This window comes from Coturnix japonica, chromosome Z (genome assembly GCF_054131305.1).
Source record: "Coturnix japonica strain WE chromosome Z, WE-NBRP24, whole genome shotgun sequence".
Taxonomy (NCBI): domain Eukaryota; kingdom Metazoa; phylum Chordata; class Aves; order Galliformes; family Phasianidae; genus Coturnix; species Coturnix japonica.
The window spans coordinates 55,643,353-55,870,445 of record NC_140702.1 but is presented as its reverse complement, the minus strand read 5'-3'; the positions used below and the strand labels follow the sequence as shown (position 1 = coordinate 55,870,445).

The 227,093-nt window shown below is 40.3% G+C and overlaps 10 protein-coding genes across 22 annotated transcripts; 7 read left to right on the top strand and 3 right to left on the bottom strand.

Moving 5' to 3' along the window:
* The first annotated feature begins 16,381 nt into the window (after window positions 1-16,381).
* On the top strand, window positions 16,382-66,643 carry PLPP1 (phospholipid phosphatase 1). Of its 2 annotated transcripts, none has more exons than XM_015848714.3 (6): window positions 16,382-16,761; window positions 37,348-37,499; window positions 40,776-41,056; window positions 53,929-53,986; window positions 64,983-65,159; window positions 66,180-66,643. In XM_015848714.3, the coding sequence occupies exons 1-6, from the start codon at window positions 16,704-16,706 to the stop codon at window positions 66,303-66,305; spliced, it is 852 nt and encodes a 283-aa protein (XP_015704200.1). In that variant the 5' UTR covers window positions 16,382-16,703; the 3' UTR covers window positions 66,306-66,643. The 2 variants fall into 2 exon arrangements, with proteins under 2 accessions (XP_015704200.1, XP_015704199.1); XM_015848713.3 differs by lacking the exon at window positions 37,348-37,499 and adding an exon at window positions 29,443-29,597.
* Window positions 66,524-103,812, bottom strand: MTREX (Mtr4 exosome RNA helicase). Of its 2 annotated transcripts, XM_015848711.3 has the most exons (27): window positions 103,681-103,812; window positions 103,400-103,531; window positions 101,320-101,386; window positions 100,707-100,769; window positions 99,734-99,846; window positions 98,871-99,045; window positions 98,484-98,574; window positions 97,746-97,870; window positions 95,677-95,775; window positions 93,890-93,992; window positions 93,603-93,734; window positions 92,404-92,483; window positions 91,891-92,001; window positions 91,074-91,175; window positions 89,742-89,867; window positions 80,879-81,029; window positions 78,870-79,042; window positions 78,487-78,555; window positions 74,497-74,625; window positions 73,762-73,872; window positions 73,265-73,453; window positions 72,201-72,364; window positions 70,834-70,939; window positions 69,765-69,821; window positions 69,193-69,355; window positions 67,039-67,143; window positions 66,524-66,722 (listed from the first exon to the last, which is right to left on the bottom strand). In XM_015848711.3, the coding sequence occupies exons 1-27, from the start codon at window positions 103,779-103,781 to the stop codon at window positions 66,670-66,672; spliced, it is 3,090 nt and encodes a 1,029-aa protein (XP_015704197.1). In that variant the 5' UTR covers window positions 103,782-103,812; the 3' UTR covers window positions 66,524-66,669. The 2 variants fall into 2 exon arrangements, with proteins under 2 accessions (XP_015704197.1, XP_085384577.1); XM_085528451.1 differs by lacking the exon at window positions 93,890-93,992.
* Window positions 103,813-103,902: 90 nt separating this feature from the next.
* DHX29 (DExH-box helicase 29) lies at window positions 103,903-130,710 on the top strand. Of its 4 annotated transcripts, none has more exons than XM_015848710.3 (27): window positions 103,903-104,111; window positions 105,116-105,195; window positions 105,705-105,818; window positions 106,344-106,473; window positions 106,857-106,999; window positions 107,410-107,535; window positions 107,948-108,074; window positions 108,355-108,516; window positions 109,222-109,290; window positions 110,428-110,492; window positions 110,902-111,498; window positions 112,241-112,384; window positions 113,844-114,020; window positions 114,787-114,927; window positions 116,009-116,153; window positions 116,374-116,494; window positions 117,199-117,283; window positions 118,247-118,335; window positions 119,259-119,387; window positions 119,779-119,854; window positions 120,577-120,801; window positions 121,630-121,766; window positions 122,136-122,229; window positions 123,175-123,477; window positions 124,001-124,132; window positions 125,128-125,224; window positions 125,975-130,710. In XM_015848710.3, the coding sequence occupies exons 1-27, from the start codon at window positions 103,922-103,924 to the stop codon at window positions 126,028-126,030; spliced, it is 3,954 nt and encodes a 1,317-aa protein (XP_015704196.1). In that variant the 5' UTR covers window positions 103,903-103,921; the 3' UTR covers window positions 126,031-130,710. The 4 variants fall into 4 exon arrangements, with proteins under 4 accessions (XP_015704196.1, XP_015704195.1, XP_085384575.1 ...); XM_015848709.3 differs by having other exon boundaries at window positions 109,125-109,290; window positions 110,369-110,492; XM_085528449.1 differs by having other exon boundaries at window positions 103,903-104,149; window positions 109,125-109,290; window positions 110,369-110,492.
* Window positions 130,711-132,971: 2,261 nt separating this feature from the next.
* Window positions 132,972-134,327, top strand: CCNO (cyclin O). Its single transcript, XM_015848707.3, has 3 exons — window positions 132,972-133,258; window positions 133,364-133,549; window positions 133,627-134,327. The coding sequence occupies exons 1-3, from the start codon at window positions 133,004-133,006 to the stop codon at window positions 134,110-134,112; spliced, it is 927 nt and encodes a 308-aa protein (XP_015704193.1). The 5' UTR covers window positions 132,972-133,003; the 3' UTR covers window positions 134,113-134,327.
* Window positions 134,328-135,385: 1,058 nt separating this feature from the next.
* On the top strand, window positions 135,386-137,047 carry MCIDAS (multiciliate differentiation and DNA synthesis associated cell cycle protein). The gene is made up of 3 exons (XM_085528570.1): window positions 135,386-135,988; window positions 136,095-136,205; window positions 136,326-137,047. The coding sequence occupies exons 1-3, from the start codon at window positions 135,737-135,739 to the stop codon at window positions 136,713-136,715; spliced, it is 753 nt and encodes a 250-aa protein (XP_085384696.1). The 5' UTR covers window positions 135,386-135,736; the 3' UTR covers window positions 136,716-137,047.
* Window positions 137,048-148,615: 11,568 nt separating this feature from the next.
* CDC20B (cell division cycle 20B) lies at window positions 148,616-179,892 on the top strand. Of its 5 annotated transcripts, XM_015848734.3 has the most exons (13): window positions 148,616-148,757; window positions 148,981-149,051; window positions 152,541-152,633; window positions 157,390-157,603; window positions 159,133-159,254; window positions 161,979-162,075; window positions 164,787-164,897; window positions 166,560-166,756; window positions 167,471-167,565; window positions 170,599-170,827; window positions 171,999-172,124; window positions 172,839-172,956; window positions 176,125-179,892. In XM_015848734.3, the coding sequence occupies exons 2-13, from the start codon at window positions 148,989-148,991 to the stop codon at window positions 176,262-176,264; spliced, it is 1,605 nt and encodes a 534-aa protein (XP_015704220.1). In that variant the 5' UTR covers window positions 148,616-148,757; window positions 148,981-148,988; the 3' UTR covers window positions 176,265-179,892. The 5 variants fall into 5 exon arrangements, 4 of the variants coding, with proteins under 4 accessions (XP_015704220.1, XP_085385606.1, XP_085385607.1 ...); XR_014939571.1 differs by lacking the exon at window positions 176,125-179,892 and having other exon boundaries at window positions 166,611-166,756; XM_085529480.1 differs by lacking the exon at window positions 152,541-152,633.
* Window positions 151,549-155,686, bottom strand: GPX8 (glutathione peroxidase 8 (putative)). Its single transcript, XM_015848738.3, has 3 exons — window positions 155,461-155,686; window positions 154,598-154,859; window positions 151,549-152,305 (listed from the first exon to the last, which is right to left on the bottom strand). The coding sequence occupies exons 1-3, from the start codon at window positions 155,665-155,667 to the stop codon at window positions 152,142-152,144; spliced, it is 633 nt and encodes a 210-aa protein (XP_015704224.1). The 5' UTR covers window positions 155,668-155,686; the 3' UTR covers window positions 151,549-152,141.
* Window positions 179,893-180,780: 888 nt separating the features above from the next.
* On the bottom strand, window positions 180,781-185,119 carry LOC107306002 (granzyme A-like). 2 transcript variants are annotated; one of them, XM_015848743.3, is made up of 5 exons: window positions 184,961-185,119; window positions 184,150-184,288; window positions 182,835-182,973; window positions 181,854-182,120; window positions 180,781-181,369 (listed from the first exon to the last, which is right to left on the bottom strand). In XM_015848743.3, exons 1-5 carry the CDS (start codon window positions 185,019-185,021, stop codon window positions 181,199-181,201), a joined length of 777 nt encoding a protein of 258 aa, XP_015704229.1. In that variant the 5' UTR covers window positions 185,022-185,119; the 3' UTR covers window positions 180,781-181,198. The 2 variants fall into 2 exon arrangements, with proteins under 2 accessions (XP_015704229.1, XP_085385605.1); XM_085529479.1 differs by lacking the exons at window positions 184,150-184,288; window positions 184,961-185,119 and adding an exon at window positions 183,148-183,551.
* A 3,865-nt stretch (window positions 185,120-188,984) lies between these two features.
* On the top strand, window positions 188,985-193,226 carry LOC107306000 (granzyme K-like). Of its 3 annotated transcripts, none has more exons than XM_015848742.3 (5): window positions 188,985-189,084; window positions 189,421-189,562; window positions 190,948-191,095; window positions 192,084-192,356; window positions 192,666-193,226. In XM_015848742.3, exons 2-5 carry the CDS (start codon window positions 189,477-189,479, stop codon window positions 192,852-192,854), a joined length of 696 nt encoding a protein of 231 aa, XP_015704228.1. In that variant the 5' UTR covers window positions 188,985-189,084; window positions 189,421-189,476; the 3' UTR covers window positions 192,855-193,226. The 3 variants fall into 3 exon arrangements, with proteins under 3 accessions (XP_015704228.1, XP_015704227.1, XP_015704226.1); XM_015848740.3 differs by lacking the exon at window positions 188,985-189,084 and adding an exon at window positions 189,189-189,340; XM_015848741.3 differs by lacking the exons at window positions 188,985-189,084; window positions 189,421-189,562 and adding an exon at window positions 189,187-189,389.
* A 10,878-nt stretch (window positions 193,227-204,104) lies between these two features.
* ESM1 (endothelial cell specific molecule 1) lies at window positions 204,105-212,715 on the top strand. Its single transcript, XM_015848746.3, has 3 exons — window positions 204,105-204,753; window positions 208,266-208,421; window positions 210,622-212,715. The coding sequence occupies exons 1-3, from the start codon at window positions 204,453-204,455 to the stop codon at window positions 210,720-210,722; spliced, it is 558 nt and encodes a 185-aa protein (XP_015704232.1). The 5' UTR covers window positions 204,105-204,452; the 3' UTR covers window positions 210,723-212,715.
* Window positions 212,716-227,093: the final 14,378 nt, after the last annotated feature.

Here is a 227,093-nt window from a genome sequence, read left to right as displayed (position 1 = left end):
TCACAGCTGTGTCTGCTGCTGCAAGTCCATTTTTCCTGTTATATCTGTATTAATACCTGACTGGATGCCAGTAAATATATTAAATCCTGTAGTTCAAATGATTTGTGTGGCAAAAATGAGTATTCGAGATTCAAATGTTGCATCATTTAGACAGGAATTCGGGGTAAGAATGTTATGTAACATTTTCTTTTTTCTAAAAAAATATCAAATCTTCAGGCTTCACATAATGAATAATATGCCAGGATAATGGCATTTGATTGCAATGCCAAAAGCCATATTGGCTTTATGCTTTACCCAATCAGCTTCTGGATTGCTCCCTTCTCTGCCTTCTAGGTTTCTGCACAAGAGTTACCTTTTAATTATGTGATCGCATCATGTTTTTCACTGAGCATCGCCTCGAGAGAGCAAGGGTTGCAGTGGAGATAAGTCTTCTGTCATTGCTCAGGCCTGCATTTAGCTTTGAGTACTGGAAATTGTTAGCATGCAGGAGTGTTCTGTCAGCCCTAAGGTCTGGAAATTCCTTTGTGACCTTCTTTCACAGGTGCCCCTTGAACCCAGCGTAGCACAGCAGAGCTGAGAGGCAGTTGGAGCATAACTGAATGAATGCTGGGTCTACTGTGGGAAGGAGAGGCTCCTGGAGAGTTTATGACCATCTGATCTTTGAGATCGGGTCTGTGTTCTGGGAAGTGCCATGGCTTCCCGTGTACTTTCAGATTACTGCTATGATAGCAGTGTCCTGCTGTACCGCAGGGAAGTGAGAGATATGGTAACTTCTGGAGTGCATTTTGGATTTTTGCTTTTCAGGACATTCTATGTCCTAATAGGAAGTAAGATATTAATGACGCTAAAAGCATGAAAGAGTTTGTTTTAGCTGATTGTACCTTGCCTCACTGGGAGCATGGTGTAAGCTTTTCCCTCTTAGCTGGTGCTCTGTGTGGCTGTGCTATGATCAGCATATTTAATTTCTTCTGCAGTTGAGAGCACCATGAGGCTTTCCTTGGAAAGGAGCAGGACTCAGTTTGCCAGGTCCTCCTGCCTCTCTCTCCTGTAATTTCAGATGGTGGAACCAGAGCTACGTAACTTTTGCTTTGTGGTTTGTGTTTCCAAATACCAACAGATATGAGGAGAGCAGGGAGGGTCTTTTACTTTTTTGTGAACCAACCTAATGGTGGCTTTTCACGAATATCTCATTTTTGTAATCCTGAAGTGGATTACACAGTTCAGAGAAAAAATGCAGCTTTATGTAAAACGTTTTTCAATCCCTTCTTAGTATGTTTATGTTGCAGCTTGGCTGGAGCTCATTGAATTATTTCCAATAGTCCAAAGACTGTTTAAAAACTGCTGTCCATGTGTTTCTTTTCATCATTGTTTGAATGGTCTTTTTTCAATTCCATGGTCCTTGTTCACTTCTGACATTTCACTAAACTGTTAGAGGAAGTTGAGATTAGTCAGGTCATTTCAAATCAACACAGCAGAGTCATTCAGCTGCAATATGAGGGGCGAAGAAATGCCTACACATTTGAGTTCCAGGCGAGATACTAAATGCCACACCAAACAGAGACATTGTCTCAGCTGGCTTCATGTCTTCCAGCAAAATGAGTCTGTATTACAAAACTGCTACAAGGGACTCAAGTTACAGCCCAGTTAGAGGAGGATGTTTTGCACTGAAGCTTACTTTTCTTATTTCTCTCTTTGCTGAATATCTAGTTGCCTTCATACAGGGTTTGTATTAAGGAGCCCAGATACCCGGTATCAAGTTAACGTAAGGAACTTCAGGGAGATCTCCTCACCCTCCTCTGAAAAGCTGAAGCATTCTGGGCTGGTACAGGTTGGGCGCAGGTTGCTGGGGCTTTGAGGATGATTCCTGCTCCTTCTTTGTGCTGGCACTGTGTGTTTGAAGAAGGCTGTGTTCACGTGGCATTTCTTCTCCCAGTGGAGTGCAACACCCTACCAGCTTTAGACTTAACCTGTCTGCAGTCTTTCAGTTTGAGAGAATTTGCATAACTGAGCTCCTCCCATGTTACAGAAATAAAGATATTTATGAGTGCAGGCAGGTGAATAATGGGCAAAAGATCCCATCCTGCCTCTGCTAAAGTTAAGTGAGCCATTTACTTTTGCCTAGGAAACTGCTGTCTTCTTGTAACTTGATCTATTGAGGCCTTGAGATTATGTCTTTGAGGTTCCACCAACTCCCTAACCAGATTTTCAGAGTTGTTTCAGGTTTACGTGTTATCTTCTTTGCCCTTGATATGACATACACAAAAAGAATGAGAGGCTGAGGGGTAACCTCTTATCTGGGTAGCTGCAATTACTTCTCTCTAATATTAGCTAGGATATTGAAAGTGTAACAGAATTTGCTATTCTGATTGGTTGATTTTTATATTTTTATTTAAATATCTGAAGTCTGTGTTCATACTGAAAAAATCAGGCTACTGGACAGCAGAATGTTTTAACACTGTGTGTTTCTCAGGGCACCTTGACTCAAGTCTCTAAGAATTAATCTGAATTAATTCTGTGAATCTGTGCTGAATCAGGAACAGAACCACATCAACTCCATTTTATCCAGAGTATGAAAGGTCTGGAAAAAATTCACTGAAAAATAAGCTCCATAAGAAAGTGAAGTACAAAGGCAAAGCTTTAAAAGTCATCAAAACAAAATTTCCTGGCAAAGGCAGCCTAAACCTCTGGCTTATTTGGGCCTACTGCCATCAATAGGAATCCTTTCCTTTCCTTTCAATGGGCACTGGTTCAGGCCTTGAAGAAATTGCTCTTGAAAAGATTCTGGCAGTGACAAGATGGTTCCATCAGAAACAGCAGTACTCGGCATTCCATGCAGGAGCTGGGTGTACTTCAGCAGCTTTGATTCAGGTGTGGTCAGATCTGCACTATAGTTCATCTGTTGCACTGTAGAGTGTAATACAACAGATTTTGCCTTTTAAAAAGTGCTGGAAAGGTGAATACCAAACTGAAACACAGTGTAAGTGAGAAGTACCTTTATATTTTTAAATGTGGGTTTGTTGTGATTGATTGATTGATTTTTTGTAATGGCATCTTATGCAGGAAGAATCATAATACCTTTAACCTACTCTCAACTGGCTATTTCATCCCAGGGTGTATCTTGCCTTTCTCTGACTTTGAGCAAAAATATGTAAGAACTCTGGGATTTGTGCGTAGCTGCACTGTTACACCCCTCTGCATTTGTTCAGTTATAGTTATTTGTCAGCAGCATTGCTCCATGGAGTATTTTATAGCACCTGAACCATGCAGGAAGTATGCACTGAGATGGACCTGCTAAACTATTTCACAGCAGGTGAATAGTTGTGTATCTGTCCCTATGTCTATCAAGTTCTTCTCCAGTGTCTGGGCTAATAAGGGGTCACTGAGTGTGCAACTCAAGTATGAACTCTTTTTGAGGATCTAAGTACCTAAGCAGCTCATTTTGGTGTTGACCTATTCCATGAGGCCACATCTGGGAATGCCTCACACAGATAGTGTGTCTGTAAGCTGTTGCTTTATTGCCCAAAGTACACATTGCATACTTTCCTCATGGAGTTTGGCCATGCCAGGCTGTGAACAGTTGCACCATACTTCCACCTTGATATTCATCCTGCCAAGAGGATGAGTATATAACAACTGTCAGCTTGACAGCCTGGCTAACAAGAACAATAAAACATCATGCAACAGCTGTAAGGATTTTGGTTTGGTGTTATTCATTAGCTATGATGACTTGAATGAGTTCAAGAGGCATGTTTTCTGCTGGCAGCAAAGAAGAGAGAGCAGTGAGATCTGCTGGTGTCATACAGGTACACACAGCTGCATCTGCTCCAGGCCACATCCAGTTTCCAGCCATTCACAGCTGAGGGGGTTGCCCTGAAACTGGCAAGTTGCATCATCATTGCTAAGCTTGATGTAGCACTGAAGATTGCTTTGCTGTTCTTACTTCAGGAACTCTCAAAAGAGTTAAAATGTGTTGTGATATCTTACTGATTCACACCAAAGCTGTAGAAGAAATAATATGAAATGATCATCAGAAAATCTGAGGAGAAAACTCCCTAACGCTATTGAGGCATTAGAAAGTGGGCATTCTTTGTTTCATTCTGCACACCAGGTGACTTGGTGAGCCAAGCACATCCTCTCGGAGTTCAGGTGCTATATTTATGTAGTTAAAATATACATATGTGGCATATTTCCTGGAAACAGCACACACATTCATTCCTTTCCAAGAACTCATTAATAAATGCCAATGTCCTTTGAGCATGTGCCATGCAGCTCTCTGGTGGTCTTAAGACCCTGTCCTTCACCCCCTTTATTCCATTTTCCCTAATTTGCCAAATTTGTTTTCCTTCTTATGCCATGATGAGCAACTTTTTATCTTACCATACTGTATCTCAAAACAGTTTATATTGAACCCAAGAAGAGTCTTTGTATCTGATAGTTAGAAACCGCATTGATAACAAGTGCTCTTTTGGTGTCACAATAAGTGTAAAAATGTCATGCATTTGCAAAAGCTGCTTAAGGACGTGTGAAGTTCCACTCAGAAACCTGAAGACATGGAGGAAAGCATTGTGTGATTGTTTCCATCTTCTTAGCATTCACAGGAGTATTAGTTAAGATACTGCTGAGTCCCATGGAGCGCTCATGTCAGGCAGATACTCAAAAACAATCATCCAGATATCCCTAACCAGCAGTTCTCCATGGGAGCCAGATGGACACTGCAGAGCTGTGAGTGAATGACCTCAGCCCAGCAAAGCTGAATGTCTTCAAATAACTGTGTAAGTGGGGCAGTCAAACATGCAAGTACATCAGTGTTCCGAGGTAGCTGATGTGAAAGCCTGTGCAGCCTCTTAACTTACCTTATTCAACTATAAACCTTATGAAATAAATGGAGTATTTCACTTAATGAGCAATAAGCAGTAACTATGAAAATTCATTTTTACACCTTTCATCTGTGCTTTTAAATGTGTGCATCTTCAGCAATGTACATTTTTGTTTGCTAGTATTAAATTAATCTCTGAATCTCTCGTGACAGGGATCCTATTGCCATGCCCTTCCTACAGTTCTAAGACCAGTGGCATTAATGAACTGAAATAATTTGAACCCATTAGGTTTTTTTCCTGCTGCAAGACATCTATTACAGAAACTGCATTTAAGAGTGATACTTTTTTTGCCTTCAAGAGTTTTGGAGTAAGTCTCCTTTTTCAGTTTCAAGATGACCAAATAGTTCCAGTAATTCTTTATATCCCTGCCAGTTTATTATTAGTGCAGCTGGCTACAAACCAGCTGACTGATGTCAGTTTCATTATAAAGAATGACAAAGCTAGACATCGGTCCCGTGAGAAGCTGAAGGAGGACGATCAAACACAATTGTAAATCTGTGTAAGAGACTACAAGGTTTCTGGCAATAGTTTTACTGCTTTTTATAGCAGTACTTATTCAACAGGTTTTCTTTCCCTTTCATGAATATGTGCATATTGCATTGTTCTCTGTTTTTTTTTCTTTTGTTTTAAGTATAGTGTAATGGAATGCGTGCATATTCTTGTTTAATGTGAGTACACAACGCTTTATTTAATGTAGCTCATGGATATATCCCACAGGGCAAAGCTTCCCTAGTTGCTGTGCTGCCAACCGCACATAACTGAACTGTAACTGTGAAGAAAAGGTATGTTTTCCAAGGTGGCAGCAGCCCTTTTTCCAGCTATTGTATGCTCAGCAGTGTGGATGCACACACCCAGGGATCTCCAGATGTCAGTAAAGCTTATGGATCCTGTCCGCAGCAAAAGCAGAAACTTAATGGTAGCATGAGAGCCATCCATGACCCTCCTCCATCCATCAGTAGCTCTCTTATTGACTTATTTTTGCAACCAAGTGGTTTTAAGAGTAAGAGTGGTGTTTTAAAATGATATTGCTAAAATAAATAAATATATATATTTATATATGTATATATAAAATTGCAAGATATCTACCTGGATTATTAGAGAGAGGACGGACATAGGTTCCAAACTTCTTAGCACTGGGTTAAAAAGATACCAGGTTTAGGTTGCTGTTCATTACAATGCATGTTTTTTACTGCCATGCCATCTGAGAGGAATTATTGGAGGGAGAGTTATATCCCTAAGAACAAGATTAGTGGAAGCCACTGTTGCTAAAAAACGGATTGTGATTTAGCCAACAACAGCTCTGTAGGGGAGGAAGTGCTGTTAGAAGTGCTGTTAGAAGTTATTCACCTTAGTCTTAGCTTCAGGGACTGGCCAGTTTTTCTCATTACAACCAAGAAAAGCTGTTGCATTTGCCCTATTTACATCTAAAGTCCAATTGGGAACCAAATAGTTCTTATCTAAACTGCCTCTGGGGTCCAATAATGCACAGTCTGCTAATCAGTGCTTCTCCACAAAAGACAACTGCGCTTCTGCATTCAAAAAGGTGTTTTGAAGACAATTTGAATCTCAACAACTGTTTTGATCTCATTTTCCATTGCCTGAACTGTATCTTTACTGTCATCTTCGCTACTCCGCTGGTGATAAAAAGTTTCCAACCTTCAGGCTATATGAATATGTAAAACGTTCCAGCAGATTCAAATCCCATCTTGCCTCAATGCGAATCTACAAAGGTGGTTTTCCAGCACACATTAGGCAACACCTAACCGTGAAAAATTCACTCTATTTCAGCAGACAAGGAACCTGCTCTGGGAAAAATCCAAACTTGACTTCTGAAAACCAAACTATCCATTCAATTAAGTTGTCTTTAGGATATGATTTCCTACATACAGGTTTCCATGCTGTATGAAGCAGGCAAATTTATAGAGGACAGAAGTTTCATTAGGGAGGCACATAGTTCCTCATGCTGTCTTTTGTTCAGTGACAGTACTAGTACTTTAATCAGAAAGGAGGAAAAGCAAAGGGAAGGGAAGAAAAAGAGAAAAAGAAGGCTTTTGCTGTTCATTGCATGTGGCAATGGCATCTAATAATTAGATGCCCATAAGGGCCCAAATTTAGCATTGCCATCTGTTTTCTTGCTTTGCACAATTTCAGAAGATTTGGATATATTTGTTTCTGTTCCAGCTCAATGGTGCTAATATTTAATTATTGACTCGCGCTCTACTTTGTTTACTGGCTGTACTGAGCCTCCCATAGACAGATCAGCAATTCCCAAACGCTTTAGTGTCTCTTATTAGTGGTAAAACTCAGGATAGAAAGAAGAAGGAAGCAGAGAAATTCCCATGAAAGATTAAGCAAGTTGTAAGCAAGGAATAAGCAAGTAGTCTTGCTCCTGGCATCCTTGAATCCCTTCATGTCTATATGGGTAAGACTGGTGCTTTTAATTCCCTCTACCTTACCTTCCTAGCACCTCTCCCCATGTTTTCCCGTGCCTGAAGGAGGCTATCAAACTGTGCATGGAGGATCCACAGGAAAGGTCACATAGTATTAGGGAGATAATAGCTTTGTATCAGGTACTCTAAAAGAGATTAACAGGACTCTGCCATCTGGAAGGGAGCACTGTGGACTACAAGGAACTGGGACATTTGTTTTACATCTATTTGTACTGACAGAAGCTCCAGCAGCACAGTGGTCGCCTAACTGAACTGGGGCACCGGTTCAATACTGACTCAGAGGGAAGCATGCCAGCAGCACCACTGAAAGTGCATTACATATAATAGGAAATTTGGACAGCTACTCGTTATAAGGCTGTTTTGGAAATGCATGAGTCACTGCATTTCTGGAATCCAAACCTTTCTCAGCATGTTTTTTAGATACTCTCTCATGCTTTTAAAAAAAAAGCCTGCAGGGCTGATGCTGAGTTAGTTTATCAGGGATCTTCACATTGGGATACTGTCATCTCTGTCACCTTCCTGCTTCAGAAAATCAGAATGCAGTTTGCAGTTGTCCTTCAATGTGAGATATTATTCACAGTGATTCTGTAATTGACACTAATCTCATTTAGAGTGGATGCAATAAGCCTTTTACCTCAGCTGTTCCAGTCATTGGTGACTTCCAGTCTGGTGCTTCCAGGTGAGGATCCTCCACTTCCTTGAACCACCGTGTGTACAGCAATCCTTCACCTTTTCATTTAAAAATGTTTCTTACAAGATGAGCACTAACAACACTGATAAAATCATCCAGGTGCTCCTCATTAACCGAACACACAGAGGATGCCTCTGCATTTCCTTTGCTCCTTTCTCCTGCTGAAAGCTCCTTACAGTCTCCTGAGCTGCACCCCAATCTCCACAGGCTTTGAATCCACACACAACTTTGAACTGTACAGGTGACTGAAGGTCCTTTACTCTAACACGTATGGCAATTTCTCTACTACATGTTGGCTTTTCTTCCCTCTGCTGCTCACCATAAAATCTAGTGCTGAACTGAGTTACAGTTTAAACATTGTTATTTAATGTGACAAATACAGCTACCTGTGCACCCATTTTTGTGAGATTCAAATACAAGATTGTTCCAAAGGATCAGACTACAAGAAAAATCAATGATACGTTTCAGCTGGGAGCACGCTACAAAGAAAAGGAAGGCTTCCCCTGTTGTGAACAATTACATGTGTAGTACAGAACGTTTCAGCAAACAAGCTCCAGCAATGAGTAAAATTAAAGAAATGTGTTGAAAAAGGGGCTGGAACGCAGGCTTAGAGCTCTATCTGTGTCCATTACGGTTCACATTGTTGAAGTCATAGATGACTAATAGACTTTTAAGAAGTTGATTCTGAATATGTATTCCTAATGTCTGTGTGGTCAGCAGTGGCCTAACCCTACAGTCATCTGGAATCATCTCTAGAGTCACGAGGGCACTCAGCTCCTACCTCACACGTGAGGGCAAGGAAGATGCAAGAAACAAGAGTTCTCCAGCCTTTTTTGACCAGTTAATCCTGGCCTAGCCTATCTCTCCCTCCCAAGAGCCAGCAGTCGGAATATGTCCTACCCAGCTTTGGCAGTAGAAATACTCATCTGGGAGATTTGGGGAGCTGATTTCCCCATTCTTTTCCAGAACATGTGTAGCAGTTACAGCAAAATTTGTATCCTCTCAGAGATTCTCTTGCCCAACAGCCATATGGAACCACTAGTCTCAATTGTGCTAGAATCAATTAAGCCAAAAGGGTTCTTTTCCACGTAGTGTTGATTTATGTACAAGCCTAAATAAAAAATAATTTTTTTAAAAAAAAGATTAATTATTTTTTTAAAACAAGCTTAGAACAGAAGGCTTAATAGAAAGCAAACAATACCATGGACATACTTAGCAGATATAACACTATGGTTTTACAGTTGTATTGTGTCACACATACATCCACAGGAGCAAATGTGTTTTGTAGATGTGCATTCAGCTGGCTGTGTCATATCCCTCATATCCCCTTGCAAACTCTAGTTTCTCTTTTAGCTTCTATCCTAAAAGCAGAGTAATGTAGTGGTGAAATGCAACTGAATTTATGTGTCAATCCACTTTGATTCAGTTGGCTTTTTTTTTTTTTCTTTTTTTCTTTTTTTTTTTTTTTTCCTTAAAATTGCAGGTAACTGGACTGTAAAAAGAAGGTTCAGTTGCGGGTACCTTTGCCAACCTGTCATGACTGCTCCAATATGTTTATTTATCACACGCTCCACAGACTCTTAAGCAAAACAAAGACCAGGTTCATAACAAATGACTGTGACAGGTATCCTCTGCCAAGTGCTGAGTCTGAGATGGGACACTGCCCTCTGCCTATTTTTAGCAATTGTGTGGCCTGTTTATGCTTTTAATTGCTTCAGTCACAGGGAGTACTTAGGCAGTGAGCCAGATTTTGCCCTGTTGATTCATGTAAAGATTCTGTGGGGAGGCAGTTCTGCTTTTGCATTTCTTTCCAGACAGCCAATACTGTACAAGATAACTATCACTCTGGCTTATACTTGCATGGATCTGCGTAATTTCTGTGTTCTGCAGGAAGCTGTTTGTAAGAAGAACCATCATGGCTGTTTATGTTGATGCAATATTACCTTGGTGGATTTTTCCAAAAATAATATGAGTTTACACCTGAAATCTAGCAGTTGTGTTCATCCCATGGTAAACTGAATGAAAACTACAACCTAAGCCTCCAACATATAACAACTATTGCTTGAAAATTTTACAATAACAGTATTAGCATTAGAGAAAGGAACAAATTTAATCTGTGCTGTAAGTTTAAATCCATGACATCTATATCCAAACCTCTTATCATTTTTGTCTTGTCTGCCTTCACAATATCTGCTTGCAGTACAGCAGTGTTATCTTCCCCACCTGAGAGAGGGAAACAGGGGCGCATGGTATATATAAGCATGTTGTGTATATAAGCACATGGCTTGTATTCCTGTTCAAAACCAAACTCCTTTAAAGTCCTCACCACCTGTCTATTGACTTATACTCTGACACAAGCCAGTGTATGCACCAGGAAGGGCAATTTGAAAATGCTGCAGTGCCTTTTGTCCTTGCAAGTGATCCCTTCCCTCCCAGACACCACCTCTTATTCCCTATGGCATTGCACACTGAAGTCATACAGCCACAGATGGAAGGACATAAGCAATTCATCCCAGCACCCCAGATGTCTTGGGAGGTGCTTACCTGAATAATTACAGCCATATTCCTCGCTTCTGGGTTACACAAAGCACAGCAAAGATCAGTATTATACATCAGCATTACTGACTTTAATAGTGAGGGAGGTAATATGGGGGTATCACCCTATGTTTTCTGCTCTTTTTCACAGCATCTGTAGGTATGAATTTCTTCAGGATAATGTCTCTGTTCCCTTCCAAACACTTTAAAAGGCTAAAAAGTTAAAACAACATTGACTGGTTTTAGTTTAGTACACCACACGTTGTTTCTATCATGTGAGAATTGCTTAACTGCACTTCAGCAGCACAATTTATTACAAACCTTGGAAATCATTTCAGGATCTCAAGGACCTCGTGGACCTTGGACCAAGTTTCAGCAGACTGCTCAGATGTGCAGTAACATTGCAGATGTCTAGAAACGTGTTCTCGTACATTTATCTGCTAACGCCAATGTCCCAGTGCTAGTATTAACACTCAAGAGCATTTTGTGGACTTGAAACAATCCCTGGAAGAATTGGGTCCCATAAAAGTTATTCTGACAGATACAATCCTCCACTTCTCCTTTGCCAAGTGGTTGCTCTGGCTATGGGAGCCTGAGCTCAAGAAAAACTCAGTGCTTCTGGTGCTCCAGACACTACGGCATCCCTGCCCAGTGCTGACTTCACTGTTATTTTTATCATTGTTATTCTTGTTGGGAAAGAAGCACAGTGTTGCAGCGAAAGATAAAATAGGAGATAGAAGGATACTCACATACTTTCATCTGCTCAGACTACTCATACTGTACAGGTTTATTCCTTTTCTCTCAGGACTAATGCCTCAAGGAGAATAGCAGCAAAATTGAGGCTCTTTTTGCTGCTGTGGAAAATAATTCTTTCTTTCTCTCTCCCTGCTCTGTGTGTTCTGTGAGGCAATGGCTGTGAGTGTGTACAGCACATAGCACAATTGGCTCCGATCTTACCAGGGCCTCTTGGTATTAGTGTAATAAAAGTAAACACCAAGTGGTCAGGGCTTAATTAGAATCTGGACATTCTGTGCTCTGGCAGTAGATTACAGGACGTTGACTTGTACCTCAAGACACTGAATCTGCTGTTGGCAAAAGGATAAATCCGTGTAAAGGGACAAGACAGCAAAGTGAAATTCCACATTTCCTACCCCGCATGTAGGACGCAAAATAAGAGGAAGTGATTTCAGTAACTGAACCCTCTGCATGTTGGAAAAGCTCCAGCCGAGGCTTTTTGTGAGCTCTGACTATTTCATGGAGTTGAGTACTATTTTTAGAAGATAGAGATGCAAAAGCTTTCATTAGATAATGATTGTATTAAGACTCAAATCCTTATGGTTCTTTGAAGAGAAATACTAAGCAATAAACCTTACAATTGTCTGTTGATTTATTCTCCTCCACCCTTAATTTCGTTTTGAGCAGGAACTGATCGTGATGATGTTCTGGGAAGAATAATTCAGGGATGCAAGAAATAAACATTTTCCACAGTTGATGTTGAAGTGAGTTTTTTTTCTGGCTTTACTTGGTTCTACCAGCTTGAGGTTTTTGGTGACATTTTGCCTATTGTTATTTCACCTTCAAAGCCCCCTTGTAATTTATTTCTGTAGTTGCAGTTGTTTATGCACCAGGCTATTGAAATTGTGTTGTATTAGTGCAGGGGATGATGTCTGAGATTTATAATGTCTTAAGAAAACAACAAGATGTAATGAATGCATTCCTTTGGTTCTATAGGGGAAGGAAACAAAAAGACAAATCTGAGGGTCTCAAACAAGAGCGACATTGTAGCAGCACAATGCCATTACTAGAAATGTTGCAAAAGACCCCCTGCAGACATATTCCCATAGCCATCCTGGTTACATTAGCATTGTCTAAGCTTTGCAGCGTAATTGTGCCTGAATATGAGTACTGCAGTAACATCTGCAGGCACCATACACTGTGTTAGGTAATGCACATAGTAAGGACTGCTGCTGTTCAGAAGACTTTTCAATGTAAACAAGAACACGTAGGGCTGGAGGGATAGCATCAGGCTGCCCACCCAACCAGAATGGGTAAAACAACTGGCCAGGGAAAAAAAACTCAGCTCTGCTTCTCCCCATGTCTCTCTATTGTTTCTTCCTGTGCTGCTCCAAACCAGCCAAGTGGCTCTGGGATTGCTGCCTGTTCAATGTATGAAATGTCAGAGGTGTACTGCTGTGGCCAAGCAGGGATGAGCAACAGGAACATATACTTCTGGGACTACACTCTAGGTATGCAGCTTTGATCAGCCAGTGAAACATGAGAAGTACCTGAAGGAGCTGCACTGACACATTTCTGTTTCTGCTCAAGTTGGTGCATGGATACCCAAAGCTATAAGAAACCAGCCATCGGAGGCTGACTGTAATGCATCAGAATGGTTTGCTTTTGATACTAGTTTGGAAAAGTCTTTAGTGTGCAACCAGTGTGTGCTGTTGAAGATCGTCTCTTGAGATTCCTAATGCTGCTAGAGGTAGGTACTTCTGATTTGGTGGCTGGTTTAACTGCAAAGTGTAACCAGGAAGAGCAGAGCGAAGGGAAAGCAGTAGCTGGAGGACACAAGTCCCGCAGCCCCTAAATCACTCTGACTTGTGATAGTATTAAGATTTTTTTAATAAAATTTCACTCAGCCATGGACATTTTATGAGTGCCCTGAGGACATTCTTCCCTTCAGAATCTATTATTGCTCCAGCGCAATATTTGAAATTGAAACAAACAGAAAAATCCAATAGAGCAAACAGGGACAGTTGCGTAGCCCCAGTAACAGCAAACAGGGACAGCCACTTAGGTAAACTAGTAAAGCTGTAGCTGATGCCCACACAGATGATTTTCTTTGTCAGAAATGGTGTGTGTGTGTGCAAGCTTGCTGTGGGAAACAGTCCCATACTTGTACTAAGCAAAAACCATGCCCAGAAATTATTTGGAAGTGTGCTACATAGTTCTGAGCTATAACACTATTTGCGAGCTAACAAATAAATAGTCTGGGCAATCATGTGCCAGTACCTGGTTTTTGTGTGTGTGTGCGCTTAATTAACCTGCTTAATTAACTTATGTAAGGCACAGCCTGAAGTGTTTTTCTGGAATATACTATATGATCTTCTGAAGCTGTATGGTATGTGTTATTAAAATATACATAAACAAAGGTATGTGCTTGGGATTTAATTAATTTTCATTCATTACATGAGCATAAATGTTAGTTTTATATTATTAGATTGTTGGGTGGCACCTGCCTGATTCCTTAGTTCTATGGGTAATATTTAGAAATAACTTGTCATCACTCTTACAGAAATGCTATTATGACTTAAGCATAAAGTTGAAGGTGCAGAAAAACACAAAATTAAGTCAGTTTAACAGAGCATTGCTAACAAGTCAAAACTATTCCATCCTTGCTAATTATTCGTGTTTTGTAGTGTTATGCTACAGCCGTTCGCTGGCTCTGAGTTTAACAAAGACCTGTTTCAGGTTACATGCATCCAGCCCAATACTGCCCAGCAGCATAGAGCAGCAGAGGTTCAGGGAGTTTAGGAAGCAGTCCATGTTGTTTCCAGCACACCTTTATGAATGTAGGAATTCAGAAGTTCTGACTCTTCCTAAAGTACAGAGATCTACTGTTCAGGAGAGGACCTGTCCTCTAAAAAGTTCACCTCTTGCCTTTTGGCCCCTTTGGGATGCTGTGCCCCGCAGCAACCTGAGGCAATGAATTCCACGATATTCCCATGTTAACAAGGAGCCCTGTTGTCTGACACCTTACTTAGCTTCTCACTAGCTCTCATCTGATGCAGATTAGTGAATACTTCCTAAATTTTCGTCTTCTCTACACATCTCATGATTCCTAGATCTGTACCATATAAAGCCTTGTGCAGGTTACCTTATAAAGCCTTTTACCATCCCATATCTTCCTTTCCACGTTGACAAATCCTGTTTTTATCTTCGTTTTTCTTATATACCTCTGTACAGACATTCAAATAGTCCTTCTTTTGCCTCCTTTTGAGCTTTTTCTGTTTCAACTACGCGCATTTTGGAGCGGGATCGCCGGTATTCAGGAACGTGCTGCAATGACTCTGCAGGGATTACAATCAGTTTCTTCCCTGGCAGCTCCCACACGCCATCTGAGGCGGTGATCTCAGTCGAGCTGATGGCTTCCCAGAACCATCCAGGAAGACCCTGCAATCTCCTTCCTGAATGATAGCAGCTCGTTTAGGGCTATTGACTCCTGTCACAGATCAAGCTGCAGAGAAATATCCCTCGGAAAGTCCCCTCATTCACTACAGTTACTGATCTATATGAGTGTTAATTGCAGTTAAGGGTCCTGTTGGGCCGGTACTACTTATTAGCATACAAGTAGTACTAGAGGGTAATGACAAACTTCCTGAGGGTTTAATCCTAGCACACACGAAACTTTTAAGGAGGATGGGCAAAATACTGAAGATCTGTGATTTCTGGAAGAACCAGGAGAAGACAAATAAATGAATAGGGCTTTAACTTGACTTTAGGGTTCTCTCAGTTAAAGGAAAAGGGAAACAAAACAATAAAATAAGCTTACCAAACAAGAAGTGAGAGGTTAAGATATTTCAGAGAGTCTAAATACAAGATAATAATACTCAGCTATTTAATGGAGGGATACAGTATTGCTTCTGACCTTTGTCTGTTGTTATCGTTTTACTCATATCCCAGCTAAAAAGTGCTCCTTAGCACAAACCTGGTCAAACAATACAGGCAGATTTGTTTGGTCTGGAAGGGGTTGTGTTAGTGTGTTTCCCTCACTGACACTTAGCTACAGAGGAAGGCCCAGAAAAACCTTCTGAACACTCAGTACAGTTCAGGGCTGACCTGATCCCCACACTCTGCTCAGCTGGGGGTTTCTAGGACATCTGCCAGCCCTGTGATGGGAATATGGTTGCAACAGCAAGGAACATATCCCTTGTGCAATGGAAAGTTTGGAGAGGAACTTAGTGAACAATTTTGTCCCTGAATTCTGTCAGAAGACTTGCTCTCCCCTCAGGCAAGCTGTCTCAGGGGTAAAACAGAGATGTAGAAACTGCACGGCAGTTAAATATGTTTAGTTCTCTTGCTTGGGAATGCTGTGCTGCTACAGCTCAATTTTCAGGTGTTCTAAGTGTCGTGACTATAACATACCATCTTCTGGGAAGGGTTCCACTTCAATTAGGCAGTGTGATGCCTTTGGTCTCTAATTTACTGCACAGGGGTGTGGGTTGGGAGAATTGTTTGTCTGAGAAAGATTAGCATGATGCTTTGGGGCTGGAGGAAGCAACTGCATGCAGTTGTGCATGGAACATTTGCCTTGGGTTTTTTTCTCTCTCTCTTTCCTTTCCCCCTCCCAGTTGTAGCTGGCTTGCTTCTTGGATGCTGAGGTAAAATCAGGAAGTATTTCATATTCTGCTGTACAGAACTTTATTTATAGACTGTCCGTAGAGAACTGCTTATGTAACATATTCAAGACAGTGTGCTTGAGAGGGATACACAGTGCGCTGAGGGACATCTCCATCTCCAGCGCTGGTTTCTCTTGCTGATGTCCGTTTCCATCCGGCAGGTGACGAGGTCCCTTCAGGTGCAGGATCCCGCAGTGGCCCCGGCCCCTCGCGGTGCACAAGGTGTCCCGGGCCGCCCCAGCAGCCCTCTCCCGCCGCTGCCGCCTTAACAGCTCTGACAGCACCGAGAAACCCGCCGCGCCTCACAGGAGGAGCCCCGACTGCCGGCGGCCGCCTGAGGCGATGCGCGCTGCGCGCTCCGGAGCCGCAGGCCCCGCCCCGTCCGTGTGCCCGCCCCCCGAGGAGGAGGCGGGGCTGGGCCGTGCCGGGCGGAGCGGGCGCCATCGGCAGGGCAGGCCCGGCGGCTCGGCCGTGTCTGCCGTGCGGGGTGTGTGCGGCCGCGGGTGGGGGCCGGGCCGTGCTCCTGCGCTCCCGCCTCCCCTCCCTCCGACCTCCCCCCCCCCGCCGCCTCCCTTAAAGCGCGGTGGGCGCCGCAGTGGAGGCAGTAGCGCAGTGCGGGTGCAGGGCGGCGGGGGGCGGGCGCCATCGTCTCGGGCGCGGCTGAGCTTTCCTGCTGCCCGCCTCCGCTTCTCTCCCGCCCCTCGGGCTCCGGCTGTCACCGCGTGAGGAGGAGCCGCGAGCCGCCAGCATGTTTGACAGGACGCGGCTGCCCTTCGTGGCGCTGGACGTGGTCTGCGTGGTGCTGGGTAGGTCGGGGGGCGCGGGGCTCCGGGCCGGGCGAAGCCGAGGTGCTCGTTGCCCCGCACGGTGCCGCGCTGCCCGCATGCACGGCGCTCCGTACCGCGTCCCCGCGCCTCTCCCCTCTGCTTCTGTCCGCTCCGCTCCCTGCTCCTCCTCCTCACTTCACTGCCGCCGACAGCACACGCAAGGATCTGGTCACTGGCTGTCTCCAGCCGTCCCGGCTCTTGTCCCATAACAGCGGAGGGCTGTTAGCGCTCAGGGCTGGGTGCGGGCTCAGGAGCGCCGGCAGCTCCTTCCTTTTGTTCGCTTTTCCTTCCCGCACCTTCCAGGCTGAGCTCCCTGCGGGGACGGGAGGAAAGGGGTCTGCGGCCTGAGACTGGCTGCTGCAGGAGGCTCGGAACTGCCCTGAATGGTGAGCCAGGGGCAGCAGTGGGGGAACTGCTCGTACTGCTGTCAGAACTGGCGCGTTAGGTGTTATGCAGCAAAGATTCAAGTTGCTTCAAGGTCTGAGTTGTGTGTTTACTCAGAGGGACTAAGCTCTTGCTACAGGTTGAGGTCTGAAGTGGGATGCGTTGGTCAGAGCTGTCTGTGAGCGGCTTTGGTGCGGGGCTGTGCTCAGGGCTTGGACCGCAGTGCTGCTGAGCCAGCCCAAGGAGCGGCATCCTGCTCACTCGTCTCTGTCAGTCTGTCTTCTTCCCTCTTGGAACCACAACTATGACCTGTCAGTTGTCGTTCTCTTCTCTGTAATCACACGGTATAAGCAGTGGCGTTAATTATTGATCAGCCTAGGGGATTTGCAGTGCTGTGACTCTCCTGGACCTTTGGGTTTTGAGACCCATGGAAGCATCTTTGTGCCAGACAGACTGCTCTTATTGGTGACTTAAAGGAAGCATTCTTAAGGTGTGGGATTTTGTTTTGCTGTTCTTTATCTTCACTTAAAAATCAAGAGTTCTGTGCTTCGGTGATAGAGCTGGGCATGCTTTTGTTGTGTTCAGCAGGCAGTGTTCAGACAGGTCTGGCTCATCAGGTATCTTGCTTGGAGATATCTCTAGCATCAGTATAAAACATACAAGCCATGTTCTTGCTTGCTTAGGCTGATGATAGGTATTAGATGCAGGTTGTTAGTCTTCCTATTTGAAGGAACTAAATGGCATTCGCTGATGAAATCCGTGGTTAATAGGATGAGCTCTTTCCTCCCCACTTCCTTGGTAGTAGGGGAAGATGTGGCTAGAGCACAGTATGAAGCACCTTGATGCTTGTGACTTTAAGCATGCTGAATTAACAGGTTTCAGAGACATTCCATTTGGGACAAAGTCATAGAGATGAAGGAATTGGTTAGATACTAGGTAAGACTGAGTTCTTGTCTCTTCTCTCTGTCTCCCCCATAACTTTGGGAGGGTCCTTAGAACATGGGGTTTGAGTCTGTGCATCTGGTGGGGGGGGCGGGGGGGGATCTGTTTTAGTTTTTCAGTATAAGAAATAAGAAAGTATCCTACTTTGCCCTTCCCCCTACTCGTGTGTTTCGGTATCTGATCAAATGGCCTAGGTAACTGCCCAGATAAAGTGTCTTGCCGCTAACCTGATACATAGTATCTCCACTAAAGAGTCCAAAAAGCCGCCAAGAGAAAGCTTCCCTAACTGCTCTGTAAGCCAGCTTTAATTAAGCTTTGTCTAGGGACTAAGGACTGAGCTTTGTCTAGGCGTAATAGCCTATTCTGCTTTGCAGAGGTCTACCAGCGCTGTGCTTGTGACCTGAGGTAATTCTTACTAAGGGAGCAGTTTGTCTGGCCTCTTCTTGTCCCACTCCCACCTCTGCTTTCTCTGTCGGTGAAGATAGGTAAGAAAAATAATAACTCAGTTGTCTTAGCAATGCAGAACAGAGAAAACAAGGATATCACTTCAAGCAACGGCGACCTGAGTTGTGAGGTCGCTGTGAATGCGGATGACTGGCTTTATGTGTGACTTCTTCCAACCATTACTTGCATAGCTTCAGTTTTCCCAACATCTTAGAACACAAATGTTTCAGAAGGGGAGGAAGAGATAAAACAAATAACAAACAAACAAAAAACCTTCTGGTGAGATCTTGTGTGTGATTATTTTTAAATTGGTTGATTGAAATGTCTGGCAAGTGATGAAGAGGGAACCAGAGGTTCAGGTAATAAAAGAGCAGGTTAGAGTCTTCTGATTAATGTAGTGTCAAGCCATTGGACTTAGGTTTCAGGCAACCAAGCTGACCCAAAGTTGTTCTTAACTGGCCTTAAAGGAAGCTCCCTCCCTGTCTACCTGGTAAGGGAGAGAGAGTTCTGGGAAGGTGATCTTAAGCTATTCTTATTATCAGAATATTCATTTTTCTCCCAATAAGCATCAAACTGTTATCTAAGAAACCACACAGGCTGCAGACTTCTGCAGTGCTTGTTGATAGAAGCAGAGCAGTGAGGAGGCTGTGAGCTGCGGTGCAGGCTGTGTGTGTGCTGTGTGGCTGCATGAAGGTCTGCAGTAATGCTGGGGGAAAAGTTCCCTTACTCTGTGTGGTCCAGTAGATATCAGTCAGCAGCTACTCTGTTCTCTAGAATGCATAATGGCCAGGGCTACAGAGCTTCCCTCTCCTGCGTGATAAGGCTTATTACTGCGTGTTTGTCCTTATTGTACTGATGGAAAGGCATTTCATATGGCTCATATGGCTTAGCACAGATGTGTCTAGGACTTGGCATTCAATTTAAACAGTAAAGCTGTTTTGCACTGCTACTGAGAGTTGGGCCATTTCTTGTTAATTATGTTCACAAGGATAAATAACAGCTTATAAGAATGAATTTTGGTTAGGTTTTGACTAATGTCTTCAACAGGGCTACTATTAGATTTTATTTAGGCTCTTTAAGGCAGTTAGAAAACACCTTAAGAACAAAGTTGGGAATCAGCCCAGGATGAGTGAAGGAGTATTAAATCTGTTTACTTTTTAGACCAAGCTCATTAAGTCCTGCTAGTACTGGAGAAAATGTAATTTATTTAATTTATCATTAATTTCTGCAGAGGTGATGAGTAGGGGAGTAAGGAAAATATTCCCTATGAAGTTGGACTCTAGGATGACTCAGTTCAGGTCTGTGTTTGGTGCGATTGTTCAGCTTAGCTGCAGGGATCAGGTTCAACTGTTTCCCATCCTCTTCCTTGATTTATCAGTGATGCTATAGTTACTGTTAGCAAGGAGTGTTCTTGTCATTGTGATTGCTGCTGTAATGTAAGAATATGTATAAACTTAAATTTGGAAACATTAAAACAAACTCAAACAGTTTAGACCTTTATTCTTCTGATCTTTCTGCAGTAGGCTGTAGGGAATGGCTGTAGATGGCTGGACCATTCTGTGCTCCTTGTACAATGTTCTTGATTTTAAATACCGTGATTCTGTTCTGAGAGCATTTGTTGGCGAAGGCAGCCTTGTGCAAGACAGCAAGGTGTTGCTGTTCAGTGAGGAAAGGCCTGTCTCTATGTGGGTTAGAACTTCCTGATTGATTGCCCTAGTTTCAATAAAACATCCTCCTCTCTTACTTATGACTCATGGATACATGGGTCACCATTCTTATTTTCCACACCATGTATATGCTTAGCTTTTTTTTTCCTCTAGCGCATGAGTTCATAGTTAAGCCATAACAGATTTGTGCCAAAGAGCAGCTTATATTCAAATGACACTGTCCACTGTGTACCACAGAATGGTGTTCAGTAGGACTCTTTAAGTTCTTTGGAAACACATTTGTCACCTAAAACTCAGAAGGCCTTCCCTCTAATACAGTGCTTTCTTGAACACATAAGACTGAATTATTTATTCTTTTTTTTCCCTAGTTGAGGCACTGTTCCTTGGTACTTGGTAGGGAGATCTTCTTTGTCTTGCTAGGAATCCTATGGAAGAGCTTCCAATTAGAATGTTACTAGTTAATGAATACTTCAAAGTCAGCAGTCAGGTTCTTGCTTTGCCAGGTGTTGCTAAGTGTTATCTTGTCCGCTGGCTAACCTGTTTACAAGAGAAGTTCTTGCACTTGCCTCTAGCAGCATCATGTAAACCCTGATTTACCTTCCAGTGACTTCCTGTGAACCAGATCTTGAACTTAGCACTATACTCTTCATTCTTGGCAGAGCAAAGGAAGATGCTTCTCAGCAAATGTTTGAATACTGGTGGGTTTTATCTGAAACAGGCAGAAGAACTTTCACAGCATGCTGGTATAGAGACTGTGCCCTTTGTTCAAAGGAATGAGAAGAGATATTCCTGTTTCTATATTCTATGTAAAATGAAATACTGCACTACAGCTAAATGCTAAAACAGTGCATCCCTCATTGTAGAAGTGATCCTACCTTGTCTATATAGCTGCTCTGGTGCAAGCTTGAGCCTGTGCTGATTCAACACACTGACAATTTAAAGAGTTGGATCGCATGAGCTCATACTAACGAAAAGCACCTTTGCTTGGCATCTGCATAACCACAGCCCTGGTCTAAGGGAGCAAAATATTGGTTGACTGTTGATGCTTAGTTGTATTTAGGAGTATTTTCATGCTGACAAGATACCAAAGATCAGGTAAAGCTGTGATAACCTGCTATCTGTGAGCCTTCCTGAAGGTGTGGAGGGGGGTAACATGGGAGTGACATAAATCTGGCAGGTACTAGATGATAAGAGAATTTGCACTCAGCAGCCTTCTGACTAACTTAGACCTTATGACAGACAACAGGGTACTGCTTCCTCAACTAGATCAGGAGAATTTAAATAGCAAAACAGACTCTCTTTGGATGGTAGAAAAAAGGAAACATTTTGTTCAGCATTTTCTTTTTTAATTTAGAAGCTTACTGGTAAAAAAAAAAACATATATACTACCCATAGAAGGGTGGCTGTGAGCTCTGTCAGGAGTTCATTGGTATGGGATTCTTTTCTCTATTCCATATCCACCCCATCCCCCCCCTGCCCTGCCAGAGGAAGCCTTTCCTTCTTGGGGACTAGTCACGTAAAACAGATCTTGTGAGGTGGCTTTGAGATGTTAGCTAGTCCCCCCGGTATAGAAGAAAGGGACACAGCTCTTTGGTACCTGATCCTTTCCTAAGGAAGGAGAAAGTAGGAGCTGTACTGGGGCAGATCTTCAGCCAGTCTTTTCTCTAATATTATATAACAAATTTCAGCATCTCAGTATCTTCCTTTCTCTTTGAATAACTCAATATAGGCATTTTTATCCCTCTGTATCTTGGTCTTTTGTTGATGATTATAGTTAGCCTGTTACTGATTCTTAGATATCTGAGTACTGGGATGTTGAAGAACACATAAGTATCTATAACTGTAGCTTCCTTACTCTCAGGTATCTAAAAGGCAGTGTATTCAGATTATCTTAAGATGATGGGGCTGTTTTGGCATTTAGCAAGGTGGGAGAATAGCTTCAGACAGGAACTGTTCTCTGTTAAATACTCCAAAATGACTTCTCAGTCAACATATCCCATGTGTATTTACTTGCTATTAATTGGTTGAGCTCTGTAGCATTTTCCTGAGTCAGTGAAATCAAAGTCTTTAGTGAGTCTATACTGCAGTGCTGTTATCCAGTTAAAATATTCTAGCCCAGTGTGGTGGCTGGCTCCAGAGCTAATGAGATTCCCGGGGAATACAAGTACAATTATTTCTATTTGTGTGCTTACTTCCCATTGCTTCTTTAATCCTAGGATTCCAGCCATCAGATCTGGAAAATGCAAGTGTTAATCATAATGTGTGGAAGCTTAGATCATAGTTAAAACAGTAGTGATTTTTCGCTAGCACTGGGAAGTTATTCATATGAGTGTGTATGTATGTGTGTATATGTATATATATAATATGTGTGTGTATATATGTATATGTAAAAGCACTGGAAGATTTCTCTGTACTGTGGCAGTATTAACCATTCAAGAATCAAGAGCAGTATTGTATAGATAGTTACAAGTTCTGGATAAATCAGTATTTTCTTCTCTTGAATTAATATAAGGCAAATGCTTCAAAAACCCAAAAGTATATGGAACGCACTGTGTATGTGTGAAATCCTTGTAGATGACAAATACAATTTTATGGGAATACCAAGGCCCTTTGTAGCACTTCTGCTGTAGAACTGTGGTTTGTTAGAGCATGTTTAAACATTGTAAGCCTCAGTGAGGAAAAGAGTGTTCATATTCCAACAAATAATTTCCTGTTTTTCTAGAGACTGAATGGTATTTTAGATCAGGATGTATGTGAAATCATCTGAAAGCCTCTTGCTGTTCACCTCCTCAAAACTAAGTTTAAAATGGAAAAATAGTTGCAAATCCTGGAATTTAAAAGAACACTGTTCATAAAGGACACCTGAAGTTCACATCAACTGCAGCTTTGGAAAAAAATTAAAAATTCCTCCCTGTCTTGACAACAGCCAAATTCGACTTTTCAGTTTCTTTTGCTATATTGTGTTCACAGTAAGCATATTGCTTTAGGTAGGTGGTTTGTAGAAGATCTTGATCTTAAGGAGTGTGTGCGTGGTTTTATATCTGTGGGCTTTTAGATTTTCTATACAGTACAGACAGAGCCTTTAATAGGGCACATAATACAGTGATAAATATTTAATTTCACCTCAATAAGAAGGGTTGTAGTGGGAGAACTCATTCTCCTTTGTTCTGGCTGCAGCCAGCTCTCTTCCTTTGAGTGTTGCCATGCAAGAAGCTACTGATGTTTATACTTCCCTTTCCCACTCTTACCTTAATTTCTGCCCCACACATATACTTTTAGCAATTAATCTGTTTTTATTCTTTATCAGGTGTCAGTTATAGAAGAAACTAGCCTCTCCCTGCTGGATGAACTGCTGGTAATTCCATGTGGTTGTTTCTGGGCTTGCTTAGCTTGGCCTTCCTCCACCTACTGACCAGAAGCAGAACCCGGGGCACAGCCCTTTGCTTTTGTCCTCCTACAGGATCACTTGAGCTACTTGATTTTTCCTTGCATTCTATAGAACAATGTAGAGATAGAGAGTAATATATCTTAGTTCTTATTTTTGTATTTGTCTTCTCTGTGAGCATTTAGTAAAATACAGCTGTTGGTCTTTCCATTCACAACAGGTGCTTCTAAAGTTCTTTTTTTAAGTTGATTGCACCATCTTCTTGGAGGGTGAAATGCTGAGTTAAGAGAATGCAATTCACTTGTTTAAAGATGAATCAGATAGACAAACATTATGTAATGCAGATAAGTAAATTAATGTTGTCATGTAGTACTAAGTTGTTGAATATCGATTCAGTTGTAGTTTACTGCTAGTAAATGACTGTAAAACATGCTGTCCTGCTTTTAGGTTTAGCTCAAAATTATTTTTTGCCTCCTGCCTCCATCACCATTGCTATTTTTCAACTAAAGCATGAGGCAGAGGGAGGGAGTCACTCAGTGAAACTATTGCTAATTGGTCCAGGTTGCTGGTCTGGCTTTTTGTGAGGCAACTTGTGTATAAGGAAATAATTCAAAATGCAGTCCATCTACAGTTGCAAACTTAGCATAGTATAGCAAAAATTCAAATGTAGTTTGGTCTCTACAGTGTATTTCTATTGATTATTGGAGTCTAGTACACCTAGTGTGATCAGAATAAGTGGTGTGTGGGTGATAAAAATATTTTTCATTCCCTGGGGTAGAAGATTAAGATTAAATCTCTGGAAGGTTCCTGACACTGCACAAGGAGGCTACTCTCTCTTCTCACCTAGTGAATATAGCTTTTTTTTAAAATTTCTTTTGTCCACAGCTCACCTTTCAAAAAGTCCAAAGTCTATAAACACTTTTTCTTAATTTTTTCCCTCCTCTCTGTAGAAGCTTTGTTTTCCCACTGCATTGTCCCTCAGGACTCTTGACTACCTATCTGTTAACTTCTCACTGAAAAAAACCTTTTCAGCACCATTGCTTTTCTGCAGAGAAAAGCTTCTTTTACTCTAAAACTCACTCTAGTAGCATGAGGTTGACCTGTCTTTCTTTAAATCTCTCACATTCCTCCTTGCGCTGGATTGTACATTCCAAATTGAGCAGGAAAGCAAACATATCTGTCCCAGCTGAAAATAAAAGCACAATTACATGTGTATGAGTGTGAGGGGGGAAAAGGCTCACTTCACACTTGCTTGCAATAGTGGTTACTAACTATAAATGTTCAGTTCAGAATGACACTATCTACACGGATTTGGGGTTGTATATCATGTAGAAATACTGTGGTAACTTTCTTCAGTGAGTAGCTGATAACTGATCTGTTTTGAAGATAGCATGTACAGTGTTCTGTGGAGGTTTTTACCCATACAGCCTGAATTCCTGTTTGATGTTCCTTTCCCCCAGTTCAGATGTAAATTGTGGATCTCTTTTCAAAACCCAGAGCTTACTTTGTGCCAGGGTATCGCCATCAGAATGTAGTGATCTTATTTTCGTGTTTCTGTATAGTTGTTCTTCTGTGTTGCGGAGAGCCTACAATTGACAGAAGCTTTTAAGATGTCACAGATCCTAAAATGAACATTATATTCATCCAACGATAAGGAGGCTATTGGGTTGATTAAAGGATGTTTGCGAAAAGTAGTTAATTACTTTAATCTTGCTTAAAACTGGGGAGGAGAGTGGCATCCAGCCAGAGGTGATATTTCGTGAGGCACTTAAGCCGATCTGAGACTATGGCCAAACTATCCACAGTCTTGGGTATTTGTTTCTGTTTTGTACCTTATACCAGTTTCAAGTTCAGCACTCAGCTGGGTGAGTAAGATCCATGTTAGATAGATTTTCCTTTTATTTTATTTTTTTCTTTTCCTTTTATTTATTTATTTGAGTGGGGAGGCAGGTTAATGTCAAAAGCTGTTAACATTATGGTAACAAGATAGCAGGTCAGGAAAGTCAAGGCTACCTTGAAATTGCTCTTAAGAACATGACCAGAAACTTCTGGAGCTTTGTGAGTGACACACTTGATTCTGAACAGCTAATATGAAATATAATGAGAACAAAAATTTGAGTCTTTCAACTGTAAAACTGTAAGAAATAGTCTTAATTTCTCCAAAACAGTGTCCGTATCCTTGATTAGGAAAGGGTTCCTAAATTATAAGTAAGTGACAAACACAGTAATTTCCATTTCTGAAGTTGTTTCCTGTCCCACAGTATTCTCTCAAATATTGATCTTAAGTATTTTGGCAACTCTCAGCTGTAGCAGAGGCTACCTCATCTGCAACTGCTAGGATATATTTTGTATGTTTAGATAAAGATACCTGGACATGAGTCAGCAATGTGCCTGTGCTGCTAAGAAGGCTAATGGTGTTCTTGGCAATATTTTACCTAATGCAGCCAGCAGGTTAAGATAGGAGATCCTTCTCCTGATCTTGGCATTGGTGAGAACTCAAATGAGTCCTGTGTCCAGATCTGTACAAGAGGGTAGCTTAGCTTTGTATAATGTATATTGCCTTGTTCCTAGCAGGTCTAGCCGTGAACTTAAAGCTGTGTCTTCCGTCTAGCTCCTGTTTGCTCATTCCAAAGTCTTGCCACCTTCAGCCTCCATCCTATGTTCTTTTCTACTCTGGCCTATGTGTTTGAGGCTTTTTAACTCTTCTGTCATAGCTGAAGTCTTAAAATTTCTAAGGTTCTTTTTTTCTATTTAACTTCTGGGTTAGCGTATGAGTCAGAACTAGAGCAATAGTGCCTTGCTACTATATAAACAACCTGGAATCTACTGGCCACTGGCAGCTGACTAGAGCAACTAAGAGAACTTCTAAAGGAGAAGAGAAACCTCAATTCTGAGTCTGAAGCATGGGGAACTTCAGGAAGGCCATGCTGGTACTTGGTACTTGGAAGGTACTTTTGGCTAGGAGAGGAGGGAGAAGAGGTATATTGTGAAGAAGACAAGGTGTGAGCATTGCTCTACAAGATTACTTTTTTAGCTTTGTAATCTGATATTTGGTTGTGGTCATCTTTTCCTCCAGTTTGTAAGAGCTAATGGATCTGAACACATGCACATTCCTCAAAGTTCAGTGTGCAGCCAGCTTGCTTAAAGGTCATGGAGAAGTTTGGCACCTGTAACAGCAATACTGGTCTGTTACGTACATTAATGTTACTTTCTATTGTGAAAACTTTAGGGTTGTTTGTCTGTGGTGTCTCTCTCTATAAAATGAGCAGTAGTAAAAATATTGCTACTATTTTGGCATTGATTAATTTTCTAATAAACATTATTTTCTGAAATCTGCTAATCCACCTCTGGGAAAGAAGTATATCATTTAGATTTACACTACTGTTAAAACTGTGATTGAAGAAATGAGCACTGGCAGCCAGTGTTGAATGTATAACCAGTTTCTTCATGTTCTTTTACTTCTGAGCACATGGATTAATTTTGCAGTTACTTTCATGAAACTGTCCTCATCTGACTCCCCTTGCTGTTTTTCCTCCCCATTCCAAAACTGTCCAATCTTAATTTAAACCTCCTTTTCTTAATTTAAACTCTAGATTATGTACTTTTAATTGCTTTTAATAATGTAACTAAATCACTTTATTTTAACAAAAATATACATCCTTTGATGAAAAGGATATGGAAAGAAACAAAAATGTTAGAAGTACTTAAATGTAAAAGCACCAGAAGAATTTGGATAACTTTATTATGTAGCTGTTCTCACAAACTAGTTTTTTTCTCATTAAGTTTGTTTATGAAAAGTTTATTTAATGGGAAGAAAACTTCTATAGTTAACTCGTAATTTAGTGAAAACTGGTTTCTTACTTAAATTAAATTTGAGTACAGCATTTTCAGAAGCTTTCCTTCAATGGAGAGGAAAAAAAAACCAAACCAAAACAATAAAGTGCCCTCAAGCTTATATCTTAACTAGGTTACAGAGTGACTAATTCTCTCCTGTTGCAGTTGCACAACAAAAAGCCTCTTTATATTCAAATGAAAAGTTATTTTGCTGGTAGGCTTAAAATGTTGCTTCTCACACTCTTAAGGTACTTTCATTTTACTTGGTTAGTAGCTCTTTTCCAATTCCTAAATAAATCTTTCTTAAGGAAAAAAAAAGTATGACCCAGAACTGTAAACCTGTGAACATTAGTGGCAGGAAACCTGGAATCTGTGAGCTAGGAATCCTGTGATATTTGCATGTGTTGGAGTGTCTTCCAGCTTCTGACTGGGACACTTGGAAAATATATTTTGGCAGCTGACAAAATGAAGTAGCCTGTTCCAATGAACCTAAACTCAAGCACCTTGAAAGAAAAGCCAAGCAAAACACAACAAAATCTTTTTGTAAAAAGCAGGTGATGCTGGATTAAAAAATAAATAAAATTGAGCTGGAAATTTCATAGACAGGTACTGGGGGGGAGGGAGGACAACACAGCTCGAAACTTCTTGATGTTATAGCAGCTTTTCTTGGCAGGGGGAAAAATATTAAGTATTTGTGTCTTAAGTAGTCACCTTCTGAGGAGTACTGGTTACCATTTAAAGAAAAATGAGGATGTGAATATTTCCATACATGACCTACTTGGTAGTATTTTGGTAACCTGTTTGAGAAGATAATGCTCTTGCCTATTTCATACAGTACTGCCAAACCCCACACCTTGACCCTGGATATGGATTGACAGAGATGAAAACAAGAAACTTGGGCTCTGACTTAACATTAGTGTAATCTTGCCATGGCCATGGAGAGCTGGAAACTGGCTCCAGGCTTGCACAGCAGCTTCACTTGATCCTGTCTGAGTGAACTTAATTCTTCAGTATGGCTTCCTTCTTCTCAAATGACTGGGAATCTTGATCAAGGGAAAGGAGGAATGAGGAAATAAAATGGCAAACTAGGATTTTTCAAGCTCATTTCTGCTTCAAATGTCTATTCTGAAGTCAGTTCTGACACTGACAAAAATAGGGTTTGGGTGAATGTATATTTCAGAAGCTATTGATGTCATTTTGGGAATGTCTGCCAGAGTAGTGGAAGTGAACTCTGAAAAGATGAAGTATGTTGATATGTTAGGTGGTATAAGTTCAGAGCTATTATTTGCTCTGTAGTGTCTTGTTTACTGTTGTTTGCATGCAGAAATCTTTTGAAGTGTAGGAAATCTGTGTAAATGCAATTTTTAAAACTAAAAGTCATATTGCTAGTCCACAGTGTCCTTAACTCCTGTTGTTGTCTCAGAAGCTCTCTTGTTCTTACCTGCATGAAACATATTTGCATGAAGTTTTTAACTACCCTGCTCAAAAGAAAACACATGCACACACACACACACAAAATAAACAACCCACAAAAACACAGATTATCTTTTTTTTCCTTGTTTCCTGTAAATACTGGCCAGATTAGTTTGTAGAAAAGGGCTGGTAATTCAGATACATGCCAATGTCATGGGCTGGTGGTGAAGGAGAGGGCATAAAAGGGCATATAGAAGGCAGCCTGCCCTCAGTTGCTGGCTGGTCAGGTGAGTGGCAAATGCTGTTCTTTAGGATAATCTCGGTTCAGTGTGTGAGGACTTTGAACTCTCTACTAAACTTCTACATCTGGTGGGTGATATCAGAATCTTTCGGAAGAGTGCAAATATATGATAAAATTTCTATTAAAAAGATTCGGTAAATACATTGCATGATCATTTACTGTGACCTGGGAAATTTGAGTTTTGCATGTTTGGTGTCTTCTTCCATGCATGTTTAAAAATGTTTTTTGATTTAACCACATGTATTGTTTCTTTTTGTTTTTGTTGTTTTTGTTTTTCCTTCCCCCAACAGCTGGCTTACCCCTTGGTGTTCTAAACTTGGCCAAAATAAAACCGTATCAGAGAGGCTTTTTCTGTAATGATGACAGCATCAAGTATCCGTTCCATGACAGTACCATCACATCCACTGTCCTCTACACAGTGGGGTTCACCCTGCCCATTTTATCTGTAAGTAGCTAATATATAGGGAGCATTGGTGATGGGAGTAAAATAAATACTTTCCAAGATTACAACATTGGGATTGTACTAAGTTGAAGCCAACAGAGGGGTTATAAAGGCTAAGTCCTGTATGTGGGTTCTTAATTATAAATAGCTGTATGCATGTGAAGGATGCAGTTAGCTACTTCTGTCTGCACAGAAAATCTGGTACTAATCTCTAATTGTTAGTAGCTCTAATCTTATTTGCTTCAGGAACCAAAAAAAACCAACAAAACAATGGGGTGAGGACTTGTTGTATTAGTGAGCCTTGTTCATTATCTTTGGGGAGAAAAATACTACAGACTTCCAAAGTTGTATGAGATAAATAATCTGCCTTTTGTTCACAATGAGTTAATCTGAATGTTTGTGGTGATAAGATTTTCCGCTCCAGTGAGGCACACAGACTTGTAAATAATGACTGTTGCTTCCATATACTTTCACTGAAATTTGTCTAATTTGAACACTGGTTTATGTTTAAAAGTGTAATGACTCCTTAAACCCTTCAAAATGGCTTGGTCTTTTGAAGACCACACGATTTTTATGAAGAATGATTTTAACTCTGCAGTAGATTTCTTAACAATATTTTAAGCCTGATTGTATACAAGTTTTAGTACCGTTTTAGAGAACCAGAATCTGAATACTCAGAAATAATCTTTAGCCTGATCTTCTGTTTTGCCTGTTTGCAGGGGTTGACCAAACAGTGTTAGAGTCGTAATCATTTCTGGTCTTCTGAGAAATGTGAATGTCTATTGAAACAGGAGCAAAGTTAGGTTGTGGGGTCTCCCTTCTCTGGAAACATTCAAGACCCACCTGGATGTGCCTGTGTGACCTGATCTAGGTGTTTCTGCTCTGGCAGGGGGATTAGATTAGGGGATCTTGCATTTGCTTTCTCTGCAATAAATAGAACTCTGATAGAGTTGTTATCAGTAGTATTCAGTTTTTTGAGGAAAATAGTTAAGAATTCTTTTTCTCAAACATTTGTGTGTATCTAAGTTAATGTGTAGAACTGCAGCTTCAGTTGATGAACTCTCTGAAATTGTAGATTTCAGTAAGACTTAACAGAGGTTATTTTGTTCTAGTAACATTTCACTTCTGATACACTTGTAGGATTCTCTTAGTAGAATTTTATTGCCTCTGTTCAAAGATTTTGAACATGTAATTGTAACTATAATTTCTAAAAGGCCTATGTTGTAGGGGGAGGGAGGAAACACTCGAGGTGTTTCCAATTCTGCTACAACCATAAAAAACGTATGCAGGTCATGTTTTTATTTCAATCTGAGTATCTTATAAACCTTCATGAAAGCCTGTTTTTTTTGGGGGGGGAGGGGGGGGGGCGGGGGAATGTAGTGAAGAAAAAGGCAATGACTCTGTATTACTGCTGTGTTTAGATAACACAGCAACTGGCTGTGGTAATCTTGGTTTTGAATTCCCTTTTCCTGTTCTTTTAAATTGCTGATTGACTAATATAAGAAGTCTAACTGATGCCTTGTTGGTAGCTTGGCTGAAGTTTGTGGTGCTAGAGGTCTGGAGTCAGTGAACTTGTAAAACATTTTCATAAAATAGTGAAAGTTAAAAGTAAATTACTTTTTTTTTTTTTCTTCTGAAGAGGAATCTGCCTCTGAAGCTGCTGGGACCCTATTGAAGCAGGGGGTGTTCAAATTGTATTTGTATTTCATTGCTAGAACTTGGAAGGCAAAGAGGATAAGGTTGTAGAATGAATTCTGGAGTTGTCTGCAAGCAGTTCTCTAGCCTTTTGCAGGAGGTGAAGACTAACCTTCATGCCCATTGAAAACTTAAGAGCTAAGGCAAGCTGTTCAGACCTAGGTTCTTGTTGTGTTAGGTGGATTGCAACTATCTGTTTTTCATACTCTGTCTCACCTGATCACACTGGCTGTTCTGCCTTAAGCAGAAAATTACTTGTGCAGGGAGTTGCATTTTTTTTAACCCTTTTCTTCTGCATGAAGTTGAATGACAAAATATTGCAGTTGATCTTGATGAGCCAAGGATTAATGGCAATTCTTGCTAGGTGCCCTCCTTAGCTATAACGTCCGTTTTAAGAAATAGAAAATAGACTTGTCCTGTTACCAGAAGAAGATGAAGTCTAACTTTGTCTGCAAAGAGCTGTGTGATACCTTTACCAACTCCTGCGGAATGTGAGCAGTTGTATGGAGTGATTCTCTGCTGTAAAGTCCTAATCAAGTTGTCGCAAAGCACCATTTTCCAGACAGGATTCCTGGTGCTGTACAAATGAATGCTATGGATGCTTTTCCTGACAACTTGTAGTGAATCTTTAAAAATATGCAGGGAAAGTGTATAACTTACACTCTGATTTGAGTTTCTGGTGTAAGGAGACCATCTCAAAAAAACTATTTATGGAATCTTTTTTCATAGGAAGATTAGGTCTTTTCTGGTTTTTAGCTACAATAATCATGTTGACATTAGAATACAGGATTGACATGGTGGTGTTTTTGCTGTCTTTATTCTTTGTCTTAGCCCTCTGAGGCAAATACTTTTCATTTTGTTGCCATGAAAAGAATAGGCTTCTACAGGATATTTACGGAGAAGTAAAAATACAATCAGTCAGAAACTGTAACGGCTTGAGTGGAAGTCTAATCCATTAGATTGGATGAGTCAGACTGTATTGGACAAGAGAAGTATGTGATGTAGCTAAGAAATACTTAGTCTTATCAGCTGGAGTTCCTGTATTTTTACTTACTGAATTCTGGCTGAAAGACTGTTTCAGAATATTCACCTTATAGGAAATGCTTGCAATTGCTGTTTGTACTTGTTCTTTAATTCTTGTTTTCTGACGGATCAGTATTATTCTTTCTCACTGATGTCTGTTGCCAGTGCAGTTAGCTTTACAATTAGATTTATAGTCCTCATGTTCTGTTGTACTGTGCAAATTCTAATTTTTTTAGTCTTTGAGATAAGAGTGTACTTTAGGAGTCCATCAGTCATATGTAAGACAGATAAAATATGTTTGAAAACTGTTTGAATGCTGTATCAGGAAAAAAAAAATGTTGGCTAGCTGATTAGGTTTCCCAAGACATTAGCATTTCTCATGTTTGCTCTATTACAGTGGTTACAACAGCAATAGGAAATAAAGTTTTTCCCCTTTAGATGAGCTCTGGAAGCTTGTCATTCCTACATGAGTAATTTAACCTCTATGTGTGTGACTCTGAGTTTACTATTGCACAGATCTCCTTGTGTTCCCTTATGCTTAGAGTAGTTTTTCAGAAAACTGGAAGACCTTGATCTTCCACTGTATCAAAGAATTGTCAACAGGAATGATTAATGAATTATACACTACATAATACTAGCATCATGACTTAATCCCTGGGATTACCCTGCTGGTAACCTTTTCCCAACCTTATAATTTTTCTTAGCACACCTTTTGTCATCTTCCCTGTAGGCGTTTTCCTCACTATGTTACAATTGACTTGGAAAATGAAGGATATGTAAGAGATGCTTTTTGGTGTTATTGTGTGAGAAATATTTGATAGCCTTTAATGACCCTTTGCAATCTCTACTTTATACTTTAAAGATAACTCATTATTTTACTTCTGTGTGAAACTTTGAACCCAATTGATTTTTCAGTAATTCTTTTATTGATGTGCTGGACTTTTCCTTTTGAAATTGTAGCTTGTTTGAGGAAAAACTGATATTTGTAGAAAAAGAGGGGCTTTTCCTTTGGCATAGTGTGACAATGTGCAAATATGCAAGGTGAGCAGAGATGTTTCCATCTCCTGCCACCTCAGTAATCCACTGTGACTCTCTACTACTTTCTCCTTGAGAAACAAATTTTGTACCTTTTAGGTGGATCATTCTCCTGACTAGGAAGTATGAAAGCTCTATACCTTTCAACATTTGTTCTCAGGTTCTGTTGGAGATGATCTTGATGTTAATGATGACTATACTGTTATGAAGACAGTGTCACCTCAGTCGTTCCTAGTCCTCCTCTGCAAGTTTCTTATTGCTTCATAAAGCAAAAGCTTCTGTCCTTTGGAACTGATATCTGTCAGGGTAATATAAGTAACATGTCTTATCATGAATGCAAGGCTAACTTTGTATTAAGAGGCCTTGCCTCTTTCAGTGCTTTTATGTCACTTCTGCTGCTTGTTTTGCTTGCATCTGTGAAAGCCAAACAGTGTGTGTTTTGTCTTCACATTCTCCTGGAGGGAGAGAGATACTTGTACTGCAGAAGTACTTAAGATGTGCCTTTGAAAGGATTTTAATTTAGATACTGAGCTTGGTTTTTGGGGATTTTTAAAAATCAAATGTAGGATCATTTAAAAACAGAACAAAACTCCAAATACTGAGCTATTTTTCTTGTCAGAAACAGTCATTGTCCCTCTGGTTTGACTTCTTCACTTTCTTCCCCTTGAAACCAGCTAGCAGTGAAATGAATTAGGTGTATTGAAAAAAAAATAAAATAAAAAAAGAGGAAGTAGATATTAAATGTGCTGTATAGAGCATGTTTTGAGGGAGCAGATACTGATATTGGATGGTACTTTAACCAAAAATGCCTCAAAATTGAGTATGATCATGGTATTCCAGGCTAGGAACTATACTGTACTGGATAAATAGTATATAACAGTTGTGGTTGTGTGATCCTATGTTTAAGTTTAATCACATTTGATCAGTCTGAATCTTCTGATTGTAACCTCATTAAGAAAACTGTTTTTATGAAAATTATAACTTAACATGCTCCCATGAATACTTGAAGTAATTATCCTTTCAGTACTGAATGTGCTAGAAGCAAGAGCACTTCTTAAATCAGAAGCACTTCTTAACTATTCTGTTTACACTGTCTTGATATAGGACAATGCTGCAAGCAATTACAGATTAATTACTGAATTTTAGAATCATAGAATCACAAGGTTGGAAAGGACCTACAAGATCATCTAGTCCATCTCTCTTCCCATTACCATATCTCATAGCTAACTGCATAAACTCAGTATTACTGAAGAGTGAGTACACGTTGAAGACACCTTTTCTTTGCAAGGAAGAATGCAGGTTTCAAAACATAACAAAACATATATAACCCAAGCTGTCTAGAAGTTTGCCTTCTTCATGCTGATGAGAAACTGCAGATGTGAGGTCTGGGTAGGAGGAAGTGAGGAGTAAGTCACCATGATGCGTTTATCATAAAGCAATCTTTCAAGAAGAGTAAGAAGCTGGTGACCTGAGGCCAGTGACAACACCTGACTAGGAGAGCAGAGATGTTAGGTTTGATAGCCATCCAGACATGGTCCTGGGCACCCTGGTTTGGGCATCTTTCCTGAGTAGGAGCTGGGCCGCATGGACCCAGGAGTCCCTCAGACATTCTGCAATTTGTGTGTTTAGACTGAACTCAATTTTGTGATCAAGAGCTTTACTGTGATTGAATCTAACCTTAAAAGAGTAGACCTGTAAAAATCATCAGTATGAGAATGAGTCTCTATATCTTTATGCCTTTTTAGACCTGAAGAAGTATTAAATCTTTGTATGTGTGCAGACCAAAAACAGAGATTTCATTCCATCATTCTCTGTCCTGTTGACAATCAGCAGGTTTGCTCTTGTTACACAGTGTAGCTAATTACTAAATTGCTGATGACGTACAGGTATGCTGTCATAACACCAGCATGAGGAAGGCAGAAATGAGGGCTGGGCTGTGGTGTCTTCCAAATCCGTTTTGTTCTGATTTTTAGGATTAATGGACAGATTTTTTTTTTATTTTTTATTTTTTTTGCCCGCTGGTAGAAAGGCTGTATTTGCACTGCATATCACAGCTGGGCTCTCAGAGCTCTCTGCTGGTGGGTATCTGAATGGTTCAGTGTTTTGGAGAGGCTTTGGCTTGGCCCAACTCTTAACCTGTGCTTCTGTCCTTTTTCTGCTCCACTTCTGTCTGGATGGCTTCCAGCACTAGGTCAATCACAGTCTCTCTGGCACAGGACTGGGAATAGCTCCTCTTTGCAGTGACAGGTTTTTTGTTCCCTGGAAGTAGCAGGAAGTTTTGCACGCTATTGACTTGTGTAATTGTAGCAATGCAGGCCACGTTTGATTGATGGTGATGTGCCCAAGTATCCCAGCTGGGCACTACCAGGAACTCTGAACTACTGAGCTGTGGCCCTGTGCTGCATCACATTCATCAGGGATCACTTTGAGGAAGTTTTCATCTTGTGAGTCATTAGCTTGTTGTTTGTTCTGCTGGTTTTAAAGTGAAGCATTTATTTAAGACAGCCAGTTCAACATGATGTGAAGGGCAAGATCTGAAGCAAATCACTATGTAACTGGAGTACTCCTGTGCGTGGCTTAGTTTGGAGGACTTTCTTTGTGGGGATTAAAAAGGGAGAAAGGATTTAGAAAAAGATTCTAAACCTTTATTTCTGTAAAACCAAGCCATGTAACTTGGTGTGCCCCAGCACATCCTACCACTTAATTCATTTACTACTTGATTGCTGTGTTTGTTTGTTTTTTTAATTCATCCTTTTTTCTTTTAATTCTTTCTATATTTACTTTAGTCCATACACACCTACTTGAGGGTGGTTGGTGTGTACATGAAAAGGAAGAGCTGGACTGTGTCTCCTCAGAACCTCTGTCAGGGGAAATATGACTACAACAGTATCCTTCTGGCAGGCAGCAAGGAGGCTGTTTTTAATCTTTGTGATAAGGATGGTGGTAGATTGTTAGATAAGGAACACTTTTCCACTGCAAATGTTCTTTAACTCTTAAGTTGATGTGCATTTTGTATGTGATGCTACTGAATTCTGAACAAGTACTCTTAAGCACTTTATATCACTAGGCTGTACATCCTGAAGTTTAAAAAAAAAGTCTGTTTAATTGAATGTTCCTGGTAGCCTCCCACTTCTTTTTTTCCTTCGCAATCACTTCTTTCTGAGGTTATTCATCCCTATACAGGCAGTACTTGCCGAGACTGTGTGTATTAAGCCTGAAGGATAAGGCTTTAAAAATGTGACTCTACTTGTTTGTGGGAATGTTTGCTCTATTTTGAGCTTCTTGTAAACTTTGCCTTCAAATGACCAGTTCTAGTTAGTGTTGCAGGTCTCCTGAGCTACAAACCATTTCATCTTCATCTTGTGCTTAGAATGAGTCAGAAATTTCTTTTGTGGAAGACAGGAATAAGATCTCCAAGCCTGAGGCTGTTGAGCATGTGCAGTGACCACATTATTCCTTGGACCTATCCAGTGTGTGTGTGAAGTGAGGAGCCTTCTATATACAAATAGTCAACCCTTCCCCTCCTCCTAAAATTCCCTTCTGCTCTTGCACTCCCTAAGGAGCACTCATTTTCTGCTTTTATGAAGTACAGTTTCTGCTCTCCTAATTTCTCAAGCTGTCCAGAAAAGAGGTAAAGAGACAGCTGTTGCTCACTGCAATATAAATGAGCGGTGAATAATTGTGGCAGTAGCAGCAAACTGAGTAACTCAGTGGCTGTCACTGAACTGTTTACACATTCATGATTTCAGCTGCTTTCATGCTTGATGTGCCACAAATGTGAACATGAAAACAATCCTATCCTCCTTCCCTATGCTTGTATATGTGATTCAGCAGCCTTTCCTGGGAGCTGCAAAGACAAGAAGGCAGTCACTGGGCAAAGTGCATAACCTTCTGACTTGCTGCATGCCTCTTTATGCACTTCTCTTTGCATATTTGGGGATGTAATAATCACTAGAGATTAAATGTTGCTTTTGTAATGTATTTTTTTCCTTTTTGCTAGCTGGCTTGCCTTTTGCAATTCTCAATTCAAGACGTATCCCCTTCCAGAGAGGAGTTTTCTGTAGTGATGAATCCATCCGGTATCCATACAAAGAGGACACCATTTCTTATAAGTTGTTAGCAGGAATAATTGTTCCTTTCAGTATAATTGTTGTAAGTTAAACTTTTTTTTATTGCATTTGATTTCAGAGGGGGTGGGAAGGAGGGGGCTGAATCTGTTAATACAGATCTCTAAAACTGTATTCTGTAGGATTTCTCAGCTTCAAAGTAATGCCCTTTGAGTTGGTATTAAAGCAGCAGTAATGGTGTTCTAAAATAGATAATTTGAGAAATTTTTGCTATTTGAAGACAAACAAATAGAATTGGAGAACAGAAAAAGAATGTAGTAGAACTATGACAGATTTATTTATTTATTTATTTATTTTTGTTACTTAATTCTGTAGTTTGAGATATGGGAAAATCAGTTTTTTATTGATTGAGAATAACACAAGTGTGCATTAAATGTCTGTCTCAGGCATTCCTGTTCTGGGAACTGCTCTTTTCAGAATACAATTTAACGTATTAGTCAGCTTTCCTATCTATTGCACAGTCACTGGAAATTCTTCTATATGTAGAAGTATAACACAAGTGCGAACTTCTTGAATAATCTAATAATAAAAACTCTAAATTCTGACTTCAATCAGAATGAACTGCAAACACAACCCTAGAATAAAAGAATGAGTGGCCAGGGGATTTCTGTCCCCACAGTTGCACCTTCACACAGTCCATTATTGTTGGAGCTAATGTCAGGGTTTACTTTCATTCTGTACCTCATTTGATTCAACTGAGTTCCTGTTGAAATTAAGGTTGTCTTTTCATTCCTTCCTCTTTCACACTGTATCAGTGAGTTGGAAATATTCCTTCTGTAACTGCTAGTGTCCATTGCAGGGGGGTGGAGGCAGTTTAGGATTTCCATTGACTGCAACTCCTAGCTTAGGTGAACTAAGTATATTTTAACTGTCCCTCGAGATTTAATTGTACACTGGCAGGTGAGCTGATGTAATAGCTTCTTATTGACAAAAAGTCAGGTTCCACTTATAGCACTGTCTTTTGCCACCTACGATGTAATGTCTGAATTGTATAAGCTCCTGGAATTCCTTAACCTGGTTGAAAATAGCTTTTAATTCTCTATGAGGTTTAGTGAAAGGGCTTCTGGAAGTGTAAGAGAGAAGAGTCATTGTTGATGCCTAAACTGGCATGAACATGTCATCAGTTGAGGGTGAATCTAGAGCTCACCAATTAACAGTTTCATGTTTTATATCTTGTGACTGCATCTAAATTCACACAGTGGCCTTCCAGGTGAAGTTTCAGCATCACAGTCCAGATCTGTCAGGAATCTTTTATATCAGCTCATTGTATCTTTGTGTTGACTGTATTGAGTTGATGACGCTACAATTTGAGCAGAGCTGAAACTTTCATGCCAGATAAGTTCTTCAGGTGTATTAAAATTTATCCAGGTATATTTATGAAATTAAAGCAGGAAAAAAAGCAGCTAAACATGAAGCAGAATATTGGCTAACTGCTTTTCTGGGCAACAGGTTACAATTGGGGGATATTGTGGCAGTCTGACTCTTGTACGAATACTCTAGACAGGGGTTTATGTCTAGGTTCCAACATGTCAATGTGTAGCTTGTGGTGCTTCTGGATGGGATTTTGTTTTTCCTTATCTGTAGAAATGTAAGGACTGGGAACCAGAAATAGCTTGCCTTGTTGTTTTTGCGGTTTTTTTTTTCTTTTTTTTTCTTTTTTTTGTTGTTGTTTTTGCGTGGGGTTTTTTTTTTGTTTTTTGTTTTTTTTTGTTTTTGTTTTTTTGGAGGGATGGGGGAGGACAGGAGGGGTGGGAGAGAAAGCCTGTGGTTCAAGAACTTAAAAGAAATACTGCAGAAACTTTTTTTCACTGTTGTCTGTTCAGTTAACTGGCCAGAGATCTGTGCTTGAAGATCTTACCTTTTATGGTAGGACTACTTCTTTCACTACGCTGGTAGTCAGTACTTCATTAAGAGTAGCCATACTCAGTCACAGCTGAGGTCCATCCAGTTTATTTCTTTTCTGCAGTGGTTAAAACAGAAGTAAGAACAAAAAAATAGAGCAAAGTACTTTCCTACCAGCCACTTGTAGCTGAGGGCCTGTCTGAGCCAGGAAAAGGCTTCAATGTACTTAGTAATTGTTATTGAATGTATTTCCTTTTGATCTTTATCCAGTCTCCATATGAGTCTGTATACACACTTGTCTAATGAAGCCACCTTCAGAACATTTTTTCACCATCTTTTAGTGGTGAAATGAAAGCAGTCTTGCCATAAATGTATGAAGTCAGATGCATAAAAGCAAATGTTAGCATCTTATCCTCAGTGCTTTTACAGACCACTGCAGATGAGTACTGTGAGTCCAGTGACATAGCTGTGGTGGTATCACTTTTTCTCATATCAGCTAAGATGAGTGACTTTCTTTAAGCTTTTCAGCCGTGTTGTTGTAATAGGATTCATTCTGTGATAATTTGTTTCAGTTTACTTCATTACAAGGTATTCTCTGGGGCAAGTAGATTTGCTGTAAGAGCATACTGACTTTGCACTTGAAATATTAGATTTTTCAGTTTTTGTCCTTTTTTTGGTGTTTCTCTGCTTCAGTCCATGTTCTGTTAGGGTGCAGAATGGAGAAAAAAAGTTGTTGTACCCTAATTAATTTGTCTGCCTGCTTTACATGTGCAGAGCTACTGACAGCCACTTTGCTCACGTGTCAATGCCTTTTGAACAGCTTAATTCACACTATCTCTGCCTTTCTGGTACCATGGATGTGTCACTCTTGTAAGTGACAGATGGAGCTATCACTGAATCCTTAGGGTTTATGAAAGTTGCTTTATACACATATATACAATCTACTTCTGTAGAAGAGCCTCTCTATATCAAATGGGGCTGGCTGACTCACGTCCAGCCTCTCTGGATGAAGTATCAGTAGTGAGGCTGAAGATTTATATACCTATTCTAAGAAAAACATGCTTTTGTGCAAAAGACAGAAGTTAGAAGGGAAAAAAAATCTCCTTCCTTATCATCACTTAATACATTTATGATGCATAGACTTTAAACATGAAAGATGAAGAATCCTTTGAAAGCCATGTCTTTCCTTTCTCATGAGCTTTTTCTCCCCTAAAGATAATAATATTCTGAAAAACAGCTTGCCCATATAACTTGCTCTTATAAAATGCAATGTGATGCAGGTAGGGCAAAAAAGAAATTATTTCAAATAAAAATGTTTTAAAGTTTTAGAAATTATTATTATCAGTGTGTAGGGAACTTAAATTTTGCAGCTCACTTTTCTTTAATTGGAAATGATATGCTTGATTGTTAACAACAGTATTTTTTAAGTAGCTAACTGTTGTCCTTCTTTCTCTTTCAGATAATATTAGGAGAGACTCTCTCTGTCTTTTATAACCATTTGCACTCAAACTCATTTGTCAGAAATAACTACATAGCCACTATTTACAAAGCCATTGGAACCTTCATTTTTGGAGCAGCTGCTAGCCAGTCATTGACAGACATTGCCAAGTACTCCATAGGCAGACTGCGTCCTCACTTCATTGCGGTGTGCCAGCCTGACTGGACACGAATCAACTGCAGCCTGGGTTACATTGAGAACTTCCCGTGCCAAGGAGACAAAGCAAGAATCAATGAAGGAAGGTGAGTCTGACTGACCTTGTAGACTTGGTTTTGAGACCTCTTTCTTGACTTGGTAATGTCTTGGGATGATGAGTTCATTGTATATGAAATCACAGGTTCTGAACTGGTCATGTTTCTGGGGTAGTCATATAACTTGGTGTCTATGTTCAGAGACTGGTGCTCAGGAAAAATCTAAACTTTTATTTAAGTTTTCTTTATTGATAGTAAGAAATCTGCTTCCAGTGTAAAAAAATAAAAAATAAAAAAAAAAAAAAAAAAAATATATATATATATATATATCACAGAATCACAGAATTGTAGGGGTTGGAAGGGACCTCTAGAGATCATTGAGTCCAACCCCCCTGCCAAAGCAGTGTGTATATATATATATATATATATATATATATATAAATAAAAGTAGTGTACTTAAACTATGTTTGCTGTACTTTTTTGTTTTCTCATCTCCCAAGCTGATTGGAAGTTTAGTGATTTGGGCAAGCATCACTGCATGTTTTCTTGCAAACGTCAGATGTGCATGAAATGGTAGTACAACTTCTGTAAGCCTGCTGTATTGCAGGAGGTCTTGAGGAAAGATGCACTTAAAATATATGTTTGTTCACAAATATATATGTTATAGCATGAAGATAATGCAATGGACTTCTGCTTGGTAGTCTGCATTGGTTAAGGTAGCTGTGGATTTTAGTTACTTCAAGTGAAGTTTTTTACACTTATAGCCTAAACTTGATTATGCTAATTCTTGAATTCAGTATCCTATTTTACTCTGAAAACAGTTGTCTTCAGCATTTTTTTAGCTTCAGCGTCTCCTTGCAACTGTTTTGAGTACTTTTGTGAAGTACTTCAAATAGTTTTAGAGTGAACGATTTATGTAAAGAAATGCTCCAAAACCTTCATGGAAGTATTATGTTCAATTCCAACTAGTCGTGTATGGAGCTTCTAATATTTATTCAGATGGAATATTATAAGGAGTAACTCAGTGGGCTCCTTGGACTGTGAAGTTGATTTTTCTTCTGTATCAAAACATCAACATGTTAAAATTGTACATAATGTGGTTGAATAGGATGTGTATATATTAAGTGTAGTTGCACTTGTGAAAAGAATACCATGCTGTATGGGTTCATTGATGGATATACTACTTGTTTTTAATGTTTTAGAAAAGTGGTCTATACCATGGTGACTGTTCATGTCTGTGAACATAGGGTGGGGGTGGGGGGAGACATAATACGAGTTGTTTTGTCAGTGGTGTGAGTAATTAACATGTCACTTCTCATCTATCAAGACATACGTTTGTATTGTTTTATTGCCTTACAGGTACTTTTTTTAGTATTTGTAAAGATAGTGACTTGCCAAAAGGCTGTTTTATTTCTCAATTGAACAAAGCAGGGCCTGGTAGAACAGGAGTGGGTGTGCTGGGTTATAAACATGGTAATGGGGAAGTGTGTGAGCAGTCTCTGCTACTTTCAAATCTATGGAGCCTTCTCCAACTTCATTTCTTGTTCAGTTTGTTCCTTATCTTCTGGATTGCTACAGCTTAATTTTACTCAGTCTTGAGATGATTGGCAGCTTACCCTAATTCCTAAAAGAGGAGTAGGCATAAAGGTTTCAGAAAGGACACATTACTTCTCCATTCTTTTTTAATTGTAAGTCATACTTCCCTAACTAGTCTGTGGCAGATTGTTCATGAATCTTATTAGTGTTCATGCACTGGAAGGAGCTGATAGAACCTATACTCACTAGCAGGAGCTGAAAATATTCTTCTCTTCCTCTCTTAAGTATACTTTACTGTATTTGCTGGTTTCACTTGTCCAAAATGAGTTTGTAAGTTTGAATGTCTAGCATAGTTATGAAGTAGATCATAAATAACTTCTATTTTCTTATAGTATATGAATTACAGGATGAGTCTTCAACATCCTTAAAGAAACACCAACAAAATACCAACCAACCAAAAAAAAAAAAACCAACAAAAACCCACCTCTTTTAGTAAGTATGTTGAACACTGAGGAAAAACTTGCCATAAACTCAGAATCAAGATGCACAAACATGTGAACAAAGACAGAGCAAACAAGGGACTGAAGAGTTGTGAATAATTTTTATTTCTTAAACAACATATTAGCTGCTATGTACAGCTTAAAAATATTTTTATTATTTCATTAAGGATTGTGCTGTCTCTTCCGTTTATCAAGTTATGAACTTGGTAGCACAAACAACACACTACACCTGACCTTTACAAAAGGCTTTACTGAAACTGAGACTGTTTGAACTTTAACCACAGAGTGCTAAGAATAAATGATGTAATGTGAAGTATGCTGTATTATTACTAGTTTTCTCCTGAATAATGTCATGGGGACACTAATAGTCTTTTGGAGGAAAGAAAAGCAAAGTATTTTTACATCTGACATAGAGTACAAATAGCGTCTGCCTAGAAATTTAAAATTAGAAAGTATATTTACCTTTTCTGCTTAGAAAAACAAACAAAAACCACTTTCTGAAACAATGTAGAAGTTACAGGAAAAAAGTCAGCTTGTAACATCAAAACTTGATGGTTGTGACACAGTGTTGCTAATGTAGCATCCAGCTTCTTACAGTATTGGAAAGCAGTGGGCTCTTAACTGTCAAATCTGATGTTTGTTCTTTCTCACATGTTCATTGTAGTCAGTCGGATTGTTATGAGTGGTTGCAAGTCTCAAAAGTGAATTACCTGGGACCAACCAATTTAATGTATAGAGGTGTGAGAATTAATTCAGGTACTCCAGAATTATGGAGAACTGGCAGCTGGGTTGTGATGGTGACATGGTTTTGTATTTTTAATGCTGTGTTTTGGTGCAGTAGTTACTGTGAATGACTTTTTTTTTTTGTGCCGTCTCACCTGAAGTACTGAAACCCTCCAGAAAACAAATACACCAGCTTCCTTATGAATGGTAGAAGATTTTAATTTTTAATATACTGTTGAGCTGTCTTTATAAAAAGTTGTGTGGATTCTCGTCATCTGCTACTTTCAGTTTCTTTTACTGTTGAATAGAGTAGGCGTTTCTGCTCCAGCACTGGCCACTATTAGCAGCATGTTTGTGTGATACATCAGTTCTTGTCCTCGATAGGCACTCTGTTTCTACCTCTCAAGCCTTTTTGGTCTGAACTCAGTCAGATGGCATTTGCTAAATCAAGACGATCTTTTGCAATTCCTATTTGTTTTCTTGTACAAGAGGATGGAAGATTCTTATACTATGATGATTTTCGTCCCTGATATCCTAACATCATGTGGTCAATGCCTCCAGTGCTGCTGATGTGTCCAACAAGTTCAATATACTTGCTGAATAAGATTCAGCATCACACCTTTCCTGTATGGCCTGTCCAGCAGTACTGTCAAAAAAGAAAAGCTGTTGAACTGCTTGTACCTACCATGTTGCCCTTCCTTGAGGTGACATGGTAGGTACAGTCAATTCCTTCCTTGAGGCAGCCCTTGAGACTGCTGGTGTTTCCTAAGAAGCCCTTCTGCATATGATGCATCTGGGTCTCTATTCCCACAATGACAAGTGGGTGCTGAGATATTTTGATTTATGTTTTATTTATAAAATTAAATTCCTTATTGAGCCTGAAAAGTATATTTAACAATTTTCCATTTTCCTGAGCCCTGGACAAGGCTGATCATTGACCTCCGAATGTTGAGACAGGCTTCCTCTTTGAGATACTCTGACTTTGCTTTTCCCTTTATGTGTCTCTAGCTGTACATTATGGTACACTGTAAAAAGAGAAGGGTCAGTGCATAATGTCATCTCTTGAACTCATTGGTCTGTTAGCTTTTATCCATTTATTGAGCTTCTGATTAAGATTTGGATGTGTCAGTCTTGTTTCTCTAAACTTCTGCTATTTAAGTATTGTTGTCTTGTTTCTGGTCTCTTACAGGAACATAGGGTATAAGGCGTTTTTTCTTGTTTGTATATTAAATCTTTTCCAAACTGGATTTCATAATTGCCAGATGTGTCCCTTTGTAATGGGATTTATTGACCATGTGGATTGCATCTGAAAAATCTGGATTGAATTTCAAATCTGGGTGACTTCTGGATTCAAGTTTTTTAGATTTTATGTGCTTACACAATTTTGTATATATAAACATATAATCATTTGAGCTTAATTACACAGAAGGACATGAGAATGCAATTTTAAACATTCTTTTGACAGATTACTCCTTTAAGCAAAAATTTTAGCTGTGATTGCAGATTCAGAAGTAAGCTGATGTATGTATTATGCATGTGCATAAATACGATGTCTTTCATAACCTCCGCTTCTTAGCAAATAGAAGATACAGCAGGTGATCTGCAGATGGTGATTATATTTCAACATCTACTAATTCTGCATAAAATTGTTGCTGTAATTTTGTTGCATAGTACATATCGAAAGGACTTTACTGTTAAGACTCTTGCTGTAGGTTTTCAGAACTTCCTTTAATATACATACATACATACATATATACATACATACACACACACACACATATACATATATATATTCATACATACATACATACATATATATATAAAGGGAACTTCAAACTGAGAGATTTTTTTCTTGAAATCCACACTATCCCTTAACAGGATGGCTGAATACAGAGGGAGGGAGGAAGTATTAGCATGTGTATAAGATATACTGAACACCTGCAAGTTCATTTAAACTGCAAGTGCTAACCTCTTGTGGCTATGCTAAACTTGGTTGCAGTGTGCAGTGCAGTTGGTTGGTTTATTCTCTTGCTTTGACAGGTTAAACTAGTTCCCATCTGCACACCTTGCACAGTGTGGAGTATTTCCCCCCACCTTCATGTAATCATCCTGGGTGTGTGCAAGAGTGCTCTTACTCTACTGGCTTCCTGTGTTTACTCCCGAGTTTCGTTTTTTTTTTTTTTTTGGATGTGGTGCTTACTACATTTGAGATGAGCAGTTCAGATTTCTCCTGGTGTTGTTAACAATGACTTTAAATACTTCTGTAGGTTGAAAAAAAGAATATCTGAGAAGTGATGGCTGAGTATGGCTGAATAGGGTGGTAGGTTGGAACCTGGAAGTTCAGAGTCCTAGGTGTGTAAGACCAGGAGAACCTGATGACTAGGCAAGTCCAAGAAGCTGTCCTGACTGGTTTATTTGTCTGCTCACTAAACATATATACACACAACTAAAACCTTTGAACCTTAGGTGGTAGATATGAAACCATATTGCACAAGGCAAGTTACTATAGAGGCTGTCCCTGTAATCTGGACTGTGTTTGCCTCAAAAGCAGTCTAGCAGGAATGTTTGTGTGTGAGAAACACTTTCTTTGAAGCTCAACTTACTATTGGGCAGTTGAAAATCTCTAGTTTCAGTCTGTCATTTAGTTCCATTAGTAGTAACAGATAGCACAGCTGTTAATGTTCATGGCTAGGATTGCACTGCTGATGTATAGCTTTATATCAAAACTCGGAAGTCTGTGGGGAAAAACAGCTCCCTATTCCTGTTGATATATTGCTGCCTGCTCTTGGAATAAGTTGTGTAGTCTCCTACTGCAAACTCAAAATGTAATCTTCAAAGAGGTCTTTAGGAAATTAGAGCTGACTGCTTTGACCTTTATAATTTATTTCAGCACAGTTGCCAAGGTGGTGCCCTTGACTAATCATTTGCCAGGAATTTTACTTTCTCTTTGTTTAGAACTGGCTGTTTGAGCTCTTTCACAGGTGGTGTGGTACACATGCATGTCGGTGAGTGCAGTTAAATTGCACAGAGCAGTTCCCAGGAGCTAAATACCCATGTCAGACAGCTGGCACAGGGTTAACCTGCTTCAAAGTTTAGCTGAACTTCAAAATGAAGTTGGAAACACTTAAACTGTTTCTTCTACATGCTGAAAACACATTCAAAACTTTGCTGAAGTAGAAATCAGACAATACTCATAAAAATGCAAATAAGTAATGTTTTCCGCACTGTTTCATTAGGTAGTCTTTCCAATTGGTTTGCTGCAGGTTTCTTTAAGCCTAGCCCAGAAGACTGGACGCTTGCTTCAGATTAATCTGTATTCAGTAAAAAATTGTTCTTTGTGCTCTCTTGGTATTGAGGGTATTTCGGAGGTGAAGCATTACTTTGTACTAAAATAACTTCATACTGGAATACTTTGTAAAAGCTTTGTTTGGAAACTAAAAAGCTTTGTCAAAAATCAAACCACATTTAATCATTCAAGCATAACTAAATAGTTTACTTATCTAATCAGCTTGTAATAACATCGTGAATCAGAAATGTCTCAAGCTTGTACAACCTTTGTTAACTATGTGTTTGGTAGAGCTCTACTTGTTTATTGTGTTTTGATTACTTTTGTAACAGAGCTTTTAATATGAGCTGTTACACTATACTGAAGCTTAAACATTCAGTAGTTTTCAGCAGAGTCTAATCAGTAGCTTTCACTTCTGAAAAGTTCTTAAGGCCAAAAGGATCTTAAGAAGTGTGGATACCAAAGCTGTAGAGGGGTTGAATAGAATACCCAGATACTTTTTTCCACTATTAATCAAATGATTAATCGTCTCCCTTTTGCCATTGGTGTTATTTGAGACATAACACAGTTAATTTTGAATACTTCCAGTCCTATCCAAATAACTTTGAGAAATGGAAAGTCAGAGCACCCACAGTTGATACTTATGAGAAGTTTACACGGAAGGAAAAAGCTGAAATTTAGTAGTGAATTAAGCTTTTAAACTTTAAAAGCTGCTTGTGGGCTATGGTGAATGATGGAGTGGGGCTGTTCTTAATCTAGATTACAAGCTGCCTCTGCAATAGAAATTAACTGATGTTAGGGAGAACTTATATGAAAGATGAACTCACAAGAAGCATCTGAGAAGCCATTCTGCAGACTGGGTTGAGTGTCTGGTCTTCCTTTCCTTCATCCTGATGAGATTGTGGCCCTTTTACATGGTGATGGGTAACATTCACTATCAAAGCTGAATGTGGAACTCTTCACTTAATTTTCTGAAAAAGCTGTTCTTGCTGGTTTTAGTAATATGAATTGAGCTGGGCATACGGAGACTTCTGCCGTACAGTGATTCACTGGAACAGAACCTACATTTTATGCTTACTTCCTTTCTATTGGTCTAGTCATGTAAGCTACAACACTGCACTTTCTGCGAGACTGAACTAGTTTGTTAACCATATTAAATGTATTTCAAGCTTAAGAATTCAGAAATGTCAGCCAGAAAAAGCAAAAAGTCAACTAGAAAGTTTTATTTGCTAGTTCAGTAGCTTATTATCACAACTAAGTTCACTAGTCATCAAAATTTGTAGTTTGTTTTCAGCATATCCTGAAATAATTTTTGGAGGTTATCTGTGGCTATTGATGCAAGCATTGTATGCTGGGCAGAAATTCATTGACTTGTGAAGCTTAACAAACATAGGTCTATAATCTGGTGCATGTGAGAGAGCAAACCAGAGGACGCAAACTTAGAGGCGTAGAGAGAAGTGAAGCATTCAGATTGTGTTGAGTTAAACTGAGTGACTCAACACAAAGTCAACAGAAAAGGACTTACTTAGTGGTGGTTCTGCAGTGTGAGTGTGGAATGTTGTTGCAATATTCTGGTAGGTTGGACTTGGTAATACTGTCTTCAAAACATACATCCTTGTGCATGGAAAGAGTATCAGTTTTGGTAACTTCTTGTTTACTGGAGCCTTCTCTTTTGCAGGCTGAACACCCCCAGTTTTTGTTGTCATAGGAGGGGTGTTCCATCCCTTGGATCATTTTTGTGGCCCTCCTCTGGACACACTACAACAAGTCCATATCTATCCCATACTGAGGACTCTACATCTGGATGCAGTACTCCAGGTGTGGCCTTCTCAGTGCAGAGATGAGGGGTAGGATCACCGCCCTTGTGTTGCTGGCCATGCTTCTTTTGTTGCGTCCCAGGATACAGGGGATAGTTATTAAGATAAGCAGAAACTTTGATTTGTGTAAGAACACAACAATGTTCTGCCTTTTTTTTTTTTTTTTTTCCAGACAGTTGATTACACATTTTTTCTTTTGCAGGCTTAGTCTTTTGGTATGCTTTGTCTGCTTTGGAAAGGTTTGTTTATTCTCTACCATCACTTAAAGCAGAGATGAATGACTCTGCATTCCTGTCTCAGATATGATTGTAAAAGACAGTGGAAGCTTCACTTAGAAATGCGTTCATCAGTTAAACTGCCAAAGTAAGGCTTACAGGACTAGAAAGATTCTAGCAACTCTTCCCTCTTGGAGTGTAAGGCTTCTTACTGCAGTCTGGGTTTAACCACTGGCAGAAAAGGGGGAAAGTTGCGGAACTGTGAATAATACTCTTTTGAAAGTGGATTTCTGTAGGCTTGGATATTATTAAATAGATAACTTGCCTATGCATTGAATTGATCTTTCTTTTCTCTGCAATAGAGTGCCAAGTACTTGAAGATTTATGTCTCTTCTGATGTCCTTGGAAGTTGTGTTATGCGAGTCTGTAACTCTTCAAGAGAGTGGGTGCTGTGAGAATATGTTGATCACTGAATGTAGAACTGATTGTTTTTAAAGAATGTGCTACTTCAGCTTATGTTTAGGCCTATCACTTTATTCTATCAAGTCCCCAGTGCATTGAAATTCAAGGAATATTTCCCTGCCAAATGTGTGCAGAGCTGTCTGGCTTATTTGAAACTGACGTGCTGACCTGCAGTTCTCTTGGACATTTTATTCCACTACAGATCAATGAAATGTATAGCATGAGTGTCAGGAGAAGCTTTGAGTCAAGACGCGGAGAGTCTGAAGTGCCTGAGGATAGAAATTATTTGCCAGCTTGTTTAGGGAGTGTTTGGTTTTGTGTTGATGTAGAAGTAGATATAATATTGAGTATCCTGTTTTTCTGTTATTTAATCATTTCATAATTCAATACTGGAAAGATTTCCTAATTCAAATCTTTACTTCTTCTATGTGGTGCCACAGAACATTCTTGCTTCTGAGATATGGGTCTATCCTAATTTTTTTTTTTTTTTTTGGTAGTTTCTAAAGCTTCCTCTTGGTTTCTTAGTATTCAATACTTTATTGTACTGTACCTATTTAGCTCTTTCCTAGTACCCTTCTTCACTGAGGCTGTTCACTTTCTAGTAGACTCATGTAGAGAAGTGCACTTTGCACATGTTTACACTTTGTATTGTCCATACAAACACACAATATGGAGACATTTCTTTCTTAAATGATGTGCATTTAAGTGTTGATGGATGGAAGTGTTGATTTAAGTGTCATCTGGGTGGACACCCAGATGAAAGTGGGTGATTATTGTGGTCCTTTTCAATACAGGCCATTTTATGATTCTGTACTTCTGTCTACCCTATGAAAAATCTAGTAAGCTTATTGCTCTGTACAGCTCCAGTAGGTAATGCAGCTGGCCTTGTAGCTTGTTAGGAATATCTTGTCCTCAATCTGTACCATGTTTCCATACAGAAGTCTCGAATAAAGGGGACAGAAGTTCACATACTGTGAGGTTTACTGTCTAGTTGAGATGATTTAAGAAATATTGCCTTCAGCTAGGTCACATTCTCTTAACTAAATTGTCCTGTATGTGTAAAAAGGAGTAGATCAGAATTAAACTGTCGTAAATGTCAAAACCAACAAGGTGTTCTTTCTTAGTTTTGCTTATCTGTTGTTAGAAATCCTGGGTATAGAAGTATTGAATGGTTCAGTATTCACTGCAGTTACTTTCCTGCAGGAATTGCTCATACTCTGATTAATTTTCCAAGTTATCTTTAAAAAAGGAGGGTTACAGTTGCAGACTGTATCGATAATAATTATCACTTCTATGGTAATCACTTTTAGGAAGTACAGCTATTTGTCATTTCATTTTTATCATATAATCACAGAATCACAGAATTACCCGGGTTGGAAGGGACCTCAAGGATCATGTAGTTCCAACCCCCCTGCCTAGCAGGGCCACCAAAGATACACATTTACTAGATCAGGTTGCCCAGGGCCCTGTCCAACCTGGTCTTGAACACCTCCAAGGACGGGGCATCCACAACCTCACTGGGCAGCCTGTTCCAGGACCTAACCACCCTTCTAGTAAAGAACTTTCCCCTAACATCCAACCTAAATCTTCCCTAATAATAATATGTATATATATAATATAATATATATATATATATAATATATATAATATATATATAATATGTAAACCCATGGCAAAACTAAAATTCAGGATAGCTGAACAGCCCTTAAGCTACCATGTTTTAAGACCTCTTGTAGGCAATGAGCTGTATTTAAATCATCAGAAACTAAGTATGCTTTAGATATCAATTGATATGTGAAATTGGTTTGATGTTACTTCTTAAGGTGCTCTTCTATCTTGGTAGTATCAGTTGCTCAAGCGGAAACAGCTTTTACTTTTTCCTGATAAACTTTGTTCATCATGTTCTAAGTAATTGGTTGAGGTAGATACTGAGCAAAAGGCACAGATTGCAGATCTGGTCTTCTGAATTCAGACTTTCTGGTGTTGAAAGAATTGAAACAAAACTTTACACTTACCAACATTGTTTCATGACATGGGAACAATATCCCAAGAAACTATTTGAACGCTCATGAAATCTGAGATGCAAATTCCTACAGGGATATTTAGTCCTCCTTTATTAGCCAAAAGTAGAGTTTTTTAGGATTGCCTGTAGGATTTTATCTGCAAAAATTCTAATACTTTGCTCTTCTTAGGACTACTAAATGAAGATTATTGCTATTTTTTAAATTATTATTTCTTTATTGTTATTTGCATGTATTTCGTGGCTCATGGCAAGCCAGCACTTGCAGTATGCTCACAAGGAGGCCTTGGCTGTGAAGCAGTTTGGCTGGTTCATTAGACAGGATGTTCTGCTGGCTTTGGGAAGGCATTTGTGTGCTGAGGAATGGTCATGAAACCTATTCAAAATACTTTAACTGAAACAATGGAAAAGCGTTAAGATTTTTAACAATTTTTGTTTTATTTTTAACAAGTCAAGGGGCAGCAGTATTGCCAAAGAACTTTCACTGGGATTGCACAATGTATGAATTGGATCAGTATTTTGTCCTAGTTGTATTTTTGGCAATACTTCATGTGCTAAGCACTATGTTTTCAGTCATGTACAGCTTATTTAATCTGTGTCTGATGAGAATGCACTTTAATTTTGTAATCTTCAACCTGGAACAAGGTATTCTTTATGTTACACTGTGCTTATGTTGCTCTAAAACCACGAATGCCTGTAGGCAGCAACACTTTTAAGACAGTGATTCAAAAATGAATGTAAGAAATTTTTTTTTCTCATTCAATAGCCTTCTGAATTCCTTCAGCTGGCAGTATGTTGCCCTCAGGAGTCACAGGAGGAGTTCTTAGGGTCAACAGCAATAACCTAAATGGCAGTGGATAAAATATTGGTGTAGAATCTGTGGGTTCTTTATTGGCACTTTGAATACTTGGTTGTTGTGGCTGATAGACAGAACTTTTCCAGGTTCTTGTTGTACTGGCTTTCACAGCAGAGTTCTAAACAGAGGTCTTAGCTAGAGAAGAGTTAAGATCTACTGGAGTAGAGGAAGGTTATCTAGGAAAATTGCAGCTTTATTGTTGTTTCTTTTTTTTTTTTTTTTTTTAATTTTAAACATCTGAAGATGTCAGTTTTTATACTGAAAAGCAGAATTAAAAACATCTCTGATACCTACATGTACAAAGCTCATCTTTTTGAAATTCTTTCCAGTTTCTCTGAAACAAAGCTTTAAAAAGTAGTGCTTGAAATAGCTCAAAAATAGCTGCTTTTTAATAGCTTGGAAGATATTGATAGTCAAATGTAAACCAAGAGCTACAGAGAACACTTGATGCGAGTTTTCTACCACTCTGTAGCACATTTCTTAATGCTGTGCATACAGATTAATCAAGCAGTTCTGGAATTCCACTTGTGCATAAGATTGCTTTATTGCCTCCCCTGTGGTATTTCTATGGTAAACCCAATTACCCTACTGCACATTGTTACTCTGATGGGAAGAGCAGAGGTGTCTTGACTGACTTGGATTTTCTACTGATCCCTGGCTTAGGCCTCCAGGTGCAGTGCCCAGCTGAGACACCTGCTGGAGGTGGCAGGGTGCTGCCTGTAGGTCACAAAACTTCCTATTAACCTGTGCTTCTTTGTTTGTCAGGGTTTAATGAGCAGTGTAACATAGCACCCTCGAATTACACAGAAGCCTGGCTGAGACCTGTGAGATAACCTGTGAAATGACTTAGAGCAACTTGTGGTGAAAATGTTTATGTAATGTGTAGAAGATAGCTGAAGTATAGTTTTGTTTCTCCATTTAAGATTGGATCAGAAATCCCTTAGCATTTTGCTGTCTCCTCTTGACAAAGAAGTGGCTGGGCTTTGTTCTGCGCATTCCTTGTCTCAAGGGCAGTAGCTCTGCCTGCTGTTCTGCACTTTTCTCTAAGCAGCTTATCTAGAGGTGGGGTTGACGATGAAGGCTCTCCTCGGAGTCCTAAGGGCTGCCACTGTTGGCCAATTTCAGCCTGGGCCTTCTGGAAGCTGTTAGAAGTCAGAGGCAGCATTGTCTTCCCTAAAGGAAATAGAAACAGCTTTATACTCTGCTACAGATATTCTGCTATAATATACACTCAGTTTCTAGTTTTGGGATGTTCTTGCTTACTGGACACTTACTCTTTGAGTTGAAGGAGAAGCAGTTACTGTCTAATGCTGGGATCAACTTGATGTTGAAACAGTGAGGCTGGTGCTATTTGTCAAAAGCTACTGACAGACACAGGTGATGTCTGTTGTGCCTTGATAGCAATCTTGAAACAGCATGGGAATGTTTGCCTTTTTTCTTGTTCATGTGTGTAAGATAACATCACTGTGGCAAACATATGGAAAAATGTCTTTTTTTTTTCCTTCCAGACTATCGTTTTACTCTGGCCATTCTTCCTTCTCCATGTACTGCATGCTCTTCCTCGCAGTAAGTATGTTTTTTCCATGTATTTAGTAATGGGGGAAAAAACAGCACAACTCTTATTTACCTTAGACTTAAAGGACACATAGGAACTGAGAGGAGATGTTTGGCTGAGGAAATAAAAATAAGACTACAATTTTTTCTAATAGATTTCTAATTATGAGGATTTGAATGCTTCTTTCTTGAGAGTTGATTTTCAATTTCAAGCCTCCCAAGCCTCATACACTTCAAGTCAGAAAGATCCTCCTAGAATAAACTTTGTAATACTAAAGATTTTATAGTTACATGCAATATAGTGTATGTTCCTCATCTGTCAGCTGATTGGTGAAAAAAGTGTTTTTTCCTTGTTTATCACCTGTAGACCTGTGGTTTTGGAGACTACTTGTGGTGCAGTTCTGAAAAACAGAATACATGCATCAAAATTGCCATTTCCATGATATAATGAAGTTATTACATGTTATGTAGCAACCTAATGCTGTCTTGTCCTGCTGTGTTTAATTGTACCTTAACTTCTTGCATGGTTTCATTGATCCATGTGAGAATACAATATTGCAACCCTTCAGAAGCACAGACTTAGACAAGAGAAAATTCACTATGTGTATGGTAATGAGTCTGGTGTATAATTTGTACTGATTGGATGAAAGTCACCTGTCATGGATCTGACTCTGTCTGAACTTTTATCTCTGTTACTTGTGTGAATGAGCTTGTGGAAAGGAGGCTGTGGTCAGGAAGACTTCTCAGCCAGTACAGACTTAGGGTGCTGACTTGAAATCTTGTCTCATAATGAAAACTCCCCTTACCCATGCTCCATCTTCCTACGCCCTTGCTGTTTGCTGTCACACTGAGACAGCATCTAAACAGTGTGAGTGCTGTATAATGGTATTTGTACTTGGACTTCTAGGCTCTGTTTCAAATTGCTAGGATTTTAGGAAAAAAATGCAACCTTTGGCAACAGGGGCAAGATTTATTTATTTATTTATTTATTCCCCATTCTTATGAATGTTTGGGTTTATTCACATGGTTTGAATAAATCCTGTCTATAGTAGCCTACATGGTGTTTGCTGGGTTTCTTTTCTAAATCCATGCTTGTAGAGAGTTGTTTAACTCCTGAGCTGAGATGCAGTCAGCTATCAGGTTTTGTGTACCTATATGCATGCTTCACACTTAGCAGTCTTCTGCATGGGGAAGGAGGTGGACAATATGAGTCAGGTCCTTCCTCCGTGTCCTGCTTTGAAATGCTGTAAATCCAGTACTTGTGTCAGTTCCTTAACTTGTCAAGATACCCTTAACTCTCATAGCAAGGCATTTGTGAAGCAGTGATGTATTGCACATAAGTTCATTTGTCATTCAGGAATGACAGAAGAATGTTCAGAGCAGAATTACAAATGTTAGAGGAAGCAGTCTTGAATTCAGAAGCACAAGAAAAAGAACCTAATTTCAAAGTTTGCTCAAAGGTCTGTTTTGGACCTGTTTGGTCACACATTTAGGCTCATGGTGGCTGCTCCTAAAGTTTTTGCACGTGGGATATTGTATAAGAAATTGCTGCTGTAACTCTCAGTTACAGCATGTGGAGCATTCTCAATCATTGAAGGAGTTTCTTCTCACGTGTTTCATCCTAAGGTATTCTCTGAATTGACTGTGGTCTCTGTTAGTTTTTTTTAAAAAGCAAATTGCAAAACAAATGTATTCAAGCAGGCAGCTGCTACAGGAAAATGAGGCAAATGTTTTCTTGCCCTCCTCCTTGCCCACGTGGCAAGGCAGAGTGCTGCTGCTGGCTTTAAACCAGGCCTGCGGCATTTGATAACCTGTTTGTTAACTGAACTCTGATGCTGGCTTCATCTGCTCTTTGCACACTTACTCCAGCTGCAGTCTGAGTCATGAGCGGGACAGAATTGTGAACGTGGCATTACTCATAGACAACATTAATCATAACCAGATGCTAACATGCTGGTTTCCTAAGGACTAGAGGAATCTGCCTTGTGCGTACTGCAGAACATGTACTCTTAACTGTTGCTGAATGCATACATACTGGCAGGTTGTGCATGAAGAAATGGTACTGGGTAAAGTTCAATGGGAAATGATCACTGCCATGGATAGCACAGACATTGCTCCTGTGAAATGAGGATGTGCTTAGTGAGTGTGGCTTAAATCATTAGACAAGCAGTGAAATACTTCTTCAGCTCAGTTACCTGAGACAGAATTGCTGTGTTAGAAGCAAGTTAAATGGTAGCTGTACTTTCTGTTATGTACAGGAACACCTGGTGGATTAAAAAAACAACAAACAAACAAAAACCAACAACAAACTAGGAGGTGATTTATCACTTCCAATAATTTTAGATGCTTTGACTTCTAAACGCTACAGTAATGTCCATGGATTAATAATGTATATGGAGTAATAATCCTTCAGGGTCTTATTTCTAAGCAGGATATTCTGATGCTTTGCATGAAGATTGAGCTAAGGCAAAAGTTTTCTAGTAGCAATATGAGAAGGATATAAATGTTAGAACTGTTCATGCCTTTGTATTGAGCATTTATGCTGTGCTATATGCTTTGCATTGCTTATCTCAGCGAGGAACAGAAGCATGTTGGTTTTGGTCTTAACAGGGAAGAACACTTTTAGTATTGGTAAAACTCAAAATAGTGCGGACTGGTGTGAAGTCTTCTTGCTTAGGATATCTTTTTCTTACCTATTAGACTGGGCTTTTGCTGCTAAAACTCATAAGTGCTTCTTTTTGGTAATAAAAAGGGGCTTTAGAAACATCCCTATTGCAGTCATCTGTGTGTTCCCTACTAAAGAAAAGTTTAGCACAAGTGGTTACTGGGACTTCCATCTGGAAGGAGGTAGGGAGGCAGGCATGAGACATGCATGTGTTGACTGGTGACTTGTGGTTATGGGGATGCAGTCCTTGGCAGGGAACCCTGTTGAAACTATTGGTGACAAGGAAAATTTCTCAAGTCAGTGGAAGCTGTGGTGTCTGAATTGCAACTATACAGCTCCTGATACTGGGGGAGGGGAATTGCAGGTCTAAATGTACTTCTATGACAAATGTCTCATCTCAGAGTGAGGGAAGGGTATGTAAAAATAGCATGCAGTTCAGTCTTTATACTTAATGGGAAGGATGCGTTTTGTTTCTCTTAGACGTGCTGCAACCATGCCTTGGGATCACTGACAAGAGCAGAAGGGCTAGCTGAAAAGTATGGCAGTCTGAACAAAATGGAAAGGATAAGAGTTGAAAAGTGTGAACTTCCAAACTGAAAGTACGTGAATTACACTTGGGAGGAGCTAGGGAAACTTGAGTGAATACCGTGTCCTATGAACTGTTCAAAATGAATAGTCTTAAGTAAATCATATCTGGGAATTTGAAGCATTTCTCCTTAGTTTGTCTTCTGGTTTGTGGAGAGCAGATGTGAACTTTTAACTTCAGGAATGGAAATATTTACTTGTATGTAACTTGGACACATGTATTTTTGGGAAGCTTTGCTCCCCAGTATTTACAGCTACTTAATATTACCTTTCCAAAGTTCCCTCTGTGAGCAGTGCTGGCCTTCCTTACATCTGGCAGTCAGGCTTAAAAGTTTGTCTAAGTAAAAGGAATGAGTCTTTGATTCCATATCACCTGAAATACATCCATAATGGATAACAGCCTCATTAAGCTTGTGCCTGGTTAAAGCCTTCTATAGAAACCTGTGATGAGCCTAAATCTTGTTACTGTGCCTGGATTTCCAGTGTGTCTATGTGGAAAATCTTCAGCTGAACTGATCTCACATAGCTTGTTGTATGTGCCTGCGTGGCATGAAAATAGACATGAGGATGGTCCCTATGGTTAATGAGACTTCCCTCTGGGAAAGGAAGTCTGTTCATCCCTTAGGTAAAGGGGAGGAATACACCGATCCTGTTTCATAAAACTCTTATCTAACAACTTTAAGAGAAAATACAGAGTAAGTGTATCTTTTTAGTAACTTCAGGAAGTGTTAAATAGCACCAGATTATTATGATGCCATGTTCCTGTCAAAAAGCTGTGGTGTCTGCCAGACCAGTTATAAGGCCTGAGTTTTTAGGCTGGACTTGTTTGTTTATAGTCATTTTATTTGTCATCTTACGGAATGGGTTATGGAGTGTCAAGCCAGGAAGCAATGATGGTGAATGTGTTTTGAGACTCATTTGGCAGAGCTACGTGGGTCATTTTGGGACTGAACTGTTATCTCTGGGATGCTTTTGCCAACAGCAGCTTCATGTGGAAACAATGGGGAGATTGAGCAGCAGCAGCATCTGGGGACCCAGTGATTTAGTAACAGATTCTGGAACCCAGAGTATTGTCATCCCCTCCCCTTGCTGCTCCTTTCATCATTAAACAGCTCACATATTTCTCTTGTATCAACTAAGCCATCTTATCTGGCTTGGAAGTTAGGAGGGCAAGCATAACTGAGCACCTTTCCTAGCAATGTCCCTGCTACTAAAGCTACTAAAATTTCACTCCTGCCTTGAAAGCAGATACTGCTGTCCATCAACATTTGAGACTTTCATTTATAAAAAAAAAGAAAAATTGCTTTAGATGTTCTGTCTGAAAACTACCTGACTTGTTCAATGTGTCCTCTTGTCTTCAGTAGCCAGAATGCAACCGCACTGCAACCACTGCAGTTGGCAGCAGTGAAGATCAAGTTGCTGTAACAGAGTCGGACTTGGCTGCAGGTAGACTGGACATGTTGCTGGCTGCCCCTAGCTGGGGTGAGGGGCTGTGCTGCAGGAACCAGCCAAGCTGCCGTGCTATTCTGGGGAGAGTAATGTGGGATGGAGGGGTGAAGAATCTGAATTGTAACTTGAGTTGCTCACAAGCTCTCCCACAGCTCACTGGGAAAGAAGATCTTGTGTGCTCATGGAAGCAGGAAACTGTAGAAGAGAACTGGAGGGCAACTGGTATTTCAGTGACCTGGACTGGCAGCCTGCCTCTGTGCCTTGTGCACAAATGCTTGGCACAAATGAAAGCTGGGTTTAGGCCTGTGTGTGTGTACTTATAGTCCTAAATGTGCCAGTCAGGCATTGCTCTTGAAATCTTGTTTATGTTGGAATTAAAGGTTGGGTGAAGCAATACCCAAATAGGGGCCTGGGAGGCTTTACCACAGCATCTTACATACATCTGTTTGCATGGCAGTATTTCTTCACTGTCCCAAATAGTACTGAACTGAGCTGTGGAAATCCCTAGTGTGTTCCTGCCCATGTGAAAGTTGACGACTATCTAGTCCTCAGAAACTAATAAGAGGACATGTCTTACTGAGAGTATTTTGTGTGGCTGTAGTTTGGGCAGAATCAAGCACATTCCTTGGAGCACAGTTTAAAAAATAAAAGATAACTGGTCATGCTATGAGAATGGAGCATGGAGACACTTGTTTCTCCTACTTGTAGTACTCATTCAGTACCAGTGTTCAGACTTCTCAGTAGCAAGCAAGTGAATAAAAATGACTTTTCTGTAGTGCACTTGGGAATTGCAGCTGTTGGTAGTGCTGAGGTTATTGTGAGTTGGCTCCTGCAGAGCAAAGATGAAAGCAATTCCTTGAAGAGTTCACCTTCTGTAGAGGGCTTCTGTAATTCGGTGTATGCAATAGGATCAGAAACAAATACTTTTCTTATCAGCAAAGGACAAGTGTTAGCTTTTGGAGTAAAATAGAAGGTTACAGTTTCCACCAGTTTATGGTAAAAAGTGATGTCAGTAAACAATTATTTCTACAATGTACAGCTAAGCTGCAGCTGGAGGATTAATAAACAACTGAGGAACTGTTATTTGTCTGGTGGAAACGTCTGTATAAAAGATTGACTGTGCTTTCAGTTTGCCTTCTAAACTAGTACACGACAGGAGGTTTCCCTGTTGTGTGGGCAGTAGCTTGCAGTATCAAATGCCTTCTGATGGCAACGTGCAGCTGTCTGAGGCCAGGCTAGTATGTACACTGCCTTTTTGCCCTCCTTTGGCCAACTTTGTTTCCTTTATTTATCTGTCCAATGGAACAGCTCCCTGACCAGCACACCATGTTCAAACACTAGAGGTGTCTCAGGAGGAATGCCTGGTTGGAGTGTATGAGGATAGACTGTCCCTTTCAGCAGCAGTCCATGTGCATCTCCACCTGGAGCCAAGTGCAAACCTATACCCTTTTCCTTCTCTGAAAGGGGAAAAATATTTCTAAATTGTGGCTTCCTTCTCCTTTGTTTTCTGCCCACTCAAAAGAAAATTGAGATGCAGATAAAACAGGGACCACAAGTATGTATATAAGAACGTGAAATCTCATGAGGAAGACAAAACAGACCTTGGTCTCCAAGTTGTTTGTTTTTCAAGTTCCCCAGCTCATGGTTTCATTAAATTGTCCTACATCTTCATGGTTCGTAAGTTGGTAAGTTTTCTGTTCAGATGCAAGTCTGCCTTTAAAATTACTTCAGATATGCACTACAGGTTAACATCAAGCTTCACAAAGCAGACTGCACACCAGATTCCTGGTTTGCTGGCAGTGTCTGGCTGGTTGACGCCTAGAGCCCCATGTTTATAAATGGTGCTTTGGGAATGAAAGGAGCTCTTACACTTGTAATTAATGGTTGCAGAGGGCGGGCTCATGTGTGACTGCTGTGCTGTTTCTCAGCATTTCTTGTGCCTGTTGGGACATGTGCTGAGAATTTGCAGTTTTTCTGAGTTTTCTGGGTTTCCTATACTGCTTGGAATTCTGGGGTTTGTGCTTTCTGAGCAGAAATAAGAATAATAGGTTCTATACAAAATGGCTTTTATATGAAGGAACCTCTTAAGTTTCCTCTAGTGTGCAAAAGGGGAGAGTTTGTTTCCATGCTTTCACTGGAGTGGGAAGCTGGGAAGATGTGACAGGGGACCTTTTTTTCCTCTATGTTGCCTATTGCAAGCAGAGCAGAAAGGTCTTGGTCTGGTGTACTGGATTACTGAGCAGGAGTAGGACAGGAATATGGGAGGTCATCCACATGTCTTAATGGTTTTTGTTGCTTTATAATATAATGGAAAAAAAATAGTGAATGTGTTTTCTCCTCCATCCTTTTGCAGGATCATGTTGAATAACTGTTTACATTGAAAATACTCAGGTGCAAACTTTGTCTTGTGTAAGCTTGTATCAACAAGCTTTCTACTCTCCCTACAGAAAAGCCATGCTTATTAACTGCTAGGAATGGAGGATGGATTGCTATGTTGGCTGTCAGTGCATCCACACAGCTTCCTTATGGAAGACCGTAACCCCTGAGAACAGGAGGATTGTGTCCTGAAAGGATGTCCTTGATATGTTTCTCCAAAGGGAAACCCATCTTTCCATTCCTTAAGACAGAACAGGGCACGTTCAGGGAATGTAATTAACAAAGCCCTTTGACATCAGGAAATTTTAAAATGCTGTTGAGTAAAAAAGTTTTCAAATGATGTCAGAACAAATGAGTAGGTGGAGAAATTAAGTCTTCATGGGTAATGTAGGAGGGAAAGAACACAAAACGTCCCCATTTCCCTTCCCTTCTTGTAGGAAGACTGGTGGTGCATTAATGGAAAAAAAAAAAAGCAGCATGGAAAACTTATGTAACGGGCTTCTGGAAAGAAAAACAGAAGAAAGATATTAAATGAAAAATGTTGTTGCAGAAGTTCTAAGCATTAAAACTAAGTGTGTGAAAAATTGCCTTCCTTGGTGGAATGAATGGGGTTTAAGCGGAGTTAAGGTTCTGTGCCTTAAGGTAGGGATGTGAGATGTTGGCTGTTAGGAAATTCTCCTGTGAAGCCACATGGATTACACCCCAAACGTCTGTCTAGGAAATAGTCACGGCACGTTAAAATTAGGCAGGTATGTGCAGTGTATATTAATACTGCCTTGGTGAAAGAGCAAATACTTGAAAATTATGCTAGAAATGTTGAGTAGCAAGGAATTCTGTAGCTGCAGAGACCCTTCCATTCATGTCTGTGGCTTCTTGTAAGGAGCCACAAAGTGGCTGTGAGTTTCTCTTCGTTCCTGTGTGTATTTTTAGAAATGAAGCACCAGACCATAGATTAAGAAGAAACTTGTGTTCAGGATGTGTGTGGTGCAGAGAACATATTTTCATTATACAGTAAGCATCAGGCTGTGAAAGAAATGCTGATGATTACTTAATCCTATCTCAGGAATGTTCCTGAAATCTATTTGTGTAGTTTTTGAGGGGTGGGGGGAAAACCTAACCTGTGAGAAACTGGGGGAGGGAAGAGAGATGGATCGTAGCTGAATGGCACTGCTGAAGGATCAGAGCAATGCTCAGGACGGTGGGGAAGATGGACAGTGTGGTAAATAACAGCTGCTCACAGAGGCGCGGCCCTACCTGAGTAGCTCTGGATGTTTTCCTCTGTTCCAGGCTCCCAGATATTTTATCAGCAGCGAAGGAAACACTGCGAGGTGCTTACGGTCCTTTTAGCAAGATGAAGCTGCCTGACATTCCTCCTGCTTCTGTTGATGAAAAAGAAAGCTTATTCATCTCCAGAGGCTGAGCTGGGTAGGAGGAATGGCAGGGATTTCTTCCTGTTTCTCTTCTTTGCCTGTGTTGTGGCTTAAAAGAGGAGCAAAACCAGGTTCAAAAACCCCAGAGGCGTGCTGTGTATATAGGGAGGGGTTCTGTAAACGATATGAAGCCGGTGTTAGTCAACAGGGTCAAAATAGCTGTGTTAGTGTACTGTAATGCCAGGACATACATGCATGATGCACATAGTGCTATATGCAGCACTCAAGACATGCTTCTGGTATGAAGCTTTTTGTATTAAATGGATTTGAAGGTTAAAAACTCCTTTCTCTTTTGACCACTTTATTTTCTAGTACAGCGCTACTGACCTGCTTCAGGCCAGCTTTGTTGCTGCTGTCTTTCTAAAACAGAGTCATGGTAGGAGTGAGACTCTGTGGGGGAGTGTGGCTGTCTGAGCCTATTAAAAGTAATGTGCATGTGAAGTTACCTGTTTAAAAATAACAAGGAATCTGCCATTGCAGCAGCTGGCTTATAGAAGAGGTGACTCTTAATCTAATGAGCAGTATCGGGAAATCCAATTGTAACCAGGAGAGCAGCTGTTACTTCTGAAACTGCACACAGCCACAGTCAGCCATCCTGCTTCTCTGCGGTGTGATTTCTCACTCCTAACATGTTTTGTTTTGGAGCAGTGTAAATTATCACCCCCTTGCAGGGTTTTCAAGAGGGACTTTCTGGATTTGGTGTGGCTACTGGAGCTGATGGTGTTTGGGTTTGTGTGAAGCTCCAGATCCGAGCTCTGAGACTGCCCTCAGTTCAGAAGTGAGATCTTCATGTAGATGGCCTCTCTTGGTTGCTGCTTCCTCATGCAGGAGGAAAATCAGAAGTGTGCTCTGAATACGTGCTGCCTATGGGAGACTCAAACACTGCTTTATTATGTATGATGTTATGGGCTGGCGTGGAGGAAAAAAAAAAAAAAGCAAGCTTGCTTCTTGTGAGCTTGCCTCACTTTATTCCTTCAGAGGTAAATGCAGTTTCCCACTTATCTGCAGTTGCATAACTCTTAATAACTGCAAGTCTGCCAACTACCAGAAATGCTTACGTGGAAAAAATAAATATTACAGCAAGCTGATTCCTGCTGTCTTCAGCAGAATTCAGTGGGAAAGGGGAAAGAACAGCTGGTGCTGGACCCACAGCCAGCTCTTTGCAGGCTACCCATGTGCACCCCCTGGGCCCACCTCTGCTCTGCCTGACATGTGGGGGGAGTTCTGTGCTGCTGCTGGTAAATCCCAACCTAGTGTTAACACAGGACCATTAAGACACCTTTTGTTAGAAGGAGGTTGTGACAACTGACTTCTGAAGTGGCTCAACAATCTTCCCTTTATTCCCCTGTGGTAAAATTAAGGTCCCCAGAAATATGCTGAGCACTTCTGCTTAAAAGAAAAATATTTTCCTGTTCAGGCTTAGCTGTAACTTCCTCAGAGTCTCTGACCTTGCTATTAAAGAGAAGCAGTTATGGATAGCATTGATCTTTTTGACAGCCCATTTATAGCTGAAAAAGTCACCATGCCAAAGTCATGATGCAAGTTACTCAGAGAAACCAACCAACCACCCCCCAAATGTTTAACTTTGGAAAGCACCACCTTTGTATCTACAGTGCGTGCTCTGTGCTGATATTTACATTGTGAAGGCAATGCTTCTAGAAGGCAGCCCTGGGTTTTGAAGCTGTCGGCTGAGGGATTTACCTGGAGCTTGGGATGTTGTCTCAGTGCCTGGAGTCCGTGTTTTAGTTGGTCTTTGAGAATCACAGGAGCTGTCAGTTAAGCTTTGTGCTGGACCTGGAGTTCCTAGATGGAACTGAAAGGTGTACTTCATGTTAAATATCATGTCCAACTGTAAAATACAATATCTGTGCTCTGTGCTACTGGTTTATTTCTTTTTTAACGTGACAGGATCCAGTTGTAGAATGAACTCAGTGATGTTTACAGGGTGGACTGTTAGAAGCTCCTCTTACAGCTGAAATAAGAGGTCTTGTCCTCGGTAGAACAGACAAGGAAATAAAAGCGGGGTCTTTGGGGGTATCATAGCATGAGCCTGGTGCAGCACAACAAAAGCAGAGATACACACATAAGATAGGTAGCATTAAGGGAGGAGGGAGAAAAAGAATGGGAGTTGCATGCCCCCGTCTGCTACCCATTGTAATCAATGTGGGAATTCAATATGGCTGTGATTTCTGTGGGATTCTTCCTAAGCCTCAAATAGCTGCTATTTCTGATAAAGATACTGATCTCTACCCTGAAAACAGTCATTTGTCACACCAGTGGAACTACAAGATTTTCTACATTACATCAATAGTTCACACAGCTTACATGAAGCACCAGCTATCGGACCTTTGCCATTGTATGTATACTTCTGAGAGCACTGCTGGATGTTAGAAATGCCTCCAGCCACAGGTTTCTCCTGAATGCTTTACACAAACAAGAGACAATTTCATGTAACTGCTTCTGTGCTTACAACACTTCACAACAATTTGTTTTCTCTTCTCAGCTTTATCTGCAGGCCAGAATGAAAGGAGACTGGGCAAGACTTGTACGTCCTACCATACAGTTTGGCCTCATTGCTGCATCCATTTATGTGGGTCTGTCCCGTGTTTCTGACTACAAACATCATTGGAGTGACGTTTTGACAGGGCTCATCCAAGGAGCACTGGTGGCTATTCTCATTGTAAGTGTAACTCCGGAACTGCGTGTGTGTTGAATGTTATGGGTGGAACTGCAGTGCTGGGCAGCTCTGCTTGGAGGAAAGACCATCAGAAGGCTGGAGCAGCTCCCCTACAAGGACAGGCTGAGGGAGCTGGGCTTCTTCAGCCTGGAGAAGAGAAGGCTGTGGGGTCTCATTGCAGCCTTTCAGTACCTGAAGAGAGCCTACAAACAGGGAGGGAGTCAACCCTCTACTAGGGTAGATAATGACAGGACAAGGGGAGATGGTTTTAAGTTGAAGGAGGGAAGATTTAGGTTGGGTGTCAGAGGGAAGCTCTGTGCTGAGTGGAACAGGCTGTCCAGAGAGGCTGTGGATGATCCATTCCTAGGGGTGTACAGGGCCAGGTTGGATGGGGTCCTGGGCAGCCTGGTCTAGTGTTAAATGTGGAGTGTGGTGGTCCTGCTTGTGGCTGGAGGTTCAAGCTTGGTGATGCTTGAGGTCACTTCCAACCCAAGCTGTTCTATGAAAGCACACCTGTCCTTCATTTTGAACACTGCTAGAGAAGGAAAATCACTCCTTGGACTGGATGACTTCTTAAACAGGGTGCAGCAATAGTACCATAGATAGTGAGGCAGGTTCTGGCTAGTGACGAAATGGGGCTGTTTCGTCTGTTACGCAAAATACAACCACACCAGCACAGGAGCTGTTCAACCAACTAGTATGGAAACAGATCACTACAGTAACCCAACATAGTATGTATGTTTAAGGGGATTCAGAAAAAGAAAAGATAATAGAGGCAGAGTTGGACCAGCGGCCATTGGGGATTGTGGGTGATGTTTGTATCAGGGAGGGAGTTGCTGTAATTGAAGACTGTTTTAAACAGGTTCTGGAAAAGCAGTGCCTGCTGAACCACCTCTCTGATGCTCAAATCTCTTCAGAGTTTGCTTTACAGTGTTCAGCATGGAATTTATCTTCCTGTTAATGGGTAAAAACGGGTAAATGCTTTGTTTCAAAGAGGAGATTAACGCTGCTTTATTCATTTAGGTCGTGTATGTGTCTGACTTCTTCAAAGTGAGAGGATGTACATTTCAACCAAAAGAAGATTCCCATACAACTCTGCATGAGACGCCAACAAACGGAAATCACTTTGGCAGCAATCATCAGCCATGATGAATGATTCACTTCAACTGTCTTGGTCTATGAAAGGAGAAGAATTTCACCAGTCTAATTATGTAATATAAGTAAATGCCTTTAAAGGACTGCTGCTGCTGCTCTTGGATGCTCACTTTACCTGTATATAAGTAACACGTACTACAGTTCTGTATATCTAAACTACATTGCTGTTGGTTCAAGCTCCTGCTTTAAAAAAACACAGCGATACCAAAAGGTAGTCAAATTGTAAATTTTTATTATGAATGTGGTAACACTTATTACATACACTGCTGTTTGTACATGCCTTGTTGAAATTATTGTGGTTTAAATAAAATTAAAACAATGTCTTGACTCAAGATGGCATGTGAAATGATGAACTTTGTTACAGGTAAAGACTTGCAGCAAACACAATATCTCTCTTGATTTTTGTAATACCTATGGTAGAGAAAAAAAGGAAAACGTTATTTACCACAACTGAAGCAACCACCTCTTTTGATGTAAACACTGTTACAGCCTGCAGTACCAGGGAAAGTGACTTAGGGCTTCAGTGAAAGGCACTGCACATTCATTTTCAGTCAGCTTGACTTCTCACACAGTACTGTTTTAGTGTATATGCTAACAGGTGCTATCACATACAGGGAGCAATGCAGCTCCTTACCTTCAAGCCAATAACAGAGGTTCATGTTCCCAAACCCCGGAACAAAAACCTTATATTTTGCAGAATTACTTATTGTGGAAGTGCAATACCTACCCTCTGCAAACTTATTTTCCAGCTCCGTGTTTCCAATTGCTTTTGCTGCCTGGCACATTTGTCGAAGCAGTTCTTCTAGCCTCCTCATACAACGAATTATGCTCCCTGTATAAGAAGAGTGACAGATCATCTTGCAGCTCCTGAACCAACACATCACCAAACAAATAGTTTCTACGCCATAACCTAATATCCACATTAGCTTATTACATTTTACAAGATTTGCCTCAAAAATGATTTTTACTCATTACTTATATGAGAGCTGCAGTTTATAACACCCACTGCAAGGACACGACGTGGAAAAACACATGGAAGCCACTGGGCACAGGCTCCCTCCCTTGGGCACAGCCATGCAGTATTCTTTTGTGCCTCCTGTAGCTGCTGCTCATCTCTATTTACTGCCCTTCCAGGAAATGCTCATCTGCAGGCACCATTAATGGGGGTGTTGCAGGCTTTCTTTTTTTTTGGTGTAAAAAACCCCTGCTGTTTGGGAATAAATAGCTATTGTCTGTAGTTTCTTGCACAGAACAAAAGTCAATCTGGAGCCGATTAGCAGGGGTACTTAGCTCACTTTAACCCATCTTCCCTGCTGCTTTAAAAAGCTCCTCTAATCTCCATTTCTTTCCAACACACACATTTCAATTTAATGACAACTCATTTTCATTAACCCATTACCGCTGCTCCCAGTTGTGGCAGGCACGCTCAGGCTTGTGCTGCAGCCATCTACTTACCACTAATGCAAGCATTCACACTGCTGGCAACTGCAGCTGAGGCTGAAATCTGACCATCGGTACTGACAAAATAACAATAAAATAACTTCCTTTAAGGCTTCCTTATGGCTTATGATAGCAACACCAACTCAAGCTGTCTGCATGGAAAGTTCCACAAGGTGCCTGTTAGCCTGGATGGTGGCACAACACTGAACATGCATCTCTCTCCTATGAAGAGCAGAGTCTTCCCAGAAAACACTTCTAATTGGTTTGGGGGCTCATGAAAAGCCAATTTAAAAACCACAGATGTGTTGTCATCCAATGCACTCTGAACAGCTGGCCTATTTTCTGCACTGAAATCAGTGTACAGCAGTGAAGTTGGAATTCCTTGTAATAGCAGGACCTCATTGCTGCTAATTGCACATTACCTGGATGGCAAAGAACCCCTTAAATAATACACTGTGCTGTACTACATGGTAATAAGCTCAGTGTAAAGACTTTTACTTGCTTATTTAATATTTATGCTTTTCATAGACTCATAGAATCCTTACAGTAGGAAGGGACCTCTCTGAAGGCCATCTAGTCCAACTGCCCTGCAATGACGAACACAACATGAGGTGTTCACTGAATGCAGAACCAAAGACCACCACAATTCCTGCTGCTCACAGGCATCCTGGCTTAGGAAGTTCCTGGGTCTACGCAACGGAGTTTGTTTCAAGGCCTCCGATTCGCAGGCACGTACAAACATGAAAATGGCACCTCAGGGAGGCAAGGCAGTAACTTCATAAAGGATTTTCATTGTCAGTCCTTATACACACAGTTATAAGACTGGGGAACAAATCTATGGTCCTTCACAGCTTTCAGCAAACTTCATAAAAGAGAAAAATAGGTTTCTCATTCTGGTAGGACCTTCACTGAATGCTGCTTCTTTTTAGGAAGCAAATGGGCTTTAAATCATTTACTTTAAAAATAATGGAAAGTCCTTATTTATGCTTCCCAAAGGGACAGTTTCCATCACTGCCATTTTGGGAAACAAATCTGTCACCTGGGCTAAGTTTTACCAACAGCCTACACAGATGTGGTCACCCCTCACTTCTGTCATCACTAAGACAGTGGGAGGAATTCTCAACAAGCAAATAAATACCTTAACTAATGAGCAGAAGTGCAAGAGAGGTACTTTGTTTTTCTTAACAGCAAGCACTTGGAATACGGTACTTGGCTCTCACTAACAGAGGGAAGCTTTTCTACTTTTCGCAGTGCTTAGGATTTCTGTAAAGATTGTAGAGGCAGATTCTAAATCATTAGCAGCGTAACTGCAAATTAACATATATACTGCAGAAAGGTTTTATTCCCCACTTCATTTTAGCCAGGCATACACTTGAATAGATCAGAGTATAAACAGTTGCTGACTTGCTGTAAGGATACTGAGAAGAACTGATCAACATACCTTCAAAGACATCAGTCATTTTGCAAATGTGAGCAAAGCTGGCTCCATTTGCCCATGTGTACACCACATCCATGAGATTGGGTCTGAAAGAATTCAAGTAATTTTCTTCATCAATTTCCAGCTTTGCTTCTGCTGACACCCTGGCGATTCTTTTAGCACACTCCTTTAAAATAAAATATTTAAGATTTACAAGCTTAAAGACATTAAGTGTTCAACCAATAGAAATACATATTAGTAGATAATGGACACAAGTTAAAGTTTCCTTTGCAGTACAAAATTACTTAGGAAAGTACGTAAACCACCAACCACATTATTATTTGAATCTGCCCGCATTAACAGCTCACAGTGCTGTAAGCTTATACAAAGTTTCTAAAATGCACGCTCTAAATCAGCATGTTAGCTTCCCTGCAAACAAGATAACTCGTTACAACACACTGTAAAACCACACGCAATCAGTGCCAGCCAAGTTCACTGATGACCCGACACCGCGTCCTCTCTGCACTCACTGCACACACGCGTCGCTCACATCGCGCTGACCCTGAGCTCAGGCAGATCCCTGGGGCGTTCATTACCTGCATTTGTCGCAGTGGTCCCGCCAGCTGCTCTGTCAGTTTTGGCATTTCATTGGACTGAAAAACAAGATATTAAATAACTCCATGCACTCCCATGTATTTCCTCTAAACCACATTAGATGTAAAAGTAAAAGCTACAATGTGTGCTGATGTCACCCTAAATTATTTCTGTGACTTCCCAAACTTATCATCCAACACTCCTAATCTACTGAATTCCAACTGCTCCTTTTTCAAACCAAATCACAAAATAAATCTCTTCTGTACATGGTAAGTACAAATAAAAGCACCTGCTTTCTGAGCAGCACAGAATTTATTCCATAAGGTGCTGCACAACTTTGAACAGCAGACACGCTCACCACTTTCTTACTTCAGCTGTTACAAACCTTTTGTTGAGAATACAAAAAGGAAATGCTTTTAACAGACACTGGGGGTAGCACAAGAAAATACAGCTATGCAATCACAGCTACATTCTATGCCCTACCTGTTCAGACACAAGTACTACTGCTAAATGAACCACAGCACTGGATTCTAGCTTTTAATCTTCTGTTGCCTATGAGCAATGGCTTACTTTGGCCCTTCTTCTAACAAGAAAAATTTATTAGCATCTGCTGCTTTCTACCTTTTGAGTCAAGCTGAGTGCTAAACCTTGCTAAGCCATCTGCACAGAGATTTTTTATGGAAGTTTGTTTTTTAAAAGCATTGGGAAAATACAGCAAACTTCTACGTAGCTTGCAGGCAGGCAAACAAAGGTATCAGGTATTAAATGTTTGTGGTCTTGCTTTTCATTTGTATCAACTCCACGTGACATTGCCATTTCCAGCAATAGGCAAAGGGTATCGTCCACACAGGCACAACTCAATGTAAAATAACCTCACTCCAGAGCTTAAGAGACAGACACTGATAAAATCTGTGTGTGTGCTCAAAGGCACTTCTGGTGGAAACAGTTTAAGAAAAGATAAAAATATGCAGCAGATTGTACAATTACCGCCAATTTCTGGAACTGGATTAAGAGCAGTTACTGTTGGTAGATGAGAATGTCTAGAATTCACAGACCAAAGAAGTAACTCACGTTCTCTTGAAACACAAAGCAGCTCAGCAGCGCAGTTGCCTGTTCTGCAGACAAGTCATTGAAGAGACCATTAAACATCATTTCTGTCAGGAGAAGCTCATCAGCACTAAATAAAGACAAAGAGAAGAACTCTCAGAGAAAAGACTTACTTATCGTTTTTAAATAAAGTATATCAGCTGTTTTGTGAAGTGACCAAAAACTTCTGAATTTCACTTACTGGAATGCAAAAAATTGATATAATGGCTTTTTGAGAGCAGTACCAACAAATAAGATGTTAATGTAGGTAACTAGAAGCTCTAACTGGACTACAGATAATGTCTCCTGATAGTTCGTAACAGTTCAGGTTAGCTTTTATCAGACAGATAAGAGGCTGAAAATAACAAGGGGGAGGCAGGGATTGGCATTGCTGCTGCTCAAAGAGATTAAAACAGGTATTTCCAAGATAATGAGAAGAGGGGAAAAAAATGCTTCAGCTTCCTTGCAGAATGCGGATTCCATGCTAAATCCTAAAAGGAAACGCATGACAGCAAATCCAAATCCAAACCTATTGTTCGGATAAAACATCAAATTCTTGCTAAGACTACATCTCAATTTGGAGTTTATCAGATGATGCATAAGATGGAAGGAATAACTTGACTTTTTTAAAACAACAAAAATTGAAACTCCACAGAAGAGATCCTGAAAGTGGGGAGCTGACAAAATGCTGCTGCAGGTCACCCACTCACTACCAGATTCTGCAGTACTGGTAGTACAGGTGGGCAACAGGGCAAGCAGAACAGCAGCCATTCTAACTTCTAAGAACACACTCTTCTATCAGTGTCTGAGTTACACCCTGAAATACCAAGTCCAACACATGAGTTTCCATGGAATCTTTACAACATGTTTCAATACATACATACCTGCTAAGTGCATTACAGTAACACGCACCCCTTCTATAGATTTGCTCCAGATGCCCTATGGAACCAATTAAGCTGTATTCTAAACCTGTCAGTGACTTGGTAATTGCTGACACTCACTGTTACACCCATGTTCGGGTGTAACATGAGCAGCTCCGTGCTAAGAAACTATCCTCTCATGTAACATGCAGCACTAAACACCAACACATACTATCGCCTGAGCTGAGTAAGAAACTAGCCATTGTTCCATCACTTTAACATCCACGTTATAGAACATGCTGTATTTTGTCCTTCAGGTTCCACCTTCACTGCTTTAATTCACGTGTTCCCTTTATGACACACCTCTCATGGCCTAAGAAGAATCTTTCTTCCAATGGTCCCGGAATATTAAAACATAAACATGACACACTAATGCCAGTGAGGCCAGCAAAGCGTGCCTGCATGACCAACGCCTGGCACAGAAACAATTACCTGCTGATTTCACAGGCAACGCGTCCTTTCATCTCAATGACATCGGAAGATGTGGCAAACCCCAGCCTCCTCAGAACACGCTTGCGGCATTTGAGTTCATCCATTTGTAAGACAGTTCTGGCCTTTTTCAGTTCTCGCTTTGCTGCTTTAATATCCATAGCAATCTATGGGTGTGTCAGGAGGAGAGAAATTAAATGTTGCCTTGCTAACAGGCACCACTGCCTAGAGATGTTTAATACAGATGGAAGCCTCAGAACCACAGTATACAGACACAGCAGCTGAAACTGACCCCAATAGCTCTATTAAGAAGACAAAAGTTATAAATAACATGAAAAACACATGCAAGAAAACCCTCTATTGGCTCCATTCAAGAGATCTTTGGTTGTGAGCTGACACTTCACCTGAGACCAATGAACACCACAACCCACTACCAGCTCTGTCACTGAATACAAGACAAATGCATCCTTTTGTATAATTACAGCTTCTCCAGTTTATCACATCACAGAATATCATCATCTTTTCATGACAGAAATAAACTCACTCCTGTGAAGAGAATCCTGGAGAATTTGTTCTCTGGAGCAGCACAGAAACAAAGGAATTATTTCTATGTGCAGCTACTTTCAGTTTAGCAGGGGGAAATTCTGTACAAAATAAGTATTCTGCTTCCAGGTCAGGAGCCAGGAAAAAGCAGCACAGTGGTTTGCACGGTAATCTCTCCAAGCGATTAAGCCCCATCAGCTCACCTTAGCTCTGCACAAGCTTATTACGAATGAGAAGTTTTAATAGCTGTGGTGTGCCATGCCTATTGAATGAACAGGGCTTTAGTGCCACCTGAGTAACCTTTTAATCTCCAATGAGTGCTTCTGGAAAGCTTTCTTTTCAGATACATTTCTCATCTTCATCAGTGAAGGACATGGTACAGCCCCTGCCAGTTTGTTAATGAGATTCAGTATTTCTCACTTTATTTGAGACAGAATTGTGCTTTGTAAAGATAAAGAAAAGCAATTAAGCCTCTGCTCAAGTAGACACAGACGTAGGATACAGCTTCTTGTTTTACACTTTACCTGTGCTTTTCTTTCACAAAGTTTATATATAGTTTCCAAATTGGGATCATTATGAAGAGGATGTGAATACATCCTATGCTCAAATGCTTCTACTTTCTGGATGACTTTTTTCAGTCCTTGATCTTTGATACCCATGTCGTCAATAGGATCTAATAGTGGCACCCCATCAGGAAATCGCTTCTGTACTTCCTTGAATGTAAACAGAACAACAACAAAAAAAAAAAAAAAAAGAAGAAGACAAAATAAGTTTTTCTTGTAATAATGTAACAGCACAACAAAATACATTTAAGAAAATAACCTGACACAGCCACAGGGATGTGAAAGGAGGAGGTGGAAGTTTGCTATGAGATGTTCCAGTAGTTCTCAAAGTCAGCCTGAAAGGGGATACAACTAACATACATTCCCACTTTCCAATCCCTTTTAAAACAGCTTCTGTTTTAGACAAATTTATCCCCTCTAATCAAAGCAGACAGCTTTCATGGCTTCATAGAACCTACCTGTATAGATTTCAGCACACTTTGCCTGTTGTCAATAGGCCTCAGGTCTTTTGGTATGTAAAGCCGGACGCTGCTGATAGCTGAGAGAAGGTGTACAAGAACAGGAACAACCTACCAAAGAGAGCACAGTATCCAGCCACTAAAATACATATTATTACTTTTGCCTTGTAAAACTTCACAAAAGAAAAGGGAAACTGAGTAAACAAGGTCACAGCAGTGGATAACGGAGTAGGAGGAAGCAGCAAATATGAATACAGAGGTAAAGCACCAATAAGTCACTCTGGCTGAATGGGAAAATTCTGTATTCCATTCAGTCTGGAGAGAGGCTCAAGTGGAAAAAAATAAACTGCTTTGCATTATGAAGTCACAAAATCCTGCACAAATACCGGAGGGAAAACAGTTTACAGACACTCAACTGTTTGAAGATAGCACACACAGGCCATTTTAATAACTATGTTCACATAGCAGATAAGACCTTTCCTACACTGATTTCAAATACTTAAGGGGACAAGAACTAAGTTTCAAAGCACTCCTTGACATGGTAACAAATAGACTCAAGTAATTTGAGTTGTTTGAAACACAGTTTCCACTTGAGTGCTATCAGCGAGCATTTAAGAAAGGCCTACAGCTCCTCCTCATCAGTCAATCAACCTTCTACAGTTTTCAAATGCTTTAGAAACAGAATCTTTCAGAGCAGCTACAAGAAACTAGCGAGAATCAGTACTTAAGACAAACCTGCATCTCTCCTTTCTCATCAGGTCTTGCTGGCTTTGCAGCCTCTGTAGCAGAATTCTTCAGACTCTCTTTGCTGCAATGCAGTAGCACTTCAACTACATATAGCGGGTCCAATTCACCAGAATTAGGCTGTCGAGGGCACAGAAAACAGACCCACACCAGTTATTTTAAAATAACAGTGAGAACAGAAGGAAAAAGCATGATTTTATGCAGCATGAAAGGTACGAGATGAGCAGCAGCTCACCTGTCTTTGCAGAGCATCAGTTCAGTCGAAAACTACTGAATCTGTACTGATTTACAAGATCCATCACTTAGAAAAGTACACCTAGAAAAAGATTCCTTTCTCCCAACCCACACATTCCAGTGTGACCTGTAATGTAACAGCAGCTTTAGGTGCTTCTGCCTTCTTTTTTCCCAGACATAAGCCAATATCTTTTGAACCGTAAAGTAAGATACCTGGTAATACTGAACTTCATAGTTTTGACTTCAAAAATTAAAAAAGGAAAGTTGTGGGGGGTCTGTTTCAACCACAGGCAAATACACAGACGTCAGTTATTTGACTGGACTGATACACAGTAAGGTTGTCCAAATGAATACTTCCTGACAGCAAATGTTTCATGACTTCTAGCAGAACAAATTTAAAGGCCTAAAACTGAAGATAGGCACCGTGTTTTGAATTTACACACATAAACTTTTCCTCCTCCAATTAAAGGTTTCGGGGAGAGGTCTTCATAAAATCTTGTATTTACTAAGTTTGATTTCACTGGGCACTACACAATACATGATTTTGCTTTCAGTGCATGCAAAGGAGGATGGAGGCAGACAACATTTCTAACAGACTTTCAGAAGTTTACAATAATCAAAACAGAAAAATAGGGTTAGCCTTTTCTACAGGCTATGTTATTTCTTAATGAAAATCCATTTACTTGCTGGGGAAGAAACTTTTGTCTGAACTGTGTTCTTCATTTGCAAAAAGCACTCACAGCAGCCATGCACAGCACCAACAGAACTCTGCTGTTCTCTGAACTGGTGTTTAAAAGCAATGTCCACGTAGACTGGAAGCAGTATCCAGCCACAGCCACAGTAGCATGTGTCTACTTTGTACTCTCCTTGGGTTCCCAGGTAATGGCAAACAGGAAGCCTTTAAACGTGAAGAAATTCATGGCGCTATATAACTTCTTTCTGGTGGGGCTCTCACTCTACATAGCCTATGAGTTTCGTAACACTGGCTTGAAAAGGAGACTGAAGCAATACAAGCACCTACACGCTGCACAAAGTGCTAGAATTGGGGATGTCTAGAAAATGAGTATTTGTAACTATACTGCAATGTTGACTGCACTAAATCTACTTAGAAAAGAGGAGTGTAAGTGTCACAAACACCTGCTGTTAACACTGCACTCTTAGTTTAGGTACACCAATGGATTCAGACAATGCTGACCAGACACAACATAGATCTAGACTGCTAGAAGACATTTTCTTTTCTATACCCACAATATCTTGGGGACTAAAAACTTGAAAATGAATTCCCATATTTTTATATGTAAGAGTGAAAATAAAACTAAGACATGCTGTAAAAACTTGTTAGCCACAGAAATCCCTGTCATGCCAAGTTGGAATGCCACCTTTCACAGAGCACTGCATGGTGTGATGCATCCCAAGGACTTGCCCTTAAACATCTATTACATCATCTGCCTGGAAACAAAGCAAGATTAGACAGCAGGCTTCATCTCTGAACCAATAAAGACGTCATGAATAACAAAGTTACATTCCTGGTTTACTAAGATGAGATTTCCAGAAAATTCAGTGACTGCAACAGAAGGCTCTAAATATTATACCACATATACTCTAAATGTTATAGTCTCCACCAATTATATTCCAAACATCCACAGACAAGTACAGAAATCTAATATACAAGAATTATAAAACCTACACAAGAATTAAATTACGCCACCTCAAATTTCAATAACAGCTAACAGAGATAAAAATTGATGTCTACAATTAAGCACCAAAAGACAATATGGACTATATCAAGGGTAACAATAAAACAAGGACGCTGCTGACACAACATAGTGGAAATAAACTCATAATAAAACTCTTAAGCAAATACTTTGTTTCTGTATACACTGCAGTTCAGAATAAAGTGTCATCTGCAGTTCTGTGGAATGCTGCATCTTGAAATGATGCTAGAAAAAAAACAACAAAATGTAATTAACTCTGACCATAACTGGTAATGATTAATGATAGACATACTGTAACCCTTAGTTACATTTATTCCTCACTAGCAAAAGATACATTAGAAACTATGATGCAACAACAACTATAAAGGAAAACTAACAACACACATTGAATTCAACATTATTTGTGAAAGCAAATCGAAGAAGCACAATGGCTTAAAGACAGATGAAAGTCTGAAGACACAGCACAATAATACATACTTCCAATATTCTTTAAGTAAAATATGATATTAAAGAGTAATGGGGGTATGCATTTGTATCCTAGAACAGATGCCAAGAGAGATGTGAAAATAAGAAACTATCAGCTTCTTCTAGTGCAGGTTTATTATGTCTCTGCTCACAGAAACCATTATTTCCATACTGATTTTAAATTTACATAACTTTAAGGTTATTCTGTAATTTTCTGCACCTATTGTCATTCTTTCCATACAGTTCAGAAGGAAAAATTCAAGCCAGCTGCTAGTGTGACTTAACTAAACTAAACTACAGAGCTGGAGCCAGAGCCCTCACCTTCAGAAGACACTGTAATTTCAAAGTTAACATTCAAATCTAATGGCTTTGCACAACAGCAACACAGACCAGATAGGGAAAGCAAAGTATCTAGAAAGGCAGAAATGCCTTCAGTGACACAGAAGTTGGTAATTTTACATAAAAGGCTGGAGTCGGGGAAATCTGTTTTACTGCTCATGTGGTTCTATGAAAAAAAAGCAGCCCAGAAGCGCAGTTGAAGCAACAGCAGAAACAGCCTATTTTTCCAACTTGAAAAAAAAGAAATTAGACTTTCAAAAGGAAGATGGAAATACAAAACAAAATCTCTTCTAACAAGTTCTGCATGCACATATTTTTCTCATTTCCTCTTTAATGGACATATATATTAGAAATGCATCAAAATGTGCCACAAAATAGAGGCACCACTGGAGCCCGACTTCATGTTTAGCACTAGTAATTAATGCCAAAGCCCTACTGCCAGAATTACAGCAAGAACACTACCACATAAAAATACACTTTAAACTTAGTTTTCAGTTTAGTCAGTAGAGCAGCCCATCAAAACAATTCTAAAAGGGAAACCAAAATATGGTCTCTGGGGTTACACAGAGACCAACTATAAAAAAGGACTTTGGGAAGGAAAAAACAAATCTGGCTTCAATTTCATTACTGCATTCCGCATTTTCTTGTACATTTCCCCAGATCCACTTCTATTCTTCTGCTTTGTTTGTATTTTAACTTTCCAATCCTTAACCAGCAGCAATAAATCAGGGTACAAACAATCTCACATCTCAGCTACTACCTTAGGACTGAAGATACAATTACAGATTTTAACTCAACCTTCTACATAGTGCTGGATGTCAGCCTCCCTCCTGTGCTCTCAACTCACACAGCTTATAACAACTTGCTGACATTAAATGACACAGCATATAGGATACCAATGCTGGGGACAGAAAGAAACTAAATATCTTGAAATTCTGCATTGTCAAGTGTGCTTTTGAGTTAGTTATTGCAGATAAATGAGCATCTCCTCAATTAATATATTGAATATTTTAAAATGAACACAGTACTGAGTGTTTGTCCTAACTGCCATAATTTTTTTCCTTAAACATTCACATTGGTGAGGCCTGAACTTTTTCTATATCTGAGATGCAAGTTTAATGCTTTTGTCTTTGAAAACCATAAAAGAAAACAGAAGATCTGTCTTATATTCAGAAGGTTAAAGCAGTCAGAGAGGTTTTTTTTTAACAGAGAGAACAAGCATTTTTACCTTAACATTGGATTTCTTTGAGAAATTAACAACCACTCCCCATCCAAAGTCATCATCTTCATTTTTCACCTGAAAATATTAAAAGATATTGTAACACAACCTCTGTACAGCTACATCATAGTGAGCGTGTATCTCCTTACTTTCACTATGTACAACAGCAGTCATGGACTACTGTTCACCAGGAAAATAGCAATTATTTTTCTTTCATTGTTGGCTGTTTAACAGTAAGACTCATAGCAAAAGTAAAAGCTGTTAGTAGGATGCACATAACTTTTTAAGACAGTAAACTAGAGAAGACAGGTGAGCCCTACAAATATCAGAGGAAGACAAGAGTTGAAACAAAACCAAACCAAACAACAGCAACAAAAGAAATCTCAATTTACCTTTACCAGTCGTCCTGGCTGAAGAAAGGGCAAGCAATACTTTGGCTTGTGAATATATTCTTCAATCTCTTTACCCAGTTTTGCAAGCTGCTGTCGGATTTTGTAGTATATGACCACATTTTCTTCATTGGGAATTTGTATTTTGTTGTACTGTTCTTCCAATTTATTCACTTCTATAATAAAAAGTAAGATCTCATGGACATGAAGGATTTCATAAATTCAGAAGTCGATGTTTCTCTTTCACATCTACAAAACCAGTATTTTCAACACATATTTTCTCTTTGCAATAATCCATTCTCTGAAAAACTGGACATTTCTAAGTGTGTCCAATAAATTTTACTTCTAGTAAATTAAATATAGTACTTAACATTGTTTATTTGTTTATTTTTAAAACCCAAACAAACCACAGCAGCTTTTATAAACAAGGCTGAGAACAGAGAAGCCTAGGCCACCAATTGTCCTGGAATCACTGACTTAGGGTTGCAGAGAAGTCCCACAGAAATCTGCAATGATTTGTAAGAGGGGATTTACCACATACCAGGGCTCTTTGACCTTTTCCTACGAAAAAAACAGTTGCACACAGACATCTTCTAATGAATTCCCTCATGAGAATCAGTGCTCTGCTTTACATGCACACTGCTCTGAATTCACTGCTTTTTTTCCTCAAGTTTTTTCACATCTTTTTTAGGCAAATCAGTTCTTATTTTAAGCAACGTGCTTCCTTCTCTCACACTGGAAATACAAGTCAATATAAACAAAGAACTTACTATAAAGATGGCCATCCTCTACTAATTTACCTTCTTGCATGCTATTTGAATGCACATGAGTGACTCAAAAATCCCACTTCAGTTGGGCCTGAGATACAATTCAGGGAAGTGCTCCCTATTTTTAGCTGCCAAGCTTTCTTTCTTTCTTTTTTTTCTAAATAAAAAAAGCTAGCAATTCATACTCGTGACACGATTTGCACCTTGACCTAAAAAACTTCTCTGCTCTGTATTCTAGATGGCAGCTGAAATGATCAAAAAAACTCTAAATGCTCACTATGGTGCCTAAGAAAAGAAGAAACGCACAGAAAAAGTTCTTCAGCTCCATTTCTGGAGCTGGAATGCCAGAATGAAGATTTAGGCATGCCAATTGGAACAGGCAGGTTCTCAGGAAATACATACTATGTTTGACTACTACTGCCCTAAATACTGAACCTGCAAAGTGTAAGAAACTCTGCAAAGAGAATCAGGACAAAAATGAAACTCTGCATGTTTATCAGTCCCGCACATATACTGTACACAGTGCACTCTGTCTCTTGATATTCTGAGTCTAACAGATAAGCTGCTCATGTATGGGTGGCAAAGGAAGCAGTTATCTTGTGTTATTAATTCTGGGTTAAATCTTCAGAGAGGCCTCTTACCCAAATATTGGCTGAGATCTTTGGAAACTGACTTTGGCTCATGAACACATGCTATTAAAAGATCATGGCTCAAATTTTAGTTAACTAAATGGAGTGCAAATAAAGACTCAGCCCTCTCTGAATTTTGCTTTGCTGAATTTTCCCCCCTCTACTGCCCTGATTACAGCATGCCTTAGGCCTTAGTTCCTTTTTGAGGCTGCAATGAGACTTTAAATACAATTATTTTAGCTAAATTCTACATATCACTAAGAAACAAAACTCATCCTCTTTGCTGCTCTTGCAAAAGCTGCAAGAATTTTTGAATTACTTTCCCTATTCCTGTCCTAGAGGTTACCAATGGGGGTAACCATTTTTGTTCAAATCTCAGGAGAACACCCTCTTTATAGACTGACAATGCAGGTCAGCATAGATCTTAAGGAGGAGAGGAAATTACTCTTCCTGAAATTGTAACAAAACAGCAAACATTGCACTGGCATCTGCTGATGGGAAAACAAGAACCACACAGGTTCACAAAAGGACAACGAAGCTCAAATGTCCTACATCACTGTTACAGTAGCTTTTATGCTAAATTTCATAATCGAGTATAACATACAAGAATACTTACTTTCCACCACTCCCGGAATAGCTCTGTAATGTTGAAACTGATAGAATGATTTCTCTAACATGTATTCGGGGTTAATTTCTTCCACTCGAAGCAAGTTCAATACCATGTTGTAGGTCAGGTGGAATGCACTGTTTAAGGGATCAGCTGAACCCTGAAAAAGATCCAAGAACATTGTCCAGCTAGTAAATACACTAACTGCAGCATATAGGAGCACACCAAACAAATCACAATGCAGTGTTTTATACAAGACCTGCTCTCATGGGTAGCATAACTTGTCTTGAATTTATATTACTTCCCTCACCAAATCCTAAGAAATTTTTATTTTTTTTTGCCCAGCACATAACAGTATTTGTAATTTCTACTGCATTTATATACATAATGCCATGTCATGAATGAAAAGTTCAGATGAAATCTCTTGCTATTGCTTTAACTTTAAAATAATGGCCATTTAACTATTAAGAGCAATCCATTATTTTCATATTCTGGAAAAACTTAGTTGCACACCTTTTTCTCTCTAAGGAGACTTACTGATCACACTGAGGTTCATTTGAAAATAGGTAATCTGCAACTCCTTTAACCTAAGCAATGCCTCATTCTAAGATTAGTTCATAGGTTATTCCATAGGGGCTGTGGACTCTCTATTTCTGGAGATACACAAAAGCCACCTGGACATGGGCCAGGGCACCCTGCTCTGGGTTTGTCTGCTTGGGATTGGAACAGACAGGCTCTGAGGTGCCTGCCTACCTCAGCCTTTCTGGGATTCCATGAAGCTGCAAAGCGTAGAAGAAATCTCAAGTTTCTATAGATACCTGAAGATCTGAGAATTTCTATTGCTGACGCTAAACAACACACAACACAGCTATTTCTTTTAAAGACCTGAAACCAGGATTATGTGCCACTTGTCCATTGTTCTAAATATATCAATTTTCCAGGAAAGAGAAAGCACCACTCCCTAAAAGCTTGATTCCCTGAAACAGAGAGTGCCATTTACAGAATGGCATTTACTAAAGAATGACATAGTGATTATACCAGTACCGGCTCAGGAGGGCTCAGATTCCTTCCAACACCAGCATTTATGACTCTAGGAAGGCATCAACCAAAGCAGCTGGATTACACCCACTAAGCCAGGTATGGTCATAGCTGTGCATGCCTTGAGGAGATCATGCAAAACGTCACTGTGATCACTTTGATTGCACCGTGTACCTCATCCTTCACTCCTTGTGTTGCATTGCTGTAAAGTGTAACTTAACTACATGCTTATGAAATTATCAGCTATTTGCAGGACTAAAAACAGAAGCAGCACACTCTCACTAATACTATCAGAAAGTGAGAAAACAGTGCATCCTTTACAACATATGCACAAAATATCCCAAAACAGATCAAACAACTCCTGTATACTCACTTTGAAGGATTTTTAAAATCAGTACAACTGTGAAGAAGGAGCAATTTAAAAACAAATGAAAGAAACTCTACGTATTTCTAAGGTCATATAAAGCACACTGATTTTGAAAGCTAGCATTTGAGCCAACTGCTGGCAATTTTTAGTTCAAACACGTGATCAATATTTCACACTTTGAAAATAAGATCATACTACAAAGCAATTAGAAATCCTTTTTTTAAGGCAAAAATTGTTAACTGTGTCTGTTCCTTCATCTCACACCTTCTTCTCTAAGTCCCAGAAATCTCTGCTTTCCCAGTGTTGTCCTGTAGGCAATGCTGTATTCAAAATTAAAATTGAGAACTTTTTCTTTTCGAAAACCAAAGCTGTTACTTCTCCAAACCAAAGAGAACTGTAGTAGCCTTATTGCATTTGACAGCCAGAGAATTCTGCATCATGTACTGCTCTTTACTGACTACCCTGGCTATCAACAGACTCACATTTCATAGGCAGCAATTATATGGATATCCTTGCTTCAAAAACCTATTAGCAATAGATGGATTATGCAGCTACATTAGGAAAACTAACAGCAAAACTCAGTCATTTTCCCATGCTAACCACACACAAAACATGACCAGGGAACCAGATCTTCCCGGCAAATAAAGAACACAGGCACAATCACTGAGGAGGCAACTGCTGGTTATATAATGACACTTGTCACATACAGGGTGGAAGGGAACAAGAGATGGAGATATATGAGATGTATTTAATAAGAAAAGTTGGCCTTTCCTTTCCTAAATGCTTATGTAGAATGAAGTATTCAACCATCCTGGAGCCTGCTTGGTACTAAAGGAAACAAGTAAATATAAGTTACACCTTCATTGTCATATTTTTGTTCCTCTTTAAATTCCTTTCTCTGGTAAAGCTCCACGCCACCAGCTTCCTTACTATTCACTATTACTTTCTCTAAAATACTTTGAAGCATATGCATGACATTTAGCTGATCTATTATCAGTTTACTCTTCTACAGCCTAACGTATGCAATTATCTGCCTCAAGTTCTCTCGGTCTGTGTGGAACTCCATTCCACACTTCCAGAGAAAAGGCTCTATATTAGAGAAAGGAAGAAGCACCAATGAGCTGTGCACTGAACTGCACTGAACAGTCACTTCCAAGCGCATCCCACATCTACAAATTAGATGTTGGAGAACTACCACCCAGGTACCTCTATCTTTCTTCTGCAAGCAACTGTTTCACTTGAGTGAACATTCTACTGCCTTCAGTCTTCAACAGAAGACAGCAGCAACAGATTTATTTCTGAATAACTAACTAAAAAAAAAAAATCAAAATACTAGGGGAAAGGGAACAGTTCTGCAAAGATTTTTATTGCTCCAGTCTGGATAAATGAGATAAACAAGAACAGCTTGGATACATGAACTAAAGTTCTCAATAATTAATAACCCACTTAGTGTTCTTGCAAACATTCCTCTTCTTAATAAGTTTTAAGTCAGCTTAAAAGGAGCGCTCTTTCAAGATCTGGGTTGGAACAGAATAGGCTTCAGCTGATCAAATCAGAACATAGGCATTAACAATTCACTACAAAAATAATCCTGTCAATAATTAACTGAAATTGGAGCAGCTACACACTATGTCCTGTTTCACTGTCAGTGATTTCTAAATGGACCATCCTCTTACACAGTCAAATCAGAGAGGTCGCTAGTCATACATTTCTTGCTCACATCAATTAGAAAGGTAAATAAAGTGGCGAAAATGAAGATTAATGGATATTAGAATTGGCACTCACAGCTTTTTCATATTTTTTATTTTCCTTCCTGTTAAAAATAGGAAACCTCACCTAGCCAGAGATGTGGGGCTGTCATTACTGCCCAATAGCATGTGCTGTTGAGCAAGACTTACGTTTGGTAAGAGTTACCCTCCCTGCTCTCTTACACTGGGATAAAATGCTTACATTTTCAAAGCTGTTTCAATGCAGAGAGGGGAACAAATTTTGCATAGAACTTCTTGCTCTTCAACCTGTCATGGAAAACATGTGTAGAGCTCTCACAAGAAATGTAAGACAGGAAATACTGTTTTAGTCACAGGGACATTAAGAGCTAATAAAGATGAAAGAGGTAATTATATATTTTTAATCAACAAGAAAGAGTATTTCATAACAAGAAAACTTAGATGAATAGCAGGACATATTTTAGGCCACTGGGTCCACTGATAATTTCATTTATCAAAGTTTCCATAAATAAGCTGAATGAACGAATTTCCAAAAAGGAAACAAAGAACAGCGTTTGTTTGTTTGTTTTTAACAGAAAAGAAGTTCATAAAAGAACAATTTGGTATTTAAAACATTTATGACTTTTCTCCTTACAAGCTGGAAATAATTACACTTAGCTGTCTGTATTAGTCATCATTAGTAATTCACAAGATAAAAAAAGACTTCATTAAATAAAGTGACAGCTTGATACATTCATAAGACACAAACAGTTATATAGTAACAGCACGCATTTTTTTCCGCATATCGACTGCTTAGTTATTGCATGAATAACCAGCTCTCAGAAACACAAAACAATGTACAGTTATACTGATCATAGGATTATCTTTGAGCTAAGTTAGTGTGACTGCAACAAATCACAGCAGACCCTCCGGAAGAGTTATTTTTTTAGCAGACAACAGTAAACAGCCATCTTATACACAAACTCATTACCAATCTGGCTCACAGCTTTGCCCCCAAAACAGTTGTACCAATGCAAGTAGAAGCTACTGTGGGTGGCAGGAGACTTCTTTTCACAGGTTTTGCTAATGAGAAACACTCAGACTTTGCTTTTGCAAAAACTCCGGTTGTAATAAAAGACTTAGAGAAAAATAAACATATATCAGCTTCTCTTCCATGAAACATATCTTTTTTTTCCTTACACCCAACCATTTTAATCAGTTTTGAATGACAGAACTTTCTCTCCTATCATTACGGGGGAGAAACATCCTTTGTTTTACCTCAGGCTGATAACTCCAATTTCTGAACTGATCACAGAAAAAACAGAATGGAAAAATAAATCCTACATACTTCTACTGAGGTATCCTGATTTAACAAGGTAATATTTAAACTCTCAAGCAAATCTTTGGAACTAAAAATTTTATATAAGACAATTACTGTACATAAAAGTTTCAAATACTGACCACTTCAATACAGGATCATATGATGGCACATTAATTGTTCTGCACAGAATACATTAGTAAAAAAAACAGTGATTTAAAAAAGCATTGTACTGTGCAATGATTCTTTTGGATCTGGGTTGATAACCCTACAACTGCATTTGCCAAACATCTGAGAAACAAATTTTGTTCCATTCAAGTCAGATGTACTAGAAAGAAACTCAAATGTAAAACAGCAAATAGTATCTGTATCTGCGCTCAGAAGCTGATTCAGTCACTCATCCTGGTTTCAGATTTACTACTACTCAGTTTTGTCTTGTCAGTGACAGTGACAATTTACAGTTTCAGTAAAAACACACTACATTCTTTTTGAAGAAAATGTGGACTCAAACACAGCAAATTTCTATAACAAAATATTAACAAAAAAAGATAAGATGCAATAAGACTGTACTAAGTTCACCATAACAAAAGCAAATTTCCAAAAGATGTGACAGCTGGGGGCAAAAAGCTTCCCACAGAGGAAAGAAAAATAAACAACAAAGCAACAAGTTTGCGTAAATTCTGTATGAATAAGTAACAACGACAATTAATAAATAATAGCAGTTAGCTTAGTTTTTCTGGCTCAGGAAGAGCAATAAATGTACTCCAATAGTGACTAGATTTTTATATGCCATATGATACACATAATCTCCCCACATTTTGACTGCAAATGCCAGAAGAAAAGAGAAAGTAGTTATTTCTATCTGCTGGCTTGTCTATCAGGTTGTAAGGCTGTATAAGATGGTCTTTGAGTATCTCTCTCTCTCCCTTTGAACAGTTAAAAAGTTAAGTTTCTAGTTTCACACTGAAGTCTCATTGACTCTAAGCAGATTTTTAAGGTTGGAAGTTAAGTGCCTTCCTGAACTGAAGCCTGGAAAATTTCTGCAGTCCAAGCTCTATAAGAACAAAGCAGAAGTCTGACTGTTTCAAAAATAAAAGTAAGGAACACATATTTTTTACCGTAAACTTTGACCAATTATCCAAAACTTGTTTGTTTCATTGAGATTCTCATGTCACAACTCTGAATTACAAGAAAGGAAGGTTATGCAGTGCTCCAACTCTTGGTGACAATGTATTTATCTAGATTTTGCAACAGCTTTTCCCACAAATGTTAATGGCCAAAACCCAGCCTATTTCTCTCCCAGAGTAGACTGTGGAAAGCTTTTGAAATGCTAATGCTTTTTTTTTTTTTTTACATTTTCCATATGAGTAAGCTTACAGTCAAATGAAAAGTACAATACTACAATTAAGCTGGAATATTAAACTGATACTCAGCAAGGGACTGAACACTAAGGGAATGACAGTTGCACTGGAGTGTATAACCTGCTGCACCCCTAAATCACAGAAATTTTTTAGTTGGAAGGGAGATTTAATGTTAACCTCTCCCAATTCCCCTGCAGTGCACAGGGACCCCAGAGGCCTCCAGATGAAGCCTCACCAGTGCAGAACAGAGGGGCAGGTTCACCTCCCTCGACCTGCTGGCCACGCTGCTTTTGATGCAGCCCAGAATACGTGTGGCTTTCTGATCTGCAGGGGCACACTGCTGACTCATGCCCAGCTTCCCATCCACCAATACCCACAGGTCTTTTTCAGCAGGGCTGCACTCAATCCTCTGAAAGGAACTGAGCTATATGCAACAAAGAGCAGATGACTAGAACACAATCTAATGATGCTGCATCAATAATTATGGAACAATGATTTGAGCTCTTGCAAGTCTGAGGAACTTTCCAATGCATTACTGCACTGTGGACATAAAATAGAAACTTAAAGTGTAATTATTAAACTCTCAGAATTGCTGTCCTATCCATTTGGTTATTTTGATAAAATAACCTAAGGAATGAAACAAAGTACAAAAAGATCAGAAGGATTTCTCATTGCAGCATAGCAGGCACAGTACTGTCAACTCTGTCAATGAAGGCCCTGACAAAGAGCCAGATGTAGCCTGTGGAATTACCTCCTGCAGCTTGGCACTGGGGCATTTTATGTTCCACACACGCATGACAAAGAGAGCACAATACTGTCTTCTATCAGGTTAGATGCATGTTTTCTTTCAATTTTTTAGTCCATTTAATTTCTGAAGGAGTTAAGTAGAAGCGAAGCAATCATAAACTCAAATTCAACTCTCTTAAACCAAAAGTAGTACGTTTTCTTTCAGTATACAAGTTATTCATTTCCACCATTAGTTTGAGATCTTTGACTTTTAGAGAAATAACAGATTTCCACAGTTCAGTATCTCAACTAGCATGTATTCTTACAGAGACCTGTATGAGCAAATGCCAACCTCAGAGATGCTGCTCCAGTTTCAAAGGCCATCTAGTGTCAAGAAGAAGCTTTTCACTTCTCACCTAAACTAATATAGTTGAGAATTTCTCATCCAGGCTCCCTTTTCTCCCCCTCAAAAATTATCATGAAATACTTAATTTTATGCAAACGTAAAACTACAATTTACTGTCTTCAGAAAGCTCTCCAACAGTACTGTAAGCATTTAGTTTTATGGGTTTGAGCAAGTCATCAGTTTATGAAACACGGAGTGGTCAAACAAACACTAAGGATAAACAAAAAACCTACTTACATTGCAAAAGACAAATACACATCACTGAGTTTAAGAAATGTTTACAAATATCCTACATAAGAACTACATCTAGGATTTGAACTTTGGATCTTAAGCTTGAAGTACTGTACACAACATTGCAAAGAACAGTGTCACGGCCAAACAGCACAGCTGCAATATTACTGCTGGTATATACACAAATACCTTACGTCACTGATCACAGTGTTAAGCAGCAGATAACATTACTTCTTAGATGTTTTACTCTAGCATTCAGGAAATGCTTTGGATCAGATATACAAAAGGGTTAAAGAGCTACTATGTAAATTTTGTTATATAAGTGTTCTATCATTCTCAATAAGGATCTTTAATCCAAATTTCTCCATATAAATCTTAAGCTTGTCCTGGAACAAAGACACAAAATTTGATGTGGCAGCAAAATACCACTACAAAACACAGTCATCATCTTCCCACAGATAAACATTGGTCATCACTAAGTAAATTCTCATCTAAGTGCACTTAATGTTGAGTACAGAATGTGAATACTGAAGGAAACATAGCTGGCGTGCATCCTTTGCCTGTTTTGTCATGAAAGATATCTTAAAAGTATTTGTATTTAAAAAGGAAAATCTATATTTATTTTTAAATACTGTACAGCTTGTTTCAAACTATTGCTTTTACTACATTACTCAAAAATCTATTTAAAATTTATGGTCTTTACATACTTGCTTTAAGAGTGAGAACACATGCCACAAGTAAATTCTACTGAGAAAACAATCCAAAATTAAGGAATAAATGCAAAGATTAATGCCATGTGTATGAGTTGGAGTATTTTTCAAAATTTCTTAGCAAACATTCATGAAAATTCTGACTTCAAGAAGCAAACACTATCTGCACGCAATGTACGTCTGTTATGAATCAACACGTAGCACTGAGAGATCAAGACACACAACTAACAGCAGCCATGTACATATTTCAGCTTGCTCTTAAATTCCCCTGAACAAAACAGAGAACTACCAACTTTTGATTCACACAAACTTGTAGAAACACTAAAAATATTATAAATGTACTTTGAGCACAAATGACCTGCTATTTTTATGTCCCTCATCAGCATTCTGAGCCATCCCTCAAGTGCTCAGTTTTTTAGGCATTTGCACAATTACTGTAAGTTGTCTATGACTGTCTATAGACAAAGTAGAATATTTTGATTCATAACAGTCATTTTGGCCATAGCCTTTACATAAAAGTGAGAAGAATGAGTGCAATGTCTCCTATGCCAATTATAAAGGAAAATAAATTTGCAATTAACTAGCAACCATTATAGTTTGGAGAAGCCCTACAGTCATAGTTAAGAACCTCTTTTGATTCATAGATTTTCTCAAATGCACTGTGAATTTGTTCATAGTTAATTTTAGCTCACTGACAGTCAACTTTTATTTTAGCCAACTTAAGCACCTCATTTTTCTGCTTCTTCTTGATTCTGACTGGTTTGTCTGCTACACTGAAAAGTTCACTAACAAACCTTTATTTCATCACAGAACCAGTACTTCTACTGCAAGTTCAGGAAACCTTTACAGGTCAGTAATACTCTTGAATTGACTGTGGCCAGCAAGAAACAACAGGTCACTGCAGTACTAGTGCACTCTGAGAAAACAAGATAGAATTCTACCTCTGCTAAGATCCCTGAAAATCTAAAAACAAATCCAAAATCGACAAAAAAGTTAGCTTTTATCCTACCTTTAAAAGTTGCTTGCCAATTGTTGGACTCATTTTTTCATCCACCATAAGAATTACGATTCCTCTGTCATCCATACCTCGGCGTCCTGCACGACCAGACATTTGAATGTATTCACCTGAGGAGATCTAAATGAGAAAAACAACCAACATTAGAAAAACAGTAAGAACATAGAAAGAGCTATTTACGATTATACACACAGTATACCTTCATGATGTGTAAAAACTAATGAAACAATGAAACAGTTACATTTGACATGGAGTTTTCACAGACCAAATTCATTACTCATTACAGCTGATGGCTAAGCTGCTCGGACAAATCCATCCGTATGACTATCAACAGGATAGCTTGACCTGCATTTTCACAGCTACATTTACTGATAAGTAATTACAGTAATTTTTCTGACACCTATCACTGTTCTAATAAGCAAAAAAAAAAAAAACCCAAGCAATTTTACTCATGCATCACACCATGGAATGTTGCTACACATGGTAGAGATTATTGTATTTGCAACAATTGATTAAGAAAACTGTCCTGTAACATTTTAAAGGCAGCAGTTGCCCATGTCTGATACCACAAAGATAGCAAATTCTTGCATTTTTAAGACATCCAATCAGACTGAAAAAAGTGTGAAACTGAACAACCCAAACTGAGACCAAAGAGATATGTTTATGTCAAAACTCATTCTCGCTTCTCCCATTTACCTCTGTTTTCCCCATCTTTGAAAGAGCAACTGTAACACTTATTAAGCTTCTTTGTGATGATTTATACAACCTTATTATTATTTACATGTGAATCAGACATCTGGTTTAAATGTTTAAAACATTCAAATAAATTCAGTTCCCGATGTTTAAAAACCTGCTTCTTCTTTCTCACATCTCTCTCCCATCTCATCCATATTCTATGGGATACCCAAACCAATCTGATATAACAGAACAATCAATATCCTCCCTGAAGAAAGTCACCTATTCTCTTGGGTCTATCGAAACCTAGTTATCATTATGACACAATACTGAGCCAATGTATTATTCAGATTCCTCTGACGTGGATGAAAACATATTCATGCTTCAGGGCAAATTGTGCACAACTCTCAGGCCAGACCAATATTCAGCACAAGTTTGTGTTTGATGTTCTTTTGCTATATCTGTTTAATAATTTTAATGGCACTCTGGGGAATCTTGTCTTTAGGAAACAGAATAGTGAACAAATAAAAGGATTTTTGAAAAAAGATATATACTACACTGACGTGGATATGTCAACAATAAATCTTGTCTCTGTAAAAGCTTAAATAACATGACTGAATCATTCTCCCAGAGAACCTCTTTTGCACATACCCATCGGAAATCTTTCCCATCAAATTTCGAGGCACTTGTAAACAGCACAGTCCTGGCTGGCATATTAATTCCCATAGCAAAAGTTTCTGTTGCAAATAAGGCCTAGATAAACAAACCAAAGTTAAGCAAGCAAAAACAGACTCTTAAGCAAATGTAAGTAGTCAAACATTGCAAAAACTCCAGATTGTAATTCTTACATACTGTCAACATAGGAATATAGACGCATTCAGTATTTAAAAACTGCAACAAAAACATTCCTTCCTTCGCTTATTTCTTCTAGGAAAACAAGGAATAGTTACATGAGACCATGTGCCAAAGTAAACACAAGTCCTACAAATGCATTAAATACTACAAGCACTTGCAGGATTTCAAATATCACTCCTGCCTCTATAACTTCCTTCTTTATAAGCATGCATCATACAACAGACAAAAATTCTGGACTTGGAAAATGCAAGTTTTAATACTTTAGAATAAAATGTGTAACACTTAAAATCACAGATGTAATTATGTACTAATGTAAGACATCTGCGCATAAAAGGCTAAAGCTTTTAACATGAGGTAAAAAGCAGTTTATTTCTTTTTTTTTAACCAGATAAACATGGAGGTATTTATGCAAATCCACACATTTGTCAAGGAAAGGGAGATGCAACTGATTACATCACTGGGATACCTACAGACTTCTGGAGTGATTAAGGACACTTGTAGAGCTCAATATTTTAATCCACAAAACAGAGCACTTTCCTCTAAATGTATGTAGCTGTTCTCAGAACTGCTTAGTTACTATCCTTCAATACAGTGGAAGGAAGGGAAGCCATACCTTTATTAGGCCCTCTGAGAAAAGAATTTCTATGGTTTCTTTTAAGATAGGTAGCAGACCACCATGATGGATACCTATTCCGCGCTTCAGAAGAGGCAGCACATGCTCAACCTGGGAAGAAACATGTTAACACTAGTAAGCAAATTGTAATACACCTTGCAGAAACAAAACAACTGTATTGAAAACCTTCTGAAGTTTATAAAGTCTACCACTTCCTGATTCTGAATACAATAAAGACCCCTTCAATTTATTTTATATTTAAAAACATAGCTAAAAAAACAAACATGAAACTAAGGATGAGAGCAACTTGTTCAATTTTGTCAGATGTGATTTGCTAGAATTCCAACAAAAAAGAAGCCTGGTCACAGAGACCTATTTCACAAAGCCAAAGAGCAATGCAAAGAACAGTAAATTCATTGAGATAAATTTATTATTTCTGAGCCCATTATTCATAACTCACAGCCTCAAAAGTCGCAGAGAACAGGTGACCAGTAGCTCCCCCTATTCACTCACCTGAGGAAGTTTTTTGTCTTCATCTGACAGACAGTCAATTGCATTATTGAACACTTCTTCAACCATCTTTTTTTCTTCATCTGAGAAAGCAATTTGTAATTTATATAAAATTTAAAAGGTTAATTAATGTAAATAAAGTAATTATGACATTCTAAGATCTGTAAAACTTCACAATAGAAGTAGTGCAGAAGGCAGTAAAATCTACACAAAACCACTCATATCCATGTCAGACAACTAACAAATGTGGGCCCTAAAGAGTCCAAACAGTAACTGTGAGCTTAAGGGAAGGTTAGGGCAAACCTGGAAAAGTAATCCAAACTTCAGCTACTATCAACCTCAAGATTTCTCAACGTCATGTATTATCTATTTAATGAATCTCCACGTTTCCCTTTGACCTAACAGTCCCTGACTTCCCTCTTCCCCACTGATTCTTAAAACTTACTTGCACTCTACAGAAGTACCACAAACATCAGGAATTTGTATCTAAAGGTATGACCACAGAAAGCTCACAAATACATATGATCTCTACAATGATGCAAATCTTTACATCTTTCAGACTGAAATGGCTGCACATTTTTGCAATGCTGACACAGAAAGCACCATGACTGGGACAAGTGAGCAAGCAAGAACCCTGAACAATTCACAAACATGAAATGATATTCTGATTTAAAACATCTCTATTATATTTTTGTAACTACTCCAAGAACGTATGGGCCATGTACTGAAGCTCATTTTCCAAGCCTGGTCAAAAAAACAAAACAAGCTTCAGTTTAGCATTTGAGTTTTTATTTAAGTAGATAGGAGAGGAAGTAAGGGAAAAAAAGGTGAATTGAACAGCTGAGAGGGAACAGTGTCTCATTTTTTTTATAGCCATTTTAACTTGAAGAGAATATTCAGATTTCCAGACAGAATTTTCTAGAACCCATTGCACTACTGTCACAGTGAACAGAATTCTGGAGAAAGAAAACATTCAAATAGAATACAGCTAAACATTGCAATGAACAAATACTACTTTGTGTATCAATACGTTCCTATTGAAAACAGGCTGATGCACTGAAATGGTATATAAGAAAGCAGTGTTTTTTATTTATATAAAAATATATATATTTCTTTATATAAATGAAATATAAATATTAATCTTGAATAACATTTGAAGTCAAATTACAATTTGGAATAACCTGCATTTTACTTATTGTTACCTGTATTGAAATCCAACTTTGTCATCTGAAGAGCATAGGCTTCACAATCCTTTTTACTGAAGCTGAAAATGATTACAGGCTGGAAATTCCTCTCCATGATCATCTTCACAATTTTAAATACATTGGAAGGGCCTGCAGAGAGATTTCATGAATTTCTGTTTAGCAAAAAAAAATTATCTTACAGAAGATTTAAAATAGAAGCACAACTTAGATGCAACTTTTTAAAAAAACAAAATAAAAAAGAATAGTTTTCTAAGAAGTCAGTTAAGAATGGGACCCAAACTCACCTTTTGTTCCTCCTTTCCTGCCCTTCTGATCTCCTTTTGCTAAGTCTCCTGCATCTCTAAGCACTTGCATTGCTGTATTAAAATTATCTTCTCTGAAATCTCCCTAGATACAGAAGACAACCTTTGTAAACAATTACTTCCTACAACAGTCTACTGAAAAAAAATCATAATGCTTTACATACTGAATACCATTACTAAATACTTACAGGTTGAAGGACAAAATAATGCACAAAGCCAGCAAGAAACATTACTAGGCCAATGGCACAGCTCAGAATTCTCAGATTACATTTGTCTCTCTGGTTTACTTCACATTATTCTAATCACTACACCACCTACTACAACAGACATGCTGAATGACTGTACTGGTTTAACACTGATGGCCAACTGAACACTACTACACTGCTTTCTCATACCCTCTTATTAAACTAATGGGGTGAGAAAACACGATGAAAAAGAGCTCAAGGGTTGACAGGGAGATCAATCACCAACTACGACAGGAGGCAAAGCAGACTCAGCACAGGGAGACTGATGTAATTTGTTGCATTTTATTAACAAGAATAGAGCACTGAGAAACTAAAAGCAAATTACAAACACCAAGGGAGGCAGGGATCAGCCAATAATGGTTCATCTTTTCAACTTCTTCATGGCCACTCCCTGCCCCTGCTTCAAGTAGAACTACTCCCACGGGACACCACCCTTCCCCAACTGATCCTGGCTAGCAGCTCTCCAAGCGCTGCTCCAACACGGCTCCATACCACAGAACCCACCCTTCAGGAGCACACTGCTTTAGCATGGAGCTCCATGAGCGACAGATCCTCCAGACCTCCAGCTCCACAGTGGGCTCCTATCCCTGGGTGGCAGCCTGGGCCTGGAGCATGATCTAGTAGGGGCTCTCCATGGGCTACAGCTTCCTTCATGCCACAGCCTTCCATGGGCTGCTTGTGCAGATTTGCTCTACATGGTGTCCATGAGCAGCAAGAGGACAGCAGCTTGCTCCACCATGGCCCTTTCTACAGGCTTCAGGGTGTATCTGGAGTACCTCCTGCCACCCCACACTGATCTTAGTGGCCGCAGGCCCACTTCTCTCCTATTTTCTCACTCCCTTTTCTCAGCTACTTCCACACATAAATTTTTCCCTTTCTTAATTGTGTTTTCCAGCACTGCTCATGGCTCAGCTCTGGCAGCAGTAGGTCCTTTTTGGATCCATCATGAGACAGTTGCAGGGCTCTGCTCACAGAGGCCACACTTGCAGCACTCCTACTACCAAAACCTTGATATGTATACCCAATACAATAACACAGTAGCAAAACTGACTTTTTGGAATCTATTTATGAAGAGACACTGCCCAATGAAGACCTCCAGTTTATGGCATAAGATACTACTGTACAAATCATTAATGAAATTTAAACACATTGCTATTCCTGAATCACCTAACCACGCACAAACACTTTTCCTCCTTAACTGAAAATAATTCTAAATACAGCTATCATTTTAAAAAATAAATAAATAAAAATTAAGTGAGAAACATTAAAAGAAGTATCAGAAAGTAAGGATGAGGGTACTTTAAACCCCTCAGTAAAGCATTACTCAGTTGAAAACATTACAGTAGATAACAAAATATCTCTTCTATATGACTCCAAAAACAGCCACACAGCTATCACTGTTACCCTTGTGTACTTCATATTATAAACACACACATCCTTTGCACAGCCAATCAAATTTTGCAAAAGATGAAGTTCATTACTGATAAGTGAGGAAAAATGCCTTTCAAAAAGAACGTTCCTTACATTTTCATCAACAACAAGACGTAGTCCATCTCCTCCTGCTGGGAATATATAATGCTGCAGTGGGGTAGGTCGATAATCTGTATATATCACATGGCAAGGCTACAACAAAGAACAGTATAAATATTTTATGTTTCTAATTATACTAGACATATATACTTGCTTAACGGCAAATATAATGCATTACTATTAAAACATGCATTTTTAAAAGCCAGAATCTAAGATGAAAGGAGGTGGGGGTGTAACTGGGGTCACCAGTATTAAGCCTGTATGTAACGTCCCAGTGCCTGTAGGTGAGGGATGTGCTAGTAAGATCCAACAGTCTGTATACGGATTTTGTACTAATAATGCTACTAAAATACATGAAACCTTGCAAATCCTTTAGGACACAGGCTGATAATTAAATTTCTCTCTCATGAAACAGAGGAAGACAGGTAATATTCTCTTCTGCATTACTAGACATTACTTCTCAGCATGTCTTAACACCTTTTAAAACCAAAGAAAGAACTATTTCCATTTTGAAATATCATCATCTTACTTGGATCACATGAAAAAGACATATTGTTAACTTTTTAACATGTTGAAGGTTATAACGTATCCTTTAAAATGTTAAATACTGCATAAATCTACTTTTAAGAAGTCATTTCAGCATTGTGCAAAACAATATCAAAACTTTGTGACAATCTTGAGTAGACTTCTTTTAACACTCCTTTCAACACAAGCCATATGAGAATTAAATCTTTGGGTTATTTTTATAATCAGAGCAACCTCTAGTGGATATTAACTTCCTCAATTCTAACTCATAATCTTTTCTGCAAAACCATCTCTATAGAAAATAGGATAAAAATTAACTGAATGGTTATGGGATGGGTTACATTTATCACATTCCTATTTTGTAATTTTGTTTGCATGCTTACATATTACTTCCTGTGGTTTTATGATTTACTTTTGATTTCTGCATGCCTTTTTCATGAGCACATCAAACAAATACTCCTAAGTAAAAGCAGCACTGGCAATGCTAGTAACAAGGCTGCATAACTTTTTCTAACTATGCTATATTGAGCAAGAAAGCAGTGCTGGCCTTAAAACTAATTTCCATAATTTGCTGTGAGAACCTGAGAAGTAACTGACAAGTAAAATTTTAACCAGAGATAATATCAAGAGCTCTGTATATGGGAAGAGGTGAAAAACAGAAGTCCCAGAACTGATGGACAGCTACTAGTCACAGAAAATACACAACTTTGTCAGCTGGGAAAAAAGTGCTGTACTCTTGTGAAGTGAACAATCAGCAACAGCTAACAAAAGGGTGTGAGAAGGAACCTGCCTACTACCTGGTTAATATTTCCATAATTATGTACAGTGTATTCCAGGGACTAAAAAACATGTACTAACCAAAAATATTCAATTCAGAAAGGACTATCATGATGGCAGTAGGGACTGTGCACTGCCTCTCTACCTTCTGCCCAGTCTGACTGCTTCCAGGACCCTGCCCCACAGCCTACCTGCACTAAGTTGTTCAGCTGTGCCTCTCTCTACCCAACTGTTCCAGGAACCCTGACTTTCTGAAAACCTTTTGACAAGACAGTGAGCTGCTCAGTACTGCAAAAGTGTGCTTTTTCCTGAAAATTTTCCTTTAACACTATAAACTCTCAAGGAACACTTTCTGCACCCTGAATACTTGGCATGTCCACTGACAACTATACACCTATTTTAATGCAACTGTAAAAGAAACATTTATTATTCTTGAAACAGAGATGAATGTGGTGCTTACTGACTGCAAACATAAACCCTTTGAAGTCTCTGAAGTCCTGAAAAGGCCTAACTCTAAAAACCAGAGTACTGTCAGTGTTTCATAACTCAGAGCGTTTGTTGAAACCAAGCTGGTGTTTAAATAACTGCTGAAAATATTGTTCAAAACAAATAGCTTTAATGTTCCTGTGCAGAACCAAAAGTCCATAAAGATACAAGGGCTAAAAGTACTTAAATACTATTAATTTGTAAGCTGTAACATTACGATTAAAGAGATCCACAAAATCACAAGGATAAAGGTATATTGCCTCAAAAAAAGTTACCTGTTTGTGAAGGTGGCAAATCCATTCAGCAAACTGACGAGCATTTGGAATAGTTGCAGAAAGGAACACATAATGAACATTGTCAGGAAGCAAAATAATTGTCTCTTCCCAAACCACACCACGTTCTGGAAAAAAAAATAAGTCATATGGAAAATCTGTAATTAAAGCAAAGTTTTGAAGCCAAGCACACTTAATAACAAATTAAATTACAAAGTAAAATAATCAGATATTTTTGGCAGGACAAGGGGGAACAGTTATAAACTGAAAGAGGGTAGACTTAGATTTGATGCTAGAGGGATGTTTTTTTATGCAGAGGGTGGTGAGGCACTGGAACAGGCTGCCAAGAGAAGTACTGGATGCCCCATCCCTTGTGACATTTGAGCTCAGGTTGGATGGGGCTCTGGACAACTGATCTGCTAGGAGGCAAAACTGCCTATTGCAGAGGGGTTGGAACTGAGAGAGATAAGGTCTCTTCCAACCCAAGCCATTCTGTAATTCTACGACATAGCTAATATACAAATGTCTTCAAAGTTGCCTTTCTCTCAACAACAAAAAAAAAAAAACAAAAATTGCTGAACACAATAACAATTCCACACGTTCACTAAAAAACAAATTTCGAATAACTTAAGATGCACTAAGATGACTGATGTAAGAGATTATAGAGTTTTAGTTCTTCAAAGGAATCAGTCTTCACTCTTGAACAATAAGGATATGAAAAGAAAAGAAGGTAGAAGATACCTGAATCTCTCATGTAATGGATTTCATCAAAAATAACCCACGCAACTTCTCGCATAACCTCAGACCCTCTGTAGAGCATACTTCTCAAGATCTAGAAAAAGTGAGAAAAAACTGAGATCTACCAAAAAATAGAAAGCTCCTGACTGAGTGTAAAAGCATGAATTTACAGAGATTTATTTTTTTTCAGTAACTAGAAGTTGAATCAAGAGCAAGAAGGGGAACAATGAATTATATATATGTGTGTGTGTGTGTGTGTGTGTGTGTGTGTTTTTTAACATAAATGAGCTTCTTCTGATAATATTAATCTAACAATAGGTTAATGTTATTAGACCTTATCAAACAAAAAAGGTAAAAGAAGACAGATTAAGAATTCATTTTTGATCCTACCTCTGTTGTCATCACCAGACAAGAAGCTGTAGGATTAATGGTGACATCTCCAGTCATCAACCCAACATCCTGGAACTCTTCATACATCTCACGGTATTTCTGATTACTCAAAGCTTTAATTGGACTTGTAAATATCACACGCTGTTTTTCTCTCAAGGCCAAGGCAATTGCATACCTGTGTTCAAATATTGTACATATTAGAAGCTGTCAGAAAGAAATTAACAACTTCTTACTTTTCTTTGATCTTCTGATTTAAAAAATAAAAAAAAATTCAGAACACTATTTCTGCCCTTTAGAGAGTAACCAACACTGTCAAATTAACCAGGATATACGGAATTTAGAGAACATTTCATTTTAACCAAAAATCTAACTATTATTCTTTGAACCCATGTCCTAATATATTTACATGTATACCTCACTACTCAGGTCAGCAAAGCAATTGTGCTGCCAGACCAAACCTTGACAAACATAGAGTTGTTAAATACTTTTGTCTGACAAACAGTAAAATGCAAATTAAATTAAACTTCTGATAGAAAATAAAACATACACGAACTTCTTCATTAGTTACACACAAAAGCTAGAAAACGAATCTGTATTGCAGAATTTTTCCTCTCATTATGCAGAAAAATAGTCAACAAGAAGACTGTTTAAAATATAAAAGATAAATTTCAACATTAATAAAGTCACTACCCACTACAAAAGATGAAAGAAAAAAATACGAAATATTGAAATATAGTAAATTCAATTAAAAAGCAAAAAAAAACCCACCCCAAACAATGAACCAAAACCAAAACAGTGGCTGAATAAAATGGCAGTTAAAACATCACACCATTCCCTTGTCAGACTGACAGAAAATTACTTACTCTGCACACACAGTTTTACCAGCTGAGGTATGAGCTGACACCAATACAGACTGGTTATTATCTACACACAGAATAGCTTCTCTCTGAAAGGCATCGAGACTAAATGGGTATTCCTGAAAAGAGAAACAAAAAAAAACCCACATATTTTTATCATATATTATTAACTATATTTAATTATTTTCTGGCTAAGCACGGAGATTACAGACAGAAATCATGCACTATACAGCTATAATTAATTAATCTTAAAAGTCAGGAAAAAAAAAAACGTGTACTAGTGAAACTAATGCCTGATGTCACAGAATAAAAACAAAGCTTAACAACATATCCACTCCATTCAAGCACTTCCTTTTACTGTACCAAACTTAAAATACAGATATCAATCTCACTCATGATAAGCCTTACTAGCAAAGTATAACCTTTTTCCTCAATAAATTAGCCCAAAAGAATAACAGATGAAATTTAACACAGTATTGCACTGCTAGCATATTTTGGAGTTTGCCTGCCAGTCTCTGAGAAGGGTTTTACAGAGTCAATAATAGATGACATTTGCCTGCCAAAGTGCCCCTCAGATGCTTTCACTGAACAGGTTCACAAATGTCCGTCTGCCAAAGCCCACCAGGACATTCACTGGATCGTTTTGCAGAGTGTGGGTACAGAGTTGAATAGTACAGTCAGGCAAGTTTAGCATTATATTCTTAGAGCTTGTCATCATAGTCAGTTGTGTTAATTCTAGTATTAAATTCACAGTTAATCAAGCAAGAAGTCTCACTCCATCCCTTCAAGACTGTGCTGAAACTGTTTATCTGCTTATTCCTGCAATCTTCAGCCAAAACAGGGCCATTCTGTAACTGCAAGACTCCCTCCTTCAACTGTTTTTCATGCTGATCTTGCAGAGCACCATGCCTATGGTTTATACAAGAGGTAATTGGATACCAGTGCTTTTAACCCTTTTGTACAAATCTCACACACATACCTTCGCAGGTTTTCCAGTTCTTGGCTTCAGACCTGTGAACTCTTCATCTGCTGGAAGTGCAACCTATAAAATGCATTTAAAACAAAAATGTTAGACTACCCTGTGTGTGCACTCCAGTCACAGGTAACACTATGAACACCTATGGCAGGAGATTAAAAAATACTAAAACTTACCTGAATTTCTACTGTCCTGGTTCTATAAGTTCATGTTCCAGTGTGTCCATCCTTCCTCTCACCATTGCTACCCTCCTCTAACACCAACTATTTTTCTTATTTCTGTTACTCTCTGCTGCCTGACATGAAATGTGTCTGCTTTAGCTAGCTTGAAACACAAGCTTTTCAGGCCAAGACACAGTCAGGGCTTCTGACCACCAGTAATTGCCAGAAGTTACAGGCAATTACTCAGTTTATATTGATTTCACTCCCTTTCCAAGGAAAATATGTTTATACATGTAAAGTTTCTACGTGATAACAAAGACACAATCTTAACTGCATTATCAGGTAGTGTATAATTAGTACAATAATAAATATAAACAATACTATAATACCCATAGTAACACAGGCACTTCTACAAGAAAGCCTAGACATTCCATGTTTATTTGCACTGCACTTACCTCATGTGTGCAGCCTTCAACAGTTTCCACAGCTTGAACCTTCACATGTGGCATCAGGTCTGCCAGACTAAAAACACACAAGTTAGGATTGCCAGAAATGTATTTGACAACTCTATTTTCTTTATATATGGGAAAAAGTTGAACTTCACCTCTACTTTAACCGCGACATAACAAAACTAAAAAGATGCACAAACTTACACAGGATAGTTGGTAGAAACTACTACCAGTACTAAGATTACTTGAGAGTTAAATTTTCTACACTGTAACTACACTCTAGCTACTTCCAGACTTTTAACACTTAAAAAGAAAAAAAAAAACCAAAAAAAAACTTTGTTCATTCACTTCGTCATTGCCTTTTATCAGAGGGGGAATATTCTCCTTGGTCTGTCTCTTCCTGCCTATGTATCTGTAGAACCCCTTCTTGTTATCTTTAACACCCCTCGCCAAGTTCAGCTCCATCTGAGCCCTGGCTTTCCTAATCCTGTCTCTACAACACGGACAACAGCCCTGCATTTCTCCCAGGCTACACAACCCTGTTTCCACTTCCTGTACATTTCCCTCTTTTCCCTCAGTTTCAGCTGCAGGTCCTTGCTCAGCCACATCAGTCACCCGCCTCCCCTGCTTCACTTCTGCTGAGGGATGGAGGGCTGTTGCACTCTCAGAAGGGTGTTCTCAAAGAGCTGCCAGCTATGTTTTGTACCCATGCCCTTAAGAACATCTTCCTAGGGTATCCCATTTAGCAGTTTTTGAGCAGCTGGAAGTCTGCTCTCCTGAAGCTCAGGGTCCCGACTCTGCTTTCTGCCAGGCTTACATTCTTCAAGATCACAAACAGCACCAAGGCATGATCACTACAGCCCAGGCTGCCTCCAATCTTAACCTCTCTAATGTTCTCCTCTGCAACTGCATAAGAGTTACAGAACTTCATTTCATGCACAATTTCCCCCCCCTCAATATGCAAAATAACAGAATCACCAAGGTTGGAAAAGACCTACAAGATCATCCAGTCCAACCATCCACCTGTCATCAATAGTTCTCACTAGACCAAGACCACAGTGTCCAAACGTTCCTTGAACACCTCCAGGGTCAGTGACTCTACCACCTCCATGGGCAGCCCATTCCACTGCCTGACCACTCTCTCTTTCAGAGAAGTAGTATTTCCTAACATTCAGCCTAAATCTCCCGTGGTGCAGCTTGAAGCCATTCCCTCCAGTCTATTGCCAGTTACACGAGAAAAGAGGCCAACCGCCACCTCACTACAATCTCCCTTCAGATAGTTATAGAGATCAGGTCTCCCCTGGAGGTCTGTGGACCCCAGTACAAGAAAGACAGGGAGCTGTTAGAGAAGGTCCACAGGAGGACCACAATGATGATCAGGGGGCTGGAGCACCGCCCCTACGAAGACAGGCTGAGGGAGCTGGGTTTGTTCAGCCTGGAGAAGGCTGCAGGGTGACCCAATTGCAGCCTTTCAGTACCCAAAGGGAGCCTATAAACAGGACAGGAGCCAAGTCTCTAAAAGGACAGATACTGACAGGACAAGGGAAAATGAATTTAAGTTGAAGGAGGGAAGATTTAGGTTGGATATCAGGGGAAGTTCTTTACCAGGAGAGTGGTGAGGTTCTGGAACAGAGAGGCTGTGGATGCCCCATCCCTGGAGATGTCCAAGGCCAGGTTGGACTGGGCCCTGGGCATCCTGGTCTAGTATTAGATAAGGAGGTTAGCAGCCATGCCTATGGCAGGGGGGTTGCAGCTTGATGATCTTGAGATCCCTACCAACTCAAGCCATTCTATGATTCTATGGTTATCTTAAGCTACTGTAGGTACTATGGTCAAGCACATGTTTTAGTAACACCACTAATGGTGAAACTGACTTAAAATGGTAATTCTGGATCTGCTTCCCTTCTTTACAAGCACCTTTTGCTTCCAGTGTTGCTCCTCATTAGCACATCTTCACATAAACGCATCAGCTTCATATCTGAGTTCATACACGACCAAAGCAGTACACACTCACCCATCACAAGAGGCGTTCAGTTTAACATCGTGCCCAGCTACGGTTCCCTTACACAACAAGCTGGGTACTTACTTATTATCTTCTGATGTGACATCTTCCAGTTTCGGCTTCTTTCCCGAACTCGCACCTTCTGTGCTGTCGACTTCACCATCCCTCCTGGTTTTCCCCAGCCCAGCTGCCGACGGTTTGTCCTCGGGCCGCTTCCTGCAAACACAGGGCGCAGCTCGTGAACCCGCTCAGGAAACGCCCCACGCGGCCAACGTTTCCCCATCAAAGCTCCCCACTGAGCCCACCCCAGACGCCAGCCACCCCGAGGCCGGCCCAGCCCCCCAGCTCCACCGCCGCCGCCTCACCCCGGCCTCCTGGCAGCCTCAGCAGCCCCCGCTTTGCCCCTGGCAGCGGCTGCGTCACCCTCAAACACGCTGAACAGCTCATCCCCGAACGCGTCCGCCATCTTGCCGCGCTCCCACAGCGCCGCGCGGCCCGTCCCGTCACACCCGGCGGAGCGGCCAATGGCAGCGGGAGCGCGGGCCGTACCCGGAGCCGCTTCCACACACGCGCTCGCAGCCGCTTCCGATTCCGGTTCGGGGCGTCATGGGCGGCCGTAACAAGAAGCACCGTGGCGGCAGCTCGGCCCATGCTGTGTCCGCTGCTACCGCGGCCACCGCCGCTGCTCGATCGCGAGCCGCTGCCGAGGCCGGTTCTGCCGCCGCCAATGAGGCCACAGGCAGCAGAGCGGCCCCGCGGCCGCCGCCCGCCTGCAAGGAGCCGCGCGTGAAGCAAGGTAGCGGGGCCCAGCCGCGGGGACGAGCGGCCTGTCCGGTGCGAGCGTCGCGTTCGGATCCGCCCGTACGGCGCCTCTGTGGGGGGAGGCGGGCGGGAAGGAGCTGGTCTGAACTGAGCGGACATGTAGGGAGTACAGCCCGGGGACCGGCCTCGTGGAACTGCTGGGCCGCCCCATCCCGGGGTATTCCAGGGCGATCTTACCGCTGTCTGCCGCTGGGGTGGTCACAGACAGCCCCTTCGGGAGGCTGCCAGCCCTGCCTGTGTTCGTGTGGTGTTTTTCCCATATACGCACTGAACGCTGGGTTGTATTCTGTTTTCACGTGATGTGCTTTTCTAGGTGATATCAAGTGCAGGGCAGGCGACACCATGGTTGGGCAGTGGGAGCAGTAGGGCAGACTGCTGGGAGCGGCCCTGAACTGGTACCCCATAGCACTACCAGCTTCTTGCAGCACACCAGGTCTATCATATTTGGTCTGTGAGAGAACCATGTGGTGGTCTGGCTGTTGGAGATCACTGCCTGTTAACGTGGTGTCCTGCAGTCCCTTCCACTATACTGTGTTTTAGACTCACTGAGCCTCTTAGTACCTGCTCTGTTTTCTCAGATTTGTCTTCTGATGCCTTTCATGTGCTATGTCTATAATACTATAGTTCTCTGTTGCTCTCAAAAACGTAAGAGTGGTCAGGTTCTGCCCAGGGATGTGCTTGGAGCTGTTCAAGAAATGTTTAGGTGTTGTACTAAAGGATGTGGTTTAATGGGGAAATATTGATGAGGTAGATGGTTGGACTGGCTGGTCTTGGCAGTCTGACCTGGGCGATGCTATGTTCCTTGGTAGAAAGTCTTTCTGTACCACTGACTTTATAGCCATTATGCATGCACATGCTACAGGCATGATAGTGTAATCCTTCTCTATGCTAACCTGCCACGTGCTAGATCTTCTTTAAAACTGTAAAAAATGTTCTCTGTGTTCTCCTCATGTAATTGATGGTTACTGCATTTTGCAGGTCCAAAAACTTACAGTTTTAGTTCACCAATAGATTCCAATGCTGCTGCAGCTGCAAATCAAGATAAATCTATTCTTAAGGTGAGTAAAACAGCTTTTTTTTTTTGTGGTACTATTTTACCTGAGAAATGTTTACTAATTGCTGTGCAAGTAAGCTACGTTCATTACATTACCCTAATACATTCATGTGTTAGGGTTCGGTGCTTGAACTACTTGAAGTTTTGAGTCTGCCTTGAGAAATAGGGTAAACTATTAAGGCAGAAGAACACCTGTATCAGTAACAAAAGATACGTTACATGCAGGGCTATGTACACACTATCTACACTGTAAAAAAGGAAGTAGTTTATCCCTTGGAGGTGTAAATGAGCATTCCTTAATTGGGATTGAACTGTTCAGTTTCAGGTAGAAATAATACAATTTAAAAAAATAAATAATAATCTGTCCTTTTTGCAAGAAACTATTGCCACATTTGTGGAAAACTGGAGAAGTATGTATTTGAACGTCTGTATTCCCATTACTCTAGTCATGAAGAGCATTGAAATGTCATAAAAACTTGTGATGTTTTGCATTGACTCATTCCCCTTTTGCAGGTAATGATAAGCAGTAATTTGGAGAAAAGGATTATTGATTTAATCAATGACCATAAAAAACAAAACAATGACAAAGGGATGATTTCTAAAAGACTGACTGCTAAGAAACTACAGGTAGAGTTTGAAATGGTGTCCTCTGTCCTTGCTTATTCCCGTGTGTAATACAAGCTAGTGTACCATGTTTTCCATTAATTTCATTAATAATTAGCCAGTGGAGTCAGTTAGTATGTTTATCAGAAAAGATGTCTCTGTGCTTTCAGTAACCACAGTCGCTTTTCAAACAAATAGAAGAACTGAGATTATGGTCTACCATGCTAAGGATTATATTTTTTTATTCTATTGGTTCTGTATAATAGCTGGAAAATTGCAGATTTACCCTTCTAACTTGAAAGTATGTACCCTTTTCCTGGGATGGGATGTGGCTTTATTTTTGTGTATATGTGTATCTTTACAGTTAAAATTACTGTAAGCTTTGTACTCAAAGCAGGATTTTCTTCTCCATCCTTTGATAAGTTAATTTATCCTTATTGTGCCCTTTTAATACCAGTTTTTTAGAAAATAGGGAAATAGGAGTGTGAGCCTATATTAAATTGATATTTATAGTTTAAATACTAATATTCTAAAACTTGTCGTTTATAGGATGTCTACATGGCTTTACAAAGGTTTTCTTTTAAGACTGAGCACATTGAAGAAGCAATGAAAAATACACTTTTATATGGTGGTGATCTTCATTCTGCACTCGACTGGCTTTGTTTAAACCTTCCTGATGGTAAGCATGATGGCAGAGAACTGACTACAGTTTTTAATAAAACAATCTGACCTGCTCTGATGTGAGAGTACTTCACAGTGGTCAAATAGGTTGTTTCACTGAGACAAGTAGTCATAACTGTTCTTTACCTAATTGTACTGCTGACTGTTTTTGTGATACTTTATAATCTTCTAGTCCTTTTCTTCCTACTTGTAGAGTTATTTGTAAGTCCAAAAAGCAAGTACTGACCTACCTAACTGTTAAAGCTTGACTTTTATTTCAAGCATACTGGTTTTGCTTTACATTCTTGTAGTTGGTACCCAACATGCTTTAAGTGATTATTTTCAGTAGTCATTATTGACATAATACGTGACCTGTTTTGTACTTTTTTATTTATTTTGAAGATGCCTTGCCAGAAGGCTTTAGCCAGCAGTTTGAAGAGCAGCAACATAAACCCAGAGCAAAATTTTGTTCTCCTGTGTCACAACGTGAACCTCCACCTCGCTTAACAGTTAAGAAAAAGAAAGAGAATAGCCCTGAAACTAAGGTAATTGATGCAATTTATTTGTATGTGGTGGTAAGAGCGCACAAAAGTTTCCAAAGCATGGAATTTGCAACAACTTCAGCACTCATATGGCAAAATTCTGAAAATAGGTTATGTTTAATAATTGTCTCATTATTTTAACTACACTGGAGCAGTCATGTGAAAGTTAACTTTTTTTTCCATGTGGAGTCTTCTAAATTCTGTAGTTCATTGTTTGAGTTAACTAATTGTAAGTCATAGCTTATTTTTTTTCTCCGGGAGTGGGTTCATTCTCTTCATGACATGAAAGACTCTCATTTGTACAGGAATATAAATCAAGTTATGTGATAAACTTAAACAGTAGTTTTCTTACTATTGAGATAAATGTCATTACTTTTTCTTGTAATACTTGTAATTTTGGTTACTCTGTCTAGGAGACAAATATGAAGGAACAGAAAGAAATGAGCATGAAGGAGTGGATTCTGCGGTATGCTGAGCAACAGAGTGATGAAGAGAAAAATGAATCTGTGAAAGAGGCAGATGAAGAAAAGTTTGACCCAGTAAGACAGAATGTTTCATGGGAAGTCCTTGAAAAACTTAAGTCTAATACATTTGCAATTTGTGGATCTATTTGTTAAAAACTGCAGGTTTAACAGGTAGTCTGCTTTTAGGTAATCTTAAGATTTTACATCATTGCAGGCAACTGAGTGGAAATACGTTGGCAGTTTTCCTGAGTTGTTTTTCCTCTCTTTTTTGGACAGAGTTCAGAATACTGAATGCATTTTGCTGGGAAGGAAGAATTCCTTTCCTAGTCTCACTGTAGAACTGAGAGGTTTCAACTGTTAATTAGTTACATAAATGAGGAACAGCTAGGTTTCAAGCTTGATATAAGGAATGATGTGCAACTTTCACGAAAACATTTTAAAAAATGCATACAATATTAAGCTTGTAATTTTTAACTGTTTGAAATAGAATGAAAGGTATGTACATCTGGCTGCAAAGCTTTCAGAAGCAAAAGAACAAGCAAGCACCTCCAAGCAAGACAAAGACAAGCAAGGCCAGAAGGTGGCACAAGAGAAAATAAGAAGAATTCAACAAGGTATAGCCAAGCAAATCAGTATCTTATTTAGTGGCTTATGTATCTGTTACGTAAATAGATTGCTTGAATAAGATTAAACTTATTTCATGTTTCACACCACTGTGTGCGCAGTGTGAACTGCAGACTGTCCTGAACTTATTCTTCTCATGGGGATTAAATTAGAAAAGTCAATATTGTTTCATTAATTTGAGTTTTTGGATTCTCAGTATGAATTGATGTAATTAATTAAACACAGATAATCAGCAGTTGATGAGAATAAGTTATATTCTCTCTTTGACAGAAATGGCAATGCTTGAAGAGCATCCTGTCTTTGATCCAGCTATTAAGACATCAAACCAACAACAGAAGGAAAAGAAAAAAGTTCCCCCACCTCAACCTCAAGAAACCACTTTGAATTTGAGTTTGCTTGAAAAACCTGATGGTGCTGCAAAGGAAGAAAAAGGTTTGAAAGTTGTTCAGTACAACAGATTTACAGTACCACTTTGTTAAGGATTAAATGACATTTCATTGTGTATTTGTGAAGTTCTCATGGTGGGGAAAGGCAGTTGGGCTGTCTTGCTGACCTAGCTGATATTAGAGGCTCTGTATTTTTTTTTTTTTTAAACACTTGCAGGCAAATTGTTTCTGGCATACATCTAAAATCTTGCATTTTTTTTATTGCTGTGGGACTTGTGCCTATTGCCATTAATTCACACCCTCTCAGCTTTCTGCACTATATATGTTTTAAAACTACAAACTATTATGTTAGTTTTGGACAGAGCACTGGTAAAAGCTTTTAAATTACTGAGCTATCAAATGATGGCAAAAATAATATTGCAGTAATTAACTACTATCCTGCTAGATACCTCCTTTTGAAGAAGCTGGGATTTCTCTCAGGTATCAAGACTATTTTTATATATTTTATATTTATTCCATAGACCTGTACAACATTCCAGAAAAATGTCTGTTTCAATAAAAACAAGTTTGAATGAAAATTTTAAGATTCTTGATTGTAATAGAAGTAAAATAAACTTTAGGAAAATTAAAATGTGTATCATTTTACTCTTGTAGCCAAAAAGAAAGAACCACTAGATATAAGAAATTTTGATTATAGTGCTCGAAGCTGGACTGGTAAATCACCAAAACAATTTTTGATTGACTGGTGCAGGAAGAATTTTCCCAAGAGTCCAAATCCTGCTTTTGAAAAGGTTCCAGTTGGAAGATACTGGAAATGTAGGTATGTATTTCCCATGGTCTTATCAGTTTTCCTTTTCGTTCATTTGAATATAGATATGCTGGCTATTTGTGTTTTGTCAGGTTGATCTGGATTTAAGTGGACAATAGGGTGTTTGTCCAAAGTAATTATTGTCTAGCAGGGATATATTTTTACTCTGAATGGCTCTACAGAAGTAATTCTGAGGATGGACGCAATGGCAAAAAATAAAACTGGCTGATCCCTGAAAGGGCTTAGTTTATCAACTTCAGTTTCTGTTCTGAAGCAAATTCTGGGCGATAATTTTGGTTGACTTCTAGAATTCTTGTTCAAAGCAACATGTTGAACCTTTGGTTTTAGACATATGATTTTCTTTTTTTTTTTTTTTTTTTTTTTGTAATCCACTTTTGGGATTTCTTTTAAAGTGGGAGTTAGAGAGTTGTGTGAGCACTACCATTAATCTGTAACAAGACATACAAATTCTTTTTTAATGTGAATCTATAATACAGTGCTATGAAATAGAATATTTTCATATACAGGTATATATAAGGTAAACATGGCATTACAAATTAGCAGTACTTCTTGAAGTTACTTAGTAAAGTACAGTGAAAATGTCATCTTCTCACTGCTTAAGGTAGAAGCTGTGACCTGTCTGAATGTACTGTTCCTCTGAGACTATATTAAATTTGACTGCAGTTGTGTCTGGCATGTATCTGCTAACAATCTGCTGAGATGTTAACATCTGTTTAACTATCCTTTCAGTATCTAATCTATATCAAGTAATTATACAAGTGCTTAGTCCTTCCAAAGCAGCTAACCTTAATGATGGTCTGTATGGGTATCAATACTTCTGTTTTAAACAAAATGAAGACAACATAAGAGCAGGGAGCACACATTCTTTGCTGAAATCCCCTGAAACATTTCTTGCTATTCAGTTAAACATTATCAGTTGTCTCTGATTACAAAAGATTGTTGAGTAACAGTGAACTTGCTTAGTTTCTCTATTATTACTCCTTTTTTTTAAACAAAAAACATTAACATGTGTGCTGTTTATATAGCTAACAAAGACTAAGAGAAATGCTGGTATGAATCTGTCTTTAAGGGTGAGGGTTACTAAATCATCAGATGATGTAATGACAATGTGTCCTACAATCGTAACAGAAGACAGTATGCAAGCACAACATCTTGCTGCTACTTTGGCTCTGTATCATCTAACCAAGGGACAGGTAAGACACTGGTGGTTCTGTTTTCAGCATGGAATTTCTTTGCTTTTCTACATTATAGTATCTTTAGTTAAATTCTATAAACAGTTTACTTAAATTTTACCAATTACATTATTTGCTTGAGCTATACCTTAATTTGATTTTACTGTGACACGATTCACACATGTCACAGCACATGGAGAAAAAGTTAATCCGTAGTAAAGCTGTTCTTACAGTGTCGTGAAGAACACAAACTAGTTAAGACTGTAAAGCACTGTTGATACCTATATTGCTATTTTCATAGCTTCTGTTTTTAGAATATCTCCTTATTCCATGTTTTATGTTATCTGCTGGTATTCAAGTTCACTTATGCATAACATTAACAATATTGTGTGTAGTATGCAGAGTAACTTTTTTATTTTTTCTCCCAAAGTCAGTTCATCAGTTGCTGCCTCCTACCTACCGAGATGTCTGGCTAGAGTGGAGTGATATTGAAAAGAAAAAGGAAGAAGAAAACAAAATAGAAACTAACAAGCCTCGTGATAACTTTATTGCTAAATTATTAAACAAACTAAAACAGCAGCAGCAGCTACAATCTGAAAAGCAACCAAAAGTATCTGAAGGTCCTGAGGATTCCTGGGAGAACCTAGTTTCTGATGAGGACTTCAGCAGTCTCTCCCTTGAGACTGTAAACACAGATAATTTGGAACCTTCAAGGAATTTGTTCAGAAAGCTGCGAAGTTCCTCCAGATATCAAGAATTTCTGAAAGAAAGACAGGAATTACCTGTATTTAAGCACAGACATTCAATTGTAGAAACTCTTAAAAAACATCGAGTAGTTGTTGTAGCTGGTGAAACAGGCAGTGGGAAGAGTACCCAGGTGCCCCATTTCTTGCTGGAAGACTTGTTGCTGGATGAGAGAACAAGTAAATGTAATATTGTGTGCACGCAGCCTCGAAGAATCTCAGCAGTGAGCTTGGCTACAAGGGTTTGTGAAGAGCTAGGCTGTGAGTCTGGACCTGGAGGAAAAGTAAGAAATGTCTTGATTCCTATTTCTGGTATTGATCTAATTTAGGGAGGTGGATACTTATTACAAAGTAAAAAACATAACTACTTGATTGCGTAAGGAGTAAAAAAGTTTTATTTATTTTTTTTTTTGCTATGTCTGCTGTTTGTCATCTGTATGTATACCTCTGGGTATGCAGACATGATTTCTTAAGAAAAGTTAACAAAAGTGAGAAAGAGGAAGTGCTTCATGATGGGGATTGTAGCACACTAGAGCAGATTGCTGTGAGAGGTCTCATCTCTATCATGGGGAGACAACTGTGCTGGACAAAGCTGAGCCATCAAATCTGTCTTCAAGTCTGCCTCAGTTTTGAGGTCCCTTCCAAATAAGCTATTATTTTATTTGTAGAAAAGCAAGGTCCTGTATGTTTTGTTGGTAGTCTTTGTGTGAAATTGCTAGAGGGGTCCATAATTACATTCAAAAAATATTTTTGAGAACTGCCAAGAACCCTTAGAAAGAATGCTGAGGATAGCATCTCCTTACTGCTCTGGAGAAATGTACTGTCTTCTAATGTGTGTTTTCCCTTTTGTAGCATAGACAAATGTGTATGGAAAAAGCAATATGGTGGTTGTTTAACATGCCAGCTAGGAAGTAACTTGTACAATATCAGAGTTTAACAATGCTTAAATTTAATTTTGAGTATCTGTTGCTTGTTCGATATTTTAAATTATTGCTATTTTTTAACATATTGTTATTTCTCTTAAAGAACTCCCTATGTGGGTATCAAATTCGTATGGAGTCAAGAACAGGAGAAGCCACTAGACTACTATACTGTACAACAGGTGTTTTGCTTCGGAAACTTCAAGAAGATGGTCTTCTCTCAAGTGTATCGCATGTTATTGTAGATGAGGTTATCAGATCTTTTTGTTCTACTGAAACTGTGGTTACCCTGGGCCTAGATTTCTAGCACCTTTCTATAGATGATATCTACAAGAGAGATCATAAGAAGGATCTGGGGATCTACAGGCCTGTCAGCCTGACATCAGTGCCAAGAAAGGTTATGGAACAGATCATCTGGAGTGAGATCATGCAGCATCTTGTGGCACAGCTTGGGGGTCAGGCCGAGTCAGGGTGGATTAATGAATGGCATGTCCTGCTTTACCTGCCTGGTCTCCCTCTATGATTAAGTTACCTGCCTGGTGGATGAGGGAAAAGCTGTTGATGTAGTCTGCTTAGGCTTCAGCAAAGTCTTTGACCCTGTCTCCCATAGTATTCTCCTGGAGAGGTTGGCAGCCTGGGCAGCCTGTGTCTTGGACAGGTATACTCCATGCTGGATAAAAGATTGCCTTGAGGGCTATGCTCAGAGAGTGGCAGTGGAGTCACATCCAGCTGGCAGCTGGTCATGAGCAGTGTTTGCCAGGAGTCAGTACTGGGCCTGTCCTGTTTAATGTCTTTATTGATGACCTGGTAAGGAAATTGAGTGCACCATCAGTAAGTAAGCAGGTGACAAATCCGCACTTCCTTCAGTCTTGGTGCCTAGGGGTAGGAAGGCCCTGCAGATGGATCTGATAGGCAGGATCACTGGGCTGAGGCCAGTGGGAAGAAGTTCAGCAAGACCAAGTTCCAGCTCCTGCGCTTTGCCTGAAGCCTGCAGCACTGTCTGGGCTTCTTGTGGCCAGAGTGGCTGGAAGGCTGCAGAAGAAATGAAATGGACCTAGAGGAGTTGCTCGATACTCATATAAGCATGAGCCAGTAGTGTGCCCAGGTGGCCAAGAAGGCAAATGGCTTCCTGTCTTGTATCAGAAAAAGTGTTCTCAGCAAGGAGCAGGAAAGTGTTCCTCTGTATACTCAGCTCTGATGAGGGCCACACCTGAAGTACTGTGTTTGGTTTTGAGCCATTTGCTACAAAAAAGACATTGAGGCCCTGGAGTGTATCTAGAGAAGGGCAGTGGTTAGGGGTCTGGAGCACAAGTTGTATGAGGAGCAGCTGGGTGAACTGAGGTTGTTTAGTCTGGAGATGAGGAGGCACAGGGGAGACTCTATCACTGTCTACAACTACCTGAAAAGAGGTTCTGGCAAGTTGGGGGTTGGCTTCTTCTCCCAAGAAGCGGCAGGACTACAGGGAAGGGCCTCAAGTTGTGACAGAGATTTCTGTTGGATGCTTGGAAGATTTTCTTCTCTGAAAGAGTGGTTGGACACTGAAGTGGGCTGCTCAGGGATGTGGTCAAGTTGTCCAGTGAATGCTTAGATGTACTAAGGGATATGATTTAATACAGAAATACTGGTAGATGGGTGGTTGGTCTGGGTGATCTTGAAGGTGTTTTCTAGCCTTGGTGATTCTATGATATGTTTTTTTTTCCTGCTTCTAGGTGCATGAAAGAAGTGTCCAGTCTGATTTCTTACTAGTTATCCTGAAAGAGATCTTGCATAAGCGTTCAGACCTGCATCTGATTTTGATGAGTGCTACTGTAGACAGCGAGAAGTTTTCCAGCTATTTCTCACACTGCCCCATTTTAAGGATCTCAGGGAGAAGTTATCCTGTTGAGGTACATGAATGTTTCTTTGATTATAAAAGACACTCTGTATGTACTTGTAGCATGTTTGCCTATTTAGCATCTCTATTGAATTTAACTAAGTAATTTTTGTAAGAAAAATAGCTTAAGCGTGTATTTCAATGACTAATAGACTCTTTCCTTTTTGAAAACTTAAAATTGTTTCACTGCTTTGAATTGTAATATTGTATGGATTTAGTTTCTTTTCTGGTAAGTTATCCATTGATTTACAGAATAATAGGAGTTGGAAGGGACTTCTGAAGATTATCTAGTCCAACCCCCTTGCTAACACAGGTTCCTTAGTGCAGGCTGCACAAGAAAGCATCTGGGAAGATTTTGAATATCTCTAAAGAAAGAGATATAAAATCAGTTCTTGCTTGAAGGCAGCGACATTTTTATTTTTCTCTGTTCATCTGAGACAGCACAAAAAGGAGAGAGGTTGATTCCTCTGGTCCTTTCCACATATGAGTGGATACTTCCTACATGCACCGGTGCAATGACAAAGTTGTGTGTTTCTTATACTCATTATAGGCTATGATAAATGCAGTGTTGATTATTATATGGGGCATGTTGAACTCATTGGTTCTAAATTAAATTTTCAAAAATCATGAGAAATTAAGCCAAATTTGCCAAATCTATTACAGCGTTAAAACAGGAAAGGACACCATGTTCAGCTCTGTATGTAGGCCTTAAAGAACAAAGAAGCTGCTGAATAGCTTTTGACTTACCTTTTTATGTCTTTGGGGATTTTTCATTGAAGGTTTTCCATGTTGAAGATGTAATTGAAGCAACTGGCTATGTTCTGGAAAAAGATTCAGAGTATTGTCAGAAATTCTTAGAAGAAGAAGAAGAAGTAGTGATAAATGTTACTACAAAAGGAGGAGGCACTGCAAAGTATCAGGTAAAATAAGCATTTCTAGTTTCATTTTTAGATTTGTTTTATTACTCTGAAGAACATATAATTAATTGGATTGTGTAAAAGGAAATAGTATTTCAGCAGTTGATTCAAGACAGACACAGTGGCTCTTCTGCAGTGGAAATGAAGTATTTCCTAAATATTATGTCCTTATATTTTTCATCTCCCAGTTCCTTTATAGCTGTCATAATTTTGATGTATTTGACACTGAGTTCTGTTGTTTCTCTTGTGGAGACTCCCAGCTCTAGACCTGTTATCAGCATCTGGGAAAAGCATTTAAGTTAGTTCTCCCAAAGAATTATTCTCAGTAGTGAACTGAAAAAGAAATGACAAGGCCACATCCTCTCAAGATCCTCCAGCTTGGCATGCCAAATAAGATTATTTCTGTAAGACAGTAGAGCTTTTTGGATCAACAGGCTATGATTAATACTATAACCATTCTACAGTGACAGTTGTACATGCTTCAGAATTACAACTCTTGAGGTTACAAATGTCTTTTGACTTCAGGCAGCTTTAATGTGTTCATGTCTATCAGACAACTTGCTGTCTTGAGGTTTCTGCATGTACACTTTGTTTGGTGTGATGACACAGGTGTACCTATTCAGAATATGCTGTTCTCTGCAAATTTTGTCCAGAGTGATGTCTACACAGGACATCACAGCAACATGTTTTAGTTGAAGTCAATGTACTCGGAAGTGGTCTTCCATTTTTTACTTATGTGTTGAGACTCTAGTCCATAAGAATGTGGTGGCAAGCTTCTTTCTAAAGTGTTTTGATTAACAATGAAATGACTTACAACAGTACGATCTAATGTGGAGGCCTGCAAGTATGCATCTCTGAGATATTTATAGACACTGTATAGTTTGCAGAACAAACATCCTGTATATATACACTGGTGATATAGATGTCTTTGATTAAATCAAACTCTCACTGATGTCCACATGAAGTTAGTCAATTAATTGTTACTTATCACAGTATCTACTTAAAGGGGCCTAAAGTGAGTGACAGATAGACGTTCTCCTCTTGTTTTAAAACACCAAACTTTTTTTTTTTTCTTCCTTTCTAGGAGTATGTCCCAGTCCAGTCTGGATCTGGTATTGATTTGGCTCCTTACTACCAAAAGTATAGCAGTCGGACCCAGCAAGCAGTGTTCTATATGAATCCTTACAAGATCAACCTTGAACTTATTTTGGAGTTGCTTGCATACTTAGGTACTTCTTAAGATGTTTATGTACATGTGATTGCCCTTTCTACTTACTTTCCAGTGTTTACTAGTAATAAGAATGTTTGTATTCATTTTTATATTGAATGTCCTAGAAAGTTAAGTAAAAATAAAACACTGCAGGCCTCAGAAATATTTTCTGTTACCAGATGAAGCTGTTTACAAATACAAGATTGTCTCAACTATTTGTCTTTGTTGTAACTTTCCAGATACAAGTCCCCAGTTCAGGAACATTGAAGGTGCTGTGCTGGTCTTTTTACCGGGCCTTGCTCATATCCAGCAGTTGTATGATCTCATTTCAACTGACAGAAGATTTAGCTTGTGTGATAGGTAATGTAGATATCCTCTATAAAATTAGCTGATTAATCTGACTAATATATTCATCTTTGTCTTTATGGTCTGCCATTCTTGAAAGCGATTTTGATAATTGCACCTTTGAGCCTACTTTCCACTTATAAATATATTTATTTATTATGCAAAAAAAGAGAAGTGCTTAGAGATGGTACAGTTGAAACTTATGTTATGGGTAAATAAAGGATAGTAAAGATATAACATATGAATATTTGCTGTCAAATTCTAAATATTCATAGATATACTTAAGGCCTAGAAGAGCAGAAACCATAAATCTGTGTCTGACTCTTTTTGAAGACTTCTCTTACTTGTACTATGCTGCTTATGGTTATGTACAAAGCTTTAGTGACAGTCCTTGTCTCAGAAGCATAGTGTAAAGAACTCAGACTTGTTCCAATTTTTGCTATGCTATTTGTGTAAATTTACCTGGAGTTCTACAGTAGTACTAGTACTTCTACATTGTTGTTAAAGAAAAAAATCTCTAAAAAGCTAATGGTGTTTGCAGTACTATTCTCAAAATTGTAGTAAAATACAGAAGGATTTCATGCCTGACATGCCTAACCATACAAAATTCTTATTTTTTTCTTGTGTCCATTCTAGTTGGTTTCTCCAACTTTTCTCTCATTGTTCTGGTCTTATTGTATGGTAGTATACATATTGATTAATGTAATTTCTTATTTTAGGCACAGATTGATAGCTTTGCATTCTGTTCTTTCAACACAAGATCAAGCATCTGCGTTTACAATACCTCCTCTTGGCATTAGAAAGGTATGATGCAGTTAAAAAGGCAAAGTAGTTCACTGAAAGAAATAATTTCTTAAAATTATATCATACAGAACCACATGACAGACAGTTGTTCTTAGAACTTCCTTACTAGAAAGAAACAGTTCTTCTGTTTTTTCAGCAGAGGGCCACAAAGATGTTAAAGGTTGTGGAGCATCTCCAATATGAGGAAGGGCTGAGTAACAGGTGTCTGTTCAGCCTGTGGAAAAGAAGACTGAGAGGGAATCTGATATATGTTAATAAATATATAAATGGAGGTGGGAGGCAAATGGTGGTGTGTAGCAATAGAGCAAAGAGTAATGGCCTAGCATGTGAATGTAGGAAGTTCAGAAGAACTTCTGTATGGTAAGGATGACAGAACACTGGAATGGGTTGCCCTGAGACTGTGGAGTCATCTTCTGTAGAGATACTCAAGTCTGTCTAGATGCTTGCCTATTGCAGGGGAACTGCTTTAGCAGGGCTGTTGGAGTTAATGATCTCTTGAGGTTCCTTCCAACCCCTGCAATTTTGTGATTCTAAGCTGGTGCTGTGTAATAGATTAAGTTAACATGCTATGAAAACCTTGACAGTAATCATGTAAATTCATAAACTTAATGTTTTTCAGAGCTGTTTTAATTATTGCTTTTCTATAATTTAACTGCAGTCATAACTTGTTATTTCAGAAATAGTATTTTGGTTACTGCCAGGCTAGTCATATTGGCTATTTTTAGCAGGTAGTAGCTGTTAGAAATCTTGATGGAGTCTTTTAAAAATGTGTTTATGAAATTCACTCAACTTCTGATCCCCTGTTAATTGGGGAAAACAGATGTTTTTCAACTCATGCAGTTTTAATGCTATGTCAGATTGCTTAGGAAAATAATTCTGGGTAAGAAACTAACCATGTTTTCAAAGTATTGACTTCAAATATGAAAACTGACTTTTTCTTTTATTTTTGCTATTTTATTTCAGATTGTTTTGGCAACAAATATAGCAGAGACAGGTATTACAATACCAGATGTTGTCTTCGTAATTGATTCTGGAAGAACAAAAGAAAACAGGTGAGGGATTTTTTTTTCCATCAGTAACATGACTGATATTACTGGTAATGTTTGCAGGCTAGCACTGAGGGTGTTCTGTAGTATCTTTACTAACCTACAGATTAAAAAGATAGTAAGCTCATATAGTGGCTTTCAATTTAGGTGCAAGATTGGAATAAGGGAATAAGGGAAGAATAAGGGCAACTTCTTATGGAAAAGAATCATCATGACTAAGTACTGTTTTGAAGTAAAGCTTTGAAGCTTTACTTTTGAAGTAAAGTAAAGCATTTTCATACTATACCAGGTTTTAAGAGTTAATGTTTTTCTATCTCCAATGTGTAAATCTGTATAAAGTATGCATGGGAATACAAGAAAGATTATTGAGAGCAGCAGCTGTGAAGCAAGATAATCAGCATGAGAAGGCAAGGCTGAGAACCAGGGACATCTCTAGAAGACAAGAAAAGCAAAAGGAACGGCCCATGGCTCTGGTTGGATAACCACCGTATGCAGTTAGGGATTATTTGTGGAATACTTTGTTGAAATGTAAAGGCAGATAGGGAAGTTGTGCAGGAGGATGGGAAGGCTAGAAGATTGTGAATGTGGTCATGTTATGTGATAAGCTGTAATAAACAGCCTGGATCGTTCACATCTGAGTCCATGCCTGGTTGCCACAAGTATGACCAATTCTAAACTGCTAGGGAGATGAACTTGATATACTAACGTTACAACTCTTTCCCAAATTTTACACTTTTGTTCATCAGTTGTATCTAAGATTCTTTCATATACAATACCCAGATATGCTTAGTTTTCAAACTGAACACCATCAAGTAAATACTAATAAATATAGTTTTGATAGACAGTTCTTTTTAGTCATGTATTAAATATGCATCAAAATTTTAATTCTGAAATCTGAACTGGCACTTGCTTTATGATTTTTTTTTAAGGTACCATGAAAGTAGTCAGATGAGTTCCTTGGAGGAGACTTTTGTTAGCAAAGCTAGTGCTTTGCAACGCCAAGGAAGAGCTGGGCGTGTTAGGGATGGATTCTGCTTCCGAATGTACACAAGAGACAGGTACTGTGCACTTGTTTTGGAAAATCACAAAAATACCGTTGTCTTTTTCTGAGAAAAACAAGTTTCATTGAAGTTTTTTTTTTAATTATGCAAACTAGAAAGTCAACTGTAAAAGTGCAAGCAAGTTGAAGATCTTCAATGAAGTGTTAAACAGTCTTAGTTTTGTCTTGAAAATTAGATCTTTACTGCCTTTTCTTCATTTTCACTAAAGCTCTGCCTCCCAGAATACCACATCTTAATTTAATGAGCAGTTTATCCATGCATTAGAATGCATGTCCTCAATGTCCCCAAAAAGAATATTCTTAAAGAATGAACATCTGGAACCTAAGGTTACAACTTGAATTCTAACGCTAAACTGCACATCCTTGATTCCTTGTTTTTGATGCTGCAGGTTTGAAAGTTTCATGGAGTATTCAGTTCCAGAAATATTACGTGTGCCTTTGGAAGAATTATGCCTTCATATTATGGTATGGCTTTAGTTCTGAAATTACTGACTTTGTTAGCTAAAAAGGGTCTTGCTAAGACTGCCTTAATCTGGCATAGTTAGCAGAGTTTCTCCCACCCTTGTGTCATGGAGAACCCAGAGCATGCTGAATGAGTGAGAATTAGATCTGAAAGTACTCCACTTAACCGCTGACTGAGAAAGCAAATTCAGTTAAGTATCCTTTGAACTGATATTTGCTGAAAGAAACAATTCTGTGCCCATTTCCCTCATTCTGAGTAAGAGCACGGGAAAACTCCTGCAGAAGAATGATTTCCCTCCCCCTCCCCACTGTTTTGGATCTCGGGATGGTTATGCCAAGAATTTTAAGGTGCTTGTATTTAAAATGCTAGGTTGTAGCAAAGAGTTTAACTTTGGTTGCAAATTAGTGCCCAGATGTTGAATTGTGTCTCTGCAGTTTTGTCAGTCTGATGCTTACTTCTCACCAGTGATAACACTGATCAGTCTCCATGCCATACTAACCTTTCTGTACAGTGAAGTTATGTAAACTTAGTGTAGGGAGGCATCTTCATTCTTGTAATCAAGAGATTGGCTAAGAGAAGAAGGAACATGGGGGTTTTAGCTACAAGGACAAGTTTTCCAGTCTCTTTTGTAGCTGCTGTAAAAGTTTGTTGAATTACTGTCTTTTTTTCTCTTGATTTTTGTTCAAGTAGACTTTATTCTGAAATTTATTTATTTGTTCTGTAGAAATGCAACCTTGGCTCTCCTGAAGACTTCCTTTCCAGAGCATTAGATCCACCACAACCACAAGTGATTGGTAATGCAATGAACCTGTTGAGGAAAATAGGGGCTTGTCAGCTAAATGAGCCCAAACTGACTCCATTGGGCCAGCACCTTGCAGCCCTTCCTGTCAATGTAAAAATTGGCAAAATGCTTATATTTGGAGCTATATTTGGCTGCTTGGATCCTGTGGTGAGTAAACAAATATTGCCATCCATGCTTATCTAAATCATTTCCATACTAATTTGCTTTTTTCTTTTTTTTTTCTTTTTTTTTTAAAGAAAATATTAACTTTTTATCCAGTTTATTGCAAAATAGCATGCTGAAACAATGAAATATGAGGTTAAAATATGTTACTTAAGATGAAGGAACCTGAATATCCTGGAGGGAGAATGTAATGTAAATGTTCTTAAACTCCAGTTGCCATTCATAGGAGAGTAGTCAAACTTGGTCTGCAGTTCTCACAGTTATGATGTCAGGGGTTATGATGCTTGTAGAAGAAGCTCTTACATATGAGCAATACCGGTCTGGATTTGCTTGCAGATGTTGTAGGCTAAGAATGTCCTGATAGAAAGTTACTGCAAATGAACTTGACACAGTATCTTACGATGTGAGCACTGTGGTGTACTTTACACTTTCAGTTATTCCTGGATGCATGCAAATTGTAGAACACATGAGTATGTTAGCTGCTGAAATCTGAAAATCGGAACTGTTGTGTAAATCAAAAATTCTCCTGTTAATGTGGCGTAACCTAAACCAGCTGTTGTTGAATCTGTTGACTGTCTCTGTATCTTATTTCATATTCCTGTCATGTGACAAACCACTTTGTGTGCATTCTGAGATTCAGTACTTTAGTTTTGTCACTATTTATTGGACAGTGTGTAAGTTGTCTTTAATATAAATAAGTTAATCAGAAATTATGAAATACTAATGTAAGAGAAAATTTAAAGTTATTTGTGTGTTACATCTGGAGCGTTACAGTACAATACTCTGAACTGTTTTATGCTTTACTGACTTCAGGCAACCTTGGCTGCTGTTATGACAGAAAAATCACCATTTACTACACCAATTGGTCGGAAAGATGAAGCAGATCTTGCAAAATCATCTATAGCACTGGCAGTCTCAGATCACATTACAATCTACAATGCTTATCTGGGGTAAGTGATATTTTCTTGTTCTTAAGACAAAATGTTTGTAATGCAAGTAATGCAGTTCTGAAAATAGTCTTTGTGAAGCACCTTTTGAATGGTTGTTCCTGAAGCTTTTCTCATCAGAATAACAATAGATTGTTAAACATGTCAACGCAAAAGGATAATTTGCTTGGTACCGTATTCTTTAAAATATGCTTGCTCATGTACCATTGGCATACTGGTTCTTTTTATCCTGGGCTTAGAGGATTTTTTTTTTTTTGTCTTTGTGCTTTGTTGATCTGAATATTGAGTATCATAGTGCAAGTATGGAGGGAGTATTATTGTGCTCTGAACGCTATCCTTTCTGCTTGTAATAAGATGGATTTTTTTCCTTAGGTGGAAAAAGGCTCGGCAAGAAGGAGGACATCGTGCTGAAATGACCTACTGTCGAAGAAATTTCCTTAATAGAACTTCACTCTTAACTCTGGAGGTAAATGAAATAATTACGCTCTGCACTTGATTCCCCTAAAAGCATCTTACCCTTTTAAAATGATGATATATCAAAGTTCTTATTCACATAGATCACTGTGAAAGCTTCCTGTTGATTTTCATGAGAACTACTACAGATGCAAAGAGCAAAATAACACTATTTGATATGGCAAATTCTCAGCTACAAAATACTCTTTCAACATACTCCTCTGCTAGCTGTGTGTTTCTACCAGTTATGTACATACAACAATCTGCATTCTGTGCTTGTCAGGATCTCTACCAGTGGAGATAACCCACTGTCACCACTACTGAAATTCACCACCCAGCTCACATCCTCTGTTTGGTCTCCAGAAATGTTTGACAAGCACTGATGAATGTCAGTGGGTGTAACTTGTTCACATGGAAGAGTTCAGTGACATACCTTTTCTTCATCTGCACATCCATGTCAGACACTATTTTGTCAGACTGATGCTCTGCTGCTGTCAGTTGCATGGCAACAGAATTAATGGAATATTGGTGACAATCTGTACTGCCATATCACTGTCATAGGCCAACATAATAAAACAGAAGACACTACTTTCAGAGGAGTTGTTGTAGATGAGACCAAAAAAGGCCAAAACAAGTCAACTTGTTAGGGACTTGTGAAATGCATACTCTCAATTCAGGTAGCTGTGTCTGCATGCATGCTTCTTGTTGTTGCTCGTTGTTGGTGTACATCCTTGCAGGTATGTGCTTTGGAAAAAAATTGTCTTTATTTCCATCAGAAAGTAAAAAAATTGTGAATTAAAATACTAACGCTTCCTCATTCTTAGATGAGATCTGTCATGCAGCTTGAAAGATAAGGCATAGTCTTAATTAATTAACCTCATAAGTACAGATTTCAGTATGTACCTGTTTCAAATGTAGAGTTTTACTATTAGTTTTACTATTACTTTACTAATTTCAGGATGTGAAGCAAGAACTCATAAGAGTGGTCAGAGCAGCAGGGTTCACAGCACCAACAACTCAACATCGGTGGGATGGAAATGGAGCCACACAATCCCTGTCTCTCCATGAAATTGCTCTTCTTAAAGCTGTGTTGACTGCAGGGCTTTATGACAACGTAGGAAAAATAATATATACAAAATCTGTGGACATCACAGAGAAACTGGCATGCCTGGTAGAAACTGCTCAGGGTAAAGCACAAGTACATCCTTCCTCAGTAAATCGAGACCTACAGGTATATGGATGGCTTCTTTACCAGGAGAAGGTAAAGTTATGGCTCTATCAAAAAGTTAACTAAGAAAATAGCTGGTAGTGCAAAACTGGCATTGCTCCTCTAAGCTTAAATAACATACACTAGTGTAAAATATATGTGAACATCTGGTTCATCTTTAAGAGTCTAATCTCCTAATGTACATTATTCTGTGAACAGTGAAACAAACAAGACTGACTCCTCTATGTGAAAGTGCACCCTTCTTGTTTCAGTTCATTCTTTCCATTTGCGAGAGGCTCCAGAGCCAGATGTAACATATATATCACAGCCTTCACCAGAAAAGAGACATGAAATTTAGATTTTAAACAAGGAAGTTGTAGCACTTAACCAATTTCCTAGTCACTTGAAGTGGTTTAATTGTTTGTCTTCAGTGCTATAGAGAAGGTAAATGTCACCAACTATTGTGTACAATAATTTGTTTTGATTGGGTTGTTTAAGGACAAAGTACTTATATTTGATTTATGTAGATCTTAGGGATTTCTATTTGGTTTTAATTCTTGTGTTTGTTTATGAACAGGTGAGGTATGCAAAAGTGTACTTGAGAGAGACCACTTTAATATCACCCTTCCCCATTTTGCTTTTTGGTGGGGATATAGAAGTCCAGCATCGGGAGCGTCTTCTGACAGTTGATGGCTGGATCCATTTTCAGGTGTGCTGGAGTGGTAACTAGTTTTAATGTTTCCAGTGACTTCTTTGTTACACAGTTGATGTTTAGTCTTGAAGTCCTGCTTTTGAACACTGTTTATGTAGATTGAAGGGAGGGAAGGAAAGGAGAGAATTCAAGGTAATGATGGAAAAATGTGTGTAGTGAAATCTCTACAGCTGGCAGGACAAGGAGTAGTCTAATAATGTGCAGCTTATTACAAATCACTTCCCTCTCTTCAGGAAGAAAGTCAGTGTTCTTGCAGAGAAGGTATTTGAAACAGAAACTAAACCTTGCTTCCATTAAGCAAATGTGCTATTGTGTGTTGCCCTTCCCTGCAGTCTTGCAAGTGTGCAGGTACCTATTTATCTTTGAAACACTACTTCTTTTGCTTTTTGTTGCTGCAAGAAAAAAAGAAAAAGGAAAATACCTGTTTGCTTGGTTTGGGATGGGTTTATCTTACAAATTTAAGATTTATTTGGGAATGGAAAAACTGAATGCATTTTCTTACTGTATTTTTGTAGACAAACTGAAGCAGGTCACATGCCAAAATCCTCTGTGCTGTGTTAAGTAGCAAACATTAGTTAGTTGATTACAGAATTCTGTGCTTCCGGGGGCCTTGGACTACACTCAAGGAAAGCTGTAAACTGCAAGTGTTTTCAGCTTAACCCTGGGGGAAAGAAAAACAATTAGAAAAAAAGGAGGATACAGATACCAGTTAATAAATTCCTTGTATGCTGGTTGTTTGATATCTGTCGGAAAGTTCTTCTGTTCTTTAGACAGTGATGCTACTAACAACAGCTGCGAACAGATTAGAGGGCGCAGTATAAGCCTAGTTATTTCATAAATATGCTATCCATGCACTTAAAACTGTGTGTGTGCTTAATGTTTGTAGGAATATTATGAGCACCTGTGTACATGAGGTAGTTCTTTTTATCTTTGTTTTTGTACTGAATACCTTTGGCAGTTGTGTAAATGTTTGTCTTCTCTGTTCTTTCTAGGCTCCTGTAAAGATAGCAGTAATTTTCAAACAACTGAGAGTTCTCATAGAGTCTGTCTTACAGAAGAAGCTTGAAAATCCTAAAATGTCACTTGAAGGTAACTTGCATTGCTGTTACAGTATTTAGTAAATGGAACTTGGGGCAGATCCGACAAAGTGTTGGTACTCTAAACCTTCAACAGGATCATTGTAACCTGAACAAAATTTCATTATCTAAAGAGAAATTCAAAAGTTCAGTACAGTTCCTCTGTGCTTTTAAGCTCATCCAAAGGTGCATGGTGATCTGCACAACTGTTACTTTAAACATATTAAGATCACGGTAGTACGTGGTGAAATATACTTGTCATAAGAGAAATAAAGTGACATGTGCTGGATGAATCTTATATGTTATCTGAGTTATCTCACAGTTTAGGTTAACAGGGTGAAATTGCATGTCTGCTCCCTGAAGTAAGGGATAGAGGAGCACAGCTTAAGTGTTTGAATACTAGCTGTTCAGAAGAATATTGTAGATGGGGAGAAAGTGAGCTGCATTGTGCTAATGTGCTTGGAGTTGCACAGTCATTTTCTCAGTTTCTTTTGTGAAATACTGAAATGACCATGACAACCAGTTCATGGCATATATATATATTCATGAGCTTGCTAATTGCATCATGTGGACAGAATTTGCTAGCTGGCTCCCCAGATGCTCATTGTCTTACATTAGGGTCCACTATAACCTAAAATAATAAAATTTTCTTTAATTTTCTATGTCAGCTAGATTAATCTTCTGATTTACTTGGATTTTTAGGGGGAATCTGTTTTTAAGTTTATTCTTTTTTACTTACTGTTGTTTGTGTTTTCTTCCCTAGATGATAAAGTTTTACAAGTCATCAAAGAACTGATAAAAACAGAGAATGGTATCTGAAACATGGACATAAGTAAGAATCCAGAGCTTTGGTAGTACCAGGAGAAATACACACTCCAACACTAAATGAAAGTATTTAAATGATAAGTGTGGTTAATACCAGTTATGACATGGGTAGTCTGCATGATTTCTACATAGAACTTACATTTCTGTATCATCTTTAAAGATGAATGTGTACAGATTAATAATTTTATCCTTTTATGCCAGTGCCATTTATCAGAATGTATGAATAATGAAATCACAGAATGGCTTTGGTTGGAAGGGGCTTCAGGGAAATCGAGTTACAGCTCCCCTCTTGTGGGCAGGGTTGCCACATGTTAGATCAGACTGCCCAGAGCCCTGCTTCATTCAGCCAGGAGTGAGGCAGTTGCAGCTTCTCTGGGCAGACTGTTCCAGTGCCTCATCACCTTCTGAGTAAAGAATTTCCTCGTAGATCCCCTGTAACCTAAATCTCATTTTAGTGTAAAAACCATTCTCCACTGACCTGTCATTATCAGACAGTGTAAAAAATAATAATAATAAACAGGAGGGATTTATTTTTTTTTTTAATTTTATTTATAAGCTCCCTTTAAGTACTGGAAGGCTGCAATGAAGTCTCTCCAAAGTCTTCTCTTCTCCAGGCAGTTGAATTGCCTCAACATTTATTTGTAGGGGCATGCTCTATTCTTCTTTATCTTCATAGCTTTCCTTTGTGTCTGCTCTGATGTTTTCATGTCTTTATGCTGCTGGGGGCTGCAGACCTAGATGCAGTACTGTAGGTGATGCCTTACAAGGGCAGAGCAGAGGGGGACAATCGCCCTGCTGGCCACTTCTCTTTTGATGCAGCCCAGGATATAGCTGGCCTTGTCTGCAAGTGTACATTGCTGGCTTGCCCCAAACTTCAACTACCAGAATCCCGAAGTCCTTTTTTCCAGGGCTGATCTTGATGGATTCTTCCCCCGGTCTGTCTATGTGTCTGGCATTCCCCTGAACTAGGTGTAGCACCTTGCACTTGTTGAACCTCATTAGGTTCATCTGGGCCCACTTCTTAGCTTGTCTGCATCCCTTTGAATTACAGGCTGATCTGGCATGATTTGCCATTGCTGAAGCTGTGCTGGTTGTCTCATATCACATCCTTGTATGTGCCTTAACATAGCTTTCAGGAGGCTCTGTTTAATGATCTATCCAGGCAAAGGTTTAAGGCTCACTGGCCTGTAGTTCCCCAGGTCTTACTTCCACTCTTAAAAGTGGGAGTGATTTTTACAATTTCCAGTTAGAGGAGACAGCTACAGAATCTTTGTTATTTTTCATATCCTTTGCCAGGTTCTTCTCCATTTCTCCCTTGATTTTCCTGATCTTACCTCTACACATATGTGGACAGTATCTGTGTCCTCTTCCCAGGACACCTGCCCCTGCTTCCACTGCTTGTGCATTTCCTTCTTATCCCTCAATTTGACCAACAGGTCTTTTTTTCAGCCATGCTGGTTTCCTGCCTCCTTCGTTTAATTTTGTCTGCTTGGGGATGGAGAGCTCTTGCACAGTCAGAAAAACAGTCTTAAAAACTGCTGGCTCTCTTCCATTCACTTTGTCCCTAAGGGGATTCCCAGGGGATCCCATCCAGATTCCTTAAACAGATGGAATTTTGCTCTTCTGAAGTTGAGGATCTTGACTCTGCTCTTTGTCAGGCTGACATTCCTCAAGATCACAGACTCAATCAGGACATGGTCACTGCAGCCCAGAACTCCATTCATTCTTAATTAATGATGTTCTTGCATTGGTGAGCACCAGCTGGAATAGTGCTTCACCTCTTGTTGGTTTGCCTAATACCTGGACAAGGAGGTTATCCGCTGAAGCAAGAAGGCCTTGTCAACAGACTCCTGATCAGGCAGCCTGATGTCCTTTATTATTCCTGTCCTAAACTTTTGCCCACAATCTCTCAACCTGATTCCAGCTGTTTCTCAGAGGCAATTTCTTGCAGTCTACCCATCTGTTAACAGAGAGGGCATCTCCCTTCCCTGCCTTCCTTGTCTGTCTCTTCTAAAAATCTTGTAGCTCTTGAACTGCATCGTTCCAACTGTGCAATATATCCTGCTGCATTTTCCTAGTGGCAGTCTGGTTGTAGTTTTCCAGTTATAACATGGCTTCCATCTTCTGCTTTAGTTTCCCATGCTGCATGCATTGGTGTAGATATACTTCAGCTGAGCTGCTGGTCACATTACTTTCTATGAGGAGCCCTCCTGAATTCCTTTAGGACAAATGTGAGTTTTTTTCACTGCTTTTTCCTAGAGTGGCAGTGTACCTTGGGTCTTCTCTGTTACTCATAATTGCATTCACTTCTGCCGTTGAATCTAGCTCAAAGCTCTGTTAGCAGGTCCAGCCAGCATGCTGCCCAGAACAGTCTTGCCCCTCTTGTTCAGTTGTGTCCCATCTACATTCACTGTCCCTTAAAGTTGTGACTGAGGTCAAAGAACCCAAAGTCCTGAGTGTGGCACCATGCACACAGCAGTTCATTCACCTGGTCGGCTCACTTCCTTCTTCCTGGGTCCCAGTCTCCTGAATGATGAAAGCTGAATGATGAAAGCAGCTTCTTTTATATAAAAATGGCTGTGGCCAACTCCGGTTTTTCATTTCACCATTCATGGTGATGCAGACTGTACTAGTAATTCAAAATTGGGTCTTAAATCTCAGTAGCATAGTGGTCCAGTAGATATATGCAAACAGAAGACAGATATCTCATATGTTGGTTCTGCAAGTATTTTTTTTTAAGCTATGAATATGTGGCATTAATGCAGCATGTCTTACAGATTTATTCTTTTCTGTGTGGTTTATGATTTTAAAAAATGCTGTAACAAGAAGATAGTGTACCGTGTTCAGGTGCAGGGCTTAGCCAAACACATGTATTGACCACCAGCCCATCTCTTCTTCCTTTGTGTTTCTCACACTTGTTCTTTCCTGTTCACCTAGATCCTTGTTTCTTCCTGCCTTTGGCCTGTCCCTGGAGGTAGTGGAATAAGTTTTGCTTTCTCACGTGCTTCTTATCTTGTAATGATCTTTGTATAGTCCCACCAACCCCTTTAAATCTCATAATGCTTATGATGACAGAGTTTATCTCTTCTTGGTTAATGAAGTTCAGGCTGACTCTCTTCAGTGCTATATTGGAGCTGTTCCTTAAATGGCTGAAGACTTCAGGTCTTTGTTATTCTGTTAACTTATTCCTTAATTTTGCATGTTTAACTACATAGAATCATAGAGTATCACAAATGCAAACCCTGTGTCTGAGTGCGTTGTCCAGATGCAATTTGAGCTTGGTCATCTTGGTGCCATGACCACTGCCCTGGGTGGCCTGCCAGGACCTGACTGCCCTTGGGGAGGAGCCTTTTTTTAATTCCCAACCCAACTCTCCCCTGACACAAATTCTTTTGTTGTTCTTGCCTTTATACTGAATAGTCCTTAACCAGATAACAATGATACTGATCCTCTTACACTTGTTTACAACAATGAAGTGAGAATTTCAGATCAGGATCTCAGATGTTAGAGAAACTTTTACCATGCAGCAGTTGCACTCTAAGCAGTAACTCTGTATGTACAGACAGTTGCATAGTGCAGAAGATTTATTTTGACAAGTACAGGTTCCATGCAGCAGGTTAGTGGCGTCTTCCTTTCTAAGGAGCCAATGAAGAAAATACATGATCTTGAAAGAGACCAAGGAAAATATACAGATACCCAGTTAGATGGTGATAGGAGAACTGGTAGTGCTGTGCTAAAGGAAAACCATGAGATAGTAGTAGATTGACCTTTGAAGCTTATACTCCATTCTGGAAAAAGGCAAGTTGTAGTGCTTTTCTAGGGCCTCTGAAGTAAACGTAATTGATCTGCTATCCTTTATGAATTGTAATAAGCTAATAGTGTTCCAGCTTTCCTGGAAAAGACAAGGAGTGCGTTATTTTTAATTGTAAAGTCTACAACACTTATTGAAGTAGTTTTAACTGCTTAAGTTTGATCTTCATGCCTCAATTTTGCACTCTGTTCCTTAGATGCATTCTTTTCTGTAGTAGTAGTGTAGGTGTAAAAAAAGCTATTAATTGCATTCCTGGAAGATGAAATTAAACCTGCAATCCAGATAGCCAGATTTCAAGGAAATTATTTCCTGGGTTTTGCTCTAGTTTGTCTTTTATTTCTCTCCTTTAAAAATGTGGAGATATATTTTAGTAGTCGGATGACTGTCAAACTCCTGTTCCTTTTGGATTTGAATTTCAGTTGTCAGTTGGTATCTTAAAATGGTTAAATCCCAGCAAGACTGTTAATTGTCCTTGAGGTTTTTCTCCTTTATTTAATCATGGTGAATATTGACTTTTAATTCAATTTATGTATGGTAATGTTGAAGCTCACAGGAATTATTTGCCTTTCCCCAGCATGCCCTGCTTTGTAGTCTCTTCAGTTGTTAATACAAGGGTCTATTGTAATAACTAAGGAGTTGGTGACTGCATTTGGAGTGATCAACAGTCTCTGCAAAACAGATGAAACAGGTCAAGCTGTGGTATTGCAGATAGCTATGCTTATCTTAAAAATTAATGGGGATTAAAAAAAGATTGCAGTGGCTTTCTGCATATGCAGATTACGCAAGCAACTTTGTGCCTGTGCTCTTTTGAATGGATACCTTTTCATTTTGCTCCATTTATTTAATAAATACTTTTAATACGTTGTTGTTATTTTTCCTTAAAGCATCCGTCAAACTGTTGCAGAGTCATCTGGATCAATCTGTGTCCCTGTTCTTTTCTTCCCTGACTTTTCTTGAAGTTGGTCTGTGGAACTGGAGTATTAACTCTTTACATGATGATATGGTGTGGAATACTGATAACAAAAAACATAAAACCATGAAATTCCACCCCTTATTCCATGTCACTACATCATGCTTTATATATATACATATATACTTACAAACAATAATTAAAATGCATTTCACGCATTTATCTATAACTGAGGAATTACTGACTGCACTCCCCAGCGTCAGCTTCCCCTGTAGTACACGTGGAATGTCCCCATCCTTCTGCATCACCCACCGAGTCCCTGAGCAAAAACAGTTCAAGGGTGAGGTTTGCCCTTCCCAGAGGCTGGAAGGACCCAAACTGCTTTTCCCTACGTGCTCTTTTACATGTATAACTAGACCCCATGAAAAATGATTATTCTTCTGCATCACCTGATAAAGGGGGCTTACAGTGAGGCTGTAGTTTGGAACGTGCATACTCCAAAAGCCCACTACGCCCAGGATGGCAGTGATTTTGTCAATCACATCTGCTGGGATGTGACAACATCCATCCTGCTGCTTTATACCTAGGAACTGAATTTCCTGGGCAGGTCCTTTCACTTTGCTGTGCTTAATGGCACAACCAACTTACAGAAGAATTTGGATTATTTGCTCTGCTTTCATGAAAACAACTTCTGCAGCATTGCCCCACACAACAGTATCATCAGTGATATCTCCCTGGATGGGAGGTGGGACCAAAGGCAGAACAGCAGCAACAGTCTGAGGGGGAAAGTTAATTTTACTAAACATGATGTCAGAATGTAAGATAGCACAATATTGTACAATATAATTGACACTGAGGCTAATAAATAAAATGAGAGAGTGTCCAAAATCAAAGGCCTTACTTTGAAGTGAAGGTGCAATAACTGGGGAGCACAGCCTCACACTGCCAGGCAGCAAGACGGATCTGGAAGTCAGTCCACAGAACTGGAGCATTAACTCTTTATTTCCCTGTGCTTTACATGATGTTATGGTGTGAAATACTGATAACAAAAATCATAAAAACATGACACAGATGTGGAACAGCTCTTGCTGGGTCCTCCTCCCTGAGGTCACAACAACACAGAACCATAGACTGTCTTGGGGTGGAAGGGTCCTTAGAGCACACCCAGTCCCAAAGCCCCTGCCATATGCAGAGCTGCTCCCCACCAGCTCAGGCTGCCCAGTGCCCACCCAGCCTGGCCTTGAGTGGCTCCAGGGAAGGGCACCCACATCTCTGGGCATCTCTGCCAGGGCCTCACTGCTCTCTGGGTACAGCATTTCCCCCAACGTGTATTCTGAATGTCATTTAAAACAATTCCCCTTTGTCCTATCACTATTAGACCATGTAAAAAGTGCTTCTTAGGCTGTGCTTTATTTTAAAGGCAGCTGTACTTTTTTTTTTTTTTTTTTTAAGGATATGCCTATTTCCCTCAAACTCAGGCTGCAGAGTTCCTATCTCCTCTGCTGCAGTTGGACTGGGGGCTGCTTCAATCTCAGCTGCCTATTTCCTGTAACCTTCTTTCCCATCCTTTCACCCAGATGAGCATCCTTCCGAATCAACTCATCGTAAACCATATCTGATTAAAATTGCCATCTTTGGCCTCAGCTCTGCTTCTTTAAGCCAAGGGCTGCAGTATAGGAGCATCCCGATGTCCCCCCGTTTGTGTGAAGCAGTGCTCTGCCATATTCACAGGAGCCCCCCAGCACTGCGAATTACCTCCCTCCCTATACCTCCCCTTTTCTGTTTGTGCTTCCTGGTAACATCGAGTGAAAATATTTCGGTGTGATCTGTAGCTGTCAAAGCGCTCTGGGTTCTCAATGAGAACTCTGGGACTCAAAAAGTCGTTTATTGCAGCCGTGGCAAAACGGAGAACGCAGCAGTTTCAGTGGTGCTGGGAGCGGGCTGTGACACGAGTGTGTGTGCGGTACCACTGCGCGGTGTCCTCCGTCCTTACAGCGCTGCTCAGAGCGCCGACCGCGCTCCTCTCGCCCAGCACCCCGCGGCTCTCGGCCGCATCCCCCGGTCCCTTGGAAGCCGTGCGAAGGTGCGATGAGCGCGGCAGCCCGGCTCCTCCTCTGCAGTGTTGTGGCTTTTGTTTTGGAAACCGATCTCCTGCCGCCCCGCTCCCCCCCCGCCTCCCTGCGCTCAAATACCGCCGGCGCAGCGCTGCCGCTCGGACACCGCGCGCGGCTCCCGGCGTGCAGCCCATGGTGGCAGAGTCAGGCGAGAGGAGCCGGCGGCGCCGGGTCACCCCGGAGCGGCCGGACAGCGGCCCCGGGCACCACCAGCTGCCCCCGAAGCGGCGGCGGCAGCGGCCTCGGCAGGAGAAGCCGGCGGCGGTGCTCAGCGAGAGCCTCCTGGAGCAGCAGAACTTCCGCGAGTACGGGGAGAGCTGGTACCGCTCTCACAAGCAGCTGGAGAGCCGCTTCCAGCCGCGGGAGCCGCTCTCCCGGCAGCCGCAGGTGAGCTCGTCGGGGAGCGCGGAGCCCGGCCCGGCCCGGCCCGCTTATCCCGCTTATCCCGCTAATCCCGCTAATCCCGCTAACCCCGCTTCTCTCCCGGCGCAGGTGACGGCTCAGTCTCGCTGCGAGCTGATCAGCTGGCTCATCCCCGTGTACCGCGACCTCGGGTACTCCTTCGAGGCGTTCTGCCTGACCGTCAACATCCTCGACCGCTTCCTCAGCACCACCCCGATAGCCGCCGACTGCTTCCAGCTGGTCGGGGTGACATCGCTGCTCCTCGCCTGCAAGCAGGTACGGCCGAGCGGGTGAGAGCCGGCCTCTCTCACTCCCCGGCAGCCCCTCTCCTTATTCCGTCCTTCCTCCCGCAGGTGGAGGTGCACCCCCCCAGCATCAAGCAGCTCCTCGCCCTCTGCTGCAACACCTTCAGTGGGCAGCAGCTCTGCAACCTGGAGTGCATCATCCTGAACAGGCTGGGCTTCAGCATCACTGCGCCCACCGTCTGCTACTTCCTGGAGCACTTCACCCGGCTGCGGCTGGAGGCGCCGGGCGTTCACCCCGAACAAGTGACGGATGCGTGGAACCTGGCTCAGGGCGTAGCAGAGATCAGCATGGCCGACTACACCTTCACCAAGTATCCGCCGTCGCTGCTGGCCGCGGCCTGCCTGGGGCTGGCGGACCGGCTGCTGCTGCAGCCCTGCACGCTGGACCTGGGAATGATCGGCTACAGCGCGCGGTGGCTGCAGGACTGTATGGCCGACCTGCGGCTTCTCGTGTCCATCAACCTGGAGTCGCTGCCTGCCGTGCTGCCCACGAAGGTGGCGCAGAAGTGCTCGTGGCTGTGGGACAACGTTTGACGGCGGAGCTGCGGGAGCCCGGCGCTGTGCGTGTCCGCGGGTCGGGAAGTGACCCCGTGTGGTGCCGTGAGGGATATGCGCTGTACCATGGCTGTTCTGTTTTGTTTCTGCATCCAGCACGCAAATAGCACACACAACCTCGGGTGCTGTGTTATTTATGCGGAGAGCGATCCGTAGAGTAACGGCACGCGAGCTAAATAAACACTATTCTGGTACGCCTTCTGCGCGTGTTCATTGCCTGGCGTGGGCGGGGGGTGGAGGGAGGTGTACGGGCGCAGCGGGGATCCCATCGGGGCTCAGAGGTCCCAGCAGTTAATTAACAATTAACCCGTCGGCGTAATCGCCCATTTCACACCGTGCGCTGGCTCGGTGATGCTCGTGAAAAGGAAGAGCAACACATAAGCTCGATAAAATCTAAAAGAACAGAACGGTACGTAACAGCACGGGGTTGTTACCCTTCCCGGCCGGTCTGTGAGCCTGGAAGCGCTCGCAGCCAAGTGTCTGCGTGGTCCCGGGAAGAAGTAAGGTAAAGAAATAAGTTTAAAACATCAATGGGAGAGACGCATTACACAACAACACAGTAGCGTCCTGTCTTTATTTCGTTTCCCGTACGCGCACAGAGCTCCGTACCGGAGGGCCGCCCCCACTCCGCGCACGGTGCCGCCGGACGGGTGGTGTGTCCCGCCGGACGCCGAACGCCCCGACACGACGCGGAGCCTCAGCGGTTCGGGGCGGGGTCTGTACGCTGCGGTTCCGCCCCGACAGCCCCGTGTCAGCGGCACCGCGGGCGCGGGATCCTCGGAAGCGGGCGCGGGGTTGGCGGGACGGTCCCGCGCCCCGGTGGAGGGAAGCGGGCGGGCGGGCATCCCGCGGGCTGGCTCTGGCTCCGGCTCCGCGCAGCCCCGCGGGACGGCACCGAGCGGGGAGCGGAGCGGAGGCGCCGTCCGGGCCGGGGCTGACGCGGCGGCATGGAGCAGTGCGGCCGCCGGGCTTTCGGCAGCATCTGCCCCAACCGGGCGGCGGGCCCGCCCGCACGCGGAGCCAAGAAGCCGGCGCGGACCGGCGGGGCGGCTGCGGGGACAACTCAAGAGGGGCTGAGCCCCCGCGGCCCCGCCGGCCCCGGCCCGACCCTCTCCCACCGCCGTCTCTCGCCGCCTCGGGCTCACGCCGCCCGCGACTGGCAGGAGCTGGCAGCCCGCGGCCCCGTCCTCTCCGCCGCCCCGGTCGGCCCCGCCGCCCCGTCGCAGGTAACCCGCGGCCCTGCGCGGCTACGGTGGTGAGAGAGCTTTGTGCTGTCGGGGCCAACCCCGCCTCTTCACCGGGTTTCATTCGAACCCAGGGCCAGTGCCTGCAGGATGAACCGGAGTTCGATTTCCAGGATCTCAGAGATACCGTCGATGATTTTATATCTGGCAAGTAGATGTGTGTCCTCGCCTGGCCAGATGTAGAGCAACGCGGTGTCTGGGTGCTGCGTTCGGTCTCCCTCTGTTTTTACTTTCTCGGGTGTTTGGACGTGACCGTCTCATGACGGTCGACACTGCAGTGCATCCCCTTGGGGGTAGAACTGAAACCCAGGTGGGGCCAGGGTACGCAGCAGAGACACAGCCCAAGGGGGGTGCTCAGAATGGGGACGGTGAGTCAGGGTCTGTACCCCCAGCCCTGTGCCATCACCCTCGGGGTTTTCTGTCCAGATGCCTCCACCTGGGTGCCCCCGCTGCCGGACTGCGCTGACTTCGACTTCTCCCTCGTCGAGGACGTGGCCTTTGACACCCCTGCGGTGTGCCCGCAGCCCCTGGGGACCCTGCAGACGTGCTGGCGGGACGCGGCCGAGCGTCACCGGCAGGCACTTGGGGATGCTCTGGAGGAAAACAGCCAGGTAGGGCCCGGGGCTGGCTGTCATCCCGCTGGGGACGCTGGCACGTCCCTGTGTTCCTCGGGTGCCGGAGAGGTCCCGAGCGCCCCGTGCCCGCTCGTGCCCGCAGCTGCAAGAGGCTCTGGCGCAGAAGCAGGAGGAGCTGGCAACGCAACGAGAGAGCAACGTGCAGCTGAAGGAGCTGGCGAGCCAGGCCCGGCAGCTGGCCGCAGTGCTCGACGTGAGTGCTGCCGCCCGACAATGCGGGGCGCGGGCCGGCCGGGCCGCACGGAGGGTGCCGGGGTAGGGCGGTGCGGGGCTACGGGACGGGGCGCTAAAACCTCTCTCCCCCCTCCTGCAGAAGCTGATGGTCCCGCAGCGCCCCGACGGCGACGCTCTTCCTCCTCCCGCTCCTCCTCCTCCTCCCGCCGAGAGCTGCGGGAGCGCGGAGGCGGCGGGCGTGGGGGGCATGCTGCGCGCTGTGTCGGCTCAGTGCCGCGCTGCTCTGCGCAGCCTGGCGGGCAGCCCCGCCGCCAAGAGACCGCGCCTGCACGGCGCCTTCCGCGGGCTGCGCACACAGCGCGATGCCGTCCCGCGGAGCCCCGGCGGCGCGGAGCTGGAAGGCGGCGGCAGCCTGCGGGCGGCATTCGGAGAGCAGGGCGGCATCCGCACGTTGGCCTTCCAGCAGGGCAACGCCTACACCCTGCGAACCGCCCGCGGCGGGTACCGCTTCCGATGGGTGCCGCGCTGAGAGCGGGGCGGCAGAGCGGAGCGCTGTGCGCGCTCGTGGCCGAGCAGCGGGTCGAACGAAGGTGCTTTGGCGCCGGGATTTGGGGAGGGCTGCGTCGGCACGGCTCGTAACTCGCCGTCAGTAAGCGGCATAATGGGTGCGCTGCCGCTGTATGGCGAAAATCTGCCCTGCTCGTGCCGTGGGACGCAGAAACAACTCTGGAAAACGGCAGCTGAAAACTACAGCTGTGACGGGAGCGGCGGCTGCAGACGGCCCGTGCCACGACGAGCGTGTCCTCTGGTGTGTTTGGATCTGCCTGCCCGCCGCATCTTTAAATACACTGTGTTTACAAACTGCAGTTTCTCATTCATGTCTGCAGCTGTCCATGTGTGTTTGCACTCCGTGTGTGACTATTAAACAGTGCCTAAAATTGCCGTTGGTTTGTACTGATATAACATTGCAGTTTTGCATTGCACGTGCATGTTTGCTTTCATCACAGAAAATCCAGCGGCAAGCTGTGCTTCCCCGTGGAGCTCCTTTGCTCCCTGTGCCCAAGCAGAAAACTTCAGGGTGGAACACACTGCTGTTATTGCTCAGCACTCTTGCCTGAAGCAAGGAGAGGTGCCGCTGACACTCAGTCTCCTGAGTGGATGTGTGTCATTTGCCCCCATGGTTGGAGAGCTGTAACACCCAACACCGTGCACAAAATGACCCCCCACTCCTTTCCCGTGGCATATGAACAGTGAAGGCACCATGCTCCAGCCAGGATGGAGATTTGATACTTGTGTAATGACCAGTTTTTCCACTTCTCAACACTCGAATGTCCCAGTGTGCCATGCAGGCTAGCAGCAAACCAGCAGCACTGTGCTGTACCACTCTGGTGCCAGCAGTGTCCTGTGACCACAACTCTGCCCTTGGTGCTGTGAGTGTGACTCCTGGGTCTGAGGCCCCTCAGTGTCTGTGGTCCTCTGGTGCCTATGCTCCTCCAGCATCTGTGTTCCCCAGTACTGCAGTCCTTTAGCAGCTGTGGCCCTGCTCTCTGGCAGTGCCATCCCAGCACTGTTTGGGATGCTGAGGGCTTGTTCCTGGGACGTGCACAGACATTCAGTTCTTAGGGAAAGACCTTTATTACTGCAGCAGAAATGCTGTGTGAGAGCAGTGGGCAGGGGAGGCAAAACCTGGGCTGAGCTGCACTCAGGGAGTAAATTGCTTTCCTCAGCTCTGCTGTGGAAGGACTGCTGTGCTCTTCATCTTTCCAGCAGGCAGCAGTGCGTGGGATAAAGGGGGATGAAGCTCAGACCTTCTGCACACTCCCACCATGCAGCCATTCCAGCAGGCCCTGAGAAAGGTGTGTCTCCACTACCACCAGCATAGCTTCACACATGCCCAGAAACCCCACATCCCAGCAGATCTGCCTCCTATGCCCTGTGTGGGGCAGGGCATGCACCCCAAAGCACTGGTCAAAGCTATTTAAGGGCCTTTTGTTGGATGTAAGACCTGAATTCCACATAAGCCTTGTGCTGTGCAGCTGGGTTTTTCATTGGATAAATCTTTAGGTGTGCATTAAAAAAATAAGAGTGGAACTTGGATACAGCTTGATTGAAAAGAAATAACAGAGAGGGAAACTTCACTTTAGTAAGCAGATGCATAATAAGTCAGAAATCTTTGGTGTCTTTAGGACAGCAAAGGAAAAAATGGCCTTCAAGCATAATCTTTACTTGTGAAAGCTCTTTTTATTGGCAGTATTACCTATTTCCTGGTCTAGAGGTGATACCGAAGGCTGGGTTTCATCACGGCATTTTCCTTGGGGTTGCTAAGGCTGTTCAGTGTATCATAAAGGAGGATCACTGCCTGTCCGTGAAGCTTAGCTACTCTCCACAGGGATAAAAATGTGCTTCCTTTGGTGTGAACTCATCCATAAGCACAGGCTTGTGGCTGGGAAGGAATCCTTTACTCGAAGGATGGTGAGGCTGCCCAGAGAAGCTGTGGGTGCCCCAACCCTGGAGGTGTTCAAGCCTAGGTTGGATGAGGCCCTGACCAGGTGGGTGGTAACTCTGCCATCACACTTGGTCTTCAAGGTTTGTTCCAACCCAAACCACATGGTGATTTGTTTGACCTGACTGGCTGCCACTGTTGAGGCACAGAGGTTCCTACAGCTGCCACTCACATGGAGATAACTCCCGGAAATTCAGAATCTCAGTTCAGGTATTTAAATGTAGCTGAGTGACAGTGAGAAGCTGCAGCATAGAGATGTAGTGTGATTTGGAACTGGTCACTGCACCCACATGAGGCTAGGTAAGTGACACCATCCCAACATCCTTGCTCAAAACATGGGAAGTTGATCAGAATCTGCATGCTAAAAGGTTTTTTAAATCACTGAATTCTCCCAGAGAAAGACATTTGTGTTCATGGGTACGTTCACATATCTCACTAAAAATAAAGGCATTTCTAAAAAGTATCTTACGATTTCATAGTTTTATATTCTAATATTATGGTTTTGGGGGTCACAGCACTTTCAACCTGTGGAAGAATGGCAAAGCTGATTGAAAAGCTGTTATCACATCTTTTGGACTATACCATGAGTTGTCCCAGAGCATATGTGTGCAGGTAGGAGGAAATGTCATGGGAGGTGGGATGAAGGCCAAACCCCAAAAGCAACAAGTTAATGCACCCAATCATTTCTGAATTATAGGGCTTTGAGGATGAATGTGCTGATTCAGACCATGGCCTTGCACTATCCCACTCTGCTCTCATCAGGGGTTGTTGAGGTCATATGCCCACCTTCCATCCCAGTGTACACTGCCATCATAAACCAAGCCCAAACACATTTTCAAACATGGGCCTCACTGTCAATCCTCACATAAACTGGCATTTTTACTTCTCACTGCTCTATCAGATATCCTTGTAGTGAAAATGTGGGGACTGTGGAGTGGATTAGCCACAGTCAGAGCAGAAAACATTGAAACTGGGGTGGGAATACACTTGCACTGAGCTGGGGAACAGACATGGCTAATACAGGAGTGGAGGGCTCCACCAAAGACTGACAGGTCTGGGAAGGCTGTGACAGAATGAAGGATACCAGGCAAATAATATGGTCTAATAGTGACAGGACAAGCTGGAGCTCAATGGGCTTGAAGGCCCGTTCCATCCTAGGCCATTCAGTGATTCTATGATTTTCTCTTTATTCCTAGGCTGTTTGTCCCATAGAGCTAACAGTTGGTCTCAGACTGTGGGAGATGGAGAGGTCAGCTCAGCCTTGTGGTATGTCAACTCTGATAATGAGGCTCTGAAAAGGAGACAAAACAAGAGTGTTTTGCACCTAGGCATAAGATAAGCTCACTGCTTGTTATGGAACTTACTTGCTTTATAGCCAACGGATTGTTAGTGGAAATGTACTGAATATGAAAGGCTTGCTTAGAAGAGTAAGCATGGAATACACAAGATGATGCACAGCATTTGATCATGATCATCACAGCAATAAAGAAATCTTTAATAAGATAAGATAAAAAGAAATGACATGAGAACCCTGTGCTGTGATGCTAATTCACAACACAGACAGCTCTGCCTTTCTGGCCATATCAACTCGTGGCATTCTTCCGGGGTACAGTAAAAGCTGTGTCAGCATCGTAACCCTGTGCTCATCACCTGCCTTTCCGACCACATCCTGCAGCCCTGGTGTGATGGTGGGGTCAGCTGCTGGGGGTGATGAAGTGAAAGAGGGGAAAAAACATGGGTACCATAGCTGCAAACTGTAAAGCTTTTTGGCATTTTCAAGGTGCAGGTCACTAAAACAGGGGCAGTGGACAATTATAATGTGTATTTTAGCCCCTAAACTGTAGTGCTACTTGTTGTAAAGATGAAATAGAACAATACGCCCATTTCTTCACATCACAGAAAAATTCTTTTTAAATTTGAAGAACTCTCGGAGCAGACAGAGTCAAGATCTGTTGTTATGTGTTTGCATACATTATTTATAAGTAGAGTTCCTTGCCAGCCATGGACTCAACATCTTCAGAATTATTATTTTTTTTTTTGTCTCGTTTTGGGATTTGGGGTTAATGCCAGAATCCACACTTCCCAGAGAAGCTATGAGCCTTCAGAAAGCACTTATAGTCTGTGTCCTGTTACTTTTGTGTGAACTCTTACACACGCTTGACTCAGAAAAAAGGTTGAGCTCATGACAATGTCATCAGGAAAATGCCAGCCTAAATTGTTTATCTTTCTAAGTGCCTAGAAGGAGAAGGGTTATTACACTTATGTGTAGCAGGTGCCATGAAATGATTCACCTTCTCTTAGCTGAAGTGGATTGGACACAAGGAACTTCAGTTTCCACTACTGACAGTGTTACTTGAAGATAAATCGGTATTTGTAAATAGGGAAGGTGGGTTTTATTTTATTTTATTTTACTTCTTACTGTAAGAATAGCCATTTAGCATAACAAAAATAAGCCTCAGCACAAAAGCATTGACTACAATGTACTGAACAGTTTAGCTGTTTAAATAAATAAATGTAATACATATATATTACAGCCCTAACCTCTTTCCATGTAAGTGAAATATTTAGCCAGATTAATTTGTTTATTGTACAGAAGCACACCTCGGAATACTGTCACAATTTTTCCAGTCAGCAGTTACAACACAGATTCTGGGATCCTATGAAAGCATTTGAATAATATCCAACAAATTTTGGGCGCTCAATCAAAGTTACAGAGTTTGAATTTCAGCTTCTGGCATGTGTGGAGTTTCCAGATAAGAGAAGTTCATCTCAGCAGTATCTGCTTTTATTCCTGTATGAAATTTAAGCACCTTGAAAGTGAGAGGAAAGAAAGGAGTGTGGAAATGCTCTAGAAATTTTGATCTGTAACATCAAAACTTCTGCAAAATTAAAAACATGAAAACTGCTGAAGTGTGAATTTGGACAAAGGGTAAAAATGTCAGAAAGAGAGGTGAATCCATATATAAAGTATATATAAAATGTCTTTATTTATTTATTTTTTTTTCCCCAGATTGAATTCTTTATTCTTAAAATCTTTTTTCTTTCTAGAACTTCAACACAGAGCATAGAACATAGAACACAGAGCATAGAACATAGAACACAGAGCATAGAACATGGCAAAGCCACCAGCGCAAGGAGCACTGACCCTGACCTTCTCACAGAAGAGGAATTAGTGACATGGATATTTAGAAAAGCTTTTCCTGATTTCTGAGAAAGCAGATGAGCAAGTTGTAATTTCTTACACAGTTCTGTAACTTACTTTATCACATGTCCAGCATCCTATGTTAAGTATGAATATTTTGAATAAATGAGTGTCTCTGTGGTTTGTGTCTTTATTAGGTACTAAGATATCAACTTGGAAACTCCCATGTTCCTATTCAATCTCTTTGAAAGTTCTGTACTACTCTTCCTGGGCTGTTCATTTATCTCCCACAGCCCCTTCAAAGAAATAAATGAGATTGATGGCCTGCTCTGTGGTCTTTGAGTCAGGCTTATTCAGGATAGGAAGACATGAACTTCACAGATACATCTTCAGTTTTGCTGAAGAAACAACTTCCTTTGAGCTGGAAGCAACCATAGCTGGCTTTTTTTCACTCATCATTTTGCATACATTCACACACTGCTAGTGCAGAAGCAGAGCTTTGGCTGTAAAAATGAGAAACTCTGTTGGTGCCTGTGGAATTGTGTTCACCTAGATCACTAGACAAAAATCAGTCTCAAGTAAGAAGGCAACAAGAACATAATAAAATATTGTATATTCATTATTATAAATGGAGGTAGCAACTGCATTTTCTGTTTTAGAAGACTACTACATACCAGATACTCTTAAAGGAACTGCTAAGACCTTGTAATTAGACTTGATAATCTCTGTTCATCAGAGGTAGACAATACACAATCTAAGAGCTGCATTTCAAAGCTACGTTTGTTTTCTTAACCAGAAGGCCTCATTCAAGATAACCATAAGACATCACGGATTCACGTGCCATTGCTGCAGAAAGCAAAGTTTGCAGGTGTAAGTAGATATTGTTTCAATTCACAACAAATATTGTGATTATGCTGGCATATTGCAAATAGCCAGTCTATACTGCATTCACCAAATAGTCTTAAACAACTGAACTTCCATTTTGCGTACTGGACTGTGTAATTTCACTTGTGTGAATTTAGAGGTGGCTGTTATAGGGCTGCAGACAGGTGCTCTGGTGCAGGGGTAACCCCTCAGTGCCTAACACTTCCTTCAGGCAGCTCAGAATGGAGGTTTCCTTGTTTTGTGTCTGCACCCCACCTCCCCTGGCTCTGTGTAGGGGTCCAAATGTTTAGCATTCTAACCTTAAATGAATCCAAAGAAGAGCTCATAGAACTATTTAGAAGTAAAGAGCGATGCTAAATGCCTGGAAACATTACTTGACATTTGAAGCAGGTCTGTATTATTGCACTGTAAAGGGACAACATAGCCTTCACTGTACCACAACAAAAAAAGATGTTTTTATTATTCTCTAACTCATATCTCAGTTGGAAATAAACAGATGAAGAAGGTTTCCTAACACATTTCAGTTTCAAACGCGTCCTTGGGCATTTTGCACTCTTTTAAAATCGATCGAGTTCTCATAGTGGGTGAATGAAGGCTGCTAGTGATTCAATTACAGATATATTTACTGATTCATGTTTTCTATCATTTTATTTTTGTTTTGTCTGACAGCCCCCAACTCAGCTCAGTTCATATGTACACTAGTATTGTGCTCTTCTCTTTTCTTATGTTATGCAGTTTATTTCTCCTGGTGAAATTCACACAGCAATTTCTTTACCACAGTGGGTCTCTGAATGGACTCAGGAACACAGCGTTACAGAACTGAAGAAAAACCATTCCTCTGAGATGACATGGAATGGAATGCAGTGGGGGGAGAGCATTTCAGACATTGAGGGTGGACAGAGGTGACTATATTTGTACACTGACCATCAAGAAAAGGTTTCAGAAGCTTTCAAGGATGAAAGAGCTGAAATAGATGAACATCCACAATAAAGTCAATAGTGAGTTATGTTATCTGTGATTGCAGGTACTGACATGATCCAAAGACCGTAGTAATCAAATGAAAAGACAAATAACAACAACAACAAGCCCCAGCAAAATATATTATAATGAAAAGCATAGCTCAAAATACAGTCCAACTCAATTCCCCTAATACTGTTTTATTGAACTGAAATGAGATGCCACAGAATTTCAGAAACTTTTGCATAAATGTATTCAGATCAATTTTGGATGGAGAATTTCTTCAATGAAATCGTCTGACCTTTGTGGAACTGTTTTCTTCACAGTCCAGTTGTACTTCACAGATAATTTTGAGTTCATGTTCCAACCTGATGAATTATTGTGAATTGTATTGTTTTATGAAAGCTAAAAGTCACATTAAAACCAGCAATCCTGGAAGTCAAGAGTATTCTGCATTAAAGGCCGAACACCTTACTAAAATGCACCCCTCCAAGCATTATTATTTGGTGATAATCATGAGAACAGTTTTCCATATTCTGAAAACAACCTCTTGTATAACTTGAGCAGATATAAGCTGAAGGACGGAGTCTTGAGTAAATGTAAGCTCAGGAACAGAGTACAGAGGAGACCAAGCTTGTTGTCAAATGAAGATAAGAAAATAGAATAGACGCTATTGAAGATAAAATGGTAAAGCAGGTGCTTCAGCTCAGTGTAAAAGTAGTGAGAACCAGTCTGGGCTACCCCCCTTAAAGGGCTGGAAATTTACAGCTTCCTCCAATGGCCACCACAGATGTTGTTTCCGCCCATGTCCTTGGAATGAAATGAATATATATATGTTCACTATACCTTTAAATATGTAGTCACTGCTTCTCTCAGTGTGCATGTATGGTGGGAGTGATCCCCCATGCATCCAGAGCTGTAATAAAGGGAATACCTGCTTGACATCAATGATTGGGGTGTCCAGTTTCTTTTTTCCCCCTTTTTTCTTTTTTTATCTCCTGTTTTCAAAACAATAAAAACCTTGTATGAGCCACAAACTGACAGCTGACACAAACTCTGACTTGAACTAAAGAGATCTTCATCCGCAGCAAGTCATTGTGTGGCACAAACACACAAAGACCATAAGAATGCATACAGACCTCTCACAGGTCTGTTTTTTTTCTAGAAAATACAGCATATTAGCAGTAACAGATCACAGCAAACAGTGAGCATCTTCAGAATCAGGTTTTTTGTTTTCTTTCTTACCTGCGCAGGGGAGACACTTGGGCTCCTCTTTCTTCTTGTTCAGTGGTTTGCATGTGAAAAAATAATCTTTTCCTGAATGTGGTGCCTCTGCCACAGCTTAATTGTCTGGTGACTTTGTGAAGCTTGCTGTTCATGTTCATGTCCACCTCCAAATGAAAAAATGATATTTTATCTCAGAGTGTGCTAAAGCTGATGGAATCATAGAACCATTTGAATTGGATTAGGGATTCTTAATGGCCATCCAGTCCAACTCCCCTGCAGTGAGAATAGACACCTACAGCTAGGTCAGGTTGTTCAGAACCTGGTCCATCCTGGCCTCCAGGGGAGGAGCACCCACCAGCTTTTTGGGCATCCAGCTCTGTTGCCCCACCACCCTTATCTTAACAAACATTTTTTCTTATACTCAATCTAAATCTACCCTTTTCTAGTTTGAAAGCATTTCCCCTTGTCCTGTCACCACAGACACTGCTAATGTGTCTGTTGTGTTAATGCAACTTTAGATATTGAAACCTAGATACTGAAAGACCGCTCTCAGGTGTCCCAAGAGCCTTCACTTTTCCAGGCTGAACAGCCCCAGCTCTCTGCCTGTTTTTGTAGGAGAGGTGTTCCATTCCTTGGGTCATTTTTCTTGCACTCCTCTGGACATGTTCCAACAGGTCCATGTCTCCTGTAATGAGGATTCTACATTTAGATGCAGTACTCCAAGTGAAGCCTCACCAGCTCAGAGTAGAGGGGCAGGATGACCTGCTTCACCCTGATGGCCCTGCTTCTTTAGATGCAGCCCAGAATATGGCTGGCTTTCTGGGCTGAGCTGGCACATTACTGACTTATGTCCAGCTTCCCATCCACAGGCACCACCAGGTCCTTTTATCAAGGCTGTGAACATCCTTTCATTCCCCAGCTTGTATTGATAGTGTGGGGTTGCCACAATCCAGGCTTAAGACCTTGATCTTGGCTGTGTTGAACCAAAACATATTAGCACTATCTGCTGCCAGAAAGATAAATTACAGTTTCTACATATTTCACGGGAAGGTGCTTAACAGAAATTGAACACTGCAAACCCACATTTCCTGTATGTAAGTGAAATAATGGAGCAATTGGCTGCACGTGTTCCATAATGTGTAGCTTAAAAGAAGAAAAGGCGAGAGAGAAATCAAGACATTTAATCATTTGATTTCATTCTGAAGAAACTTTAGTGAAGTGCTGGTAGTATTTCAGAAGTTACATGGTCTGCTGTGGGCAGCTTTTCTAAAACAAAGTTGCATCATTTACAATTAATTCCCAGTTTGTAAATGGCAATGGAGCTCTCACTTATCACATAATTTCCAAAATATTAGGCACTTCAGGTGAAGAAGTCAGCTTTAAGGATATACTTGACATGGTAAAACTTAACAAACAGCCCAACATGGCATTTTAAACAAGAACAGAACAATTAATGCTTCCCCATGGCACTTCTGCTTATTTCTGGTTTTGGTCTAGCATTGACTTATTTCAGGATTTAGTTATCTAAAATCTGTTAGCAAATCTATAGAATAGTGGTGTTTTGTTTTGTTTTGTTTTGTTTTTTCCACTCGTTAATCACTGTTCATAAGGAGTTTTTATGGAAAAAAGCACAAAATCTTTTCTTTGAACTTGTTTGTAATGTGTGTGTGCATGAATTGAAGGCTGATGAGCAAGAGTCACTGCTTGCAACACTGGTTGCAGTGAGTCACATTACTTTTTCTTGAAAGCCTTTCTCTGCTAATCTCATCTTAACCCTCTTGGATTCTCAGACAGCAGCCAAGTTATTAAGAGTCCTGACATGTTACCAGGTGTCACCCAGGCTGGTAAGGGCCCTTTGCTTGTCATTTTGTTGTTGTTTGTTTGTTTGTTTGTTTTCCCCCAGGCCAGAAAGAGAACAATTTAAGCAATTTAACAATTTAAGATGGGTTAACTCATACGTGGTAAGAACAAGATCACATTTATACAAAAGACTGTCAAGGTTGATGTGTATGTTGCCCCATGTGCAGACAACGAATACATGTTCTCCAAGGGGAGAGTTGCTTTCATTGTACAAATGTATCCTGAAAGTGTCAGAAAACGAGAATAGTTGCTGAATTCCACAGGAGACTTCTGGCAGTGTGTGTAATTGGTTTCTTGCAAAGAGTTACACAGTTACACAGCAATGATTGCTCTCTCCCTCTCTCTTTCTCCTTTCTTTATTTTTTATAAGATTGGTAACATGCCTGACCGACTGTGACAACTGGACAACAGTTTCATAATGGTTATCTTAGATTAAGGGTGTTTCAAGTTGTTTGTTTGTAACATTTCCTCCACTGAAGTTTGATTAATTCTAGCTCTGTTTTATTCAATCAAATGCTTGCTAACCCTAAAGACCTCAGGTTTTTATTCCATTTTGCAGCCATAAAGCTCTCACGTGGTAAATCCATTAAAGCATTGCACTATGAGACAAAATATTCTCACTTAACATTGCACTGTCACCAATTTGCTCATCTTAAAGGTACTTCTCAGTAAGTCTCAGGAAGCTGAAGCTTTGTTAGAAGCCCTGGGAGTGGTCTGGTAGGTAACTGTTGGACACACTTTGCTTGGGTTTTGGGTATGTGTGACCTGTTACCTTCAGCTGGCTCTGCAACACTTGCCAGCGCTGCCTCCAGGCAGTGACTGCACGGAGAAGTGTTGGCTGGCGATGTTTGCTTGAGTATTATTCGGGTAAGAAGAGTTCATCTTCAGTTAAATGAACACCTGAGTGTTGCAGGCAAGTGTTTGTGGAGAAAGTCTGGCAGTGCTCTCCTTATTGTTTATTTTACACAGGTTGTGACAATGATTCTGAGTGACTCAGACACTTGGTAGCATGCATGTCCTTTGCTGTCTGCTTACCAATAGCAGTGAGATTACAAAATGACACTTCTGAAACAGTTTTTTAAAGTAATGATGTTGATGCACTGGAACAGGTTCCCTGGAGAGGTGGTGGATTCCCCACCCATGAAGATATTGGAGGCCAGGCTGGGCTCTGAGCAACCTGATGCAGCTCTGAGTGTCCCTGTTCACTGCAGGGCAGTTGTACTGGATGACCTTTAAAAGTCCCTTCCAATTCGAATGGTTCAATGATTCAATGATTCTAACGTTAATTCTGAAACACAGAAGTTAGAATGAGGAAAAATGGGCTCCCTGTCATGCTGTGTGTCCCTCAGCTCTCGCTGTTAGAGAACTGAATTGGTGTAACTGCACAAACTGGAGCCTATGACAAAAGCCGACAGACTACCGCTCTGAACTTTGAATAAAAGCCATAAGTCTGTTGGTAACAGCTCCTCTCCCCCGCTATCTCTTCGGATTCCACTAAGCCCTGCTCCAGCAGGGTTCCAAGGCCAAACAGCCAGCCCTGAGAAGCAGCTCTGTGCGCACCGAGCCCCCTGTCCCGCCGGCATCACCACAGGGACGGCTGAGCGCCTCGCCGTCGCCCCCGCCCGGCACTGGGGTCCCGCATAGCGGGTTGCGGCTCGCTCCCTGCCCGCTGCCCGCCCCCGGGCGGACCCCGCCCGCCTCGCTACTCGCTCCCCGCTGCCGTTGGGGTCCCGCCGCTCCGCGCTCCTTTGCCGCTACCGCCGCTCCTTGGCGCCGCCGCGTCCCGCCGGCGGGCAGAGCCGGGCCGGGTTGGGCCGGGCCAGCATCGAGTTCCCGCCTCGCCGGCCGCACCCGGGGACACTTAAAGAGTGAGTGCGGGCAGGTTGGGTGGCACTGCTTCCCCGGGGACATCTGCCGACAACGGCCTGCACACACCTGAACGCCGAACCGCTGCGGGAGCCCGGCGGTCAGGGCGCTCACCTGGACGGCTCAGGCAGGTCCGCAGGGGTGAACCGGGGAGGAGGAAAGTCTGCCGGGGGGAGGGTGAGGGCGGGGGGTACCGGCTGTGGGTACGGTGCATGGGGTACCAGAGCCCGGCGAGGATATGGGGCTGCAGGTGCCCGAGGACTGCACCTGTCCGGGGATGGAGGGTGGAGGGTGAGGAACTGCTGCCCCTGGGAGCCCTGTGTTCACGGAGTGCTGTGCCTCGTTTTTTTCAAGGAAGAGTTATGAGTGTGCTCGGAAAAGACCTTGTGTGGACGAGGGAGCGAAACCTACAGGAAGTGGCTGAGGTAAGGGCAGAACAGATGTTTGCTCTTGGCTGCTTAGTGCTCCTTTTCTGTATTTCTGGGGAAGGGAAAGTAGGAGGCTCTAGAATGTGATTGTGAGACACAGGGATTACAGGTTTTTTACTTTCTTGTTAATGCTTACACCTTCTTAACTTCACATTTGCTATTAATTCAGTTTGATACAGAACATCTACCTCAGTGTCTGGCTTCAGCATTGCTTCCAAGGGCTTTCCATCAGCATAAGTGCTGGGGGCAAAGTGTTACCTCCACCCACCCTGAGCTTGAGTCTTGGGGTCTTCAGGCTTTCCTCATATCTGTAAATGGAGGCACAGTGTGCTTCTACACCTGAGATTAATTTGTACTATGAAGTAATCAGCAATAATTGTTATTTCAGTATGAGAAAATCTACTCTAGATTAGACTCCAGGCTCATTTAGTGCCAGGCCTGGGCTCCTGCAATGACCGATGTGGTTGCTCATGGACAAACAGGACAGAAACAAGTGTGTGTAATACAAAGTGGAGATAACATACTGGTGCTTGTGAGAGTCTGTTCACAACAATTTTCTGATCTTTTTCTTTTTGACAGTCTGGGGTCTGGTTCTTGTCAAACTTCACATAGGTTTTGTGCTACTACTGTACTACAAGTCTTAACAAATCAGAAATTATCTGTGCCATGAAGGCATTTACTGCTTGCATATGTATATGTATGTATACACACTCTTGAGCATGAATCTCAAAAGAGGAAATGGTGCTGAATTGAGGTAATCAATGAGATCTGTCTTCTAGGCACGAGAAATCTCACGCTGCATGGACCCCGTGGCTGGAAGGCAGTGTGCTGTTAGTGACCGCTGTGCTGAATGGAGCAGTCGCTACCACACTGCCACCTGCTGCAGGGACAGACTACAGCAGTTTGGAGGCGGGCACTGTGGTGCGCGTTAGGGATCTGATTTCCAGCAGCGCAGGTGGTGCCTCTGTGTGCGGTGGGGTGGCAGTGTATGTTAGCTGTTTGGAACTCTTGACATCAGCTAACATGCAGCTGCTATCCTGCTCCACATACCTTTAGCATCAAACCGGAGAGTGCTGCTTTTATGTGTAGAGTCTTTTGCATTGTCTTGATTGATTCTTCTTCTTTTAACTACCTGGCTATATCTGAAAAAATAATCATCTTTGCATTCCACAGGAAAAAAAGAGAAGTCAATTTTAGAGTTTTTCTTCTCCACTTGCTCCACAAAATAACTTAATTTGTGACCAAGGATGTCCTAAAAATCTGCACCAGGAAGCACAATTTGAGTAGGAAATAGCAGGTTGTGGGCTGTGAGCAAATTGATTCTTCTGATTCATATGACACTGCAAACTTCTATCACACATACTGTCACAAGCAACATATTATTACCTTTATCGTAATCTTGGCACTTCATAGATTGCAAAAGAATCTGTTTATCATAGGAGCATCCAAACGAAGCAATTAATGTGCCTTGTAAATCCTCTAAATGAATATCTGTGGAAAAGAATAGTAGCAGTGTTTGTGGAGCTCTGCAGAGTTGGTGTCCACCTAGTGCTGTGTGTGGTGATTAGGCAGTGTACTGTTAGTTTGCTTGCTGCACTTCAAGTACCAGCAACTAACTACACTGCTGCATTAACACATCACTGTGTCACTACTGAAACAAGAATGCAAACGCTGTTGTTACAAACACCTCATCAGGTCCTTGGCTGGTATGGAGCCCTATGCCAGCTGAAAGAAGGTTTTGCAGTCTGACAGAATTGATAAAAATATGTTTAACTGTGTTTTGCACAATTATGTAGCTAATCAAACTGTTTTCTGACAATTCTGCTAACTTAAGTCAGTGACTTTAGTAAAACTTCAGGTTTTGTGTCCCATGTGGATGTTTTTTTTATGTCTGCTAATGTGACTGTTACATCGCTTCAGGTGAAGAGGTGTGTGTGATTCCAGCTGAGGAGAAAACCTACTTAAGTAGGAACTGGCAGAAAAACAATGGCTCTGATTCACTGAAACTTAGGTCCTTTGATGAAAAAAATGATTGAAAATGAGCAAAAGTGGGTAGGGTAAGAAACATCTGATGAACTACAGGCTCTTGTGTGTTGGTGAATTCCACTCTGAACTGGTGACCTTTCAGCTTACACTTAGGTGTAAATAAAATAATCTGTGTGAAACTTTCTCCCCCTTTTCAGCTTCTATTTTGAGGCTTATTCTAATAGGTGGCTGGGGTGCATGTATTGGACAGCCTCAGAAAGCTGTGCTAGCTGATGTCTTTTAGGATGCTGTGCTGTTGATTTTTGTTGCCCTTTGAATCCTACCATAAGCACTCATGTACATGCAGAAAGGCCCTATCTGCATCCATGTCAGAAAACTGGAAATCCAGCAGATGAGCTGGCAGCCAAGGCCCTGCACTGCAGTGCAAATGTATGGAGAAGGCTGAGGAAGATAAGGGTATTGCTGGAAAAATGAAATGAATCATAATACACAAAGGCAGGCAAAGAAATATTTTTGCATTTTTTCTTTTACTTCTCATAATCTTATTTTCTATGTACAGTTTTTTACAACTAAGTTGACAGTTTCACAATTCAGACATTTTCATCTGTCAATATTATAAAGCTGGTATGGTCAGCTGCATTTGTGTCTATAAACCCTGGTATTATGGTTCTCAGTCCCATGTCCTTCAGTCAAAATGGCTACGTGTTAATTGAGAATCAAAACGTATTTTCACTGGTAAATGGAAAATGAAATTTTCTGGTACAAGTACAGAGTAATTCATCACCAGCCCTATTCCTTTTAGCTATCTGCCTGCTGATGGCAATTGTAATTAGCTCCTGTTAACAATTTAAAGAACTGCATGTAAACTGAAGGTCCATTCTTGCAATGTTTTGATTGCCTTGCCATTTTCAGTAATCTCAGTGGTTCTCAAGGCTGTTACAGAAGTCATCCCAACTTTAAATGACATAGTGTAGCTGAAAATACTAACACCAAAATTAAAAAATATATCCCCTGATAGTTTTTCTTCTAGCAGCATTTCCCAGGAATGTAGTAAGGTTGTGCATCTGTGCCACTGAATGGATTCACAAAGTGAACGGTTTTTCAGAGGTCTTCCCTTTTTTTCATTATGATCTGTCTGATTAATGATGCTACTTCTGGCTTGATACTTTCCATGGGCTCTTCGGGTCTCCAGAATTTTACAACTTTACCCTCAGGGCTGACAAGGTATTTCCAGAAATTCCAGCGAGGTTCTTTTTTTGAAGAATCTGTAAGAATGGCAGAAGATAATTTTAGTGACTCCCTTTCCCTTGTAATTGTTTCATTATCCTGCAGCAATTCTTCATGTATTCATTTTGAAGTAATCCCATCTTGTTCTTTGCTAGAACTTTCACTTCATTGAAATCAATGAATATGACCATGTTGAAAAGTAAGAAGTGAATCGTATTCTCCCCACAGGTGAAACTGTTCAGAAGAGTCTAATTTTACTATCCTGTTTTACAGGAAGGATATTGGATTACACACTCACTGGGGAATCCCCAGTTTTATGTGGGTTTATGGAAAGTGAAATGGGAGCAGGAAGCCATAATGTTGATGGTGAGTTAACTCAGCTCATTCCATCCCATGAAATTAAACCCTACTGGTAGTGTTGCTGCCATTAATATCTGATAATTTCTGAATGATCAGAAATCAGAAACTGTATGACTCCTAGAGGAGTCAGAAAGCAATATGTTGCCTCTGGTTTTGTCATTGAGAGTCTCACAGATTTTAAAGGAAGTCTGTTTTTGAGAGAAGAAATATGAGAAAACTAGAAGATTTTGATTAGGGAACATGGAATAGTGATAAATTTTGCCCTTGGTCTATACTAGTAATGTTATGATTGCAAGAGGACTCTATGGTAATCAGTGATTCAGAGATTCTGACCCAGCTAGTAACGATATCTTCAGAGACTTGTTTTTTTCAAGAATCAGTCTTTAGGTGCCATAATCCCATCTTCAGATACTCTTTCAGTGATTGTTAGTGTATATGAATATTTTGAGTACAAATGCACAGGATATGGAAGGATGATGCTACAGATGTTTCACTTGCCCAGCAAAATGTCTTGCTGCTGCTATGAAAGTAATGAGAAGTAGTTGTGTGAAGGCCCTGACACCATATTCTACTATCAGTGAATTCTTATTTGCATTGAGCTATCTGGCAGTGCTGGAAAAATGCTAAGTAACAGTCACAGTCAGAAGGAGCATGAAGATGGTCAGCCTTCTGACTGTCAAGACAAGCAAATGAAGGACAGTTTCCTCTTTAACTGAAGATGCACAGTAATTTAATATGAGCCAGTATAACTCAGAAACAAGAAAGGTGTTATTTCAAAATGCGTGAGTATCAGAGTATCATGTATGTTAGAGTACTGAATGTGTGAATATAGCAGACCTGGTTCTGTGTAAATATTAATATCTGACACTGGAAGTTAATATCTGGATCCAGTGCCTGGCTTCATCTCACCCAAATCTAGCACCTACTTGCCCTAGTCTTCTCTGTAATGAGCAGAGAGGCATCTCCAGAGTGCATTCAGTAATTCCACTAGATGATGGAGAAACTCATAACAGTGAGGGTTTGCCTGATATGTTTAGTGACATGCCTAAGAGAAGATAGGAAGAAATGCAATTCAGATGACAACAGCCACTACTTAAGAGTCTCCTAAATGAGGTGGACAATTATAGTAATTTTCGGGAATGTAAACAGAGACTATAGGAAGAAGAAAAGGGCTTAAGTGGTTTAAGACATTTCATTTAAATGTTGATACAGTTTTTTGACAAGAGGAGCTGTGAAGAACTACAAAAGGCAGAGGGCTACCTGAGTCTCTCATAGGACTAGTGTAATTATTTGGAGAAGCACCTGTAACTTGGTAGCTTACAGGTACTGGCCTAGGTAGCTGTGATCCCATTTGTGAGCAGGAAGATGCAATGCATGTTTGGGTCTCCTTCTTGGGTGTCATAGATACAATACAAATTAATGCGAATCAGTGGTTATATATCCTACTGTATATTCCTGGTTTACATTACTTATAAGTTAGACATATGACTCTTTGCTAAAGGAGGATTTTCTCATCTGCATGTTTTTATGTTAAAATTTCCAGCAACATTAAGGCATTATTAGTTATATGCCTCTGTGTTGGAAAAAAAAAATACCAGCAAAACAAATCTTTCTAACAAAAGTCATATAATCTGAAATAGGATTTTATAGGTGGTTCAGACCTTTGAATTAAGGTTTATATGTCCATCACCATATGTTTCTATCCAGGCTGGTCCACAGTAAGATGTTTTTATCATCAGTGAGGAGAAATGGATGCTTTCAGGGTACATATTTTCTGATTTTTTTTTTTTTTAAATTTTTTAAATATCCACACTAAAATGAGATAAGTTTTGTGCAAAAAATGTCTTTTTATCTCCATAGACTACGAAGACAAATAATGTATGCATGCTCAAGCTGGGCCTGTTAAACTCTGGACTTGAAGAAGACTATCATGCTTATATGCAGCTCAGCGGAGGAAATAAAATATTTACCTATTAAAAATTTAAAGGCAGGCTCTGCTTCTGATCCCAGGATCTTGATTTTGTGGAAAACAGGGAAGGTTACTCCGTAGTTCCCTTTGGCAAAAGCCTCTATTTCCAGGCTTGAGCCGGGCTCTGATTCTCCAAACTGATTGCAGGGGAAGGCCAGCACAGTGAAGTGGGAGGGACCAAACTCCCTGTGTAGATCTTGCAGAGCGATGTAATTTTTGTCTGTGTGTTGGCAGTAACTTGCCACGTTTACAACCAAAGTTGCCTTTGGAGAAATAAAGTGAGAATACTGAGAAAGAGACTGGAGGTGGCACAGAGATTTCATTAAGCCTTAACATGCGATATCCCCCTACCAGCATTGTTCTGCCTGGGAGCTAGACAGAATTTCTCGGATCATTATTTCCTTAAGCTGATAAGAATGATAGCAACTAAAGCATTTATTTTGAGATGTCGTGCTTTAAACGTTCAGTATATGGATAAACTTGAAGCTTTCAGTTTTAAGCATGAAGAAAACCGGTGTATTTAGAGCAGACATTAAAGCCATATTTCTCAGATATACCTTTAATATTCAACAGAACATGCTACCATTCTTAACTAACATCAAAATGCATAAATTCAATTTCAAGACTATATTAATTTATGATGAGTAAAACATATTTCTTTTTTTCTTTTATTAGTTCTAATAGTTGATTCTGGAAGCAGGCCTAGAAAAAATAAATTTCTCTCTAGTTTAGTGTTTCTTTAGCAGGAATTTAGCACAAAACTCTGCTGTAAGTTCCCACAACAATCCGTTTTGTTTACCTAGAAATGGACATCTGCTTTTCAATGAAGAATCAAAGAAAATACATAAAGAAGTCGTAACTTACTTTCCCTCTGTACTTCTCCAAGGAAATGATTCTTCCGCGTGAATCCTTGATTTCAAAAGAATAAAAATCTTTAGTTTTAGGCTTAAAAAATCTGAGCTGCAGAAGGCAGAGGACTGCTGTACAAAAAAACATGGACAGAAAAACAACAAAGACTCTAGCTTTGGGCACTGAATATTTCAGAGGATAGGCGGTGGTGAGAGGCTCCATTTTCGAAAAGATCGGAGTCAGGGCAGGCCTGGTATGTGAAGGAGGAGCTGAAATATGAAACTCAACTCAGACTAAAAAGGACAAGCTGCTCATTTTGTCACAGTTTCAGAAGCAGCCGTTTCGCTTCACAATGCCTCCGCTGGCCTTCACAATGCTTGGTAAAGTATGTAAATGCCCCTTGCTAGGAAAAAATAAATAAATAAAAAGGCATGTTGCCATCACCTAAGGATGCTGATTGCTCTGTTTGGCCAACCTTTGTGGACCACTGTATCACCCTGCATGCTGCCCTGAGGAATTGCCCTGGAGCCTTGTTTGTGTGTCTGTAATGCGGCTCTGGCATCCTATGGGCCCCTCATGTGTCTCTGACACAGTCAGACAGGCCTGAGTTGGAGCAATCTGGGGCCAGCTGTGCATGTAGGCAAGTAGAAATACAGAAGCCTGTCTGCAGCCTCTGCTTTGCCTCTTAACAGCTGCCATGTGACAGAGGCAGGTTTGTATTATTTTCACAAGTAGGGAGAAAAAAGGTTGTTTATAGGCTGGCTTAAGGAAAGAAGAATGATTTTTCTTACATTTGGAGCGACACAAAATTGGTGATGGATTTTTTGTTTTATTTTATTTTTTTAATTGCTACAGCCTACTTGGCTGTTAGCTATGTGGAGATGAGAAGATGGAAGGCCTTCACAGGAGCAGAGTTAGCTGAGAGTTTCAGATCTAAGCTGTGTAGCTCCAAAGGTATTTTGTTGAGGCAATTGTAAAATACACTCTTTAACAGTCTTTTTTCATATCTCCCCCTTGTTTAGGTCTTCTATCTTTCCTTCTGTACATTCCGTTTTCTCTCTCATTTTGCAGGATTTTTATCCTTATGCTCTTGTTAGTGGACTTTTCAAAGCTATCGTCATCTTTCAGCCCCTGTTGCTTTGTAAGTCCCTGTTAACTTTCTTTTGCTCCTGGTCCAAACTACCACTGAAGAATGATTTCTGCCTCGTGTTTTGCCTTTCACTCCACTTTTAATTCTGCACTCAGAGACTACATTTTTAGGGATGAGGTGAGAACAGGAACTTTGAAAAGGTGAAACCTTGAGTGTGTCTGTTGCTTTTCAGTGGCTTTGGTATCACCTCAATTTCATATGATTTGTACAGTATCATCATGGAATGCTGAAATTTCTATCATGTTCTCTAAAGAGATAAGCTGCATGTTTCTTTACATTAATGAGAGTCTACAAAGAGTTTCATACTGTTCTGTATGACAGAGAGATGCCTGAGAGATAGTATTACTATAATTCAGTGCTTACATGGATGTTTTCTGTGACCTGGGCATACATGAGGCTTGAAGTCAGCCTGGCCTGAGCCTTAAGAGCATGGTGTTCTAGCGGAGGGGACAGAAGAAGATCAGAAGTGTGTGCTGAAATGAACAAAACTGTGGTCTGAAAGCAAACACAGGTGACAGTGCCAACTTTAAAAGCAAATTTGAATGTGCTTGATTTCAGAAATGGGGAATGCAACAGGCAGGGTGCTGGTGTTTGTGTCTTGAAAGCTTGTAATTTTCTCTGAACACTGTATCAAAAATATATACTGGGATATCTAACAATAATTGGGAATCCTGTTATACTTGTTGTTCTTCCTTGATACTTCCAATGTTTGTTTGCCCTAAAATGTTGTCTGGGAAGCAAGATCTTGTGCGTGATGACTGGTTTTGGTATTTTGCCTCCCTTCACTCGTGCAGGCCCTGCGTTCAGAAAGCACCACCTACTCCGGGTTTAAGAGCTCCATCAGGAGGAAACTGACGGCCAGAGCTCCGGTGGCGAGCAGCCCTGTTGTCACAAGGTGGCAGCAGCGACATGCGGGAGGTCTCGCAGCAGAGCCGCGCCGTGCCCGCAGCGCAGACCTTCGTGCCCTCCGGGGTGCCCGGATCGTCAGCACGCGCAGGAGGACTGCAGGTTAGGCAGGAGAAAAACGAGCTTTTTCACTGTGAGGGCTGCATCATGAAATCAGCAGGAGCAGAGAGTTAGTGCAAGGTGTGCTACTGTGCTCACCATGTCCTAGTGGACAAGGGCTCTGGCTGTGCCGGCAGAGTGAGCTCAGGGGCAGCTTTCCTTCAGCAGAATGACACTGCTGTCATCATAAGAAAGCCAGGCCCAAGGTTCCAGCTACTACTGCAAAGACAGGATAGCAGGCTGTACAGACAGCTGGCATCAAGGTTGGCAATGAAAGAAAAGACAAGCCAAAACCTCTTTTTTAACCAAGTAATTTCTGTTGCGGACCAATTTTTTTTGCTTCTGCAATAGAGTCTCTTTTGTTGTTGCACTTTTGCATATGGAGCAGCTAACAATAACTGACAGGACAGAAAGAATTCTTGCAGAAAGACCTCTACCCTCTGCTGCTTCTTTCCATTGCACATGAACACCACTGACCTGGCCATAACTGCAGGACCAGTCTGCATGCCTGGATATGGTATAGTACCCACTTACAGACAGCACATTGATGGAGAAACTTGCCCTGTGTTAGTTTCCCCTCCAATGCCTCAGGCTTCAGGTACTGATAAAAGTCCTGTCTGACAAGGAACGCTTACCCACAGTTCATCTGAGGGAGAGGCTTGTCTGAATGCTGTTCAAAACACAGATCAGACTTTCAGGACTTTGACTTAGTCTGAAGAACTGGCTTTGGAGGAGGTTGTTTTTCTCCATCCCCAACAGAGGGAGCTGAGGAAACACTGAATAAGCCTTTAAATGAACTCACTCCTACTTCAGTAGCGGTAAGGAAAGGTGGAGGAGGGTTTACAAACTGCATGTACAAGAAGAACTTCCTGGAATAATGAGGAAAATAAACAAGGCACATTCCTTGATTAATAATGGAAATATTTAGACAGCAAATAAAAGACGTTCTTTAGCATTCCTGATGTGCTCCCATGAGGCTGTAACTGTTGGAGACAAACTGGAATTCTGTCTCCTGCAGAGCAGAATACTCTTCAGCAGTGTGGACATAATGCATGCCCAGCTGTTGGAGAATCAGTTTTTTAAGCAAACTGAGCTACTCACTACCTCAGTTTCTAGAACAGAAAGTTCTGGATGTTGTTGCCACCAGCAGTGGTGAAAAGCTATATGGTCCTGGGCAATCAGACTTTGATTTTGTGTGAGATAGGATCTGCTGTAGCCAATCAATTGATATGAGTGACAGGAGTAAATATAGACTGTTCATTAAGTGTCTGACCAGTATGACTCTTTTCAGACATCTACTTTAGGATGAGAAGAATAGTAGAAGTGTCTGTTTCATTTCACTAAAAATAAAGGAAAAACAGAGAGACTAGCTCAAATATCCTTGTGTGTATGGTTCCATTTAGTGTGTCAAATATGCTTTTAATAAGTAATCTGCTGAAAAGTACTTGACTTGAAATAATTCTGTGTACAATTTAAAAAAAAATGCAAAGTTGGTTTTTTTTTTGTTTTTTTTTTTGTTTTGTTTTTTTCAGCAACAAGTCAGATGCTTAAAAAAGCCAGCATCATGAGAAGTGCTGTGACTCTATCTAACAGGCACACTGCAGCAGGCTTGGAAGGGAGAAATGACAGGAGAACTGAAATACAAAAAAAGCAGGTGAGCAAATGCTCTGGTAGTATATTTGCTGTTGTGTTTTATTACCTCATCTTTGGTCTAGAATCTGTTGTGTAGGTGCTACCTTATTTTCATGGAGAACAGCAACAAGAAGACAATAGCAACAAGATTAGGAAGTGTCCACTAGAAAAATGGCAGAAGCAAGTGCTTTATCATGAACTTTTAGTTTATTTCTCTGAGTAAAACTAAAATTGAAACCAAGCTAAAGAAGCCCTTGAGACTCTTTTTTTTTTTTTTTTTTTTTTTTTTTTTTAACCTCTGTGGATAACCGATACTATAAAAAATAAATTGAAAGATGATGAATGACTCAGTTTTCCATGTGATTCAAAACCATGGTAAAGACCATTTTTTCAGTTGCACAGGATGTAGTAGTTCATGTTGTCACGTAGACAGAATGACCAACTATGGAAATGTTGCCAAAAACTAGTTGTGAATAATGTTTTTTTTCTAGTCATGACTAGAAGCTAAAGGGTAGGTAGTTGTGTTTAACAGTTATTGGCAAAGGTCAGAAGGGCATGGAATCTATACAATTGAAATAAAGGCTTCATATCTCCTACCACTGGTGGTGGGAGGTGTTTTTTATTGCTCAACAGTTTATCCCTTCATTTTTGCTACTGGGCACTGACACAAAATTTATTTTCTCTTTAGGCTTTATTTATTGCCTTCTGGTCATCTTAAATAAACCTGCACGCCTGTCACCCAGCCATTTTTGTTAACTTACTGAAAACTGACTTCTCATGTCAATCATGGTGATGCTTACCTGTGTTAATTAAGTTATTACCATGACATTATACTCAAAGCCATGTCAGTATTTTCATGCTACCTGATTGTGATTGTTGTATATATTAAGTTGTAAACTTGTAATCACGGATTGCCTTGCACTCTCTGTTCCTGTGTTACACCAGTTATAAGGTCAGTGCTGAAGACAATGACAGCTATTTTCAAGTGATTACTTTTTTGACAGTAAATATTGAGTGAGAAAACTTGATAGCTGCATACCTAATGCAGTTGCTTTTACTGGTTTACAATTAATAATTAATATTATTGAGAAATTCCCATGAGGGTGTCAAAATAAACTTTAAAGAAAAAGAAGTAATGTCAAGATAGCTGGACCAGAGTTCTGGTTGGTTGCTGTCTTTTAATACTTGTACTCATGAAGATCACTGGATGTTGCCAAACAACCCATGAATTTACAACTTCTTGGGAAACCCAGTTTTCATGGCAATCACTTTCATTTCTAAGTAAACGAATTATTCTGTAAAAATCTCATGTCAACAGAAGTCCTTTCCTGCCTTTTCACCCACTGTGATTGGAGAGTGTGCAATTTAAGGTTGCTGAATGGGGTTTAGTAATCTTAGCTGTATATACCCTACAGAGAAATTAAAGAAAACCTTCATGTGTGATAAGTATGAAGTAATATTGGTAAAGCACACCTTTTTACTTCAGTTTTTATGTGATTAATTTAAAGATGATTGCATTGTCTGCACTGTTCTCAGTGTTAGTCCTTCATACCTCATAGTCAAATTCAGAGTTCTACACCAAGGACCAGAACAGCTTCTTTTAAGTTTGTTGTGGTGGTCTTTGAAACAACACTGTGGGCTAAAATCTTTTCACATTCCTGTGAATGTGTGTGGTCTCCTTGTGAGACAAAAGATGGCTTCTCTGTACACACAATAGGTTTTTCCATAGAAATATCTGCACTTATTTTAAAGGCACACAGATCCAAGCAATCAGATTAGCTGTCTGCCAAGTTGACTGTATAAATCACACAGAAAGTTCCTCTCAAAGCTGTCGGCTTGCTATAGAACAGCTCTGATATATGAAAATGCAGAACTTCTTCCTGGTAATGTTTTTGTAAGACATTTCTTATCAAGATTACAACAGGGTTTTGAAGAAAAATAACAATGAATGTGCTTGGATTCCAGAAAAACTGGAGAAAGAACATATTAAGTGGCTGGTGAATACATCTGTGACGTTTCCACCTGACTAAATAAAGAATTATGGACCAGACAGATAACTAACTTACTCAATGAAAAAAACCCAAACATTACAAAGAAGTGTGTAGTATTAAAGGAATAGTGTAGAGATACATTCAGCCTTATTTGATGATCTCAGCCTTGCCTGAATTTTCTAAAGACTTAACTTTTTGAAGAAGGAAAAAATTCCAATGACAATTCAGGTCTCCCTTTTCTTTTCTTCTGTACCATCTGTTTCTTTGACCCGTGTGGAAAGGATAATATAATAAAAAATTCTGAGTCCTCTGAGACACTTTGCATACGTTTTTAGCACCTGTGCCTTCAAAATGTGGTAGTGGTTTAATGAGTCAGACCATGGAGTCCGTATGCTTGGACTCCAGCCTGAGTGAGGTCTACAGCAGGTTTCATGTGTGGGTGACACATAGAGGCCTAAAATCTCTTCCAGTGGTAAGATGACCTTGTTCAAATAGCATAGTTAAAGTTTTTATGATCATTAGCAGTGAATTGGTATTTTATGGAAGGAAACCCATAACATTACTATAGATGGAGCATATCATTTGGACTCTGATATTCTGTGTCTTTTGCTGAATTCCCACCCAAGAGTCCAAGTGTTTTAAAACTTACATGTAAAGAAAGTTTAGTACTTTAAAGGTAATTATGCTACCCACGGTACTTAAGTATGTTCTTGACAGGTTTCTTCATTTATATTTTCACTTCTATGCATGGGCAGAAATGTACTACTCAACTTCTGATGGTTCAAGAAACTGGATGTAGCATGGCAGGAAGTGACATGAAGGTCTGTGAAAATACCAGTTGCATCTGGAAAGGTATGTTCCTTTGTAGCAAATACCCCATGCATAATGAATGATAAGATAGATCAGGTTGCATTTACGCTGAGAAAATCACTGCTTCCAGCAAATGTTACAGAATAGTACAAGGTGGCTGAGATGTGTATACTGCTTGGATCCACTTCCCCTACAATTCCCATTGCCTCTGATGAGATGTATCTCCACCTCTTCCATTGTGGTTAAATGCCTGTCTATCACCTGGCTTGCTTTTGGGCCCCATAAGGCACATCAGTAGCTGTAAAAACATAATTTCCTTTTGGCTTTCCAATTTCAGGTGTGTGAAATAATGTAGTTTTTTGCTGCAGACTGGGCCCAGGGTAAGTATTAGATTGTTGGGTACATGAGAGTGCAAGATTGGCAAAGATGGTGGGGTCTTGCCACACCTTCCTGTAGGGAAAGATAGGTGGAACAAACTATCCCTTGCTCTAGTCATGGTTTCATCTAACTGGGAGCTGATTGATTTCCTCCAAAAATCTGAGAATAAGTGAGCATATAGAGGCTATTAATGAGTGAACAGTAAGCCAAGTGGGATGTAAGGAGCTGATCTGTAAAATAATACAGATATTATGGTTTGATTTTTTGTGTTTTAATTTTTAATATGAGGCTGTTCATAGGCATCAGGCCAATATTTTGTTCTGTCTTAGGTATTTTTTTTGTTTGTTTGTTTGTTTGTTTTCTGGGATCTGGCTATTTCTGTACATGCTGAATTCTTACCAGTCAGTGCCTGGTTCATGCTCATGTAAAAACAGTGAGAAACAACCTCTGCATGAGCCTGAGGTTCAGCTCCTGTGGAAGAAGTTGTGGAGTATGTGATAGACTGGTATATATTTGTTTTTTACTGTACAAATAAAACTTAATTCAGAGCCTTCAGAAGCGGTAGTATAGGGATTAGTCATAGTATTTTTTTCCTGATGGCTAATGAATACATGTGTCAGGAATACTGGGTTTTATTCCACCCACCTACTTGTTGACTGAGTGGTCTTGTGTTACAATACTGACTACTTAACACTTCCCGAATCTTATTTTGAGAACTGATACAGGCATGTGAAAACAAAAATCCTTTCAAAAGCCAATGATAATCTTCCAGTACTCAGGTAAAATAACACACGATGAGATAATGAAGCTTCATTTCCACTGATTAAAAAAAATTCTATAAAGCACATTCATGTGTCTGTGAAGTATCTGAATAGAGCTGAAAGCGTGATCTGTGTGAATTTGAAGTGAGAAAACTGAGATGAGTTATACAGATAATTTCATCCTTTCTCAGTGCTTAATCCCAGCTACCAGTATTAGAGATCATTTTCAGAATATCTCAGAAGTGTTGTCATTCTCCAGCTGTTGTAACTAAGTGCTTCAGTTTTCCTGAACTGTCCTACTTGTCTGTGTTTGGAGGTGGTTGATAAGATTTTCAAAAAGACCCCCAAAATGTAGATGATAGAAATACATATTTTTTTGTACACACTAATTACATTTCAGTGACATCGGACCTTTATTTTTAGGGTTAGAATGGATTGTTATGTGTTGCATTAGGCAGGTAATGTCTTACAGCCTATAATTCCTGCAAGTCTTGATTTTTTTTAATTCCACAAACTTTTACAGGAAAGTCACTGTGGCCCATTTCTTGCTCGTCTTCTGTTTTAATTTGTGTGGAGGGCTGTTTTTATTTGTGTGGAAGACAGGTACCACAGCTGAAAGGAGAAACAGTTATTTTTTGACAGAAATCCATTCTTGGCTAGGGGATAAGACATAAAATAAGCCTCAGATCAAGTTCTCCACAATTTGTCATTGATAAGACTTTTGTATAGGATTATAATGTGTGTATTTACATTACAGAGTGAAGATTTCTGTGTTGATTTTTATTAACAGAAAGATTGGTTGTTGAACTGGATAATGTCTTCTGCCTGTGAAGTTTTGGCAATGATTCTAAGTGCTCTTCTCTGGGGAATATTTCAAAAATGAGGTCAAAACATGAACAGAAGTGTAGAAATATTAGTCTCCAGATCTCTACGCTGCATATTATGGATAGATAATTTCTTACACATAAAAATGTAGCTTTAAATGATTAATGGTGATAATGATCTTTATTATTTTTTTTACTATGATGCTTAGCAGTTGTTGCAGAATCACGTAGACAGTGACCACAAAGGCTGACTCTTCTGCTTGCTCATACTTGAAATTTACTGTTATTGCTTTAGTTTCTGAATTTTGTGTGGTCATGAGCTTAGAATGCTGTCATCAAAGTGGGTTTAAAAACCTTTTCCTGTGGTTAGATGTTGATGGAGGAGATGAAGAGAAATTAACGTCAGAAAGCAGAAAGGTTAATTGCTGTATGAGGGGTTTTGAGGTGGGAGAGCCCACTGAACTGCTGCTAGCAACATCTCACAGAAGCTAACCAGGCAAAGTCATCAAATGTATTCTACACTGAATTGTGATGAAATTTAAGCAAAACATAGCAAACAGTATTCTCCAGTGTAGCTGAGTGCATCCATGGAGATTTGATAGAGCTGGTGAAAGGAAGCTTTCACTTACTTTAGTGTGCAGTGTTTTGGCCTAACCAGGATAAATTAGATCCATCTAGATATCTGTGGACCAGACAGAGACTAATATAGTGAGTGTAAAAGGCTTTGGTGTGAGGAAAACTGATTGTATTTTGAATGACTGAATTGTGTGTGATGAATCTTCAAATACAGGATGCCGAGAAGGGATGCAGAATGAGTTCAGAACTGTTACCATCATGGAGCCATCAGTGACATGGGAGCCAGAACTGAGGCTTCATATTACTGGTTTGCGCAATGATTACTGTAAGTTATTTTCTTCTGACCGTGGCTTTCACAGAGACTGAATATAGTTATGTATACTTCAAGAAAGGTGTTCCCCCTTCAGATCAAATGCGAATTCTCCAAGACTTATGCATGATGTCATTTTTTCTTATAAATATGCAGCTTTGAAAACAGCCTGTCCCAGGATATAGAGGCTGCTGATCAAACCCTAGGATCAGTGTCACCTAGCTCTCATGCAGCTTTTTTCAGCAATAGGTCTCAATTCAAATTTAAAATCAGTCCACTGCACATATCCCCATTCTAAGGACATTTCAGCTGTTAGCTTCGGATATTTAGCAGCCTGTCAACACAGCAACAACTTTATTTAACAGACTTTGAAATCTCTAGTTATGGGAGAAGCCAGTGATTTTGTTAATGGTTTAGATAGATAGCTATCTTCTGAATTATCACCTACATCTTTGGTGGTAAAATTAAACACGCACATGACAATGCATGGATTTCTGGTCTCTATTGGCAAATATAAAAAACTTCTGAAGCCTTAGCAACTCTATATTTGAAAGTGTTGGAAATTGTTCCTGTGCTTTGATTGTTGTTTGTGTTTTGTTTTCTTATCTTTTTTTTTCTTTCTTAACTTGCTCTTGCAAGCATTCTTTAGATGTAAATCTATGACTAAGGCGAAAGCTTGTCGTGTATCCAGATTGAGGCTGGATTTCTGTGTGGGTTATTTTTCACTGATTATGCCCAAGGTGTATCCACAAAATAATAGCATTAGGAGAATTCCTTGGAAATTATTTTTTAGTGTGTATTTCTGACTGTAGGAATCAGGACTTTAATCAAACAGCTGACTGAAAGATTAAGCTATTCTTCAGAGTGATTTTAGTTACCAAAGCATAGTGTCAGGCCTTGGCCTATACTATTTTCTTCAGGGATCATTTAAAATGACTTTTAATCTGTCATAAATACAACAGCTGAGGATTTGCATTGACATCAGAGAGTGTACTGTTGTCCTGTGTCAGTAACAGATGTTGAATACCAACTCAGTCTGGCCTATCTGATGCAACAGTCTGTTCTGTGGCTAACTGGTGTAATGACTTTCTTTGCCAGGGTCTGTAGTGCACCTAGCATCAGTGGAAACAGTATTTCTTGCATTCACTTACAGAGCATACCCTGTAGGAGAGATGCAGAATTTCTCTGATTCCTTTCTGTGTTTTTCTTCTGTCACATGGAGAGTAAATGTTAACACGAGCTCAAGGAAGAGCTGTATCACATAGACTTTCTCTTATGTCTTTACCAATAACATGAATTATATTGGAACAAGAACGTTTTTGGAATTCTAGCTGGTACTAGAGAATACTTATTTCTGGTGACAGAAATTAGAGTGATGTGGCCATCCAAACTGATGGATGTCAGGTGAAAAACATTTAGTGAGGGATCTGTAAGTCATATTCTTCTGTACAAACATTCAGGTTTGTGATAATGAAGATCTCTTCTTGTTGGAAATACCTTCATTTAGTTCTCATTTATGTCCTCATTAAATATGAGATGGTGATGGCTTTATTGAAGCAATGCCATAAGTTTTTTCTGTAGCAATTAACAGAAAGCCTCTCTCCAAGCCATAACCCCCTCCCCACCAGCTTATAACCTCTAACCTTCTTTCAGTCATTTTTAGTAGCTTTTTTCTAGATCTAAACATACTGGACTGGAACCTTGAAAATCTCATTGCTGTTGCTCTAGGATCTACTGCATACATTTGGAATGGAAGAACTCTTCAAGGCATTGAAAGCATTGATTTAAATTCCGGTTCCAAATACATTTCATCTCTAGCTTGGATAAAAGAAGGAACCTGCCTTGCTATTGGCACTAGTGATGGAGAAGTGCAAGTACTTAACATTTTATGTTTTTGTCTTTCTCAGTTTTTAGCTGTAGTGTCCACGAGACAGTCTTTGTTGTTTAATGAAACAAAACAGGAAGATTGGCTAAAATACAGGAAAATTCTGCTGTGTATGGTGTATAACAATTATACAATCCCTCATGTTATTGAATAACTGCACAGAGGGAGTCAGATTTTCTTTTCATCAGTAATAGGAACTCTTCAAATATTTTTCTCAGCATGGGCTAGCCTTTCTTGTATCTCTCTTGCTAAGATCACTGTAATAGAGACAGATACTTTTAGAACATGAGCAAAAATTGTTCACACCCCTGAATTTCACTTCAGATTATATGCATAGAACTGTCTGCTGCTGTAGAACAGTCCTGTTATTGAAAGATCTTTGTTGAATGTTGGCTATGATGCTGGATAATATGGGCATCTATCTGCATCTATCTGATGGAATTCTGATTCAGCCATATACTTTTGTATAAACAGCTTTAAATTCAGAGATGCGTGTTCTCTTAAAATAAAGTGAAGTATAGTGTGAAAAAAATAGCATGAAATGAATGAGCCTGAAGTTGTCTGTATGTCATATCAGAACTGAGTAGTTGTTTACCTGCAAACAAATGAAGAAAACTTGATATATTTATTTCTCTTTCTCTCTCTCTCTCTCTATCTTCTGTTGAATTTGTATTTGTTCTTTGTGCTTGTTTTGTACTGGCAGCTGTGGGACATTGAAAAGAAAAGGAGGTTGAGAAATATGTTTGGTCACCTGTCTGTAGTTGGAGCTCTGAGCTGGAATCATTATATTCTGAGCAGGTGAGTGCTATAGTCTATTCACAGAATAAGTCCTGATGCTTTAATCTAGAGAAGTGTCCCAATCATTTGATTTGTTTTAGTTGGTTTTGCTTAAAGGTGCTTTATTCTTTACCAGCCACCACAGAAACAGTATGTAGGTCTTCTTTATGTCAGGAAAGCAACTGAAGTGAATTTAGCCTTCCTCCTTAGTCTCTGTTTCTTACTGTTCTTCAAGAAATCTGCCACTGAATCATGCCACATCTAGGTGGGGCATGTGATTGTGGTTTTTCAGAAAATTTGAGCTTTAAATGGTGTTGTCTTCAGTGGGTCCAGACTCCAAAAATCATAGCCTACTCAGTGCCGGGGAGAGAACATGTAGGTTAGGCTGCCCTTCTGTTGCATCCCTTTTCAGATGCATGGCAAAGCTCAGCTGTCAGAGTTGCACACTTCTCTAGCTATAAGGAAAGGCCAGCTCAGGATTAAAGTTGTTGACTTTCTTCTCTGCCAAGGGTGAATATTATATATTTAGGTATCATTTCAATATGCTTGAAAGATGAGATGGAAAGATGGACTCAGATAAGAAGGATAATCCATCCTATTCTCTGTTTTGTTCTTTTTTTTTCTCTCACTCTGTTTCCAGTTCAGATCTTTGTCTTAAGCTTGATGAGTCTGAGGGAAGACTTGTTTATGAAGGATGTTTCTCCTACTTTAAAATCATGTGATGGTCTTCTGTTTTACTTAGACAGAAATAACACCCAACATTGATGGATTATATTGTTAATCTCAAAATGAAAGTTTTTATCTCTTGATGAGATCACTAGAGGTAGTTTTGTTTTGATATCATGGGTTGTTGTGGCTTTTGATTCTGTTGGATCTGCTAGGCAGATTAAGATACAATGCTACTGACTGATCAACAGTTAATGAAATGCTGTGGCTCTTGCAGAAGTAGCTACTGTGTGTGAATCACGTTACAAACACATCCTCAATGTCTGCTTGGCATTACCTTATCACAGTCAGTATTAGTTTCAGTTTGCATTTCAGCTTAGCTGAAGAAGTGAAAGCAATAGAAACTTACATTGTAGATCTTTCTGAATAGAAATTGATTATAAAATTAAACATGAAACTGTGAACTACAGTTTTTGCTGATAAAGTTCAGATGACATTTATTTCTTTTGCTAGGTTGAAACTAGCCAACTGATTACTATGCAGTTAAAATATCTATATAATCAGAAAAAAAAGATATAGTTAATATTCATTACTACTAAAAATAATAAAATCAGCATTCTTACAGGAAACTTCAATATAAGCAATTGATACATTGGAATAACATACTAATTCCCGTGGTTAAAAATAGACTGATGACACAACCTCATGGATGTCTAAATACACTTCAGTATAGCAGATTCATTTGTCCAAGTTTTTTAATCTGTTCTATTTGTATTTATCAAAATAGATGCAATTTTTTGAGTCAAAATAAAACAATATTGACTTCTTAATTTAGCAAACAAACACATTTCTTTTCAAAGAGTATTCCCTGGAGCCAGGGTTTTTTGCACTTAGCCACTGAAAATCTTGCCACGTGTGACACTGGCAAATCACTCCATTTCTGTTGGTTAGATTTTCTGCTTATTATTTTGGAGGATAAGCCTGTGTAGTTTTTCAGGATGCAAATGATGATGCCTCTAGACATAATACATAGAATCATGTGTTTATTCCTAATTATTTTCCATAGATATGCTCTTGATATTCACTGGTGCACTGCTTGGTTGGAACCTTACTAATTTTTGTGGCCCTTGAGGATTTGAGAAGCCCATAATTTAAGCCCATTGAATGACATTTCTTACAATCAGTCACTTAGTGCTTCCAAATAAATAAACTTGCGTCTGAAGATTCTTTAAGAGACCAAGTGGGAAAGACTTCAATCAATGTAGCCTTAAATGAATCTATTGCAGTAATGTCAATTACCTGTTTCTTAGTTGCTCAGACTCTCTAATACAAGCTGGGGGATATGAAGATGTAGCACAGCCCTGCCAAAATGGGCTTGGGAGTACTAATGGATGTCAAGCTGGACATGTGCCAGCAATGTGCCCTTGCTGCTCAGAAAGTCAACCTGATTTTGGGTTGATAGAAATGTGGCCAGCAGGGTGAGGGAGGTGATCCTGCTTCTCTACTCTGCAATCAGGAGGCCACATCTGGAGTATATGTATAGAGCTTGTAGATTATTTCCGTACCGCAAGAATAGGTGGAAGAGTCAATTTCCAGCTTTCTGTTAGCATGTCCTTAGGAAATCAGGGAAAAGAAAATGTGCCATAGGTACTTTCAATACTTTCAATGCAGTTATACTATTGCTGAGTAAAACCTATATCAGAACAGTAACAGAAGCCACACTTCCAAAATGGGCATTTTGTTTTAGTAAACTGTCATAACTGGACAGGGTAACCGTGAGAGAGCACAGCCTGAGGGAGCGGTCCCTCAGTACAGCTAGAACTATGCATCCATTTCCTAACAGTTAGTAGTGCAACAGTGTCAAGATGAAAGGGTAAATAAGCTCTGACAAGTAGAGGTGATTAGTGCAGGTTTTCTTTCAGTCTGGAAGTGGGAGGGAGGAAAAGGTGACTGAGTGAACCAAGGAGTGGCTGAGTGCTAATGACTACTACTGGTAAACCCTTTCCCAGGCCAATACAGTTTTATGCTTCTTCTTTGTTGGAGTCATATCTGGCCTTGGGAAAATTCATTTTGCAAAACTTCTTTTCTCGAAGAACATCATCATCTTGACGAACGTCCGTGTTAACTTGTTAACTGTTAAACAAGGTTGGTAGTGTACACTGTAGTATGTTTTCAGGGAAATGAAAACTGTGATGGAGAGCAGATAATTTGCCTAGCTTTTACTGAGCAGCTGCTTTTCTGCTTTCTATTGTCAGCCACCCCTCCATTGTTGCTCTGCAGGCGTGCTTCACACTGATGTGGTTTGCTGCTGAAACCACTGAAGCAGCTTCAGTATGACGATGAAGCATCTTGTTTTTAATATTAAACACATGCTGTCTTTTCTCACAGTGGTTCAAGACTGGGATCTATTCATCACCATGATGTTCGAGTGGCTCAGCACCACGTTGGTAGTCTTTGCCAAAAGACACAAAGCATTTGCAGCCTCAAATGGTCATTAACCAGTCAGTTGCTCGCAAGCGGGTCTAGTGATGGTACACTGAATATCTGGCACGGTGATCCTGGTGTGAATGTGCAGTCACAGCCACTGAAAACCATACCTCATTCTTCAGCAGTTAAGGTATATGGAGAAGGGGAAAAAAAATCTATATTTATTCTCATCAAATTATGTCATTGATGTAAACAACATGTGGAATTTTTCAGATTGTCTCAGTTTATTCAGATTTCTATTAGCCTCTTCTCTCCTGATTGTTATGCAGATAGTTTAATACCAGTTCTCCTGATGCAGATAAAAGTGGTAATGCTTTGATTGATTATGAAATTCTACTGGATTAGTAGGACATTGCAAATATAATACTAATAAAAAATAAAATCTATAGCCTCCTCCTCTCTCTCTGTCCTGCACAGAAAAATTCAATGGCACAATGATTAAAAATTGTCAGACAGGATCTTCCTGTTGCTGGAATTCTAGAAGATTGTCTCTGAAATTCCCTCTGCTTAAATTATTTTATATGTGAAGTTTCTTTTGCTCTCCTGCCCATTTCAAGTTATGATTGCTGAAAGCCAAAGATCTGAAGAGAGAAACTGGAAATGAAACAACTTAGATTCTTTATTAAGTCCCAGTCTTGGAAGGAGAGGTCAGATATCAGCAAGGAGGAGGAATCCAGCATTTATAAGCTGCTTATCCTCCCAGAAGAGTCTGAGACTGGCCTGAAGCACTGATGATAAAGGATCAGGGAAGATTATTGAAATGGGTGGAAATCAGTTCTTGGTAGCTTTTCTCCAGATTGGTCCAGGGCCCTGGGCATATTGAAGAAATATCTCAAGAGAATCTAACTTTAAAAAAAGTCCTCAAACATTAAAAACATTGCTCATGCTTCTGCAATGGCTTGATTTAGATGGAAGTCAAATTGCATTCTGTTGGGTTCTTCTGGCACTGAGGTGTGAATCTGTGACCTGTGAAGAGTGAGCAGAGAAACTGGGATTACATGAGGAATTTCATTAAGGAAGGCAGTGTAGTTAAACGTAAAGAAACAGCAAAGGGAGCAGTAATTGGAGTTTTGGAATCCTACATTCTGCATCTGTATGGCAGGAAGAGCATGATGTAGTACGGAATAAAAAGCAAGAGATACATTCTGGGTGTGTGTTGCAGTTCATTTTTTTAGCTAGGCTTTTAAGCAAAATCTATTCTCTGTTTTCCAGCTAACCTCCTAGTCTGTTCTGGTGTCTGATTTCTCTTTTCTTTTTTCTTTTTTTCTTTTTTTTTCTTTTTTTTCTTTTTTTTTTTTAAGGCTATGAACTGGTGTCCTTGGCAATCCAATGTCCTTGCTACAGGGGGTGGAATGAAAGATGGGATTTTGCGTGTCTGGGACATAAACCATGAGAAACTCCTACAAAGTGCAGCTACAGATTCTCAGGTGAAGTGATGAACTGTCTGCATACTCTGGCTCTGCTCTTCTTGTATAGCTGTGCTCATTTGGCAAACTACTGACTTTGAGGGTGGTTCTGTGGGCAGGGGAACAGCAGGATTTTCTCTGTTTCTGCAGTTGTGCTACATTCAGTGCTGCAGTGTGGGGCTGGAATCAGAAGTAGTTTGTTTTTCATTTATGATTTCTCTTCACGCAGAAATGCTCAAAGGGAAGGTGGTCTCACAGCCAGACACTTTTCATCATCTTTTTATTTGTAGCAATGATGGTTTTGGCCACAATTCTCGTGAAGATAGAGAGCTGATGGGGTGGAAGACAACCCAGTGTGCTGGGGTGGGGAGAGGTCTAAGAGCCAGAGGGCAAACATCAGTCTCTTGGGTTAGAATACTAGGAGACAGAGAAACAAATTCTCAGCTGGAATAAAGCAGTATAATTGATGATTTTCCTGGAGCTGTGACAACTTAGATGAAGATATGCTTAGAGGACTTTGGTTTCATACTGATAGGCTATTAACACATTTAGTCTATAGAGCAGCTGTACACTGAAGTGTTGCAAGAAATGAAATCATCCTTCTAAATAAGTAAATATTCTGCTGGGGCTATTTCTCAGTAACTTCTTCAAGTGCTGTAGATAATATTTCAGATCTACTGAATGATCTTTGTTGACTCATTTTGAAAACTAAAATAGGATTTTAAATTGCAATAGATTTGTTCATTGCTCTGGTTACCCAAAACCAGTGAACTGATGACTGGACAAGGCCTTCCTGGAAATCAGATGAAAATATGGCAGCATCCAGCACTTATCAATTCATCAGAACTCTATGGCAAGTATTTCAGTGCATTGTTTTAGACATTTTAATTACCTATTTTTCTCTCTGACCAGTCTGTTGGTTTTATTTTAGTTTAGTTTTGTAAATACATGCATTATACATTTAAGTAAAATAAAGTTTAAAGAGCACTCACCTACACATCTTTACCTACATGGAGGTATTCATTCATACAGTCTTGATGTATGAGATTGTAAAGGTTGACTTAGTAAGATAATGATGTGAATTTATTCTCCTACCATTTCTGAAGCTGCCCTAAGTGCAGACTGTGTGGATTTACACTTCTCCCTAATGATTACCAGGCCTGGACCGACTGTGGTGGTGTCAGCTTGCTTCCAAGACATTGTAGGCTGATGGCCTTCTAGATAACACAAACTAGATATATGACTCTTCAGTTTTGAAGCATATTGTGCCAGGATATTGTACCAGCTTCCAAATTAAGTTTGAATGTGATAAATCTCTATATGTTATTGAGTAATGACTGCTTTTGGCTGTGAAGCAGTGCAATGCTTTATGTTGTCCTTGTACCATGCTGACAGCTAGAGGAAGTGGAGTCTCCATACAGTTTTGTAGCTGTAGTGCTAGACTATATGTCCCAGCTGTTGTTTGTTATTAAGCCTTGTTGTTGCTTGTGCTTGCTGTCACTCTGATGCACTGAGTTTTACTTGTTTCAGCATTAAATGAAGTGAGCCAATAGATGCATCTGAAGTTAAAACGAAAACAAATTGTTTTCACATTGGCTGCATTTTCACACTTACTGACAATGTGTGGCCAAAGAAGGTCTGGATTTTTAGCACGACAGGTATAGCTGGTATTTACAAATACTTTTGCTGTTGCTGCATTTGATGGCATTTGTTAAATTCCTGATGGGATGCTATCCTTGAAACCTGTAACTGGGCTTCAATACTAGCCTATAAGGGGAAATCATAGAAGAGTCAAGTGTGTAAGGATGATGGAGTTCAGCAGAAGCATTTGTGTATCTGGTTACACGTTATCCCTCTGTGATGCTACTTGTCTGTGCTGCTTCTCCTTTCTTATCCCTCTTTATTCATGTGTGGCACTTAAGGTAGTGTCGTGTAATATTCTGAGAAATTAACAGGCGAGTGACTTGATCTTTAGTCTTAACTGCTAGAACCTGAGGTTTCTTTAGTCTTAAATGCACTATTCCAAATAAAACCTAGATTTACCTTCAGCAACATTTATCATACAAGAAAACTGTGTTATTAGTTGGGTGAATCTGGGGTGTTATCATCCTGTTTCTGGTTCTATTTAGTTTACCTGCAAAATGAACTATTTTTCATGAAAAAAAAAGTGCAGATAATTCTTACAAAGATACATCTCTGCTTACAGCCCTGTTTTAAGGAAGTGAATATTTAAAACAAAATGACAATGTATCAAAACATGCTCAGAAAGAATACTGTAATGGATGATTGTGAGATGGTCCTAAATTCACCTCAGACAGCCCTTAGCACCTATACAGCCAATAAATTAACAAATAAATGTAACTGAATTTTGTTGTAATTGAGATTGCCTATTACTGAACGTAATTACAACAGAATTCTGATGGATACTATCCTTCTTATAGCAGAGTCCATGTTTGGTACACTTCTAATAGAACTATTAGAGCAGTTTACTAGAAGAAGAGATTTATTTTGTATGTAAATGTAATCTCTTTAGAACTTAGAAACGTTGCTTTTAACAAAGAAAATACAGAATAAAACAAAATTTGCTATTTCTTTGAAACATACCCTGGTGTGATCTTCAAACAGTGGTTTAAAACTCCAGCCTTCTCAACTCAGAAAGTATGGAAATTTATAATTTTGACTTCTCTGATTTCTTCTGATCCTCCAGCTCTCTGACTGAAACTGGTAATAACTTTTGCAGTCAGTGCTGTGATCCAAAGACCACATCTACAGTTCCTCCTTCAAAACTGTTAAGAGACACTGAATGGAACAAAAGTGTAAAGAATTTGCTGACTTTGTAAATTCATGGGTTTTGATATTGACAGAGATCATGTAATCTTTAATAGCTTGAGAAGGATCAAAGCCTCAAAATAATACCTGCTGAAATAGTTTAATGATGGTACCAAAATTCTAGTCACAGAGTTTGGGTGGGGGATGTTTCTCAGCACCAGTACAGCAGAATCTTGCTTCTGGTCTGCAGCCTTATGCATCGTCATGAAGTACTACTGTAAGAAGTCCTACAGCTTCAGACGGCCTTGCAGTTCTTCACATTCTTATCTACATAATTCTGTTTTGAGCTAGAGAGAGAAATGCCATCTCCATTGTGTTCATGGGTAATTCATGTGCAAAGGCTGAGAACACAGGTCATCTATATTCATTCAAAACAGTCACCCAAGACTTCGTGACTCTTCACTAATTTTCAGGATATGACTCATGTGGTCTGTTTTAGATGAGAGACACTACACCTCAGAATCCTCATTTTTTTCTCTTTGGTGTCTGTGTCAGCTATATGATAGTCAATAGCAAATCTCAATAGTCTCAGTTTAGTATCAAACAGTTTCTTCTTTACATTTCAGTTGCTTCTACTGTGGGAGACCCTTGTATAACTGAGTTAATGACTTGTGTACATTATTTGTGCTGCTAGACTAGGGTAGCTTCTGGCCTTCAGCTGCAGCTGCTAAATTTTTCTCCAACTGCAGACAAAACCAAATGTAAAATTTCAATAAATTTTTCATTGGGATCACTGTAAAAAGATCTTAATATTAATAATGTAGCAGCTGGAACCACTATCTCATAATTGTTGGATCAGCTGCTAACTGTCTGCACGCCATAGGCAGCCAGATGGGAAAGCTCAGCAGTCAGACTCATTACCAAACACAGACAAGACTTAGGTTATAAATGCAGTGAAGAAACAAGAGCACAGGTTTTGTGTTCTCCTTTGACAGAAATGTCTTTTCAATGTGGTTCAGTCCTGGAAGTTAAAGCCTGATCCCTAGGAAGAAAACACTGCCTTCAGCTCTTTCTTAATATGAAAATACTCTAAACAAGAGGCTATCTTTACACATCTTGCAGGGTGCCAATCTGGTGCAGGAAACGCAGAACACTCTCTGGCTGTGGATGTAGATAGAAAAAGTGATTGACAATCTGTTAAATCATGATGTATCTTAGCATTTTTTGTTTTTTAACATATTTTATTTTTCAGGTCATGAAGGGAGAGTCCTGAACGTAGCCTTGAGCCCAGATCAGAGGAGGCTCTTTTCGGTTGCTGCTGATGGGATAGCTTGTGTGTGGAAATGCCATGAGTCTAAAGAGAGCAAAAAAAAAAAGATGTTTTTTTCCTAATGATTATTAGAGCTCATTCTTGTGACTTATTTTCCTTGAAAGCAAACAATTTTACGTATCTCACTCATTCAGTAATTCAAAATATGTGTATTCCTTCCAACTGAAACATGGCAAAATAGAGTGTCATTTTTTTCAAGAGTAAAGCAATTTCCCCCATTAGTCCATCATATGAAATGTTACTAGCTTGTCTTACTTAGCCTAGAGGAAAAAAAGTTCCAACTCTGAAGAATAACAAATCATATTTGTTTTCATTAAACTAGCAAGCATGAATGGAATCTACCCCATGCCAACATAAGGTCTTAGGTCATGCTTTTAGCTATGATTCTTGTAATTTTACATGGTCTTAGTGTCTGTATTGGAATCCATGTGCCAGGCTGTTTAAATTGTGTTGAGTCAATCAAGGTCTGGGATCAGCAGATACCAGTCCAAGGGGCTGGACTGTTTTATATATCACATAGCTTATAGTACAGAATCTGCCTAAATATTTCTAGAGATCCTAGCAAAGCATATAATGCTAAATAAAAATAAATGATTTGTTGGCAATTCTTCATTTTTAGTAATAGCAATGATAATTAATTTTACTAGCTAAATAATCTGTGTTGGATTTAGATTTTTTTCCTTATATCCACCTACTGTGTTTGTTAGATGTTTGGAAACACAAATAACTGCATAATAATTCTATTAATATCCATAGTTCTGTAATCAACATGTTAATAAGCCAGACAGGCATAGTCAGAGAAGTGCAGCAGTTAGTTTTTTTTTATCCCTTAAGGGTAGTAATTTAGTTCTGGGTGTCTGCAGGTCTGGCAGCTGTCACTTTTGTATGAATTTTATGTAATGCCACACCTCTTGGACTTTAATAGGAGTTTCTCTGCAAAATTCCTGTGTACTATCAACAGCTAAGAAAGGATGCCAGGTTTGGTCTTCAGATGCTATTCAAATGCAGTTCTGTAGAGCTATTCCAAGCCATATTTTAGCCATAAGTGTCTCTGGATCTTTGATTTCATTATTTGGAATGAAGAGAGGCAAGGATTCACTCTTGCATTTGTGTCTTAAAAGCCCTGTTAGCTCAGAAACTCAGGAGTTTTGTCCCAGTTGAAATATATTTAGTGTCTCTCCTCTAGCTGGACTGTGAGAAAATGGGATATAAGGGGAGTAGATCAGTGTCCACTCATGGAAAATTCAGCTGTTGATCAAATGCTTGAAAAGAGATAAGCAACATTAGCAGGGGCACAGGCATCTCTGGAGGTGAATGTGAAACTCCCTTGTCTTTAGTTCTCATCATTTTAAAAACCTTATCTGATATTCATAGGTCACATGATCACTAATTTTAGGTCTGGCAGATTGAGACCACTCATCATTTTTACCTAACAAGTTACTGACTTACAATAAATCTGCCACCAAGTTACCGTTTCTGTGGTCACCCTGTGTCGTCTTCAGGAAAGTTTAGAAAATGAGAACAGTGGTTATGAATTTTGAAATTACTGCGAAGAAGCTGATGTCTGAGAATGGGAAATACACTGTGCCTGTCTCCTAATATATTGTGTAATGTTTGATCAATTAACTAGAATATGATTTAAATATTCAAAATAGTGTTTTATAAAATTTTAAAGGTTGTTGTTGTTTTTAATGTTAAAATAATAGTTTCTCTCTGTTGACTGGGAGAAAAGCAGTGGAATTCAGTTCTTTACTCATATATTTCAGGAGCTGCCCTGGAAATTCTGTCCTTTGATGGTACCTAAGTGTTGGTTTGCCACTTAAAACAGGGTGGAGGACTGTGGTGAAGAAGAAACTGAAGTTAGGCATATTTTGTTGGACATTTGTCTGTCAAAATAATTTAAAAAACCCTGCTTATTTTCAAACTAAGAATTGTTCAGTACTTAATTCTCCATGTTCGTTACTGATCTGTGAAACTATTGGCCCCAGAAGTATTTCAACACAATATCTGACGGAGGGAGAAGTTGCACCTCACAACCTCTCTGGGTAGCCTGTACCAGTTCTCCATCATCTGCACAGCTGATAAATTCTTCCTGATTTTCAGAAGGAACTTCTGGTGTTCCAGTTTGTGCCCATTGCCTCTCACCCTGGCACTGAAAAGAGCCCAGTTTCATACTCTTTGTACCCTCCCTTCAGGTATTTATAGGCAATGATGAAATCATTGAGCCTTCTATTCTCCAGAAAGGGCAGTCCCAGCTTTCTTAATTCATAAGAAAATTGATGCAAACCCTTCATCATCTTGGTGGCCCTCCATTGGACTACGGTAGTGTAGGGCAGAACTGGATACAGCACTCCAGAGATGATCTCAGCAGTACTGAGTTGATGGGTAGGATCCCCTCTCTTGACCTGCTGGTGATACTTTGACTGATACTGATGCCCACTCATACCCAGGCTAGTCTAAGACAAAGATCAGAATCCATTTCTTGAGGGCCAGCTTGTTCTGCATTGGGATCTGTATGGACTCAAGGCTGAGTCTCCACAAGTGAAACAGATGATAAGGTATAAATGGCTGAAACCTAGGCCATCAGCCACATAGTTCTGTCCAAGGTGGAATATTTTACAGCTCGTATGCAATCCAAACCTTCAGAACAAAAATCATTTTAAAAGAGGAAAAACTTCACTGACAATATAATAAAGTGGTTATCTGGTTGTGATGCAATGAAATAGACTACAGAAACTCCTATTAGGAAATGCCTTTGCTCTGCACATAAAATGCACTCCTGCTGCTACACAATCTGACTTGATGCTACTCAGCATCATTGCTTTACTTAATGCTGCATAAATATAAACCTGTTCACTTCCTGGTTTACAGTGAGTAGGAATTGTTACATGCTAGATGTAGAAATGCAGTTGATTTTAACACTTGATCTAGCTGATACATGTGATCTTAATTGCTAGTTAGATTCTCTGTTGCATAAACTTGCATGGGCTCCCTCCAGTAGTGGTGGAGCTGTATGTGACTTCCAGTCTGGGGAAGAGGAAGGAATAAGATGAAAATGTGACAGTGAAAAATTGGACAAAGAGTAAAGTAACAAAGTAAGACTAATCAATGGGGAGAGTGAAGTAGCCCAGGATGATTGTTTTGAAGATCAGCTGCAGATTTTTCACAAGAATCAGTTCTTTCCTAACTAAGGATTTGGTTGTTTGCACAAGGGGAATAGAAAAAAATTCTGTGTTGTTTTACTGATTTTCTGGGTGTTTAAAACAGAAATAAAGTCATCACATTGGGTGCTAGTAGGCCAGAGAGCCAGCTTTCACTGATACAATCTTCACTGTCTAGGAATCCTCTTCTCTTCTTTGCTTCGCTTCTGTGTTTGTGCTCTTTTGTGCTTTTGCATCTGTTGGTGCATTCAGTACATAACTCAAACATATGTAACTACTCTTTAGGAATTACAATCAGGAATGTTAAAAATTTTGACTGTGTAACATCTGTAATGGACAGAAAACATAAAAAAAGATGTTTGGCATCAAAACTTTTAATAGACGAGGCTCTCTCCCTCTGCAATAACTAAATACTGGGTGAAAACAGTTGTATTTTAATCCACATTTTCCCACACTATCCTTAGAAATTATGTTCAATTATTCATTATTAAGAGATATTTTTAAATTAAAATCATGCTTGATTTATCCACCTTGTGAATGCTCTCTGCTTTCTTTTAGTTGATGCCTATTTCCAATTTAGAAACCCCAAAGAAACAAAATAAAACCACCCCCTTTTTGAGGCATTCACAGTATTGAAAATATCCAATGCTGTTAATATAGAGGGGGGAGAGACATTTTTCATAATACGTCTGTTTGCTGTTTGACAAATGGTTGTTGAAGTGCTTAAAAACTCTACTGTCTGTGTCAGTGGCAGTAGTGGAACCATGAAGGTTTCTCAGCTGGAGTACTGATAAGATAAAATGCTATTTGTAATACAAAAACAACAACAACAAAAAAGCAAAACAAAAAACCTATGGAATCACAGGACCAACCTTAATGATTCTCTAAGTCTACAAATGTATTTCTTTCTTCTTTTTGTTTTCTTTCTTGTGATAGCACAAGAAACAGCGCTCAATTCATGTTGATGCTCCATATGAGACACTTTCTGTCACTTCTCAGCTTATCAGCTGTTTTCCCTTCCCTTCCCTTCCCTTCCCTTCCCTTCCCTTCCCTTCCCTTCCCTTCCCTTCCCTTCCCTTCCCTTCCCTTCCCTTCCCTTCCCTTCCCTTCCCTTCCCTTCCCTTCCCTTCCCTTCCCTTCCCTTCCCTTCCCTTCCCTTCCCTTCCCTTCCCTTCCCTTCCCTTCCCTTCCCTTCCCTTCCCTTCCCTTCCCTTCCCTTCCCTTCCCTTCTTTCCCTTCCCCTTTTTGCATTCTTTTTTTTTTTTTTTTCTTTCTTTAATATAATGTTGCTGATTTTGGTGCATTCTTTAAACATTCTTTAAAGCAATCTTGCACATCCCAAACATTATTGGCATGGAATATCTATATTGCAATAGACACAGTGTACCACATGAAGTGACAACTCTGAGCAATAGAATTTATTGCCATTTCTTTTATTTAATGCAGATTACATGAAGAGTTGACACGCAGAGGCTTCAAATTCAAGTTGGAAATTACACTTTGATTTGATTTGACACTTGGTCAGAAACACTCATCCATGTAAAGCTAAGTCTGAATGTGCAACATGAGGAGGCTGAAAGCTTGAGTCACAAATGGACTCCATAACTCTATAAGCTACAAAAGCTGTTCTAGCAGAGCGCTCTGTTCAGCTTGGTTAAAATCGTGCCTCTCCCTAAAATGGATATATGAAATTTATCTATACAGACTTCAAGGTACTAAAAATCAGTGTGGGAATAACTTCATGGGAATATTATGGGCATATCATGAAGCTGTTTTCAAAAGCATATTTCAAAGCTACATTTTGTTGCTCAGTCACAAAGCAGGAAATAGTTTGATCAAATCCCAGTCTGTAAGTCTCCACCTATGGTTTTCCATATCCACTGAAGGTGTTGTTTTGTGATTAGAGTGTAGATACCAGGACCATTGAGAGTACCACACTTATCCTTCCCAAAAGCAGTGATGCCTTTCAGCACATTATTGCATATTAAAGGTCCACCTGAATCCCCCTGGAAAAAAAAAAAAGGACAGAAATTGTCATTCAGATTTACAAAACCTACAGAACTGGTCCCTAACTTAAAACTTACACTTACTCCAGTTCTACAGTAGAAATAAATATGTAGACAACGCTTCCCCCTTAGCGCCCCTCTCCCCCCCCCCCCCCCCCCCCCCCCCGTTCCTTCCCACCACCCTCTCCTCCAGAAGATAAGTTTATCATTAACAAAAATAATAATTAGAGAAGCGTGACCTTTTGCTTGTGAGTTATGCAAAAATAAATCTAGATCAGTGTGAAGATATGGCCAGTATTTTTGGAAGTGAAAACCCAGATTTATTTTATTTTAAGGATTAGAAGAAGTAGCCCTGGTAAATTTACTCTTTTGTGGTATTATTCCTTCTGGAACTGTAGGTAGGAATATACCATGTGTAAAAACTGCTGCTTTATACTGCATTTTTAGTATAGTCATTGTGGATAATGCCCGTAAATATACTCACTTGACATGAGTCCTTTCCTCCTTGCTTAGATCCTGCACATACCATGTTATTTGTTATTTGATTATTGTAATGTTTCTTGTCATTGCAGGTTTTTCTATTGATGACAGTGATGTTAACTTCTCTCAGGGTATCAGACAATTCTTTCCTATTATTCACAGTTAGTCCCCATCCTGCTACACTGCAAGTTGTTCCTGGTTTGACATCATTACCAGAGGTAGGCAGGGGAATGACTTTCACAGCGCGATTAATTTTTGCTCTTTTCTCAAGCTGTAGAAGATAAGGAAAATAATTTTTATGGCAGAGAGTCTGACAGAGATCTCTGCATGTTAATCATTAGATCTTTTCCATTGTGGAAATGAGGGATTGCTGCAAACCTTTTCTGAGATTTGTGTTTGTGATGGAAGTTATGTAGTCTATGTGACAATGTAGGAATAAGGAAAATGGGTATCCACTTTCCAATAAAAATCCATTCAACTGCTGAAATATATGCTCCAAAAATGCCCTGTTTCTCTTCTGTGGCACCCACAACCATTGGGAGTTATCTATACATGGGGAATCTAAGCCTTTGTTTTCCTATGACAAAAAAAGCAGCAATAACTGATGGCAAAAATGAGAATCAGAGAAGTTATAAATTCTTAATGGAAATATAATTTAGAATATTATGTTTTTAAACATAGTTATTTTTACATCTGAAATATGCTGCTCTCTGTGAATATTCAGTACTTCACTGAAAAGCCAGAAAAGCTTGGCCACGCTGCAGAGTTTTTCTACTGCTAGTACAAGCATATGTTACAGGAGTTGTTGAGTGCCTTGGTCTGCAGTAAATCCCCAGTCCCTCAGTCAGCTGGATTTGCAGACCAGTCTACATCACCCAGGAAACAGTGTTCCCAGAAACTCCCACCTCTCTTCCTCACAAGAATGAAAAATCTAGTGCATCACAGAGATGTGTATTCCTCTAGAGGTGAGTAAATAAGTCCGTACCTTCAGCAGCATAATGTCGTGTTCCTTTGTTTGGAAAGAGTAGGCTGGGTAGGGAATTTCTTTTGCAATCTTAATAACCTGTTTTTCTTTTTCTCTTTTTGTCCGTGAATGGGCTCCAAGGGTAACGCTGCCTCCTCTCCTGAGAAGAAAGATAACATGGTTAGTGGGATTCACCTGCTGTAAGTCTGTAATTCCTTGCTCTGGTCTTCTCTGGCCTGCAAAGCAACAGTAATTTAGAAGAATGTAGATCATCCTGTTTTCACAAGTAGTTTAGAAAAATTGTGTCAGTGAATCACAACTGATGCTATCCTACTTGCAGCCTCCCAGTGGCAGGGTTTGGGTCCCTGACTCAGAAGCTGTCCCCTGGGAGCTGAATGTCTGCCACAGACAGGTGGTGAAGCTTGTTGGAGTAGCTGTGCTCAGTTTCTTCTTAATACAGCAACCAAAACTTTGAGAAAGCGATTTCTGATGTTCCTTCAGCTATGAAGAGCTGTATGAATGTTGCCTGAGCAATATTAAATTAATTATGTAATGTATTTTTTCTTAAATGAGATCTCATTCAGGATTGTTGTTCGCTGTATATTGATTCCACAGCTTTCAGACCTAGATTCTAGTTATCTCTCTGGCTGGTGGGAGGATAAAAAGTTACAAGTCTCTGATATACACAGTCCGGTAATTCACTGGCCCTGAGCAGACTGTTGACAGAGCCTGTGTGAGGTCTGGCTCAGCAGCAGCTCCAGTCATCCTAGCAAAGGCAGTGGGTGGGATGTGAGATTTAAACCTCACATCTTGCCTGGCCGGGGGAGCGTGCAAGACCAAACAGCCACCCATGTCTTGAGTCAGACAGGAAGAAGCTAACATACCTAGTAAAGCAGTGGTCTCTAAATGTCTCCTGTCATCTGCAGGATTTTTTTTTTCCTTTATATTCATGTGCTGTCTGTTTCTTAACTCTGTGTCTTTTACAGAATAAAATGATAAGAACTTGCTTCTGTTTTCTTAGCAGCTATTTAGACTGGGCAGTCCTCTGGCCAAGAGTCCTGTTTGAGAGAACAGGCATAGATCTTTCCCCAAATTCACAATTTCAGCATCGTTATTCTGTGCTTTCCTGTGACTAGTGGCTTCTAAAATATCTCGTCAGAAACACTGAAGGTCAGTGTACCTTCTTACATTATTTTTGCTCATCAACACATGGTTGTCAACTTAAGTTTAAAAACTTGATAATGCTAAATGCACTGGATTACCAGGTACACAAACTTTTCTTCTTGAAGTGGGAAACTGGGTACTCCATAGTTTCTGAATCAGAAAAACAACTTACAGACAGCAATGAGCAGCTGTTAACACCCAGTCTGGCTTGATCAAAGCTCCTCCACAAAAATCTTTTCCGTCGAGTATGGCCATAAATGGCCTTGAGTGTGGTGCTACTTCATGTCCTCCGATGATATCCACGCACAACTCTAAAAATAAAAGTAGGCCACAATACACACAGCTGGGCTGCAAAACACCGTGAACTCTTAGGAAAGTACACTTAACACAGTTAAGAAGTATAAAGACACACGGGAACACATTGCTATGTAGGTCTTCAAGATAGGCTTTTAAAAGTGCTCAGCAGTACTACTTATGTGTCTTTCAGTGGCATTAAAATAAGGTTAGTGGCATGGAATAAAACCCAGCAACCTAAGCATTATTGATCTTACACAGGTTTATTTTCCTGAAGTTCTCTGTTATGGATAATTTCTCAGCTTTCATTGTAAGAAACTCAGACTTGCCACTACATAAATGTTGTGCAGTGTCTTGTTTTGTGTGAGCCCTTGGCAACTGAGCTATGTAAGGTAAAATCAAGAGAATCATATATGTACATGCCAATAGAGTGAATGATCAAAAATGGCTGTACTAATTTCCCTGAACTCCTCCAAATGATTTGTCCTCTTTGCAGTCTTAATTACTACTATCCATTCAGAAATGATTTTGTTTGTATGAAAGATCAAAGACATACAGAGATAGAAAAATAGATAATAATTTCAACTCTAATAGTAATTGCAACAATTTTCTTTATGCTAATACATTCAGCTTAAGTGGAACTCTCTGAGTCAGCATTTACACTCGAAAGGATCAAACTGTGCACTTACCTCCAGGAAGTATCAGGAGAATGATGGCAGCAGAGGTGGACAGAGTGAAAAAAACACCCATGGTGTCTGCCTGGCCTCCCCTATTCACTCTGTGTTATATATCTAAACAAAGAGGATGTGGGTTTTGTTTTTCCTCTTAAGGACATCTGACATCTGTAACTGTGAAAAAAAGTAAGACCTTCCTGAATGTATAACTCACAGCAGAAATGTGAATGAGAAATCACATCATCTGTTGTGGTATGAAGACAGCATCTCCCCCTTCGTGTTCTCTCTATAGCATCAGCAGAGAGCTAGTGTGAATGCTGAAGAGAAACCTCGCAAGCCACTACCTATCCACTTACACATCTTACATAAATATAAGTTTGATTCTGTGGCTTACTTGAAGATCATTAGTTACATTCTAGACACGTCAGGACAATCTGTCTAACCTTGAGTACCTGGAGGATAAAGACCTCACAGGTGTCTGGTAACCAAAGGGAGACCATACCATCCTGTCCCAGCTCACATGCCTTAGTGTCTGCAGTTTAATCTTAAGTGCTAATGGCTGAAGTCTACCTGGTCAATATATTCAAGGTATGCTACAAAGATATTCAGCAGCTCGGTTGCTAGGGATCTGTCTACTTGAGTTGAATTACTGTGCAAGCTCTGCTAACTTCATTAGTCAGATCTACACTGGCTGAAATAGGAGTAAACGTGCCTGTCTCAGAGGTAGGCATCTGAGTGAGACACCTGCACGTTCCTTTTTGGTGGAGCTGGTTCCAACTTCTGAAATGAGGAGAGAGGAATCCCAGCCCAGTTCCCATTAGAAAGTCGTCTGTATCATTCAGGAATGCCTCATGGCCAAGGAATCTGCTATGTGCTCCTTTCAGCATCTGATCTTTTCTTATTACCTTTACATTGGATGAGCTTCTGTGCAATGTGGTTTAGTGGTCTAGAACAGAGTGTATAATGCCATTGAAAGTGTTTTTAGCAGTCTTATGTCTAATTAACCTTTAGCTGCTGGCATATAAGGCCATGCTTCTCCTGCAGATGCTATGTCATTTCTCCCAGTCCTGGGTGCTGCAGGTGACAGGGAAATGCACAATATCTCAAATCATAGATTCATAAGGTTGGAAAGGACCTAAAAGATCCAACCATCCTCCCATCACCATTGCTACCACAAGCACTAAACCACATCTTGTAGCTCCTCATCCAGATACCTCTTGAACACTGCTAGGGACGGCAACTCCACCACCTCCCTGGGCAGCCATTCCAGTGCCTGGCCACTCTCTGAGGGAAAAAGTTTTTCCTATTCTAATTTGTCTGATCTAAACTTCCTCTGGTACAACTTGTGGCCATTTCCTCGGGTCCTGTTTGTTGCCTGGGAGAAGAGACCAAACCCCTCCTCATCACAGCCTCCCTTCAGGAAGTCGTGGAGTGCAGTGAGGTCTTCTCCACACTAAACAATCCCAGTTCCCTGAGCCACTCCTCGTAAGCCCAGTGCTGCAGACCCCTCACCAGTTTCATTCCCCTTCTCTGGACATGTGCCAGGGTCCCAGTGTCTTTCTTGCAGTGAGGACCCCAAAACAGAACACAGTACTGGAGGTTCAGCCTCACCAGAGCTGAGTACAGAGGGATGATCATTTCTCTGCTCCTGCTGGCCACACTATTTCTAATGCAGGCCAGGATGCCATTGGCCATCTTGGCCACCTGGGCACACTGCTGGCTCATGTTCAGCCCAGCATTGACCAACACTCCCAGGTCCCTTTCCTCTTCAGTAATCCAGCCACTCAGCCCCATGCCTATAGCGCTGCATGGGGTTATTGTGGCCAAAGTGCAGGATCCGGCACTTGGCCTTGTTGAACCTCATCCCATTAACCTCAGCCCAGTGATCCAGCCTATCCAGATCACTCTGGAGGGCCTCCCTACCCTCACTATCTCCCAGCTTGGTGTCATCTGCAAACTTACTGAAGGTACAATCAATCCCCTCATCTAGATCATCAATAAAGATATTAAACAAGGTGGCCCCCAGTACCGACCCCTGGGGGACAACACTTGGGCCATGATGTGGTACAAGATCATTTCTCTTCAAGGTGACAGACATGGATATGGATCAGATATACCCAAACCAGAAGAATATCTGATTTCAAATCTCATGGACCACACTGAACTCTTCTTGAAGCATGGATAACAACACTTTTTAATATAGTGGGTCACTGGTTAAAGCACTTCCCTAGAAATTGGGAGACTTTTTGCTTCCAAACCAGCCAGTCTCAGAAACAGAACTTCCTTTGATTTCCTGGGATTGCTCCTTTGTGGAAAGAAAATCAGGGGATCTAAATCTTCCCCTGCCCTTCTTTGTATTTCTGAAGGATATCAACATGAGTGTCTCTCTTAACAGCTCCATCTTTCCACTGGGCTTTTTTTCTTGTCTTCACTCATACCTGAAGAGGGCAACACCAGATCACTTTGGTCTGTGCCCAAGATCTAGCTAAACAGTCCTTCACAACACGAAGCACTGCACAAATTAGCCACCATGTTCAGCTGGCTCCCCCTGCAAACTTATTAGTTTATGTAGTAATTTCCGAGAGGGTAGTATGGGCTACTGTTATTCTTAGCCAATTGGTGTGGTCACTCCTGCTCTGGCATTGGGTCTTGGCAAGATGGGGTCCTGTGTATGAGGATAAGAGTTGAACTAAGAGTGAGATATGATTAAGCTAACAGGAAGAAGTTGGGATTTTTTATTTTACCTTGACTGCAATGAGCTGTCTAGTGTTCTCTGTGGCAGCTGGAATCTCAGATCATGGAAATGGAATTTAGTTTAGTCCAGGAAATCTAACATTTGCTTTGTAGTGTTTAGCCATACATTACTTACTGGTCTTAATACTCACTGTGCTACCCGCACTCAATTTTATTCAGCCTGACATTATTTCTTGCCCTTAACATCCTTTTCTATTCTGGATGCCTATTTTGCTTTCCTCTCTGATTCCACTGTTGTATGTTCTGCCTGCGTGCAAAAATAAAGGCTTATTTTTGTCTACTTGCTGCATGATATCACAGAATAATTTAGCAGCAGGGTAGAGCTGGTTAATTTAGTGAGTCCTCAATCAGTGTCACTTTTACAAAATCATGTGTAAGTGTCAGAACACATCAGGTATTATGCTGCAGAAATATACGAGTCTTCTGCTTGATCACAGTACGAAGCTGCTATCAGTCACTCAATGTCAGGGCAAAGCCACAAAAACTTGTGGGTTTTTTAGGACTCTGTGGGCAAAAGAAATTATTTGCAGAGGTAACTTCCAGTGTGCAAATAACCTCAGGGTTATCTTGAGGATGAAGAATGATTCTGGGGTACCTAGAGCTGGCTCTTTTATAAGACAATTGAAGTAATTTGTTTTCACTTAAATGAGCTTGGAAAGAGTTTTCTGGAGAAAAAAGGAAGTGTTGCATGGTGTTGCATTGTGTAGTGCTTTCAAATGTTACAGTATGACTCTGTGCTATAAACATCTCAATTCTGTAATCTCATTCAATGATCTGCAGAGCTGCTATTTCTCTCAACTAAGAGCCAGATAAGCTGAGTTGGTTACATTTCTGATTCTTTCTAATGTTGCTTAAGATGATAGCAGGTTTCTTATGTGGTGACGTGCTGTTTCTTGTAGTGGTTTACCAGCAAGATATGCAGAGTGTGGTTACAGACAGGGGTGAGCAGTAGAAAAGTCTATTTCACCACTGTGTCTTTTAATCTTTTATTTGGAGGCTATTGATTAGGTGTTTTATTTGCATTTGACTCCTGTTCACTGTAGGTGTCTGAATCCTGCTCCCGCAGAAATAATTGCTAAGAAAAAAACTGCAGTGCCCTTAGTAAGTATAGCTGGTATTGGGCTGTCCTATGTTACCAGCTCCAGATTCCTGCCAGTTCTCAGTGAAACCTTTTCAGTTGACTCTTCCATTTGTTGTCTCATTCATTCCTTTGCTCTTCTTCAGAGTTTAAATAGTTGTTGAATTCTCTGATGTAGTTAGGTTTTATTATGCATTTAATCACATATGATGTTCTTAGCACTTGTTTTCTAGTTCAAGACCTGCTTGTAGGTCTGCAGAAGTTCCTGTGAGGTGTGAAATACTGAATGCTGTGGACTCAGGAACAGGTAGGTTTTAAAGAAATCTGAGGAAAGAAGATAAAGAAGCAGAGCAGAGCTGCAGTTAATATAATGCTATTGAGGATGTAAAGGGAAACTTAAAGAGGAGGAGTTTCTCATCAAACCTCTTAACCACTATATCCTGCAGGAAACATTCAAATAGAAAGGCGTTACCTTAATTTGCATCAGTAAGTAGCAGCAGCTATGACCAGCCACCTGTTAGCTCTTTTTCTCTCTGTAATCGCTGTTATCCTACCCCTGAGATGTAAGAAGTCCTCTAAGAAGAAAAATATCCTGATTCCTCTGGCTAACAGGTAGGGAACATAACTGTTCTTTGCCTTTCAGATGGCTGTAGTGATATTACTGGAGGACACTGCGTGCGTCCCCATTCCCGACCCTACATGGCTGCCATCCAGATAAGGGATAAAACTGTGTGTGGAGGGGCTCTTGTGAGAAAGCAGTGGGTTTTGACAGCAGCGCACTGTACGTAAGTACCTTATACTGTGGTGTTCATAGCTCTTCACTGGGGTGGGCCGTGATGTTCAAGCCTGTAAGTAAAGAAAGGTATTGATATTTTTAAGGGTTGGGAAAAGCTGGAGTTCTTTCACCAAACATACTTGGGAACTTTTGTTCTGATTTGAGTTGCTTTGTAATCTACTGATCTACTTAGTGTTCTATTATCTGTATTGGTCAGATCCTGCCAGTGCTAGAGGATGCTGACTGTGCTGTTAAAAGAGCAAACTCATTATCTGTGCATTTGAAATGGCAGTGTCTTAGAGAAGGGTGCACACAGTGCTTAATAAATCTCTGTGCGTGGAAGTAGATCCCAGAACACCCTGAGCTGAAGCTGAATCACATGGAAACACCATTCCCTTTCAGTTTAACTGTCCTTTCTGGGCCCACAAGAAAAAATTCATATACAAATAAATGAATTGTATCTTTCAGTGAGGCATGCAACTGGAAAGAAGAAAATAAGTCTTTTTGGATTTATAAAGTCTCAATTCTATCTCAAATTAGTTTTCCTGTGTGTAGTAAGTATGTCTTCTGACAGTGTCCTCTTACTGGGTTGCATAGATTAAGAAGGGCAAAACCAAGAAAGACATACTTGAACAAACATGTTTCTGATGATATTCAGAGAGCTTGGGGGAGAGGAGATTTATGAGCTGCTTAACTTTTGCTATCTATTGGCAAAAACTGAACATGAAATTTTCTCTGGGTTTTGGCAATCTTCCTTCATAATATCCACTACAGTGATGTCTTGAGTTAGGCAATATTCACTCTTGCTCCTTGGTGGACTGAATCCTGAATTTACTGAAGTTAAGGACAACTTTGTTATTGATATTAACGATGTTCACTTTATAAGGACACTCATCTCTGTGCATAATGCTCATCATGGATACTGAGTACTGATGTGTATACTGACATCTCACTGATGTCATTAAGACAACCTTTATGCTATAACCAGGCATGTTTCTGTCCTGTGCAGGATTAGATCATATGACTGCAGGCATCCATGCAAATGTATTTGAAAGGCATCAGTACCTCTAATCCTTGTGCAAGGGGTGCTCCCTAAAGAGTCAATAGGCTTTTTGGTAAAAATTCCAAGCTGTGGAGCCCCTGAAAGTCAGTTATCTTACAGTTATTTTACCAAATATCATTTAAAGTAAAGAAATGTTAGCATGAAGAATGAAGAAATGTTCGTAGAGGAAAACACAAGCTCATGTTAAAATGTCATTGTGAACTATATCCTTCCTATTTTTAATCAAGTTGTAAATGAAATTGTTAATTTTGTGTTACGCAGCTTCTATTTATCTTGAGAGATGTTGCTCTTGTTCTAGTAATGACCTACTCCTGCACTTCCTTAAATTACAGGAATAAAACACTGGTTACTCGGGTTGTTCTTGGAGCCCATAATGCATTTAAAGCAGAAAAAAACCAACAGAGATTTAAGATTTTGCGCTTCTATCCTCATCCCCAGTTTAACAGATCTTCAAAGGAAAATGACATAATGCTCCTCAAGGTACTGTTAATCACAACTGTATTATTAGAAAGGAAATATTGTTAATGGTTGTTTTGTCTATTCTATGATATTGAAATGTATATAGTTTTTACATCAGCATCACTGAAAACTCTGATTAGGTTGTACAGATCTAGATGAAGTCCCATGGAGTGCTCAGTGACTTTGTGTAAGCTTGCTATCCTCAGAAATTCCCAACAGCAACAGACTTAATAAACCACAGGGATTTTTAATTAAACACATAAGTTATTACTGTACCTTTTAAAAAATGTATAAAGCCAGAGTCTAGTAACTGACAGCCATTCAGCAAAACATGTAAGCATCAGTGAAATTAATTTGCGGTGCAGTGATTGTGTGTAAGATAGAAAGTAAGCTCAGTTCAGTAATTGCCAGTCCTTACCAGATGCAGTGAGTATATGTGTTACTGTTTTGCTGTATTTTCATTTGCAGGACAAAACCTCTGCTGAAGGATCTATCAGATTGAGGCCAACAAAATAAACATAGCTTGGATCATTTAAGCCCTTACTCTCTCAGATTTAAACCTGGCAGTCTGAAGGGTTCAAAACCTATTTTTTCCCCAGCTGAGACCTCTGCTGTCATGCCCATGTGTTGCTGAGCATATTGCGCAGTGCTTTGGGACTTTTCTGTTTGTCAGTTAAGTCTGATTTCAAAGCAGCAGTTTAGCGTGAGTTGGGTTATTGAACGGATGTAGATCCAACAGCCTGCACGGGCTTTTAATTTTCTACAGTAATTGGTGGAAAATCTGGACTTGAATTCGGTAGTGCTGTCACAGATGTGGCACCATCAGGAAAGTATTTCTGGATTTACAGAAGTGTGATCAAGTTCCGAATCAGTTCCTAAATACTGAAAAGTGTGTTATTAGAAATGAAAGTAGTGGTAAAAAGAGACCATGTAGCCAACTAAACTGGAGGTTATAATTCCCATCCTTTCTACATGATAAAGCTTTATTTATTTAATTATTTTCTTTCAGCTGGATACTATGGCAAATCTGAACAAGTATGTGGACCTTCTGTCCCTTCCTGACACTGGCGAAGATATCAAACCTGGCTCCAAGTGCACAGTGGCCGGTTGGGGAGAAAAATCTTCAGGAAAGCTGCCAAAATGTCTTCGGGAAGCAACTGTTGACGTTGTGGATAGGAAAATTTGTGGGAGAGAATATTATAAAAAACACAAAATGAATATAACCAGGAACATGTTGTGTGCTGGAGGGAAAAAGAGGTTTTCAAAGAGAGATGCTTGCCCGGTAAGAAGCAGTTAAAAAGAGAAGGGGATGTGTTTTGAACTACCATTCTCTTTTCACTAGGAACAACAGTGTTGGGGAATTACCTCAGTTCACTAAGGTGCATTTCTTCAGCTAAGCTGCTCTCCTCAGGTTTTGATTGCAACAAGTGGAGAGAAAGAAGAACTTCCAGAGACTGAATAATCTGGTTCTTTCCAGATGTCCATATCTGAACAATACAAAATTAATCATGCTTACACGTGCTGCATGTAGCACTGCGGGATTTTCTGGGCAGAAAAAACCACACTGATCTTTCTTTCTGTTTTGTTTTAGGGAGACTCAGGTGGGCCGCTCATCTGTGGCAGAAAATACAGTGGGATTGTTTCCTTTGGGGAAAATTGTACATCAGGAGTCAATCCTGGAGTTTACACGCGACTGACTGAAACATATATTGAATGGATTAAAAAAACTCTTTCTCTTAATGGAGAGGTCTGGGACAGGCAAGACAGCCCTAATAAATAGAGCGCTGTGCTTCAGAACTGGGCTCTGATTGGTGTGCCAACTTTACAAAGTGTCTCCCAGCATTACAAACCACAGCTTTTTGAGTTAGGAAGTTTACAAGGTTCTCTTTCGTACAGGGGCTGAGCAAGGGAAAAATATCTCATGAATAGTATATAAGTAAAGGAACAAACAGACCTTGCAAATCTGTGTTGGTGATCTGTCCTGGTGTAGTGAAACTTCCCTTCATGGTCTATGGAGGCTTTATCCTATTCTCACTGAAGGTTATGACAAGATGTAAAAAGATGCTGGTGAGAACTGACTCAGGCCAGGAGCACAGAAATTGGGAAAAACTGGAATAAATTTGTAAATGATATAATAAAGCAAACAATAATACGCTGCTGTTCATACTTTTCATTTGGGATGTCTCAAAGGATGCTACAAATAGTTAATTCATAGAATCATAGAATCACCAAGGTTGGAAAAGACCTAAAAGCTCATCCAGTTTAACCATTCACTTATTACCAATAGCTCCCACTAAGCCATGTCCCTCAACACAACATCCAGTCGTTCCTTGAACACCCCCAGGGTCGGTGACTCCACCACCTCCCTGGGCAGTCCATTCCAGTGCCTGGCCACCCTTTCTGAGAAGTAATATTTCCTAATGTCCAGCCTGAACCTCCCCTGCTGCAGCTTGAAACGATTCCCTCTAATCCTATTAGTCTACTAGTCCTAATTAGTCTCTTTAACCTTACTAGTTTAAATGACAGTACAGATATCTTACTTCCTGTCCTTACAAGAGACTCTTCACATCCCCACACCACAGTCATATTGGTATTTCATCCCCAGAGACAAAGATTCATCACACACTAACTGTATTTTAATTACTGGTGGGCAGTAATCCCAGAATGGCTGAAGTTGGAAAGCATCTCTGAAGGCCAAGCAGGCTGCCCAGGGTCACATCATATATTCACAGAAGTGATGCAGCATGGAAGCTGCAATCCAGCAGTTAATTCCATTTAAACTATTATGTATGCAATCCTCTGTAATTCCTTCACTTCATTTAGGGCATCTCTTTCTCCTTTATTGTCATGGAGAAGGTGGAAGGGCATTACTGCCAGACCTTGAGGTCTGCTACCAGATCTAATTGCCCCAGAAGCCTGTGCTGTCAGGGGGCCCATGACCACAGTCATGGGACCCTTTGTAACCAGGCTCACACAAATGCCTTTGTTCTGGCCTGGAATCAGCCCATCCCAGGAGATATCTGTGATGTGTATAGCATGACCAGCAAAATCCCTGCTGTCTTTAGCCAGGCCCAACATGATGCTCATGGCAAGTCACAGCCAGCTCAACCATACCATCCTACAAGAACTAGAACCCTGATCTAGAAAGTGGGCAAACTCAGTCATTTCTGGATAGGATTTTGGCTACCCCATACTTGCTTGTTAGGTCATTAAACTAATCATATGTGGCAAAGCTGTACTAAGCTCCAGTGGAGGAAAACGATAACTCTTAAGTGGCTGTGAATGTTGTACACAGAGTGAGTAAATCTAACAAGTCAGATGGATTTCTGCCCTGTAAGGTATATTGTACTGAAGTCTTCAGTACATTTTGATGGCTGCAATTTGGAGATCACTGCCTGTTCTCAGAACAAAACTCCTTAGTTCAGACACACCCAACCTGTGTCCCACATATCCAAGCATTTAGGCTTACTGGCTATACATGGTATCATGAACAAAAAAATTGCAGCCCCACTTTCCCTTTTGATAAAGGAATTTGAGAACAGGTTTCTCAATTGCTGAAAAAATCTATATTTAGAATAGTCCCAGCTTCATTTTCAGAGGTCATAAATAATTCTTTAAGTGGAATGTGTGGAGTTACAATCAGACACCCATCTAAATAATAAGATCTTTGATAGTATCTCTTTACCAGACATTCATAAGCACTGTTTTACCAAAGAAAAATATCTGTTGCTTCACAGTCATGCCTTATTAGTGATTGTAATATCATGTATTGGTGACATGTAATATCAGGCCCTGTCCTGCTTTCAAAGAAGTGTTTGCTTCTGTAAGACTGTGTGCTTTTGGTTCCATGCAGGTGGATGGATCAGCACCTTGTCTTCCCGTGCAACAGGCACAAAGACAAATATTCAACTCCAGTAGTACTAGCATCCCATATTACAAAACAGTTTCTTCACGATCATCCAACAAGCTGGTTCACAAAACTGAATGTAACCGTGCAGAAGTTTTGTGGGCAGTCAACCCACCCAAGAAAAAAGCGAGGTGATAATCATCTTTCTTGCAGTAGTGGCTCAGATTCTCACGTCTGAGTGCTTGCCCACAAGCCCCTCTGGGACATGTGCTGTGTTTGCCAGGCAGCGCAGAGGGAGTTTTGAAGTGGGGATGCGAAATGCTCTGCAATTCTGCATTTTATGAGCAACAGCGAAAGCACGCAGTGGAATCACACACTGTTCTGCAATAAAGAATAGATACACCTCTAGGAAACATGGAGTAATTTTGACTGTACAGGTTGACCACTAGTGTCACTGCTGAAACCACTGCTGGCTGGTTCTCAGAAATGTTCTGAGAACAGGAAAGCCACAGAAAGTAGCTCCAAATACATCACAGGTCTGTAATAACAGATATGCATGAAGCCTGATAAAAGTAACCTCACATTCTTAAGAAACTGGGAGGAGCTCATCTTCAGCAGATAGCGATGCAGTTTACTGTACATTTATTGTTTCCAGCACAATATTTGCAGTTTCATTTGTCTCCAGAAGAAGAACTCTCTTCTTTTACCCTGTCACAGCCCAACACTAACATCTAGGTTTTTGTCAGGGTGTTCCCTTTCACATTGCTCTTACGTTTCCTGATACTGGTTACTTGTACAAGATGAGTTCCCTCATAATAAGTATATATAAAAAATATATATATATTACATATTATTATATTATTATTAATAAATATATATTAATATATATATTTAATATTTATTGGAAATTCTGAGTAGATTAATGTAGTCTTGTACCAGGAATCCTTCTGCCCTAAGCCAGGGCTAGACTCCATCTACATTTGCACTTGCAGCTTGTCTAAGTTCACTTAGTTTTTGCCAAGGTTGCTTTCATTATTATATTTGCAATTATTTCTGTTTTTATGGAGGTATTCGAGTTAAGGGTGTATCATAAGGAGTACATTATGCCTGCTGTTACATAGGCACAAGGAGCATCCCTGAAGGCTGACCAGGGACATATGACACTGCCATACAATGTCTGGCAGCATGATGGAGCAAAGGATGCCAGCATATGGCTAACAGCTCTCTATCCAATAGAGGGGGCTGATAACTCGTGTTCATGTGTTGCGTAGGGATGTAGGTGCTGATTATTCTCAGTCCTGAGCCAATTCTGCTGCCTCACCTTTGTACAGGGCAGCAATGACTGATGTTTTGTACTTGTTTTGACAGCATATTATGTGCACTGTATGTTGAATGTGGGAATCCTGTTGATTTTTTGTTTTGTTTTGTTTTTGTTTTTTTAACAAATTTCTAATTGTCAATACAGAAGGTGCCATTATCTGTTGTCAACAAATGTTGCTTCCTGAAAACATATGTGTTTGGAGCATGGTTTGCCTTCACAGCTCCTTTTCAATGTCTTTGTTTTATATTCTGTCTACAGAAACACCTGCCTGTTAGCAAGCTGTAAGTGACTTTCCTTCTGGGCAACTCAGTCTGGCATCAGGAAGAAACATTTAGAGAGCAAAACTGAAGTAAACAAAGCCATCAGATTTTCAAGATAACTTTCTTGGATATTTACCAAAAGGAATTAAAGAGGACCCCTTCGAAGTCTAAATATGGCAGTTTACATAGGCTGGCAAATGATAGCAAGGGATGCTAATATGCCTGTGGTATCTTTTAACACTATGTAACAGTTTCCAAAGTTCATTCTCGTGTCATTAACAATTTGGTAGCTGGTTCAGATACTTTCTACAGTCACTTGAAAAAATTCTTTTTGGATTTACTAATAATATGTCTGCGAGTTGCTCTGAAAATAATGTCTTCTATTTACTTCCATGGCAATCAGAATAGACTAAAAAAGCACAACAACACTACTCGATAGAGTAATTTCTCAGTACAAAACACTATGTTTTCAGCATTGTTATGGGTATTAACTGTGCATTTTCACAAGTGGTGAACTAAAGCCTTTATGTCACACTATTAAAAATCTTTATGGCCATTTGGAACATGGCTTGTCTTTCACATTGCTTTAACCACTGCTGAAACACACCGCCCACTGCCTCACTATGCTCACATCTACTGTTTAGTCTGAATAAATGCCCAGCAAATGTTGATGAATGTCAATGGGTACCACTTTTGAAGAGTGGAGGAATCCAGTGGCACATCTTTGCTTCACATGCACTTCCATGTCGGACGCCATTCTGTCAGGCTGCCCCTCTGCTGCCATCTGTTACGCAGCAACAAGTAATGGCATATGTGTAGGAAAATTCAGCCTCTACTGCCAAACCACCACCTGCCTCTGACATCACTGGCCAACATAATAAAATAGGAGGCATTACTTTCAGAGCAGCCCTTGCAATGATCACTGTATAGAAAAATGCAAGAAGGTTAAATGTATCTGGAATTCAATTCAGTGTGGCCCAGGTTATTCAAAACTGTTGAATTCAGCTGTGAAACCTGCATTGCAAGCCTGCCACCAACCTGAAAAATGTTCTTGGATCTAAAATCTCTAGTAAGATCCACATCATTGTCATGACACAGAGAAAACTACGTGAGAAATGTGAGCAAAAAATGCCCTTATTTTAATAAAAATTAGAACAGGAACTAATAGAACTTAGCAACTTCCAAATGAACAGATTAGATTCAGTGCGTAAATGGTTGAGTTTCACAAGTCTCATTTGTACCTACATTTGGGTGTAAAAAGTAAGAAGCCTTGCCCTATTGACACACTCTTACAAAACCTTTACCTCAATAAATCATCAGGCCTCTTCGCAGCCACATAAAAAATGAGATAAACAATAATTAAAATTGAGAGGAAAGTAAATGAAGAAAAAAATTTGTTACTTTAATCACTCTTGCCATTAAAAACAACACGTCACTAGTAGTTAATTGACTATTTTCATTTAAATGAGTAAATGACAAATGATTGTTTGACTGGTTATCCTGAAATCATGTAGGGAGGAAGATGTAATTTTTAGGTTTCTTGGGCCACCCACATCTCAAACTGTCATTGCCAACATTTTATCTTTGTACCAGATAAAAGCAGATGATTAAAAGGAAGGATGACTAGCTTTCATACAAAACACCTAACGCCTTCAAATGACAATGAAATTGCCCATCATGCTGATGGTGATGCGGCTTTCACTGGTTAAACTCTGGGGAATATGCACCTGGTATGAAAAATCATAGCACTGTGCAGCTCCCTTCAGAGCCCCTTGACAGGCAGGACGAGGTAACCCACATTCACCCAACAGCCAGACAACTTCAGTGGACAGACGCATAATAAGCTGACCCTCAACGCATTACACAGCATCAAGAGCATAACATTTTGGGGCTGAGTATTATTTCTGATTGAAGTATTTCTGACTGTAAACTATTTCAGAAAACATACAGGCTTCAACTGCCTATTCGACTGGGGAAGGAGGCATCTAGTACAGCCTACGGTCATTTCTCAATAGTCAGTCCAAGGTAAAGCAGGAGGAGAATTTGCCTGAAAAAGAACACCAGGTTGTGTTCTACACTTGTAACGCTATGGTGATAGGAGCATTCATTCTTGTAGCAGTATACTAGGGAAGCAGAAAGTAGTGAGATCTGAGCTAAAATAGACTTGGAAATGATGAGGCTACTCTTCGGTTTGCGGTTTATAGTTATAAGCTTTCTGTCAGTTTTGTTATTTAATGGAACACAAACTAATCAAAGTACAGATGTTACTCCTCATTGCTTTCTAATAGAGATTATATGCAATCATTCCTTCCCTTACTTTGTGTTAAAAACACACCATCCTAAAAGAAAAAACCTCATCCTAAGGAAAGAAAACCCATGCGACCCTGTGGAAGATTCTGTAATAGTATCACTGTTGTTAGAGCTTAGTTGGCCCTTTCCTACAGTTTTATCAGTGAGGAGATGCTGAAGTCCTATTATGGCCTTCCTGGGGTCACCTTATTATTCTGGGAAATATTTATGCCTCAAAGATGGGTACTTACAAAAGGGAAGAGTGACTTTTTGCTAGAAAAAAATTTGAAACAAATTTGATCATTTTGTGTATCTGAATGAATTAGTTCAGATTGTTTATTTCTCTGCCAGTGGAAAGGCTATTACTCTGTCAGTAATATAAATATTATCTCTTAGGGACATCTATCTCAAACTCAAACAGATAATATCATCTTACACATACGACTACAGACCTTGTTATCATCCCAAGGAGTACAACATAAGCTGAGCTTTTAATAGCTTTCTCATTCACTACAGGAAACAGCTACTTAGTCAGGTCTCAACCGTATATAAAGCACAGTCAAGTCTTTCGCAGGGATGTTGTAAGATAATTATACTTCTTTAATGGCAACAACATTTTCAAAAACATACTTTAGTACAGAAAAGGAGAAATCACAATAATGTATAAGGAGTGGTTTTATAATTATAAATTATAATTATTCTCAGCTTGGTGTGAACACTTGTGTGGGAATTGAGCAACCAGTGTATATTCCTGGATCAGTTACTTATGTCAAATAGGAGGGGACAAAATCTCTATTGCATTAAGGTTTTAAACTACAAACAATATTGGCAGAATATATACACCTTGTCCCCATGTAAAACATGCAAAGAATCATCATTTACGTACTGTTTTCTTTAATCTATGAAGATACTGGATGTTTGAAGATCATTCCCAAGACTTTTTCCTCAGATTCTTGGAATTCAAGAACTGGAAAATAGTGGAGCTGTTTTTCTGCATGGAAAACCTTTTTTCAAGATGGACACATGGCTTGATCAGAATGATTTAAATTGATAGTAGAAATCTCACAAGATAAACAGCTGTTGATGAAACTATTTATAGGGTGGTGGGGTGGTGAATGTTGAGCATTGGTGGATCAGTCAAATTTAGTATTAAATTCAGAAAGGTGGGTTTTCTGAACTAGAGAGAAGGTGTGTGACTTCCTTACACTTTCAAGAAATTCCAGTGGAGATCTTGGAGCTGAAAAGCCTTTCTCTCTCTCTGGAAACACAGATGATTTTAAAATTGTAAATAAAGATTTCAGCATAAGGGAATCTTAATCTATTTTTCATTAAGATTTCCCATTTCTAAGCTGCCTTTTTATTGCATGTGACAAATCTAGACCTGTCTGCCTTGTAGAACACTGACCACTGTTACTGTGTAGTAGACATTTTCCATCTCTCTGTGATATTTCTTGTTTCTTATACATGCTCTCCAAGCAGAGTAAAATTATTTGACTTCATTTGTAAATTAGTTGAGAGAAAACCAAAAAGTGCAACTACATTGCTCCCACATCCACTTTGGCTTTCAGCTCCAGACTAGGCATGCCACTTACTTCTGTGTGTAGTTACATGCAAAAATATTCCTAATATTCTTTGTAGCTGCTGTAGCTGAGGCTCTTTGCAGGTAAGCCCATGGTACTCAATCTGCCCTGTTCTCTTCATATCACCTGGTCTGCCCGGAGAAAGGATGTAAATACCTCTTGTCTGCACCAAGTAGGAAGTGTCCCAAAACATCTATTTTTACCAAAGTGAAGCCAGGTTGCCATGCTACAGTCGAAACAAAGAGTAATTAGTAATACATTGAAAAGATACAAGAAAAGAAATCATACAAAGGGGAGTCCTTGCTGCTATCTCACTTTCCTGATTCTTATCTTTTACTTCCTATTTCTGGCTTTTTATTCTGGACTTTGCAGCTCTGCTTCCTTTTGGTGTTTCCCTTTGAATCTTAGCTTGTCGTACTGCATTGTGCTTATTGCTTTTAGTAAAGGAAGCCTAGGAAAAGGTTGGATCATTCAGGAATGCACAGGAATATATTTTTAGTTTAGGGACTGCCTTCTGGAAATCAGCAACAAGGATCACGTGTTAAACCTTTTCCAGTGTTTAAGGAGGTACAATGCTTCCTGTTTAACGCAACTTACATGTTCAAAAGACTGGATGACTGTAGTATTCAAAGTACTTAAGTTAGAGTTGAAGAGGTTGACATTCTGCCTACAGAATAAATTGAGCTAAGCTTTGGAGTATTGCCCATGTGGTTAGATTGCTCCTGTGCATCAGCCACATCCATGCACCACCAAGTGTGTTGTTTCATGGTGATCTTCAACAGATTTGTTAAACCTTTCCAAGGGCACAAATACAAACTCTAGGCTCCCAAGCAAATTCGGAAGTGGATTCTTTGCAAACAAAGTAGAAAAACTGTACTCTGAAGTACTTGTTTGGAACTGCAGTTCATTGCTCACTGATGCTGAAGCAGTGGTTACTTAGTTCTCTGCAAACACCGTATTACATGGTGATGTAATTATGATGTAAATTGGCACCAATTTGTGCTGTAAATTTGAAAAATTTTTAGCACGGATATGATCTGATCCAGAAAATCTTCCAGTTTTGAAGTATATTTATTCTGCAAGTTAAATAATGGTGTCAAATATTCTGCTGTTGATAGCTAGGGAAGCTTCATTAATTCCCATTGCAGCAGTTTTCAAGGGAGGGCTTTACAGGCTCAAGCTTTTCGTTGGAAAGAAATGCTTAATGGATTCAACAGGTAAAACAACAAAGGAACATTAAAACCAGAGGGAGCAAGCACTGGATTTATTTCACCACTTGGTCAGTGGACAGTGTTGGAGATCATTATTTCCTCCATGACACTCATGTATACTCCAGACCTCTATCTGCTCGTATTGTTTTCTTCCATTACGTGTATATTTTGATCCATTGTAATAATTTACTTTGGCTTCTACCTCCAAGCACAGAATAGAGTTTCCATTTTATTCCAAATAATATTGGCTTGTTGCTAGGGAAGCGTGCTGATTTCTTTTACAATTTCTTTTCCTCACCACATCTGTGTGTAATTTTTTTCTTTATCATCTCCCTAGGACATTTTCCCTGTGAGAAACCCAAACGCAAAATGGTGCCCTTTCAGATCTTGTTTGGTGTTTCACATGAAGACTGCCTCTTAAATTTATTTATGTAAAAGGATTTTACCATCTTGTGTTCACTATCAGGCATAAATGCCTATGTTCAAGTGCGGATGGGTCTGCACACTCCTCTGTTATCCATTAATGAGCAAGCAGAAGTGAATTTAAGGGCAGATGCAAATTAACTTAGGAGGGTGACTGGGTGGAGAGTCTTCCTGCTCTTCATTGCTCCAAACCTGTAGGATTTAGTGCACAGAGGATGTGTCCTGCTCTCTGGGCTTACTTTACCAAGCAAAGTAAGCTAGGGGACTGATATGGCAAATGCTCTGCTTTGGCTGAGCTGTGGCTGTGATGGGGTCAGGAACAACACAGCCCTTTCTGATCTATCTGCCCCTTACACTTCTGCTCCTCCTCAGACTCAGCTACAACCTCGCTTCCATGCTTGTAGTGTTTCCAGAGGATAGATGCACAGGATTTTATGTATTACGGTCACCTGCTACTACTCATCACTTCATGGCTGCAAATAAAACATAGTTTATGTGGAATGCCATCTTTAATGTTTCAGTTTTTATAGTATAAACTCATTGCTTGTGATCCTGCCTTACATGTGGAAACAGTTACAAGCTAGTGCATGCATGCCTCTGCCTGCCAGCTGCAGTGTTTAGCAGTAATGTATTTTGTGTGATTATATACTACTAAGATGGATATAGTTATTGCAAATGTTTACCATAATGTAGACCCTTACTGATGTGTTAAATCTCCTACTTCCCCCTCCACACCTCCCCTCCTTTTCCTTCCCCCCTCACTTCTTATCCCATCCCATCCCATCCCATCCCATCCCATCCCATCCCATCCCATCCCATCCCATCCCATCCCATCCCATCCCATCCCATCCCATCCCATCCCATCCCATCCCATCCCATCCTATCCTATCCCACCCTACCCTACCCCACCCAACCCTACTCAACACTATCCCATCCCATCCTGGCTTTTATAACCATGTACACCAGAAGAAAATTCTTTCAAATGCAACATAAAGCATGTTGTCCTTTTCGTCCTCTCCATAAGAAAGAAGTGTTAAGCATTTTGTTTTGAACCTGTCAGTGCACATTTGCATTCATCAGGAGAAGACTTTCCTTATCAGCTGTGTTTCCAGCATATTTCCAGACCTCTCTTCTATTTGGCAAACTCCTGGCAGCATCCCCAGCCCAAGCGGGATGCAGGACTCCCAAATGGTGCGCTGGTCACATACAAGTTTATGTTGACTCCCTTCCCACTAACTTCAGTGGCAGCAACTTTTGCTGTTCTTGGTTTTATTTATGATCAGGCTTATTTCATTTTTCCTTTCCTGCAGATCTTTATTTCTCTGGAGCAGAAATTTCCATCTCTCTAGTGGCTCATCTGTCTCACTGAACTTGTAGCTTGTTTGCTGTTTCTTGTCAAGGCTTTGGCACTGTGAATAGAGTCTAAGAGGGATGGGGGGAAAGCTGAGGCTTATTTTCTGTTTATTTACCCTGTTTTCACTCAGGAACATCACCGGGGTGTCCCACAGGTCTAAGTCACTGGAGGTGACATGGTATTTTTCCCTCTGATCTGCACTGGAGCTGTGGACCAGTGCTGGCAGAGGATGGAGGATCCCGCTTGGTCTGTGAGTTAGGGACATCTCATTTTCCGCAGTTTCCTGCAGAATAGCCCACAGAATGCTGTTTTCATTCTGGCCTTATTCTAGCAATACCCTCTGAGTAGGATTTTTAGCTCAGCGCCACTTAAATACCAATTATAAAGTACTATTTCAAGCAGGCAGGAAAAATATCACTGAAATATCTGAGCTCGGACCCTAACTGCCATGATCTCATTTTGCACTTTACAACAACTGTCCACCTCCCCTCAAAGGCAGAGTGCAGATTTTTCTGCCCAAAATCACCGTGGATGTGGGACAGCCACCATGCTCTCCCTGGCTCCCTGTGTGCATGGGGCAGAGTGGTGCTGCCAGCAGCTGTTGGCCTGAAGGAAGGTATGCATCCTTCTTGTTTCTTTTTCTTTTCTATTTTTTTCTTTCAGTTGTGTGGTGTTTTGTTTTTTTTTCTTTTTCTTTCTTTTTTTTTTTTTTTTTTTTCCTTTTGGCAGTCGTCCTTGAGCATTTGAGACGGATGTGAGAGTTTTCAGTCCTCATGCAAAACAACCAACTAAACATAACAGATTACATCAGCTCAGGCTTTTCAATTCCTGGATGGCAGTAGAGTGCTAATCCAACCTTCATCCTGGATTTCATAAACTGAAACAAGGGAGGCTGGCAGGAGCAGCACTGCCGGATTGAGGAAGCTGACGACGGTGCAGCATGTGGGCAACACGCTGTATAAAGCTCATAAACTTGTAGGCTGATGTGTGCAGCTACTGCTTTGGATTCTGTGCCGCTGCTTCCCTCTGCACCAGACGCCGGGCTGAACACTGCAACCTGCTCCCTGGGACCGAGCGTTGACCCCTGCGAGACATGAAGGGCTTCCTGTTGCTCACACTCCTCCTAATGCCTGCACATGCTGGAGCTGCTTGGAGTGCGAAATATGCGGTCGATTGCCCCGAGCCTTGTGACAGTAATGCATGCAAAAGCACCTTGCGCTGTAAGCGGACGGTGCTGGACGACTGCGGCTGCTGCCGGGTGTGTGCAGCAGTGCTGGGCGAGACGTGCTATCGCACGGTCTCGGGTATGGATGGTGTCAAGTGTGGCCCGGGGCTGAAGTGCCAGTTTTACACTGAGGAGGATGACTTTGGTGATGAATTTGGTATCTGCAAAGGTAATGACCTGCGCATTGCATGCACCCACTGTGGTGATTTGACAGCAGCCTATGTGTAGCCTCCTGCTTGGAAGGTTAAAAGGAGATTTTTCCAACTCATCTCTTAGCCAAGAGGAAAGTGGGAGATACCTGCCTTTATCAGAAGGTGTTACATGTAGGAGGGGCCAGGCTTACTGATGGGAGAGCGTTGTTTGGGATCAGGGACATCTGTGAGGAAGGAATATAGGTTGTGTGAAGAGATGATAAGATTTGTGGTTCAGACTTTGGCGACTCAGGAGCTGTCCTGACCCCTCTGCTGAGCTGCATGGTGACTTTGTGTGGCATGCAAAGACTTTAATCCTGTGTATCCAACCTTGCCGGAGAACATTGTGTCTTATTCATTCCTGCCTGTGAGGTGTTCAGCTGCTCTGGGGATGTGGTCAGGGCAGACAGAGCCCTGTGGCAAGAGATGGGGAGTGGGAGGGTGTGGGCTCTGTCTGCCTGCAGCTGCTGCCAGGCAGGCTGCACCTCTCATCAGCTCGGCAAAATCCAGCTGAGTGCATCGTTGCTTCATGCAAAAAATGAGAGTCTTCTGAAGGAGATAAGGAATTAGGTTGATGAGAGGTTGGAGAAAGCTTTTAAAATAAATCATTAATAATAATGCTTTACAAAGCATGAAAGCAATGAGTTTTCCTGCATTTGTGTGCCACTTCAGTGAGTAGATACAGATATGCCTCTGAATAACTTCCTTAAACACACAGGCATCGTGGCAGTTAAATGGTAGGAGTATTAATAATCATAGTGAAAGGCATGACTGAGGACCAGGCACTGCAAAAATCATTCAGGCTGACTTACACAGAGCATGCATTTATTTACACGGGGATGTGAAAGTGAATGCATGTGCATATTTGAAGGTGAAATTCAAAACTCATTTTGTTTCTAACGGGTAGAATTTGCATGTAAGTGCCATGTTTTTGGTGTGCCCACCAAAATTACTTTCATGAGATAGCTGACTGATCTTCACTTTACTAAAAGTATTGTAGTGCATGGTACCATAATCTCAAATTGTTCTAACAGCTATTTGAACTGTTCTTTACTGTCCTCAAATGAATATCTTTCAATGGCACACTTAAAAATGGAAAAAGAAATTCTGAGGGAGATGAGATCTCAATCTTTGAAGCAGAATTTTGGAGGCAGTGTTGAAAATACAAAGTAAATCTGACAAACAAAAGAAAATACTCTCAATAAATGCCTAACTGGAGCTGAAGTTGTAAATCAGTATTTAAGACTTGTATTGCCCATAGGTACATTTGCACTTAATATTACAGGGCTCATTTCTAATTTCATTTTTAATCTCTGCTCAGAGACAGCACAGTCTCTTTCTGCACTTACGTGAATGCCATCAGTGTAGGGACAAGTATTCTTAACTTAGGTATCCATTTACAGCTATTTTAGCAGATTACCTACTAATTTCAATGACTTCTGCAGTAATTCTTGGAGTCAGGGAGGCTGGATTCTCTCTAATATCTTGTGACCAATTTATTGTTAGATAGTGGACAAAAAGCCTGAACTCTCTGTTCTTCAGTGTCTGAGTTCTGGGATGGGTAGAACATGCACAGTGTGTTTCAGAGCAGCTCTCTGAGTATTGATTCATGTTCTTTGTGGTTCTTATCTTAAAAGTGCTGTAAGGGTTTCCATATTCTTATCAGCAGCAATGTCATTATTATTCAAAGCAGTCCATGAAGACTGGTGCTCTACACTTTTATTACTAAGATACCTTTCTGTCACAGTGAGAATCTACTCTTGCTTCCCTTAAATCACTGCAAGCTATCTGGTAATATATGCAGGAGCAGGTCCCTGCCAGACACAACTTACAAACTGAAAAATTGACTAAAATCTCCCATTTTTGTCAGACCTTAAGAGCATCATCAGTGCCAGGGTTATTGCATAGTCCCTTGGATTTGGGCTAATTTCCATTCCCTTGTGCCCAGCTTTGGGTCCCAGCTTTCTGAGCTGAGTAACTGAGCACTCACAACATACGGATTAAGGCTTCATGGGATGTGTGCTGTCAGCCCTGCTCATCCTTCAGGGAGGACTGTGCACACACAAACTGTTTACTTCTTACAAGGCTTAGATTTTGTTTTATGTGGACAAACAGCAAACCAAAGACTGTACGTGAAAGAAGGTGTATGAACACTTGGTGAGATGCTCCAAGCTGATGATTCACTGTGTGATGCTCAGCAGGGAATGCCCAGCAGAGAACTGGTTGGATCTCCAGTGCTTATTGGAAAAGTGCCCAGCAGGTACATGGAGAACTGTAAAATGTTGGCTTCATTTTGGCACATTTTCCTGATTTTTCATATACACCAGGCTGTATAGAAAAACCAAATATTCGCATTGGTTCAAGAGAAGACTGGTCAGAGAAGGATAAACCTGTTGTGGGATGCTAAATGTGCAGAAACCAGGTCTGGCTTGGAAGGTCCTAGTGCTCAAAATGGGGTAGAACAGAAGAACATGACAGGGAGGTATTATAAGAGCTAATTGTGGCCATTGCCCTTCTGTGGGGGTGTTGGAGAGGGGCTGTGGGAGCCTGGGCTATCTGTGTCTTTGGTCCCATCTGTTTCAAGGGCTAGAATGGGAAACACTCTGGGTCTCAGCTCCTGGGTTGGAAAAGATAGTCTGAACATGTAGACCTTTTTTCTGGCGCACTGCACATGTCCCTTAGGTTCACCTCTTGCTAGAGCATTCGGGGATGGCATGTTTGTGCTGGAGTTTCTGTGTTGTTATCTCTTGAACTCTGGTCCTGCAAAGATATGAACAGCAACACAGAGGATGACAAGGACTGTGACAGCAGGTCTCACAACTCTGGGAAAACATGCACTGTAGCAAAGTCACATCATGCAACCCCCTGTCATGCAATTTGTGTCCATCCCAGGATGGGGCAAATCCTCTGCACCTGATTGCTATTTGTCATATGCAGGCAGACCACTCTCTGGGAGCTCTTTGCATGTATACTGGGATGTTCCCAGGAGTGCTCCCCATGTCTGGGGATGTGAGGACATGCTGCCACCCTGGAGAGCTCCCTGTGGCCTCCTGCACCCCAAGCAAGTCTGCAAATCTTCCAGACCAGGTGATCTTATACCCCAGAAGAGAACTCAAAAGCTTTCTGAAGTATTCTTTTCTAAATGCAGTGTTAAACCTCTAAGGACAGCCTTGATTACTGCATATTCATGTGTACAAATTGCCTTCTATTTGCATTTTAAAAACTACAGTGAAGACTAGCACATTGTAAACAAGCTACAGGAAAAGAAATGATGTATATAATGTGCATAAGGAAAGGAAAATCTGTGATTGTTAAAACTTGAAGATACTTGTATCAAATGGTCAGCATCCCCATATGCCGTCATTAGGCTTAGTTGGCTGCCTCTAAAAGGTTTTCCACTTCTAACGACATAGTCAGGACAACCATTGAGGGCACTGGTAGCTCACCTCGATCACTGAAGAATACTTTGTTATATTGCTTTTTATTTCAGAGTGTCCCTACGGTACCTACGGCATGGAGTGCAGGAAAACTTGCAACTGTCCATCTGGCATCTGTGACAGAGTCACTGGGAAGTGTCTGAAGTTCCCGTTTTTTCAGCTGTCTGCTTCAAAGCCTCCAAATCGACGAAAAATAATTTCTCACACAGGTAAGACCTGCTGGGGCTGCTGAGTTCAGCAGAAATCTTCTTGCACATGATCTACTGGCATGCTCTGTGCGCTCTGCATGAGCGGTTGTACTTTGGTGGAGCTGTGCAAAGAGCTAACAGCAGAAGGCTTCCCCTGATCAGCAGTTCCTTTAACAGAAGGCAAGGAATTAGGTGAGCAGTAACACATGGTAAAAACAGTCAGCATTCCTAACATGCAAAAAATTCTGTGCAGCTGTTGAGTGCACTAAGAGTGCAGTGTCACCTGTGCAATGGGAGGATACACACGGACTTGCACCAGCCAGCTCAGATGAAGTCCAAACAGGATTTTGTTATATTACATTGCCACTGTCAGCTAATATATGGTAAAATTAAAATATTTTTTCCCCTTGAAGACAGAGCATTCTACATTTCTAGATGTCAATGGCCTGTTTAACGAAATGCTTTAGTTTAGTTATTAATCACAGTACCTCTGGAATAAGTTCTGATGTTTAGGATTGTGTCTGAAACTTGTAGCTGATCTTTCCAGACTTATATTTTTATTTGGAAATAAAACAACAACAACAACAAAAAAGGGAACATATGGAAAACTGAAATATTTGAGGAGGGAGGAAGTGAAAGCTGCATTTTTTAAAGCTGGCATTAACTTTTCATGCCATTTTGTTTATTTTTTTGATGATACTGAGGTATACCTAACCAAACAATACTTACCTTAAACACAAGTACCAGTCAAAATGAATGCCAGTGCAAAGATTTTAAATAAATATCAGAGTTTCAATTCTAAACCAACTGGTGGCTTCTCTGGGATTTCACCCCAAACGCTTTCAATTTCATTTCTCCTTAAACAGCAGTTTTCTTGCCTAGTTTTGATTTTTCTTTTGCTATTTTTAACTATCCAGAGCTTTTAGCATTGATACCTGTCATGTTTCTTCCACTCCCTGTTTAGAAAAGCTTAGACAGTAACAAACTGCTTGACCTTATGCCTGTACTATATTTACAGTGATTATTCAGAACACTCTGCAAGATGGATCAGTCCTAATCCTGTCTGATTTTCCTTTGTGATTTTGTTCTTTCACCTTTTCAGTTTTTTTGGTGTTTTTGGTGGTGTTTTTTTTGTTGTTTGTTTGTTTTTTGTTTTTTTTTTTAAATGATGGGTGAGGGTGAGGGGGTGACACACTAAAACATCATTAAGAAAATATTCCTTTCTTTTTACTTTAATTAGTTTATTTTTCAGATGCATTCCAGATATCATACTCACGTTATATTCCAGAGCTTCCTTTTTCATTAGTGCCTCCAGGCCTTTTCCCTCACTTTTGTCCCAAACGTTCTGCACCCTCAGTGCATAATGTTTTATCACAGCCAGGATGAAATTCTTACCCCATGGAAACAAGTGGGACTTTTTTACCCACACAAATGTTACTCTGACATAGAGCCCTCAAAAGTGGGATGGATGTAGATCAGGTGCTCTGCACATAGGATGATCACACAAGGTTTAATTTAGCACTGGTATTCAGAGGTGGCTGTATAATTCAGAGCAGAACCTTGGTTAATTAAAACAACTGTGGATGCTTCTGTATTTTAATTGGGTGTTTCTGGCCCATGTATTCCATGAAGGCATTATGCCTACATTTACCCTGAGGACTTTAAGGCTTCCAGAGCGTGTTTCTGCGTATCACAGTGTGGTTGCCTTCCCCATCAAACAGTAGGGTAGTGGCTGCCATGCATTGCCCTGGGCCAGCAATCCTTGCAAGCAACCTCAGCTGCAGCTCAGGAATCAGCATGAGCCAGGAAACACTTCCAGTAGGCAAACTGGATATATTTTACCTTTTTTTTTTTTTTCTTTTTTACTTTTTGTTGTTTTTTTGTACAAGAGCCTAATGGCATGCACTGAGTTGTTGCATGCCAGCTGGCCTTGTCTGAGCGTAGCTCAGGTTCCATGTCATGTTTGAGCATTACAGTGAGAGCTGGAAACCAAACTCATATCACCTGCATTTGCTTAGACTATTAGAAGGCACATCTGTCTTATTCCACAATCTGGCAGAAATTCTGTGACCAGATAACTGGCAGCATTCAGCTGAATTCCTGCAAAAACTATTGTCAGCTGAGACTTTTCTGAAATGCTCCTAAAACCAGAGATGTTGCTGTAGGAAACTATTCTAATCATCTAATTTCCATGAAATCTACTTTATTACTCTGTTTTCAGATAACGACATGGCATCAGGGGATGGCAACTCTGTAAAAGAGGAATTTGTTAAGGAGAAAGCAATTCGCACCCCGGTGATGAAGTGGCTAAATCCTCGCTGATATTTACTTGTGCTAATAAGACTTTGAAAAGAACACATTTCTTACAGATTATTGAATATGCAACAACACACTTTAAGAACAAACTAAATCTATAGCATATGAAAATGTAACCTCTGCAGGCCAATTGTGATTCTGTTTTTCATGAGAAAAATGTTTACTTAAAAATAGACTGTACAGTGTATATGATTTTTGATATTTGTTTTGATAAGTATTTGAAGAAAGAAACATTGGGGATCTCTGAATGTATAGTAATATTGAAAAAAGAGCACAATTCATTTAAATAATATCAAAAGCCCATTTTTGCAGCCTCAGTCCAGGAAAGCTCTCACTGAATTCTGTTGACCGTTTGGGTGAATGAAACCATGGGTGTGGAGCCAAGGTAATAAAAATGGATGTCAACAAATCCCAGGATAGAAAGAAATGCCCCTGAGTCACACTGACAGAATAATAACAACAGAGGAGGAGCTCAGTGGTGTGAATTAAATAAACCAGTGTTAGTCACTGATAATTTTCTGCTTCTTGGAAGTCTGGTGACAATTACTTGGAGATAAATATGCCTTTTTTCAGGGAGAAAACACATTTAAATCTATACATCATGAAGAACTTTGCTTAAACACTGCAGGCATATACAATATTAAGGTGGACTTCTGAAATTCAATTCTGTAGAAAGAAAAGCATACTCAGTAAATTATACTGATATACAGAGAAGAATCAGACAAGAAAGAATTTGCTTGGCATTATTTAAATGTGTATGCTTCTATAAAACAGCTGTTTTGGTGCTGTTAGAGCAATGCCTCAGTTTTCTGGGGAAGAGCAAGCCCAAGGTCACAGGGCAGCAAATGGACTTTCATTCTCCCCATCCTCATTATGGGCTGCTGCTCAGCTGCCACTCTACTGTAGCTCATCCAATCAGATATAGGGAAAACTTGAACTCTCAGTTAAGTGAGAGGGCAGCTACAGCTCATAGAGTTCCAGGTGACCCTGCTGGAGCAGGAGTTGGTCCAGGCAACCTCCAGAGGTCCCTTTCAACCTCAGCCATTCTGGGATTCTGTGATAGTTTGATTTCCAGTCCTTCAACTCTTACATGCATGAGCAAGCATCCCCATTTTAGTCAGTATAATTTATATATGTCAGTGTGTTTGGGAACTGGCAGCATCCATCCTTCAATCCAAACTGGACTATGTATTTGTAGCACAAAATGCCACATGAAGATAGGTTTTCTAATATGTTTGGAAATGACTGGGTCTTGAGATAAAGGAAGTGAAAGTAGAGTAACAGAATGAACCTGTGATACATGAGATCCGAATTGTCTCCTAAGACAGAAAACTCTCAATGGAAATGCACTTTGAATTGAATTGCATATTCACTTTGAAAAAAATATGAGCTTTGACAGTGACTTCAGTGAAAGAAGGAGCACAGATTACCACTGCCAAGGTATTGAGAAGGGTCTGAAAATTTACCTTATAACTACCACCAAGAGAAACTCTGAAGCCTTTAAGAAGTCCAGACCTTGATCCAAAGCCAGATTCAGTGAAAGCAGGTTGCTTACCTGGGAGGGAAACGCTGAGTCACACTGTGTCAGAGCAAAAGGACGGTGTCCGCCAGGGACTTCAAACGTCAATATGGCAGCATGGGTCCATGATAATCCAGGAAGTACAAATCTCAAACTAGCAGATACCACATTTTAACCTGTACTGGATGTCTAGAACTGAGAGGGAGAAGTTCTGTTGTGGGATATTTATGGGAAAATGCATTCATACTCAACTATTGATATCAAAAGCCATTTTCTGACAGCTTCAGTGAGAGCAGAATCCAATCCATGCTCTTTCAGCAGACTGAATTGCTTTATTTAAAGAATGTAGTAAATATTTGCATATGTTATTGTTGTTTTACAAGTGTCATAAATGATGTTCTTGAATGTAAATCAGATAAGCTGGTTGATTTTAAAAAGTATGTGTTATTATTGTTCAATAAAAAACACCTGAAAGCATCACCGTTGTGTTTATCCATTAACAGTAATACTGCTGGTGACTGCATAGCCTGTACCTACAGACTAGGTACAGTTTTCTTCCTAAATCCGTAGAAACGATTTCACAATGTCTGTATCCACTTGGTAAATTTGCTAGGGACTTTTCTTTGCTGAAGCCGAGAGCTAAGGAATGGCCTGTGTCCAGAGTGACTTTGTGCCCAAGTGGCTTGTGTCCTTGCCTTCCCACCATCTTCACCTTCACAACTAGGCGGCTGGGCCCAGGTTGTCTCCTGGGGAAAGTCCCTCCCTGACTTACCCCTGAGCACAGAACAGAACGTGCCTGGGAGACCTCTCGATGGCCAGGAATTTGATTTGCCAAATGGTTATGGCCTGTGGATTCACAGGAGGCTAATAAAAGGTGAATGGAGAAGAAGGAGTGGGACATCTGCAGACCTCTTTGGTATGTTTTCTTCTGCTTTCCATCCAATTTACAAAATGCTTTTGCACTTCCTCAGCTACCCTGGTCACCGAACCATAGAATCACAAGGCTGGAAAGGACCTGCAAGATCACCTAGTCCACCCGTCCTCCCATTACCATTGCTACCACTGTGACTGGTGATTACGGTGATAGACTGCTCCACAAAGAATAGGTTCCAACATGAAATTATGATGGAAGAAAAGTCATTCATCATTCTTTCAGACATCGATCTATTGTTACTAGTGCAATAGGATTACACTGATAAAGGAAATAATACAAATGATGAAAGGATTATTATGGGAACAAAGGCTCTTAACCTTCCTCTGTATTTTCCAGCCTCTCCTCTCACATATGTTCCTGCTTCACATTACACTCTCTAGGTCTCTTTCCTGACATTTTGAGGTGTGGCATTTCATAGACTTCTCTTATTTTCTTTACCTAACCCTGCATCTTTCATTCTTTTTCAGATGATCATTCCTTCCATCATAATCCTGAATTTAGATATAGACGTTCTCCTTCCTGGGGTAGATGCATAAGATGGATAATCGCACAATGTTCTTGGGTCATATAGATTATAGATTTGTTTTTAGTGAGACCTTATTTCCAATAACAGCATGTTTGGAAAATAGCTCTCATTTCAAATAATTTTCCCAACATATTTTCCCAACTATTGAAGAGTAAATGGGAAACACATGCAATATGCCTTACTTTATATTTGATGTGCAGATCCAGTGATAAGGACTAGGTTGCAACACTCTGCAATGTATGTTCTCTTATAATGCATTATAGGACGTTGCAGGCACCATTACAGTACAAAGAATATATCATCATATGCTTTAGTATGACATTTGAAATACACGGAGGAATATAAAAGACTCGGATACAGTCAGATACATCCCATCCACCTTTCAAGTAATACAAAAAACACATTTCCAGTGATTTTAATGACAAGCAGTTGTATCAGCGTCAACTACACCAAAAATCTTCAGTGTACTTTCCTGTTGTTTCTCATTGGCACAAGAGTTGTGACACATAGAATCACAGAATCACAAGGTTGGAAAGATCTACAAGATCATCTAATCCAACCATCCTCCCATCACCATTGCTACCACAAGCTCCTCATCCAGATGCCTCTTGAACACTGCGACTCCACCACCTCCCTGGGCAGCCATTCCAGTGCCTGACCACTCATCAAGAGAAAAAGTTTTTCTTTATGTCTAATCTAAACCTCTTCTGGTACAACTTGTGGTCATTTCCTATGTTATGGCGATTAAACATGTCACTGTCTAATCACTGGAATGTAATTAACAATACAGATTTGCCTCTGTGATCTGCTAAGACATATGTATTAGAGCAAACACATTGAAGAATATGTTTTAAATGAAAATATATTTATTGTCCCCTTTGTATAAGCTTGATATTTATTTAACTGGACTGTCAAGCCACAGCAGCATTTTGAAGGTATTTCCTGACACCTGCAGAGTTGGTAAATATTTCCTGTTTTTGTTGTGTCTATTGAAAATAGGAATTTTACAAGTTGGAACTGATAACTTGACAGACACCATGATCCCCATTGGGCAGGTCTTAAATGTGGTTTCCTTTGGGGTTTGTGACTGTCCCGGACTACCCTTAGGCTGACAAATTGCATGTTCTGTCCTTCTTGCTCTCCCAGAATAGGCACTAGCACCATTCAAACAGAGTCATTTTTGTATTTATGCTCTGGGCAGTCAATGATGATGCAAAATCTAGGTGCATGGTTTAGTTTTTGCAGAATGAACAAGCATAACAATTACATAAGCATTAATAAAGCAAGAACTCTGAAAGCTGAAACATTGCTTCCTCTCTCTCAAGCAGCACTTTGTGCACTTGAGGGGCAGTCAAGATCCTCTGTGTAAACAAACAAACTTGTGTTTGGATGAGGAACAAGACAGAGATTTCCTCAGTACTTTGTGCTCCTGATCCTCCCTGATTCCCTCCCAGAGCAGCCACAACTCCTACTTGCGTGCTGGATCCTTACTTCTTTTAAAACCATCACAAAAATACTCACCTGAAAATTAGAGAAACTGTTAAGTATGTACTATCTGATCTTCATTGTTCTAAGGAGGTTGAGTTGAGTTTTTCTTGAATCAACATAATTTGCACTGTCCTCCTGCTCTCTGCAAGCACCAGTTGACAAAAGCATTATTTGATAAATTAGGACAACTGAAATCATATGAACATTACTTGAAAAAAATCTTTCCTCCTCACAAGAGAAACATCTATTTTTGAAGAACAAATAATAGATTGGAATGCCATTGAAATCCAAACACAATATTAGTATGTTCCTGAAAAAAAAGGTACAATGCTGAGGGAGAATGGACAAGAGCCCTTGCAGCTGTGTCACACTTTCCTGTTTGTTATTTTTAGTTTTCTGTTCCCGCTTTTTATTTCGGGCTCTGCTTTGCTTCCTATGCAGCTTCCCTTTAACTCCTGTACAGCTCCTTCTTACATACTTCAGGCATTTGGCCATTTTTTTTTCCTTTTTTTTTTTTTTTTTTTTTTCCAAAGGAAACCCAAGCAGTGCTGTCCAGTTTCAGGAACTCGTGTTTCTATTAGCAGTGCTTGAGTTCTTGGTTTTCTGAAGGCATTTAGGAAATTTACACTGCTACTTTTCAGCTTTGAACATCATAAGTCTTTGCAAGCATAAGTAAATGGCAGCAAACAAAGAGAATGCAAGCCTGACCTTGGTATGTTCTCATCCTCTTCTCACCCAAGAAACAACTGCTCCCGCCCAACACCAAAGTTCCAGGGTGGCATTCAATAAAGGAAGGAATAAAAATGGACTCTTGTTTTAAAACAGTATACTATAAAGAAGCATATTTTCCTATTCTTATTCATACGTTGATTTATTTGCAGTCTTATGCTCATCTGAAAAGTTGTGTCTGTCACGCAAAATCCCTGGTGACAGGAGGAAGGGAAACATCTCTTCCATTACTAAGAAAGGGAGAAAGGGAAACCTCACTGTGGCCTTCCAGTGCTTAAAGGGAGTTTACAAGCAAGAGGGAGACCAACTTTTTTTTACAAGGTCTGATAATGACAGAACCAAGATGGAAGACCTTAAACTAAAGAAGGGGAAATTTTGAATAGATATTAGGAAGAAATTTTTCACTCAGAGGGCTGTGAAACACAGGTATGGGCCGCCCAGAGAAACTGTGGATGCCCTGTCCCTAGAGATGCTCAAGGCCAGATTAGATGGAGTGCTGGGCAGCCTGAGTTGGTGATTTGCAATTAGTCAAGGGCAGGTGGATTGGGGCTAGGTGAGCTTTAGTGTCCCTTTCAACCCAAGTCATTCTATGATTAGGCAGGGATATCTGCCTCCAGACCAGGCTGCTCTAAGCCCCATCCAGCCTCCAAGGAGGGGACATCCACAGCCTCACTGAGCAACCTATTCCAGTATTTCACCACCCTCACAGTAAAGAACTTCTTCCTAATATCCGGTCTAAACCTACACTTGTCCAATTTACAGCAATTTCCCCTCGTCCTGCCACTACCTTCCCATATAAAATGTCCCTTCCCTGTTTCCCTGGGGTCCCCCTTCAGGTAATGGAAGGCTGTTATGAGGTCACCCTGGAGTCTTCTCCAGGCTGTAGAGTCTGGGTATTTCAGCTTATCCCCACAGGGGCATGATTCTCTGATTCTATGAATCTGCTTGTTTTAGAACAGGAGATATTATTGCCCTTTAAACTATACTGCAGATCTCACATTTAGAAGGCTAGGACCTATTCACACAGAATTAGTAACATCAGTTGATGTCTGAAAAGGGACAGAGATATCAAGGTGGAGACTTTGTTTTCCAATCAGTTTAATTGCAGGGGTAGGCTTGCTAGTGTGCATCCAACAGTTCAGAACCCAGTAGCCACTTGTACAGTCCAAAAGTTGTCACTAAAAAAAAAAAAAAAGATTATACAAACCTTTGAAGATTTTGAAAATGGTCATATTATTTCTGGGACTTGCATTCCCAAGAGAAACCAAAAGCTTATGTTGTCATTGTTGATGCTGGCCAACAGTAGTTGTAACACCAGAGTAAGGGATGAACAGTGAAAGTGACCTGAACCTTTCTTTACACCACTTTAAAAGCTTTTACTTACTGCCAGAGAAGGCACACACTTAATTGTCCAAATTATAAGGGCAAATACTGGGATGCCAGAAATATGATAATGTCAAGTATGAAGTGTATGCTAACTGGTCTCAGCTCTGACATTATCTAAGGTAAAGCCATCTTTCCGTGCTGCTGCTCATTATAGGGAACAACATAATTTAAGAGTAAAAATGAACATGTTAGATCAGGATGAAAATCCATCTAGCCCAGTAATCTCTCCATAATGATTTTCAGCTCCCTAACATCCATCCAAACTGGCAGTCTTCTTCTCAGAACCTCTTCAGGAGCCAGAAGTTCTTTCCAGCAGCCAGGTCAAAGCCTCACTGATGTTACTACAGCATTACCTTTGGTGGCACTGGATGATGGATCAGCTACATTTATCCACATGCAGGTTGAGCATAACTAAGACAGCAGCGGACCATCCATGGAGGAACTTACCAGTGTAGGTGGCAGAGATGCTTAGGCTGTGCTGTAGAATAGCCTGAAAAGACTTGGCTGTGAGGGAAGAAGCTGGGCAGACCTAGTCTTGCCACTTCATGAACAGGTGGCTTGTCTGCATTTTCTCACACATTTTAGCCCAAGAGAGAAGGGCTTCTGTGAAGCCCTCACATTTCCTCTATTTGAAGTGACTCTTTGTGGAAAAGAAGCACCATCCAGCCTCAGCCTCTGGCCCCACTGTGTTCACTCTTTGATGTGGGCCCCATAAGCCTCCCAGCAGCCCACAGCACATTAGCAAACTCAACATTATGGGCTGCAACCCCTGTTTTCCCCTTGCTACTTTTTTCTGTGTAGAGCCCCAGATGAATCTCCTCATGGATGCTTTTGCAAAGTGGTGGGTGGTTATCAGTCACTTCATTTTAAAACTCCTTTTCCTTAGGCTCTTAACTTTGTGGTAGTCTCATGAACAAAAATAAAGGACCAGGCTATAAAGCCGCCTAAATAGAAGCTCAGGGGCAAGCTGCAGCCAAGTGCCAAGTGCTGTGGCACTAACTGGAATTAATGGGAGAGGAGAAGAAGTAACCCTAACTGTCCACAAAGTTCTGAGCCTATAACCAACTCAGTGGCCAGACACTGGCCTATTCTGTGTTCTGGATAAAAATTCATTCACTTTATTTCCTAGTTCGTGTGTCACCAAATTGGTGTGTCAAAAATAGCCTTCCAGGCTGATAGAAGTGAACAATCTGGTTGAACTTGTGAGAGTTTCTGTCCATTCCATGTGTTTTTATCTTGTAACTGTTGTAATACTAAAGTGATAAAATGTCTCATTTTCTTTATTTATGTTTTTAAGTGCTGAAGTGGAGAGAATAGCTCTAATCTTTGTAATGATTTGGTACATTAACGCAAGGAAATGCTGAAGAACTAAAAATCAACAGAGAAAGGAGAAAACCATATGCTGTCATATACAGGAATGCTTTTGTTCCACTAGAACATGAAGTACTTTTTTACTACATGGGGAATTTGGTGGAAGAAAAATAATAGATATAATAAATAGTATATCCACATAATTTGACCTCATATGGCATGTATTGTTTTCCTTCCCCATTTGGGCTTGTAGGTCTCCAAATTTTTCGACCCCCTTTGTTTCCAACAGAAGAAAATTCCTGAAAAACAACAATGGGGACAGTGGTACTGACTGAGGAAGACAAAATTATGCTGGACTTCATATGCTATTAGTCATTGCTGGAAGAATTGCAGCTGTAAGACAGTGATAAACACTTGATGGAGATAAATGTCCATTAATTGCATTTACCTGTATTTTATTTTCTTTCGCTTATTAGTTGTTCTTTATTTTCCTGCATGCAGTTGAGTATCCCTACTATCCCAGTTATTCTCTGGGACTCCCTGGACTTTCAGCCAGGAGTGGGAAGTACTATCTCTCTATTATGTTGTGCAGGGAAAAGCGGTTTTTTTTATGAATCAAAAAATGTGCTCTCTATTTAGAAAAACACAATATATCCTCACTCCATGTAAACAATCTGACCTTCAAGTGGAATGCAGCCAAAAGGTCTATTAATAGAGTTCTTAATAAGGAAGGAGACAGAAGCATTTAGAGTTCAGCTGGCAGAGCTCACATGCAGAGAAATAGCAAATGAGCTACCTGTAGTTCATGTGCTCCAAACCACACAGAAGCAATTTTTATAGGAGAGCAGATAAGGTTGTGCTGACCAGACATGAACATCTGTCATATGAAAACAACAGCTCCATGTGTAACATAAACCTTTCGCCACACTAAGGTGCTTCCTTTACCACTCCATGAGTGTCTTACTGCAGTTAGAATGTTCCTCATTGTTGCTCTCACAGACAGAAAGACACTTCAGGCTGCAGATAGAAAACTGAGGAAAGGGCCCTAGCCAGCTACCGCAGGTAACTTTCATATTGGGTTATCCTCTTTCACAGGGTGATTGCAGAACATTTGCAAGATAAACCTCTAGTACTTTAATAAGAAGAAGGATAGACGTTCAAATGACTTCAGGTCAATACAGTTTGATATGAGGAAACCTGAGAGAAGGGTGTTCACTTTGGCTGTATATTTTAGTGCTGTAATTGTAATGAAGTATGACGTGACTAATGTTGAGCTGGTTCACTTCTGGATAGCTGCTTCTACCAACTTTCCCTGGAGGATTCATCTGATTTTTTTTTTTTTTTTAATCACACAGGTATTTTAGGACAAGGATTTCTGTACACAAAAAATTTCCTATGAAAGACAGAGGGCACACATCATTGGTTTTACTGACTGTAAGCTGCAGTTATATTTTAATGACCTCCCGAGTAACATAAATTAAATTGCAGGGGGATTTTCGGTGCAGCACCTGTCCAGTCACCCCTCTGAGCCTGCTGAGGCTTTAGAGGTAGATGAACCTAGGACAGATAATAGAAACAGGATCAGTTCCTGTTGTATTCCTCAAACCTGATGTGAAAAACAGTGCTGTGTGTCTTAGGTTTATTTTATTTCCTATACCCATTGCAATGGCATGGAAACCTGGAAGTCCTGCTTCCCTCCTCCGAACTAGGCCTCCTTCTCCTACAAACGCAAACAACATCCTCCACATCAGAACAATAAAACTGAATAGACAGACCATCAAAGCTGTGCAAAAGCACCAGCTGCCCGGACACATCCCAGGACAGCAAAGCTATTTAGCTGAGGAGCCTTTCAGATGACTGTACATGGAGTTGACTCACGTAACTGCGAGACCTCATTGTCCCTTTGCTTCTCTGCTTCCCTCCTTTTGTTTCATGCCATTGTTTCTCCATAGACATTAAAATGCTTAGGGACAAAGACCATGTCTTCCTGTGAGCTTATGGAGTGAAGTACAAAGAAGCCCCAGTCCCGTGCTGGGCTGTTCAGACCCATGCTGCTCTGAGAAAAGCACACACATCTTTGTCCCAGTGGCTGGGCACGCAAATATGCAAATACATAGTCTTGGAATGTTGGCTGCAATTAACATGCATAGGGATTTAGCACCCAATAACTCATCATTCAATACTGCTGATATTCCTGCCATGACTCAATAACATCATCAGACTGTATGTTCCCTTGTATGGATAACATGTTATGTGTTACTATTGTCAGTATTGCACTGTTCTCTTATTGCCTCTTGATGCACAGAAGTAGATTCAGTTTCTCTACCCAGACAATTTGTTTCTTGACTGATCTTCTTATTCTTGTTCTCAAGAGATCTTTTATATTTTTATTACTACAGATGTTTTTCCAAGATGTAGAGAAAGTTATTTCAGCAGAAAAAGCATGTCACCTTCATATCAAAATCTGCACAATGGAATGGCATTTTCATGATTTATTCCCTTTCCCCCCCAACAAGTTCCCTTAATTAAATTTAAAATGCTTGTTTCTTTATACTTCCTTTTGCCCAGGTTTTCCTGGTAAAGGTAAGTTTTTTCCTAATCTGGAAAGTGTAGGAAAGAAAACAGAAAAACAAACAAACAAACAATAAACAAAACAAAACAAACAAACAAAAAACACCAAAAAAACACCAGAAGAAAATTTGAGCTATTGTTTGAAGATAAAAATCTTTTAACACTATAGTGAAATGGATATATCCTGTTCCTCCACTAGTAATAAAAAATACTGGCCATATTTACCTCTTGTATAATGACTGCAACTTTACCTCTAAAGCACGTTTCCCTTTCCTGTTTAAAGAGGAAAGAAAGTGACACCCCAAATCCTGGTGTAGCATTAACCAGGTTTCCAGAGCTGGAAACAGACTCGTGTTTTTTCCTAATCCCTGAGATACTGAAAATCATTAGCAAGTTTTTAATACTGAAACTTACACATCATGACTTTTACCCTTGAGAAGAATGGGTCCGTTTCTGCCGTACCCCACCAACATGTGGTTGGCTTACAGAAGGCCAAGAGGAGTTTTGTATGAGACAAGTGTAAAATGTAGGAATGAGTCCCTTGGCCAAGGAGACAAGTTTCCAAGCAGAAACTGGAAACATCTCCAGAATCTTTTCTTTGTCATCATGCCTTCGTGAAAGATAAATATTTTCCCTTCTGACTTGTATACTTAGCATTTTCAAATATTTTCGCCAGCCCTAAGGTACTGCCCTCTTGCTTGAGTCCTATTTGAGCAATAGTCCATTACTAATAAATTAAAAAAAGAAAGAGAGAAAAAAACCTCAAATGATACCTTGTTTGAGCCCAGGAACTCATTATTAACTCTACAGCAAATCTCCTTGTTCTTGAAATTTGTTTATTTACTACTTGGTTTGTTAAAATGTGGCATAGTTTTGCGAAAAGTACTTTCTTTTTTTCTTGCAAGCTGAAAGTCTGGAAAATCTGAGATCCTGCAGAATATTTCCAAGTTTGGAGGAAAATGGATTTCCATTTAATTCCAGCTCATTCTTCAACTTCTGTGGAAAAACAGAAACAAGAAAATCTGCTTCTCAAATCTGCATCCAGACTCTCCTTTGCATCTCCTTCACTGTCCTCCTGAAAGTTCATTCTGTAGATGGTGCTTGGAGCTCCAGAAGCTGTGTGGGGGTCATAATCCAGGCCTAGCATATGCTAGTATGTGCTGTGAACCTGCAGTTTTGGCCTTCCTGGATTGGAGATACCACCTCTATAGCAGCTGGGCCACCTCTGTGGGCTCAGGTGAGCAGCACTCTTGCACATGCATGTTGAAGGATGGAGGGCCCATCCAAGCAGCCAGGCCAGGACATGACTGGTAGGTTGTTCTGAAGTCCACCTGGAATCTTATCTTAGGGCAAAACCAGACTGATCAAACCAAGTGAGGATCTTCATGTCAGGCTGTGTCCAGGTCTGCATAGGAGGGGACCATGCCTTTGTACTATATGTATGCTACAGCTCTGCCTACACCAAAAATGTTTTTGTTTCAGCAATACTGGCAGTGTGTCTGCACCTGAGCAGGAGTGCTTTTCTTGGCACAGCTCAAATCAGTTCAAGAGTCAAATAAGCTCTGCTGACAGGAGACTTATTCCGGAATAACTACATACTCATTAAGGCTTTTGTTGGCAACTTTCTTCAGGCTCACAGCCAGTGTTACCATGATGCACCATCCCGCTGTGAAGTGGCAATTCAATCAAATTACAATGCCAAAGAGCCTGTTTTCCAAGGGAAAGAGCCAAGTGTTTTGCTCTCTTTGTGACATTAAGAATGAAATAATTTCGTTACCTATGTAAACTTCTCTGGGACTGTACTATACCACCTCCACTGAAAATATATTGCTTATCTCATGCAGGTTTAAAATTGCTCTTTAAATGGGATTTTTGCTGAGTGGAAACAAATGACCAAAGTTCAATGGAAGAAAGCAAGCGGGATCAAAAAAAAAAGAATCAGCAAGACATGCAGCTTGGAAATGTTGAATAATTAGTGAGTTATTTTATGTTAAAAATAGCAGCAAAGTGCTCTGGGAATATTGCAGGTTTGGATTCTTCTTAACGTTTTTTTTCAAACACACCTTCTTAAATTTTATGTGAAATTCGGAGAAAAAATAACGAAAAGTGTACATCTTCATAGCACGTAATGATTTGCTATGAGTGCTAATAGGAATTTCGTACATTAGACAGAAGTCCTATAAATAAAACCAACATGTATTGCTGTGATAAAGCACAACTTTGTAAACGAAGAGCTGCTTAGTGGCACAGATTTTGTTCTTCATTTTTCCCAGAATGATTTCAGTAACATTCATGAGTGATTTGTGGTTATAATAACAGTGGGTAACTATTTACTTTTGAAAAAATAATAGACAACAGATAAAGGATTTTCCGGTTCTCTTTTCATTTATTTGTTTTTTTGTGGAAAGTAAGAGTTTAATATATTGTACTCAGAGCCAGTTTCATTGTAAAATGACACTGGCATTGATATCTGAAAAACACTGGAGAAAAGCAAAACTTAGGAAAAACAAGAATAAACATTTTGCAACAGAAGATATACTAATTTTTACATTTTAAAAAGGGTTTCTCAGTTGTAGACTAAAATGTCTGTGAGCACCACTCTCCAGGGGGACCAGCTCCCTGATTTAGGTTTAAGCCCTAAGTATATTGTAAATATATTGTACATTTTACTCAAGTGTGAACCTTTAAAAGTATTTGGATATTTCTTCCATAAGGTGAGATGATTGCTCTGCATCCTACACACATGTGACAACATAAGAATATCTGAAATTAGGGGAGAGTGTGTCTGCAAGAAAATGCTCCCATTTCTGTGTCAGTCCCCGGTTGCTGACTTAGCTCTCATTAGCTAAGTAAATAAGCAGAAGACATCACCATAGTTGAAATATCTTCAGCACTTGGACTGGAATAGTGTTCCCTTTCTCAGCTAAAACTAAAGCTGTTTGGAAATGCTATACTTGAGTATCCTATCTGACTGAGTTTCATAGGGATATTCTGAGTCCTGAGATTAGTGAAATTCTTAAACATAACAGGGTGGTTTTATATTCACCTTCCTTTGACTGCTGTTGAGTTTGAGCAGTGTCTTGGAGTGATGATGTTGTCTGCAGGGAAACGTTTCCCAGTGGCTCGGAGGACCTCATCCAGCCAGCGATAACCCTTGGTTTTGCACTTCGCTTTCAGCACAAAGTGCAGCCCGTGTTTACCTTCAAATCATTCAGAGCAGTACACTGAGGGATGCTGCCTTCAGCATTTCTCTTTGCCAACAATACAGTAGATGGAATGGTTTCGCAAGTTAACCTTGCCCATCTGCAGATTTAAGATCCCACCTGTGTAATTGTCCTTCCAGGCAGAGAGGAAATCTTTGATTTTTTAATTGTAAAACTGAGATCTTATTTAGGAATTTAAGCCAGCACACAAGTCCACATAAAGCTGGCCTACTGTTCTTTCCCTGTGCTTCAGAGGCAGCGGACAACATATTTGCCATTTCTTGTAACTGTGGCCAAGCCTCCTAGCCATTATTTCGCAACTCGGTGAAGTTTCTTGCTGAGAGAGCTCTCCATTTTCACTGCCTGCTAAGTGCTGGATATCTCAGTATGCTCGAGTTCACGGAAAAATGAATAGTGATAAATAATTCCAAAGAAACCCCTGCAACAATGAAAAACTGCCAAAGGTGAAGGGAAAACATATACACTGGTAGGAATCTGAGTGGGACTTAGCACACTGAACAGAGAGATGCTACAGACACCAAGAGGTCAGACTAACTGAAGTTAATGGTGTGACCTGCTTGTGTGTGTTAATTCTAGGTCTATATACAGCTTGACGAAGCTATGGCTGATCTAATCTAGATGCACTATCTGACACATATATCCCTATATTCTTTACATTTCTTTGTAAAAATAGCATTAGTAGCCATAATGAGATTGGAAACAATGAACCAATATCATGAGGGTAACACTGATTTAATCATCTGATTTAATAGAAAACATATATCTTCAGTGCAATTAATCTTTTCCTACACGGTAATGAACTCTGGAAACAAGAGAGATGTGAAGTTTTTAGCTTTCCAGAACTTGGATATATCTGGAACTTGGACAGGGTTTGCAAATGTAACATTTGTTTTATCTTACACTATTCTCCAAACACCTTCCAGCCTTCATCTGTTACCTCCACCCTTTGTCCTCCCAGGCATGACAAATATGAAAGTAATCATCTGGTCAAACATTAAAACAAAGTGACTCTGAGCATTGAAACATGGAGGATGTATCCCACTCTGATGTCATGATTCTGTCATGATTCTGGCTGATGTCTGAAGACTGTCTGCTTTCCAAAATCACTTAGCAATAATAGTAGTAACTTTTTACCCTTGTATGAATGAATAATAATAAAGAATATCTAGAGGGACACTAAAAATACCAAAATCAGTGTATGTGGCTTAGAAGAGATATGGCAAACCACAAGCTAGTTTCTCCATTTTGGTGGCCATGGTTCCTGAGGTAGCTGGCAGAGAACAAGAACTGTGGAGTCACAACAACAACAACATGATCAGTAACAACAAAACGGCCAATGACTCAGAGAAAAGATGCAACCTATCCCTTCCTCTCTGCTGAGGACTGAGCCCAAATATTCATCCCAGGAGGAATGAAGAGCCTGAAACTTCTTGGATGATATGCAGTTCCGACTTCCTTCCATCCTGTCTGGAACTTAAATAAAAGATCCAGATTCCTATCTTAAAACCTTACTGAGGAAGGAAGAACTGTGTTAAAACTCTGTGCATTGAGAGCGTGAGGAACTACGGATATGACAACTGAAATTGGAATTTCATTCATTTGAGAAATGTTTTAACTGAATCGATCTCCACAAGATCAGTCAATTCCTATGGCAGGTTAAAGGACACTTCAACTGCATGAAGCAAATGCTAAGCCACGGCTTCATTCAGACCACAAGACTGTTCCACCACAGCTAGGAGAGAAGCCATCTAAACAAGTGCTAATAAGATGTCAGCATATTGGAAAAGCTAAAAAAAGACCTCAGAGAGAGGTCTCAGTGCTTCTCTTCCAGCACGCAGGGTTTCCATTGTTGAGTTCAAAGAGTGGGAGGTTAGCTTGCTGCTTATACCAGGGAATTTGGCTGTTAGCATTGAGTTTTTGAGTGAAAAGAGACAAAGTATGTTTTTATGGTTTGAGTGTAAATATGCTTAGAGAACAAAATTGGATAGGAAATGTAGTTTTCTTAATAAAACATCTGAGAGGTTTTTGTTTGTTTGTTTGTTTTTGTTTGTTTGTTTGTTTGTTTTTTTCTCCCACTGAGAATTTCTAGAAAGGAAAAGCTTTTTTCTTGCTCAGGTTGTGGAATCTTGAACTGAGTGAACTGAGGCTGCTGGGAAGGAATATGTCTGAATCAGTAATGGAAGCAACAGATTGCTTTCAAGACCTGGAAGTCCAGAAGATGAAATATCCTAACTAGAATAACCTTTTAACCTGAAATTTCTTAGAATTTCCTCCTGTGAAAAGTGCCCAGATCACTCTTGGCTGAGATAACAGATGAGGACAAATTAACAGGAACTCAGAAGGAACAGGACCGTGCGCTTTGTAAACATGGTCAAGAGAAAACTGTAGAGTCTTTTGCATTTTTTAGACTACTGGGAAATGTCCAAATTAGGATTTTAAGAATAAAAAACAAACAAACAAAAAACCAACAGATAATTCAGAAGATAAATACTCCAAAAGAAGAACAGAATGAAATTTAAAAACTGGGTATGATGTTGTTGTAGCATGGATTATCCTTCAAAGCAGAATACAAAGAATCAAATTCAATAAATCTTCAGATGCTAACAGAATATGGACTCGTAAACTTAATTGCAAGATTCTTCTCACAGTCTCACAGTCACAGTCTCACAGTCTCATGCAGGTTGGAAGG

Bases quoted from the DNA above. Each gene is read 5' to 3' on its own strand.
- GPX8 (XM_015848738.3), bottom strand. From the start codon at position 155,667: ATGGAGCCTCTCACCACCGCCTATCCTCTGAAATATTCAGTGCCCAAA. The intron at 154,860-155,460 runs GTAAGTTACGAC...ATTTCTCCAAAG, and splicing joins TGGAGAAGTACAGAGGGAAA to GCAACTTTGGTTGTAAACGT. The intron at 152,306-154,597 runs GTAAATATTTTA...CCATTCTTACAG, and splicing joins TGCCTTTAAATTTTTAATAG to ATTCTTCAAAAAAAGAACCT.
- DHX29 (XM_015848709.3), top strand. From the start codon at position 103,922: ATGGGCGGCCGTAACAAGAAGCACCGTGGCGGCAGCTCGGCCCATGCT. The intron at 118,336-119,258 runs GTGAGGGATTTT...TTTTTTTTTAAG, and splicing joins GGAAGAACAAAAGAAAACAG to GTACCATGAAAGTAGTCAGA. The intron at 122,230-123,174 runs GTAAATGAAATA...TACTAATTTCAG, and splicing joins CTTCACTCTTAACTCTGGAG to GATGTGAAGCAAGAACTCAT.
- CDC20B (XM_015848734.3), top strand. From the start codon at position 148,989: ATGAGTGTGCTCGGAAAAGACCTTGTGTGGACGAGGGAGCGAAACCTA. The intron at 159,255-161,978 runs GTGAGCAAATGC...ATGCATGGGCAG, and splicing joins CTGAAATACAAAAAAAGCAG to AAATGTACTACTCAACTTCT. The intron at 172,957-176,124 runs GCAAGTATTTCA...TTTATTTTTCAG, and splicing joins CAATTCATCAGAACTCTATG to GTCATGAAGGGAGAGTCCTG.
- ESM1 (XM_015848746.3), top strand. From the start codon at position 204,453: ATGAAGGGCTTCCTGTTGCTCACACTCCTCCTAATGCCTGCACATGCT. The intron at 204,754-208,265 runs GTAATGACCTGC...TTTTTATTTCAG, and splicing joins TGAATTTGGTATCTGCAAAG to AGTGTCCCTACGGTACCTAC. The intron at 208,422-210,621 runs GTAAGACCTGCT...CTCTGTTTTCAG, and splicing joins AAAAATAATTTCTCACACAG to ATAACGACATGGCATCAGGG.
- LOC107306002 (XM_015848743.3), bottom strand. From the start codon at position 185,021: ATGGGTGTTTTTTTCACTCTGTCCACCTCTGCTGCCATCATTCTCCTG. The intron at 182,974-184,149 runs GTAAGTTGTTTT...CTTTCTTCTCAG, and splicing joins ACAGCTGCTCATTGCTGTCT to GAGAGGAGGCAGCGTTACCC. The intron at 181,370-181,853 runs GTGAGTATATTT...TTTTTTTTCCAG, and splicing joins GAGGAAAGGACTCATGTCAA to GGGGATTCAGGTGGACCTTT.
- MTREX (XM_015848711.3), bottom strand. From the start codon at position 103,781: ATGGCGGACGCGTTCGGGGATGAGCTGTTCAGCGTGTTTGAGGGTGAC. The intron at 92,002-92,403 runs GTGAGTGAATAG...GTTTCTTCCCAG, and splicing joins AAGACAAAAAACTTCCTCAG to GTTGAGCATGTGCTGCCTCT. The intron at 89,868-91,073 runs GTATGTGCAAAA...TTTCTCATTTAG, and splicing joins ATGGGAAAGATTTCCGATGG to ATCTCCTCAGGTGAATACAT.
- MCIDAS (XM_085528570.1), top strand. From the start codon at position 135,737: ATGGGGACGGTGAGTCAGGGTCTGTACCCCCAGCCCTGTGCCATCACC. The intron at 135,989-136,094 runs GTAGGGCCCGGG...TCGTGCCCGCAG, and splicing joins CTCTGGAGGAAAACAGCCAG to CTGCAAGAGGCTCTGGCGCA. The intron at 136,206-136,325 runs GTGAGTGCTGCC...CCCCTCCTGCAG, and splicing joins AGCTGGCCGCAGTGCTCGAC to AAGCTGATGGTCCCGCAGCG.
- LOC107306000 (XM_015848740.3), top strand. From the start codon at position 189,280: ATGACCAGCCACCTGTTAGCTCTTTTTCTCTCTGTAATCGCTGTTATC. The intron at 189,563-190,947 runs GTAAGTACCTTA...CTTAAATTACAG, and splicing joins TTGACAGCAGCGCACTGTAC to GAATAAAACACTGGTTACTC. The intron at 192,357-192,665 runs GTAAGAAGCAGT...GTTTTGTTTTAG, and splicing joins CAAAGAGAGATGCTTGCCCG to GGAGACTCAGGTGGGCCGCT.
- CCNO (XM_015848707.3), top strand. From the start codon at position 133,004: ATGGTGGCAGAGTCAGGCGAGAGGAGCCGGCGGCGCCGGGTCACCCCG. The intron at 133,259-133,363 runs GTGAGCTCGTCG...CTCCCGGCGCAG, and splicing joins CGCTCTCCCGGCAGCCGCAG to GTGACGGCTCAGTCTCGCTG. The intron at 133,550-133,626 runs GTACGGCCGAGC...TTCCTCCCGCAG, and splicing joins TGCTCCTCGCCTGCAAGCAG to GTGGAGGTGCACCCCCCCAG.
- PLPP1 (XM_015848713.3), top strand. From the start codon at position 16,704: ATGTTTGACAGGACGCGGCTGCCCTTCGTGGCGCTGGACGTGGTCTGC. The intron at 29,598-40,775 runs GTAAGTAGCTAA...TTTCTCTTTCAG, and splicing joins TCACCCTGCCCATTTTATCT to ATAATATTAGGAGAGACTCT. The intron at 53,987-64,982 runs GTAAGTATGTTT...TTCTCTTCTCAG, and splicing joins ACTGCATGCTCTTCCTCGCA to CTTTATCTGCAGGCCAGAAT.